Source organism: Schistocerca cancellata, chromosome 10, assembly GCF_023864275.1.
Source record: "Schistocerca cancellata isolate TAMUIC-IGC-003103 chromosome 10, iqSchCanc2.1, whole genome shotgun sequence".
NCBI classification, from domain to species: domain Eukaryota; kingdom Metazoa; phylum Arthropoda; class Insecta; order Orthoptera; family Acrididae; genus Schistocerca; species Schistocerca cancellata.
Window position 1 is genome coordinate 61,439,930 of NC_064635.1, and position 288,358 is coordinate 61,728,287.

The window sequence follows — 288,358 nt, forward strand, 5'->3', positions numbered from 1 at the left end:
GCAGAATTTCAGTCATTCTGCATTCTGACATCCGCACCGTTTTCGCCTCAGTCAAATGGTGCCGCTGAACGTTTGGTCCGGACTTTCAAGTCACAGATGTTGAAATTGAAACAGTCGCATTCTCGGGAGGACGCGTTGTTGCTCTTTTTGTCTTTGTATCGCTCTCAGCCCCGAGATGGTCGCTCGCCAGCTGAGTTGCTCCACGGTCGTCCTCATCAAACCTTGATGTCTTTGCTGCATCCACCGCATCAGGTTCCTGTGCAGCGGCAGACTTCTGCTTTTGCTCCAGGCGACGTTGTATTCTATCGCAACTATCGTGGTTCACGGCGTTGGCTTGCAGGGCGAATTTTCGCTGCCTCGGCCGCGCGATGTATTTGGTTTTGGGGGCCTCTGGTGAGGTGCGTCGGCATCTCAATCAGCTGCGCCTCTGTCGTCGCCTGGGTTCTGCCGCTCCCCGTCTGCTTTCAGCGACGGTGCCGTCCGGTCAGCGCTCTGGGGACCCATCTACTGGCTCGCCTCATCCCCAGGTGTTACCGACGATGCCATTCATTTTGCCCCATGGCGTCGCGCCGCCGCCGCAGCCGGCGCCGGCGCCGCCCGCAGTGGACGCTTCGCTGCAGCCGCCAAGCGCCTCCTTGGGTCCCGCGCCGCCGATCGCTTCCCGTGACCAGCTGTCCTCCGCCATGGACCTCTTGCCCGCTCCGGACCACATGGCGTCATCGCGCGTTGGATACCCCGACGCAATGGAGGTCGACCCTTCAGCCCCTCCTGTCTCATTACGGGCGCATACGCCGCATGTTGACGTGCACCATGGACTAGGTTTTCAGGCGTTTCCTAGCTCCCCTCGGACCGAATGGCCGGGTGCGGGTGGCACAGCCTCGCCTGTTGTTAGGCTCCCCACCTCATCGCATACGTCAACATGGGGCCCTCCCCACGGCGGGCGGAAGCCTTATAACACGACCGTTCGCCGATTTGTGGGGGAGGAATGTGGTGTCACCGCCAGACACCACACTTGCTAGGTGGTAGGTTTAAATCGGCCGCGGTCCATTAGTACATGTCGGACCCGCGTGTCACCACTGTCAGTAATTGCAGACCTAGCGCCACCACATGGCAGGTCTAGAAAGACGTACTAGCACTCGCCCCAGTTGTACGACGACTTTGCTAGCGACTACACTGACGAAGCCTTTCTCTCATTTGCTGAGAGACAGTTAGAATAGCCTTCAGCTAAGTCCATGGCTACGACCTAGCAAGGCGCCATTAACCATATCTGGAGAGAGTCTCATTTGTATAGTCAAGAGCGATGTACCACAAGGATGAATTAAAGTTAAGTAAACAGATGCTACGTACTTTTCTTTAGTGCATTCATAACGTATCCTGTTCCAGACTTCACGCCAGTCGGCGTGTGTGTACGCGTGCCTTTCGGTTACCCATCACTGTGGACTGGCTGTCTTGTCAGTCCACTACAACAATCTTCCACCAGAACAACACCAGATGCAAGTGTATGTGTTTCATATGTGCCTCAAACAGACGTCTCTGCACACGAGAGTAAATTATCACTTTTGCATTATAATCTACAGGGTTTGGGAAACATAATAGGTGCTTTTGAATCATTTATCAGAGGACTATCCCCACATGTAGTAAGAAATACAGAACACCAGAAATCAGTGAACAACATTCAGTATTGCAAATTAGAAGGCTACACCCTAGTTACGTTCTGCAGCAGAACACACAATAAAGGTAGTGGTGTTGCCATATACTCAAGGAAATGTAAGTTCATAACCACCACGGAAAAAGTGTTATGGGGGAACAATTTCTGTGTTGACAAATATTTCGAAATTTCAATTCTTAAAATCACTTTTTGCACTGTTCCTTTCTATGTCATAGGAGTATATAGACCACCCTGTGAAAACTTTGATGGTTTTCAGAAATCACTTGATGCAGTTCTAAGTAAATTATTGTCATGCTGTAGTAGTGTACATTTTGTCATACTGGGAGGTTGGGAGATCTGAACAACAACACTTTACATGATGGTCAGGAAAGCAAATGTTTTACAGATTGTATCCTGCCTTATGGAGCTAAAGATTTTCTTGAACTAGTAACCACCAGAATAGCTAACGCACACAGCAGTTCAATTGCTCATGTCATCACAAATTGTGACCACATCATCTCAACAGACATAATAAATAGTAATTTCCAAGAATGATTGCCTATTGAAGTGGCGGTGTCCAAATGATACATTACAACTTGTGATCGTAAATCGATCATGTGACTCTACTGTCGGGCATTATGTTTACGGTGGTCGCTACAGCAACTTCAAAAGAAGAGCATTACAAAAATACTTGTAATTGCAAAGGATCATTTAGGCCAAACACTAGTACGAGCACAGGTGAATATTATCTGCAAACAACATTGCTACACTATGACATAGTTTAAGCCAGGAATCATGGGAATCAGTAATGACTATCATTGGGGGTCAACAAAAATTGGGACATGTTCACAGAAATTATGACTGAGCACTTAAATAGAGCCATGACATTAAAAAAGTGAGTGTACAGGAAAATCAACCTTCAAAATCAAAACCTATGCCATTAGATTTTAAAACAAAAGGTCTGAAAGAAAAAATGGAAAACATGTATAGCTTACGCAGACTGACTAACTCAGAGTTACATAAAGAACTCTACAAGCAGTACAACTGTGAGTACCACAAAGAAGTCAGGACATTAAAATCAGAGAGAATCAGCCAACAGATATGAGGTTCAGATAACGTTTCAAAGACCTGCTGGTCAATTGCAAATAAAATCAGAAACAATGAAACAGAAACTGAAATTAATAATTTACAATTAACTGTGAATAATGAAGACATCTCTGACCTCTATTAGTCAGCAATATTTTTAATAATTACTTCATAGATACTGTTGAAAATGGTGTCTCTATGAAACAGGATTTACAGCACTCATTTGAGTCCTGTAATAAACAGAACTGCAATACACTAACCACAGTAAGCCCATATGCCAATCTGCAGCTTATTGATAACGTCAGGAACAAAAAATCAGCAGGATCAGCTGAAATTTCTACATATCTATTGAAGAAATGCAAACATGAACTAATGAAACCACTAATTCATCTAATAAACTGTGTTCTTGAAGAGAGTATGTTCCTTGACAAGTTGAAACTGTCTGTAGGGAAACAATACACAAAAATGGGGAATAAAGCATGTACAGAAATACAGACCTGTTGCCCTAATCTCAGCTTTCAGGAAACTGATAAAGAAAATAATATTTAAAAGAATCTCGAAACATTACAACAATGCTGACATATTATGTGATTTCCAGAAAGGTTTCAGAAGAGGTCGAAATACCACGTCAGCAGCAGTACAATTTGTCCATAATGTACTTGAAAAAATAAATGAAAGATCACAAGCAGCAGGAGTATTCCTGGACCTCTCAAGGGCTTTGATAGAGTACATCATGACGTGCTCTTATCAAAAATAGCAAAGAGTGGTGTCACTGGAAAACTCATGCAATTGCTATAAATTGTTTTAAAGGGTAGACAACAGTGCACAGGGATTATGTACTCTAATGGAGAAATACTGGAGAGGAGAACGTCAAGTATAAGAAAGATACATTTTGGCGTTCCTCAGGGCTCCATTTTAGGTCCAGTCGTATTCATATGCTATGTAAATTATTTCTCAAGTTCTCTTGACAATAAGCAATTGATTACTATATATGCAGACAATACATTTGGTGTATGTTATGCAGACAATGGCCCAGCCTAGTTGAAGAGATACATAATTTTATTGAAAAGGCTAGAGCTCACTTTGAAAGAGAGAACCTAAAAGTAAACATAGAAAAATTTATATTATTCATTTTAAACCACGTGGTCCAAACAGACAAAATACTGTGATTGATGAAATTCTACCAAAAACCAGTACAGATTATGCATAGGAAATCGACTTTCATGGAAGCAGCAAGCTGATTATGTATGTAAAAAAAAAAGTATTGCCCAGTCTATATGCATTAAGACAATTATCACAATATCTTAATTCTGAAAACCTAAAGACTGTACGTTACGGATTAGTGTATCCTTTTTGTCTCATGGAATAGTACTGTGGGGTGGGACATGCCAAACTAATATGAAAAGAGTTTTCATATTGCAGAAGTGAGCCTTGAGAATCATAGCAAAACTAAAACCACAGACGTCTTGCAAACCCCTATTCATTAGACACAATATTCTTACTCTTTATGCCATGTATATACTAGAAACTATAATGCTAGTGAAAGAAGACAATAAGGTCACAAAAAGAAACATGGATATTCACAACTATGAAACAAGGCATAGAAAAGATTTTCATATGGGTAACTGAAGATTAACTTTAACAGTGAAAAGCCCCTATGTCAAAGGGGCTGTTTTTAATAACTTGTTACCAAATGAAGTTAAGATATTGACAGTGGATACTTTTAAAAAGTGAGTCAAGCAGTGGCTTATCCAAAAATGCCCTTTGAATTTACAATGAATTATAATGTAATAAGAAATTATGTAAACTAAAAAAATTGTAGTTGTAAAAACTGTGTACTTAGTTGAAAACACACCTGCTTGTAAAATTACATATTATGAGCAATAAATTGAATTGAATTTTAAATGAAAGTATGTTTAAGATGTATTCTACATCTATGAGGTCCATCTCACTTTGAATCTGTGGAGTGCACATTAATATACCTGTTTTACTTTGTAAATTTTTACATAGTGTTTATTATTGTTTTCTGACATATTCTACACCCTGGACCTTCCTCCTGTGAGTCTATTAGAATAAAAAGTACATAGAATCTAATTTAAACACTATTTTTTTCTTAATTTCAATCCGACTAGTGATTATTAACTAAATGCCTTGTTTCACAAACTTTATTATTATTGAGCGGCAAGACTTCGGATTATAAGCCCATTTTCTAGTACATAACTGATCCCAAAGATGAGAACCAAGAAAAGACAAACATGTAAACATTTTAAATGTATAAATTCTTGACTTAAACTCTAAAAGTTATCTGCATTGACAATTTTGAAAAATTACACATAGATTTACCAAACACATTAATGCATCATTTACAATGTGTATGACTAAAAATACACTACAGTAGAGCTGTGCACAAGAGTGGAACTTTTTGCTATGTGAATGAAGGCGAAAAGGTTCTTTTTCTATGTAGGAGGTGCAGTACTGTCTAAAAGGGGCAAATAATTGAATTGAGTTTGTTCATTCAATAATAAATATAGGGGATATACATATCTGTTTCTTTAATTTCTAAATTTCTAACTGAGTGAGCTTTGTGCTCTTTCTTTCACATATGAAACCTCTACATCTATTGTATAGGAATTTTCAATTACGCAATGGTTGGCAAAGGAGGAATTTGGCTTCTTTAATCTTCAACTTCTACAGTGTTCTCTGCAGATTGACCTCCCAGTCTATCCAATTTAACAACACTGAAGCTTTCAGAACAAGATTATTATTATAATTTTAAACTGTTTTATGTTACCAGAACTATTTGTGGTCTTAACCTAGAGAATCATGTTGGAAGCTTTTTCCAAAATTATAGGAGTATATATATTAAAAGTAATATTTCTTGTGAAAACAATAAATCCATACTTAAACTGTGACCTACACCAGAATGATACAAGACAAAAATTACAATACCATGTAAACATATGTGACTGCAGTCTTTCTCGGCATATTCCACTGATGAAATCTTCTCAGGTTATCAGCCGATGTGGTGGCGTCATCTTGTCGCAGCGTTTCAATGAGTTTCGTACCCATCAGTTTCTGGCGACGTCATAAATTCTTTGAAACATTGTGACAAGACGACACCACCACTCGGCTGATAACCCAAGAAGAATTCATCACCATGTAAATAGCCACAGCACACCTATATAAGAAAAAAATGCACTTCATACCTGGCTGAAGTTAGCCGGTGCCCTACTAAACAGTCTCACAGCCCTTTTTACTAGCAAATTAAAAGCCCAGTTAAAAAGAATTTTAACTGAAAATCCATTTTATTCCCTGGATGAGTTCTTTGTCTTTATGAAAAGTGTTTTGTAAGTATGTCAAGCTCATAGTTTTAAGAAATACACATGCGATAAAATCATAAAAAATATTTGTAACACTGTCATTTGTATATTATGAAACGCAAAACTCATTAAAATGTAAAATTTATTGTTACACACATATCTTTAGTTTGTAATTTGTAAACTAATGTATTCAGTTGAATAATCTGTACAAGTCCAGAAACTATATTATTTCTAGAGATTATATTCGATTATTCAATGTTGAATAATAATAATAACAATAATATTAATTATTATTATTACTGGAATTGACCAGCTTTTTGTTTACCAAATTTTATAAACAGAAATTTTTGCATGGGAACAGAGAAAGGAGTTTAGTATGGATTAAAAAATAAAATCAAGGTGGAGTACACTGTTCACAAAAGAACATTTATTATATTCTTCAGTATCAGTGTAACATGTAACAAGATCATCATAACTGATTTGGAGTGCCTTCAATTGTCCTCTTTCCAGAAGTCCAGTTTCACAACAGGCAAATTTTTGCAGTCCGTCACCTGATTCCTTGAGAAACAAACAATATTTTTAATAACACTACAGAAACACACTTACATTTTAAATTTGAAAATTTACAGATATTAAGCAGTGGTTGCAATATGTCTAGGCACTATAAGAGTTTATACTTTACTCTTTAATGTGAATGCTTAATAATAGAAAGGAGCACGCTCTTTGGAATTTGAAGCTGTCAAGGATAAAATCCAAGAAGCAAAAGGTTATCTAGAACTTGTACAGAATTTGTAATAATTGAAGGACACAGAAGGGATGCAGCAGTGGAGAAAGGCATGAGCCAGCACTGTAGTCTATTCCTGTTGTTATTCATGCCACACATTGAATAAGCAGTAGAGGCTGAATAAGCAGTAGAGGAAAGGAAGGAGAAATATGGAAAAAGAATTTAAGTTTAGGTAGAAGAAATAAAACTCCCAAGGTTTTCTGATGACACTGTAAATCTGGTAGAGATGGTGAAGGATTTGGAAGATCACTTTAACTGAGTGGACAGTGTCTTGAAAAGAGATTATAAGATTAACATAAACAAAAGTAAAACAAAGGTAATAAAATCTGGCACTGTTGAAGTAGTTAGATTAGGAAATCAGAAACAAGTGCTGTGTTAAGATTTGCTTTTTGGATGACAAAATAAGTGATTTTTGTCGAAATAAGGAGGATAAAATAAGTAAATTGGTAACAATAAGGAAAACATTTCTGAAAAAGAGATACATGTTAACATCTAATATAAATATGTATGTTAGGAAATCTTTTCTGAAAGTGTTTGTTTGAAGTGTAGCCTTATGTGAAAGCAAAATGTGTTAGATAAACAGTAAAAACAAGATAACCACAGAATCCTAAAGATCAGTCTGTGAGGGTATAGTGTCCCCTCATCGCAATGGATTCACGGTATACGTGATGGAGTGAGCTGAGCTTCGACAGTGCATTCATCAGCACTGCTTGGTAGCAGTCTTAAGGCTTTTATAATGTGATCGTGCTGTGATTGACCATTGCTTAACTTTCAGCATGGAAGCAATCAGCAGCAAATTGTGGTATGTAGATTGAAATGCTGAATGTTATCAATAGTGTTGATGTTCACTGAGTGTTTGAATAAATTATAATTTGTGACCTCTTAACTATCGATGTTCTCACTTGGAACAGTCATTACAGTATCCCTGGAGAGATTATTTTATGAGATTCACTGTATGGAAAGTGTGTTGGAAAAGTAGGGAGAGACTGTGATCTAATACTGCAGGGTCATTAAAAGCTAATAAGACACATTCTGAGGCATCAAGGAGTTGTCAGTTTGTTAAAGGATGACAGTGTGAAGGGTAAAAGTTGTACAGGGAGCCCAAGGCTTGTCAACAGTAATCAGCTTCAAGAGACAGTAGGCTGCATGAGCTATGCTGAGATGAAATTATTAGAACTAGGATTCAAGCTGTAGTTTGAAATAAACAAATGTAAGGAAAATACACATAAAATGTATGGAAAAATCAACTTACTTGCTGGAAACTAATTTGAAACTATTGGGCTGTATTCTTGTTATATTATCGGCATTATCACATAATAGTCTGGACATGGTTGCCTTTTTGATTTCATTGATCTGATCTGGAAACAAGGAAAACAAAAATATATGTAATACAATGTTGTTATCTGTTTATTAACACTTGTATGTGGTCAGTTATATTTTTCTGTTTATTAACACTTGTATGTATTAAATTATATCCCTGCCCTCCCTTCACTTCAGCGTTTTCATACTTGACATCTTCCCCCTCCTCCCCTTCCCCGACAAAAAAGAGAAACTCAGTATCTTTGTGTCTTATATACTTCATATATGTTTTTGCTTTTGATTAATATTCAGCATTCGTCTGAGCACTACTCAGTTGTTTTCTTCCCGGTGGTGGTTAGCCTCCTACTTCATTGCCAATTTTGTTATTATCTAAACACAATCTTAATTGGGTTAATTTTGGACTTTTTGGTTCTTAACTGCACCACATGAGTTTGATATATGTTCAGATCCAGCCATTCTTCAGATTCTTGCCCAAGTCTTGATTATACCCATAAAATTGTTTGTGTGTTTGATTTGTCAGGCAAATTATAGCACATATATAAATGACAGAATGGTGTCACACAAAGTCAAAGAAGTTCATCAAATGTGTAGTGTAGTGAGACAGAGATCTCTGTCTGTGGCAAATTAATCATAAAAATAATCACTGTCACCAGAAGGAACAAGTTATGTATCCAAAATTTATAGAGAAACTGAAGGAAATAAAACTTTCTTTCAACGGACTGTAAGTTCCAAAATAACAGTATTGAAATCAGTTATAAGAGGACTTTTCTCATAACAATACCTTCCATCTCAATCAATGGCAGAAATAGCTAAATGGGATAGAAATATAATGTCACTGAGCATTCATAAATAATTATACTAATTTAGGAGTACCCTGAGATAAGTGCAACAAATTAACATGGGAATATGCTTGACTTTTCTTCAGACATTTCTTTATGCTACATAACCCTTTTTTTCCAACAACATTCAGAATGGTCTTGGCTTGTCAGAACTAAATCAAGTCTTTTAAGCACGCAGAGGTATCATTGGAAGATGCTGAATTATCAAGTACCATTATGTCTATATCAAGTGAGGGCACTACCTGTAAAGAAAATACAGTTTCTCTCGCTCACCAGAGACTAGCCAGCCATCAAATTTAACCCTGAGTGGCCACAGGCTCTCTCTCAATCTTTCAAGTTTACTGATGCTATGTTCTAATATCAACCATTGCTTCTCTAGACAACAGACGCTTGCTGGTAACAAATTAGGCTGCTTGTAATGCTATGCATTTTCACTATGCCTGTGTGCGAGATTGCTGGAGTGTATTTATGCTTCAGCACCTATGAACTGGTATACCTACTCAGCTATGTGAAATAAATCCACCACCACCTTATAAATTTCATCACACCTGTGTTTCCTATATCCAGTTTAACCAGTGCGGGTTAGTTGTGTGAATGCTTTTAATTTTCTTGTGACTCAGAAAAAATATTTAAGTGTGAGTAGTTGATTTTTGTTTCATGTTGCAGTGTACTTATGGAAATGTAATAAATAACTGTCGTCATATAACAGTGAGGTAAAAGCCAAGTAATGCTAGATCATCATCAGTTGAGTCTGTGATTAGCCAATATACTGACACATCACATCGACTGTGTATTGTCTGGAGGTGAAAGACTTAGTAGTGTGTTAAGTGAAGTAGATGAGAGGAATGTGGGGGAGAGTGGAGAGGTGGTACAATGGTACTCAATGAAATAGGAAAATATGAGATTTGGTTTAGGGGCAGGGGGTGGTTGCTGGTTTTAACAGAAGTGAGAAATTTTGGAGCAAGCACATTCTATCAAACAGGAGTTCCAATTTGTTGAAGAAGACTTTAAAGGACTCATGTTTTTCATTTATTTTGAAAATTTCTATGAAGAATGGTAAATCATTTTATTCAAAAATTATTTCAGGGTTTTCACCAAGTGGAGATACAATCTCAGTGCTTAGGAGTGCTGTATTTAGGCAAACCACTAGAAAGTATTCATGCTCCAGTCTCCCTTCACCCTCCAAGGTCATTTTACACTCTTCTTCTTTCAGTCTGGATTTGAACTGAGGAGGTGATCATGTATGCATGAATGCTAATCCTTTGGGGCACCATGATTACTACCAACAGGGCTTTTGGAATAATGAAATATCTGTTCAACAGAGAAGCTAGAATAATTTTTGGTGACAAAAATACAAAAGATCTAGAACTTTTCAGCCTTACACTTTGTGAAATTTTTTCATTTAAGTATGCATCTATCACTTCTTGCAATGTAAGAAAAATAATTTTCTGCTTTAAAGAACGCCTCGGCAGACAAATGCATGAGGTCATATGAGGTGAATTTGGATTACAATTTTTTTATTATATGGGTTTTAATGCCAGGAGTTTGCAAAAGATGCTCGGCTCACCTTTGATGCAGCTCTTTTCATTTAAACAGAGAGGCTGCATCTTTAAGGGAACTGGAATCTGTCAGGAAAGAAGGAATTGGCTGTGGCCTGTAGCAAGGGACCAGCCCCATCATTTGCCTAAACTGAAAATGGGAAACTACAGAAAACCATTTTCAAGACTGCCGACAGATGGATTCAAATCAACTCGCCTCCCAAATTCAGGGATTGCTAGCTTAGCGGCTTAACATGCAAAGCAACCTCAAAAAATTGGTGGAGAATTTGAGAAAACTGGTTGTTGTACATTATTTAAAATAAAATGAATCATAACAAAAGATTGAATTCTGACATTGTAAGTTTTTTGTTTAATTATGCATGTTTAGTTATTTGATAATGCATGAATGCATGTATATATTAAGATTTAATTGTGCATGTAATTGCTGGCTTCATTTATGGGTAGGCTTTTAGGGTGCAGTCGGACAAACACAAGCAGCCCGCTTTTTAAAAAAAAAAAAAAAAAAAAAAAAAAAAAAAAAAAAAAAAAAAAAAAAAAAAAAAAAAAAAAAACTAGAAATGAATGTACTTTCATCACACAGCCCTTCTGCTCTCCACAAACCCCTCCCCATTGTTTTGTATTGGAACTGAGTACCACCCAGATGACCAGATTGGGCGATACTTTGCCATTTGGGATACTAATGATAAAATTTTGAGCAAATTTTTGAAAGAAATGCATTTATCACCATTTGGGTGATATTTTTGTTGATCAAAGTGATTTTTGGGTGATACAGACAGCTTCAGGTGTATTTTTATGCACCAAGTTTAATTTAATGACATTCGTAATGATGTTTGCCATTCCACTGCCTTTTAAGGTACTGGAATATTGCAGCCACAAAACTCTGCTGGCCTCTAAATAACAGCTCCGGTGCTAACATTAAACTGCTGTAAATAGAGTTAGGCTATTATAGTAGTGCATACATATTTTTAACTTGATATAATGCTAAATCAAAATAACTTTTCCTAGACTTTCTTGTTACAAACTTATCCCTAATTGTAAACTACCACATCAACACAAAGCACATGAAACAAATGGTAGCTCTTATATTAAATTCAACTGCAAGTAAGAACTGAACTGATTAACAAAACAACTGATTTGAGGCTAGTTCAATAACTGGACTCTGCTAAAATAGGAACGGGCGATAGCCAATAGTGCTGTGGATGTATACGTAGTTTAAATCTATCATTGGCCTTGCTGGCTAATGATAGTGCACACCCCTTTTTTGTCGTATGACTGAAAATCAAAATATATTTCAGTTTCACTACACAGCAACTAGGTCGTGCATAATTTCCTTTAGGTTATAGGGCGGGTACAGATCTGCTGGACTCCCCCTTTGGCTATGTCCTTGCATGGAGGCATTAGTGTAGGTGTTGATTAATAATCAGATGTCTGAGCTAGAGTTGAGTGGTGGGGGGCTGTTGGACTTGCAGTAGTGACTCCCAGTACTGGAACATCTTTCTCAAGGTTGGCTATGGTTGTGATGATGGTGTTCTTTGAATGAGAGCATCCAACAGACGTTCATTCTGATTTAACTCTGGAGAGTGAGCTGGTCATTATTTATGCATAATGTCCTCATACTGCAAATACTCATTGAACAGGCAAGTCCTGTGTTATTGGGCATTAACCTCCAACAGATTACACCCAGATATGCATGCTTTTGGAAGAGGCACACGCACCACTGGTCGATGTCATCACTATGGAGCACAACTGTCACATTAGCCTAAAGAAACATAAATAGTAGAGTGCTTACTCCCAATATGATGGTCTTTTGGACAAAAGCACTGATGGCAGTTACACAGGTACCCACACGGCACTGTTTATGCTAATTTGTTAATGGACCACCTAAAGAAATCCTTCCTATCTATTCAACACCCAACATTCTGGTTTTCATTTATTGAACATATCTTTAATTGCAACCATGGCAATGATGACCCCTGCTCTTTCCTCCTGAACCACATCATCTATTCCCAAAGTTGCCTCACCTCCTTCCTCTCAGTTCAGCATGTTGTCTTTCTAGATGCTGCTCCCTGCATCTTAGAGTTCCCCGTACAAATGCATCTATATCAGATGCACCAACCACCAACAGTATTTTTTTTAAACAGCTGTCATCCAATTGACATAATAAAGTGCCTCCCTACAGGATTGACACACTTGGTCACTGCATCTACATCAGTAAGTACACATTATCCAAATTTGCTGATAACCTTGTTAAAGTCTCTGGTGCCATGCTTCCTGTGGTGTCAACAAACCCGATTTAACTATGAATCAGTCACTGAGCAATACTCCTCCTATCACTTACACCTGGAGAACCTCAACCACATCCTTCATCAGGGTTTCAACTACCCTCTTAATTCTCTGAGATGCCATCACCTAACTCAGGCCTGTGATTGGCATTTCCTACTCTATAAAGATGGTGCTACATATAGCAAACCAGAATTTGTAGAAACTAACATGTTCTTTGATATCAAATTTCTTTATTTAATTCAGTTACCAGTTTCAATCTTTATGATCATCATCAGATTCATAAAATATGTGTATATTTATGAGTAAGAGCATTATAGTATACTACAACAGTATAAGTAGTAGCACTGATTCATATGACCTGAGAAGCATCTGACAAATAACATACCTGTTTCCTTAACCCTTAGAATGGAACATCTATCTGACAGGTGGATACGGTTTACGTTTGTTCTGCCAGAGATGCTGAAAATCACCCTATGGTTTTACATAGCTACAGGCATCTCATTTAGTACATAGTTGTACTGCAATGGAGGTCACGTGTCTCACAGCATTGATTTACTGAACAAAACTTGCTTTCATTCCAGACCAACATCACCTCACAGGTGGGTGTTCTAAGTAAGTGCACATATTCACCTGCCTCAAAGACTGATGTTCCTGAACTCACAGTGTTGTCTCACAGGCAGATAATCTAACTTATTCTTTAAGTTCTTTTACATGACATTTTTAGGTATTTGACTACTGTACAGCTAAATTTGTTTCAGTGAGTTTGCTTAGAGGAATTTGGAGGGAATAACTGTGCATGTAACATAACATGTACCAAATTATTTACTTTTAAGTGCAATTTCAGTTCTTTTTAGTGTGTTTCTCATTCTTTATAAACTACAATTTTACTGATTCAAAATGTTTTCTGTACATAGGTATGTACTTCACACAGTAACAATTTTGATTTAATTTATTATGATTCATTCATTTCACCATTGTTTCTAGGTTGTTTGCTAGTTTGTGAAGACAACTCTTTTCATCAATTACATTCCACAAGGAAGTCCTAACAAATACTGGTTCCCAAATCAGGCTGGAAAAATACCTGAAAATGTCTCTAACAAAAGCAGATGAATTATGCAGATGATGGATGAGATGTTTTATGAAGACTGACTCTGAAGTTGACTCCAGTGATTCATATGCTCCTGATGAAATTGTTCTATCAATGATACAGCACGATACAGTCTCAGACATATCAAAAAATGAACTGGATCGAAATATTTTTTATGAAAATGGTTCAAATGGCTCTGAGCACTATGGGACTTAACATCTGAGGTCATCAGTCCCCTAGAACTTAGAACTACTTAAACCTAACTAACCTAAAGACATCACACACATCCATGCCCCAGGGCAGAATTCGAACCTGCGAGCGTAGCGGTCGCTCGATTCCAGACTGAAGCACCTAGAACCACTCGGCCACACTGGCCGGCTTTTGTTTTTTTATTTTATTTATTTATTTTTTATTATATGAAGAGAATGCAAGTACTACTACTGAAGTTGACCAACATTACCCAATGGAAAAAGTGAGCAATCTCAGTTCTGATGATAATGCGCTAGATATGATAAAAATGGAATGTGACATTACAGATTTGCCATGAGTTCCATATTACTCTCTTAGTTTATCTTTGGACTACTGAAGTTATTTTCTACAGCTAAAATATTGTACAAGATTGATAAAACTTTGTTTGAGACTGACAGATTATCATTCTCAAACTGAACAAAAAATTAAAATCTTTGAATTTTAACACTTCTTCATTAATTTTAAATTTTCAGATATATTCCAGTATTCAACTCTGGCTTAATACATGTCAGAAAAATCAATATTTGCACTACAGGTGGATGTTCCTACTCGCTATCCACCTCCCAGGTGGATGTTCTAACACCCTGTCCACCTCCCAGATGGACGTTCCCCAGAATGCAGTGTAAAACGATGTCTCTACCTAAGTGTTAAACTCGTAACTTGTGCTAAAAGATGGAGATAAAATAATACCCATGGTTGGAATCATTACAAGATATAAACACATGATAATAATGAGATCAACACTCATAGCCCATGATGCAGGCTGGCTGCTAGCACACTTTGCTTATAGCTGCAGTACAAACAGCTGTGGGTACTTAGCTGCTAAGTGCTGCTGTCTAAGCACAGTTTACAATGGCTTATTGTAGAGCGAGGAATGGGATTTATAAGATTCTACGTAAGCCATAGTAAGATGAGTTAAAGATGTAATGAAAATGGAGTTGGAACATAAAATTGGGTCCACAGTGAGATATTAGTTGGAATTATGAATGTTATTGCTTGATAAGTGTCTATAACATAAGTAGTACATTATGAACTTAGCTGAAAGCAGCATATTAGGGGGAGAAAAACCACCACAGGTGCAATGAGCTCGTGAAAATGGAGCCATGAATATGCGAACACACTAAAAACAAAAGGGCATGTATATTTGCAACCAAGAAGTGGGAAATTTGGGGTCAGGAATAGAAATAAGAATGGACAGAGTCAGGAAAGCAGGATATGCAAGAACTACAACAGTCTGTCATACAGCGGAAAATAGGTGTCTGGGTTGAATTCATTTTGTTCATTTAGAATTTTATCAGATGGTATTCTTCTTTTAAATTTTTTGCATCTTCTTGGTTGTGTTTTCTCGAGCCTGTTGTGTCTGCAGCTTCTTGCATGTCTTGATAAACTACTTTCATCCGATTTCGTAACGTACCATGTACGTCATAGGAACCTATAGGGTGTCTGGGCTAAACATACAATCATATAAAACATCATAACTTGAGATGTAATAGAGATACAATTTGTTTCTAAAAGTGTGGTAAGTCAAAATTTTTTCCGTGTTTGCTTGCAGCAGTTGGCACTGCTTTCACATGCACATAATTGCTTTGTTCATGTAAATGTGTGTTGGTAGTATGCAGACTCTACACAGAAGGTGTTCTGTGTACTTCCTCTCAAGGAACTTAAGTCTTTTAAACTGGTACAACATCATTTCTGATATGATTACGGATTGCAACTGACTGATGATGTTCCCATTTACATAGCAATCACGAAATGGGACAAGTGGCTTCAGGAAACTGAGAGATTGCTTTCAGTGTCGGGCCACCATACCAAGCCTGTCTTTCCAGTGGAGCTGCAAGTCAATCCAACTAGCAAGTAGGCAGTTTCAGTTAACTCATATAATAGTACACAATGTCATCCATGAAAATGTTGCCTCTACAGGCATACAAACAGCAGATTCATCACAAAATCAAGCCTGAGGAGAGGCCACAATGGAAAACATTCACAGAGACAGTTCTGGTAAAAATAGATAAAAATGAGGCATTCCTCAGTTTCATCTGTTCCTTGGATGAGGCTACAGTCCACACTTCTGTCATGGTAAATATGGACAACTGTTACGTGTGGGGAACTGAATCACCCCTGTAACGATAGAGTGTGGACATGACTCTCCAAAAGTGGATGTGTGGTGTGGATTGTTGAAGGACAGGGTTATAGGCCTATTCTTTTTCACAGAGCCTACAGTTAATCCAACATGTGTGCAGACCTGTTGGAGCTGTATGCTGTGCTCCAGCCTCCTCATGGTGTGATCTGTCAACAAGATGGTACACCATGCTATTTTGTGAACACTGTGAGGGATTTCTTGGAATAGGAGTTCTCAGATCGCTGGACTGGGAGAGGTGGTCTGTTGATTGCTTGGCCCCCTAGAAGCCCAGAAATTACACCACTTGATTTTTTTCTGTGGGAGTTTGTCAAGAATCAAGTGTACCAGACATCAGTTCATGATCTACCAGATGTCTGCCTTCTCATTCATGCAGCTGTTGTTCCTGCAAAGCTGCAAAACACTTGAAGAGAACTGGACTGGAGATTACATGTTGTCATGCCACAAGGCACATATGTTGAGATGTATTAGGTGTGTAAAAAACATTTTTAGTTACCATACTTGTGAAAACATGTTGTCAATAAATACCTGAATTACTTCTAGTTATTCCATTTTATGCTATTATATGTTTAAATCAGACACTCTGTATTTGACAGCTGGTATTTTTAATTTTAACTAATATCTTACTGTGAACTGAATTTCATACTCCAGCTCTATTTTAATCACATTTTTAACTCAGCCTATTTTGGCTTGTGTAGAATCTTATACATCCTGTCACTGCACTTACAGCCAGCAGCACATACTGGCCCAGCCACCTCGGCTGTTGGTATAACAGCTATAAGCAAAGTGTGCTAATAGTCACCCTACATTTTGGCCATGAATGTTTAGCTCATTATTGTCATGTTTTTATCTCTTGTAACAATTCCAATCGTGACTAAACATTTTATGTGCTTCTATTCCTAAGTTTAATGAGACAAGTATGGCATTTGTCAGGTGCTTCAAGAAAAGTCTTTCCTCCTTTCCTGGCCACTAAGCCTCCCCTGAACTGGAGTTCTGGCTGACTTTTCCGAACTGTACCCCTTTTCCTAAACCTCTCCAGTCCTTTTCCTTCTCCCCTCTTTTCCTTCCCCTTCAGCTCTTCTGGCAGAAGAGGGAGCCACTGGCTCCAAAAGCTTGCATAAGTTAAATCTTTTTGTGTGTGTGTTTACTGCTGCTGCCACTTGTAGACTTTTTTTAACTATCCAATTATGTTATATTGTCAACAATTGATAATTTTCATAGTTATATTAGTTTAGTTGTCTTGTGTGAAGAAGTGAATGGTATCTGTGCAGGATCCACACGACACAAGTCATGGAGCAGCCACACACTGCCACTGGGTTGTCCAAGTCACAGTCTGATGGTTGTCATTTGTTCAGGTGAAGATGTGGTTGGTGTTTATGTCCACATGAAAGACAGTGCAGAAAGTTCCAGTGGACTAGATATATGACACAACAGCTTTCACAGGTGGCCCTGCATGTGATGGGATAGGATATGCCTGTAACTATAGTCAAATGCAACAATCATTCTTACAGTAAAAAATGTTTCGATATGATGAGTCGCACAAATCTCCCCACCCGTGTCATACACCTTCCTAACTGTTGGTGCCAGTATAGCACTAACATCAAACACGAGTGTTTACTTACTGTTTATTAATGTGATTTTAAAATGTATGACAAGAGAAATGATCCCGCTGAATGTGAGATTTATGAATGCAAAAATAAGATTTGCAGACAGATAACTGAAGTTCACGGAAATGTGATGAATGAAGATTCAGTTCCAAAATGGTGTATAATATTTAATGGTGGGAGAATGAATATTAATAGTGAAGAATGGTCAGGCTGATCTTCAGTTGTGACAGAGAATCGAGGAAAGAGGAAAAATTTCAACAGAATAGACATCATTTTCCTATTGATGGAATGAGCTGCTTCTTTTCTGAAGTTTCAAGATAAGTTTTTTTATAAAATTATTACTGCTGATTTGCATAGTAGAAGAATGTATGCTAGGCAGGACCCTCAGCTTTAGACAGATGGACACAAAAAACAACAAACGGAATCAAAAGGGCATTCTACACATCAGCACTGTCCCTAGAGCAGAGATCATAAATACAGTGGCCCCCTGTCAGACCCTTCAACAACAGAGCCGAGCAACTCAAAACAAATGCTATGGACTTTTGTCCAGTAACATTTTGCTTCTCCTCAATAATGCTTTCCTGCATTTTGCTGCACTGATGAAGGATTTTCTTTGACAGTTTCAGTGGGGAGTTTTTGAACATTTGCTTGTGACCTGTACTTGACCCAAGTGGTTACCACTTTCAACTTAAATGGAAGGAATTTTTTGTGCAGAAAGGACTATGGAAATGACAGTGAACTGGAAGAGGGTGTTAGTGGGTGATTCAATGACTCGGTGGCAACTAACTATGCAGGAAGCATTTAAATTTGAACAGCAGCCATACAGAAAATGACCAAGGTATGAAATTACACTGCTGGAAGAGAAAATTGGTACACCTGGAGAGACAAGATCAATTTCAATCTGATGACAGCATATGGCACATACCAGATAGTAGATCTACTGATAATGGTTTCAATGTCATCTGCCAACAGATAGTGTAGTGGCAGAGCTATCAGAGTGCCACCTGTCTAATCTTTAATAAGGAATGCTCACAGCCGGAAGGCTCAGTGTGGTGGAAACATGTGAAGCAAGTAGGCACCCAAGCAACAGATACACACTCATGATTTGTGCAGCCAACTGAGCAAGTTTGAAAGGGGTCTAATTGTGGCATTCTGAGTGGTGGAATGGTCCTTTCAGAGAACTACCACAGAAGTTGGAGATGCTGAGTCAGTTGTGCCACAATAATGGTATAAGTGGTCACCTGGACATTTTCGCACTCATAGGTGCAGTTATTTGCATCCATGTGGCACAGATGCCAGTATTGTCATATTGTAAGGGCAGTAGTGACAGATTGTACAGCTACAACTACACAGATAAGAAGATTTGTGAGCCCAGACGTGTCAACACGAACTGTTGCGAACTAGTTATTACCAGTGGGACTATGGGCATGCACACTTGTAGACTGTCTTCCACTCATTCCACAGCACTGACACACATGGCTCAACTGATGCTGTCAGAGAACCACTTGGAAGATGGAATGGCATGCTGTGGTCTTCAGTGATGAAAGCAGATTCTGCATGCACACAAGTAATGGTCGTTTGCACATACAGTGTAGACCTGGTGAGTGCTGTCTCATTGAATGCATTCGTTCATGATACATCCCAGGCATTATGCTCTGGGGTGCTATAAGCTACAACTCTTGATTACCTTTGGTGTTTTTGAAGGGGATGCTAACAGGTGCCCAGTACATGCAGAATGTTACTAGACCTGTTCTTTTGCCGTTCTTGCAAAAGGAAGGTGACATTTTGTACCAACAGGATAATGCTCTCCCACACACTGCCCCTGGCCAGCACAATATCTGGACTTGCCTAAAATTGAGCTTGTATGGGATATGATGGGATGAGAAGTGATTTGTGTGACTCGTCAACCGACAACTCTTACAGAACCACATGATCAGTTCGTGCAGGTTTGACATGATGTGTCTTATGACAGTATTCACCATCTGCATGATTGATTGGATGCCATAGTCAGTGCCTCCATTGCCGCCTGTGGAGGCTATATCACATATAAATGCAGGTGATTCAGCATGAGTCAATACTGGGGGTACCTCAGAATCGCTCGTGCTATTGATCTGCAAAGTAATCATTTCATGTCCTCCATATGCACTGCTGCAACAATAAATCTCGAGTGAATTGGAAGCTTCTGAGAGGTTTTAGGTGATCACTTTGAGAGGGATAGCAAGGAGTTTGGGAAGGGAATTCATAGCACAATGAAATATAGTTATGCTGGCAGTACTGGGTGATAAAAAAAGGGTAGGGGGAGATATGATACTTTGCATATCGTTAATGAGAGCTGTTGGAATATTAAGAGAATGTTTGAATATGGCATGGAAAATCTGTTTGCGGATTCAGTTTCAAGGGCAGGGGCTGTCACCGAAGGCCTTAGTAGTAACTTCAACAGCTCATCACAGTAAATGCACCATCTATGGGTAGATAATCTCTTTTAGTAACCAACAAATTCCACATTCCACATATAAACAGGTTTTTATTTTAGTTATCATGTTGACATATGCCATGAACATGTTAAATTTAGATACTTACATAACTTTCAGTTTTATAAGTCAGGACAGTATTAACTTCATCTCATCTAGCATTTTCTTTTTAGTCTAAAATGATACTTTCACCAAGTCTTGGCAGCACGTCCAGCTTCAAAGCACAAATCACACTCCAAATTGCTCTGTTATCCTGTTGTTACTCCCCCCCCCCCCCCCCCCTGCAAATGTACCAGTACCACATGAATCAATACTGGGGCAGCTGTTGTTCTTCATATATGTGAATCGATTACTATTACATATACTAGAAACAGAAATAGCTTCTTTGCTGATAATGCAAGCACTATAATCAAGCATAGTAGAGAAACTTCAACAGCTGAAAATGAAAATAACATTTTCTTGGAAATAATAACACATTCCCTGGAAATGGACTCTCATTGCAGTTAGATAAAACAAATTTGATGCAATTCTATACTCCCCAAGGTCTGACTACACCATTAGCTACAGTCTGCGCTTAACTATATAATAATTACAGACATAGAAGAACTGAAGGTAGCTAAGAGAAATGGGAGGAGGGAATTGATGTTTTCTTGTGAAGGTCATGACAAAATCAGTATTAAATATGTTCAAACCTTGTTGGAAAAGAGAGAGAGAGAGAGAGAGAGAGAGAGAGAGAGAGAGAGAGAGAGAGAGAAGGAAAATATCATTGAGCAGGCTGTTTGGAAACTATCTACTACTGTAATAAAATGAAAATGTCAAGGTTAATTACAGCAGCAACAACTTCATAAATGACTAAGTTAACAGAGTAAAAATATAAGAAAACCCAAAATTTTCTGATACCTTGTGTGAATGGGTAAGGAGATCCACTATAATCATAGAAAAATCTGTCTCCACACTTCCAGCGGTAGAACTGTTCACTAAGTATAGCCTCCCGTACACTTAGTATATCCTGGTTCTTTTTTTCGAGCAGCACCATCATAAGTTCAACATCATCTGGATGCTCATAAAAGTGGGACAGGGCCATGGCATCCTGAAAAACGAAATTTTATTATTGTAGGCACCTTGCAAATCTGGTCTTACATTTGCACTGTTGCTTAGTGAGAATAAAATTAGTTATAAGTTGATGAAATTCTTTTCAGTAGGTGGTGCTCCATATTTTGTTGAAATTTATCAAAGCCTGTACTATTTCTACCAGTTTCATTAATCACAAATGAGGTAGCACATTTCTGTGCAGGATCAATATTATTATCAGTTTTTTCTCCTAGAATATTTCAGTGAACAGCATGTAATCAATTAGAAAAGAGTAACAAAATGCGTAACATTACTCTAAATAATCAATAAGGATTTAGGAAGGAGTGAAATATTGTGCACACTATTAAGAGCTATTCACTAAAATAAGGAAATGTCATGATAACAAGCTGTGCATATCTGATATTTTTTGTGACCACATTAACAGATTTGAAATGGAAACCCATAAGCTGCTGCTTCACAAAATGGCTGCTTATGGTTTCCATGGAAAATCTTTATGCTGGTTCTCTCAAAAATAGAAAGCAGATGGTAGTTGTACAACAAAAAGGTGAAAGAGATGGTCTAGCTAGAAGGAGATACAAGCAGATGTACCCACAGAGATTGATATTAGGCCTGTTTTGTTCCTGTATTAGATAAATGTGAGTAAGATGAACTCACTGACAATTCTGTATGCGGATGACTCGAGCAGTAGTCTGCAGTAAAAACAATGAAGAACTAGCATAGGATACAAAAAAAGAAAGAAAGAAAAAAAATCTCTGTAAAAATTTGAAACTTGGCTAAACAATAATGCTATGAATGTGAACCTTACAAAATCACAAATAGTACAATTCAGGACTAAACAAACTGCTGAATATATATCACAGTTAAACTATAAGGATGAAAAGATGGTTACTGCAGACTCTGTCAAATTTATTGGAATTACTATAAACAAAAACTTGTCAACTCATCACAAGGGTTGCTTAGTGAAGTAATTAAACAGTTTTGTTTGTGCAATGAGAGTTCTAATCAAAGTAACTGGCTTACTTAATAAGAAAATGCTTTGTAATTCATATGTTATACCTATGGTGACATCCACTACAATACACATCACTAACATACTGTAAGGGGATATCTGTGACCAAAGATGACACGGTGTCACAAGACATGGTTTGGTGTAAGGTATGCATCTGCATGTTGTGGCTAAATGAAATAGATTTAGGTATAGCAGCCTTGTGTACGCTATTGGAACACTCCCTGTTATTTACGTAAGGATTTTGTCTACAGATGTGATACTGACAATTTGCGATGACCACACACGAAGTAATTTTTATGCCGATACGGTTACTATATGAGGACAAAGTAACCCTCGCGTAATTGTTGCATGCCAGAATTCACATGCCACACTGATGGTTTCCATTCTGACCAGTGCAGTGCTTCTCAACTGACTTTTTGACCAGCTGGATTCATCAATTGTTCAAGTGACATCCATCAGTATTGTGATTCAACATATGACACTAGTTCTGAACAAGTCAAAGTAACAAACAGTTTATTGTGTGACCTCATTGCTGCTCCTGTCTTGCAGAAACACCAGGCAATGGTTGAATAGCAACATTCGATCTGCTCAAATTCGAGAGTCATTCACCAGTATTTGATGCATTTCAGGGACAACCGTGGACTAGTTCCATTGAAAAATTCCACTGACCACCAACAATGCGCCCACACTATTGACAACAGTGCTGGTGGCCATGTGCTGCAGTATCAGCTTTGGCGTGCTTACTCCCATGTATCAGCTGAGCCCCACCTACTTCACCTGACTATTCAGACTCTAACGTCACTGTGCCCAGCTGGAATGATGACCTTCATACAACACCGACAAATCCCTGCTTACCTGCTGTCCATCTCATACTTGCACTGACACAGAATACTACTAACTGCCCCATGCTCGACACTGGGCAGAAACTCGCCAACTGTGTCACACCCACACAACCACGATTTGCCACTGTCCTCAACTCATTCGTGCCTATGCAGAACACTGTCACACATCATGTCTGCACAGCCACAAGATATGGCTGACCACACCACACTACACCTGAGCAGAACCATTTTTGTTCATATCATGAAAAAAACGTGAGCAATCCAGTGACACTACACACAATTGTTGTCTGTGATGCAACTACTTAACAGTGTGGACAAGTGGCTTACCAATTCAACAAGATTTGTTACTGGCCTTCCAACAGGATTTTGCTACAGGTTCACAATGGTACCTGCATACCGCCAAATGGAACTTATCCCACATTTCAGTGTGTTTCAAGGGACAACCACATATTCCACACTCCAAACATGGTCTCACAATTGGTCACAATATGTGCACTTCTGCGAATCGTGTTTTCAATTGTGGGATTGTCCCCATCTTGCCACGTCACATGGGCATTCTCTGACAAAGACACCATAAAACCACACTTAGGAATGGACTTTTTACATTACTTCATCTCTAACCAGTCGTTCAACCCACCACGCTGCTGCATTTTGACGTGGGCTGCAGGGTCCCAAGATCTTTTGCCCTGGTGCCTCCACTCTTGCCTAGTACATTGACAAACAGCAAGAAGAGAACTGTACATCCACCAACACACTCAAGGAGTGTGCCTCCTCAGCCGACGAGCTCTTAAAGATTCCCCTAATGCTACGTCAATTGCTGTGCGTCACTGGATATGTTCTGTACAAAGATCACATTGTTCCCACACCATAATAATGATGTATCCACTGTTTTCATAGCAGGCAGTTCCTTCTTCAGGGAGAAAGTCAGGGGAATGCTAGAAAGAAAGGGTGGGAGCCCAGGATGAGAAGTGCAATGTGACAAGATATTGGAGTTTTCTTACTGCTGTACTTTCCACCTAAGCACTTACAGGTGTGAAACATATTAGTAATCTAATATGTATCAAAGTGATTTATTTGTGGATTTTATTCTCTAGGTGAGATTAAGGGCTTCAGGCCAGTCTCACATCTAACCAGATTTCCTTAGTGAGTAAGCATTACAATTTGCATGGCACATGAGCAATATACAGGGTGATTTTGCTAAATGGGAACAAACTCAAGGAAACAATCCCTGGGAGGATAAGGAACAAAAAAGGTCATCATTATGGACATATGCATAAAAAGGATTTGTACCCTTGTGTTTACGTATTGATGAATTTACAATATCTTCAGATAATGATACCTCCTGAACTAATTAACATTAAGTAAAACCAACTGCAACACAGTGTTCAGAACTGAAGGAATTATACATCTAACAATAAGAATTTATCACACGAGATTACATAAGCAATCGAGAGCTGTTTAGAAACATCACACTTATGCAGAAACATACAGAAAAGAGAACAGGAAATAAATGCAAGGGAAAACACAGTGATTGTAAGAAGAGACTCTGGGAAGAATGAAGGAACAAGACAAAATCATGACTACTCAAATTCATATGTTTTCTTAAAAGGGAATATTTGAAAATAATATTAATAATAACTTTGTAGAGAACCAGGTAAGTGATTAATAATACTTAAGAAGGTTCAGTTCCCAATATGAGCAATAGCTATACACAAAATAATGATTTATTTATTCATCTATAGAACAATATACATCATATGGATGTCATTTATACAACAGTTCTTATTAAAATAAGCATTTCTCTTATAGTGTTTATAGCTCCTATACTTACTTCTGCTTTTCTAATCGTGTAATAAATTGTTATTTAAAAAACAGTCATAGGTTGCACAATACTATTTATTAACTTAAGAACAATGTGTTTTGCTCAGATAAGACATCATCGGGTTATCTGAAAATATAAGAGGACGATGACATTACAATAGAGCCAGCATGGTCCTATCCTGGACTTATAAATTTTCTGCCAAAAAGCATCCATCGAGAAGGCACAATACCAAATAAAATGTACTAAAAGGCAATCTATACACAAAAAATATTGGGAATTAATGAAATAGAATCATTGGGATTAGACATGAGTAGAGAATGAAGGAGAAACCAAAAAATGTGTATTACATCATGGAGGCGATGTTAGGTAGAGCAGCACAGAACAGGACCTCACATACGAACTGTAAACACAGCCATACATTACAAAGGCCCCAGAGGCCCATCTATATTCACATAGTGAATAGTTGTTGTGTACAGCTGTGCTTACAGGTAGAACGTGAGTTCCTGACCTTCGCTGCTATGCCTGCGGTTTCTCCTTCGTCCTCTACTCGTGCCCGATCCTGGTGATTCTATTTCACTAATTCTTAATGTTTTTCCATATAGGTTGCCTTTCATTGTTTTATGTGGTATCATGCCTTCTTGATGGATGCTTTTTGGCAGGAAATTTCCGATTTTTTAACATGAGTTACATTATGTTTCTCTATATAATTTGGTTTGGTCAGTTTTTGAAGCTTATTTTGTTTCTATGGTAGTCCAGGATAGGACCACACTGGCTTTATTGTAATATTGTCATCCTCTTATGTTTTAAGATAACCTAATGATGCCCCATTCGGGTGACGTGTTGCTCTTAAATTAACAAAGAATATTGTACAACCTACAACTGTTTGTTATGTAGCAGCAATGGAAAGTTGGTGCACCACCATGTCACAATGGAATGGAATAATTTTTGCATAGCGTAATGATAATGAACATTAAGTTACTATCTATAGTTATTTTAAAGGTTCATTTACAGTGTAGTATATATTAATTAGTAAATATTATTTTAGGCTTTGGCGAAAGGTGTAGGGCTCATTTGCAATTTTTATTTCTTGTGCTAGTCTATTGTGCAACCTTAAATCAGAGCGTAATACACTATTTTGAGTTTTTTTACTTTTTTCTTCTGTTTGGATGTAAACACTGTCTGGCTTTGGTTCCGTGGCCATGTATTGTGCTGTTTGTGGTGTATAGACTAAGATTTTTTCTTATGTACATCATGCTGTGGTAGATGTATTCACATAGAACTGTCAGAATTTCTAACTTTTTGAATAATTCTTTAGAGTGTGTTCTGTTAGGGCTATTTGTCACTATTTATACAGCTGTTTCTGTATCTTAAAAATAATGTGTATGTTCCCAGCAATTATTCCTCAAAACATGATCCCATAACTGAGAATTGAATGCATATATCCGAAGTAGGCTACTGTTGCTGTCATCAGCAAGTCATATTTTTTCTCTGTGCCTGACACACTGTGTAAAAACAGTTATTTTATATATATATATATATATATATATATATATATATATATATATATATATATATATATATATATATATATATATATATATATATATAAAAATAGAGGGAAACATTCCACGTGGGAAAAATATATTTAAAAAGAAAGATGATGAGACTTACCGAACAAAAGCGCTGGCAGGTCGATAGACACACAAACGAACACAAACATACACACAAAATTCAAGCTTTCGCAACAAACTGTTACCTCATCAGGAAAGAGGGAAGGAGAGGGAAAGACGAAAGGATGTGGGTTTTAAGGGAGAGGGTAAGGAGTCATTCCAGTCCCAGGAGCGGAAAGACTTACCTTAGGGGGAAAAAAGGACGGGTATACACTCGCACATACACACATATCCATCCACACATATACAGACACAAGCAGACATATTTAAAGACAAAGAGTTTGGGCAGGGATGTCAGTCGAGGCAGAAGTGCAGAGGCAAAGATGTTGTTGAATGACAGGTGAGGTATGAGTGGCGGTAACTTGAAATTAGCGGAGATTGAGGCCTGGTGGATACACTGGCAAGAATTCTTGCTACATTCGAAGGTGCACCTTCCACTTTCAGCCTACCTGGTTGCTTCATTTGCCACGCAAACACTTCCTGAGGACGCTACATGAAATAACATCGCATCTTATTGGCTTAATGACATGATGCTAAAGTTACCGCCACTCATACCTCACCTGTCATTCAACAACATCTTTGCCTCTGCACTTCTGCCTCGACTGACATCTCTGCCCAAACTCTTTGTCTTTAAATATGTCTGCTTGTGTCTGTATATGTGTGGATGGATATGTGTGTATGTGCGAGTGTATACCCGTCCTTTTTTCCCCCTAAGGTAAGTCTTTCCGCTCCTGGGACTGGAATGACTCCTTACCCTCTCCCTTAAAACCCACATCCTTTTGTCTTTCCCTCTCCTTCCCTCTTTCCTGAAGAGGCAACAGTTTGTTGCGAAAGCTTGAATTTTGTGTGTATGTTTGTGTTCGTTTGTGTGTCTGTCGACCTGCCAGCACTTTCATTTGGTAAGTCACATCATCTTTGTTTTTATGAATATAATAGAGGGAAACGTTCCACGTGGGAAAAATATATTTAAAAAGAAAGATGATGAGACTTACCAAACAAAAGCGCTGGCAGGTCGATAGACACACAGACAAACACAAACATACACACAAAATCTAGCTTTCGCAACCAATGGTTGCCTCGTCAGGAAAGAGGGAAGGAGAGGGAAAGACAAAAGGATTTGGGTTTTAAGGGAGAGGGTAAGGAGTCATTCCAATCCCGGGAGCGGAAAGACTTACCTTAGGGGGAAAAAAGGAGGGAAAAAAGGACAGGTATACACTCGCACACACACACATATCCATCCTCATATACACAGACACAAGCAGACATTTGTAAAGGCAACCATTGGTTGCGAAAGCTAGATTTTGTGTGTATGTTTGTGTTTGTCTGTGTGTCTATCGACCTGCCAGCGCTTTTGTTTGGTAAGTCTCATCATCTTTCTTTTTAAATACATCTTTGTTTTTAGATATATTTTTCCTTCGTGGAATGTTTCCTTCTATTATAACCATATATATATATATATATATATATATATATATATATATATATATATATATATATATATATATATATATATATAATAACTGTTTTTTTATATATAAGGAAGACAATTTGGTCCAATACACTCCTTAGGGGATGCCTATATTAACTTATTTCAGGTCTGATAAGTGTTTCACTACTAGTCTTTCAGAAATAAGTGAAATTTCAACTCTTTGCACCTGGTTTTCCAAGCATGACTTAAACCAATTCTGTGCCATACCCCTTATTCATAATAACTCTGATACGTGCAGTAAAATTATGTGGCCAACTGTGTCGTATGCCTTTGATAGATTTTTTTTTTTAAAAAAAAAAGGAAGAAGAAGGAGAAAAGGTAAAGTTTGTTGCAGTCTCACCCTGAACTAGGGTTTCAAGTAAGAGAAGTTTGTATTTATTTAATTACTCCATTAGTACATTTTTCATTATGATTTCTGTTGTTTTGGAAATGAAACATGATAAAGAAACTGGTTTGCAGTTTTCCACATTTTCCTCATTACCACTTTATAGTACTGGTATTACTTTTGTTTGTTTCAGGAAAGCAGCCAGATGTGAAATATTCATTAATTATTATTGTTAATGGGTTTTTATGTTGTTTACACATTTCTTAAGGACACTGTCTAGGATCTCATCTAACCCTGTGGATTTATTATTGTTCAACTGGTATATTACCAGTGCCACCTCTTTCTCTATTGTTGGAAAGAGCACCACTGAGTGTGGTTACTGGTCCTTGTGATGCAGAATATATGTGTATGAAAATTTCTGTTGTAGTTTTGAAGCAATGCTACTGAAGTATGCATTCATGAAATTTGCTTGTTCCTTTGGGTTGCTGATTTGAACATCTTTGCTTTCAATCTATTTTTCCATATGTTTTTGTGCAGCATTTGCTGTCTCCTGTCTGATTACATTCCAGATTGCTTTGCTTTTTCTATCTGCCTTCAGTAATGTTTTACTGTTTGTAAGTTTTTATTCTGCAGGTAGCAATACCTTTCTATAATTTCTCCCATAAATTTTGTAGATTCTGAAACAGCTGAGTCAATCTGGCTATTTTGGATAGATACGAGATCCCTTGGAGTTTCAGACGATGTCACCATAGACATTTTTGGAGCTCCAATGAAATGAAATGTTCTGGGAAAATGCTTCCTCAAATTTTAATTTTAATATTGTCATAAATATATTAAATATTTGTTTATATTTGTTTCTGCACACACTTTCTCCTACCTTTCATGTTGCAACTGGGATGAGAAATGATGTAGGTTTGATTCTCAGAAGACCCTTTTGTATGCATTCAATTCAGCAGACTTTTCTGTGTGAATGTTTGCTTTTGATATCTGCCAGAGATGATCTGATCAGCCTAGATTTTGAACAAATAACTGGCAGTGATTTCTTTCTGTGTCTGTTGCTAGGAAGATTGTTGAGGAAGATTCTTTGGTCATCACTCTTGTTTGGAACAACAAGTTACTTTTTGTGACAGAAAAGAGGAGGCAGAGGAAACTGGAGGTTGGAGGGTGGAGGTTGGGAGAGGGGGAGGGAGTGAGAGGAGGGGAGGGTGCAGGAAGAAAGAAAGAAAGGAAAGAATAATACAATACAGTAAATTTCATTATACGCTAGCTAAGAAATATGACAGAGAATTATTGTATACTATCAGTGAGAGGTTCCTCATCATATCATCTTTAATTCAGTTAAATTCTAAACATATGTTGTTACAACTCAGTGTATAATATTTACAAGCAAATAAGAGTGCAGAAAAATGATTGTTGATGTACAAACCTCATACGACATAAGATCAGCAAAGTCTTCAAATTTTTTAGCTCGTGGTAGGTTTATTAATTCCCGGTAATCATTGTAGCTTCCCAAACCATTATCCCTTCCTCTAAGAATGTCAAACATATCTAGATCTTGACCATAAGCCTGATCTACTCTGAACAGGTTTCTGTTAAGCTGAAATTGTTAAAATTACACCAGTCACATTATTGAGAATAAACAAATTAGTAATAGTTACAATTCTGCAAACAATTAAGAATTTTAAAATATCTGTGACAAACAACATATAATTTGATGCACTATCATTTCATAGTCCACAGGTACACTCACTGTCATTGTCTTGGAGAATGCCTAATAAGGCAAGTTTAGTACAGTATATTCATGTGTAGTCTGTAACCGTTAATTTGTCAGTAGTTTGCCATCCTTTTGGTGACAAGTTGCTGAAAATCATAATTATTGTAAAACACCTTTGAGTAATCATGAGGAATGACCTAACTGGCATGTGATCTGATGTTTCTCTGGCGTATTTCTAACTTTTAGAATTCTTAGAGGTCCATCCGGATCACAGTATAAGTACTTCATCAACATATGATGTGACCTGCATTGACACCTGAGAATTCTAAAAGACTTGGACTGGAATGTCCACTTAAAACAGATAGTAGGAAGAACAGGTGCCAAGCAGAGATTGATTGGAAGAATCATAAGGAAATACAATTTGTGTATGAAATAAGTGACTTACAAAATGCTCATCTGAGCGAGACTTGAATATTGCTTATCAGTCTTTTACACCTATAAGGTTGGGTTAATAGAAGAGATAGAGCAGATTCAGTGAACAGTGGCACATAATGTTACAGAAGTCTGTGTAGAGCACATGAGAGCATTATGGAGATGATCATAGAATGTCAAGTGCAGATGCTACAAGAGAGGATTTGCGCATCGCAGAGAGGTTTACTACTGAAATTCTGAAAGAGTGTGTTAGGGGAAGAGACAGACAACATATTAATTACTTCCTTCCATGTGTTAGTTCCTCCCACATATGACTGTGTCCCACATATTACTTCCTTTCTCCCGGATATTCCTTTCCACATATTACTTCCTCCCCCGCATTACATCCTCCCATATCTTATTTTGTTACATATATTTCTTCCTTACACATACAGGGTGACAATTATTGAACTATATGAAAAAACATAAATTAGTTACAAACTAAGCTGTGCACACACTTTATTCCACATGTAAACATCACTACTGATACTTGGATTTAGGTTATGGCATGTTAGATATGTCTGCCATCATTGGCGATGATGTGGCACAGATGAAGAGCAAGTTCTGCATGACCTGCTGAAGTGTCAGAACATCAGTGCTGTTGATGACCTCTTGAATGGGTGTTTTCAGCTCAGCAATGGTTTTTGGAGTTATTGCTGTACACATGATCTTTAATATAGCCACACAAAAAAGAGTTGTATGTGTTCAGATCCAGAGAATATATAGGCCAATCGAGGCCCATGCCAGTGGCCTCTGAGTACACCAGAGGCAGAATGATGTCTCCAGAGTGCTCCTTCAGGACATCAATCACTCTACTGCTTTGATGGCGCCAAGCTCTGTCTTGCATGAACCACACCTTATCGAAATCAGGGTCACTTTGGATAATGGGGATGAAATCATCTTCTAAAACGTTCACATACCATTCAGTAGTCAATGTGTCATCAAGGAACATCACACCATTACTCCATGACTGGACATTGCACGCCACACTCACCCGTTGAGGGTGAAGATCAATGTACAATTAATTTTTTTACAAGACAAATATTATGCACTCAAACAAAAAAATGGATACCTAGACCTCTTTAATCTATGCATTTCAAAATATCAGCTGTTTTCAAAGAAAAATAAAGTCAGCACAAAAAGGAGACCTCATTACAGAATTGTAGGTTATGAATGGTGTTTCCTTTACTTCGTGGAAAGTTTTAAAGGCCACAGCAAGGATGTGGCCAAAAAGAAAGGGGGGGGTCCAGGAGGTTCAGAGCCCCCCCCCCCCCTCCCCCCATCATCTACATGAAGCTGCACAGGGCCTACCTGCTGTGTAGTAAAATAACCATCACTTTTTGGGCAATATTTTTGTTGATCAACACAATTTTTGGGCAACACAGGCAAATACGAGTGTATTTTTGTGCATTGATTTTAATGTAATGTTATTTGTAGTTATGTTTAGCACTCAGTTACCTAGTGAAATACTGAAATATTGCCACCTCAAAGTTCTAACAGTCTCCAGATGATGACTTCAGTACTAAAATTGAACCACTAGATAGATAAGTAAGTTATTACAGTAGCACGTAGATATTTTTATCTTCCCATAATGCTGGTGAACAAATTAGAATTGATTTTACTCCTTTTTCTTGTTACAAATTACTTACATGTAATAAGAAACTATCACAACAGAATGTAGAACAAAAGCAATAAACTGAAACACTTACTTTAAATACAGCTGCAAATGAAAACTGAACTGATTCAGAAAACAACTGAACTCAAGTAAGGCAACAATATGCAGTAGCTGATCTTGGCTAAGTATGGATGGGTATAGCTGATAGTGCTATTGATATATTTGTAATTTAAATGTATTGACAGCTTTGTTGACTATCAACAGTGTGTATCCTTCTTTCGTTGTATGACTGAAAAGCAACTCACACACATGACTGCAGTCTCAGGCAACTGAAACCACTCTGCAGACTGCAGTCGTGTGTGTGTGTGTGTGAAGGGCCAAAAGTTTTAATTGTGAGAGTCTTTTTGTTGTGCCTATCTGCAACTCAGCATCTCCACTATATGGTGAGTAGCAACTTTCCTTCTCATAAAATGTTACATTCCATTCTGGATTTTCTATTGTTTGACAATTGTGAACAAATGTAGCCTGGTGACATGGCGTATGATCATCCCTGAAAATTCCATCATTGTTTGGGAACATGAAGCCCATGAATGGCTGCGAATGGTTCCCAGGTAACTGAGTATAACCATTTCCAGTCAATGATTGGTTCAGTGGACCAGATGCCTTAATCCTTTCCATGTAAACTCAGTCCACATCATTATGGAGCTACCAGCAGCTTACACAAAGATTTGTTAACAACTTGGGTCCATGGCTTCATCTGGTCCACAGCAAAGTTGAACCCTACCATCAGTTCTTACCAACTGAAATCAGGACTCATCTGACCAGGCCTTACTATACACCATGGCAACATCAGCAAACAACTGCAGATTGCTGCACACACTGTCTGCCAAATTGTTTATGTATACAGAGAATAATAGTGATCTTATCACACTTCCCTGGAGCTTTCCTGACAATACCCTCATCTCTGATGAACACTTGCCATCAAAGAAAGTGTACTGGGATCTATAACATAAGGAGTCTTCGAGTCTCTCACATATCTGTGCACTAATTCCATATGCTCATACCTTTGTACAGCCATGTCAAATGCTTCCTGGAAGTCTAGAAATATGTGATCAGCATGTTGCCCTTTATCCACAGTTCTCAGTGAATCATGTGAGAAAAGGGCAAGCTGAGTTTTGCATGAGTGATGCTTTCTAAAACCTTGCTGATTCGTGGACATAAACTTCTCAGTCTCTAGAAAATTTATTATATTCAGACTGAGAATATTTTCAAGGACTCTGCAGCTAACCGATGTTAGGGATATTGGTCCGTAATTTTTTTTGTGTGTCCATTCTTTTGCCCTTCTTGTATACAGGGATCACCTGCAGTCCAGTGCTGACCAGAGTACATCACCACGTGAAGGGATTAAGCATCTGGGAAACATCAATCTTAGCACTTGGAAAGAAATTGGTGCTGTGTGAGCAGTGGCTCTGTCCTGATCCCATACCTCTTAAATATGCAGCGCATTGTATCTTAGTGCTAAAAAGGTGCTGACCATAAGAGTGCATCATTGAGAGTTTACTGTCACAGGAGCCCATCCACTTCAAATAAGTATGGACCAATTATCCTGTCTCTCTGAACCACTCACAATACAATAACATGGTTGTTATGTAATGTAATGATTTTTCATGAAGGTCATGAGGGTTCTGTCCACTCAAAAATAAAAAATTTCTGATGATTAATGCAATCCAAATTAAGTGAATATGTGTTTTATCATTGCAGGCACATTTCAAGGATGTTTGCATATGACCTCACAAGCTGTCATAATCACGTTTAAACAATTTTTGAACAAGAATGATCCTCTATGGATGAAACTTCAAGTCTGTTGAAAAACTCAATGCACACTGTGGGAAGCACCTCTGGAAAGATATCTGGGCAGTGGTGGTGGAATAATCATTTACCAGAAATGATTCCACAGTGTTACCATGTTCTTTACCCATCCACAGCATGACTGGAATTCATTACAGACTACAATTTAAAGTAGCTGAATGTAAATTCCATGTATTCAGTGTCCTATCAAATCCTTGTTATTTTAATAATGCTACATCAGTCTATCGCTATGGCAAAATGTGTGAACAAAACTTCCAACTTCATAGATATCATTCATTTTAATATAGTTTCTTTATTTTGATCCATCTCTTTTCTATTTGAACTTTAAATGAGGAAGGATGTTTTTCTGCATCCTTTAAATGTACATGAACTTTAAAAACTACTTAAGTGGTGGTTTGAAAAGTTATTTAGAGTTCCTAGACATCTACAACTCGTTTTATGGAAGAAGAAAATGTGTATTAGGAAGACCATTGACAGTTAAATAAACTTATAAACATTCAAATGAAAAATATCAAGCCTCACCCAAAATTTAAAATACTTCACAAAAACAAAGTGAACTACAAAAATGTTGACACAAAAGTATTATAACATGAGTGAATGTGGCATGAATTGGCAAATTTCTGATAGAAGAAGATAGTGACACCATCAGGATGTGAGTCTCAGTTATAAACAACAGCCAGCCAGGAAACATAACCATCCTGTTCCGAACTGCAGGTAGTATAGGTCAGCTGTACTGTCTCTTTGTAAACTCATCACAGAGACATACTGAACCAGAAAAAGCAGGATGAAATGCAAGACAATGGAACAACAGCTAAGAACAATTAGTTGTGTCAAAGTAATAAGGCATAAAGAGTCTTTGGAAAACAGTAGAGGTTGGGTACTTCTTTTCCCAATTGTATCATTTTGGTACCCTATCCACCACACACAAGACTTCACCTGTAATGAAACTGGACAGTGTGTTGCACTCAATTTTGTGTATAAGGGGTGTTCAAAAAGACACGAGCCAGAGGCATAATTACAGAAACCAGTACCTATATGTTAGAAGTATTGACCATGGTTGTTGAGACACTTGTCGCACTGTGACACAAGGCAGTGAATGGCTGTCTCATAAAATTCCCAATGCTGCGATGTTAACCAGCTCCACACATACAGCCGAATTCGTCATCCCAGGTGAACTATTTGCCCCTCAGAGCCTTTTTAAGGGGACCAAAAATTGCGTAATCACAGGGAGAGAGGTCCAGACTGTATGGAGGGTGGCCGAGAACCTCCTATTTGAATATCTGCAGGAGTGCTGCGACTGTGTTGGCCATATGAGGCTTTGCATTGTCAAGGAGCAGAATGACCCCACGGGTGAGATTGCCTGGTCATTTTGATTTGATCGCTTGGCAAAGGGTGGTCGAGGTTTGCAAGTAATGCTGGGCATTCACTGTTGTCCCATGCTGCACGAAGTGAATCGGAAGGGTGCCATCTTTGTCAAAGAAGAACGTCAGCATAACCTTTCTTGCACTCATGTGGATGGCCTTGGTTTTTTTGGTGGTGGTGACCCTGGATGCTTCCACTGGAGACTTTGTCATTTTGAATCTGGTTCGAAGTGATGACACCACGACTCATCTCCAGCCAGCACTTGTTCCAGGAATGCATTCCCTTCCCGAGCATAGTGCTGCAGATGAGCAAGACAGTGGGACATTCAACATGCTTCCTGGTGTGGTTGAAGACTGTGGGACACCCACTGAGCACACCCTTTGTGCATGTGCAGTCGTTCCTTCATGATGGTGTGAACACTTGCCAACAACTCTGACATCACAGTCCATGGTGCCACTGACCTCCAGCTCCAGCTTGTACCAGAACTACAATTCCGTTAGACCTTGCATGTTGCTGATGCGGTTTGATTTTCTTAAGCATTTTGGTCTCTCTCCCAACCTTCATTTGTCTGCCTTACCAGCACGTGCATTCCTGGCTCCTTCACTCCTTCCCCTCTGCCCCCCCCACCACTAGTTCGGTACGACCCCCTTTTTGCGCTACCTCCAAGTGCTGCCATTTGACAGTAAACTTCGTCATCTCGTTAGCTGAGCCTGCAACTCAGTGCTGTGAGATAAATGCCCTCTGCTCCAACAACAATATCCTCCATCAGCTGATAGCCAACATGTCAGCCAACCTGGCACATGCTCTTTGCACGGTCAACAACCTCACTGCTTGCTACTTTACGTCATGGGTTGTATATCCACACTCATCCCACCCTCACCCCTGACCACACTTCATAAATGTTGGGTCAGTGACATTCAAACAATCAATGTTTTGTGTGGTCAGATACTTCATCTCTTGATACATGTGTGTTCCTTCCATAGGTTATCCATTACAGAAGATCCTCCAGTTCATTATAAAGCCCAATGCCTAAACTCTAAGAAACTTCATCACGCAAAAGCAGCCATTCATGAATTATTACATGCAAGAATCGTGCACCCATAAAACAGCAATTGGTCATTGCCCCTTCATCTAATCCCTCAGAAGGATGGTTCATTCTGATTGTGCAGGGACTACTGCAAGCTCAATGCACATACCATTATGGACAACTACCCTATTCCTCACATACAACACTTTGCTTGACAATTCAGTGGGGCATGGGTTTTTGGCTTGATTGACTATCACAAAGCACATGATCAAATCCCTATGTACAAAGACCACATACCGAAAACAGCCATCATTATGCCATTCAGTCTGTTTGAGTACTGCTTTATGCCATCTGGTCTCAAGAATGCTATTCAGATGTGGCAACAGTTTGTACTTCTTTCCCTACCTTTTTGCTCTATCTATCATACCGACATTCTCATTTATCCATCACCACTGAGTGGCATGAGCAGCACTTAACACAGGTCCTTAAAGTGCTTGTTGACACAGTGTGGAGATTAACCATACCAAATCACAGTTGCGCTACACTAGTGCTACTTTCCTCGATCATACTGTCACAACTGAGGGAAACCGTCCGACATTAGACCATGCCTCTTTTATTAGTGACCTGCCATTACCAGAAAACTACCACATCTGTGATGATTCCTCAGAATGGTAAATTTTTTCCGATGCCATATACTTCAGCTGCTTCTCTCCAGACTCTGCTGGCAGATGCCATGGCAGGCAAGAACATTTCTGTGGTGTGGAAAGTACAATGGTCTGATGATATGATCCACACATTCAGTGCTCTTGAGACTTACCTTATGAGTGCCTTTACACTTGTTCACCCACTTACTGATGCTTGCATCTCTAGCATGGCTGACATGAGTGCATTGTCAATCAGCATCATTCAGTGACAGGTCAGTGACATGACCCGACCTCTCCATTTTTTCTCAAAAAATGCTCCCCTTCTCAATGCAGCTGATCAGCGTTCAACCAGGAACTCCTTGCAATGTATGAGGACACTGAATAACATGAAGTCACAATTTTACCAATCAAAAACTGCTCACAGATGCGCCCTGTAACCCTGCTAATGATCTCCCCACTAGACATTTCTGTCATATGGACCTCATTAGTCAATACACCTCAGATGTGACTAGATCAGGGGACCTCATAATGCTGTCGCTAATTACATGTCACATGTGCAGGGCATTTCATCTTCCTTCTGCAGACGATGACTGAGACATTCAAAATTTACTACAGTACACTACCAATGTGTTGACAGTAGAATCCCACGTGTTCCTGGCTCCTCCCATCCAGTGCTGTGTGATACCTCTACAGGTGCTCTCCACCCCCTGGTCCTGTCTTCCCTACAACATATGTTTTCTTTGGCCATTCATGATTTTGCACACCTGGAAATAAAGGCTACCACATACCTAATGACAGACAGTTTCATGTAGCCTGCAGTAAAAAACGACATGCATGCTTACCTTGCCGACATAGCAAGGTTGTTTGTCATGCTCGACCCCTCTGTAGGACAATGCGACAAAAGAAAGGATGATTTCTTCATGTACATCTCAACCTTGTCGGTCCTCTTCCTCCTTCAGAAGGTTTTATGTACATACTACCTGACACTGATAGTGCCAGCAGATGGGTGGGGGCTGTTCCCATCTCAGACATATTTGCTGCTCTGGTCACATGAGCCTTTGCCACTACATGGCCCTCCCAATTTGGCTGTCCATCTTCTATAATGACCAACCAAGGGAGACAATTCAAGTCACTCCTCTTTACCAGATTCTGCGGCCTGTGTGGTGTCAACAAATTCCACATGACTGCGTATCCCCCCCTGAGCAACGGACTCGTTGAGCATTGGAACTGTACACTTAAAGTGGTCCTCAAGTGACTTCAGGCTCGTAGTCAGAGGCTGTTCTATAGGTGTTACCCAGCATCAGCACTGCCTTTAAAGATGACCTAAATTCTTTCTTAGAAAAGGTATTATGTGGTGTGCCTTTGACACATCCTGTTTGTTGAAAATCGAAGACTCTGAGCTACTCCCCCCCCCCACTCCTCTCCTCACTACCTCACTACCAAGCTCCCCTCCTGTCGAACACATCCACTCACACATTACTAACATCCACACTCTGCCCCCACATGCTCCCACCATACTGCGAATGTTTGTGCACAAAGACCTAGAAGACTGCACGTTTTTTATGCTCCAGGATGACATAGTCTGGGAAGCGTTTCAACCTCCTAGCTCCAGCCTGCACAGGGGTGCTTTCACACGCAAATAATACTTTAGACATTTGCCTCAACAAGAAACAGCAGACTATGTTGGACCCTTGACGAGGATCCCTGTCAAAATCTGATTCTGAGATGTCATCCAGGCCATTGCTTACTCTGTGTGTGTCAAATAATTGTCGTCCATGTTCACCTCTCCATGTATATCAACTGATGCCAGTGCTCCATCTGATGACTCCCTGCTGGACAATGTGCCCTCTCTCTGTGTGACCTCTATACCATCATCACCTCACTCTTCTCGCAATGTTGTGATATTCATGCTTGACATACCTGCATTATGTGTTGAGGATCACTCTCTCCAACTCAGAGATTGCACTCTCTTCATTCTCTGTGGTTCTCCACATACACTTGATGATTCAACATCTGCCCACATCACTCTGCTTGGCTCCCTCCATCTTCTGCATGGTGCCAATGAAGGCAACATCACAGCTTCCTTTGACAACAATGGTCATCTCTCTATCACGGTCCTGCTCTTTGTGCACCCTCCCTCTACAATCCCTCTCTCTTGAGTGGGCTGACCTATGCGTCCTCCTCACTGGCTTCAGAACTAAATGGTCTCTGGTATCCACAACCTCACACCACCTGTGGCCTCAAGAGATGGTCCACTCATGTTTTCGTCACAAGCCTGCTGTGACATGATTGGTCGCACAGTCTTGCACAACTCCTCGCCTGATGCCAACGAGCCGCCTCTCCACCACTTACCGGTAAAGGGTCAATTGTTGTTTTCCAGAAAGCTTTTTGCACCATTCTCTATGAGCAACTTGTAATCAAATTGTGTGCCTATGAAGTATCACCTCAGTCTTGCGATTTGATTAATGATTGCCTGTTAGAAGGGTCACAGTTTGTGTAATTGATGGGAAGCCATCTATTATAACCAAAGTGATATGTGGGGTACTCAATGGAAAAGTTATAGGTCCTCTGTTGTTCTTAATCTATATAAATGATTTAGGAGACAATCTGGGAAACGCTCTTGCAGTTTTTGTAAAGAATGTTGGCATATGTAACTTCTAGTAAAGTACCAAAAGATAAAAAAGAATTGCATAATGATTTAGAAAAGATGTCTACATGATGCAAAATGTGGCAGTTGACCCCAGAAGATAAAAAAAATTTTGAGTTCCTCCACATAAGTACTAAAAAATTGTGTTAAATTTTGGTTACATGATAAATCACACAAATTTAAACATTGTACATTCAGTTAAGTGCCTAGGGATTATAATTACAAACAACTACAAGTTGAACCATCACTCATGAAATTATGACAAGATGTCAAACCAAAGACTATGTTTTATTAGCAGAATATTTTGAAGATGCGACTAATCTACTAAAGAGACTGCCTACAATACACCTGTCTATCCTCTTCTGGAGTACTGCTTCATGTTATGTCATCTTTACCAGAGGACTGAAAGAGGACATTGAAAAAGTCCAAAGAAGGGCAGCTTGTTTTGTATTATCAAAGAATTGGAAGAGAGTGTCACAGATATTATAAGCAAGATGGAGAGGCAATCATGAAAACGAAGTCATTTTTCATTGTGGTGAGATTTTTTCATGAAATTTCAATCACCAACTTTGTCCCTAAAATGCCAAAATACTTGGTGTACTCCCACCCATATGGGGAGAAATGAGCATCACAGTAACGTAAGAGATATCTGAGCTAGTGTGGGAAGATTGAGGTGTTCATTTGTCCCACATGCTACTCAAGAGTGGAACAGCTGAGAAAGAGAGTACTTTTACAAACTCTAAGCCAATACACTTAAGCATGAATTGTGGACTAATTATGTAGATGTAGAAGTCACACAAAATTTATGTAGAAAAGTAGTAGTGTAAAAATTACAAACTTGTGTAATGAATATTGGTTAGAAAGTTACACTATGTGTAATCCTCAAGGGTAGTTTGCATTTGGAAGCATGTAGAGTAGAATGTTTACAGGGTATGTGTGAAATATTGTATATGATTATGAACTGGCCAAAGATGCTAATGTTAATATTATACCACCATGCCCAGAATGTAGATAAAAAAATAAATCACCAGCAGCAAATAAACAAATTGAAGAACCTTAGAAATATTTAAGGAAATAATAACCCCTATAAAATGAAGGAAAAAGATGTGAAATATGATGGCAGGTACATTAGAACAGTATTTTGCTAATCACATACAGTTGTTCAGACCTGGTGGAAACTTGCAGTAATGGGCAGATAAATTCCAAAAATCTCAGTTAAACAGTGAGAAAGCACATTTGGAAGTTGCCAAAAACCTATGAATAAAATTTAATATTTTTCAATCTCGCAATGAAGTTTTTATTGTTTTAACAAGTGAGAGGCCATTTAAAAAGCTTTCTGGAAGTGGGACCTGTCATCATCTACTCAGCCTTAGAAGATTCTAGTTTATTTGAATACAAGGCTCTGCAACAGATTAAAATTTTGAAACCCTTTTAGTTTACCACAAAAATAATGTCACATGTCCTCTGACTGACTGAAACTTTTCAGCGTTTTGCCACTTTTGTGATTTTGTGCTTTCCAGTAAGAAACCACTAGACCAACTTAAATGCTCACTTAACACAAATATAGGATCAAACTTCTAGGTTTACTAAAGAAAACCTTTTGACATGTAAAATCTAGATGTAAGTCACCAGAATTACAATTTATAGAAGAGTTTGACAGAGCACTGAAAGACCTGAGTCAAAACAAGGCCCCGGGAGTAGACAACATTCCATTAGAACTACTGATGGCCTCGGGAGAGCCAGTCATGACAAAACTCTACCATCTGGTGAGCACGATGTATGAGACAGGCAAAATACCCTCAGACTTCAAGAAGAATATAATAATTCCAATCCCAAAGAAAGCAGGTGTTGACAGATGTGAAAATTACCGAACAATCAGTTTAATAAGTCACAGCTGCAAAATACTAACGCGAATTCTTTACAGACGAATGGAAAAACTGGTAGAAGCCGACCTCGGGGAAGATCAGTTTGGATTCCGTAGAAATGTTGGAACACGTGAGGCAATACTGACCTTACGACTTATCTTGGAAGAAAGATTAAGAAAAAGCCAACCTACGTTTCTAGCATTTGTAGACTTAGAGAAAGCTTTTGACAATGTTGACTGGAATACTCTCTTTCAAATACTGAAGGTGGCAGGGGTAAAATACAGGGAGCGAAAGGCTATTTACAATTTGTACAGAAACCAGATGGCAGTTATAAGAGTCGAGGGGCATGAAAGGGAAGCAGTGGTTGGGAAAGGAGTGAGACAGGGTTGTAGCCTCTCCCCGATGTTATTTAATCTGTATATTGAGCAAGCAGTAAAGGAAACAAAAGAAAAATTCGGAGTAGGTATTAAAATTCATGGAGAAGAAGTAAAAACTTTGAGGTTCGCCGATGACATTGTAATTCTGTCAGAGACAGCAAAGGACTTGGAAGAGCAGTTGAACGGAATGGACAGTGTCTTGAAAGGAGGATATAAGATGAACATCAACAAAAGCAAAACGAGGATAATGGAATGTAGTCAAATTAAGTCGGGTGATGCTGAGGGAATTAGATTAGGAATTGAGACACTTAAAGTAGTAAAGGAGTTTTGCTATTTAGGGAGTAAAATAACCGATGATGGTCGAAGTAGAGAGGATATAAAATGTAGACTGGCAATGGCAAGGAAAGCGTTTCTCAAGAAGAGAAATTTGTTAACATCGAATATAGATTTAGGTGTCAGGAAGTCGTTTCTGAAAGTATTTGTATGGAGTGTAGCCATGTATGGAAGTGAGACATGGACGATAACTAGTTTGGACAAGAAGAGAATAGAAGCTTTCGAAATGTGGTGCTACAGAAGAATGCTGAAGATAAGGTGGGTAGATCACGTAACTAATGAGGAGGTATTGAATAGGATTGGGGAGAAGAGAAGTTTGTGGCACAACTTGACTAGAAGAAGGGGTCGGTTGGTAGGACATGTTCTGAGGCATCGAGGGATCACAATTTTAGCATTGGAGGGCAGCGTGGAGGGTAAAAATCGTAGAGGGAGACCAAGAGGTCAATACACTAAGCAGATTCAGAAGGATGTAGGTTGCAGTAGGTACTGGGAGATGAAGAAGCTTGCACAGGATAGAGTAGCATGGAGAGCTGCATCAAACCAGTCTCAGGACTGAAGACCACAACAACAACAACAGTACACTTACCTCATACACTGTCCATTTATCATCTTTTGTGGCAGGTTGTTGAGTAAGACCAAGTGTGAGCTGATTCAAGTGCTGATCTTGAACAAGTACTTCTGGCTTATCCATCCATTTACTTATTTTGATTTTTCCAACTGGACATCCTATGTCTTTGTACATGCTGAAAATGTGAATTTGTCAGTTCTGTTCACTGATAAGAAACTGTTCATTTTTAAAAATACACAGTTTTGAAGTCTGTTGCCTTTGTTTTTCCCAACATGAGTCCTACATGGTGGGTGGTTGTCTATGTCCATAGAGTTATTTGTGCCCAGACACCAGGTAGTCACAAAACAAGACACCAGGGGATCACAAAACAAGTAGCAGTTTCAAACCATGAATTAAAAGTTTTGTATCAAACCCTTCTTCACAATCTACAACAGTTACGTTCTGTCTTCTGTCAGTATCTCATGAAAATGGGCAAGATGCTGATACCAATTTAGCAAGACTGTAAATAGGTATTTACATTATACAGCTTCAGCTAATATTTTCTTATCAAAGATGATCTTAATTCAACATATTCAGGCTAACGAGCACCAAGATTTTAATGATTCTACATAGAATTTGGAGCTCAGTTAGCTCCCATTTCAACCACAATGTACTCCTAGATTCTCAAATAAAAAATTCTGCACAATGTGAAACAGCAAAACCAAGTTATTCCACCCACCATTATTCTACTCCTTTTTAATACTATTCTTTTTGTTTATCTGTTGACTATGTCCAACTAAGTCACTACTCATCACAAGCTAATTGAATAAAAAACAAACAACTGGTCTTATAAAATAACTGAATGCTTTATTGAAGATACAGAAGATCTAGAAATATCCTGATAAAGAGATAGCCTATACGTAGACATTTTAGATTACTATATTACCACTTGTACAATTTTTCCTTTAGTTTCCCACTTTTCTCAGACAGTATCCATAAATTTTAGACAGCCTTAGTTTTAGGTGGAACAGTGTTGAAATTTTTATTACAGTCATTATTATTCAGTTATAACCACCTTTGTACAATGTTTTTAAAACAAAAAAATATTAGAAAACATCTTCACAACAGGTTAGAAACAATAGCAGAGGTGTTTGATTTAATAGCATTTCACTCTTGTGTTTGCATCTATAATTATCTAAAAAAAATATAGCAGTGCACTCTGGTATTTGTATCTACAATTATCACAAACAAACAAGATTAACTTAATGTTTCCAATGGGTTACAATGGGTAGTGACTTTCGACCATCCTGTATGTATAAATACTGTTCGTACAATATTTATGTAACCTTATTGCACAGTCTGCTGAGTTTAATGGTGTGTTTAATTTTTCTTAAAACTTTGTTAATGAAGAGAAGTTAGTACCACAATTCTAGTTGTCTCAATGTCACATGACTAGAAAAAAGTCAAGAGCTAATCAGTAAATTTTGAGGGGATAGACACAGCTAGCCTTGATTTCACTCTTTACAATAACCAGTCTCATTTTTGCATAAACTAATTATGTTAGACAATATCTGAAATTAAATTTCAGCCACATACAAAAATATTTTCATTACTTGAGATTTTGCTTAATTCCTAGATTTGACATTATTCTTTTGCTGCCTTAATTTTTTTAAAAAATCAAATAGGGCCTTTAGTTTTCCGAATCATCCATTTATAATTAAGAAATTTTCTAAAGTAGCTAAATTATGAACCTGGAGATTTTACACAAAAATAATTCACCATGGAGATGTAGAGAGTATTAACCAAATAATAATATGAATAGTAATACTTTTCTAATCACCTACTGTTCAGTTAAACCAAATTATTCTTGAGTTGAACAATCAAAAGTCTGCAATGAAATTTTGGCAATATTATAATTAGGATAGAGTGGTACTAATAGTAAAGATGATATGTTGAGTTGCAGATATGCACAATGAAAAGACTGTTACACACTGACACACTGAAGTTTTGGCCACAGACTTCTTCAGAAAAGAAAGGAAAATATGAGCGCGCACGCGTTCACACACACACACACACACACACACACACACACACACACACACACACACACACACACACTGCATCTGGCTCTCTGGCCATACTGTAACTGTGGTGTTGAACAAAAGCACCGGTCTGGGGTTGGGAAGGGGGAGGTAGCAGAGTACAGACGGGGGAGAGAAGAGTGCTGTCTGGCAGCACATACAGGACTAGATGGTGTCAGGACAAGGCTGATGCAGAATTGGGAGGCTGTATGGAGGAAGCTGGGGGAGGGGAGGAAAGGCTGTATGGGAGGGATTTTTTGGTGTGGAAGGAATTGCAGATGTCTAAATGCAGGCACTCTTGGTGATTGGTTGGTGTTATGTGGACATAAGTGTGGCTGGAACCATCAGAGAGGATGAGGTCAACATCCAGGAAGGTGCCACACTGTACTGACGAGGATCATGTGAAGAGGCTGAGAGAGAAGGTGTTGAGTTGTAAAGCAGTAACAATAGGGCATCTTAGCCTTGAGCCTAGATGAAGAAGATATCATCAATGAATCTAAACCAGACCATGGGATTAGGGTTGTGGGAGTCTAGAAGGTGTCCTCTAGGTGTCCCATAAACAGGTTGGCATAAGGGGGTGCCATGCAGGTACCCACGGCTGCATTGTAGATTTATTTGTGTACCTTCCCTTCAAAGGAGAAGTAGTTTTGAGGAGGACAAAGTTGTTAAGGAATGATGTAGTGGGTTTTGAGTCTGAAGAATGTTGGGAGAGAGAGTGTTCAATAGTGGCAAGACCATGGGTGTGAGGGATGTTGGTGTATAAGAAATGTGGCATCAACAGTCCCTGGAGGTAAGGGTGTGGAGTTGATGGAGAGTCAGTGATGGAAGGGTTTGGTATCTTTGGTTTGGTAGGCTCAATTACAGGCAGCTCGATGGAGTTGTTATCCTTCCGATAAATATTCCAATCTGGACTTATGACTTCATTGCTATTCATTTATGGTTCCAGCAAACTTTCTGTTTTTAATACTAGCTGATCATTAATGGCTTCAAGTAGCAATACTAATTCTGAGACCTTTCCTTGGATGCTCCTGAGCTACCTCAGCACAACTCATAGCCTGCCCTCGCAGCTGTACTCGCACCAGTACCTCTTCTCCTACCTTCCTAAGTTTCTCTTTTATACTCTGCTGGTCTAGCTACCCCAGAAAAAAAGGATATTGTGGAGACGGGGCTTACTCACAATCTGCATGATTGTTTCCAGGTGCTCTGTTTTGAAATTTCCTCACAGGTAAAAACTTTGCACCAGACAGGGACTAAAACCTGTGACCTTGCATATTGTGGGCAAAGGAGATGATGTTCTGGAAGTAAAGCTATGAGGGTTTGTCATGTCATGCTTGTATAGCTGATTCAGTAAGAGCATCAGCTGCTAAAGGCTAAGCAGGATTGAGTTCCAGTCTGACATACAGTTTTAATCTGCAAGGAAGTTTCAAATCAGTGCATGCTCTTCTGCAGAGCATTCCAGGTTATTGAGGAAGCTTAGAGAGGCAGCATTTCTGATAGACTGTAGAATGATTCCAACAAATAAGGAGAACTAAGCATTTTATGGAGGATGCAGCCATGCAGTTTTTTCCCTCAGTCCAATTGCGTGGAACAGGAAAGGGAATATTTAGCAGTGGTGCAAAGTACCCTCTATTGTGAGCAGCAAAGTGGCTTTCAGAGTTTGTACATAGATGCAGACTTACCAAATGTTCAAAATGTTTTCATTTGATGCCATTACAGTACATTACAAATACACAGAAGTCTTATTTCTCAGTATCACATTAGTTGTTTGACTACTCCAGTTTGAGTTGCATGAACATTTAATTTTTAAGTTTGACCTTTTGAATCGACACAGAATTTCTGTAGGACTCTGGAAGAACTGTATTAATGTGCAGAACACATAGTTTGGCTACCACTAACACAGAAACTTGATGAGTACTGATTACAAGGTGATGGATAACTGTTATTTCTAAATTTCACCATTTTCAAAATACACAATTAAGTACTACTTACAGCAAGTCACTTTGAGCAACCCCATGAAATACTCTGAATATAGCATGAGTGAACTCTGTCATTGTTGATGGGTTTATGGAGGTGTCATAGCAATTACTGTAACCTGTTTCATTTGGTTTTAAATGAAACTTCTCCAACCAATCCTCACCTGTAAACAACAGTCAAATCATACTGGAAAATCTAATCTCTAATTAGGAAAGACACAGATACACAGAAAAAAGTAAGTAATAATATGAAATCATTCAATGTAATTAAGCAGCAGCATTAAGGGGGCAAAGAGAAAAAGAAATAAAACAGCACAGCACATCTGCCAATGCTATTATTTAAAAAAATTGTTAAAAATATTCCTATAGGATGGAAAATCCATCATCTAACTGTAGTTTTGAGCCAGGATCCCAAATCCTCATTGTGTCACCTATTTTTTGTAGAGAAATTCTTGCTTTTGATATGCTGGGTTGAGACGAAACACTGGATCATAGCAAGATGGAATAGACCCACTTACTATAGTTTCACTCATTAAATAATTTTTCTTTTCTTTTCTGTTTCCTATTACAGGGTAAGGTTGGGTACAATGGCTGGGGGGGGGGGGGTGGCCATTGTATGTTTTTTGCCATGAATAGTGCTTCTTGCCTGCCAAGAAGTGGTCAGACTAATTCTAATGTACACCTTCATTGTTGGCAGTGAGTTTTTCCCTTATTTTTTAATAAAAGATTTTATGATTTTCATTCATTCAACATAACATATGTCATTTACATTATTCTCAATTACTTATACACAGAGTAATATGTCTTACACCAATGTTTAAACAATGTCTTTTCGTTTACAAATGCAGTTTCCTCTAGTTTCTTTCAATTTGGCACCTTCATCCGTGAACTACTAATGCCACCATGGTGCCCAACTGCAGCAGTTCATTTTTAATCTGTTTCCCCAATAAGAGTTAGTTACTACCATACATCACAATTACTATTGCACATTGACTTCATCATTTTACAACTTGGTGACAGGTTCTGGAAATCAGAATAACAACACTGAACCCTGTTGTGAACGAAAATGCAACTAAGGCAGTAAAAAAATGATTGTATGCCTACACTGGAATGAAGAGTTGTGGAAGAAATATAAATACCTAACATTAGTCTTACAAAGATTTTAAGGTCAACATGTACAAGGTTTTTGTACATTTGAAACAGTGTAAGAAAAACAATTTCATCCTGTTCATCACATTTATAACCATTGGCAGTCCAGTCCAAGAACAGAGAAGTGTTTGTACTTGCGGTAGCAAGCAGGTGGCATTGTTGTTGTTGTTGTTGTGGTCTTCAGTCCTGAGACTGGTTTCATGCAGCTCTCCATGCTACTCTATCCTGTGCAAGCTTTTTCATATCCCAATACCTACTGCAACCTACATCCTTCTGAATCTGCTTAGTGTATTCATCTCTTGGTCTCCCTCTATGATTTTTACCCTCCACGCTGCCCTCCAATACTAAATTAATTCAGCTAAAAAAGGATAGCTGTCCACTTTCAGAGTATATACAGGGTGTTTCAAAAATGACTGGTATATTTGAAACGGCGATAGAAATACACCGTTTGTTGCAATATGCTTGGGACAACAGTAAATTTTCAGGCAGACAAACTTTCGAAATTACAGTAGTTACAATTTTCAACAACAGATGGCGCTGCGGTCTGGGAAACTCTATAGTACGATATTTTCCACATATCCACCATGTGTAGCAATAATATGGCGTAGTCTCTGAATGAAATTACCCGAAACCTTTGACAACATGTCTGGCGGAATGGCTTCACATGCAGATGAGATGTACTGCTTCAGCTGTTCAATTGTTTCTGGATTCTGGCGGTACACCTGGTCTTTCAAGTGTCCCCACAGAAAGAAGTCACAGGGGTTCATGTCTGGTGAATAGGGAGGCCAATCCACACCGCCTCCTGTATGTTTTGGATAGCCCAAAGCAATCACACGATCATCGAAATATTCATTCAGGAAATTAAAGACGTCGGCCGTGCGATGTGGCCGGGCACCATCTTGCATAAACCACGAGGTGTTCACAGTGTCGTCTAAGGCAGTTTATACTGCCACAAATTCACGAAGAATGTCCAGATAGCGTGATGCAGTAATCGTTTCGGATCTGAAAAATGGGCCAATGATTCCTTTGGAAGAAATGGTGGCCCAGACCAGTACTTTTTGAGGATGCAGGGACGATGGGACTGCAACATGGGGCTTTTCGGTTCCCCATATGTGCCAGTTCTGTTTATTGACGAAGCCGTCCAGGTAAAAATAAGCTTCGTCAGTAAACCAAATGCTGCCCACATGCATATCGCCATCATCAATCCTGTGCACTATATCGTTAGCGAATGTCTCTCATGCAGCAATGGTAGCGGCGCTGAGAGGTTGCCGCATTTGAATTTTGTATGGATAGAGGTGTAAACTCTGGCGCATGAGACGATACGTGGACGTTGGCGTCATTTGGACCGCAGCTGCAACACGGCGAATGGAAACCCGAGGCCGCTGTTGTATCACCTGCTGCACTAGCTGCACGTTGCCCTCTGTGGTTGCCGTACGCGGTCGCCCTACCTTTCCAGCATGTTCATCCGTCACGTTCCCAGTCCGTTGAAATTTTTCAAACAGATCCTTTATTGTATCGCTTTTCGGTCCTTTGGTTACATTAAACCTCCGTTGAAAACTTGGTCTTGTTACAACAACACTGTGTTCTAGGCGGTGGAATTCCAACACCAGAAAAATCCTCTGTTCTAAGGAATAAACCATGTTGTCTACAGCACACTTGCACGTTGTGAACAGCACACGCTAACAGCAGAAAGACGACATACAGAATGGCGCACCCACAGACTGCGTTGTCTTCTATATCGTTCACATCAGAAATTGTAACTACTGTAATTTCGAAAGTTTGTCCGCCTGAAAATGTACTGTTGTCCCAAGCATATTGCAACAAACGGTGTATTTCTATCGCTGCTCGTTTAGTTTTTATTGCCGTTTCAAATATACCGGTCATTTTTGAAACACCCTGTATGTGCACAATGAAAAATGCTTGTCATATTCATTATACATTTTTAACTGTAAATATTTAGTATGATAGCCTGTAATATATAGATTTAAATATACAAGTGGCAAGCTTCTATTAATAATCATGTTTTGATGAAAATCCAACTTTCTTAGAGCAGCCACTTTACCCTTTGTCCCCCTACATGAAACAGTTAAATTACTATCCTTGGTGTATTAAACTAAACTTTATTATTGAATGCATAATTTTCAGATCACTAATGACAAGTGGAATTAGTTTTTGAGAAAACATTTTTTTGATGAAATATGCTAAATGTACAATTCACTAAAACTGTGTGTTCCTCAAAATTTGATGCCACTAATAATTATTTGTTTCAGGATTGACATATGTTAATTGTAAACTCTCATTTTCCACTTTCTAATAACATTTTAATTTTTCCAAAAACTGCTCATTTAAAAAATTATACTTATTCAAAATTATTGTTTCCAGATTGTTTAAATTTTAACATACAATCCAGTAAAATTCCACTGTTATAAATTTGTCAGCCAATTTTTATTTTATAATTTTCCTAGAATAACATGTTAGTTCATAACCATTCCAATCAGAAAATTTAATTTCCAGAAAATTCTTGGTGTGGCAATCCCAGTGCACACTAAAATTTCCACATCATAAAACAGTGTCTATCATTTTGTCATTTTTCAAGTTTTAGTGTCCTTAAAAAAGAAACAAGCTGAAAGCTGTAAAATGAAAACCAATAAAGGAATTGTAATGCTGCTGCCTATGCAAGAAACTGTGATCTGTATAAAATCTCTGAGGCTCCAGACTCACTGCTACAGACACACACACACACACACACACACACACACACACACACACACAGAGAGAGAGAGAGAGAGAGAGAGAGAGAGAGAGAGAGAGAGAGAGCAAGAACATGTGTGAATCAACCATCCACTGCACTCAATAATAATGGAAACAGAGGAATTGAGACTTCAAAAGAAGAGCAAAGAGGTCTCCCTTACATTGGAACAAGTACGGGGAATGAAATTCATCAAAGAATGTCTGCTGCAGTTCCAATGTTCAGCCTGACCTTTGGGAAAATGGCTGCCTCCATAAGCTGCCAGTCTCCAATAATGAGGGTATCTACCTGCTGGGCTGTGACACGGGTAATGTGGTGTGCCATTTCACATCATCTGTCATCGGTCGATCACATCCATCCCTCCTCAAATTGCTTGTGCCGTGCCTTGATCCTTGCAATGGACATTCAGTGCTCTCTGTCCACTTGTGGTATTCTTTGATGAACTGCCAGTACTCTTTCTGCTGTCAGGACCCTTCTTTTGAAGCTTCCATTTCTCTGTTTTCAGTCCAATAGAGTATAGTGGATGGTTAATGTGTGCACGAGCTGGCTCTGTAATCACTTAGGTGTACACCCCTGTCCCTCTCTCTTTCTTCCGTAGGCAAAGGCACTACAGTCCCTTCAGCAGTTTTCATCATACACATTTTAGAGCCTCTGGCTTGTTTCTTTTTGAATGATGCTAATATATAGTTTGTAGTTAATTGAGGCAACTTCACTGCCTTACGTGGTTTTAGTATTTTTTGCCTCTGATATCTTTTATGTCAACATCACAAATATAACAGCATTGTGCTCTACCATTTTGTAGTTCCTCTATTACATACATCTTTATATATGTGCTGTGCACAAAGCATGTCAGCGTGTAGTAAGCATCCAACACATAAGGTTGCAGAGTAAGTCAGTGACGGACATTCCACAAGTACAATCACAATGTAATAAGTCTGTCAGGAGTGAGCATTTGATCAATGCCACCTTTTTGTTAATTGGACCAGTCTGTTAATTTTTTTTGTCATCACTCAACAAATTACTACTTGTGAAACTTTTTTAGATCACTGGTAGACACTGTGAGCTGCTGACTTGGTGATATTAAGTGTCAAAGTTACTAACCAAAAGTTGATCATTGTAGGTTTAAAGCATAAAATCAAATGAAATAAACAAGTCAAGTACATTGTGTTGTGATGTTATGTCATCATTTACTTTTGAAAGACTCTATATTAATTAGCTGATGAAGAGTGATGGAGATGAAAATCTATGAGACTTGAAGAGCCACAATGACAAGCAGTAAATTTACATCACTCATGTGCAATACAGCTCACTTTTTTATGTGTAATATTTTGCAAAAAGTAAATGCCAACTTGTAGATATATTGTGCCTTAGATTTTCACAAGGCATTCAACACTGTTCCACAATATCAACCAATAATGAAGATTCCAGACTGAAGATGTTATAAGTGCCTTCAATAAAAGTACAGCCATAAGGATTATTTTCTCTGCTTTGCAGTTGTCTCAACGAATATTTGATTTATAGAATCTAGTATGTTGTACTGAATGGCAAATTTGAACAGAGATTAATGTAGTTTGTTTTGAAATTTGGCATGATGCAACGAGGAAAATGTGGTCAGAGTGGAATTTATTGTGGGATAATTGTCCATCTTGTTAACACAACAATTTTTATTGATTACTGGTTTCTAATTTCACAGAGTTGTTTCCAGATCTATGGAAACAGAAGAAAAAATAACAGAAAAGATTAAATATATACATAAAAAGAACACATAATGTTATCATACAAATTGCTCTCTGCAGCAAATATGTGTGTGTAAAGTATTGTGGAAGTAACTGCCATAATTATCAGTCAATGTGAGTAGACTAACACTTGCCATAATTTGTTGTTGTACACTTTACAAAATTTGCCTGCAGTGTTTGCTGCTGCCTGTTACCATGAAACTTGATACATTCCACATGGGAAAACATGTTCCTATAAAATTTGTGGACAGTAAAGTGAAACAAACTTCCAACCGTGTTTCAAACAGACCCAAAAAATTACCAAAGAGAAATGAAGATTTTTTATGGTTTATCCCAAGGAAGTCCAACCGCCACCTAACATAGATTCCAGGGCTGAAAAAACAAATGTTCTCCATTGCCCCATAAAACTGTACTCCTCCCCTCCTGTGACAGTAACTCTATCTTATTTCGGCACTTAAATGTCAGGTCTCTGAAAAATAAAGCTGATGAGCTTGGTATACTATTAAAAAGTAACAAAAGAATTATTTTATGTATAAACGGGCATTGGTTAAAGGAAGAGGATATAAAACTGCATGTACCATCAGGTTTCAGATTAGCTACATACTTCTGCAGACCCAGTGAATCCTATGGGGGTTCATCCATATATATTAGCAATGATCTAGACCTAAAGTTTTCTGTTCTTGAAGTTAGTGACCTATGCATTAAAGGTGGTTTTGAAGCAGCTGCTTTTATTATACCTAGCATACAGCTCATAACTGTGTCTTTATATCACACTCCTGAAAGTAATTTAGAACAATTTATAGAACGTTTAGAAAAACTTGTGATCAGTATACAAAAATATACTAAATACAAAATTTTAATCTTTGGCGATCTAAACATAGACATTAGGAAAATGACAGCCAGAAATGTTAATTTAGTAAACATGTTAAGATCCTATAATCTCTTTTATGCTAATGAAAGTCCTACAAGGCACTCCTCCTGTCTTGACAATCTAATAACAAATGTATACAAATGTGATTTTGAGCTAGGCTTACTTAATGTCGATTACCTGTCAGACCATAGAGGTATATGGGTGAAACTAATTACTAAAAAACCAAAAGAAGACGAGGAACAAACTCAGTGTGTCAGACTATCTACAGATACAAATATTAGCAAGTATAGAGAAGAACTTAAGTCTATAGATTGGAATACTGTTATATATTCCTCCAGAAATGTTGATGAAGCCTTCAGCACATTCCTCAAAATCATTTCTGAAATCTTCCACACATGCTGCCCACTGGTTAAAAAACAAAAAAAACAAAAAAGTTAGGAAACCTAGCCACTCAACTTTACAGAAGTGGTTTTCACCCCAATTACAAAAACTGAAACTATTGGTAATTACTTGTCACGATAAGGTCAAAAAGGGAGCAGTAGGTAAAGAAAACCTGAAAACCTGAAAAGAAAATATAGATCTGAAATTAAAATAGCCAAGTGTAAGGCAAATGGTGATTTCATTAAAAAAATCACACAGTAAATGTAAGGCTGCATGGAAAGTAATAAAAGCAGAGCTAGGTATGGATATAAACTACAAAGACAACAAAAATGCTGCTAACATCACTGCTGATGATTTCAATCACTTTTTTGTCAACTCTGCCAATCTTAGCCTTCCAACCCACAGCAACCAGAATTCCAATTCAACACAAACACCTATTTACAACCCCATATCTGGCAGAAATTTTCAACAAAACATTACAAACATAGTGTCATCTTGTAAATGGAGAGAAGTACAAGTAACTGATATAATTAAAGCAACCTCTAAATTAGGATACTCTAGATCTGAAGATGTGTATGGCCTGTCAAACTATGTAATTAAAAAAGTTGTAGATCTCATAACATACCCTCTTTGCATACTGATAAACTGGATGCTCTCGAGTGGATACTTTCCAGAATGTCTCAAAAAAAAAACAGTTGTCATACCATTATACAAAAAGGGTGACAAGTCCTGTATCAATAATTATAGACCAATTTCACTTGTGCCTATTCCCTCAAAAACAATAGAACATTGCATAATGCAGCAAATATGCATACACCTATCAGACAATAATATATTAAATGATTCTCAGTATGGATTCAGGTCAAACTTATCAACAGTCAAAGCAGTTGAAAACCTTATCTCTTTTGTACTAAGTGCATTTGAGTCAGAATTATCTGCTGAAGCCATTCTAATTGACTTGAGTAAGGCTTTCGACTCAGTTAACCACAAATTATTATTAGATAAACTGTGTTGCTATGGAATCAAACACTTGGAACTCTCACTAATTGAATCATACCTCAGCAATAGAAAACAAATAGTAAAGCATAATGACCGACAGTCACAGACTTTAAGGATAAAACGAGGTGTTCCTCAGGGCTCAGTGCTTGGCCCTCTACTATTTATATTGTTTGTAAATGACTTTCCGAACAACTTACCCTGTAAATCTATGCCGATGACACAACATTAGCTAATTCTGGAAAAGATATAAACATATTGAAGCAGGAAAGTGAAGAGTGTATCAAAATATCTAATATCTGGTTTAAAGCTAATGACTTATCTATGAACCATGAAAAGACTGTCAAGATAATCTTCAGTTTATCAAACAGTAACATGGAGTTATCATATGTTAAACTACTAGGAATACACATTGACTCAAAATTAACTTGGGACACGCATACAGATTATGTATGTCGAAAGCTATCACGAGTTATCTACCTACTAGCCAAACTACACACATGTGTTACACAAGATTTATTGCTTCACTCATACTATGTCTTCTTTCATTGCCACCTACAATATCGCATTCTTTTATGGGGTAACTCTCCAGGAGCCAAAAAAATTTTCACTTGGCAGAAGAAAGCAATTAGACGTTTGTACGGAGTTACTGACAACAAGACATCATGTAGACCTTATTTTAGAGACTTAAAAATTCTCACAGTCCCATCTCTTTACATATATTGTAGCCTATTAAACATAAAAGAAAACTTAAACCACTACACTATAAGGAAATCAGTTCATCAACACAATACTCGACAAACAAATATGATTGATATACCCACAACCAGGCTTAAGAAAACCCAATCTAGCTATGAATACATAGGCATAAAATTATTCAACACTTTACCCATACAGGCTCAATTGGTTTCAATGGATATTTTCAAAACTAAAACCAAAGTGTGGATGAAGAAAAATACTTTCTACAGTGTAGAAGAATTTCAGAATAGTTGTAAAGATGATCTAATTTATTGATAAACTAAGGCTTACTGTTATGTATAGTTATGGATGTAGAGGCAGCTAGCTATAAGCTAATAGGGTACAACAGTATCTTTTCTTTTTTTCATGTAATATTTTTGTTATATTAAACATAATGTACAAATAGCTATAATACTTCTGACAACGTTGATTGCACGTTAATGCTGATAAATTATGGCTTACTGTTATGTATGGATCTAGGTGTAGAGGCTGTTGTAAGCTAATAGTTTTGATCTAGGTGTAGAGGCTGTTGTAAGCTAATACACTCCTGGAAATGGAAAAAAGAACACATTGACTCCGGTGTGTCAGACCCACCATACTTGCTCCGGACACTGCGAGAGGGCTGTACAAGCAATGATCACACGCATGGCACAGCGGACACACCAGGAACCACGGTGTTGGCCGTCAAATGGCGCTAGCTGCGCAGCATTTGTGCACTGCCGCCGTCAGTGTCAGCCAGTTTGCCGTGGCATACGGAGCTCCATCGCAGTCTTTAACACTGGTAGCATGCCGCGACAGCGTGGACGTGAACCGTATGTGCAGTTGACGGACTTTGAGTGAGGGCGTATAGTGGGCATGCGGGAGGTAGGGTGGACGTACCGCCGAATTGCTCAACATGTGGGGCATGAGGTCTCCACAGTACATCGATGTTGTCGCCAGTGGTCGGCGGAAGGTGCACGTGCCTGTCAGCCTGGGACCGGACCGCAGTGACGCACGGATGCACGCCAAGACCGTAGGATCCTACGCAGTGCCGTAGGGGACCGCACCGCCACTTCCCAGCAAATTAGGGACACTGTTGCTCTTGGGGTATCGGCGAGGACCATTCGCAACCGTCTCCGTGAAGCTGGGCTACGGTCCCGCACACCGTTAGGCCGTCTTCCGCTCACGCCTAACATCGTGCAGCCCGCCTCCAGTGGTGTCGCGACAGGCGTGAATGGAGGGACGAATGGAGACGTGTCGTCTTCAGTGATGAGAGTCGCTTCTGCCTTGGTGCCAATGATGGTCGTATGCGTGTTTGGCACCGTGCAGGTGAGCGCCACAATCAGGACTGCATACGACCGAGGCACACAGGGCCAACACCCGGCATCATGGTGTGGGGAGCGATCTCCTACACTGGCCGTACACCACTGGTGATCGTCGAGGGGACACTGAATAGTCCGGTACATCCAAACCGTCATCGAACCCATCGTTCTACCATTCCTAGACCGGCAAGGGAACTTGCTGTTCCAACAGGACAGTGCACGTCCGCATGTATCCCGTGCCACCCAACGAGCTCTAGAAGGTGTAAGTCAACTACCCTGGCCAGCAAGATCTCCGGATCTGTCCCCCATTGAGCATGTTTGGGACTGGATGAAGCGTCGTCTCACGCAGTCTGCACGTCCAGCACGAACACTGGTCCAACTGAGGTGCCAGGTGGAAATGGCATGGCAAGCCATTCCACAGGACTACATCCAGCATCTCTACGATCGTCTCCATGGGAGAATAGCAGCCTGCATTGCTGCAAAAGGTGGATATACACTGTACTAGTGCCGACATTGTGCATGCTCTGTTGCCTGTGTCTATGTGCCTGTGGTTCTGTCAGTGTGATCATGTGATGTATCTGACCCCAGGAATGTGTCAATAAAGTTTCCCCTTCCTGGGACAATGAATTCACGGTGTTCTTATTTCAATTTCCAGGAGTGTAGTTTACAACATTGCTATATTTTTACTATGTAATATTTTGGTATGTAAAACATAATGTACAGATAGCTGTAACTCTTCTGATGACATCGATTGCATGTTAGTGCTGAAAGATGGATAAAATAAATAAATAAATAAATCAGTCACAAAAGCTCTTCTCCCTGATGGGCTTTGTGGAACGTGATGTATGACTGAATGAGTGCATCATGAGTGTTGTGTTTAATCTTCTGTGCACAGTATACCTCCCATTGCAGAGTTCAGGTGAAACCTGCTAACTGACCACAGTTGCATGATGTACAGCATCAAATTTTCACGTGTCAATGACACAACATGATACAAAACAGTTTTCAAATGACAAAGGTTGGAATGGTAAAAAGTATAACCAGTAACTTTCAGAAACAAAATGGCAATGACAACAACAGCAATGCTGTGATTTTAGGCATTCCTGGCATATGATTATTTTGAAATGTTCTCGGGTATTCGACTGGTGGTGTCATCCAAATGGTGCTGACTTGGTGCTGATTTGGCAGAAGCACACAATTAAGCTTACTTGTTGCCATCTGCAGCTCCCTCCCACTTCCAAACTCAGGTCCCCAGTACCTGCCAGTCAGTGTTTTGCTGGGTTATGAGTCGCTTTACTCAGCCTCGGCAGCACCACTGTGGGGTCGGATCACTGCTGATGCAGAGGAGGTATGTCTAAGTGGTGTGAGCTAAGCTCTTCAATAGGTATGGCACAAATGGAACTTCCAATAGACTGTCGTCATGTTTCGAGCACGCTCTAGGCCTTACTTAACTGGTAACTGCTGTCTTTGTCATCTCATTCTGTAGCAAGACCTTCACAAATTCCTTTAAAACACAATTCCAGGAAGTGCTGACCTGTTTTAGCAACTTGGTGCCAGTATAATTCATGCTATGTCCATTGGAGAGGTAGTGCTCCATCACAGCCAACTTTGTCAATTGACCTTCATCTGTGTGATACATTTCCCATATCGTCTGGACCATCTGACCTAAGTACCGTATTTACTCGAATCTAAGCCGCACTTTTTTTCCGGTTTTTGTAATCCAAAAAACCGCGTGCGGCTTAGAATCAAGTGCAAAGTAAGCAGAAGTTCTGAAAAATGTCGGTAGGTGCCGCCACAACTAGCTTCTGCCATCTAATATATGTAGCAGGCATGCTTTGCAGGCACAAAGATAAATACTGGCGCCAAAACCTATGCATCAGTAAATAAATTAAAAGAAAAGGTAGAAGAATGTAAACATTATGCCATGTATTCTTTTGTGTTTGCTGCTACCTCATTTAAATCCTGTCTGCCTAATAAACTACGAAACTAGAGTGAGACAACAGCAAATGCGGAAGAATATGCATATAATGTCATGTTTACATTCGTATTATTCTTATGCTGAATAGTGATACAGTTAGAAGTGAAGCACAAATCTAAGATGACTCTAATTTCTGTGCAGAATATAATGTACTAAAGAGGCGTCTGCAAAGATTTTCAAACAGAGAAAAATTTTCACTAAACTTTCGTTCGGAATAAATTCTATCATACACAGTCTATTATTTGGTTCTTGTTGATCATTATCAAAGCAGTGTAAGTAACAACAAATAGCAATCTCTAGCCATTGTTTCAGTTATGAGACAATTCCTCTCTCTTTTTTTTTATTGTAAGCCACGGTAGTGCGCACAAAAGCAAGCCAGGCCGCAAGCGGCGACAAGTCGTAAACACTCACTATCAGAATGCGACAAACAATGCATGACACAGTACAATAATGTGTTTTCAGCTTAGAGTGATGTAAACACCTATAACAAAGAGAATGGCACTTATCAGATGAAAGCAAAAGAAGCAATTGATTCAAACCAGACGAAGTACTTGAAAAAGGAAGGGTACCCGTATAAATACGGATGGAGGCCTGACACATAGCAACGGCTAATTGGTAAAGCTTAACTGTTAAGCTTATGACTCGAACCAAACTACTGAAGCCGTATCTTCATCCATTTGACCTCAATTGTGTCTCATGTTACAATGGGCCAACTTTGTTTCTATTTGGAGGGACGGTGTAAAACTTTTTCTCTCCCCTTGAATTTCGAGTCTCAAATTTCAGGTGCGACTTAGATTCGGGAAAAATTTTTTTCTTTGATTTCGAGTCTCATTTTTCAGGTGTGACTTAGATTCGAGTGTGGCTTGGATTCGAGTAAATATGGTATATTTTCCACACTGGCGTGGGATGTAGTAATCCATTTCTAGGAGTTTTAGGTCATTTTTTCTAGGGTGGTGGGTGAAAAACACACTTGATGTTACTTTTCTGGAATTTCCAAAGCAGGCCAATAGATAGTTTTAAAAGAATGTGTATATCTGGCTACACAATGAGCTGATAAATAAAAATAGCACCTTCCAACACCCAGCATTGAGCATTTACAAAGATTTCTCAATGGTACTGGGCTCGTTACTCCAGTGTATAAGGAAGGTTAGAGGATGTACCAACAAAATTACAGACCAATATCTCTAACATCTGTTTGCTGCAGAATTCTTGATCATATTCTAAGTTTGAATATAGTAATTTTTCTTGAGATTGAGAAGCTTATGTTCACAAATCAGCACAGTTTTAGGAAGCATCACTCACATGAAACTCAGCTTGCCCTTTTCTCAAAAGATATACTGCGAACTATGGATGAAGGGCTGCAGGCAGATTCCATATTCTAGATTTCTGAAAAGCGTTTGACATTGTGCCCCACTGCAGACTGTCAAGAAAGGTATGAGCATGTGGGATAGGTTTACAGATATATGAGTGGCTCGAACACTTCTTAAGTAATAGAACCTAGTACATTGTCCTTGACGCTGAGTGTTCACCAGAGACAAGGGTATCATGAGTAGTGACCTAGGGAAACATGACAGGACCATTATTATTTTCTATATACATAAATGATTTGGTGGACAGGGTGGGCAAAAATCTATGGTTGTTTGCTGATGATGCTGTGGTGTACAGTAAGGCGTTGAAGTTGAGTGACTGTAGGAGGATACAAGATGACTTACACAAAATTTTTAGTTGGTGTGATGAATGCCAGCTAGCTCTAAATGTGAAAAAATGTAAGTTATGTGGGTGAGTAGGAAGAACAAACCTGTAATGTTCAGGTACAGCATTAGTAGTGTCCTGCTTGACACAGTCACAACATTTAAATATCTGGCAATAACACTGCGAAGTGATATGAAATGGAATGAGCATATGAGGATTGTGGTAGGGAAGATGAATGGTTGACTTTGGGGTATTGGGAAAGTTCTAGGAAAGCGTGTTCATCTGTAAAGGAGATTTTATAAGATGCTAGTGCAGCCTAGTCTCGAGTACTGTTTGTGTGTTCAGAATCCACACCAGTACGGATGAAAGGAAAATATCAAAACAGTTCGGAGGCAGGTTGCTAGATTTTTTACTGGTAGGTTAGAATAATATGCAAGTATTGTGGAGATGCTTAAGGAACTCAAAAGAGAATCCCTTGAGGGAAGGCAACATTCTTTTCAAGGAACACTACTGAGAAAATGTGGAGAACTGGAATTTGGAGCCGATTGCAGGATGATTCAACTACTGGCAACATACATTGCACATAAAGACCACAGAGATAAGATCTGACAAACTAAGGCTCATTTGGAGGCACATAGACACTTATTTTTGCATTGCTCTGTTTACTAGGGGAACAGGAAAGAAAATAACCAGTAGTGGTACAAGGTACCCTCCATCATGCACTGTATAGTGGATAGCAGAATGTGTATGAAGGTGTATTTGTAGATGTAATACTGAAGTCAGTATGACTGTGTTAGTTGAACAAGCCTGCATCCTCTCTTACAGAGAAAAACTTGTTTACTTTTGAATGTATCTTATGGACTTTAAACTGCAAAACCAAGCAAGCATAAAATATTCAAACGTGAAAAAATCTTTCCTGTAGGACAATTAAGTTCACCTAAGGTCAATGAAAGAAGGTATGAAAAGTAAAAAATGTTTAAATATCTAAGCAATTCCATCAGTGGAAATGTCCTATTCATAAAGCCCATTGCTGGAGCGTTTGATGTCCGGGTAAACAGTGTTTTATGCAAGAAAACATATGTGCTCTGTTTTACTACAATGAAAAGCTGGGCTATTATTTTGTTCCAAGACTTCCTTACCTCCAAACATGATTAATTATATTATTGTTGAGTTCCTGATGTAAATCTACAATAATAATGTTTGTATCGCCTACAAGCAAAACTTAAGAACTATTTGCAGGTACATATACTGAAGAAAATGTAATTTTTGACCTCAAGCAGTTTATTGTGAATGACTTGACACTCATTCTTCCACCAATTTGTATCTTAAAGATTAAGCATTAAATGTCCTGGTAAATGAGGATAAAAACCCAAAATTTCTTAATGAGAGTGTAGCAAGATTTGCAGGTATGTACTTTACACAATGTTCTAACTACTTTCATCTGCTCAATAACTACTTTGTATTCTTTAAGTGAATTGTCTGGAAAGATACTTCTGTAAGATTACAGGCAACAAAACAAACAAAATAATCTAAAACTGTTGTCTTTATGACGGCAAAATGAGAGACACTTCTAAGAGTAACATATGCGTAACTGGTCTTGATTAATTTATGATGTGTTGAGTCCATGTTAACTTTTTATCCAACTGGATCACAAGAAATTGTACATAAATGTTTCATTTAGAGTACGACCATTAATATCTCCCTCTGGTGCTAGCAGTTCAGTTTTGCTGTTGAATTATTCTGTTGATTATTTGTTTCATCAATAGTGTTTCTGTTAAATACAAATCTCAGTACAATGAACTACAGTCCAGGGAACTTTTAAATTTGTTTGCCAGCATTTATATTTCACTGGTTTCCATTTATTAGATGGTATGTTGAATATGACAAAACAACTGAAAGAAAGTAGAACATATGATACAGCAGAAATAAAACATAGTTCATTGTTCATTGATGGCATCTTGCTATCACAGATTTCTGAGAGGCATTTTGGCACTATGCTACATTGTTGACTAGTAACCAAGATGTGGTTATAATGGGGACTCTTCACAATATGAGACTGCACTGATGAACATGTAAATATCATCTATCATAAAGAACATAAAAATCCAGAGTAAGACAAAAAAGAGTTAAAGAATCAGAATATTTTCTTCACAAAATTTGGAAAGGAAACAATAGAATCTCTTTTGATAAAACATATTTGTGTATACATATAAGTAACACTTACGCAAAATCTGTGGCAAATATTCATTGTAGACGATATGTTGGTATTCAGCAATAAAAATTCTGCGGGCCTCTTGGTATATCTTCTCATCGTTCCAGTGCGGGTTCATTGAATACAATTCGTGAGCTATTCTGTTGTGTTCTCGTAAAAATACAATTTGAAGTGCTGACAGCTGGGTATTTTGATTCACTCGACCATCACCTGGTTAAACAGTTTCATCATACACTCATCAATGTACATAGAGCCTTGACAGAATCGTAGCCAGTGCAATTAAGTTAGTGTAGAGTGTGATAGCTAAGTCAAATGTACTTAGCTCTACATTACCAATGGTAAACACTGGGAAAGAAATTTTAAACCGCCACTAATTCAAAGGAAATTTTAAATACATGAAATGCATTCATAAAGTAAGTTTCAATGGCTGATAAAGAAAACAAAAACATCTAAATAAGCCTTATTTATTGGAATATTTACATAAATTCATAGGTTACTTCTCAGCATAGTCACCACCGTCAAGGCATGTATAGTAATGGAGCACCATCAATTGAATGCCCACGTCATAGAAATCTGCCGCCAACATCCAGGGCCATAAAGTCTGTACTTCAGAATCATTGTGGAAATGTTTCTCTACCAAAAATGTTTCATGAGATGGAAGAGATGAAAGTCACTTCGGACACGTTTGGGGTTGTAGGGTTAATGATCGAAGATCTCTCATCTAAACTGATTCCATACATTTTGTGTGCTATTGACTGTGTGGAGTGTTGCACAGTCAGGCACAAGCATAATACCTCTTGTCAACATATGACATCTCTTGTTCTGGATCACCCTCCTCAGATTTTTCAATGTCTTATAATACCAGTCAGCATTTACGGCATCCCATCACGATAAAATCTCACACAGGAGGACACCACATTGATCCGAGAAGACACTGCGCATTATTTGTTTGACAGACAGTGTCTGCTTGAATTTGGCCTTGACTGGTGAACCACTATGCTACAAATGCACAGACTGTTGTTTTATTTCTGGTGTGGCATTTGACACCCATGTTTTATCCCAAGTCAGAACATGGTTAAAAACTCCTCACATTTTCTGTGTACCACTGTAAGAATGCCAATGCTGTGACCAGTCATTTGGTTTTGTGCTCCTCTGTCAGTTGTCTTAGCACCTATCTTGCACACACTTTGTGAAAACCAAGCCACTGGGAAACAATTTTGCACAACAGTGAACGGGACATCTGTGGAACTGATGAGAGAGGTCTGAAATTGTGAAGTGCCGGTTCTGCATAACTGCTTGCCACACACTTTCCACGAGTTCTGGTGTTACCAGGGATGGTTGGCCACTACGGTCTTCATCATGAGTATCAGTTTGTTCCTCAGTGAACTGCCTGCACTATCATCTAACCATACTGAAACTCATAATGTCATGTCTATACAAGTGGCACAATTAGCAATGATTCTCTTCTGGAGACTGCTTCTGAGTGTGCAAAAGTTGGAAATTGTACAAACCTCACAGCTGGTGGGAGACAATATCAGCGGAACCATTTTATCCCATCTGATCCATGAATGAGGGTGGGTCGCAAAAGTCAAGGCATAGATGGGGATTGCATTGTTGTTGGCCCCAAGTGACAGCTGCAGTATGCATGTACAGGTGCTTTGCATTTGTTGAAAGTGTGTATCTTGCAAATTATGCTTCTCACTTGCTTATGCAGAATTTGTCACTTACCACCACCATCAGCTATGACAACTTGCAGCAAATGGAACAGAAGTTCACTGAGCCACTCGCTATGATCAACTTTAATGCTCACATTAGCTACGGCATTCACAGCACAGCACTCAGAACAGCAATGAACCGCCATTGGCTGTTGAAGAATATATGACATTGGTGTGCAGAAGAAGCCTGAACTCAATCACCATCATTCATGGTTCCAACTATAGCACTATGCGATAACCACAGCCATCACAAGACTGAAACTGCAGTCCATTATTCCCACATATCTCCTCTCTCTCTCTACTCTTGTATTTGACATTCCTATCTAACTACTTGTACCATCTTTGAACAGGATCAGATCTTACTTTCAGGATGCACCTCATATGTTATTAACAGCACCTTCTACATTATGTCATCATTAATTCATTCACGCATTCTGCACCACAGGTACCATCAAAAAGAAAGACCTTCAAGGATGTGGAATCTACATCTACATGTACATACATTAACAAAGTGTAAGAAAAACATAGAAACTTAACTAGTATACAGTTTTAACAATAAACTTTAACTGTACAGCTTGTCACTATTTGTACCCATGACTGTTAAATGTAACCTAGTAACCCACAAGGAAAGTGAAACGTAGCAAGTTTGAATTTAATATATTTGTTGTTTTCTGCTACTAAGAATAATTTTACACTTTTTTCTTTTATATCTAATGCAATTGTACACATAACAAGTAATTTCTACAGGAATTTGTAAAATTATATCTAAAAACAAAGATGATGTAACTTACCAAACAAAAGCGCTGGCATGTTGATAGACACATAAAGAAACACAAACATACACACAAAATTCAAGCTTTTGCAACCAACGGTTGCTTCATCAGGAAAGAGGGAAGCAGAGGGAAAGATGAAAGGATGTGGGTTTTAAGGGAGAGGGTAAGGAGTCATTCCAGTCCCGGGAGCGGAAAGACTTACCTTAGGGGGAAAGGGGACAGGTATACACTCACACACACACACATATCCATCCGCACATATACAGACACAAGTAGAGTTCGGGCAACTCTGCCAGTCTTAGCGTACATTTGGCAAGAAGTTTACAATACAGACAACTCAAGCACACTCAAGCAGTAATCTGTGATGGGAGCCACAGGCGTTTTGTAAGGAGTCTCCCCTAAAGACTGACTGCATTTTCCCAGTATCTTACCAGTAAAGCAGTTGCTTTACCTGCAGCTGAGTCATGTGTGATCTCTTGCTTAACAATTACTTTATTTATACATTTGTGTTGGCTACTGCTGTCATCAGATCAGAACTTAGAACTTATAAAACTACATTCAGTGTCATCAATAACACCTACATTTGAGTGAAGTATAACCAATCCCCTCATCCCATTTCATATCCCCACAAATTATTACACCCAGGTATATGTTGAGTTGACTGATAGAAGTTCTCATTCTTATTGTCATGAAATACTACTTTCCTGCATTTTATGAAATGCTCCATTTTACATTTTTGCAAATTTAAAACATGTTGCCAATCATTACTCTATGTTGAAAACTTATCAAATTTTGCATGAATATTTGTACAGCTTTTTGAAGACAGTATTTACTCGTAACCTCTCCACCTCTCGAATCTTTAAAGAATCCTATGTAAAAGACATGTTTAATATTTGTTGGAAGTTGCAAAATGCTTTCATAATCAGACATTGCATGAGTGTAGTCTAGTTAATTGGTGCTCCATTTAAAAAAAAGCTAGTTTCTTATGTATTCTACCTGTATGATGTGAAATCTTCTGAACTATGTGCACACAGTGACATAATTCTGGAGGTATATTCAGGAGTATAAAGGTGCGATCAAAAAGTTCCTGTTCAAATGCTGTACAATCCAAAATCGATATGGCAATTATGCAAAATCTTTGTGAGAACTGAGGCAATCATCGCATCAATGCACCAGGTTGAAGATACCCATTTGGTAAAACACCATGTCTGGCTGTGTGAAGAATTCCGTAACAGCCTGTTGCACATCCTCGTCTGAGAGGAATCGCCAATTCTTCAAAGGCCTTTTCTAAGGGCTGAGGGTATGACAATCAAATGGAGAAGGATCAGGACTGTCAGGCAGGTGCTCAAGTGTCTCAAACTTGAGTTTGCATAACTCTGTGTTATGACATATATGGGGACGTGCATCATCGTGAAGCAGCAGCATCCCTTGGAGCACCATTCCACAACGGTGGTTTCTGACAGATGTGCTACCCCATACACATTCTTCATTCCCTGATGAATGTTTATTAGTGTTTCTCCTTTGGCAGTCGAAAGAAGAATAACCCATTTGGACACATTTGGTAATAACATTGCCACAGTCCACGTTCCCACATTTATGTCAAAGAGACACGAATGCCACACGAATCCTTCACCAACGTGTTGGTGCTTATATACCCACAATGGAGTTTTACTAGGCTGCATATTTGCTGCAGCAACTTCCTCAAATGGAAACTTTTTAATTGTCCTTTATATACATGGATACTGTCTGCAAAATATGTTGCAAACAGAATTTGTAGTAAAAAAGTAATGAATTAAAACATAATGCCTGCTGCTGAAGTTTTACTGTATGAATGACAAAAATGTAGTAAGTGACAAAATATTTCCCTTTCAATATTTTGTGATGGTGTCAGCAAGATAAAGTTTGGAAAAGTTTCAAATTATGCATAAAGTTTGTTGGAAGTTTCTAGGTACTCTACCTCTCAAATATTGGATGAATGCAGCTGACACAGTCTGTAGGCCATGAGTTATGTTGCCTCAAGACATATGTACACCCGGCTCCTAACTTTAATACTGGACTTTCTGTGTTAAACCTTTAACATGCAATTATTATAATCTTCTTAATGAAAATATTATGACATCATTTTAAATTTTTAAATTTGGGCAATTATCATAGGAAATACTGAAAATCAAATTCTCTTTGCCTTTGGAAGTCATCAGATGGACAATCTACAGCTGGGAGCATATGACGATTCTAGCTGTTTAGTAATACAGAAGACTGATCGACCACTGGCCTGACTACACCATTAGCAGGAGGGCTGAGATTACTGTCAGTATCATCTGCTGGGTCATTAGTACACAACATGAACTTGCCTGGTGCACACTTTAAATTAATTCTACTTTTGTCAATGACTCTCCATCCAAGATAATGGTCTGTGTCCGCCCTTACTAAATTACCCACTCCAGCTACAAATTGTGTTTGATTGCACATTGACTGTGTTTCTGATAATAAACATTGGGTTGATACAGAGTCACAGGGGATGATTTTTGGAAGTCAAGAAATACTCCATCCACATGATTGCCATGTTCCATAGCATCATCTGCCCTCACAACATTCAGTCCTCCACACCGGTGATATGTGCAAGGTCTACCACAATTGATTGTCATTGCTACAAATGATGATGTTTCTTGAAATTCACTGGAATAACATGATGAAAAGTTTTGCAGGTGGAATGTAGTGTTGTGGATACCATTTGGAGTACAAAACATGGGCCTGTTTGTTAATGTCATTATCTAAATCATCCCAAACCATGGAGTGTGTCAGTTCCTGCATCAATCAAATTGAATGTAAGGAAATCAAAATCTATTCATTCTTTGACTGTGTTCCTGTTTCCTCTATTGTGTTTATATTTTCCTTGTTTCCTTCCTTTCTTCTACTTCAGATTTCATATTCATAATATTGTTAAAAAATTTTGCCTCTTTCATTTATCATTTCCCTGTTGATTTCTCCTTATTTCAGGTCTTCCTTCTATTTATTGAAGCCAATCATTTTTAATCTGTTTACCACATTAAAAATCCTCTTAGTGGATCTGTTGCTTTTTTGTTCTGTGCAAGTATCCATACAATGTTAGTCAATGTTTTCTGATATTGTATGTGAATCTGTCTGTGTGTGTTCACATAATTCTTTGGTTGGTCTCTTCATCCATACATACTTTTAAGACCAAAGAGTGATGCACAGTGAAAGAATTATCTGAATGGGCCAGAAATTGGTAGCTGTGATCTGCTTGTACAGGCAAACAAATGGGCACAATTTCAGAACAACTGGATGATTTATTTGGGAGAAAGATCTTCACAAATTTAGCAAGTCAGTTACATGTTGGTCTACCTCGCCCATTATGAAAGCAGTTATTTTGCTTGGCATTCATTGTTGCTGTTGTAGGATGTTCTCCTGATGGATACTGTGCCAGATTCTGTCCAGTTGTTGTGTTAGATCCTCCAAAACCTGAGCGCGTTGGAGGGCCCTTCCATAATTCTCCAAATGTTCTCAATTGGTGGGAGTCCCACTGACCTTGCTGGGCAAGGTAAGCTTTGGCAAGTATGAAGGCAAGCAGTAGGAACTCTTGCTATGTGTAGGCATTCATTATCTTGCTGAAATGTAAGCCCAGGATGGCTTGCTGTAAGAGGCAACAAAACAGGGCATAGAATATTGTTGAAATACCACTATGCTGTAGGGGTTCCACGGATGAGAATGAAAGGAGTCCTGCAATGTAATGAAACGACACGTCAGACCATCACTCCTGGTTGTCAGGCCACATAGTGGCTGACTGTCAGATTGATATCCCATTGCTGCACAGGGCATCTCCTCACACATCTTTGCTAGTCATTGGTGCTCAATTTGAAGTAGGTTTCATCATTGAAGACAATTCTACTCCAGTCAGTGACATGTATGGGGATATCCCAGACAGTGGTGGGATACCAACCTGAGTATCGCTCACCATACAGCCTGACAGTCAGGAGTGATGGTTTGGGGTGCCATTTTTTTCATGGCTGGATGCCTTTCGTTCTCAAGCACAGCACCACGATAGCACAGTGGTACACTTATTATATTCTAAATCCCGTTTTGCTGCACTTCATGGCAAGCACTCTTGGGCTTGTATCTCAGCAAGATATTGCCTGCCCTTATATGGTGAGACATGCTACTGTTTGTCTGAATGCTTGCAAGTCCCCACATTGGCCAGCAAGGTTGCTGGAGCTCTCCTCAACTGAGAACGTATGGAGCATTAAGGGTAGGATTCTCTAACCATCTTGAGATTTTGATGATGCATCCATTGCACAGAACATAGCATGATATACCTCAGAAGGACATCCAACAACTCTGTCAATCATTATCAAGCCCAATAAATGCTTGCATAAGGACCAGGGGTGTGCCAATGTGTTACTGACTTGACCAGACTGTGATGCTCTTTCTACTGAATAAACCATTCAATTTTTCTGAAATTGTAATAATTTGTTTGTTCATACATGTACATCACCTCTACTGAGTTCTGTCCCATTTGAATAATTCCTTTGTGTTGTGTCCTTTTCTTGTCTTAAGTGTGTTCTTTCTCTCTGTATTGCTCCAAAAATTTTTCTGAGGGTTTAACATTCTATTTTTTCTGTCTCTGTGATACCTGATGCTCTAATTGTGGTTCTTTATGATGCATAGTGGACTTTAGGTAGTACAGTTGTTTTGTATTGCGTGAGTTTGGCCTGTCTTGATGTTTCTTTTATCGTAGTGCACCTATGTGAGTCTGTAAACTTTCTGATGTTTTTTGGTTCTTAGTATGATTAATGCCTTGCTTGATCCTCCTATTTGCATATATTCCCCTAGATACTTCAATTCACCTGCTCTTTTAAACTTTAAAATATATATTCTTTTGCACACATTAAAACCAATTCTAGAAACATTTATTTCTGATGTTATATTGGTACCTCAAAAACATGGTTTTTGAAAGATTCAGCAGCTTCTTTAAGTGATGAAAATCACTGTCCACATGTTCTTTTTTACTGTGTTGATGAAAAGAAGGCATTAAGGCAATAAATGAGGCAAAATCGGGAAATGAGGCATTAATTCAGTGTTTTTCTCTTTCTAATACTCTACTGTTTGACATGATATCATTTTCTTTGAAGTGTCTCACAAACAAACCATTTTTGTAGCCCTCAGTTAATCTTGGAACAGCCAAACATTTGTCTGGTATTTACTTTCTGGGATGTAAGAATATAGCCAAGTTTAAACTACTTTTGTGATGCTGTATGTGGGTTTTTCATTTCCTTGGTTGGCTTATTTTAATATTTGCCCAGCTCATATGGCCCTTTTTTCTTTAGCTCCAGTCAAATTATGCAGGATCCACCAGGAAAGATGTCTTTTCCATTTAAAAATATATGCAGAATCTAATACTCTATAATCTTCAGTTTGTTTAAGGATGCTTATATCTCTCTGTGTACAGGAGAGGGTCATCGATGTGTGACTCTAGGAGGATACAAGGTGACTTAAACAGAATTTATATTTTGTTTGATGTATGGAAGCGTGCTCTGAATGCTGAAAAATATAACTTATGCAGACGAGTTGGAAAAACAATACTGTAATTTTCACAGTAATTGATCTGTGCTGGTTGATGCAGTCAAGTCAATTAAATATCTAGGCATAATATTATAAAGCAATACAAAATGGAATGAGCATATAAAGTCGGTAGCAGGGGAGACAAATGGTCAGCTTCAGTTTATTGAGAGAATTTTAGGACAATGTAGATCATCTATAAAGGAGATAGTCTTGAGTATTTCATGTTCCCTTCAGCTGAGATTAAAGGAAAACATTGAACCATATCATAGGCATGCTGCTACAGCTGTTATTCATAGGTTTGATCAACGTGTCACTATTACGGACATGTTTTGAGAACTCAAATGGGGATCATTGGTGTTAAGGCGATGTTCATTTCGATGAGCACTATTGATAAAATTGTCATTTGTGGTGACTGAAGAATGATTCTACTGCCACTAACATACATTTCATATAAGGACTGTAAGGAGAAGATAAGAGAAATTAGGGCTGATACAGACAATCGTTTTTTTCCTTGCTCCATTTGTGAGTTGGACAGGAAAGGGTACCCTCTGCAGTACACTGTATGGTTAATTTCTGAGTATGAATGCAGATGTAGATGTAAATGTAGATGCTGAGCCTCTTCAATTACAATGTATACAGAATCAATGTTTTTTGGTGCATCAACCAGTTATGGTCGACCAATATGAAATTTGTCACTGCAGATGGACAACTATGGCAAAATTCTATCAATAAATTGTAGAGTCTCTTCTAAAAGTGGCCAATTGTCAGGAATTGAACAAAGCCAATTCAGACAATGTTGTTGAGCTAGGCCTTTATGAAAATTGTAAGAAACATCAAATAAAAATCTTCATAACACAATTTCCTTAAAATCTCACTGTAAACAAACTACTCAGATAATTTCTGAGCTACCATTGTATTAGCAATAACAGATCATAAATTTTAAAACAGTAGTAAATTTACGTCTCAGTAGTGCCATCTACCAGTCATTTATAAAAACTTAAATCGTGACACGGTGTCAGAAAGTTTGTGGGACACTTTTGTTTAATTATTGTTTATAGAACTTAATGTCAAGAAGGACTCTATGATCCTCACCAGCAAAAAAACAGGTTCCATTATTCGTAGGCAGGCTGCAGGACTGCATTGGAGTGTCATCCTGGGGCAACACCTTTCTGCCATCAGGAAGTTCCTGTGTCCTGAGCTGTCCTTTGTCGAATTCTCTTAACTGATCTGCTCGATCCTTGTCAGATCCGTATGTGAAAGAACAATCTAGTATATGATTATCAGTGTTAGTCTGGAACAAAAGGTGATGGTTATTAATATATACAAACAAGTAATGTTGAGTACAGAGTTGTTGTTAATAATAATGTCACTAAAAAGCAAATACTTGTGTGGGCTGGGTAATGTACCAGATTATGTTCACAAAAAAGGCTCTGATTGCATCAAAACCATTAATGCACATAGTTAGCACATCCTTCACAACTGGAACTTTCCCCAGTGCTGTTCTTCTTCTTCTTCTTCTTCCTGCAGTATGGCTCCAATAGGGCTGTGGGCAGCCCCTTCAGGGATTGCATTTTCCTTTCTTCCTGTCAGAACCTCTTAATGCTTTCTCTCCTTCTCTGCTACTCTTTCCGAGACCTTCAATAGCCTCTTCTCTCATCTGCCCACTGGTGACTATAGTTTTCCTGTATCCTTCTCTGTTGTCAAACTACGGTATATCATTTGGCATGTATTTGATACTCCAATTTTCCTTTCCCTCCACCTTGAGCCCCAATTCTAGCCAATTCTTCGAGGGTTCAATAACCCATCTGGATCCTTTCTTTCCTCTTGTTCTCCCTTTTGATCATTCTATCTGTATTCATCTATATAACATATCCAGCAAGCCTTGTCTTTCCATTTGATTTCTTCTGATATGGTCCTCTTGTACCACATGGTTATAATTAAAATGCAGCTACTCATGGAGGTCCAGTATGGGCTGTATTTATCATATAGCAGTGAGACTTGACAGGTATGCTAATGCATTAATGTGGAAATGGTTTATACTGGAAAAAAATTAGTTCCATTTTTGGCCACCCATTGTAAATCTGGCACTTTATTTATTTATTTATTTATTTCTTGTTCCATAGATCAATATGGGAACATATCCCTGGATATAGAACGAGTCAAGGTTTTTACAGATTATTGTTTTGTGCACAGATACATTGATCTTATCATTAGATTAAAGAAACTGTGAAGTTAGCATATACCCTTACATATTAGTTAAGATACAGAACATCTGATAGAATATACAGTCATACATAAATTTGGGTATTGTTCTTAAGTTATGCAGGCGTCATATACAGACATACATAAATTTGGGTATTTTATTAAGTTACACTGTACTTACAGAGTATGATGGAGGAGGAGGAGGAGATTAATGTTTAACGTCCCGTCGACAACGAGGTCATTAGAGACGGAGTGCAAGCTTGGGTCAGAGAAGGATGGGGAAGGAAATCGGCCGTGCCCTTTCAAAGGAACCATCCTGACATTTGCCTCAAGCGATTTAGGGAAATTACGGAAAACCTAAATCAGGATGGCCAGAGACGGGATTGAACCATCGTCCTCCTGAATGCGAGTCCAGTGTTTACAGAGTATGATTAATCAATTGTAGAGGTCACACAGTAAGGTTTAAGCACAAACAAGAGATTCTATGCATTTTTGCTAAGAAATTCATCAATACTGTAACAAGATTCAGCTATCTGTGTGTTGGTATGACATCCACACTGTCATTTGACAGTCCATAATGCAAGTGAACAGTACGACATTGAGAAGAGAGACCGTGCACTATTAGTTGAACTGTTTTATGTGAAATGTAGCAACTACAGTGGCACATGGAGAGAGTACTGGCAACTGAAAGATTTGAGGAGAGACACAATGTTGTTGAATGGTTTAAAAGAAGATGATAATGAAATTAAGAAACACAGATGAGCTTGGTGTAGCACGTGGAAGAGGATGGCATCCTATTGCGTTTGAAGTTATGTTACTGTTGCTGTGAGCCATTGCACTCACTGTATGTGACCGTGTGTTGTGGATTCACGAGCACTCTTATTTTCACTCCTTTCCTCTTTGAAGAGAGTAAACCCAGAAGGCCTTTCAGGTGTACTAAGATATCCGCACATTATTCAGACCTCCTTGTACAGCACACGATTCCTGCTTTGTAAGAATGGAGCTCCGTGCAAAGTACTGTTTTCATGCAAGATGGGGCAACACATCATATTGCTCACCTGGTGAAAGATCTGCTTAATGCAACCTTCCACAAATGTATTATATTCAGAGGTTTTCTATATGCATGGCCTGCAAGACCACTTTATTTGAATCCATGTTAGTTTTGGCTTTGGGGATATCTGAAAGAATGCATTTACCAGGGACACATTCGGTCTCTACCTGATCTGAAGGCCAGTATACAGGAACACATGGCTCAGATTATACTAGAACTGCTGTGAGGAACAGCTGATCACACCATTTTATAGAAGCAGCATCTTGTCGATGTCTGCAGTGCTCATACTGAACAAATTATGTAAGTGGTAGTTAATAATAAAACCAACATTATGCCTTTCTCTCATTTGATATTTTCTGCCTACATCTCGATACTAATTCATTCCAAATGGAATTTTTATGCATTTTTCTCGCATTCACAGCGCCAGATTTGTAGCTGGTAATCAAAACTGGAACTATTTTTTCCAGTGTACATCAGTTCTGCATTACACTTTAGAATATCTATCAAGTTTCACTACTGTACATTAATTACAGCCCAAAATGGACCCCTGTGCATCGTTGCACTTTAATTACAACCACTAAATACCAGTATATTCTGCTTGTGTCTTCACATCCAACTCTTGCCATTTCTTTTATGGCCTAGTATTTTCCTCAATATTTTTTTCTCTTCTCTCTCTAGCCAATCTGCGCTATTTCTTCTTAGTGTTATCATCTCAGCCACGTACATAACCGCATTCCCCACCACTGCTTTGTAGTGTCTGATCTTTCTGCCTGCAGATACATTATTTTATAGTATATATTTCAGCCATGTATAGAATCTCATTGCTTACCAGTGTCTTGTGGTGTCTGATCTTCTTGTCTTTAGGTGGTATTCCTTTTATTGTATATATCGCTAATCATACAGGCTGACCTCATCTTCTTCATCCTGTCTATTAGTCTCTCATTGTTCCTATTTCTTGCTGTTATATACCTTCCCATGTATTTAATCTTGTCCATGTTTTGCACAGTGCCTTCTGGCGTTTTCTGATCCACAGTAGTATTCAATGCCCCTGTCTTGTTGTAGCTGATCTTCAGTCCCACACTTCTGGCTATCTTGGTTAGGTTTTACAGATGTGCATTTGTGTCTTCTTCCATCTCACTTACTATTACTATGACATCTGCAAATGCTAGGCAGAACTGTCATTTTCTCATTTACCTCTCTATGCTGCCTGATCACTTTGTTCTGCGCTATACTGAACAAAATTGGTGATAATCCATCTCTCTGTTTGATACCAGTCTTCATCTCAGACTGTCTCTCTAGTGCTCCTCTCACCTTCGTCAGAATGTCTGTTATCAGTTCTTGTGTAGTGCTGTCTTGTCCTCTGTTCTTCAGGGTCCTCCTAAGAGCATGTCCGTTGATGGAGTCACGTGCTTTCATGAAGTTCGTAAAGGTTTCAGTTGCCCGAGACTGCAGTCGTGTATGTGTGATCTACATCTATCTACATCTACATCCATACTCCGCAAGCCACCTGACGGTGTGTGGCGGAGGGTACCTTCAGTACCTCTATTGGTTCTCCCTTCTATTCCAGTCTCGTATTGTTCGTGGAAAGAAGGATTGTCGGTATGCCTCCGTGTGGGCTCTAATCTCTCTGATTTTATCCTCATGGTCTCTTCGCGAGATATACGTAGGAGGGAGCAATATACTGCTTGACTCTTCGGTGAAGGTATGTTCTCGAAACTTCAATAAAAGCCCGTACCGAGCTACTGAGCGTCTCTCCTGCAGAGTCTTCCACTGGAGTTTATCTATCATCTCCGTAACGCTTTCGCGATTACTAAATGATCCTGTAAAGAAGCGCGCTGCTCTCCGTTGGATCTTCTCTATCTCTTCTATCAACCCTATCTGGTACGGATCCCACACTGCTGAGCAGTATTCAAGCAGTGGGCGAACAAGCGTACTGTAACCTACTTCCTTTGTTTTCGGATTGCATTTCCTTAGAATTCTTCCAATGAATCTCAGTGTGGCATCTGCTTTACCGACGATCAACATTATATGATCATTCCATTTTAAATCACTCCTAATGCGTACTCCCAGATAATTTATGGTATTAACTGCTTCCAGTTGCTGACCTGCTATTTTGTAGCTAAATGATAAAGGATCTATCTTTCTGTATATTCACAGCACATTACACTTGTCTACATTGAGATTCAATTGCCATTCCCTGCACCATGCGTCAATTCGCTGCAGATCCTCCTGCATTTCAGTACAATTTTCCATTGTTACAACCTCTCGGTACACCACAGCATCATCTGCAAAAAGCCTCAGTGAACTTCCGATGTCATCCACCAGGTCATTTATGTATATTGTGAATAGCAACGGTCCTATGACACTCCCCTGCGGCACACCTGAAATCATTCTTACTTCGGAAGACTTCTCTCCATTGAGAATAACATGCTGCGTCCTGTTATCTAGGAACTCCTCAATCCAATCACACAATTGGTCTGATAGTCCATATGCTCTTACTTTGTTCATTAAACGACTGTGGGGAACTGTATCGAACGACTTGCGGAAGTCAAGAAACATGGCATCTACCTGTGAACCCGTGTCTATGGCCCTCTGAGTCTCGTGGACGAATAGCGCGAGCTGGGTTTCACATGACCGTCTTTTTCGAAACCCATGCTGATTCCTACAGAGTAGATTTCTAGTCTCCAGAAAAGTCATTATACTCGAACACAATACGTGTTCCAAAATTCTGCAACTGATCGACGTTAGAGATATAGGTCTATAGTTCTGCACATCTGTTCGACGTCCCTTCTTGAAAACGGGGATGACCTGTGCCCTTTTCCAATCCTTTGGAATGCTACGCTCTTCTAGAGGCCTACGGTACACCGCTGCAAGAAGGGGGGCAAGTTCCTTCGCGTACTCTGTGTAAAATTGAACTGGTATCCCATCAGCTCCAGAGGCCTTTCCTCTTTTGAGCGATTTTAATTGTTTCTCTATCCCTCTGTCGTCTATTTCGATATCTACCATTTTGTCATCTGTGCGACAATCTAGAGAAGGAACTTCAATGCAATCTTCCTCTGTGAAACAACTTTGGAAAAAGACATTTAGTATTTCGGCCTTTAGTCTGTCATCCTCTGTTTCAGTACCATTTTGGTCACAGAGTGTCTGGACATTTTGTTTTGATCCACCTACCGCTTTGACATAAGACCAAAATTTCTTAGGATTTTCTGCCAAGTCAGTACATAGAACTTTACTTTCGAAATCATTGAACGCCTCTCGCATAGCCCTCCTCACATTACATTTCGCTTCGCATAATTTTTGTTTGTCTGCAAGGCTTTGGCTATGTTTATGTTTGCTGTGAAGTTCCCTTTGCTTCCGCAGCAGTTTTCTAACTCGGTTGTTGTACCACGGTGGCTCTTTTCCATCTCTTACGATCTTGCTTGGCACATACTCATCTAACGCAAAATGTACGACGGTTTTGATCTTTGTCCACTGATCCTCAACACTATCTGTACTTGAGACAAAACTTTTGTGTTGAGCCAACAGGTACTCTGAAATCTGCTTTTTGTCACTTTTTCTAAACAGAAAAATCTTCCTACCCTTTTTAATATTCCTATTTACGGCTGAGATCATCGATGCCGTAACCGCTTTATGATCGCTGATTCCCTGTTCTGCGTTAACTTTTTCAAATAGTTCGGGTCTGTTTGTCACCAGAAGGTCTAATATGTTATCCCCACGAGTCGGTTCTCTGTTTAACTGCTCAAGGTAGTTTTCAGATAAAGCACTTAAAAAAATTTCACAGGATTCTTTGTCCCTGCCACCCGTTATGAACGTTTGAGTCTCCCAGTCTATATCTGGCAAATTAAAATCTCCACCCAGAACTATAACATGGTGGGGAAATCTACTTGAAATATTTTCCAAATTATCCTTCAGGTGCTCAGCCACAACAGCTGTTGAGCCAGGGGGCCTATAGAGACATCCAATTACCATGTCTGAGCCTGCTCTAACCGTGACCTTCACCCAAATCATTTCACATTTCGGATCTCCGTCAATTTCCTTCGATACTATTGCACTTCTTATCGCTATAAACACGCCTCCCCCTTCACTGTTCAGCCTGTCTCTATGGTATACATTGTGTCAGTCGTGTGTGTGTGTGTGTGTGTGTGTGTGTGTGTGTGCACGTGCTCGTATGTGTGTCTATTGTTGATGAAGGCCAATGGCTGAAAGCTTTAATTGTGAGAGTCTTTTTGTTGTGTCTATCTGCGACTCAGCATATCTGCTGTACGGTGAGTAGCAATTTTCTTTCTCATAATACTGTTACTAACATCTTTGTTCTTTAAACATGTATGTTCCATCAGTTTTTTCAGGATAAATATCTGTTCTATGCATCCTCTTCCCTTGCTACACCCCCCTTTATAGTCTCCAATTGTACTTTCTACCTGTTCTTCTAATCTCTCGAGGAGGAGTTTTGACAGCATCTTGTAGCCGACCTCTAGAAGTGATATTCTTCTGTAGTTGGCTGCAGTACCTCTCATCCCTCTTCTTATGTTTTAGCACTATGATCACATTCTTCCACCCTTCTATTACTCTAAAAGTAACTGAAGCAAGTTCTCTCTCCAATAACTCAACTCAGTAGCTCTCTCTCTCAATTTCTATTAAGTAATGGAAAGAGTTTCTTTTATACTGTTCTTCAATAGTACATTATACAGAATTCTTTATTACCACAAGATTTCCATGGCTTTAGCAAATATACAAGTCTCCATTAATCACTGCATTTGAGCACTTAGAGTCTCTCTTCAAAGTACTGAGTGACAGTGACATATCACTGATATTTTTCTAGGCCTCTCAAATGCATCTTATATGAGAAAAAGGAGAAAGAGAAAAGTATGTATGCTAATACCGGTTGAGAGACCCCAGTGGGTGAGTTCACTCATTTGGTGGGAAAGGGTTTTCTCCTCCTGCACGCAATGAACCCTCTCCTGGCATGTGTGACGGATGCGTTAAGTGTATTTGTCGAGTGTAGGTGTCTGTAATGGGTGTGTGCAGTGTGATGTTATTTTAGTGTCGAATGATGGTGAGAGAAGGCAGATTATGAAACACAGAGCCAGCGCGTATCCTACTCCTCTCGAGTGCCACTGAGGGGGCCGCCGGGCTTAACGGCCCCCTCTGACGGGCGGATCACCACTGTCAGTGTCACGTGCCCCAACCCCTGACACACTGTGGAGAGGTTTAGAATTTAACCGAGAACATTGGCAAAAAGTCTGGCGATTGGGAACTTCACACCACTACATTTCCTGCTAGAATTTTCTGGCCAAATACTAGCAGTAGTAATTTTGCCCACCACCAGGATTTCAGCCAGCAACAATCTAGCACCTTTGCTCAGCTATGGAGGCAGATAAGATGAGACATAAGTGGCCACAACATTCTTATTCACTAGCCAAAATAGGTGTCAGAAGGGCATACCAAAGCAGTGGATAAGGTCTTACCTGGAAGACAGGCCACAATCATATTAACGCGTGTCGATCCAAAAGAAAACGTCATTTTAAAAACAATACATTTATCTAATAAATCACTGATTAAGTATGGTGTACCACAAGGGTTTTATACTAGGAGCTCTTTACATTGATGATATCAACAATTTTACTGAAGCAGAAAAATAAATTTTATTTGCAGATGACATCAATATTTTATTTATGGCTGCAGGGATCAGCAGATGACATTTCAATCAGTGTGACTACTAAATGGTTTCAACAAGCTATTAGAGATTCATGCAGGCTTTTGTTGTGAAAATTAGACACATACCATTGCTCTATATGTACATGTTGGGGACATCACTATTTGTTGAAAGACATGAAATTCATCAGGAAAATACGAAAAAAGGGTACATCACATAACTAATGAGGAGGTATTGAATAGAATTGGGGAGAAGAGGAGTTTGTGGCACAACTTGACTAGAAGAAGGGATCGGTTGGTAGGACATGTTCTGAGGCATCAGGCGATCACCAATTTAGTACTGGAGGGCAGTGTGGAGGGTAAAAATCGTAGAGGGAGACCAAGAGATGAATACACCAAGCAGATTCAGAAGGATATAGGTCGCAGTAGGTACTGAGAGATGAAGAAGCTTGCACAGGATATAATGGCATGGAGAGCTGCATCAAACCAGTCTCAGGACTGAAGACCACAACAACAACAATGAAAGAAGTCCAGATATTTACAACCGTGCAAGACAGTGAGATAATCTTCATATTTTGTTTAGATGCCAGAAGGAAACCTGTCAGATGGGGATGAAACTATGCAGTAAACTTCCGAACAGAATAAAATCTATGACAGATGTAAAAAGTTTTGAGACACGTAAGGACATATCTACAGTACCGCTTTAAATGAGAAACTCGACAATGTTTTATAACTGTATATATGAATTTCTTTAAACCTGTGAAACAGAATGTGCGAATGTAAATAAATGCTGTATAACCTTAGGTTTAAGTTGTCCAGTATCAAAGTATGCTATACTGTACATGATCCAGTGGAAGGATAATAAATAATAAATCAAAAACATAATACAAAGGTTTCAATTTGGAACTGCAGGGGTTGGACTCAGTGGTATGGGTCCTAAAAGATGGCACCACACCAGTGAAGATCTTGTGGGAAGTTGGTTAAGCAGCAGAAAGTGGATGCCAAAGTAGCCAAGACTGACCAGAATGTTCCTTCTACAATTTTGCAGAATATTCTACATGAATGTAGAATCTTCCAGAAGGTTCAAGAATGTACTAGAATTTTCCAGAATGTTCAGCAATTTTTCAGGATGCTCGACCTTTTATGGTGGGGTATGTTCCATCTCAGAATGGTATATAGAGTAACTGGAGAGATGTACATGTGAGTGTATTTTTGGAAACCAGTTAGAGCAGAGCAAGGAAAAATGAAATAAATTTAAGTGGAAGTGAATTAATTAAGGTAGAGAACAATGTATAAAATGGAGTTTCAATGTGTTAAATAATATTAGCATTTAACAGGATGATGGAATATAAAACAGGACGAGGTCTTACCAGCTATGAATAGAAAAGAAGGAAACAGAAAGAATGCTGAAGAAATGAAACAGATGAGGAAAGAGAAGCACATTTAGCTTTGCAAGGGAGGAGAATGAATAGAGTAAGAGAAAACTTAACAGATCAATGATGAGATGAAATTAGAGAAGAGGATCAAGTGAGAAACTCAGCAAGCAGATATAGAGAAACTGCTGAAGAAACAGGATTACAAAATTAACTACGTACAGTTATAGTGAGCAAAATTTCTGAAATGTAATGATCAATTTCTGTATTTAAAGGTTCATATTTAATTGGAGCTGGCTGGCTTTGTTTGAGCAAAGTGAGGGTAGCTCCATCTACATATATTAAAATCCACCCACCACTAATCACTGGCTTTTGTGTATGGTGCTATCATTGGTTCCTGTGTTGAGCATTGTAGTGGTTCTGCCGTGTTTGTGGAGAAATGAGTGATTGAAGTAGTCAGTATCACATTGTGGTGGTCCCCAGGGCACTTTCTTTCTCCTTTGCATCAATGCATACTTCAAGGGAAAAGATTCAAGATTCATCTTGCCATATCCTAGCTATTGTCTGTAGCTACAGCAACCCGGTGACACCACAGAGCAGCAGGTTGCCACACTCCAAAAGCGCAGGAATCTACCAACAGAGCCTCCCGTTGATTCTGGGCATCAGTACTTGATTTTTCCCAGCTGTTTTTGACTTCCAAGGCCTGATGTCCAAGACTGAGTCTGTCTGGACTTAGACTTGAACTGATAAACAGTGTGTAGTGATTGAAGTCTAAACCCAGAAACATTTATTTCAATTGTTAGTGCATTTGACACACATTGCAGAAAGCATTTAGTCACTATCAATTATTAATCAGGAAGGTAATTTATTTGTGATCAGCTGAACTTGCTAATTAGCTGCATCTGCAGATATTTGCAGTGAATCAGTAATTTCATGCTAATTAAAATAAAGAGTTTATGGTTTTATCTCTACTTGGGAATCTTGTCTGGTGTTGTGAATCCCTGTAAGGTCACCACACATCTGCAATGTTCTCAAGCATTTACAAATATTCTTGGATGTTAAGGAATGTTTTTGAATGTTCTAAAATAGTCTTGAATGTTCCAGAACCTCCAAAGTGTTTTAGATTATTTAAGAGTGTTCTTGAATACTTTAGGATGTTCTCCATGTTCTATAAAGGAGTGAACAAGTGAGTGACACAGTACTTTATTCCAAATTAGGTTACTGTTGAATAATTAAGTTGATTTAAGAGTGTTTAGGAGTAATTTTGAGCATTCAAGAGTATTTATGAGCATGAGATACAAACATTTCTACATTTTCTTTTTTCAGTGTTCATTTCTACAATATTCTCAAATGTTCTTGAGTGATCTGAAATGTTCTCAGAAAACAAATGAGGATAAAGTCAATGCAAAATGATCATTTTTCCATCTAATAAACAAAATAAGATAATAATAATAAAAAATAGTAACAACACTGTGGTATCCTGTGACTACAACAGCAAAGAGTTACATTTGAAGTCAATCAACTCATACACTGAGACCACAAAAGTCACTGGATAGAGATATGCACATATACAGACAACGGCAGTTTCACTTACACAAAGGGCAATGCAATGGCTGAGTTGTTATTTGTACTCAGGTGACCCATGTGAAAAGGTCTCCGAGGTGATTATGGCCACAGCACACGAAATAATAGACTTCGAATGCAGAATGGTAGTTTGAGCTAGACACATCCTACATTACATTTTGGAAACCATTAGGGAATTCAATATTCTGAGCTCCACAGTGTGAAGAATGTGGTGAGAATAATAAATTTCAGGCATTTCCTCTCATCACAGACAACACAGCGGCTGAAGGCCTTCACTTAATGGTTGAGAGCAGCAATGTTTGCACAAGTTTGTCAGTACTAACAAACAAGCAACACTGGATGAAATAACCACAGAAATCAATCAACCAATGGAAAATCCAGGATGGAATGTAACAATATTATGAAAAGGAAAGTTGCTACTCACCATATACAGGAGATGCTGAGTCGCAGATAGGCACAACAAAAAGACTGCCCTTGCCTGAAACTGTGTGTGTCTATGTGTGTATGTTTTGTGTGTGTCTATGTCTGTTGGTGGTGAAGGCCTTAATGACTGAAAGCTTCATTTACTTGTGACAGTTTTTTTGCTGTGCCTATCTGTGTCTCAGCATCTCCACAGAAATCAATGTGTGATATACGACAAACGTATCCAGAACAGTGTGGTGAAATTTGACATTAATGGGCTATGGTGGTAGATGGTTGATGCGAGCATCTTTACTAATAGCGTGACATCACCTGCAGTGCATCTCCTGGGCTCATAACCATATCAGTCCGACCCTAGATGACTGGGAAACTGTGACCTTGTAAGATGAGTCCTGATTTCAGTTGGTAAGAGTTGATGGTAGGGTTTGCGTGTGATGCAGATCCCATGAAGCAGTGGACGCACACTGTCAACAAGGAACTGTGCAAACTGGTGGTAGCTCGGTAAAGGTGTGGGCTGTGTTTACGTGGAACAGACTGGGTCCTCTGGTCCATCCGAATCTATTAGTGACTGGAAATTGTTATGTTCAGTTACTTGGAGATCATTTGGAACCATTCACAGACTTCAGTCCCAAAACAACGATGGAATTTTTATGGATGACAATGGGCCATTCACCAGGCCTTAACTGCTCATGATTAGTTTGAAGAGCATTCTGGACAGTTCAAGCAAATGATTTTGCCAACGAAACTGCCCAACATGAATCCCATCGAACATTTATGAGTCATAATCGAGAGGTCAGTTCGTGAACAAATCCTGCACTGGCAATGCTTCCGCAGTTATGGATGGCTGTAGAGGCAGCATGGCTAAATATGTCTGCAGGGAACTTCCAGCAACTTGTTGAGTACAGCCACACTGAGTTGCTGCACTACACCAGACAAAAGAATGCCCAGAATGATATTCGGAGGTATCCCATGACTTTGTTGCCTCAGTGTACAAAAACCTGGGTATAACAATTTGTGGTGATATCAAATGGAATGATACACAGGCTGATTCATAGGTAAGACTAGTGGCAGATTTCAGTTCATTGGTAGAAGAGTGGGAATATGCAGTCAGTTTGTAAAATGAGATTGTTTAGAGATCACTTGTAGTCTCAAGTGTGTGGAACACATACCATATAGGATATTGATTGTATACAAAGAAAGGTGGCACAAATGGCCATAGGTTTGTTTGACTCAAGGGAGAGCATCACAAAAATGTTGGAAAATCTGAATTGGCAGATCCTTGAAGATACATACCAATCACCCCACAAAAGTTTACTTTCAAAGATTCAAGAACTGGTCTTAAGTGAAGAATCCAAACATTCTTCAACTCACTGTATATTACTTCCTCAGGGATCATGAAGATAAGCTTAGACTAATTATTAATGATAATAGTAGACTAATTACTATGTAAACAGTCATTCTTCCTGTGCTCCATATGTGACTGGAATGGGAAGAAGCAGTAACATGTGGTACCTAGCTGAGTACCCTCTGCCATGCAATTCACACTGGTTTGAAGAGAGTGTGTTTACATGTAGGTGCGAAGAAACTTCAATTGTGTAGAAAATGCCTCATTCAACTGAAAATAATAAACCTACCCAGCCTTTACAAGTGTAACTCTATCCTGTCTGCAGATGAGTATCTTTTAAACAGAAGTTGGGAACTGTGACATTCAACAGTCTACCAAACCACTTAAACCAGTAACAAAATAACAGTTCCATTGAAAATAAACTTATATGATTTCTGATGGAACATAGCTTTTATTCAGTAAAAAAATTATTGAATTACTACTACTATTACTACTACTACTACTACTACTACTACTATTAGCTTGGCCACACAAATCAGTCAGTCTTTGGCTTCACCATTCAGCCTGCTCCACCTTCTTAGTTGCATATATTTTTCTCCAGCTAGTCCCATCATGCTCATATCCTTTCTGATCCCTTCCATCCATCTCAGCTGCGATCTCCCCCCTCATCTGTTACATATGATGGCTTCTTCCACCACCTGCCTGGTGATCTAGCTTTCTATGCACATTACGTTCCTGTACCACTTCAGTCTTCTCTCTTTCACTGGTGCTACAATGTCCAATGTTTTGTACAAGTCCCACAGTTCACACTTTTTTCCATTTACTCCAATCATATTTATCCTCCTCAGGTCCAAAAATCTAGCCAGGAGTTTTCTTTCTGTCTTTTGGGCCAGAGTCCCCATCTCTATTCTGTATAGGGCGACAGACTGTGCTGTATTACATTTTTGTAGATCATAATCTTCGTGGATCTCAATAGAAGCAGGAACTTTAGCAGATTCCAGAGTGCAAATCTCGACCTGTTTCCTGCTTGAATTCTCACCCATACTTCGTGGTCAGTCTCATTCCCTTTACTAAGTACTTCCCCAAGATACATTAACTTTTTTATCCTTTCAAAGATTTTACCATTCACATCTAAAGGTCTGTCATCATTCTCTTTGCTCACTGTGAGGTATTTGGTCTTGTATTCATCTTGCAGATTTACTGTGATGGTTGTTTAGGTGTGGTGTGGTACACTTCATGTACGATCTGTCACCCTGATGCACATGTGTCAGCTTTACCTCTTAAATGATTTCTGGTTGCTGTTATTGAAGTGCTCTTGCTGTGAAGTGCCAGAGACTGTGATGTATGACTTCTTCTCCTTAAGCAGTGGGGGGCAGGTGCAAGAACAACTGCCTAAACTACGTTCTCAGTTTCTACAAATACCTTTTGTCAGCCTAAGAGAACAACGGTATAATATATTATTCTGTATAATCCCATCTTATGGTACAGTCCTCAATCTTGCTCTCACTGCTTCTTCCATTAATCATGCTATCATCTGAATCAAATCTTGCTCATTCTGTGCTTTAAAACTACATCATCTGTACAGGCCAAGGTGTTGATCCTCATATCCAGCTGAATTCCTGTCCCCAGGCTTGTTACTTTTTTCAGTGCTCCTTCTAGTACTTATTAAATTGTAAAACACAATATTCACAAGCTGAAATTCTGATTATTGGAATTTTGTAATGGTTGATTATTATCCGTAATTTATAATTTGAAAATTGCACTGTGTTTCTCTCTGCATTTGTCAGATTGTACTTGTCCTGTATTGAGTGAACTTTTAAACTATGTAATATATCAAAATGGGCCAGTGATGATGATCAAACTTACACCCTCTCCAGGGCCTATATATCCTCCCACTGTGTACTTCTTCATTGACCTCGCTACACTCATGCATGTCACTCCTTTATCTGCATAGTATTTATCATGTTTTGAAATTTTCACTGGGTAACATCCAATGCTGAGGCTCTTACATGGGAGAGGAGTTGCATTATGTGAACAGCATTCAATGCCAAGTCCATCTGTAAGAGAGAATAAAACAGATTTTACACACTTTATCAGTAAAATTAGTTTTCTGAAGAATCATTGCATAATTACATGAACATATGCCCACAGCATTATTCTAATTACATTTTGCAAATAAAGCCTAATTTTCACTGTGTGTTCCTTGTCTGACACAGGGAGCCTAAGTAAATGTAATTATTAGCACAAATATCAGCATGTGTACATAAAATACGAATGAGCCTCTGATGTAGCTCTCAGCTGCCAATAATGGTATTACCTCTATTAATCTAACCCAGCATCAACAAAGAAATGATGTATATGATTTCAATGGGAAACCATGGTGTTCCAAACTAATTCAAGAACATAGTTCAACAGAGCATAGCAGTACAGCAGAGGATCTTGTTATTTCCTCAGAATCAAGGGTATTATCTTGTGGTGTGAGAATTGTTTAACTGACTGATAATCTTGAAGCTAATTGCCAGTGATCTGTACAGTGTGAGCATACAACATGCGCACTAACAGTGTCTTCAGTACAAAGAAATATGATACTAGACGGCATAATCTGTATCACTTCAGGCAGGAGGGTTGCATTCATAGTCTCGGATGTTACTGAATTTAGCATAAGTTAAAATTCAGAAGTAAGTAAGAAACACATATTTTTTTGTTTTCTGCAAAAAATCTTTGTGCACAGAGATACAGGCCTCCAAAGATGACACTGTGAACACCGTTTTGAAGCTGTGAATTTCGGAAACAGTTCTAGATATTTTGTTAGAGTTTTTTCATTTGAAAGATATTTGCTTTATGATTACAGTGGTATCCTCCATTTGGACATATCTGTCAAAGTTATTTTACTGTCTCCTTTTGAATTTTTTTTATAATTTACAGAATTATTTTTTTCAAAAATGCCAACCCAGAAAAGTTAGATTTTTTTCTGTTGATTAATGCCATGTAGTACTATATTCTCTGTAAAGGAGAGCTTCCACTTTTAAGTTGGAAATGTCTTCTGACTGGGGCCACAGGAGAGTGAAGTGTGCTGACTATTTGCATATCCATAAAAGAGTGATATATAAGACAAACAAAAAACAGACTTTTTTCAGCTTGGGAATAAGTGTTCTCATTTGAAGACTCTGTTTCAAAGTGAAGATGTCCCCAGTGACGACTTTTTGTGTTCTAAATGTTTTGGCAGAATAACAACAATGATGGTATCTGAACAAGGTGAAGCCTCCCATGGTGCAGTTGATGTAGATTTTGCATCAATAGAGGAAGAATTAAATACCCTGAAGCAGCCAACTACAGAGGTAGGTGTTAGTCCTGTTAATAAACCGTGGTCAGTCAAGTCTAGTCATAAGCTCTGTGCACCAAGAAAGTGCAGAGAAATTATTAAAGCTATGGATGAATACACTACAGCAAAACTGACCACACTGTTCAAAGTATAAATTCCATCTTCAGAAGAAAATGAACCCAAGCACTCCTGCACCTCTTGCCAGGAATTTTTCACAAATATCAATTCAGCTGTTGAGTATTGAGCATCCTACAGTGAAAAGATGCAAGTTTTAACTATTTATCCAGACATTGTCAAAGAAAACAATTTTGAACCACGTTCCATCAGTATCAAAGTACATGGTAGACAAATCAAGAAATCTGAGGTCTGTAAAAGGAGTCTTTGAAGACCAGATCCCTATTATGGTGCAGTCATTTTATCTGGAAGATAAATGGGACTGTTCTTGTCAGAGTGCCAACAAAAAAGACGCTATAACTGTCACAGTTGAAGGTAAAAAGGTTGTGAAAGTGAAGAGGTGCATGACTTGCAGTATAAAAGAAACTTTTGCAATATATAAGAGCAAATAAACAACTTCACACTTTGGAAGATCAAAATTTTATGCACTACGACCTAAGTGGGTAGTTCCACACCCACCTAGAGACGTCTGTTTATGTGTGTACTCGGTGGATTTTGAACTTTGTGTGGTAACTTTGAAGAACTTACTGGAGCATGTGACATATGACACCTTGGTTGGGCATGTGAAGTCATTTGTAGTCTGTGGCGCAAAGTGAGAGACTTGTTTGTTTCAAGAATGTGGTGACTTCCCTGGAAAGGTGGGACTGTTTTTACAGACACTTTGCCTGGAAGACGTAGCAGATAACCTAGCAGAAATTACTTATGGGACATGGTAGAAAAATAAACTAATTAAGAAAACTATTGCCTTTGCCAGTTTCATTGATGAACTTGGTAAACGGTCAGTGAAAGCAGTAACACACCAGCATCTGAAGAAATTGCAACAACAACACATTGCAGAAGTGAAAGGGTGTGTACAGGCTGAAGAACTATGTTCAGTGCTTCACTGTGATTTTGCTGAGAACTGGTCTGCAATTCTCCCAAAAGAAGTATAGTCTGTCTGTAAACTCAAGAGCAAGCAGCGCTTTTGGTGGAGGAAGTGGCCCTTCCCGGAAGAATGCTGACACCAGGGGCACTCAAAATCAGTTGCCCATTACCTGTCCAGTGGTGTAGATCGGCATGCAGTGATATACGTTGTTTCTGTTTGGGGATCGTAGTTTCCAGTGTCAGTCAGTTAACTTTGTATACTCACTGATATACTTAGGTATCCGGAAGTGATGGATAATCGTCCTGCATTGCAAGAAAATGTGCAAAATACAAAGAGGAGGTATCTGCAGAGTAACGGGCGTTCAGTCAGCTCTAATGTTATAACAGCGTGTGTTAAGGAGGCAACACAAAAAGAACTGTTTGCTAATTTTACCAGTCCCAATCAAAGGGCTGCAATTTATGCAAATGTCAGTCTCGCCACAATAGGACACATATGGAATGTGAAAATAAGCCACATGGTTTACTGGAATGGCCACAAAAGAAAACTAATAATTTGGGGAGGAAACCCATCATTATAGACAGTTTCACAAAGTCAGTCATATGACAAACGATCGAGGATTTTTACATAAACCAAAAACTAGCGACATTATGGAAATTGCTTACTGTCGTGAAACAGAAAATAGATTTTCCTTGGCAGAAAGATGTTTTACACAAGACACTGCATGAAATGGTATTTCCCTGGAAAAGATCTGCAAGTAAACGAAAGATTCTGGTAAAGAGATGTAAGTACCTGATCCAAGTGAGGAAATTAAGAGAGCTAGGCAGAAAATTCTTTTATATTGATGAAACTTGGGTGGAAAACAACATTACTTACAGAAAATATTGGCAGGGCCCTGGCAAAGATGGCATTATGGTCACTGTTAGCGGAAGCAATAGGATCATACTGGTCAATATTGGATCAAAAGACGGGTTATTACCCAACGCACAGTTGATTTATAAACCAGGATGTGCAACAGGATACTAAAATGGGCAAATGAAAGCTGAAAATTTTTCAGATTAGATATCGACTAAAGTAATTCCGAATCTCCCACCAAACTGTGCTGTTGTTATGGACAACACTTCACATTACAACAAGGAGCATTATAAAGCTCCAATTAGGTCTTCGAATAAGAGAGAGATGATTGCTTGGTTATTAAATAAAGTGGAAGCTGGCTCTTCAGTGGGAAAAACAAAATTATTTATTTAATTAAACAACATAAGTGGGAGGAAAAAGTAATTGAAATTAATAAAATACTTGAAGTTCATGGACACATTGTGCTGCAGCTTGCACCATACAACTGAGACTTAAATCCAATTGAAATGGCGAGGGCAAAACTCAAAAATTTCATCAGAGGAATAAATATTTTTAGAGATATTTGCATGACAAAGTTGCTACAGTTGGTGAAAGAAGGTATGTAGCCATTTTATGAGCTCCTATTTTTTATTTGAAACTAAATTTTACAGTAACCGAAAAATAGCATGTACAAAGACTTGTCCCGATTGTTACAGGTTTTGAAATGATAACTCAAGATGACTGGAGTGCATACTGCCTCCACCTGGAGAAACTTGAAAGACAGCACTGGGTTAAGGATGGGATTATAGGAGATATACTAGATGCCATAGTTATTAATTTAGAAAGTGACGACGATGACAGTGATACTGTTGATGATGACCTCTAGAATACGATGTAGTAAACAGGCAATGAATAATTTCTTAAAAAATACACTGTGTGTCCTTTCAAGGGTGACTATGCTCATACGCTATAAAGTTTCTTTTGGTAGAAACGTACTACATGGTAGTAAAAGTGTTAAACAGTTTTCCAAGATAAATACACCCAAATGTGATCCAATGCAATAAATACCTTTATCGTTAGTTGTAAAAAATCAGTAATAATATAAGGACTTCATAGTAAATTTAATTAACTCTTCGCTAATAGAATGTGATTCAATACTTAAAACCTTTGATGCTTATGGAACAGCAGCATTTCAATGTATTCTGTCACAAAGTCTCGGAGATGCATTCACATATTGCTTTTTATTTTTGGTAAGAACTTTATTTGTTAATCTACAGTAATGTTATCCTCTTCAAAACATTCCCCACTACAAACTATACACATATGACAGTGCTTTTTCCAATTCCCAAAACACTTTAGGAACTGTTTCCTTGGTATAATTTATAGGTCTCTTAACTATGCATTTTGAATCTCATCCATGCTTGTAAAACTGCTGTCCTTTAAGACATGCTTTGAAATGTTTATACCACTTGTATGCCCTTGGTATACTCAGACTCACCAAAAGCAATATTGAACATTTCTAAAAATTTGATACACTTTATTCCATTCTTACGACAAAATTTAATACAGAATCTCTAATCTATTTTTATGCAAAACAAATAATTGTTGCTGCCACTAAAACACAGAAACCTTTTTGACAACTGACAACAGAGTAAGTGCCCAATATGCATAACATTGTACAGGGTTATTACAAATGATTGAAGCGATTTCACAATAACTTTATTATTTGAGATATTTTCACAATGCTTTGCACACACATACAAAAACTCAAAAAGTTTTTTTAGGCATTCACAAATGTTCGATATGTGCCCCTTTAGTGATTCGGCAGACATCAAGCCAATAATCAAGCTCCTCTCACACTCGGCGCAGCATGTCCCCATCAATGAGTTCGAAAGCATTGTTGATGCGAGCTCGCAGTTCTGGCATGTTTCTTGTTAGAGGAGGTTTAAACACTGAATCTTTCACATCACTATGCGTGAAACTTGCCCACATGCGTTCAACCGTTTCTTCGCTCACTGCAGGCCGACCCGTTGATTTCCCCTTACAGAGGCATCCAGAAGCTTTAAACTGCGCATACCATCGCCAAATGGAGTTAGCAGTTGGTGGATCTTTGTTGAACTTTGTCCTGAAGTGTCGTTGCACTGTTATGACTGACTGATGTGAGTGCATTTCAGGCACAACATACGCTTTCTCGGCTACTGTCACCATTTTGTCTCACTGCGCTCTCGAGCACTCTGGCGGCAGAAACCTGAAGTGCGGCTTCAGTCAAACAAAACTTTATGAGTTTTTCTACATATCTGTAGTGTGTCGTGACCATATGTCAATGAATGGAGCTACAGTGAATTTATGAAATCACTTCAATCATTTGTAATAGCCCTGTACAGATACTTTTCAGACTTGTTTATGAAGACAGGCAAAAAAGAGTTATACAACACAAGAAATTATAAATTTCTGGTTACTTTTTAAATAGTCTTCATATTGAAAGAATTGTTAAGTTTCAATGCAGCCCTTTAAAGGAAACTCCTAACGTTTAGTAGAAACACAAAGTAGGAACAAACCTTAAATTCTACAGATTGACTGCACTATATGGGATTCGCTTTACGAATAGCAATAGAGGAACATACATTGACATGAACAGGCATTCGGTTCTATGTTTGTAATAGAATTCTGACTTCTGTTCTTTGTTAATATTATTTACTCTATAATGTTGTGTTTCGGAAGAAGCTATCATCTTTTGTAATCCCTATAGTCTTAGCGCATTTGTCTAAAAATAAACGCTGCCGGAACATATCTGTACAAGGCATTGCCACAGATTTAAAGTGCGCACCGCGGCAAGGCCGGCACTACGTTGTGAAGCAGCCTGTAGAAGTGCCTTGTGATGTAGCTGGGTAGGCATAGTGGGGACTCGCTCGCTCACTCTTCAGTTTACCGACAGACTATACAAGGGTATCATTTGAGTAATGACCAGGTTTCAATTTTTACAGGAGTGATATATTTTCAAAATAAGACCACAAGTGCTGCAATTATAAGTGATGACACAGGACATGACTCAGCACATGCTTTGCTAGCAGTGTGCAAAATTCTTCAACTGAAAAACAGGGGCAGAGAAGATCATCATTATTTCTGATGGCACTGCTAGCCATTTTAAAAAAACATTACCATCTGTTTGAATATAATAGAGGGAAACATTCCACGTGGGAAAAATATATCTAAAAACAAAGATTTTGAGACTTACCAAACAAAAGTGCTGGCAGGTCGATAGACACACAAACAAACACAAACATACACACAAAATTCAAGCTTTCGCAACAAACAGTTGCTTCATCAGGAAAGAGGGAAGGGGAGGGAAAGACGAAAGGATGTGGGTTTTAAGGGAGAGGGTAAGGAGTCATTCCAATCCCGGGAGTGGAAAGACTTACCTCAGGGGGAAAAAAGGACAGGTATACACTCGCGCACACACACACATATCCATCTGCACATACACAGACACAAGCAGGCATTTGTAAAGGCAAAGAGTTTGGGCAGAGATGTCAGTCGAGGCGGAAGTAAAGAGGCAAAGATGTTGTTGAAAGACAGGTGAGGTATGAGTGGCGGCAACTTGAAATTAGCGGAGGTTGAGGTCTGGCGGATAACGAGAAGAGAGGATATACTGAAGGGCAAGTTCCCATCTCCAGAGTTCTGACAGGTTGGTGTTAGTGGGAAGTATCCAGATAACCCGGATGGTGTAACACTGTGCCAAGATGTGCTGGCCGTGCACCAAGGCATGTTTAGCCACAGGGTGATCCTCATTACCAACAAACACTGTCTGCCTGTGTCCATTCATGCGAATGGACAGTTTGTTGCTGGTCATTCCCACATAGAAAGCTTCACAGTGTAGGCAGGTCAGTTGGTAAATCATGTGGGTGCTTTCACACGTGGCTCTGCCTTTGATCGTGTACACCTTCCGGATTACAGGACTGGAGTAGGTGGTGGTGGGAGGGTGCATGGGACAGGTTTTACACCGGGGGCGGTTGCAAGGGTAGGAGCCAGAGGGTAGGGAAGGTGGTTTGGGGATTTCATAGGGATGAACTAAGAGGTTACAAAGGTTAGGTGGACGGCGGAAAGACACTCTTGGTGGAGTGGGGAGGATTTCATGAAGGATGGATCTCATTTCAGGGCAGGATTTGGGGAAGTCGTATCCCTGCTGGAGAGCCACATTCAGAGTCTGATCCAGTCCCGGAAAGTATCCTGTCACAAGTGGGGCACTTTTGGGGTTCTTCTGTGGGAGGTTCTGGGTTTGAAGGGATGAGGAAGTGGCTCTGGTTATTTGCTTCTGTACCAGGTCGGGAGGGTAGTTGTGGGATGCGAAAGCTGTTTTCAGGTTGTTGGTGTAATGGTGCAGGGATTCCGGACTTGAGCAGATTCATTTGCCACGAAGACCTAGGCTGTAGGGAAGGGACCGTTTGATGTGGAATGTGTGGCAGCTGTCATAATGGAGGTACTGTTGCTTGTTGGTGGATTTGATGTGGACGGACATGTGAAGCTGGCCATTGGACAGATGGAGGTCAATGTCAAGGAAAGTGGCATGGGATTTAGAGTAGGACCAGGTGAATCTGATGGAACCAAAGCAGTTGAGGTTGGATAGGAAATTCTGGAGTTCTTCTTCACTGTGCGTCCAGATCATGAAGATGTCACCTAACCTTCGTAACCTCTTAGTTCATCCCTATGAAATCCCCAAACCACCTTCCCTACCCTCTGGCTCCTACCCTTGCAACCGCCCCCGGTGTAAAACCTGTCCCATGCACCCTCCCACCACCACCTACTCCAGTCCTGTAATCCGGAAGGTGTACACGATCAAAGGCAGAGCCACGTGTGAAAGCACCCACATGATTTACCAACTGACCTGCCTACACTGTGAAGCTTTCTATGTGGGAATGACCAGCAACAAACTGTCCATTCGCATGAATGGACACAGGCAGACAGTGTTTGTTGGTAATGAGGATCACCCTGTGGCTAAACATGCCTTGGTGCACGGCCAGCACATCTTGGCACAGTGTTACACCATCTGGGTTATCTGGATACTTCCTACTAACACCAACCTGTCAGAACTCCGGAGATGGGAACTTGCCCTTCAGTATATCCTCTCTTCTCGTTATCCGCCAGGCCTCAACCTCCGCTAATTTCAAGTTGCCGCACTCATACCTCACCTGTCTTTCAACAACATCTTTGCCTCTTTACTTCCGCCTTGACTGACATCTCTACCCAAACTCTTTGCCTTTACAAATGTCTGCTTGTGTCTGTGTATGTGCGGATGGATATGTGTGTGCGAGTGTATACCTGTCCTTTTTTCCCCCCTGAGGTAAGTCTTTCCGCTCCCGGGATTGGAATGACTCCTTACCCTCTCCCTTAAAACCCACATCCTTTCGTCTTTCCCTCTCCTTCCCTCTTTCCTGATGAAGCAACTGTTTGTTGTGAAAGCTTGAATTTTGTGTGTGTGTTTGTGTTTGTTTGTGTGTCTATTGACCTGCCAGCACTTTTGTTTGGTAAGTCTCAAAATATTTGTTTTTAGATATATTTTTACCATCTGTTTGAATTGATTACATCGCTTGTGCCAACTGGCAGGGTATACAGTGCTACTGGTCACAGGAAGGGGCCTTGTGATGGTGTAGGAGGCCTGCTGAAGCACCATGCTACTAAACCTAATCTTTCCAGACCAAATATAGCTGCAGTTCAGAATGCTGAGGATTTTATGAGAGTCATGAAATCTTACACATCCACAGCCCTCTTTCTTTTGTCCAAAGAGGAAATCAAAGAATTCCATGGAAAAAAAGAAGAAGAAGAAGAATGGTTAAAACAAAGTACTCATGTGAAAGGAATTCGGAAGACACATTTTTGGACTCAAAGTGATGGGAAAACTCATATTGCATGCTTTTTAAATAGTTAGAAAGGAGAAATTTCGTTTGTTCGTCCAACACCTCAGAAACAGCAGGATAATGTTCAGATTCACAACGTGAGAAGGGGGATGTTTGTGGCATGTGTGTATGACTGCAGCTGGTGGATTGCAGAGATTATAGACACCAGTTATGAGTTAAATGAAACTGTAGTGAACTTTGTGCTGCCACATGGACCAGCTGCTGGATGTAGGTTTCCAGCTGAAGGACAGCAACAACATAATCAGTGCTCACTTTCTGTTCACAATGTTTTGAAGATTGTAAGTGCTCCAGTTCCTATTGGTTCAACAGGAAGACACCACTCTATATCAAAGGAAGATACTGAAGCAGTGGAACACATTTTTAGTTCATTGACTGACTAATTTGAGTGCAAAACAGAGTGCACAGAAGTTGTACAAATTGAAGCCTTTAAGTCTTTGTACTTTTCACATACATTTTGGAACCTTTAATGCTTGAAAAATGAGTCTCTTACTCATCTTTCAAAACTAAAATTATGTTAAATAAGGCTAGGTTTTGTTTTTTATGTGCTTGTTAATGTGGTAATAAAACAGGTTTTATGTATGGTAAAAATTTCAATTGTTTATAAAATCTATATGGTACTAATCAACACAAAAAATCGAAATTTTGTGGATTGTTAATTTTGAAATTTTTCTTCCATAAATTATATAAAAAGTTCAGAATGGTATAGTAAAAGAACTTTGACAGATAAGTCCAAATGGAGGATTTCTTTGGAATTATAAAGCAATTATCTTTCAAATAAAAAAAAACAACAAAACATCTAGAACTGTTCCAGAGATACATTTTAGAATTTTTTCCAAAATTCACATCTTCAAAATGGTATGCGCAGCGTCATCTTTGGAGAGCTGTATGTCAGAGGAGAAATTTTTTTGAAGAAAACAAAAAAATATGTGTTCCTTACTCAGTCCTTCATTTTAATATATGCTAAATTCAATAACATCTGAGACTATGAAGGTAAGAGTTTTCCCTAGCCTGCCTGAATTGATATGGACTATGCCAGATGCACAATGAAAAGTGAAACTAACATGTACTAGTAAACAGATAACTAGAACTGGCTCTCACTCAGCCTGACAGCTAAACGCAGTCCAGGCATGACAGAGTATCCAATGCAACAGACACTATAATGATTTTCCAGGTATGAGATATTGGTCCATTGAGCATTTATCTCCTTATTTTCACTGCAACATGGTATCAGTTAATTTATTTTATAATTTTCATTATGGGGAGATTACTTTTACAATTTTCTTTCCATGTTTTAAATACATTTCTTGAAATATGATTGTGCTTGTGGTTCTGTCACAACCAGATCTCCTGTGAATCATTTTTTTATTTACTTGATCATGCTGTGGACTGTAAGTTTTAAAAAAAGTTATTTCATTTTATAAAATCAGTTATGTACACCAGAGCACTTGCAGTAATCATATTCAAATTCAAAATGTAAAAAATTGCATACAAGATAAACATTTAACAATATTCCTTTCATCTTTTTGAACTGTGTATCTTGTATGATTATATGTGATTTTTGCAATGTCACAATGTTTTTGAGTCATTTCATATTCAAGTGTTGCTGGGAGAGGAATGGAAGATGAACTTTGCATTTAGATTAAATGCATTGTGACCAAAAGAAAATAAATAATGTGTTTGCTTGAAATTCTTTATGATTCTTATCTTTCCCTGGCAATCCTTACAGGGGATGTACGCTGGTGGCAATATAATCATTATACAGTCTCTTGAAATTAACTGTTCCCTAAACTTTCTCCATAGTGTTTCATTAAAAGAGTTCCTCCTTCCCTCTATGGATTCCCATTTCAGTTCACAGAGCATTTCCATGATACTCCTATGTTGATCAAAACAACCAACAACAATGCTAGCGAGATGCCTCTAAGTTACTCCTGTGTCTTCCTTTAATCCGATCTGGCGGGGATCCCAAACACTCGATCAGCACTTGAGAATAGATTTCATGAGTATTTACTTGCCATAAAGTGGAGATGCTGAGTCACAGATAGGCACAACAAAAAGACTGTCATGCAATAAGCTTTCAGCCAATAAGGTGTTACTACAAACAGCAGTGCATGATGAAAGAGGCAACCGGATGGAGGTAAGGAAGAGGCTGGGGCTGGGATGGGAGGGTTAGGAGGGTAAAGGTGGGGAATAGTACAGTGCTGCTGTGGGAGCATGCAGGAATGAGGTGGAGAGAGGCTAGAGCAGCTAGGTGCAGTTGGGAGGCTAGATGGAGGGCCGCGGAGAATGGGGTAGCTGGAAATGAGAGAAGTAGAAACACTGGGTGCATTAGTGGAATAGAGAGCTGTATAGTGCTGGAATGGGTACAGGGAAGGAGCTAGATGGATGAGGGCAAGGACTAACAAAGGTTGAGGCCAGGGGGTTATGGGACTGTAGGATATACTGCACGGAAAGTACCCACCTGCGCATTTCAGAATAGCTGGTGCTGGTGAGAAGGATCCAGAGACACAAGTTGTGAAGCAGCCATTGAAATGAAGAACACTGTGGGGGGCTGCATGCTCAGCAACAAGGTGGTCCGGTTGTTTCTCGGTCACAGTTTGTCGGTGGCCATTCATGTGAACAGACAGCTTGTTGATTGTCATACCCACGTAGAATGCAGCACAGTGGCTGCAGCTTAGCTTGAGTGTGCTCCCTGCCGCCGTTGGATAAGCAGCTGAGCAGCAAGTCGTATACTCCTAGCTCACTCATTTGTTACATAGTTTAATTCTTAATTTCTTTGCGTGTTTTTGGTACTTGCATTGTTTAATTCATAAATTTCGAGCGTATTATAGTATTTGAGAGTTGTAGCATCGCGTTTTAGTACCTGAATAGTGTAAATTCGCGTAGTCGTTTGTCTACTGTTTTGTTTTGAACGGCCAGTGTCGGTTGGTCGCAGTCAGTGTGCTCCCTGCCGCCGTTGGATAAGCAGCTGAGCAGCAAGTCGTATACTCCTAGCTCACTCATTTGTTACATAGTTTAATTCTTAATTTCTTTGCGTGTTTTTGGTACTTGCATTGTTTAATTCATAAATTTCGAGCGTATTATAGTATTTGAGAGTTGTAGCATCGCGTTTTAGTACCTGAATAGTGTAAATTCGCGTAGTCGTTTGTCTACTGTTTTGTTTTGAACGGCCAGTGTCGGTTGGTCGCAGTCAGTGTGCTCCCTGCCGCCGTTGGATAAGCAGCTGAGCAGCAAGTCGTATACTCCTAGCTCACTCATTTGTTACATAGTTTAATTCTTAATTTCTTTGCGTGTTTTTGGTACTTGCATTGTTTAATTCATAAATTTCGGGCGTATTATAGTATTTGAGAGTTGTAGCATCGTGTTTTAATACCTGAATAGTGTAATTTCGCTTAGTCTCCTTCCGCCGCCGAGCAGTGTCAGCAGTGCGCATTACTGCATTTACTAGGCAATCTTGTATTTTAATAACCGTTTAAATTTTGTCGATTTTGTTTACGCTCTCTGTAGATTAGTTCAGACGTTCTTAGCAAAACAGTTTTTAGCATGGATAGGGACTGCAACTGCTGTGTTCGGATGCAGGCTGAGTTGGCATCCCTTCGCTCCCAGCTTCAGGCAGTGTTGGCTTCGGTCACACAGCTTGAGGCTGTTGCCAATGGGCATCACAGTGGGGGTCGGGATGGGGGTTTGTCGGGGACGGCCAGCTCGTCCCACGCATCCCCTGATCGGACTACGACTGTGGTTGCCCGGGATACTGCCCGCATTGAGGCTGATCCCTCACCTGTGGTAGAGTGGGAGGTCGTTTCAAGGTGTGGCAGGGGGCGAAAGACATTCCGGAGGGCTGAACGGAAGGCCTCTCCAGTTTGTCTGACGAACCGGTTTCAGGCTCTGTCTCAGGCTGATACTGATCTTCGGCCTGACATGGCTGCTTGTCCTGTTCCAGAGGTTGCCCCTCAGTCTGCAAGATCCGGGCAGTCGCAGAGGGTGGGCTTACTGGTAGTTGGGAGCTCCAACGTCAGGCGCGTAATGGGGCCCCTTAGGGAAATGGCAGCAAGAGAGGGGAAGAAAACCAATGTGCACTCCGTGTGCATACCGGGGGGAGTCATTCCAGATGTGGAAAGGGTCCTTCCGGATGCCATGAAGGGTACGGGGTGCACCCATCTGCAGGTGGTCGCTCATGTCGGCACCAATGATGTGTGTCGCTATGGATCGGAGGAAATCCTCTCTGGCTTCCGGCGGCTATCTGATTTGGTGAAGACTGCCAGTCTCGCTAGCGGGATGAAAGCAGAGCTCACCATCTGCAGCATCGTCGACAGGACTGACTGCGGACCTTTGGTACAGAGCAGAGTGGAGGGTCTGAATCAGAGGCTGAGACGGTTCTGCGACCGTGTGGGCTGCAGATTCCTCGACTTGCGCCATAGGGTGGTGGGGTTTCGGGTTCCGCTGGATAGGTCAGGAGTCCACTACACGCAACAAGCGGCTACACGGGTAGCAGGGGTTGTGTGGCGTGGGCTGGGCGGTTTTTTAGGTTAGATGGCCTTGGGCAAGTACAGAAAGGGCAACAGCCTCAACGGGTGCGGGGCAAAGTCAGGACATGCGGGGACCAAGCAGCAATCGATATTGTAATTGTCAACTGTCGAAGCTGCGTTGGTAAAGTACCGGAACTTCAAGCGCTGATAGAAAGCACCGAAGCTGAAATCGTTATAGGTACAGAAAGCTGGCTTAAGCCAGAGATAAATTCTGCCGAAATTTTTACAAAGGTACAGACGGTGTTTAGAAAGGATAGATTGCATGCAACCGGTGGTGGAGTGTTCATCGCTGTTAGTAGTAGTTTATCCTGTAGTGAAGTAGAAGTGGATAGTTCCTGTGAATTATTATGGGTGGAGGTTACACTAAACAACCGAACTAGGTTAATAATTGGCTCCTTTTACCGACCTCCCGACTCAGCAGCATTAGTGGCAGAACAACTGAGAGGAAATTTGGAATATATTTCACATAAATTTTCTCAGCATGTTATAGTCTTAGGTGGAGATTTCAATTTACCAGATATAGACTGGGACACTCAGATGTTTAGGACGGGTGGTAGGGACAGAGCATCGAGTGACATTATACTGAGTGCACTATCCGAAAATTACCTCGAGCAATTAAACAGAGAACCGACTCGTGGAGATAACATATTGGACCTACTGATAACAAACAGACCCGAACTTTTCGAATCTGTATGTACAGAACAGGGAATCAGTGATCATAAGGCCGTTGCAGCATCCCTGAATATGGAAGTTAATAGGAATATAAAAAAAGGGAGGAAGGTTTATCTGTTTAGCAAGAGTAATAGAAGGCAGATTTCAGACTACCTAACAGATCAAAACGAAAATTTCTGTTCCGACACTGACAATGTTGAGTGTTTATGGAAAAAGTTCAAGGCAATCGTAAAATGCGTTTTAGACAGGTACGTGCCGAGTAAAACTGTGAGGGACGGGAAAAACCCACCGTGGTACAACAACAATGTTAGGAAACTACTGCGAAAGCAAAGAGAGCTCCACTCCAAGTTTAAACGCAGCCAAAACCTCTCAGACAAACAGAAGTTAAACGATGTCAAAGTTAGCGTAAGGAGGGCTATGCGTGAAGCGTTCAGTGAATTCGAAAGTAAAATTCTATGTACCGACTTGACAGAAAATCCTAGGAAGTTCTGGTCGTACGTTAAATCAGTAAGTGGCTCGAAACAGCATATCCAGACACTACGGGATGATGATGGCATTGAAACAGAGGATGACACGCGTAAAGCTGAAATACTAAACACCTTTTTCCAAAGCTGTTTCACAGAGGAAGACCGCACTGCAGTTCCTTCTCTAAATCCTCGCACAAACGAAAAAATGGCTGACATCGAAATAAGTGTCCAAGGAATAGAAAAGCAACTGGAATCACTCAATAGAGGAAAGTCCACTGGACCTGACGGGATACCAATTCGATTCTACACAGAGTACGCGAAAGAACTTGCCCCCCTTCTAACAGCCGTGTACCGCAAGTCTCTAGAGGAACGGAGGGTTCCAAATGATTGGAAAAGAGCACAGATAGTCCCAGTCTTCAAGATGGGTCGTCGAGCAGATGCGCAAAACTATAGACCTATATCTCTTACGTCGATCTCTTGTAGAATTTTAGAACATGTTTTTTGCTCGCGTATCATGTCATTTCTGGAAACCCAGAATCTACTATGTAGGAATCAACATGGATTCCGGAAACAGCGATCGTGTGAGACCCAACTCGCCTTATTTGTTCATGAGACCCAGAAAATATTAGATACAGGCTCCCAGGTAGATGCTATTTTTCTTGACTTCCGGAAGGCGTTCGATACAGTTCCGCACTGTCGCCTGATAAACAAAGTAAGAGCCTACGGAATATCAGACCAGCTGTGTGGCTGGATTGAAGAGTTTTTAGCAAACAGAACACAGCATGTTGTTATCAATGGAGAGACGTCTACAGACGTTAAAGTAACCTCTGGCGTGCCACAGGGGAGTGTTATGGGACCATTGCTTTTCACAATATATATAAATGACTTAGTAGATAGTGTCGGAAGTTCCATGCGGCTTTTCGCGGATGATGCTGTAGTATACAGAGAAGTTGCTGCTTTAGAAAATTGTAGCGAAATACAGGAAGATCTGCAGCGGATAGGCACTTGGTGCAGGGAGTGGCAACTGACCCTTAACATAGACAAATGTAATGTATTGCGAATACATAGAAAGAAGGATCCTTTATTGTATGATTATATGATAGCGGAACAAACACTGGTAGCAGTTACTTCTGTAAAATATCTGGGAGTATGCGTACGGAACGATTTGAAGTGGAATGATCATATAAAACTAATTGTTGGTAAGGCGGGTACCAGGTTGAGATTCATTGGGAGAGTGCTTAGAAAATGTAGTCCATCAACAAAGGAGGTGGCTTACAAAACACTCGTTCGACCTATACTTGAGTATTGCTCATCAGTGTGGGATCCGTACCAGGTCGGGTTGACGGAGGAGATAGAGAAGATCCAAAGAAGAGCGGCGCGTCTCGTCACTGGGTTATTTGGTAACCGTGATAGCGTTACGGAGATGTTTAATAAGCTCAAGTGGCAGACTCTGCAAGAGAGGCGCTCTGCATCGCGGTGTAGCTTGCTCGCCAGGTTTCGAGAGGGTGCGTTTCTGGATGAGGTATCGAATATATTGCTTCCCCCTACTTATACTTCCCGAGGAGATCACGAATGTAAAATTAGAGAGATTAGAGCGCGCACGGAGGCTTTCAGACAGTCGTTCTTCCCGCGAACCATACGCGACTGGAACAGGAAAGGGAGGTAATGACAGTGGCACGTAAAGTGCCCTCCGCCACACACCGTTGGGTGGCTTGCGGAGTATCAATGTAGATGTAGATGTAGATGTAGATCACATGACTGGTTTCACATGTAGCCCTGCCTTTGTTAGGATAGGTGATGTTTGTGCCTGGACTATAGTAAGTGGTGGTGGGAGGATGTATGGGACCAGTCTTGCATCTAGGTCTAATACAAGGATATGAGCCACGAGGCAAGGGGTTGGAAGCTGGTGTTACATAGGGATGGATGATGATACTGTGTGGGATTGGTGGGCAGTGGAATACCAGTGAGGGAAGGGAGGGGGGGGGGGATGGAGGAAAGGGAAGGACATTTCTCATTTCAGGGCACAAAACATGGCAGTAACAATCATCATGGAGAATGTAATTCAGTTGCTCCAGTCCTGGGTGGTATTGAGTCACGAGGGGAATGCTCCTCCATACCAGAACAGTGGGACTTTGGGAGGTGGTGGGTGAGTGGAAAGATGAGGCACAGGAGATCTGTTTTTGTACAAGGATGGTGGGATACTTATGGTCTGTAAAGGCCTCAGTGAGACCCTCAGTCCATTTTGAGAGAGACTACTTGTCACTGCAGGAGGTTGTATGGAAGGGACTTCTTGGTATGGAATGGGTGGCAGCTGCCAAAGTGGAGATATTGTTGGTGTTTAGTAAGTTTCATATGGTCAGAGGTACTGATGTAGCAATCTTTGAGGTGGAAGTCAACATCAAGGAAGGTGGCTTGATGGGTTGAGTGGGACCAGTTAAAACAAAAGGGGGAGAAGGTGTTGAGGTTATGAAGGAATGTGAATAGGGTGTTCTCACCATCAATCCAAATCACAAAGATGTCATCAATGAATCTTCACCAGGTGAGGGGTATAGGATTCTGGATGTTTAGGAAGGTTTCCTCTAGATATCCCATGAACAGGTTGGCATAGGATGGTGCCCTGTGGGTGCCCATGCCCAGGAGAAGTAATTGTGGGTGAGGATATAGTTGATCATGGTGACTAGGAAGGAGGCTGTTGGTTTGGAATAAGTTGGGTGTTGGGAAAGACAGTTTTCAATAGTGGTAAGGCCATGTGCATTAGGAAAAATAGTGTAAAGGGAGGTGGTGTCAATAGTGACAAGCAGGGCACCACGTGGTAAAGGGATAGGAACTGTGGAGAGTTGGACGAGGAAACAGTTGGTATCTTTTATATAGGAGGGTAGGTTCTGAGTAATAGGTTGAAGGGGTTGGTCTATGAGAGCAAAAATTCTCTGAGTGGGAGCACAGTAGCCCCATAGAAATATTGATCCTTTCCCCCATAGAAATATTGATCCTTTCTACAGGCCTCATCTTTTGCCCCACACTCAAATTCAGTCATGCAGTACTTGTTAAAGACCTTCTCTCCTCCTCCCAGTTGCTACAGTGGAAACACTTTTTCACCACCAACTCTACCAATCAAACTCAACCAAAGATCAATGTTGAACTCTGCCTGACTCAGTTCACTCCTCTAGCCAACTGTGATCCACTCACCATGCACCCAAATCACCCCCTGTTAACTTTCCAGAATTTCTTAACTTTGAAGCTTGCCTCACAATCATTCCCCAAATCCCTTAACATGCAAATAAATCTTATATCTGCAGAAAGAACTGCAATCTATCAACTATGAACTGATCCTGAACCTATAATCGTACCTTCTGACAATGGCTCCACCACTGTTGTTTGAACTGCAAGGATTACCTGGCAGAAGGACTCAGCCAGCTGTCAGATTCAGACACCTACAAACCCTGCCACAGTGACCCCATACCTGAGATATAGAAGGATCTCTAGTCTCTCCTCAAATCCTTTGGCCCATCGCAGGACCTCTAACCGGAGGCCATTTCTGCTCACCTCTACTACTATCCGCACTCCTACCTTCTACATGCTTCCTAAAGTCCATAAACCCAACCAGCCAGGATGCCTCACTGTGGCTGGTTACTGTGCCCCCACTGACAGAATCTTTGCTCTTGTAGACCAAGACTTCAGCCTACTACCCGCGACTACTCTCCTATATGGAAATAGCAATCATTTACTCTACTGACTCTCCACAGTTCCGTACCTTTACCACACGGTGCCCTGCTCACCACTATTGTTAACACCACCCTTTACACTAACATCCCTAATGTCTGTGGGATTACCGCTATTGAACATTACCTTTCCCGATGCCCAACAGATTCCAAGCCAACAACCTCCTTCCTAGTTGCCATGACCAACTATATCCACATCCACAATTATTTCTTCTATGAAGGTATTATCTACAAACAAATCTGGGGTATAGCTATGGGCGCTGCATGCCACCATTCTATGCCAACCTATTCATGGGCAATTTAGAGGAATCATTCCTAAACATCATCACCTGGTTCAGATTCACTTATGACAACTTTGTGATCTGGATTGAGGACGAGGACACTCTATTCACCTCCTCCAGAACCTCAATACCTTCTGCCCCATTTGCTCCACCTGGTCCTACTCAACCCACCAAGCCACCTTCTTCGATGTTGACCTCCACCTTAAAGATGGCTACATCAGTACCTCTGTCCATAACAAACCTACCAACCACCAACAATACCTCGACTTCAACAGTTGCCACCCATTCCATTCCAAGAAGTCCCTTCCAGACAGTCTAGCCTTTCATGGCTGTCGCCTCTGCATTGACAAGTGGTCCCTCTCAAAATACACCAGGGGTCTCTCTGAGGCCTTCACTGACCGTAATTATACCTCCAGTCTTGTACAAACGCAGATCTCCCGTGGCTTATCTTTCCAGGCACCCACCACCGCCCAAAGTCACACCGTCCAGCCAGAGAGGAATATTCCCCTTGTGACTCGGTACCACCCAGGACTGGAGCAACTGAATTACATTGCTCACCAGGGTTTCGACTAACTCTCTTTGTGCTCTGAAATGAAGACTGTCCTGCCCACTATCCTCTCCCCCCCCCCCCCCCCCTCTGTTCCCCCCCCCCCCCGCCAGTTGTGCCATTATGCCACCTACCAAACATACACAATATCCTTATCTATCCTTACACAACCCCTTGTCTCATGGATCATATCCATGTAATAGACCTAGATGCAAGACCTGTCCCATACATCCTCCTACCACCACCTACTCCAGTCCGGTCGCAAACATCACCTATCCCATCAAAGGAAGGGCTACCTGTGAAAGCAGTCATGTGATCTACAAGCTAAGCTGTACTGCATTTTACGTGGGCATGACAGCTGACAAGCTGTCTGTCCACATGAATGGCCACCAACAAACTGTGACCACTTTGTTGCTGAGCACACTGCCCAACACAATGTTCTTCATTCCAATGACTACCTCACAGCCTGTGCCATCTAAATCCTTGCCATCAGCACCAGCTTTTCTGAGCTGCCCAGGTAGGAACACTCCCTGCAATATATCCTACAGTCCAATAACCCTTCAGGCCTTAACCTTTTTGTTAGTCACTGCCCTCACTCACCTAGCTCCTTCCCTGTACCCATTCCAGCACTATACAGCTCTCTATTCCACTAATGCACCCAGTCTTTCTACTTCTCTTGTTTCCTGCTACCCCACCAATCCTCTCTCCTCCGCCCTCCGTCTAACCTCCTAACTGCCACTAGCTGCCATACCCTCTCTCCATCTCATCCCTGCATGCTCCTGCAGCAGCACTTTATCATTCCCCATCCTTACCCCCCTCCTCTCCTCCCCAGTCTCTTCCTTATCCCCACTCGGTTGCCTCTCCCATCGTGCGCTGCTGTTTGTAGTCTGGCTTTAGCTGTCAGAGACTGTGGTCGTGTGTGGTGTGTGTGAGTTATGTTTGCACGCGCGCGCGCGTGTGTGTGTGTGTTTTGGCTATTTTTGACAAAGGCCTTGTTCACCAATAGTTTATTGTGTGACAGTCTTTTTGTTGTGTATCTGTAACTCAGCATCTCTGCTTTATGGTGAGCGGCAACTATTCTTTTCATTATATTGTTACATTTTAGCCTGGATTTTTCCCTTGTTTGATTTTGCATGAACACTTGGTACAGGGTCTCCATTATTGATAAGCCACACTTTCCTAGAATTCTTCCAATAAACTGCTTCCAATAACCCTATAACAGACCTATTGTGCTTGTTCCATTTATGTCACTTTACAACATTATGCCTAAATATCTAATTGACATGACTGTGTCAAGCAGCACACTGCTAATACTGCATTCAAACATAACAGGATTGTTTTTCTTACTCATCTGTATTAGCTTACATCTTTCTACTTTTAGAGCAAGCTGCCATTATAACACCAAATAGAAATTCTAAGTCATCCTGCATCCTTTTGCAATTATTCAGTGACACTTTTCCATATACTACAGCTTCATCAGCCAACAGCTGCAGACTCCTGCTCACCATTATCTGTCAGATCATGTATGTATATGGAGAACAATAGTGGTCCTATCACACATCCCTGGAACACCCCTGATGATGCCTTTGCCTCCAATGAATACTTGCCATCAAGGACAACACACTGTGTTCTATTATTTAAAAAGTCATGAAGCCACTATGTATCTGAGGACCTATTCTTTATGCTCAGAGGTTTGCTACCAGTTTGCAGTGTGGTACTGTGTCAAATGTTTTCCAGAAATCAAGAAACTCGGAATCTACCTGTTTACTTCATATATGGTTCACAGGATATCATGTGAGAAAAGGAAAATCTGAGTTTTGCATTGCTTTCTAATTATATGTCAATTTAAGGATATAAGCTTTTCTCTCACAACAAAATTTATTACATTGGAACTCAGGATATACTAAAGAACTCAGCAGGAAACTGATGTTAAGGATATTAGTCTGTAATTTTGCAAATCTGCTTGTTTACCCTTCTCCAACACAGGAGTCATCTGGGTTTTTTCCTGTCACTCAGGATTTCTTCTGTAAAACTGACTTGAAATTCCATCTGGACCAGGTGAGCTGTTTTGTTTTCAACTCTTTTAGCTGCATTTCAGTGCCAGGGATGCCTATTTTTATGACCTCCAAGAGAAGGTTGTGTGGCAGTCAAATTATCGTATGTCTGAACAAAATCATGTGTGAATGATTTTTAAATGTGAAATTTAAAACTTCACCTTTCCTTTTGTTGTCTTCTCCAGCAACACCAGACTGCTCTTAGACTACTCAACTCGCTTAGTGACTTTATGCAGGACAGAATTTTCTTGGATTCTCAGAAAGATATTTTACTAATGTATGATGGTGGAAGTTGTTGCATGCTTTTGTGCATCGATCTTTTTATAGCTGCATGAGTTTCAGCCAACATTTGCATGTTGATACTCCTGCATTCCTTTTTGAAACACGTGTGCACCAATCTCTGCTTCCTCAGCATTTTCTGAGTTTTGTTATTAAACCACAGTGGGTCTTTACTGTCTGTAATCCAATTATCAGCACATACTTCTTCATATTGCAACTAAAAGACATCCATTCTTTATGTACATAGGAAGTTAACAACTGCTAATTTATTCTTTCCAGCATAAAAAGTCTCCTTGCATTCTTGATGGAGTTGTTAGCATTAGTACTATTCTGGCTACAGTAACATTGTGATTGCTAATCTCTGTCTCTGTACTGACACTGTCAATAAAGTCAGGACTACTCGTAATTACAAGGTCTAAAATATTTCTGTTGTGAATGAATTGTTGCACTATTTGCTCAAGACAGATCGTGGAGAAACCTTCCAAAATTTCTTTGCAGGGCTGTCTATCCATACCACCTGCAACAAATCTGTAGACATCCCAGTCTATATTGGTATGTTAGTGTCACCTCTAACCAGTATTTTCTGGTCATCTTACTTCTGTACTACTGAGTGTGGACTGCCTTTGAATGATTCTACAACTGTTATAGCAGAATCATGTGGACAGTAAAAACATCTGATCATTAATTTTAGTTTACTTAGGCTGGTTGCTGGTATCAGGCTGGTTGCTGATATCCAGACAACTTCACAGTCAGGTTTAATACTTTTTTCAATTGGAATGAATGGTCTCCCTTATGTGATGACTAATCTGATTTATTTCAAGAAACTAAATCTTGTTTTGCAAATCTACTCCTCACATTGATACCCTACTTGTCCACTTCCCTCTCTTTTTTCTGGTATGAAAATTCATACAAAAATGTCTTTCAAATCAGTAATTAATTTTTTTTAATTACCTTGATTACTTTCAAATAATTAAAACTTTTTTTGTTTTTTTTTGTTTTTTGCAAAACTAGAGCTCATGCTGGTCAGTTTAATGTTCCATTTGTTTATTTCCCACTCTTTGTTTGGCTATTCAAATCCATACAAGAATCCTTAGTGAAGATTTCTCTCAAATAACTATGTTTTTCTTAATCACCTTGATTACTTTCAAACAAATTAAATGTATTTTTTTTGTAGAAATAGACCTCACAATGTTCAATTCAATACATTATTTGTCTATTTCCCTATCTTCATATGACTATGAAAATTCAGACACAAACCCATTGTATACTTTGTGGGGAGCCATATTTACATTATACAAAATGTTTTACAAAAACACCACTTCAAAAAGAATTTTGATATTTCATATGCATACATTATATTGATTAAATAAGCAAAAGGAAGACAAAAGTCTTTGTGTAAAGAGTGATATGAGTGCAAATGGAGTTTTAAGCTATTGAACTAACACAATGCCAAAGGAATGTTGGAATGGCTAGAAAACATCACTGCTGTAGTATGGAAATAAAGGATTTTCTTCTTGTTCCCCACTCTACTTTTTAAAAAAAAAATTATATTTAATGAATTATGAGTATGACTTTGTGATAGTGAATGAGTAAATACACACATTGCATTTGGGAGAAGTCAATTCCAAACACTTGCCAGGAAAGCCTTTAGAATTCTTGTTATTTTTCCCATACTTGATATGTGCAAATGGGATGTTAACTATAGTTTTTCTTCCTTACTTGGAAACATCATAAGTAAGTTACTACTCACCAAATCCAAGCGAGTCTGCACTGAGAGCCGTGTCATGTGCTATTATTTGCCCAAACTGCATGTACATGAGAGAGTTGTTCTTGTCATTAAAGTCTCCAGTAGGAAACAGATGTGTCCTCAGAACTCTGGGATTTGGCAGCTCTTTCCCTGTTACAGACTTTTTTGGTTCATTGATACCTGAAGAGATAAAAAGTCTATGATTACTATTCCAAAGAATTTATTGAGCATCTTCATTCATTCCAGTGAATAAATGTAGAAAGTCATCATTGAGGTCTTCCATCTGAAGACTGGTTTAATACAGATCTCTGTGTTAGTCCAGCGTGTGAAAATCTCTTCATCTCTTAATAACTACCTCTTACTAAATTTAAGCCGTGGTCTCACTTTACACTTTTATCCCCCAGGTTTCCCTACATCACCAAAAATTAACAACTGTTTCATGCCTGGGGATATGTCTTATCAACAAATTTCTTCTTTTAAGCAAGTAATATCACAAATTTCTTTTCATCCTGATTTGATTCAACATCCTTTCATTAGATCCCCCCCTCTCCCTTCCTCTCTTTTTTAACCACATTTCAGAAACTTCTACTCTTTTAATGTTTATCAATCACATTTGATTACTAGGTAAGTCTACACTGCAGACAAATATTTTCTGAAAAGTCTTACTAACACTGTTGTACAGTATTGACAAATTTATTTTCTTCAGGGCAGATTTTCTTGCTATTGTCAATCTGCATTTCATATTCGCTTTCTTATGGCTATTGTCAGTTGTTTAGATTTCCAACTTGCAAAACTCATCTAATCCTTTTAGTCTCTTATTTTCTTATCTACAGTGCCTGACAAGAAAAGTGAACCACTCATCAGAAGGGAAGGGGAAACAAAATGAAACTCGTCTTTTGAGAGTACAAGTGACATTATTTCAGTGATTACAAAATTGAGTCAAATTTACAAAGAACATGACAATCTCAGCCCACTTATCGGTATGACATTGTATCTCCTCTGGTGTGGATGCATGCACTCATCAATTGGAATGCTGTCATACAGCTTTGTATCCTCTCTCTAAGCACGCTGGCCTACAAGCACTGCAAACAGTGTTCGATATCCTGGATACTGGATACTGACTCTCCGCTGGAGCTGACGTCCAAACTGGTCCTACAGGTGTTCTACTGGGATTACCTCAACATCGTGCAGACACATCATTGAGATATGTGTTGTGTGTAGATGAGCACTTTCCATTGAAAAACAGCATCACGAAATGTCGCACAAGAGGTAACTTGTGACAACACAGGATGTCCGTGATGTATAACTGTGCAGTCAGAGGACTCTCAATCGACACCAGCCATGACCTGAGGTCATAATCAGTGGCTCCACAAATCATGATGCCAGGAGTAACACAACTTTGTCTCTCCAAAACAAAGCAAGGATGAGACGTCTTCCCAGGTAACCGCCACACTCACCAATGGTGGTCATCCAGGGTAGTACAGAATGGAAATTCATCACTGAACACAGTGCGATGCCATTCATCGACAGTCCACACTTGCCAGCCATGGCATCACTCCAAACACAACTGTTTGTGCTGTGTTGTTGCCCACAAATGGGATGATATTTCCCTAATACCTCTGCTGCTAGTCTCTAACTGATGGTGTAGACCAACACAAAATGTCCATCATTTCTTGTCAGGTGGCAGGCACAAATGTGAACAAATCACAATGTGCATAGTGTACATTACAGCGATTCCCCCCTTGTGTGGGTCAGATATACAACCTCTGACAAAGTTCAGTGAATAGTCCTGTAACATAAATGAACTATGAACTACAGTTACCTTACTGTCGTTTGAAACAGTCATCTCCCATAACTGTGTACCACTGAGCTCAGAGATACATGTCCTGGAAACTTTGCAGGAAGTCTTCCTTTGGTATGGTGTTCAAAAGCCACGTCACATTTTGTTGGATGTCAGGTATATCGCAAAATCTATTTTCTTTCATAGCAAAGTTTGAGTTGAGGGAAAGGGAAGAAGTCTGGAGCATTGAGATCCGGTGAGTATGGTGGATGTTCAAGTTGCACCACACTCTTTTTTGCCAGGAACTGTTTGACGATATTGGCTGTTTATGGTGAGTGTTGTCATGAACAAACAACCAGGAACCTTGTTGTGTGTGCTGGGATCGTACCCTACATAGATGTTGCATGAAATGGGTCTCAATTTCAATGTAACGTGCAACTTTCAACGTCATTCCCTCAGGTAGGAATTCCTTGTGGATAATACCTCAACTATCAAAAAAGGTGATGAGCATCGTTTTGGTGTGTGATTTTTTTGGCTCTGACCTTTTTCCGAAGAGGTGATGTCGGAGAACACCATTCCGTGCTTTGTTGTTTCATTTCAGGGTCGTACCGTAGACACCAGGTTTCATCCTCAATGACAATACAATTCAAGAAATTGGGTGTTGCAGCCACCGTTTTCACAAAATCCTGTGAAGCCTCTAAATGTGTCTGCTTCTGATCATCAGTCATGTGATGTGGCACAAGATGACAACAGATTTTCCTCTTCCCTAACTCGTAGGTAAGGATTTGTCACACGGATTCACAGTTCATCTGCAGTTCATCCACTATCTTTCTCAATATTTTCATCACTGACGGTGGCGACCGGTCGTCTGCTACGAGGATTGTAAGAAACAGTTTCCTGTCCTCATTGAAAATCGGTGAACCACTCATACACACACTTCATGGACAGTACTGGATCCCTACAAACATGCATCAGCATTGTACACATTTCTTTTGGTGTCTCGCCAAGCTCAAAACAAAACTTTAAATTGATCCTTTGTTTGTTCATTGTCCTGTTCTCAGTTTAGAGCCAATGCACTAAACAAACACTTTGTCCAACAGGTTTAACATGGAACACACACGATGCTCAACTGAACTACAGTGTGGGAGGTTGTCAACACTGGCCACTACACAGGTATAGTGTTGTGAGTCACCAGTGTTGCCTGATTGATCGTTCTGACTTCATTCACTGAGCTTTATTGTCGGAGGTTGCAGTTGACAGGAACCTTGACCTATCCTCAGGTTCATTTGCCATCCAACATGGGGCTACTATCACATACAAATGTCTCACAAATCTGGATATCACACGATTCCACCAGCTGGTCAAATGCAGACCCAAACGAGGCCTCTATCAATCTCTGTCAGGTGGTGACAATGCTACCTCAAATGACTAGATGGCATCTCCATGTCTTTCACAGTGTTTAGTCATTAGTTAGGCACTACCTCCATGGTAACACCACTTAACACAAACTACGATGAAGGTCATTTGAATTGCCACTATAATCATTTACATACTTGCTGCTGGTGCATACAGAGTGTGGCTAGAAAATGATGGGATTGAGGCTGTCACAGAGTAAGTATGTATGTAATAAAGATGGTAGATCGATAGCCTTCTAAACTGAATGCAGCATCTCTGGTATCTGTAGATAAATCAGTGTGACTGTTGCCTTCATTAGTGCAAGAGCAGTATTTTCTTTTGCCAGAAAAATGATAAGTGTAATAACTGTGGAATGAATTGTCATTAAGTTTCACATGAAACTTGGAAAACTACTACCAAAATCTATCTTTTACTAAAAGAAATGTATGGCGAAGACTGTTTATCATGTACACAAGTTTTTGAGTGGTTAAAGCATTTAAAAGATGGCCATGAAGATGCTGAAGATGATTCATTCCCAGTACGCCATTTAACATCAAAAACAAAAAAAATATGAAAAATGTAGGTAATCTGATTTGATCTGTCAGTTGAATGTTTGATTGATTGCTGAAACTGTAGAAACTGACAAAGAATGCACAAGGCAAATTTTACACAACCAGTTGAACATGACAAAACTGTGAGCAAAACTGGTGCTCAAAATTCTCATGATCAAACAAAAAGAAGCTAATTAAAATGTTTGTACTGACACTTTAATACCATTCAAAATGATTCTAATTTCTTGGAAATAATGATAACATGTGACAAATCTTGATTTTTCACTTATGTTGCAGAAACAAAGTGCCAATCCGCACACTGGAAGGGCCCTGCTTCACTGAGAGCAAAAAGAACTCAAAAGAGCAAATCGAGATTCAAAGTGACGGTGACTGTTTTTCCAGTATTCATGGACTGTGTATCTTTAGTGGGTTCCTGGAGGTCGGACTATTAATCAACATTACTACATTGAGGTTCTTGTTCAACACTGTAAGGAAATAAATAATAAAGAAAATATATGATACAAACTGTGGAAGAACAAGTCATGGGTTCTGCACCAAGGTAACGAATTGGCTCATAATCCATCATCTGTTAAGAGGTTTCTAGCAAGGTCAGCATTTCAGTGCTAGACCACCCACCTTATTCACTTGACCTAACACCATGTGTTTTGTCTACACCTCAAGGTCAAATCTGCAGTAAAAGGAACAAGAATTCACTCTGTTTAAGCAGTGGAAGGAAAAGCAGCAAGCGTCATCAAGAAACTCACAGAAGGAGACCTCCAGCACTGTTTACATCAATGGAAAATTCATATGGAGTGTTTTAGGGATAAAGGAGGAGAATATATTGAGAGTGACAGTAGCTAAATACGCACGTTTTTGAAATAAAATGTTTTACAGCAGTAGTCCTGTTATTTCACAGCCACACATCATAAATGTACAAAGTTATATTGACACCTGACTATGTCATCTGTGTGCTTCACTTTTTTCATCAGACGGTGTAATTCATTCAGCATCAACTGATTTAATTCGATTACATTTGATTGCCCTTGATTTAATTTTTCTACATCAAGAAAAAATGTGATTTAATTTGATAACATTTTATAGCCATTGCTTTAATCTTTCTACAGCAAGACAACAGCCCACCTCATATTGAATTATATCTTTTCAAGAAACTACATATTTTCTTCAACTGATCTTCCAAGTTTACTCATCTCTGATAGCATTTCAATGGCATCAGCAAACCTCAAAGTTTTTATCTCTTCTCCCTGAACTTTAATCCCCTTTGCAGATTTTCTCTTGGTTTCTTCACTGCTTGCGCAGTTTAAAAACTGAATAACACTGGGGACAGACTACAACCCTGTCTTACTTGCTTCTCACATACTGCTATGGTCGTCAACTTCCACAAACCCCAATACGGACACCAATGATAACTCCAAATTTTTATGCCAATCAGTTGAGATTTTATTAAGCAAAGAATGTGCAGAATGTGCTAATCAGAAAACTTATCTTAATCAGTTCAATACAAAAAACTGCTCTTATAAGTTCGTATTTAAATGCTGCAGAGCTTTTATAAATACTCAGAAAACATTTGAAATATTGAACATTAACATACACCATTCCATCATGAGGCAATTTTCTGACAAAATTTGCTTTATCTATGTTTTCTAGTTTAGTCAACTTTGTCATTTATAACAATTAAAAAAATTCCTGACAACTGTAATTATAAGTTATAACTTAAAAATTTTGTCTTGGACAAATTGTTATTGATGTGTGCTATCCATGGATGCTTCTTTTATCATATTTCCGTAACTTATTTAAGAGGTGAATTATACATTATTACTTTGATGTTAATCATATTCATACAGCAAACTACTAATACCAAGTGTTGGCTGTTGATGTTTGATGTCTATTGTCTGCACATAATTGCAATCTGTTTGGTGCTACAGATAGTATGGCTTCTTTTAAATGGAGCATCATTCATTGTTGTCCTAACTTTTCAAAATTCAGTTCTGACAAATGGCTTAGGCTATTCTTTAAATTAGGCAAAGTCAAATGTAAATGCATGTCTAATTATAAGTAAGTAATTGATATACCATAATGTGATTCTGACAAACATGTTGTAAGACAAATTCATTCTTCAGTATACTGATCAGTGACATATAGGCCTAACATTGATGGAATTTTGACAAATCAGTTACACAAGAAAGACAAATTAGTGAAAAACATTACATTATCATCTGTACAAGGTGCATAAAGGACAATTTTCTTTAACCTTGATATACAAGAAATCCCTTACTACACTCCTGGAAATGGAAAAAAGAACACATTGACACCGGTGTGTCAGACCCACCATACTTGCTCCGGACACTGCGAGAGGGCTGTACAAGCAATGATCACACGCACGGCACAGTGGACACACCAGGAACCGTGGTGTTGGCCGTCGAATGGCGCTAGCTGCGCAGCATTTGTGCACCGCCACCGTCAGTGTCAGCCAGTTTGCCGTGGCATACGGAGCTCCATCGCAGTCTTTAACACTGGTAGCATGCCGCGACAGTGTGGACGTGAACCGTATGTGCAGTTGACGGAGTTTGAGCGAGGGCGTATAGTAGGCATGCGGGAGGCCGGGTGGATGTACCGCCGAATTGCTCAACACGTGGGGCGTGAGGTCTCCACAGTACATCGATGTTGTCGCCAGTGGTCGGCGGAAGGTGCACGTGCCCGTCGACCTGGGACCGGACCGCAGCGACGCACGGATGCACGCCAAGACCGTAGGATCCTACGCAGTGCCGTAGGGGACCGCACCGCCACTTCCCAGCAAATTAGGGACACTGTTGCTCCTGGGGTATCGGTGAGGACCATTTGCAACCGTCTCCATGAAGCTGGGCTACGGTACCGCACACAGTTAGGCCGTCTTCCGCTCACGCCCCAACATCAAGCAGCCCGCCTCCAGTGGTGTCGCGACAGGCGTGAATGGAGGGACGAATGGAGACGTGTTGTCTTCAGCGATGAGAGTCGCTTCTGCCTTGGTGCCAATGATGGTCGTATGCGTGTTTGGCGCTGTGCAGGTGAGCGCCACAATCAGGACTGCATACGACCGAGGCACACAGGGCCAACACCCGGCATCATGGTGTGGGGAGCGATCTCCTACACTGGCCGTACACCACTGGTGATTGTCGAGGGGACACTGAATAGTGCACGGTACATCCAAACCGTCATCGAACCCATCGTTCTACCATTCCTAGACCGGCAAGGGAACTTGCTGTTCCAACAGGACAATGCACATCCGCATGTATCCCGTGCCACCCAACGTGCTCTAGAAGGTGTAAGTCAACTACCCTGGCCAGCAAGATCTCCAGATCTGTCCCCCATTGAGCATGTTTGGGACTGGATGAAGCGTCGTCTCACGCGGTCTGCACGTCCAGCACGAACGTTGGTCCAACTGAGGCGCCAGGTGGAAATGGCATGGCAAGCCGTTCCACAGGACTACATCCAGCATCTCTACGATCGTCTCCATGGGAGAATAGCAGCCTGCATTGCTGCGAAAGGTGGATATACACTGTACTAGTGCCGACATTGTGCATGCTCTGTTGCCTGTCTCTGTGTGCCTGTGGTTCTGTCAGTGTGATCATGTGATGTATCTGACCCCAGGAATGTGTCAATAAAGTTTCCCCTTCCTGGGACAATGAATTCACGGTGTTCTTATTTCAATTTCCAGGAGTCTATATGGGACTGCTGGCAACCCTAACTACTGCTTCCCTTTCATATTCTTTGACTCACACGACACCAGCCTACTTCTGCACAAGCTATAAATAGCCTTCTGATCTCAATATTTTATCGCTGATAACATTAGAATTTCAATTAAGAAAAGAATTAAAAAAAGACAGTGTAATCATTATTTATACATTCCAAAATAAATACAGCAATCAAAGGCACATTCATAACAGTATGGCTTTTGTAAACCAAGGAAAAATCATGAAAAAATATGAGAGATAAAGTTTTAGACAAACACCATTGTGTCAGCCTGGTATAGGGCATGTAATGTCTTTTTACTTCCCTTCCCTGTTTCCATTCTGCATTATCATTATCTCTTGGTTTCTTCACTAGTATCTATGTCCTTTTTGTAGCTCCTTTTTTTAATGATATTCTTATTTGCCCACTTTGCGAGGTATGATACTGTGAATAGAATGTCACAGAGCACTGAAAGATCTAAGTGGAAATGAGGTTTCTGGAGTAGATGACATACCCTCAGAATTATTGATCCTTGGGAGAACCAGCCATGATAAAATTATTCCACATGATGTGCAATATACATGAGACTATCAGACTATCAGAGTTCACGAATAATGTAACAATTAAAATTCCAAAGAAAGCAGGTGCAGACAGGTGTGGATACTGCCAAAACACAAGTTGGTTGCAAAATATTGACATAAGTTGTTCACAGAAAAATGAAAACATTGGCAGAAGCTTATAGCAATCCAAGGCTTTTTCATTCTTCTAAACTAAATCATTTGATACCATGTTTGATTGAATTCTGGCAATCTTCAATTTTTGTTAAAAACTCAGTTTTCCATTACTTTTATCTTGATTTGCTATTTCACTATTAATTTTATAAATTATTTAAACATTTTAGTATGATTTACACAGACCGCCTGGTTAGCCTGCAGTCTAATGTATGGCTTTCCGGAGTGGGAAGGAGTGCCTGGTCCCTGGCATGAATCCGCCCGGCGGACTTTTGTCAAGGTCCGGTGAGCCAGCCAGTTGGTGGATGGTTTTTAGGTAATTTTCAATCTTCCTCACCGAATGCGGGCTAGTTCCCTTTATTCCGCCTGAGCCACACTATGTCGGCGATTGCTGTGCAAACAAGTGCTCCACGTATGCATGTGAAATCAAGAGCCAATTTGTATGGAATTGTATTTGAAAGTGGTAACTATTACTGGTGTTGAAAAAAAGAGCTGGAAATAAATCAGTGATGTTAAAATGGCATTAGTGTTCTCAGAAATTCCGAGACCTGAACCAACTAATTTCAGATCATGAAGAAATTTACTCTGCTTCTAAACAACTGCAGCCATTCCAAAATTACTGACGCAAGCACGTAACAGCCACACAATATTATTATTATTATTATTCATGTTGCAAGACATTATTGTTCAATTATTGGTTGGTCATGTATAATGTGTGTGCTGAACGCAGGGAGAATCAGTTTGGGTTCTGGAGAAATGTAGCAAAATGTGAGGCAATACTGACCCTAGAAGTTATCTTATGAGGGACACACACACACACACACACACACACACACACACACACACACACACACACACACACACACACACACACCTATGTATAAACCAGTTCTAGATTTAGAGCAAGCTTTCAACACTGTTGTCTGGAGTACACTCTTTGAAATTTTGAGGGTAGCAGGGATAAAATACAGTTAGTGAAAGGGTATTCACAACTTGTACAGTAACCAGACAGCAGGTATAACAGCTGAATGGCATGAAGGAAAGCAATAGTTGAGAAATGATTGCCTAACATCTTGTTTTTCAATGAGCAAGCAGTAGAGGAAACCAAGGAGAAATTTTGGAAGGGGATTAAAGTTCAGGGAGAAGAAATAAACACTTCAAGGTCTGCTGATAACATTGTAATTCTGACAGAGATGACAGACTTGGAAGAGCAGTTGTATGGATTTGACAGTGTCCGCAGAAGAATATATAAGATGAACATTAACAAAAGCAAAACAAGGGTAATGGAATGTAGTCAAATTACACCATGCAATGTTGAGGGAGGTAGATTAGCAAAAGAGACACTAAAAGTGGTAGAGGAGTTTTGCTATTTGGGCAGCAAAATAACTGATGATGGCCAAAGTAGAGAGGATATAAAATGTAATCTGGCAATAGCAAGAAAAGCATTTCTGTTAAAGAGGAATGTGTTAACATCAAATAGAAATGTAACCATGGGAGTGAACGGTAAGCATTTCAGACAAAAAGTGAATAGAAGCTTTTGAAATGTCATGCTATATAGGACATATGCCGAGACATCCCGTTTTTGTCAGTTTGGTAATGGAAGGATAAAAATTGTAGAGGAATACCACACTGTAAACATATTCAAATGGCTGTAAGTTGCAGTAATAATACAGAGATGAAGAAATGAAACTTCCTGACAGAATCATTCTGGAAACATTCCCAAGGCTGAGGCTAAGCCATGTCTCCACCGTATCCTTTCTTCCAGGAGTGCTAGTTCTACAAGGCTCACAGGAGAGCTTCTGTGAAGTTTGGAAAAAAGGAGATGAGGTACTGGTGGAATTAAAGCTGTGAGGACGGTTCGTGAGTCATGCTTGGGTAGCTTAGTTGGTAGAGCACTTACCCGTGAAAGGCAAAGGTCCCGAGTTCGAGTCTTGCCCCAGCACACAATTTTAATCTGCCAGGAAGTTTCATATCAGCACACACTCCGCTGCAGAGTGAAAATCTCATTCTGGAAATATCCCCCAGGCTGTGGCTAATCCATGTCTCCACAGTATCCTTTCTTCCGGCAGTGATAGTTCTGCAAGGTCTGCAGGAGAGTTTCTGTAAAGTTTGGAAGGTAGGAAATGAGGTACTGGCGGAATTAAAGCTGTGAGGATGGGTTGTAAGTCATGCTTGGGTAGCTCAGTTGGTAGAGCACTTGCCCACGAAAGGCAAAGATCCTCAGTTCGAGGCTTGGCCCGGCACACAGTTTTAATCTGCCAGGAAGTTTCATATCAGCGCACACTCTGCTGCAGAGTGAAATTCTCATTCCAGAGATGAAGAAGCTTGCTTCACTAGGATGCAGAGTTGCAGCAACCCAGTCTTTGGACTGAAGACCACAACAAAAATAGAATTTTTTTCATTTTCAGTTGTGAAATAGTGCCACAAATTTTCAACACAGCTTATCTGTGATTGCTGCTACACTTTGGATCTTGTAAACATGTAGTGAGTTAGCTTGCTTAGCTTTTCACATCACAACTAATTGAAGATGTATTTTTGGGCCTCCCACTAGGTTGAATATTCCATTTTACACATAAAATCTGAATTGTTAACCTGTCTGGATACACAAAAGGATACCTCCTTTGTTTTTAGTTGTTGCTCATGATAGGACACATTCTAGCACCTTCATTAGCCCTGGAGCAAAAATGTTGTAAACAAGGAGTAGGCCAGACATTTAACAGTAAAGGTGAACTTATTTCAATGTTACTGGATCAGATTCAACTTTTAAAATGTCAATATGATGCATTACTGAAAAAAAGCCAGTAAAGTGTACAGGAAAACATGATTCTCCATTCCAATTAAAAACAAAGTTTAATAATCAGTATGCCTACAACATACAATTTGAAACCAGTGACCATTAGCATCAATATTCCACCAACACTAAACCACCTGAGCTTTCCTTATGGAGAACTAGAGTGATATAGAAGTTTTTGAAAGAAATTTCTGCCACCTGACTGTTAATTGTTTATTTGTTGTACACAGTCGTGATTTTATAGCTATTCTCAAGTGCATGTTGAAATTTTAAAATATGTCTGATCTGTCTGTGACATTTCATGTCATGTGTCATAATTAAAAAAAAAAAAGTTTCTGGTCTTGTAGACCAGTTGTCATATTACAGGATATGAATACATATCCAAGATACATAATATGGCTGACATTGCATACAATGAGAAAGCATTAACACATAGTATAGCATATTTAACACCAATAAATGTGTACATGCTGGTCACAGGAATATACTAACTGTTAAATATGCCATATTGTATGTTATCAGTTTTTCATCTTGGGTATGTACTTGTATCCTGTATTGTATTCACAGGAGAGGAAGGAGAAATTATCAGCAGGGCTCAAGAGATATTGGGAATGGAAGAGAGCATCGAAGAACTAATCATAAGAGCTCCTTAGTGGGCTTAAATCAATAATAATAATAAAGTATCCTGTAATACAACAACTGGTCTGTAAGACCAGAAATATGTTTTTTTGACAATGACATGTCACAGACAAGTCAGACACATTTTAACATTTCAATATGCACTTGCAAATGGCTACAAACCTAAATCATTAAGGTGTACTATAAATGAACAATTATTGCTCAAATGGCAGACCTTTCTTTTGGTTTCTTTTAAAGAAATAAAAAGAAGATACTCTATCTATCTAACTAACCCAATTTAAATGGCTGGAAGTACAACAAGCTTTTATTAATGTGTACTATCATGAGGCAATGCATTTGTAATATACATTTATGCATAAAATATCTTACCATCAAGGAAGACCGATTTGACAAGACGTGTATATGCAGTACTTGTCATTCCCCATGCTGGATGCTCCAAATTGTTACATGATGCATTGTGTGTTCTGTAGATATCAGAAGCATCACATGTTGGTATTTGCAGAACATGAGCTGGATCTGCAGGAACTTTTAAAGAAATCAGGAAGTCTCCCATGGCCTCCGGGGATATGTTAAATCTGTACAGAAGTGATAATTCAAGAAAGTTATGTAATCAAAATTTACAGCAAGAGATTCAGGTATAATTTTTTATGAATTTATTTACACAATTTTTCTATGGAATTGCATTCATGATGTAACAGTTAAAATCTGTACAAACCAAAATTTCTATGTGATTTAAACATTGGAAGGGACATACGAGGTGTGGTTGGAAAGTTGTAAGATTGGATCCGCTACTGCTTACTGGTTTGGCGGACAGGTACATGGAGGGTGGGGAGTGAGTCATTGCCTTGTCCTTGAATGCCCTCTGACAGGAAACTGCATTTCCTTCATTCAGTTTGTTGTGGCAGCTGGTTGAGTGCAAGTCTGTTAGGGCTCCGGATTCTGTCTGCATGAATAAAGATGGAGCAATGAGTTTGTGTGAAATTTTGTTTTAAAACCAGGAAATCAGCTTCTGAGACTTATGAACTATTAAAAACAGTTTTTGGAGACACAGTAGTTGTATGAGTCAGTCAAATGTTTTTGTCTGGTTCAACAGATTTAAAAATGGCCACAAATCATTTGAAGATGCACCACAGTCTGGCTGTCCTTCCACCTCAAATAACGAATGAAAATGTTGTGAAAGTTCATGACTTACTGCACTCTGATCTTAAACTTACAATTAGGGAGATGGCTGATGAACTTAATTTACCGTATTTACTCGAATCTAAGCCGCACTTTTTTTCCGGTTTTTGTAATCCAAAAAACCGCCTGCGGCTTAGAATCGAGTGCAAAGTAAGCGGAAGTTCTGAAAAATGTTGGTAGGTGCCGCCACAACTAACTTCTGCCATAGAATATATGTAGCGATACACAGATATGTTTTGCAGGCACAATGATAAATACTGGCGCCAAAACCTCCGCGTCAGTACATAAATTTTTAAAAAAAAGTGGAAGACGAGCTTTTTTTCTCCGCCCCGAGTTTCGACCACTGCATTTTCATACATTATCCAACGAAGTAAATACAAATTCTGTATTGTTCATCTTCGAATGTAGCAGCATTTCAATGTACTACGAAAATCCGACTGGCAAGACTGTTTGGGATGTTTGTCAATATGGCCAACTCTACGTTCTGAATTTTTTCCTACCTGTGAGAAGAGGTGGTTGCTAATAGGAACTTTTTGGATTGTGAATCACATGCAGTATTCTCTTCACCATAAGAATAATTACGAATATAAACATTTTGCCATGTATTCTTTCGTGTTTGCTGCTGTCTCATTTAAATCCTGCCTGCCTAATAAACTACGAAACTAGAGTGAGACAACAGCAAACGCCGAAGAATATACATATCATTTCATGTTTATATTCGTATTATTCTTATGCCTAATAGTGATACAGTCAGAAATGAAGCACGTCAATTGACTAGATTTTTAAATCTAAGATGACTAATTTCTGTACAGAATGTTATGTACTAAAGACGTCTGCAAAGATTTTCAAACAGAGAAAAATTTTCGCTAAACTCTCGTTCAGAACATCTTCTATCATACGCAGTCTATTATTTGGTTCTTGTTGATCATCAAAGAAAGCAGCAGTGTTAGTAACAACAAATAGCAGTCTCTTGCCATTGTTTCGCTAATGAGACGATTCCTCTCTTTTTCTTTTTTTAATTGTAAGCGGCGGTAGTGCGCACAAAAGCAAGCCACGACGCGAGCGGCGACAGGCCGTAAACACTGATTATCAGAATGCGACAAACAGTGCATGACACAGTACAGTAATGCATTTTCAGCTTAGAGTGACGTAAACACCTATAACAAAGAGAACGGCACTTATCAGATCAAAGAAAAATAAGCAATCGATCCAAACCAGACGAAGCACGTGAAAAAGGAAGGGTACCCGTATAAATATGGACGGAGCGCCTGACGCATAACAATGGCTACCTGGTAAAGCCTAACTGCTAAGCTTACTACGCGAACCAAACTACTGTAGCTGTATCGTCATTCATTCGACCTAAATTGTGTCTCATATTACAATGGACCAACTTTGTTTCGATTTGGAGGTGCGGCCTAAAACTTTACTCTCCCCATGAATTTCGAGTCTCATATTTCAGGTGCGGCTTAGATTCGGGAAAATCTTTTTTCCTTGATTTCGAGTCTCATTTTTCAGGTGCGGCTTAGATTCGAGTGCGGCTTAGATTCGAGTAAATATGGTAAGTTTCTATGCAGTTCAGTCAATTATAACAAGATCTGAGTTGGGAGCTACACTATGACAATGCTCCGGCTCATCGTGCCTTCTCCATCATTGAATTTTTGATCAGATTCAAAATTCCTGTGCTTCTACAACCACCATATTCCCCTGTATTGGGCCTTCTACCTGTTTCCTAAAATGAAATTTTCATTGAAATGGAAGCGATTTGACTCGATTTAAGACATCCAGGCAGATACGGAGAGCGTCCTTAACACACTTCAGGAAAAAAATTTCCAGGAATGTTTCCAAAAGTGGAAACACTGTTGGAGTTGGTGTGTTCAGTCAGAAGGAGTCTATTTTGAAGGAGATGCATCACAGTAGCATTCAAGTACCACCATTGTACAATTACAGCCCATTCTTAAAACTTTCCAATCACACCTCGTATATATGAATTACATTTCAGACAAACATTTAATGCATGGGTACTTCAAAAAGTAAGTTACACATTTTGTCCTATACTAGGACCATGTCACAACAGTAACTGCACATTTTCAGACAAGGGTACATGTTCGAGGTTTCCTGCAGACACACTCCTACTGCAGGGCAGGTAACAGGTGCATCAAATTTGGGAATGAAATGACATGGGAACTGGGAACATACTCCAAAACTAAAGTACATGGGGCAGCACAAGTCTTGTGGGCAAAACATATAAGTTGCACACTGACTCAACACAGAATTCTGGTGGTATAAGGACCAAATGCAATGTTGTATCCAGACAAAGTGAAATAGTGCCAGTAATTCAACAACGGCTGCACAATTTTGGGTGATACCAATTGGGAAGGGAGGCCATTAATATCTATGGCCAATGATAGTGTCCAGTCAATCCAGGATCTGATTTAAAGCAATTACAGATTTTCTGATGATTTGGAAGTTCATACTGTAGCTCTCGAAAGGATCGGTGAACAAGATGAAGACTTCAGTTTATGAGGAACTGAATGATTAGCGGAATGTTCCAACAACTGTATACAGAAATTGGTGACTATATTGAAAAACAGTAGTGTATCTGTGTCACTTTGAACTGTAATGCAGGATTTAGTAAAAGTTAAGGTGGTTTGCCATAATAATCTGTAAGTTACCATACTTTTTTAAATCCTCTTGTACACTTAAATAACACATCCAGGAACATTAAGGTCAATGCTTTACAGGTCACTGGATTCTCTTACTGTACTTCTGCAAATATGGCAAACCATTTTGTAAATAGCTTAATATCACTGATATAACAATGAAAACAATCAATTTTGTTCATATCACTGGTGTGTTACATACAATCAGGAATTTACATTTGAAAAAAGAACTCAAACCCATGTGAAATATCAGTCTTGTGCAGCACAGTGTTTGTGAGTATTACAAGGAGGGTTTTCAGAATCTGTTGTTAGAAATGGGAATATCAGATTTTTCAGTCATCTATTATCATTAAAAATCATACCGGTTGATCTGATATGTAATTTATGTTGGTGGTGTATGATGTAAACTATAAAGAGAGATTTATATGAATTTTAGAGTTCCTAACATGTTTTTTACAGTGGCCAACAAAGGGCACCAGCCTTTATGCAAGATACCCAATAGCACATATAATGGACCTCTGTGGTATGACTTCTTTATGTATTTTAGGCAGATCATACAATGGGGTCACCCAACAGAAAATTCCTCACTGTGTATCTGGAAGGGACACTAATACAGGCAATATTATTTCATGCATGTAGGTAGGAGAGTTGTATAAGGACTTGTGAGCATGCTCATGGGGCACATACTGTACCATTTAGTGGACACCAGAGTGTGCTGGATTGCCACCCTGGCTAATAATAGTGTTGGTGGTGATTAAGAAGTGATGCCCCAAGTCCTACCCGCTAATAATAGTGTTGGTGGTGATTAAGAAGTGATGCCCCAAGTCCTACCCAGAATAACTGACTGGATAAGGGGGCTGTATGCACCCAGGTATTTAAAAGTGAGAGGCCCACTGTTTCTCCACAATAATATGAGTAGCCCACAATGCTCATGCCACGTAGTCACACAAATCGAACTTAATGGTACGTGGTTTTCTGAATGCTTGAATTCCTGACTGGGAGCACTATGTGGCATGCCATTAAGTTTTGTTATGGCACAATTACATAATGCACAAATCACTGAGCGACAGCATCTGAGGTGTTGCTTGCTCAGCATCCTTGCGGGAAGTGTCAGTTGTGAGGTAAAGGCTTCAAAGCCACACTTTCTTCAGAGAAAAACCCGCCTATGGCAAAGAGGTTGTGGGGGAGAGAATCTTTGCCACATTTGGATGATTACTTCATACAAACAGTTTGGCGCAAGTGCAGAAATCACCTGCTATAGTGTTTGAATGGTGGAGAGCATGTCACCACAAATGTCATTTTTCAGTGCTTCTACAAGAAAGGTGACAGGGGCTTGTAACATTTAAGAGGGCACAGCCCCAGGGGACAGAGAGGGGAACACCTCCATGACATGGGTGGTATCACGGAAATCAAATACCTCTTGTGGACCAAAGGGCACAGCAGCATCTGATTCCAGGTGAGCAGCAGGCAACAGTTAACAGTGACTGTCTCCATGTTTATGTTGAGTGGCTGACATCATCTTGTGATTTGGGAGATTGGGGGGGGGGGGGGTGGAATGTACTAACATATGAAGTGAATAAAGCTTTACTGCAGGTAGCTGAGCACATGGCCCTTGATGCCTTCCTAAGGCATTTGTGTGGGGCGATTTGTGTGTCGACGAGTGTGAGGGATAATTTGTGTATCCTTTTCAAACACGAAGTGTTACAATTGTGGACATAAGTAGAAGTAGTGCCACCAGGCTCACTGGAATAAGAATTGTACGGATCATCAACAGCATCACGGTAACGGTAGCAGGGGATGACGAGGTCAAAGCAAGTAGCTGTTAAACATAAGAGGAACCAGATGTTCACCAAAACATGTCACTGTTAAAATTAGAGATGGAATGTGCATTAGTGGGTGCATTGATGGAAAAGAAGTATAGGTTTTTATTAGAAACAGGGGCACATGTGTCTGTAGCCAGTAGGGACCTAGTGGGTCAGAGGCACTGAAACCCACTATGTTATATATTGGGTAGGGTGGAGGATAATTATATAAGTCAGTGGAAATGGATTTTTGGTCAGAGGCAGTTGGGTTTCAGCCATTTGTTGATATTGTGCCTCATGTAAGCAGTTGGGTTTAAGCAGTGTGTGGAGGTAACGGCTCATGTAAGGGGGCGGAGGGGACTACAGCATGATCCTGGAGCTAGACTTTTTGGATCAACATGTCATAATTGACCTTTGGCAGTGTGTTGTGGAACTAAGTGGGATGACATTCCAGCTAGGGGAAGCCAGTGGAAGCCATCGCCAATGACAGTCTTTTGTGAAGTGCATCCATCACAGTGGGAAACCTGATTAAACGAGGTACAAATACTCTAAGGCTTGACTGGCCTGATTGTGTGGCAAGTAGCACTAGGAAGTCGCTCTGGGTGAGTGTGGAGCCATACTTACTAGTCAATATTTTATGCATAGTAGAACCACTGGATAGGAACAATGTATTAAATTCTGTGAGTTGTTTGGTTAAATGGAGTGTTGTATGTGTATGGGAAAAGGGTGATGGGAAGGTACTACCTGTCAATATTGACAATTTTGGAGTGGATGCTGATAGTGAGATTAGACATTCTGGAGGAGGAGGATTGCTGCACAGATGCAAACCATAAACAGCCACAGCACGCCGCTGGTTGCACTGCATAAGAAGGGGAGCATCTAAAGGGAATGGAGAGAACCTGGATGGAGAAGCTATTGGTGGAGTTTGAAGATTTGGTTTTTCTTCTGGGTCTGTTTCCTGCAACACCTGTTATGCAACACAGAGTTCTGACAGGAAATGAAGCATCAGTGTACCACTAACCATATACAATACCTCAATATTTGCAACTGATTCTGGAGGAGTTTATAAACCAGACGTTAGCTGATGGGATAACAGAAGACAGTAATAGTCCATTGGGAACAGGAATTGTGCTTGTGCTGAAAAAGTCTATGAGTGATTCCAAGAGATACTTATTTTTCTGTGATTAGCAGTAAGACTGTGACAAACGCATACACCATATCCAGTATCACAGAGGCCATTGATAATTTGGGGCCATTGTAAGGCACCACTCTGTAATTTGTTGATTTTTATTAATTATTACTTGCAATAGTCTGTCTGGTTGGAATACTAGGTGTCAGACATCCATAAGTAGCCAGTCTTGGAAGGTGAACTTACTCCAAAGGTACACGTGCCAATAACTAAAGTTCTAATCATGTACCTGTGATGCATGCCCTATCTATTCTTCCACACTGTTCTATATTCCTATAATAATGAAGAGGTTGCAATGAAAAAACTAATTTACTTCACTTGAATTTCAAGTATCATGTCCCCACTTGATCTGATTGCACTCACACTTTAAATACAGTCACTCATTTATCATGAAATTAAATGAGTTTATCATTGCTGATTCCTTATAGGATACTTGTCATTTAATTATACCGGGTCATCAAAAAGTCAGTATAAATTTGAAAACTGAATAAATCACAGAATAATGTAGATAGAGAGGTAAAAATTGACACACATGCTTAGAATGACATGGGGTTTTATTAGAGCCAAAAAAATACAAACGTTCAAAAAATGTCCGACAGATGGCGCTTCGTCTGATCAGAATAGCAATAATTAGCATAACAAAGTAAGACAAAGTAAAGATGATGTTTTTTACAGGAAATGCTCAATATGTCCACCATCATTCCTCAACAATAGCGGTAGTCGAAGAATAATGTTGTGAACAGCACTGTAAATCATGTCCGGAGTTATGGTGAGGCATTGGTGTCAGATTTTGTCTTTCAGTATCCCTAGAGGTGTCGGTCGATCACAATACACTTGTGACTTCAGGTAACCCCAAAGCCAATAATTGCACGGACTGAGGTCTGGGGACCTGGGCGGCCAAGCATGATGAAAGTGGCGGCTGAGCACACGATCATCACCAAACGACGCACACAATAGATCTTCATGCGTCTAGCAATATGGGGTGGAGTGCCATCCTGCATAACCATCATACATTCCAGCAGGTGTTTATCAGCCAGGCTGGGGATGATGTGATTCTGTAACACATCAGTGTACCTCTCACCCGCAGCAGTTACAAAACCAGAATCATGCATTTCCTCGAAGAAAAAAGGCCCAATAATGGTAGATGTGATAAATCCAACCCATACTGTGACTTTCTCATCTTGCAATGGAGTTTCCACAACAGTTCTAGGATTTTCAGTAGCCCAAATTCTGCAGTTGTGGGTGTTGACAGACCCTTGGAGTGTGAAATGAGCTTCATCGGCCCACAACACATTACTCAACCAATCGTCATCTTTTGAAATGACCACACCGCAAATTGTCTCTGCTTCAGTAAATCACCAGGTAACAGTTCATGATGCCGATGGATTTTGTACAGATAGCATCGGAGGTGCAATGTGCGACTGCACGAGCGCAGACTTCCCCGAGCATAGACGAACCCACTACAGTCTCAATTTCTTCCTGAACTGTCTCAGCACCATTATGCCTTGTGCTCGGTCAGCCACTACGGGGTCTATCGTCTAAGCAACCCGTGGCTTCGAACTTCAAAATCATTCTCGCCACAGCTGTATTTGTCAATGGACCTTTACCTGTTCGAATTTCCTTCCTATGGCGATAGGATCATAATGCTGGACTAGCACATTCTCCATTCTGATAATACAGCTTCACTAAAAGCACCTTTTCAGGTAACGTCAACATGCTGTGACTGCTGGCACATCTGATTCTCTCTCATTATAGCTCCTTTTATACATGAGTGTCATGCGCAGTCACTGACGTTTTGCTGTCCAGCACCATCTGTTGAACATTTTGTGAACTTTTTTTCCCCCCCTAATAAAACCCCATGTCATTCCAAGCATGTGTGTCAATTTTTACCTCTCTATCTACATTATTCCGTGGTTTATTAAGTTTTCAAATTTATAGTGACTTTTTGATCACCCAGTATAACAGCTCCCTCAATACAAAATTAATCCTAGGCTTCAAAATTATTTTTAACCATGATCACTTTTCTCACATACATACACATCCTACTCGTATGAAGGCTTTGACATGGCTGACTCACTAATCCATGCCAAACGATCTCTAGACACCAATCAGTCCCTTCTAGAACTATGGGGGACCTGCATCAGTGATGCCACTGTGCTGTAGCAAAGAAGCATAAGGGTAGATCCAATCCATCAAGTATTGGATGGAGATCTGTACCCTTACACATTGCTGGTATTTCTCTACCGTGGATTTAAAAGCGAATACTATCAGTTGCAAGTGGTTCAAGAGGACCAACTGAAGACAGTTTTTTTATTACCGTGGGGCCATTACCAGTATTGGAGAACGCTGTTCAGGTTGAAGAGTGTTCATGCCGTCTGGGCTGAAGAATGCTTATCATGTTTTAGCCTTTGATGGATGGAGTATTGTAGGGGCTGAAGCCTCACCCATTTTGAATTTAAATGATGACATAACTGTGTTCTCCAGGAACAGGGAAGAACATAGAGAATGTGTGAGAGAAATATTTAAGAGGTTGTGGGCTGCATATCTGACCTTGAGTATGGAGACGTGTAATTTTGCATTGGAGAAGTTACTTAGGATACGTGATTAGTGAATATTGGGTAAGAACAAATCTGAGCCGGGTATAGGGAGAGCAAGATTTTCCAGACAAAGAACTATAATCATTCTTGGGTCTTTCGAACTTTGGGAGGAAGTTCTCAAAGGGGTTCTCTGACACGTGCGACCATTCACATAACTAGTGAAAAGGGGCATGAAATATGTGTGGTCAGAGGAGTATCAGGGTACATCTGAAGAGCTTAAAAGATGTTTTGACACTGAATACAGTGTTGGTGTTCCTGGATTTCCAGAGGGAGTGTACAGACATCGGAGAAGATTGACATGTATGTGTAAGGACTGTTTTAACAAGACTCCAGTGGAGAATCATTTCATAGTAACGATGATCAGGCATTTCTCCCAGTGTGTCAAATGATACCAATGCCAAACCAGAAAGTCACACAGGCAATGGTCAGTAGGTGGATACTGAATTTTTGAATACTGGAAACAATGATTACGGATTAGGGGAAGAACTTCGTGTCAGACTTAATGAATGATGTCATTTGTTACATGTGAAGAAATTAAGAAATAGTCCATTTCACCTTCAGTTGAATGGAAGGAAGAATTAGGTTCACTGGACAATTGGGAGAATGCCGAGTTGCTATGTGAACTCTGATAACAATGATTGGGACAAGTATCTTTCATTTGTAGTGTGTGCATACAATTCAGAGATCCACACCAGTACAGGGTTGTCACTGTATGAGGTAATGCATGGAAAAAATGCCATCACCATTTGATACATTGTTACAGGGACAGCAGTTTAATAGTTTAATGTGCGATGCACAATGCAGCCATAATTACAGTAAGTGTTGAAAATGGTTTACGTGTGCCTCAATGTAAGCGTGTATGCACCATAGCGTGTTCTGTCTCACACATTCACATCGGCCAGGCTGCATCCGAACAGTGTCAAAGGTAGCACGAATATGCTGCTCCAGTGTCTCCACATCTGGAACACATACACGATACTCCTGACATGGCCCCATAACCAGAAATCTAACGGATTACGATAACACTTAAAATCATCAATGGCACTTCTTCCAGCAGGGGAGGCCAAGTTACCTGCACGAAACAAGTTCCGGTCTGTTAGGTGACACGGAAGGAAGAATGGTCCCAAAATACGGTTGCCAATTATCCCAGCCAATTGCGGCTGCACCAATGCTTATGACTCCCTGTCACCATATCGTGGGGGCTCTGCATACTGTGCCACAAATGACATAATGAAAGCTGAAGATACCACTCTGGGTAAAGGTGGCCTCATCTGTGAGTAGGATGGAGAACACATATTCCAGAATTGTGATTGCCTGGTGAAGAAACCAGTGACAAAACTGCTACCAATGTTGAAAGTCTGTCACTAGTAAGCCCTGCACATGCTTTAAATGATAATGGTAGTAACAGTTGTCATGGAAAATGTTCCATACGGTCATCTGGCTTCCCCTGTGCTCGCAGTTCAACTGCCTGATACTGACACAGCAGTCACTTTCCACAGTGTTAATCACATTTCCCTCCAAGTCTGGTGTCCAAACATTTCTGGTATGTTCTTCACGGTTTCCTGCTTCCTGATATAATCCTGTCTCAGACAAATGATGAAACACTGTTGCAAACATTAAATGCCATGGTTATTGTTGGCAGAAATAGGTCTGCTGATACAACCTTGCTGCCTGCCACCCATTGCCATTTGCCTTTCCACAAGTAAAAACCCTGTCAGCAAGCTCTCATTTCGAATATAGAACCATTGTGCACAATGCTGTATCACATCCACTACAAGGTGAGTCAGCAAGAGAAGTGTATCGGACACAACATTACCAACTGCAATGGCAGGAGAGGGTGCTAGGGCATGAGAAAGAGTACCACTCTCTGGGAGGAAACCCTGCATACTGTAATTGTGGTTACATGGTGCAGCACATATTAGCTTGTATGATTGAATAAATTGTCTCTAGCATGGAAACCATGCACTTTCAGACATACGTTTATTACATCTCTTTGGTCCGTATCCTCTCATCGATCACTCTGTAGGGTTTGCACATGGTGGAAACAATTATTATGTATAGCAATATTTTAATGAACTAATATAAAATATATGTTACAGTTGCTCAAAGGAAGAGTAATGATTTTACTTTCATAAATATCACATTCATGAAACAAAAAGAAATTTAGTGCAGTATTAGTGCAAAAAAGCATGAATAAATTTTAATACTTTGTAAATATAAAACTGATAAAATTTGCTCATAGAGAGAATGTAATGTATTTTGAAAATACAGCTTTGAAAACAAGGGAGATATGATTTTCCAACCTGCTTATGGGGCCATGTTGATGCCAGTGGTACTAGGCAGGGTACAGCAACAGCTGATGCAAGAAAGCGTGACAATGCATACAAAAGTAAGCGGGAAATAATATTTTAACTGTAGCAGGTGTTTCACATAACAGCTGTCCAACATAAAACTCATCATTCTGTTTTCATAAATCACAGTCAGAAACAAACAGTTTAAGCTGGGGCCATATTGACCCCTGTGGTACTCATTGTCAGTGCAAAAACCATGAATAAATTTTTAAATTTGTAAATATAAAAATGAATGGAATATCTTTGGATGCAACTGACTCATGTGAGGATTTCTTATATTTCGAAAATAAAAGTTTTGAAGACAAGGGATATATATATTTCCAATGTGTTTATGGGGTCACATTGACCCCAGTGGTACTAGGAGTGCTGGACACATCAAACATGGTCTACATTTGACAAAAAAATCGAACATGGTCTACGTTTGACACACACACACACACACACACACACACACACACACACACACACACACACACACACACACACACACACACATCAAACAAAACTGCACTTTGCCTAGTATTTGACAAAACTAGTGATGTTTGGCAGATCGTTTGATAGTTTACAGAGGCTTTGTGCTTTCCCAAGAAGCAGCTAACACATCTGAGGCAGACTGTCATACTGGGCCAGACTACTCGAGTGCTGTACTCACTGCTTCGAGAGGTGCCTTGCGAGTGCGGTGGCATTGGCGAGGTCCTGGAGCACGCCTTTGACCTGCTGCTTGTCACTGGCGCTCGCCTCATTGGTGAGGTAGTGGTGGTACTCCGGCGTAAACAGCGGCACTTTCAGCCGCTCCGACACCTGCTTCTCATGCTCCAACACCTTCTGCGCCAACCTGGCACCCTTCTGCAGCCCTTTGTGCACCTCCTCCTCCAGCTCGGCATCACTCACGTCCAAGTCGTCTGCAACACGACACGTCAGAGCCTACCACATATGGCCCTGCTGTTTCCTTTTGCAAAGTTCACAGACAAATATGTAGGCTTTTGTAATCAGTGTCAAACTCACTAAAAACCTTCTCAGATTACCTTAAAAATTAATTAAAAAGCTAAAATACTAAAATCACCGATGTTCGACCTTGCTGCAGCAACTTTCCTTGAGGCACAGACTTGTTAGCTGGGGTGTGAGGGCCACAGTGTACTGGGTTTCTAAAGGGATCATAAGACTACGTGGAACCTGTGACCTGGTGCAAATACACTGCCTGACAAAAGAGTGAATCATCCAGAAGACACTGTCGGTTGTCAATGTAACTTTGTACACGTAGTTTCTGTTGCCTGTGACAATTAAAAAGGCCACAAGAGAGCATTAGTGTAGTTCATGTTTAGTACTGCCAGGCCTAGTAGAGTATGTAAGGAGCATGAACAGCAGTGGATGTTGAGTGATCACTGTGAAGGAAAAGGAGACGCCATATACCCAAATGAGACAGCACTGTCAGCACCTGACAGAGTTCAATGGGGGCCTCATTGTGGGTCTCCATTTGGTCAGCTGGGTGAATTGTGCAACATGCAGATTTGGAGGATGTCCTGATGAGTCGCTGGCCTGGTAATGGATGGCAGGAATATTTGTGTTCAATGCTCCGGTCGACCGTATCCGACCACTACGAGGAAGGATCGCTGTATTGTGCACCGAGCACATCTCAACTCCTGTGCCTGCCATCCAAGACAAAGTAATGACATCCCTGCAACATTCTGTGTCATCCAACACCACAGGTCAGAGTTAGCTGCAGATGAACTAAGGAATGACTACCAATGTGTAAACTCCACTACACAGATGACTATGTTTAGAGTATTGCTGTGACCAAGAAACATGAACTTCTAATGAATAGTGTTCCAAGGTATTCAGTGAAGAATTGTGTTTCTTCTTTACCTCAGACAATCAGTTTTGTCGAGTATCGTGGCAAACTGAGGAGAGGTCCCATTTTTCCAATGTTTTGGAGAGGAACAGCAATATTACTCTCTGAGTCATAATGTGGGAAGGCACGGGATGTGCCTTCAGGTCACAGATGGTAGTGACTGAGAGTATGTGACAGTACAATGGTACATGATGGACATCCTTCATCCTAATGGGTACCTCTCATGTGACAGTATCCTGTTGCCATTTTCAACAGGATAATGACTGTCCACTTGTGGCATGTGTCTCTGTGTGCTGCTAAGGTACTCTCATGGCCAGTAAGCACCCCAGATTTGACCTCGATAGAATATACATGGGAACACATCCTTCCCAGTGCCAATATTCAGAATATCAAGGTTTGATTATGTCAGTTGCAAGTCTGCTTGCTTCAAGAGAGGATATAACAACTTTATGTCACCATTCTCAACAGAATGAGTGCATGCATCCAGGGGGTGCAACATCATGTTAATAAGTAGAAGAGTGCCTAGATAACAGAACGCAGCATGTCATTCTCAATGGAGAGAAGTCTTCCGAAGTAAGAGTGATTTCAGGTGTGCCGCAGGGGAGTGTCGTAGGACCGTTGCTATTCACAATATACATAAATGACCTTGTGGATGACATCTGAAGTTCACTGAGGCTTTTTGTGGATGAAGCTGTGGTATATCGAGAGGTTGTAACAATGGAAAATTGTACTGAAATTCAGGAGGATCTGTAGCGAATTGACGCATGGTCAGGGAATGGCAATTGAATCTCAATGTAGACAAGTGTAATGTGCTGCAAATACACAGAAAGAAATATCCCTTATCATTTAGCTACAATATAGCAGGTCAGCAACTGGAAGCAGTTAATTCCATAAATCATCTGGGAGTACGCATTAGGAGTGATTTAAAATGGAATGATCATATCAAGTTGATCGTCGGTAAAGCAGATGCCAGACTGAGATTCATTGGAAGAACCCTAAGGAAATGCAATCAGAAAACAAAGGAAGCAGGTTACAGTACGCTTGTTCGCCCACTGCCTGAATAATGCTCAGCAGTGTGGGATCCGTACCAGATAGTGTTGATAGAAGAGATAGAGAAGAGCCAACGGAGAACAACGCGCTTCATTACAGGATTATTTAGTAATCGCGAAAGCGTTACGGAGATAATAGATAAACTCCAGTGGAAGACTCTGCAGGAGAGACGCTGCATGGTTCACTTCGCTTTTGTCATGTAGTGTATTTCAGTTGGCACAGTAAGTATAGTGAAGAAACAGATGCAGTGACAATGGGATCCCTGGTCACAATTCCAGTAGTGGTGGACATCTTGATGTAAGCACTTGAATGAAATGCCTCAAGCTCCACGTTGTCCTCTCCACTATGCTGGCTGTGAAATGTGGATGATAATTTCATCATTTGGCCACATGGGAAAGCAGAGCTGCATTAAACTCCATCAGAATATTAACAGCTTACAATAGAACAGGATTATAATGGTTCAATTCCGCTCCTAGATGTAGACGGCTATAGAAACCCCAATGGAAAACTCAGACATAAAGTCTACCGAAAACTTATCCACACCAATCAACACCTGTAAGCCAAATCCCACCATCAGCTGATTCAGAAGCCTTCTGACCACATCAGTGACAAAAACAGTATCGAAAAAGAATTGAAAAAGTTGTACAATACAACTGAGCCAAAGGATAAAACTGCAAAATATTAACAAGATCTACAAAATTCAGCAGGAAAACAGAGACAGAAAATTAAACGAAGGAGCAGCACCTGGTGATGCACATACCTTCCAACAATGGCATCATTGCTCTATCTTGTTTGAACCTACAAATACCATTGGGTGTCAATAGCTACAATATAATATATAAAAGTGTGAATTTGTGTGCAAGTAATGAAAATTTGACTTTCAGCATTCGTTTGTTGCAGACTGGGTAATTTTGATAATTTGTGAGTGGTAAGTGTAATTATACGGAACTTATGCTATGACTCCTAATTACATATGTTTTTTAGTTTTGTATTTTTTACATAAAATTGATAAAAAATCAAATCAGGCACATTGTTGACTAATAATTTGAATGTTATTACTCTCTGATTTGCTTATAATAAATATCTGAGCAATAAATTCTGAATAAATCATCCAGTTTTTCCAAAGTCATAATCATTTACTTGTCTATACATGTACATCACATACACAGATTTCTGTCCCATTTAGATATTTTCTTCATGATGCGTCTTCTTTTTTTGTCTTAGGGCATGGACAGAAATGAAAGAAGTGAAGGCTCCAAATGGCCACATGTTTAGAAGCAATAGCATTTTTGGCACAGGTCAGGCGAGGCCCAGGGCAGTGGCTGATTTAGTGGAAGGAATGCAGAACGATAGTGTGAAGGTTGTGGGTTGCGTTCCTAAGTGGAAGCTATTTTCATTTTCAACTAGCTGTTACCTGTGGCTGTGCCCATGTATGAGTTGTTCTGTTATGGTGAGTGACCGTGAGTTAATTAAGCTAGTGTACGTGCAGTAACATCAGCTGCCCCTGTGTATCTGCCTAATAATGTCCTCCCCACTATTCCCCCTACATACAGAGGGGCATGGGCAGGAGCATGCATCTATGAATTGTGCTATGAAAGTGATGTCCAAGTATGGATTAAACATACTCAATATTGTATAAGCATTGTATTCATTGCTTTGAATCATATCACATGGCACGTATCAGCCAATAAAAGCATTTACACATACATGACGAAGTTCAAAAGTCAGAGAGTCTATATTTTCCTCAATTAGCGCAATTTACTTCAAATTAATAAGTAGCTCGTACTACACATTACTTGACCAATTTTCATGGGGTTTTGCAGGTAACTTCAGTATAGCTTTGGGCACTGTACAAGCTTCACTTCATCAGTCGGATCACAGAATAAAAGATATGCAAACACATCATAAAAATGTATGTATGCAGATATGTACTACACCCTAAAGTATTTTTTGTTTTTGCTGAGGTTTACAAGCTACCTCTTTAAGAAATTCTACCAAAATTGATTCAGTGGGTTACTAACAATAACTTTCAATTTCATGCACGATGTGGAAGTTTTTCACGCATCTCAGTGCTTATGACGTGATGTATCCTGAACTGTGTGTCATACAATGATATAACTTTGCAGGAACATTCAATGATGTAAGTGATTACTGTCTGCAAAATGTGCCATGAATACAAGTAGTAATAAAGAAGTAATAAATTAAAATGACATGCTTCATGCGTAAGTTACATTGCATGAAGAGCGAAAATGCAGTAAACTATAAACTTTTGTCCTTTCATCATTTTGTGGCGAGTGTCAGTGAAAAAAAGTCTTGTAAAGGTTTCAAATTATGTGTAAAGTTCGTTGCTGATCACCAAGTGTTCTTCTGAAATACTGGTACTGGATGGATAAAATCTGGATATTCGCATAGTCTTAGCTAGACGTTCACAGATCTGTTGTTTTGCCAGTGCGTAACGATTTGCGGGGGCTGCCGACAGCACTAAGTCCTGTACCCACTCAGCATGGTCCTCTAGGGCATTAATAAGCGCAATAAATTTAGCACTGTCTGAATCAATGTTTAGGGCGGTGAATATAGTCTCTGTCAAAATAAACCACGTATGCAGATTGTCCATCGTGAACCTTGGTAATTTGGGAATTTTCTCACTCTTGTGTTGTGGATGTAACAGATTTAATAGCACAGCAGATGGGAGTGGCGGAGTGTTTACGAAGCTGTCACTCGCGGCGTTCGCGGCGGCTGGTTGAAACACGGGAAGCACGGGAGGCGCAGCCGGGGCTGCGGAAACAATCGGGGCGGGACGACTGTCCAACCAGTAATTGTTGCCACTGAAATTTGTACCCATCTGTTTTTGTAGTGAGAATGTGTCCACAACCGATTTATCAGCAATATATGGGGAGCTCCAAGTGATCTGTGGGCTTGAAAAGTCTGTGAGTTTCATAGTGTTGGGGCACTGTTGCACACTACATGTCACAGGAGGTTGTAAATACGACGCACTGAGAGTCACAAATTTAGGCACAGCACTCATGATTGGTTTGTTATAGACGAACGTAGAAGAAGATTTCATAGCAGGTGACATCACTGACGACGTTGAACGAGTCCACAATGGCATTGTTGATGACGGAGAAAACTCCACGGCATTATACTTATCTTCCAATTTTATCCCAGTTGTTGGTGGCGTTGTGCTAGGAAACTCCTTTTTCATCTGCCACACCACCCTTCTGATATGTAGGTAAATTATATGTGTACCAAGTTTGGTTGAAATCGATCCAGAGTAGGGTTGTCAGATTTCAGTGAGGGAAAATAGGAACACATTTATCGAGACTGACATTTTTCAAATAATGATATTTACTGCACCTTTTCTTCATAATACACTCAACACCATCAAGAGGAGTACTTTTCAGTTGAGCGTGCAATTCTCAACATTTTTTCATTAGACAATTCTGTCTTATAAAAATCACTGCCATTTTCATCATAATTGAAATAAGTGTACAATTCATTTTTTATTAGATAAACTGAACATCTGTTTTGCTCATCCCTCCCATTTAATGTTCATAATGGAGAAAACTCTCTCTGTGAATGCGTTTTAAGTAAATATATTCAAAACAAATGTAACTAAAACACGGCACAATTTTAATGCACCAACCATTTCTATGATGTAGTCCCATCTCTGTGATATTGCTTTCAAATGCTTATTCCCTTCTCTCCAAAACAACTAAGAAACCATAGCAATATTCTTCCAGTCGTGTTTGTTTTTCACTGGGGTCAGGTCCTCCAATTTTTCTAGCAACTGTTGCACCTTATAACCAAAAACCAGATCATTTATCCTATGTTCCAACTCCATTTTTATTTTCTCCATCACACAGTATACTCTACAAATTGACAGTTCATTTTTTTCTAAGTTGAGTACACCCTTCAACAATCTTTCTATTGTAGGCTTTAAGCTTAACCACCTTGTAGGCACATTCCCCAACAAAGTGTTGTATTCTATATCAACAAATTGAAAGAGATTTTTCAACTAAGATTCCCCTTTTAGCTGAATTTGAGAAATAGTTGACAGTCTTAATTATTAACATTTTATTATCTATTGACACATAGCATTCATAACAGACTTACAGCAATTATGAACTATATGTGCACAGCAATTTGAGTTTGCTATAACACGATTTTCCTCTTGTAAGTGAACATAAACAGAGTTTTTTTCCCTGTAGTTTGTGTTGTCTGCAGTAAAACTTGAAATATGAGACAAACTCAACTCATGTTTTGGAATCCTTTTCAAGATCTTCTCAAATGCAGATTCACTAGAGTCCTCATAGAGATCTAGATTTTTATTTATTTATTGTATACTCCATGAATCTGTAGTGTGATAAATCACAAGGATGTGGAACGAGTCATGATTACATAACACAGAAATAATACATGTATATAAAATGACAAAAATGCGCCATAAAATGATGAGTAAGCTTGGCGGTTAAAATCAAATCAAAGGTATAGCTTGAGTAACATGAAACAATTACTGAAAAAGAAAATATAGCACATTCTCCAACTTAAACAGTTAAGATGAGTTATAGAAAAACACATTAAAAAAGTTTTAACAATATAAATACCAATGGAATACAATTTACAAAAAAATCTCATTGCTTTATCTGCAGGTACTCATCAAGAGAGTAGAAGGAATTTAACATTAAGTATCCTCTTAATTTATGTTTAAAAGTAGGTAAGACATTAATATGAACTTTAATATCTGAAAGAAGAAAGTTTGTGGCAGAATAATGAACACCTTTTGGCACAAGACTTAAATGTTTCAGATCCCTATGTAAATCGTTTTTAGACCTAGTACTATGATCATAACATTCAGTATTAGTTTTAAAAAGAGACTGGTTACTAGAAACAAAAATGATCAAGGAAAATATGTATCAAGAGGTGACTGTTAATATTAATAACTTACAGGATTTCTGCAAGAATATCTGGGATGAACACTGCTCATGATTCTCACAGCTCTCTTCTGTGCAGTAAATATATTTTTGGCTAAAGGAATAGAATGATAATAACCAAAGCAGGCAGCTTTGATAGTGTCCACGTCACCAACGAGGTTGATTATACACAGAGCTTTCTATGTAGGTCTAGGATATGCACAGACCAGTTCAACTTGCCAAAAATTAGAATGCCCAAGAACTTAGATGATTCACAGTGTAGTATATTTAGTTTAGCACAGTTTAAGTGGCATAATTAATTTTCTTGCTAAGGTGTAAGATATTGCATAAACTGAGTTTTTTTCAATATTTAGAGTTAGACCACTGCACTTACACCAGTGTAGGATGTCAACAAGTAGAGCATTATATTTATTTTCTAGGTCATTGTTAGTTCAACTTTTAAGCAGAACAGTGGTATCATCAGCAAAAAGAGCAAATTTACACTCAGTGTCTGTACAAAGTGGGAGATCATTGATGGAGATAAGAGAAAACAAAGGCCTCAAAATAGATATCCTTGAGGCACTCCACACTTTAATGTGTTCCAATCAGATGAGATGGGACTATAATTGGCACCATTAATTATCACCTTCTGTTTTCCGTTTGCAGGTATGATTCAATCCACCTACCAATGCTACTTCTCAAGCCATAAGAATTAGCCTTCTGCAAGAGAATGTTGTGGTCTACACAGTCAAAGGCTGCAATATATGTTCATAAAGAGTTATATGAGGTATTCTGTGTATTAACTGTGATTACTGGTACCACGAAAAATGCGTCAAAGTTAACCTGAAATACTTTAACAGGAAGATGAGTGGACATGCATCGTACTTGCAACGGAATCCAAAGTAACAACACTCTAAAAATGCAGGATCACATAATTATGTCATTGAAACAAGAAATAATGGTCCTCAGCCTCAAGCATGAAAGCCTACTGGTGAAGTATCAAGAACTATTAGTGAAGTGTAATGAACTTCAACTGGCAGTAACCAATAAACACACGAACAATAAACTCGCTATCTGCACCCCGAACATAAATATCGGTAACAAAAACTGGAGTTTGACGGGACGGCTTACTACGAGAAATAGTCAAGCTGTAAATCATGCTCAGAATGTGATGCTGAATCCAAACAGAATTTGTGTGTTGTCTAGCGCCACGTGTGATCATAGCCCTGTACAATTTGCATGTAAACAAATTGCACGGTAAGCAAAGCTAATATGATGGTAGGCCTACGTGAAATGGATCCAGAAAGTGATTATAGAATTGTAACTTCTGATAACCACCTGGTGCAAGATGCTAGCAAGGTCAATTTACAGTCTAACGTTGCACAAGATCTTACCCAAAAATTCACCCAAAGTGAACAATCTGCCACACAGTGTATGAGTAATTCGCTAGTGAACATAATTCCTCAAGCACCAATATATGTGCAGGACAAAACTGAAAGAAATTCCAGAACGTTACATAGCAAGGAAATCTTGGATAAAATGAAAGTACTAATATTAAGTGACAGTCATGGAAGAGGCAGTACTCAAATACTGCAAGACAAACTAGGGTCCTCATACCAGGTAAAAAGCATAGTAAAACCTGGCACTTAACTAAAAGAGGTGGTAAAAAACGCAGAAAATTTGACAAGAAGCTCCAGTACACGTAATACTTTGATTGTAAGGGGGGGGAGGATGGGGGAGGCGGTTCTAATGACACAGACAAACCTCGTGATCTAATGATGAAATATGTGGTAGAACCATTGGAACCAATACTCGCTCTAAGTCACAAAATGAATATCATTATACATCCTATACCCAGGAGATATGAAGTTCATAATTTAAATAGTAAAATTAATACTGAAAACCTCCACCTGATACAAGCACTGAATTTAGCAAAACATGGATACAAAAAAAGAATTGCTGTGAACTTTGAAATAGAAAGACTAGCCATAAACCACTTCACAACACATGGTTTCCATCTAAACAAATGTGGCAAGGAGATTATCTGATTATCTGCAATAGGCTGGTCTTCCTGACAACTACAGGAGACAATAAGAAACCAAAAGTCAGAAACCATAAACAGTTGCTTATAACCAATTGGATCAAGACAAACAAGATGGAAAATAAAAAGAGTAATAGTGGCCATACTGTGCAAACTACACTAGACAAATGCATACATATGCAATGTGATCATTCATGGAGAGTTTGCTGTCAATCTTGAAGCCCAGTAGTCTGACAGTCTTCATGTTTTCTCGTTCTTCAATGTTGATTAGACTGCATTTCAAATGTCGGGTTTTTTCTTCATTGATCTTCAGTTTGTTTATGATGAACCATTTTTTTTATTTCTTCAAACATCAAATTTGATGCACCAAGAGCTTCTACAGCTGTATGTCCTTAGGCAATAAGGGTAGCGTCATCTGCAAACTGCAACATTTAACTATTACAGCTCATATCATTGACATATATGAGGAATAGGAGAGGTCCTAAGACTGATCCTTGGGGCACTCCATGTTCCAGTTTTTATTCAAGAGAAGTTGCTCCGTGCACTGATACTACCTGCTTTCGGTTTTCCAAATAAGATTGGAGTGTTGATAGAATGACACCTCCAACACCATAGCATCCTAACTTGGCTATTAGTGTTGTGTGTGAGATGCAGTTAAAGGCTTTGCTGAGGTCACAGAGTGTCAGTGCCACACTCTCTCTCTCTTCAAAATTCTGGGGAATCGTTTTTAATAAGTCCAGTGTGGCTGTCACTGTTGATCTCCCTTTGTGGAAGCCATGTTGTGTGTTTTGGAATAAGTTGTTTTTCTCAAAGTAACTCAGTACCTGGCAGTGCATCACAGACTCAGTAACTTTGGCTAGTACTGGTACCACTGAGATTGGTCTGAAGCTGGACACCTCGCATGGATCCCTCTTCTTATATATTGGTACTGTGTGTGCCAGTTTAAGGGAGTCTGGGAAGACACCAGAAGATAGACATTTGTTTATTGCTATGGATAGTGGCTGAGCTAATTCTGCAATAATTTTCATTAGCAGTGTGCAGAACATGTCATAGACGTCTACACTTTCTGAGTGTTTGTAGGAGTTCACAATTTTTATCATGTCTTCAGGGTGTACTTCCTTCTAGTTTTGAATACTGCAACTGTCTGCATTTCTTATGTTTGCAGTTGGATATAGGTCAGAGTGTGGAATTTCACTCACTGTCTTTTCCACTATTCTGACAAAATATTCATTGAAGTCATCAGGGCTACATGAATTTAAGCAGGAGGTAGTCTTTTTTCTGTTCTCATTTACAAGATTCCAGGCAGCTTTACAAGGATTTTGGGCCTCTAATGTATGTATCATATTTCTTTTTTGCTTCCTCTACTGCCTTCCTATAAGCTCTTTTGGCTTTTAGGTAGTTATGATGACGTAATTCTTTAGCTGGAATGTCTAAGGCTGATTTCATTCGGTCCTTGCACATTGTTACAATACACTTCAATTTATTGAGCTCGGGTGTGTACCATTGTTTAACATTGATAACTTCCTGCCTGCCTTGTGATTTATCCACAGGATTCTTCACTGGTCTTACCAGAAACATGTCATCAAATCTTGCTTTTAAGATTTGGAACAGACATAAGAAAGAATCACTGCCTACTAACTCTGCAATTTTCTGCTGCCAGTTTACACAAGACAGAACTGTTTTGAGATCATTTAGTCTCTCTTCTTTAACAAATCGTCTTTTGAATATGTAGTTTGAATGCCATGTGCTTATCTGCAGTTTGCTCTTCATACTGGTTTCCATTACCAGTGATCTGCTATCATAGGTTTGTGGCAGAACTGCCAGAAAATATTAATATCTTTGCTTTTTTGTACTTCGTTTATACTTACTTTGGTTGTAGACTAGTTGGTGTGAGACATTCGTCATGACTGTTACCGTGATTGTTGAAATCTATTTCTTTGTGTTTTGATTTATCGTGTGCCAATAAAATATTACGTAGTGAAAGTAAATGGTGTTTTCTGTGTTATAACATTCGCCATACTGGTGACCTCCGACGCGCAACATACGTCCGATTCGACAATGTGGCCGTTTACTTCATCTCCACATCGCTCTCCTTCCGCTCTTTCGGACTACAGCATGATACTAATGGTGCCTCCACACTGCCTTAGCGAGCGAGGTGGCGCAGTGGTTAGCACACTGGACTCGCATTCGGGAGGACGACGGTTCAATCCCGTCTCCGGCCATCCTGATTTAGGTCTTCCGTGATTTCCCTAAATCGCTTCAGACAAATGCCGGGATGGTTCCTGTGGTGTCACCGCCAGACACCACACTTGCTAGGTGGTAGCTTTTAAATCGGCCGCGGTCCGCTAGTATACGACGGACCCGCGTGTCGCTACTGTCAGTGATGGCAGACCGAGCGCCGCCACACGGCAGGTCTAGTGAGACGTACTAGCACTCGCTCCAGTTGTACAGCCGACTTTGCTAGCGATGCTACATCGACAAATACGCTCTCATTTGCCGAGACGATAGTTAGCAAAGCCTTCAGCTACGTCATTTGCTACGACCTAGCAAGGTGCCATAGCATTTGATAATTAATATTGTGAAGCCTGTACAGTAACGAGAGATGTTCACCCATTGTGGATTAAAGTTAAGTATTCTACCAGTTACTCTTGTTTTGCTAGTCTTATTTCTCTGACCTGTTCCAGACCTCACGCCAGCCTGCGTGAGCTTAATCGCGTGCCTTTCGGCTTCCTCCAAACTCCGTGAATTGGCTCCTGCCAATTCACAACAGTTCCTGTGAAAGGGCACGGCCGATTTCCTTCCCCATCTTTCCCTAATCCGAGCTTGTACTCCGTCTCTAATGACCTCGTTGTCGACGGGACGTTAAACACTAATCTCCTCCTCTACACTGCCTTTCCACGGTTTCCTACGCACAACGCCACCAGCAACTGGGATAAAATTGGAAGATAAGTACAACGCCGTGGAGTTTTCTCCGTGATCAACAATGCCGTTGTGGACTCGTTCAACGTCGTCAGTGACGTCACCTGCTATGAAATCTTTTTCTACGTTCGTCTATAACAAACCAATCATGAGTGCTGTGCCTAAATTTGTGACTCACAGTGCGTCGTATTTACAACCTCCTGTGACATGTAGTGTGCAACAGTGCCCCAACACTATGAACCTCACAGACTTTTCGAGCCCACAGATCACTTGGAGCTCCCCATATATTGCTGATAAATCGGTTTTGGACACATTCTCACTACAAAAACAGATGGGTACAAATTTCAGTGACAACAATTACTGGTTGGACAGTCGTCCCGCCCCGATTGTTTCCGCAGCCCCGGCTGCGCCTCCCGCGCCTCCCGTGTTTAAACCAACCGCCGCGAACGCCGCGAGTGACAGCTTCGTAAACACTCCGCCACTCCCGTCTGCTGTGCTATCAAATCTGTTACATCCACAACACAAGAGTGAGAAAATTCCTAAATTACCAAGGTTCACGATGGACAATCCGCATACGTGGTTTATTTTGGCAGAGACTATATTCACCGCCCTAAACATTGATTCAGACAGTGCTAAATTTATTGCGCTTATTAATGCCCTAGAGGACCACGCTGAGTGGGTACAGGACTTAGTTCTTTCGGCGGCCCCCGCAAATCGTTACGCACTGGCAAAACAACAGATCTGCGAACGTCTAGCTAAGACTACCCAAGAGTCTGTTTTATACACTCCTGGAAATTGAAATAAGAACACCGTGAATTCATTGTCCCAGGAAGGGGAAACTTTATTGACACATTCCTGGGGTCAGATACATCACATGATCACACTGACAGAACCACAGGCACATAGACACAGGCAACAGAGCATGCACAATATCGGCACTAGTACAGTGTATATCCACCTTTCGCAGCAATGCAGGGTGCTATTCTCCCATGGAGACGATCGTACAGATGCTGGATGTAGTCCTGTGGAACGGCTTGCCATGCCATTTCCACCTGGCGCCTCAGTTGGACCAGCGTTCGTGCTGGACGTGCAGACCGCGTGAGACGACGCTTCATCCAGCCCCAAACATGCTCAATGGGGGACAGATCCGGAGATCTTGCTGGCCAGGGTAGTTGACTTACACCTTCTAGAGCACGTTGGGTGGCACGGGATACATGCGGACGTGCATTGTCCTGTTGGAACAGCAAGTTCCCTTGCCGGTCTAGGAATGGTAGAACGATGGGTTCGATGACGGTTTGGATGTACCGTGCACTATTCAGTGTCCCCTCGACGATCACCAGTGGTGTACGGCCAGTGTAGGAGATCGCTCCCCACACCATGATGCCGGGTGTTGGCCCTGTGTGCCTCGGTCGTATGCAGTCCTGATTGTGGCGCTCACCTGCACGGCGCCAAACACGCATACGACCATCATTGGCACCAAGGCAGAAGCGACTCTCATCGCTGAAGACGACACGTCTCCATTCGTCCCTCCATTCACGCCTGTCGCGACACCACTGGAGGCGGGCTGCACGATGTTGGGGCGTGAGCGGAAGACGGCCTAACGGTGTGCGGGACCGTAGCCCAGCTTCATGGAGACGGTTGCGAATGGTCCTCGCCGATACCCCAGGAGCAACAGTGTCCCTAATTTGCTGGGAAGTGGCGGTGCGGTCCCCTATGGCACTGCGTAGGATCCTACGGTCTCGGCGTGCATCCGTGCATCGGTGCGGTCCGGTCCCAGGTCGACGGGCACGTGCACCTTCCGCCGACCACTGGCGACAACATCGATGTACTGTGGATACCTCATGCCCCACGTGTTGAGCAATTCGGCGGTACGTCCACCCGGCCTCCCACATGCCCACTGTACGCCCTCGCTCAAAGTCCGTCAACTGCACATACGGTTCACGTCCACGCTGTCGCAGCATGCTACCAGTGTTAAAGACTGCGATGGAGCTCCGTATGCCACGGCAAACTGGCTGACACTGACGGCGGCGGTGCACAAATGCTGCACAGCTAGCGCCATTCGACGGCCAACACCACGGTTCCTGGTGTGTCCGCTGTGCCGTGCGTGTGATCATTGCTTGTACAGCCCTCTCGCAGTGTCCGGAGCAAGTATGGTGGGTCTGACACACCGGTGTCAATGTGTTCTTTTTTCCATTTCCAGGAGTGTACATACTGCGAGATGTACATCTCAAAAACTCGACTCCTTCACAACTGTGGCGACGTATCAGAGCAGTCTTCGATAGCAAAACTATGCCAGATGAAGCTTTACTTTCTTTCTGGGTTGCAAAGCTGCCGCAAGCTATCCAACTGCAGCTCCTATCACACGACCAGGAACCTCTACGAGCGAAATTATTGCTGGCTGACGCCGCATATAAGATGATCAACAGAAGAAAGTTATCCACGTGTGTCCCCCTCGATATTACGCCTCCCCTGCGTGGCAGAGGCCGATCTTTCCAAAACAACAGACAGAGTACACTGGCTGAGCACCAGATTCCACACCGTCCTTCACCATCCCATACCACAGCTTCAAGTGACGTCCTTCACCCGGTAACAACACAGGATCAGCAAGTTTATCCTCTCTGCTGGTATCACTCCGTTTACGGTAATACAGCCAGGAATTGCCGCTCACCTTGTGCAATGCGCCCAACATGCATGGCCGGCCACTATAGGCGCACCGGTCCGAGCTGTGACGTCAAGTCGCCTAACAGATCACAGGCTAGTACTTCCGAATTATTCTCTCGGACGTTTGTATATCCAGGACATAGCTTCTCAGAAATTGTTTTTAGTGGACACTGGTGCCGATGTGAGCGTCATTCCACGCTCAATGGTCACTTCTACAATCAAGCATTCGCCTCACCAAATCAGAGCAGCCAACAATTCCTCATTAAAGGTTTATGGTGTAACGCAACTTCGCATTTACTTCGATGATACACATAATGATGAATGGAGATTTTCGGTAGTAGAAATCGACGAGCCAGTATTAGGATTGGACTTCTTGACTGCTCATAACTTTTCTTTGGACTTAATTACACTTGCCCTCTGCTCAGTGGATTTTAAACAAAAATTTTCGGCGAGATTTTCCCCATCCACGCCGACAGAATGCAGCTCGAATACGTTCTGTCAACAAGACAAAGAGACAGTTTCTATTCTATCTGAGGAGGTCAAACCTGCCGTAGTGAACTTAGTTACGCAACGCCTCGCAATCGACCAACTGTCTGAAGACAATGCAATGCTACTTCAACGTTGTGATGCCCTGACTGATGAATTGCGCGGGTTTAGAGAGGAGATCAAGATTAAAAGTAATAACACGCACGAAACTACACAGGACCTGCATACCGCACCGCTGTTTATACGCAGCCACAGCAGCGCCTGCCACGAGCCGGACAGCGAAGACGGCAACCCGCCCAGCAACCCCCCACCCTGCGCTTCATCAAAACACAGAGGCGACAGCTGTTAAAAGGCCCGTCCACACGCAACGATCTGTCTGCGCAAATGTCTGCGCACATCACATCTGCGCAGACAGATCGTTGCGTGTGGACAGAAGATTTGCACCAACCTGAGGAGTGTGCAAACCTGGAAGTTGGGGTTGGAGGTTTGAGCGAAACCTCTCAAATCTGTGGGTTCAAAGCACATCTGCGCAGACAAGTTGGAGCGTGTGGACAGGAGATCGCCGCAAATCTGGCGCGAAACAGCTGTTTGCTCAGTCTAGTGTTTGTATTTGTGCGCACAGGGCCTTAAAATGGCTGATACTCGTCAGTGTTCTCGAGAGTTTGTAAGTGAATTCATTGAAATATCTAGAAACCACGCATGTTTGTGAAAGATTAAAAGTAAAGAATATAGTGACCGAGACAAAAAGACAGCAGCATACAAAACTCTAATTGAAAAATTGCGGGCAGTTGACGCCTCGGCAAACAGAGAAACAGTAATAAATAATATAAATTCGTTGCGAACTGGCGAAATTATTTGCGGATGGATGTCGAAACTTATAATTATCTCTTAAAGCTTGAAACCCCTCATATTATGAGAAAAAATACTTGTCTGAGAAGGGAAATTTCTCCTCTTGAACAGCTGGCGGTAACATTAAGATACCTAGCAACAGGAAGGAGCTACAAGGATTTGGAATTTTCAACTGCAATATCGAAACAAGCGTTGAGTGAAATAATACCCAACACATGTGAAGCTATTTACGCTGTCCTGAAGGATGAGTTCTTGAAGGCAAGTAAATTAAGTCTGTCAGCGAACTGTTTACCGAAAAGAGTTATCCAAAGTTCAGAAATCTAGAAGATCTGGTGTAGAAGTAGATCAAGTATACCAGCCAACGTTATGGTATTTTGATCTGATTGGCTTTCTTAGGGATCAAGAAACACCAAGACCAAGCAGGAGCACAATTAAAGATGAAATTGGAGTGTCAATGTGCGAGGAAATGGAACACGAGGTAATGTAAAACAAAACAGGTTCGCCCTGCAACTCTCGCAGTAATTTACGTGAGAAAACTGCTTTCGCTTTAGCAGCCACTGTCTACACCATTTTGACCGCTTTCTCTGTTTCCTACGGTTGGTCTGAATGTTTTTTGCAACACAAGTTGCCAACACAGACCACAACAGAACTTCCTCTATTTCTATATTTCAAAATAACTGAATTAAATTTTTGACGTTTACGGGGAGCGTAGACGCTAGCCACTGATAGTTCTTTTCTACACCGATAGATGGCGAGCGAGTAGTAGATTAGGGTTTGTGTCGTGTGAACACACCACATTTGCAGCGATCATTTGCATGTACAGACATCCGCGCCGATGTCTGCGCAGACAGATCGTTGCGTGTGGACCGGGCTTTACAGGCGACGCCGCGCATGCGCGCGCCACGATTCCTTCGTGCAGTGACACCATAGTCAATGGAACCCCGCCGGCTGTTGCACAGCGCAGCTCCGTGGACAACACTGCAGCTTTCACTGAACTATCGTTCAATGATAACGTGTTTTGGGTTAGTTCCCTTTCATACTTACCGCGCACCGACGATAACGTCGCGCCTTCCTGCGTCCCTGCACGTATTTCGGCCACACCTATTCACAAAATCGAGGCCATTACTACGGGCGTCTGTCACCGGCTTAACACAACCGAGAGACCGCCTGTCCGTTCTCGCCCCCGCCGCCTCAATGCAAAGAAACTTACCGCTGCCAAAGAACGTATTAATGAACTTTTACGCTTGGGTATAGTCCGCCCCTCGGACAGTGCGTGGTCTTCCCCAATACATGTCGTTCCCAAAAAGGACAATTCCTTTCGACTCTGTGGAGACTATAGGCGTTTGAACGCCAGAACAATACTTGATAACTACCCTGTCCCACACCTCCACGATTTTTCACAATCCATGTTCGGTGGCAACTTTTTCTCTGTGTTAGACTGCAAAAAGGCATACCATCAGGTTCCGATGCACCCAGAAGATATCCCCAAAACCGCACTCATCACCCCATTTGGACTATACGAATATTTGTTTATGCCTTACGGATTGAAGAATGCCGTCCAGACCTGGCTAAGATTCATTGACGCCATTCTACGTGGCCTTAATTTTTGCTATGCCTACCTAGACGACATTATTATTTTCCATTGCAAAAACAGACATAATGTCTTATGGGATAACAGCAATCAGTGATTTTATAATGTTGCTTAAAATCCGTCTTGATTGCAAAAAAATTTTTTTTATTATTCATATGACCGGTTTCGGTTCATTCAGAACCATCTTCAGATCTGATATTTCAGTTACAGGAGTAACCCGTCCAAATCCAGCAACTTTCACATGCTACGTCACATAAAAAAAATATAAAAAAAATGAAAAATAAAATAATAAAAAAAATTTTTTTGCAGTCAAGACGGATTTTAAGCAACATTATTATTTTCTCCACAACTGCAGAGGAACACAAGCAACACCTCCAACAGGTTTTTGATAGATTGGCAAGACACGGAGTTGAGATTAATCGTGACAAATCCCAACTGGAGAAGCCAGAGGTTATTTTCCTGGGACATTTGGTCAATAATGAGGGCATTCGTCCCACCTCAGATAGAGTACAACAAATACTTGACCTTGTCCTCCCTCAAACCTATAAAGAGTTATGTAGATACCTCGGAATGGTAAATTTTTTTAGACTCCACATTCCACAGGCATCTCTTCAAGCCCCTCTCACTGAGGCCTTAAAGGGAAAGAATACCACAGGCGACAGACACATAGAATGGGATCAGACCATGCAGCTAGCATTCGATTCGCTTAAGTACGCCTTGGTGAACGCACTTACCCTGTCTCACCCTCACCCTGACGCCCCCCTGACAATAACCACAGACGCTAGCGATAATGCCATTGGCACAGTTTTGCAACAGACCCTACCAACAGGTACTACACCCTGCGTTTCTTTTCAAAAAAGCTCGCCGAAACGCAAAGAAAGTGGTCCGCATTTGATCGTGAACTTTACGCCATTTATGAGGCCGTAAAGTACAGGGCTATTACAAATGATTGAAGCGATTTCATAAATTCACTGTAGCTCCATTCATTGACATATGGTCACGACACACTACAGATACGTAGAAAAACTCAAAGTTTTGTTCGGCTGAAGCCGCACTTCAGTTTTCTGCCGCCAGAGCGCTCGAGAGCGCAGTGAGACAAAATGGCGACAGGAGCCGAGAAAGCGTATGTCGTGCTTGAAATGCACTCACATCAGTCAGTCATAACAGTGCAACGACACTTCAGGACGAAGTTCAACAAAGATCCACCGACTGCTAACTCCATTCGGCGATGGTATGCGCAGTTTAAAGCTTCTGGGTGTCTCTGTAAGGGGAAATCAGCGGGTCGGCCTGCAGTAAGCGAAGAAACGGTTGAACGCGTGTGGGCAAGTTTCACGCGTAGCCTGCGGAAGTCGACGAATAAAGCAAGCAGGGAGCTAAACGTACCACAGCCGACGGTTTGGAAAATCTTACGGAAAAGGCTGAAGCAGAAACCTTACCGTTTACAATTGCTACAAGCCCTGACACCCGATGACAAAGTCAAACGCTTTGAATTTTCGACGCGGTTGCAACAGCTCATGGAAGATGATGCGTTCAGTGCGAAACTAGTTTTCAGTGATGAAGCAACATTTTTTCTTAATGGTGAAGTGAACAGACACAGTGTGCGAATCTGGGCGGTAGAGAATTCTCACGCATTCGTGCAGCAAATTCGCAATTCACTGAAAGTTAACGTGTTTTGTGCAATCTCACGGTTTAAAGTTTACGGCCCCTTTTTCTTCTGCGAAAAAAACGTTACAGGAAACGAGTATCTGGACATGCTGGAAAATTGGCTCATGCCACAACTGGAGACCGACAGCGCCGACTTCATCTTTCAACAGGATGGTGCTCCACCGCACTTCCATCACGATGTTCGGCATTTCTTAAACAGGAGATTGGAAAACCGATGGATTGGTCGTGGTGGAGATCATGATCAGCAATTCATGTCATGGCCTCCACGCTCTCCCAACTTAACCCCATGAGATTTCTTTCTGTAGGGTTATGTGAAAGATTCAGTGTTTAAACCTCCTCTACCAAGAAACGTGCCAGAACTGCGAGCTCGCATCAACGATGCTTTCGAACTCATTGGTGGGGACATGCTGCGCCGAGTGTGGGAGAAACTTTATCATCGGCTTGATGTCTGCCGAATCACTAAAGGGGCACATATCGAACATTTGTGAATGCCTAAAAAAACTTTTTGAGTTTTTGTATGTGTGTGCAAAGCATTGTGAAAATATTTCAAATAATAAAGTTATTGTAGAGCTGTGAAATCGCTTCAATCATTTGTAATAACCCTGTACTTTCGTACAGATATTGAAGCCCGACTTGTGACAGTTTACACAGATCACAAGCCCCTTGTCGAGGCTCTCCGCAAGCCAGCGTTAGATGTACTACCCAGAAGGTTCCGCCATATGGATTTAGTGTTACAATATGTTTCAGACTTTCAATATATCAGAGGTAATGACAATGTTGCAGCAGACTACCTGTCACGCCTGTCCTCCCTGAAGACAGCTATTGATCCTCACCGCTTACACGAGCTTCAGCTATCCGACCCAGATATACAGCACCTTCTCTGTGACTCTGATACTTCCTTACAAATTGCTCTACTTCCCTTCCCTAATGATGATTGCTCTTTGTATTGTGACATTAAAACACGTCATCCTCGTCCTATAGTCCCTAAAGCTCTTAGGAAAGACGTTTTCGACACAATCCACAATCTCGCTCACCCGAGCATTCGCGCGACTACGCGCCTCATTACAGAGAGATACGTTTGGCCTAATGTAAAAAAGAGATTGTACTCGGTGGGGGAGAGCATGCATACCTTGCCAGAGAGCCAAAATACACAAACATACTAAACCCCCATTAGGCAAATTTACTGTGCCCTCGGGTAGATTCCGTCATGTCCACTTGGACATTGTCGGTCCGTTACCAATATCTAACAATTTCCGTTACTTACTGACCATGATAGATCGTACCACACGTTGGGCCGAGGCTATCCCCATCGCGGACATTACGGCCGACACTGTAGCTAACGCTTTTGTCCACCATTGGCTTTCTCGTTTTGGTTGCCCTACTTCACTTACCACAGACCAGGGGAGACAATTTGAATCTAATCTGTTTAAGGGGCTCCGGAAAGGCTCAAAATCATGAAAAGTTCAATTTTTACTTTTTTGCGTTTTCTGAATCTGCAGACTATTACCTTTTAATAGATATATAATTTATTCAATTCCGAAGACTACAACTATTTTTAAATTTTTTTTGAAATGTGTTCTACATGGGCGTGACCCACTGTGGCGCTGTTAAACTGCTGTCAAATGGTGTTATTATTAACGTCCGTGTTCATCAGGTACATTTCAGTGATGTGAGATAAAATATGTGTTGTGGCTAACCTGTGATGGTTCAATATATATCGCTGGTGTGATTGTCGATTGTTTCATGTTTATTTACTCTGTCGTTATCTCGAAAATATTCGTAATTAATTCTGTTTCTTGAGTCTCTGTTTTGTTGAAGTATAATAATGAGTAAAAGTAAAGTTGCTGTTGCGACTTTCAATGATGGCAACATTGTAAGGTGCAAGGTATTTAGAAATATGGGAATGAAGATAGGTTCTAACATGGTACGAGCGATGCTTGCTTTAGACAAGGAACGCCTTCGGGCTGCAGACAGGGCTGTAAAGACTCTAGAAATACAAGCAAGAATAAACAGGAGGAGGAACAAGAGGAAGCTGGAGGAGGAGTTTGCAGAGGATGAAGATAATCCATCCTATGGACCTGGAATGCACTAAAAAGTTAATCCAATCTTTGTCGCTCGATTCCCAAAACTTTTATTTTCTCATACTAATTACATGTTTTCTAAGGATCTTCCAAACATATTTGTTTCAAACTTTCAGTAAATGTTACACAGTACCTTCTGCATAATTTAACAGAGCCTTTTTCCAAAAAACTGTATATTTTTGAATATATAAATAAAAAATTGCAAAAAAATGTTGTGAATTTTCATTACAATTGAAAAAAAATCATCTTTAATAACTGAACTAAAATTTTGTCAAATCCCTGTGTTAAGTTGTAGCCCATACTCCAATAAATAATCTGTAAAAAGTTCAACTTCCTACCTCAAATACTTTGTGAGGAAAGATGTAATTTATAAGCGTTATTTTAACATTGCAAGTATAGGGCGTTCCGGAGCCCCTTAATCGCCTCTGTCAACTGTGTGGCATCAAAAAATTCAGAACTACAGCCTATCACCCACAATGTAACGGCCTAATAGAACGATGGCACCGTACCCTGAAGGTCGCTCTCGTGTGTCATTCTTCCTCTCGGACTGAGGCACTCCCCTGGGTCCTTTTAGGATTGAGGACGGTTTTCAAAGAAGACCTTAAAGCGTCAGTTGCTGAGATGGTATACGGAGAAAAGCTCGCACTTCCGGCGGATTTTCTTGATGATCCTCCTCTACTTCCCGAGTTGGTACGACAGGTTCGACAGCATATCACCAAGTTACGTTTCCCGCAACCTCGATCGCATGCTACCCCTCCGGTTTTCATTCACCCACACCTCAGTTGTTGTAACTATGCGATGCTTAGAGAAGACGCCGTGCGTCCACCCCTTGCTCCACCCTACACTGGCCCATACCGGGCCCTGTCACGCTCTGAAAATACTTATACGATCCTCTTTAAGAACAAACCATCTGTCGTGTCCATTGAGCGATTGAAACCAGCACGGATCCTTAACGACACCGACATACACGATAATGAATCTGTTTTGCAAGAAACTTCAGAGGCCTGTCCTAATCCTTCTCCACAAGCTAATCAAACACTCTCTGCAAGTCAAGGCCCCCCTCTTCTGTACTTCACGCCTCCGAGTGCCAGCAGTAATGAACTAGTGTTTCAAGTGAACTTGAGTGACTAGGATGTGGACTCTATAAAAATACAACTTGTGGACACTTTTTTTTTTATTTGAAATTCAAAACAATTCTGTGCCATCTGACCAGAAAGACATTAAGCTATTACAGTGCTTCAATGTGGCTCCTGGTACTTCACAAAATGACTTTTCAGCCTATGTAGACTCCAATAATGTTTTATTTATAAGAGTAACCCCCCCCCCCCCCCTTCTCCTTCATCTTCCCCGAATCCTCCTACTCCTATTGCCATCACTCGTGCTGACCGCACCGTATGGCCACCTCTCAGACTTCAAGATTACGTCATGCCTTAAATGTTTACCTTCCCTTTATCACTTACTCCTCATCACTCCTCCTATGCGCTCCGCGCTCCTCGGGGGGGCGGGGGGGGGGGGGCTCTGTGGCAGAACTGCCAGAAAATATTAATATCGTTGCTTTTTTGTACTTCGTTTTACTTAGTTTGATTGTTGAGTAGTTGGTGTGAGACATTCGTCATGACTGTTACCGTGATTGTCGAAATCTATTTCTTTGTGTTTTGATTTATCGTCTACAAATAAAATATTACGTAGTGAAAGTAAATGGTGTTTTCTGTGTTATAAGTATAACACTCGCCATAGGCTCAACTACAGTGAGTTTATAATCCCAGATGTTGAGGTTGGTGATTATGGTGTCCAGGCATGCACCACCCCTTTGTTAGGAGCTTATTTGCAATAAACAACCCATAACTGGTCATTAATCTCATAAAGAGCTCTCTCTCTGGCATCTCCATCACCTATGTGTATGTTAAAATCTCCACACAGTCCGATTTTTGACTTTAGGCGCGTTAGGTAACACAAACAGTTCTCCATATGTCAAATAAAGTTCTCAAAGTTACCATCTGGTGAATGGTACACAGAAACAACAACTAAATCAATATTTGTTAATAACAGTGCAGCTAATTCAAGACCAAAATCCACACAAAAACTGCTTAAATCAATTTCCTTGATGCTATGATCTCTGTTGGCATACACAGAGACCCCACCGTGGGTTGCAGTTCTTCGAAACCAAGCACTGGCCATTTCTAGGTATTCAACAGATTTATAGAAATCACCTTCTGCTTCCAGTGTTCACAAATACATAAAACATCTGGTTTAATTTCTTCTATAAAAATGATAGGAGATCCATTTTGGTTCTTATGCACTGCACATTTACACTTGCAATGATTATAGGCGTATTGTTTTCAGTACTAGCAACATTCTTATACAGTGATCGTTGATCCTTGTTTTTAACTTCATAATCTATTTTATTGGCATAATCGTTGGTCTCTGGAACAAAAAACGCATCCAAGTACCTTACAAAATAGCATAACACTTTTGATTACCTTTCTTGGAAGCATCAAATCCCACACCAAAAAACTTGTTATCCTTCAACTTAAGAGTTAAATTATTGACGCTGTTTGGTCCCAAAACACCAGTAATTAATGCCTCACATTTTGTTTTACCAAACGTGATTTTTTTTGTGCATTTTTTGATTCTGGGAACAACCGAGATGATATTTTTACATTGCAGTCACCGCCGGCATAGCTAAAATGATGATTAACTGTGTGAAACGCGAATGTAAGCTCAGACGCTGTTATATGAAAACGAGGAAAGAAGCACTGATAATAGCAACTTTTTATAATTGCCTAAACAGGTCTGTTATTACCTTGAAAGTTAAAAATGTTGAAATTAGCACGCACCTACCACATACCTTATCTGCTTCAACAGAGTCCACCTTGTACAGAATTTTTAACAGTGTGACGTTAAGCGCCTGCGTTTGTGGTTGACACTATTAAAACGATGCCTAACATTGTTAAGACCGCCATGTGAAATCGAAAATCCCTCTCCAGCTTTTACAACACATAACGTACACCTTGCTTTATATACATTTCCTGGAACTAGCCGCAATTCTGGAAATTCTTTTTCTCAAACTGAACGATACACTTGGTCTTCTATTCCGATGTGTGCTGGTTTGAATATCTAATTTTCTTTTCGTGAGATTTGTCACAGTTCCACTCATTTTGAACACACTGCTTCCACAAAGAAATAAGTTCTAAGACGTAAAATATACGATGGCTTGCAATAACCAATTGAACACGCTCCCGAAATGAACGAAACAATGTGCCTTGTTGCGTGGAGTGGAAGTACAGCTTGGTTACACAAAGAAGAAAAATTCTGAATTTTTTTTTTTTGGGGGGGGGGGGGGAGGTTGGGAGAATAAGCCGCACTTCCATCTTGCAGTGCTAGTACTACACTCGCACTTACATACCGGTATCACTTTATGCCCAAGAAAGGCTCCTATCGCAATTGATAGTGTCACGTCGAATGATAATGCTCTTTTTCTCCTAATACTGTACCAAGAGCCAGTAATAAAATTTAAGTTTTGGCGATGAAAAGAACATACTACAACAATCAATTGGCAATGAACTACGACACAATAAGGTTCTGTATTGGATCGCTGAAGTTGGCAGCAACCGACACAAAACATGAGCAGACTGAAGTCGACCGACTTCTGCCGAGCCAAACTGGGTAGGCCTCGTTGATGACTGCACGCAACGCAGTTCTGCTTCTGACGTCACATCCGTCTCCCTCTCAGTCTCAACTGCCATCACACGCGCGCCCTAGCATAAAAAACGTAATCCACATAGTCAAATTTGATACTGGAAGATTAAAAAATATAAATCACTATGTAAAATATGGAGTTTCAGTCTTCGATCGCTATTCTTTATTTTCAATTACCGGTTTCGGGCTAGCTGCCCATCTTCAGATCATATGTTGTAGTTACAGAGTAACTTGTCCGTACAGAACACACAGTTCACTGTCATAAGTAAAGTAAATTTACTCTGTAACTACGACATATGATCTGAAGATGGGCAGCTAGCCCGAAACCGGTAATTGAAAATAAAGAATAGCGATCGAAGACTAAACTCCATATTTTACTTAATGAACGATCGCGGAATTCCCAGTGAGACAACTATGTCAAGTTTTGATATAAATCACTATGCCTCGTGTACAAAATCGGAACATTTGGCGTACAGTTAAAGGTTTCTACCGTACCCCGAACGAAACGGGAAAATTCCGTATTGTTCGGGCTAAAACCGTCCGTCTGGAAACCCTAATCCACAGGTTTCAGGGGAGGTGTGGGAACACACATACATATCCACACACATACATTTTTATGATATGCATGGATATCTTTTTTTCCGTGATCCGATTTTGATGAAATGAAGTCTATACAATTCCCAAAGCTATACTGAAAGTACCTGCGAAATCCCCATCAAAATTCGTCAGGCAGTTTTGGAGAGTAGTGTGTTCAAACAGACAGACAAACAAGAAAGTTTCGGTAAAACTTTGAGTGACGATATCGTTTTTTCGATTATCCGGGTTTGATGAACTGAAGCCTATACAGTGCTCCAAACGATACTCTAGTTATCTACGGAAATCCCAGGAAAATCGTCAAGTACTTTAGGAGATTAGTGTGTTCAAAGACACACGACAGCTTTACAGATTTATTATTAGTATACAGATTTTTGCTTTATTTACACAGTAAATAAACCGAGTTAAAATTAACTATACTGTGGGTTATTCGGCGTCTGTCTTGAAGCGGTTGCCAGTTCAAGTTCTTCAACATGTGTGTATCGCTGTCTCATGTCTCCAACAAATCTTTGACTGTACGTTTCGCCCTTCTTTGCACATGTCAACTATCCCCTGTTACTCCTTTGGTGCAAGTCTCATCCACTTGAGCAACACTCTTGGATGCTTTCTGTGTAAACTTCTAGACTGATAACATTTCCCTGGTATCCTATGAGTAAATGGAAGCCTGTCACAATTCTGAACATTTGACATAAGTTATCAATCTTTCCAACGCTTTTAAATTCCATCAGGATCCAATGAATCCTTGTGCAGCGTTTTGACACGGTACTTCGTTGTAGATAACTGCAGCAACTGCAGAAACTGTTGTTCAGAAAGCGTTAGTAGCAGAGGTGGCGGCTTTTTGTGTTTTACAGTTTGCAAGGACAGAATCTGTTGTTGCAGCGCAACGTGCATTCCGTATTAAGTTTCACTGTAATCATCTTAGTGATAACAACATCTGTGGATGGCATCACCAATTTGGAGACACCAGCTGTCTTTGCAAAGCAAAAAGTACAGGACGACCAAGGGGGACTGAAGAATGCCATTGAACGAGAGAGATCTGTCATGCATACACAGACCCAAGAAACAAGTTTGGAACGCTAGTCGTAAATTAGCAATCTCAGTGATCTCTGTGTGGAGACTTAATGCGATGCTTACAATCGCATCCTTATCGTTTGCAGCCTAAAGACTATGGTTTATGTGTCACGTTTGGAAATGGAATTTTGCTGCATTACGATGAAGATTTTCTGATGTTGTCTTCAGTCGTGAATCGGTATTTCACCTACATGATTATGTGAACACTCAATGTGTGTACATCTGTGGGTCAGCAGAACCCCATGAGATGGTATACTTGCACCGAGACTCCCCTAATACTGATTGCTTCTTTATGAGTTTATGGGCCTTTCTTTTTTTGGTGAAGCAATTTATCGTGAAGTAGTAGAACTATGGTTCTTTCCTCAATTGGAATTAGATGCAGCACAGAACTTCATTTGGCAGCAAGATGGAGAGCCATGTGAAGGGCATAGTTCAGTACACGATTTGTTAAACGATGTTGTACACAACCATTCGATTGGCCACAAGAGGCCGGATAACAGAACTTGTTTCACATGGACTCCACATTCACACTATCTGACTCTATGCGATTTTTACCTTTAACGCTTCGTAAAGGAACATGTGTAGGTGTCTCTGCTCAGAGGTGATAAAACCCAGTTTAAGAAACAGGGATGAAGCAGTTATTGTAACGATTATCCCAGACAAACTGGTCAAGGTTTGGGAAGAACTACCTCATAGAGTCGATCTGTGCTGTGTGACGAATGTTGGTGACATTGAACACTTCTCACAAAAACTGTTTTGAGCTGTTCTTTCATTTGATGTATTATTCACAGTTGTAAGATGGATGTAATAAATGCTACAAAACCTTACACACTGGTATAAGTTCTGAAGCACACTGCATCTCTCCAGTAAAATCCCCTTCCCACTAATTATTCAAAGAATCAAACTCTCATGTATTATACACCAGCTGCTTCATATGTCTCCAGAGGAGAGGTGTGGTTAGATGACCTGGTTGGCAAGGCCATAGGACTGCCTCGGAAAACCCATCAACTCCTGAAGGTGGCTGTTAGATGATTCTACACAGCAGTGCTGAAATAGTCCAGTGCAGATCGTGCTGTAAATACATCCTTTCTCTAACATTCAGAGGTACATCCTGCAACAGTTCTGGATACACTGACATGTAATGAAAGAATTCATGGTGCAGTCAAGAGTGCTGGCCCACACAGCAACACTGAATCGCTGTTGTTTGAGCACTAGGTCGAGTACCTTGGGGAATTCACATGTGACAAAACATGCGAGTTGTGGGTATTAAAAAAGCCGACATGAATATTCAAATCCTCATCAGTGTATAGGACCTCGGCCAAACATAAGGGGTTTGTCTGCTGCACAAACCGTTGTGTGAACAGTATACAGTGGGGAAAATCTTCAGGTTCTAGTGCTTCTGTGTGCTGAAGATGCAAAGGATGAACCTGCTGGTCATGCAACATATCCCACACAACACTATGTTTGACGCCAAAGATGTGCATAACAGGTTGTGTGCTTGTAGAGGGAGTGTCTTCAACATGTTGCAAAATCTCATCTTGCATTTCAGGGGTTCGCACTGCTCGATTCAGACCTGTATGATGCATACCTGCACGGAAACGCCTGTTTAAAGTAGCATATGGAATATTGGTGTTGTGGAACTTTCAGGTGGGTAAGCATACACATAAACACACATTTTTTATACACTACTGGCCATTAAAATTGCTACACCAAGAAGGAATGCAGATGATAAACAGACATTCATTGGACAAATATATTATACTAGAACTGACATGTGATTATATTTTCACGCAGTTTGTGTGCATAGATCCTGAGAAATCATTACCCAGAACAGCCACCTCTGGCCGTAATAACGGTCTTGATATGCCTGGGCATTGAGTCAAACAGAGCTTGGATAGCGTGTACAGGTACTGCTGCCCATGCAGCTTCAACACGATACCACAGTTCATCAAGAGTAGTGACTGGCGTATTTTGACGAGCCAGTTGCTCGGCCACCATTGACCAGACGTTTTCAGTTGATGAGAGATCTGGAGAATGTGCTGGCCAGGGCAGCAGTCGAACATTTTCTGTATCCAGGAAGGCCCGTACAGGATCTGCAACATGCGGTCATGCGTTATCCTGCTGAAATGTAGGGTTTCACAGGGATCGAATGAAGGGTAGAGCCACGGGTCGTAACACATCTGAAATGTAATGTCCACTGTTCAAAGTGCCGTCAATGCGAACAAGAGGTGACCGAGACGTGTAACCAATGGCACCCTATGCTATTACACCGGGTGATACGCCAGGATGGCGATGACGAATACACACTTCCAATGTGCGTTCACCACGATGTCGCCAAACACGGATGCGACCATCATGATGTTGTAAAGAGAACCTGGATTCATCCGAAAACATGACGTTTTGCCATTCGTGCACCCAGGGTTCGTCGTTGAGTACACCATCGCAGGCGCTCCTGTCTGTGATGCAGCGTCAAGGGTAACTGCAGCAGTATGGACTATCAGTTCAGAGACCATGACTGCAAACGTCGTCGAACTGTTCGTGCAGATGGTTGTTGTCTTGCAAACGTCCCCATCTGTTAACTCAGGATTCCAGACGTGGCTGCACGATCCGTTACAGCCATGCGGATAAGATGCCTGTCATCTCGACTGCTAGTGATACGAGGACTTTGGGATCCAGCACAGCGTTCCTATTACCCTGCTGAACCCACCGATTCCATATTCTGCTAACAGTCATTGGATCTCGACCAACGCGAGCAGCAATGTCGCGATACGAGAAACCGCAATAGCGATAGGTTACAATCAGACCTTTATCAAAGTCGGAAACGTGATGGTACGCATTTCTCCTCCTTACATAAGGCATCACAACAACGTTTCACCAGGCAATGCCGTTCAATTGCTGTTTGTGTATGAGAAATCGGTTGGAAACTTTCCTCTTGTCAGCACATTTTAGGTGTCACCACCGACGTCAATCTTGTGTGAATGCTCTGCATTTGCATATCACAGCATCTTCTTCCTGGCGGTTAAATTTCGCATCTGTAGCTCGTCATCTTCGTGGTGTAGCAATTTTAATGACCAGTAGTGTAGTACGTGTGGATTTGTCAACATTAATCATTAAACAGATACACAGTCACAAACTTCCTTTCATCATTTTGCATTTATATAATGTTTAGTATTGAGCAATAATGAATATATGGTTACTTGAATGTACATTTGTAGGAACTGCATGATTAAACTTCCATTTAAGGCCACGGTTTGAAAATGGATGTGATGATCCAAAACTGGGCGCCACAAAGAAATGGCTGTTATCACATCTATGATTGATATTGAGAGGGAATAAAGATTTAATAATGCAAGTTGCTGGTCCTATTCTCCATAAATATGTCAAAACTTCGTATAAATGTGTGTGTACTTTTGGGCGCTAGTCGTCTCAGTCCATTGACCTCCTGCATGGTGTTGAGTGTGGCCTTCCTGAAACCATAAATTCCATATTCATTTGACAGATGTAGGATGTTGCCCAACACGAGCAGCAACACCGCTAAATGATAAACCATATTCTCGTTAGTCCAGTATTTTAGCGTTTGCTGAGAGATGTTTCTCCTTCACATCTGGGACGTTACATGATGTTCTAATAAAGATCGATTTCTGAGCGAGAAAACCATTGTGTCATCTTTCTTTATACCCTATCTGATCAAAAGTTTCTGGCGACCTTTTAGTGGACACTAATGTCTGGTGTGTCCACATTTCACCTTCATGGTGGCTTGATCTCTGGTGAGGGCACTTTTAGTGAGGTGTGCGAATGTCTGGAGGGGAATGGCAGCAAGTTTTTCGTCAGGAGCCGGAAGTGGAGTATGTAGCGATGTTGGATGTTGGGGTATGGAGGAAAGTCGACATTCTAACTCATCAAAAGGTGTTCCACTGGGTTCTGGTCGGGAGTTGGGGCAGGCCAATCTGTTTCAGAAAGGGTGTATGAGGGGCATTTGAAAAGTCCGTGCAAAAATAAAAACTACTTACGTGTTTGGGGTAAACCTCTTTTATTGCCCGCATCTCGTGGTCGTGCGGTAGCGTTCTCGCTTCCAACGCCCGGGTTCCCGGGTTCGATTCCCGGCGGGGTCAGGGATTTTCTCTGCCTCGTGATGGCTGGGTGTTGTGTGCTGTCCTTAGGTTAGTTAGGTTTAAGTAGTTCTAAGTTCTAGGGGACTGATGACCATAGATGTTAAGTCCCATAGTGCTCAGCGCCATTTGAACCAACCTCTTTTATTTTTCGACATAGTCTCCTTTCAGACTTAAACCCTTCGTCTAACGCTGTCCTAATTTGTTGATCCCTTCTGAATAATAGGAATTGTCCAAGTCTGCAAAATAGCTATTAGTTGCTGCAATCATCTCCTCATTTGAATTAAATATTTGTCCCGCCAGCCATTTCTTCAAATTGGGGAAGAAATAGTAGTCCAAGGGAGCCAGTTCTGGAGAATAGGGGAGATGTGAAACGAGTTGGAATCCTATTTCCATTAGTTTTGCCACCAAAACTGCTGAAGTGTGTGCTAGTGCATTGTTATGATGTAAAAGGACATTTTTGTGGTCCAATCACCGGCGTTTTTCTTGCAGTTCGGTTTTCAAACGGTCCAGTAACGATGAATAATATGCACCTGTAATAGTTTTACCCTTTTACAGATAGTCGATGAGGATTATCCCTTGCAAATCCCAAAAGACAGTTGCCGTAACTTTTCTGGCCGAAGGAATGGTCTTCGCCTTTTATGGTGCAAAGTCTCCCTTGGTAACCCATAGCTTAGATCGTTCTTTGGTCTCAGGAGTGTAGTAAGGCATCCATGTTTCATCCACAGTGACGAAACGACGCCTAAAGTCCTGCAGATTCCTCCTGAACAGCTCCAACCATCCTTACAACACTTCACACGATTCCGTTTTTGGTCAAGCGTGAGCAGTCGTGGAACCCATCTTGCGGATAGCTTTCTCATGTCCAAATATTTATGCAAAATATAATGTACCCGTTCATTCGAGATGCCCACAGCACTAGCAATCTCACACACCTTAACTTTACTGTCATCCATCACCATATCATGGATTTTATAAACGATTTCTGGAGCCATAACCTCCACAGGGTGTCCAGAACGTTCACCATCACTTGTGCCGATATGGCTACTCCAAAAATTTTGAAACCTCTTGTAAACCGTCGTAATTGAAGGTGCAAAGTTACCGTAACGTTTATGAAGCTCCTCTTTAGTCTCCTGAGGCATTTTGCCTTTCATAAAGTAATGTTTAATCACCACATGAAATTCTTTTTCGTCCATTTATTGATAATCACTCGACTTTCTTGATTCACACGAATTCCAAACACAAAGAAATAGACCAATGTGGCTGAAACTTGGTGTGTGTTCTTTCCAAAGATGCTACTAACTAAACGTGACCTCGATACACGCCGGCGGTGCCATCTCTCGGACTTTGCACGGACTTATCAAATGCCCCTCGTATTGTCATCCAAGTACAAGCAATCATGGTCTCAAAACTATTTCTCTGCACGCAATGCTGCAAAATGTGCTCACATACTACCGCATTTATCATTTTTTAAGCGCCGTAAGAGGACTATATCAGGAGCACAAGAAACGCCCTCTATACAATAACACCACCTTCTCCATACTGTACTTCGCTGTTAGCGCTAGTACGACGGCAGGTAACGTTCTCTGGGCATTCAGGAAACCCAAACCCTTCCATCGGATTGCCACAGGGTATACTTTGACTCCCCACTCTAAATCACTCTTTGTCAGTGATCCAGTACCCAGTGGCGTTGCTCTTTGCACCACCTCGTCAACGTCTATGTCTACGTGATTACTCTGCTATTCACAATAAAGTGCCTGGCAAGAGGGTTCAATGCCGGCTAGAGACGCCGAGCGGTTCTAAGCGCTATAGTCTGGAACCGTGCGACCGCTACGGTCGCAGGTTCGAATCCTGCCTCGGGCATGGATGTGTGTGATGTCCTTAGGTTAGTTAGGTTTAAGTAGTTCTAAGTTCTAGGGGGCTGATGACCTCAGCAGTTAAGTCCCATAGTGCTCAGAGCCATTTGAACCATTTTTAGATGGTTCAATGAACCACCTTCAAGCTGTCTCTCTACCATTTCACTCTCGAATGGCGCGCGGGCAAAACGAACACTTAAATTTTTCTGTGCGAGCCCTGATTTCTCTTATTTTATTGTGATGATCATTCCTCCCTACGTAGGTGGGTGCCAACAGTACGTTTTCACAATCGTAGGAGAAAATTGGTGGTTGAAATTTCATTAGATGATCCCGACGCAACGAAAAACGCCTTTACTTTAATGATTGACACTCCAATTCACGTATCATGTCTGTGGCGCTATCTCCCCTATTTCGCGATAGTACAAAACGAGTTGCCCTTCTTTGAACTTTTTCGATGTCATCAGTCAGTCCCAACTGATGCGGATCCCACACCACACAGTAATACTCCAGAACAGGACGGACAAGCGTGGCGTAAGCAGTCGGTTTAGTAGACCTGTTGCTCCTTCTAAGAGTTCTGCCAATGAATTGCGGTCTTTGGTTTGCTCTACCCACAACATTATCTACATGATCGTTCCAATTTAGGTTATTTGTAATTATAATCCCCAATATTTAATTGAATTTACAGCCTTCAGATACGTGTGACTTATCGCGTAATCGAAATTTAGCGGATTTCTTTTAGTACTCAAATGAATAACTTCGAACTTTTCTTTATTCAGGGTCAATAGTCACTTTTCGCACAGTACAGATATACAGGGCTATTACAAATGATTGAAGCGATTTCATAAAATCACTGTAGCTCCATTCATTGACATATGGTCACGACACACTACAGATACGTAGAAAAACTCATAAAGTTTTGTTCGGCTGAAGCCGCAGTTCAGGTTTCTGCCGTCAGAGCGCTCGAGAGCGCAGTGAGACAAAATGGCGACAGGAGCCGAGAAAGCGTGCGTCGTGCTTGAAATGCACTCACTTCAGTCAGTCATAACAGTGCAACGACACTTCAGGACGAAGTTCAACAAAGATCCACCAACTGCTAACTCCATTCGGCGATGGTATGCGCAGTTTAAAGTTTCTGGATGCCTCTGTAAGGGGAAATCAACGGGTCGGCCTGCAGTAAGCGAAGAAACGGTTGAAAGCGTGTGGGCAAGTTTCACGCGTAGCCCGCGGAAAATTGGCTCATGCCAGAACTGGAGACCGACAGCGCCGACTTCATCTTTCAACAGGATGGTGCTCCACCGCACTTCCATCATGATGTTCGGCATTTCTTAAACAGGAGATTGGAAAACCGATGGATCGGTCGTGGTGGAGATCATGATCAGCCATTCATGTCATAGCCTCCACGCTCTCCCGACTTAACCCCATGCGATTTCTTTCTGTGGGGTTATGTGAAAGATTCAGTGTTTAAACCTCCTCTACCAAGAAACGTGCCAGAACTGCGAGCTCGCATCAACGATGCTTTCGATCTCATTGATGGGGACATGCTGCGCCGAGTGTGGGAGGAACTTGATTGTCGGCTTGATGTCTGCCGAATCACTAAAGGGGCACATATCGAACATTTGTGAATACCTAAAAAATAACTTTTTGAGTTTTTGTATGTGTGTGCAAAGCATTGTGAAAATGTCTCAAATAACAAAGTTATTGTAGAGCTGTGAAATCGCTTCAATCATTTGTAATAACCCTGTATTATCTAAATAATTTTGCAATTCCTTTTTGGTCATCTGATGACGGTAAATGACAGCACCATTTGCAAACAATCTAAGACAGCTACTCTGTCTCCTATGTCGTTAATATAGATCAGGAATAACAGAGGGCCTACAACACTTCCTTGGAGAACGCCGGATAGTACTTCTGTTTTACTCGATGACTTTCCATCTATTACTACGAACTGTGACATTTCTGACAGGAAATCACGAATCCAGTCGCAGAACTGAGGCGATATTCCACAGGCACGCAGTTTGGTTAGAAGACGCTTGTGAGGAACGGTGTCGGAAGCCTTCTGGAAATCTAAAAATATGGAATCAATTTGACATCCCCTGTCGACAACACTCATTACTTCACGAGTATAAAGAACTAGTTGTGTTCCACAAGAACGATATTTTCTGAATCTGTGCTGACTATGTCAATGAATCGTTTTGTTTGGGGTAATTCATAATGTTCGAACACAGTATATGTTCAAAAAACCCTACTGCAAATCGACGTTAGTGATATGGGCCTGTAATTCAGCGGATTACTCCTACTTGCCTTTTTGGGTATTGGTGTGAGTTGAGCAAATTTTCTAGTCTTTAGGTACGGATCCGTCTGTGAGCGAGCGGTTGTATCATCATCATCATCTTGGACAGTTTCCAGCCACTGGCTGGGTCTGTCGGGAACACAAGCCTCTCCATCGTGTTCTGTCTTTCCACCATTCCCCCTCTTCCACCTTCGTCCAGTTCTCTCCTCTTCTCATCACACATTCCTTCACTCCCTTCACCCATCTATCCTTTGGTCTTCCTCTGGGCCTCTTCCCCTCCAGTTGCAGATCAAACATCCTCTTTGGAATTCTTCCCTCATCCATTCTCTTCATGTGTCCATACCACTGCAGTCTTGATTTTTCTATCCTGTCCTGTACTGTTTCCTCCTTTAGTCTTTCCCTCACATACACATTTCGCAATCTGTCTCGTCTTGTTACACCCAACCTGCTCCTCTGGAACTTCATTTCACTAGCCTGTATTCTACTTTTGTCGCTTTTGTGCATTACCCATGTCTCACTTCCGTATGCCAATATGGGGACAAAGTAGGTTCGGTATATAATTCCCTTGGATTTCTGTGGCACCTCCTTGCTCCAAATAAGCCCCCTAATACATTTGTAGAACTGCCCTGCTTTTCTGCACCTTTCATTTATTTCCATTGCGTTTCCCCCCTTACTTTCAATCACGCTTCCCAGGTACTTGAAGTTCTCTATCACTTGTAGTTTTTCCCCTCCACAAGTTATATCCACATTTGGCCTATTCTTCTTCCTTGTTGTGACGATTATTTCACTTTTCTTTGCAGAGAAATGCATTCCATATTGTGCTGCCGTTGCCTCCCATGCATCTAACTGCTCTTGCACCTCCTTCTCGCAATTTCCCCATAACATCAGGTCATCGGCAAAAAGCACTGCTTTCATTTTATGATCTAACGGGGCTCTGGTGAAGCTGAGATAGGCCTAGCAGGCCAGTAGTGGATAAATCAACTGCTTTTAAAAAGGGAACATGCCTCGGATCACGGAAGGATCTAAAGGAAACCGACCAAGCGGTTGTATATAATTGCTAAATATGGAGTTATTGTATCAGCATACTCTGAGAGGAACCTGACTGGTATACAATTTGGACCGGAGGCCTTGCCTTTATTAAGTGATTTAAGCTGCTTTGCTGCACCGAGGTGTCTACCTCTGTGTTTCTCATCTTGGGAGTTGTTCACGATTGGGATTCAGGAATGTTTACTTCGTCTTCTTTGGTGAAGGTGTTACGGAAAACCGTATTTAACAACTCTGCCTTAGTGGCACTGTCACCATGACTTCACCATTGCTATTTCGCAGTGAAGGTATTGATTACGCCTTGCCACTGGTGTGCTTTATGAACGACCAGAATCTTTTTGAGTTTCCTGCAAGATTCTGAGATAGAGTTTCGCCATGGAAACTACACTCCTGGAAATTGAAATAAGAACACCGTGAATTCATTGTCCCAGGAAGGGGAAACTTTATTGACACATTCCTGGGGTCAGATACATCACATGACCACACTGACAGAACCACAGGCACATAGACACAGGCAACAGAGCATGCACAATGTCGGCACTAGTACAGTGTATATCCACCTTTCGCAGCAATGCAGGCTGCTATTCTCCCATGGAGACGATCGTAGAGATGCTGGATGTAGTCCTGTGGAACGGCTTGCCATGTCATTTCCACCTGGCGCCTCAGTTGGACCAGCGTTCGTGCTGGACGTGCAGACCGCGTGAGGCGACGCTTCATCCAGTCCCAAACATGCTCAATGGGGGACAGATCCGGAGATCTTGCTGGCCAGGGTAGTTGACTTACACCTTCTAGAGCACGTTGGGTGGCACGGGATACATGCGGACGTGCATTGTCCTGTTGGAACAGCAAGTTCCCTTGCCGGTCTAGGAATGGTAGAACGATGGGTTCGATGACGGTTTGGATGTACCGTGCACTATTCAGTGTCCCCTCGACGATCACCAGTGGTGTACGGCCAGTGTAGGAGATCGCTCCCCACACCATGATGCCGGGTGTTGGCCCTGTGTGCCTCGGTCGTACGCAGTCCTGATTGTGGCGCTCACCTGCACGGCGCCAAACACGCATACGACCATCATTGGCACCAAGGCAGAAGCGACTCTCATCGCTGAAGACGACACGTCTCCATTCGTCCCTCCATTCACGCCTGTCGCGACACCACTGGAGGCGGGCTGCACGATGTTGGGGCGTGAGCGGAAGACGGCCTAACGGTGTGCGGGACCGTAGCCCAGCTTCATGGAGACGGTTGCGAATGGTCCTCGCCGATACCCCAGGAGCAACAGTGTCCCTAATTTGCTGGGAAGTGGCGGTGCGGTCCCCTACGGCACTGCGTAGGATCCTACGGTCTTGGCGTGCATCCGTGCGTCGCTGCGGTCCGGTCCCAGGTCGACGGGCACGTGCACCTTCCGCCGACCGCTGGCGACAACATCGATGTACTGTGGAGACCTCACGCCCCACGTGTTGAGCAATTCGGCGGTACGTCCACCCGGCCTCCCGCATGCCCACTATACGCCCTCGCTCAAAGTCCGTCGACTGCACATACGGTTCACGTCCACGCTGTCGCGGCATGCTACCAGTGTTAAAGACTGCGATGGAGCTCCGTATGCCACGGCAAACTGGCTGACACTGACGGCGGCGGTGCACAAATGCTGCGCAGCTAGCGCCATTCGACGGCCAACACCGCGGTTCCTGGTGTGTCCGCTGTGCCGTGCGTGTGATCATTGCTTGTACAGCCCTCTCGCAGTGTCCGCAGCAAGTATGGTGGGTCTGACACACCGGTGTCAATGTGTTCTTTTTTCCATTTCAAGGAGTGTATTATAAGCATTTCGCATCTCAAGCGTCGGTTAGAATTGACTCCAGAAATGTGTGGCCTTTGGGGAGCTACTCGCCCATGTTTTTAACTCCCTACACAGAGTCATTGTGCTAGCCAGACTGCTGGTAGCACTTTGGATATCGCGACTGATTCGTTCCATTGATTTCGTGCGATTTTGTTTTTTACAACCACCCTCCACAATGCTCGATGCTCCCTGTCCATCAGTAAGTGGGTCTGCCTAGTCTCTATTCAGCTGCCGTTATTCCTTCGCGTATCCACTTCAAAATCTCCTTGTCGCCAACAGTCGACTTGGGCAGCTGTAGAACGGTTGAAAAGTCCACGATGGATCTGTTACTCAGGTGACAATGAACAACTCGTCCTCATTCGAAGCCACTCAGCTCTCCTCACCAACCCTATCTGCAGTTACTGCTTCCCTACTAACAACACGACAGTCTCTGCCTCCTTTCATACTGACAGGTCTGTCTCTTGTGACAACTGGTGGTCAATCCTGAATTCTGCAGTTACTGCTTCCCTACTAACAACACAACAGTCTCTGCCTCCTTTCGTACTGACAGGTCTGTCTCTTGTGACAACTGGTGGTCAATCCTGAATTCTGCAGTTACTGCTTCCCTACTAGCAACACGACAGTCCCTGCCTCCTTTCATACTGACAGGTCTGTCTCTTGTGACAACTGGTGGTCAATCCTGAATTCTGCAGTTACTGCTTCCCTACTAACAACACGACAGTCCCTGCCTCCTTTCATACTGACAGGTCTGTCTCTTGTGATAACTGGTGGTCAATCCTGAATTCTGCAGTTACTGCTTCCCTATTAACAACACGACAGTCTCTGCCTCCTTTCATACTGACAGGTCTGTCTCTTGTGACAACTGGTGGTCAATCCTGAATTCTGCAGTTACTGCTTCCCTACTAACAACACGACAGTCTCTGCCTCCTTTCATACTGACAGGTCTGTCTCTTGTGACAACTGGTGGTCAATCCTGAATTCTGCAGTTACTGCTTCCCTATTAACAACACGACAGTCTCTGCCTCCTTTCATACTGACAGGTCTGTCTCTTGTGACAACTGGTGGTCAATCCTGCATTCTGCAGTTACTGCTTCCCTACTAACAACATGATAGTCTCTGCCTCCTTTCATACTGACAGGTCTGTCTCTTGTGACAACTGGTGGTCAATCCTGAATTCTGCAGTTACTGCTTCCCTACTAACAACACGACAGTCTCTGCCTCCTTTCATACTGACAGGTCTGTCTCTTGTGACAACTGGTGGTCAATCCTGCATTCTGCAGTTACTGCTTCCCTACTAACAACACGATAGTCTCTGCCTCCTTTTATACTGACAACTGGTGGTCAGTCGCACATTAGGTAGATGTGTCTGGATACTTTTGATCAGACAGTGGATCGAGGATGTAGGTGGCATCACTCCTATCTGCTTTGCATAAATGTGATGAAATGCGGATAATTTACATATCTAAGCATGCAGTAATCTCCATGCCAATTTGATGTATGTAGTGTGCCGTCTACACGGTTTTGCATTTTTTAATGGCCAGTAGTGTATTGTAGATGCTTTTAGGAGAAGAGGGAAAGCATAGAAATGTTGGAATACTTGAGGCAATACCGACACTACCACTTACCTTTGAAGATACATTACGTTTATAGCATTTGTACACCTAGAAAAAGCTTTTGAAAATGTTGACTGGAAGACTCTCTTTCAGATTCTGAAGGGGACTGGGGTGAAATACAGGGAGGGAAAGACTCTTTACAATTTGTACAGAAACGGAATGGTAGTTATAAGAGTCGAGGGACATGAAAGGGAAGCAGTGGTTGAAAACGGAGTAAGACGGGATTGTAGCCTATCCCTGATGTTATTAAGTGTGTATATTGAACAAGCAATAAAGGAATTAAAATCCATGGACAAAAAATAAAAATTTTTAGGTTCGCCCATGACATTGGAATTTTGGGAGAGACTGCAAAAGATCTGGAAGAGTAGTTGGACGTAATGGACAGTGTTTTGGTAAGAGGATATATGATGAACAACAACAAAAGCAAAACGAGGATAATGGAATGTAGTTGAATTAAATCAGATGATTCTGAGGGAATTAGATTAGGCAATGACACTTAAAGTAATAGATGAGTTTTTGCTATTTGGGGAGCAAAATAACTGATGATGATTGAAGTGGAGATGATATAAAATGTAGACTGGCAATGGCAAGGAAACCGTTTCTGAAGAAGATAAATTTGTTAACATCCAGTATAGATTTAAATGTCAGGAAGTCTTTTCTCAAAGTATTTATATGGATTGTAGCCATGTGACACGATCACAGACGTTTACTGAGTGTTTTGTCATGTTTCTTATACTCACTGTGTTGTGTTACAACAGCCGTAATTTGATTTCATACTACTTGCTACAAACATATGTACATCTGAAGATTACAGTCTCTATAATGTGCATTCACGAAACCGTTTGACATTTGTACCACAGAAGCTGATCGGAGCGAGTTGCTCCCGCTCGTGAATTGTCAACATTGGAAGACAGGCAATAGAATACTCCCCGTCTTTCTTCGGCGGTGTTCGCACTACACCCCACTCCGCTCTTGATGTAAGTGGCAAACTTTGCCTTGTATGTTGTATGTTAACCGCGGACCTAGAAACGACGGAGAGGCTCCATCCCCGCCGCAGCCGCAGTGGTCCACAACCCCACGACGACTACCGCAGTCCACTTCAACCCTCCGCCACCCCACACCGGACCCAGGGTTATTGTGCGGTTCGGCCCCTGGTGGCCCCCAGGGGGAACGTCTCACACCAGACGAGTGTAGCCTCTATGTTTGCGCGGTAGAGTAATGGTGGTGTACGCATACATGGAGAACTTGTTTCCACAGCAATCGCCGACATAGTGTAGATGAGGCGGAATAAGGAGAACCAGCCCGCATTCGCCGAGGCAGATGGAAAACCGCCTAAAAACCATCCACAGACTGGCCGGCTCACCTGACCTCGTTACAAATCCGCTGGGCTGATTCGTGCTGGGAACCAGGCGCTCCTTCCCACTCTGGAAAGCCACGCGTTAGACTGCTCGGCTAACCGGACGGGCAACTTTGCCTTACTTCACTGCCGAATTCACCAACGTGAATAAAAATTAACATATCTTAAAATATTACCGTCCCTATAAGTACTTTTGTTTGTTACTGAGCAAGGAAAAACACTCTATAAAAGCTCTTAATGTTAGCTGACGTTTTTGTATTTGGCTGTTGCGAGACGCATATTATTATAAAATACGACTAAGAACCACTGGCGGCACCTACACTCGTTCCTGGCGTGTATCCCAGCTTAACATATCAGTCGCGACACTCCATCTTGTTTTTGTTAATCCCAGCGATAGCACCGCCCCAAGTGGCAAGAAGCGACACTAATGCGTAACGAATCAGGTAAGTGCGAATACTAATGTGTATATTTATTTGTATGACTGAAAGTGTATGCAGTGCATAAAAATCGACAATAACTAAAAAATTACACCATATTTATGACACTGGGAGATACAGTCCATTACAGGACAATTTATTACGATTCTCTTGTAACGAACAGACATTTACTGAATAATATCGTTTTCCTTTAATAACAGGAACTTGCTAGGTAACACCAGCAGACCTGATCTTTTACAGAAAGGCGTCTTATATATATCCAACAAAGCAGAGTTTTGTTCGCTACACTTTCAGCCAAATCAGTGAATTTGGAACGTAGGAAATCTATGCGGAACGTATTATTTAACGTATCCCATAATTCCCCCACAACTGTAGCTTAAGGGAAAACCACAGAGATTTAACAATATCAACTCCACAATTGTTGCTAAATCTGAGGGAAGACTCATCATATTCGCTTTCCAAGCAGAAATAATTACATTTACAAAAATATTCGTATATTGGAAAGTCGAATGGCGTACAAGAAAGGGCGAATCATTGGATTTCATATTTTTTTTTTTTTAATGTCAAGGAAAGTGCTTGTGATAATAGCAACATATGACAACAGAAATAGATGAAATGTATTTATATTCTCTTGCTTTCAGCGGAATAAGATGCAAATATGGATATATTCGAATGTATTTCTTCATGAATGAATTATAGTTTATGTCACTGATTCACTGTGATTCGGTTGTTTTTACATGCATTTCACCATAATTCGTCTCTCTTTGCAGGGAACGCAATAATAGGACAACTATTTCGTTAATTAAGTAAAGATAATTAAAACTAAACATTAACGTTACGACGCACGTGACTTTTTCTTACCACTTGGATCGCTAGTGTCGCTCCAGGTGTCAAACGGTAACAACTTTCGCACCAGAGAGTATCGTGACTGTATTAAATAGACTGTGCCTGCACCAACACGCCTGGAACCAGGCCTCTATGGCGATGCAACCTGGCTACGTTCGTCGTCGTCGGAACCTTCGCACACGACTATGTCCATGGTGATGCTCTTTGCACTGTGTCCAGTGCCGTTGGTGCATCTTTCTGCTGCCGGTAGTCCCCGTGGAGTTTCCATGTCGAAATCCATTACTTCTGTGACGTCATCGATCCATCTCATGCTTCGCCGCCCTCTTCTCCTTACGCTTTCGAGCTTCCCCAGCATTAAGAGCTCTTCCAGCGAATCGTTTCTTCTCATGATGTTCCCGAAAGCAGGCAATTTTTTGTTTCAGTATCAGACATTCCAAGGAGCAATCTGGTTTTGTTTGCTGTAATACCGGCCTGTTCGTTCTCTTTGCAGTCCAACAACACCACAGTTCAAAGCAGTTGAGCCTTTCTTGTGGTCCAGCTGCCAAGTGCAGGAGTCACAAATGGCAAGACTGTAGCCCTTACTGTACGGTCTTTTATGTCAAAACTGTGTCTCTACTCCTTAAAACATTGCCATGATTGGACAATGCCTTTCTACCAAGCCACAAGCATCTCTGTATTTCGTGACTCTAGTCACCATCAGCAGAAATCTAATAGCTGAGATAACTGAACATAGAAACTACCTTCTTCGTTTGTCCTCCTACATACCATGAAGTGCTATTTGTAGCGGCCATGATTTTCGTTTTCTTGGCATTCAACATTACTCCAGCCTTTACACTTTCTACTTTTAACTTCCGGAAGAGCATCTTTAACTTGTTCACTTTCTGCCATAAGGTTGGTATTATCTGCACATCTAAGTTTATTTATGTTTACCCTGCCCATGTTAATTCCGATTCGTCCTTCGTCTAACCTAACGTTTGTCATAATGTGTACTATGTGGTGACGGTGCTCACGACGCCATAGAGTACCCCACCACAGTCGATTAGCCGCGCTCGAAACGCTCGTACCGCAGAAGTCGTGTGGGTTGGCAGTACCAACTATACCGAGGTCCGCCAGGGGCCGCATCTGCCAACCCGTGGGCATCACGTGTGTGGACAGCGATTGGTCCATGTCTCGTTGAATACCGGAGCACTGAACCACGGCGGACAGTTCGGTTCAATGCGCCGAGTCGTGTACAATCCCCGGTTACCGCCGACTCTACAAGCTGCTGTGTTCGTCCGTCGTCTCCGAGGCTTGATCTCCGTAGGCATAGTATAGGCCAGCTCTGGGCAATATGTAGGCATCAATCAGCTGTAGTGACAGGACTTTAGTATTTTATAGAACTTGCAATAATCTCAACCGTCTAATAGTGCTGGACCTCTCACAAGACGAAGCATCATTTAAGTCGAGTATTTATTCATATTTATTAAATATTATTTTATTACTAATTGTTGTCAATCTTTCTGATTGAAGATAACCTACACTGTCCTCCTGCAGTCTCAACATTCCGCATACAGACTGTATAAATAAGGTGACAATAAAGGCTCTAGCAAAAGGGAATGGCCACACTTTCAGAGGATATTCCTCACTAGTTTAGGAATAAAATATCTTATATGATCATGTACCCAGAAACACTTTATTTCCATGTTACAGCTCATTTTGTTCAAATGGCTCTGAGCACTATGGGTCATCGGTCCCCTAGAACTTAGAACTACTTAGACCTAACTAAACCTAAGGACATCACACACATCCATACCTGAGGCAGGATTCGAACCTGCGACCGTAGTGGTCGCGCGGTTCCAGACTGTAACGCCTAGAACCACTCGGCCACTCCGGCCGGCAGAGCTCATTTTCCACTTCTGATCATAACCAAATTAATAACGAGAAACATTACTACTTTGAATCATACTTAAGAAAAATTGCGCTGAATAATTTAGACAATGTTTAAAGGAGAAAAATTTTCGTGACAAGAAAGAAATCACGAAGAGAGACCCACAAGGTTCAATTTTGGGTCCACTCCTATTCCTTATTATGGGCTATCGAAGATTCTCACGAAATGGTTCAATCAAACCTTCAACAACGAAGATTTTCTATGACTGCTCTGGCTGGCGTTGTTGGTGACAGTTTGTTAGGGCTTCATATGCTTCACCCAGGCTCAACTGAGAAAAATTACTGTGCTTTTTTTTTTTTTTTTTAAGAAGACTACTTGTTTTGCTCAGTCAGAGGTGAACCAAGCCTCTCAGTCTCCATGCTCTCTGGAACTAAACCAACCTCACTTTTAATTGTGGGGGAATTTGAAAGCTCTTGTGCACAGAACTCCAGCACAAGATGTACAGTGAAAATGTACTTAATTCATTAGACAAAAAATTGCAGGTAACTGGTATATTTTGTGATCTGTCAAAGGCATTTGACTGTGTAAATCACAATATCCTTTTAAGTAAACTAGAATATTATAGTGTAACAGGAAATGCTGCAAAATGGTTCAAATCTTATATCTCTGGCAGGAAGCAAAGGGTGTTATTAGGAAAGAGACATGTATTAAGCTATCAGGCATCATCCAACTGGGAACTAATTACATGTGGGGTCCCTCAAGGTTCCATTTTGGGACCCTTACTTTTTCTTGTGTATATAAATGACCTTTCATCAGTAACATTACCAGATGCCAAGTTTGTTTTGTTTGCTGATGATACAAACATTGCAATAAATAGCAAATCAAGTGTAGTCTTAGAAAGATCAGCCAATAAAATATTTGTGGACATTAATCACTGGTTCCTAGCCAATTCTTTGTCACTAAACTTTGAAAAAACACACTACATGCAGTTCAGAACTTGTAAGGGGTGTCCTAAGAGTATATGTCTAACATACAATGACAAGAAGATAGAAGAAGTGGACAGTGTTAAATTCTTGGGATTACAGCTTGATAATAAATTCAACTGGGAGGAGCACACCACAGAACTGCTGAAGCGTCTTAACAAATCTCTGTTTGCAATGCGAATTTTGTCAGACATAGGGGATATAAAAATGAAAAAGCTGGCATACTATGCTTACTTTCATTCCATAATGTCATATGGGATTATTTTTTGGGGTAATTCATCAAGCTAAGCTAAAGTTTTCCGGGCACAAAAATGTGCAGTAAGAATTATATGTGGTGTGAACTCAAGTACATCCTGCAGAAGCCTGTTTAGGGAACTAGGGATACTAACTACTGCTTCCCAATATATTTATTCCTTAATGAAATTTGTCATTAAAAATATATCACTTTTTCAAACCAACAGCTCAATTCATGAAATCAATACTAGAAATAAGAATAATCTTCACAAGGATTTAAAGTCACTTAGTCTTGTACAAAAAGGTGTGCATTATTCAGGAACACACATCTTCAATAATTTGCCAGCAGCCATAAAAAGCTTAACAACCAATGAAATTCAGTTTAAGAGAAGCCTAAAGGATTTATTGGTGGCCAACTCCTTCTACTCCATTGATGAATTTCTTAGTAAAACCAACTGATTTGTATATAAGTACAACATAACTTCTGCACAATTTCAGAGCAGTAATGTGTCCATTGAAAATTTGTGTGTGTGTGTGTGTGTGTGTAAGTAAGTGTGTAAGTAAGTGTGTAAGTATAATCTAACTTCTACATCATTTCAGTGCAGTAATGTGTTCATTGTAAATAAGTATTACAGCAGTTGTATTACATGTTTATTACTTTATAAATAAATAAAAAACTTTTTTATTTTAAATTCGGTGCATTAGTATTTGTAAAATGACTCTTAGTGTTCATTAAAAAATGACGATCATTCCACTTGGGACCTGTGGAATGGTACATTAGCTTATTTGTTTTAGTTGTAAATATTTGTCATGTATTGTTGTTTTTCTGACATGTTCCACATCCTGGAGGACCTCCTCACTACGGATCAATTGGAATGAAATCTAATCTAATCTAATCTAATCTAATGCTCGTGTGTTGGAAGGCTTTGAAACACTATGTTATTCTCCAGGTATACACCACTGCAACAGGGTTCAATGCAATGGTGGTTGATACGTGTATCCTTGCTAACGGACGGTATTTTGAACATTTCATTTAGGAAAGCATTTCATACTGTGCTGAGGCTTTCTTTTCCTGTGTGTTTCCAATGATTAATGTGTCGAAGAGTGGTACGAACTGAGTTCCAACATGAAAATGAAGCGTTTTCACATCCATGTCCATGTACCATATTTCCTCTCTCTACATCTGAGGAATGTTTCCGTTTTGTGACACTCTGTACACAGCTTTGTGATAGATAATCCTTCCTGAATCATGACTTTTTTTTAAAAAATTTAAATATCAATTTATTACTTCAACGGTGGCTTACCTGCATAAAAAATATTCATGTTACAGGTTTTGGTAAACAGTTGCGTTCTTCAGAAGCGTTTAATCCTCAAAAAGCTTTATGCAGATAAACAAATATAGTTAGGGATTTTGAACATCAGAACGTCATTTAACATTACCATGAATGTGCATCATGTCGTTACATGATTAAAATTTTTATCAATGAAGCACGTCGTAAGATGGCAATAATTTGCCGAAACCGATAATGTTAATATTTTTTATACAGGATGCAACAATTGTAAGTGCAGGTATTTTTATATGTGATACTGTACAACGTGGTTGTTTTTCTCTGCATTGAAAAGTCTTTCCACAAATATGTCACAAAAGTTTAGTCCTCATGTTTTCTGCACAGTCGTACTGCACCAATAAGTGGACCTCGCCTGCCATTTTGAGTCCACGCATCTACACTTTAACACGTGACCTACTTGTCCAGAAGAAAATAAGCAGTAATGGCTCGCTCTTTCCGTAAGTACTTGGAGGTACTAATCAAACTAAAAACATGCGACTTCTAATGGCTACAATTATTACTCTGCAAATGGCGTAAATACTGATGTAATGTTGATCAGTACAACGTCCTCAAAAACGGTTCAAATGGCTCTGAGTACTATGGGACAACATCTGAGGACATCAGTCCCCTAGACGTAGAACTCCTTAAACCTAACTAACCTAAGGACATCACACACGTCCATGCCCGAGGCAGGATTCGAACCTGCGACCATAGCAGCAACAGCGCAGTTCCTGCATTTATAACCGTTACACCCCGTATATCTAAGTGATTGTTGATGTGACAAATTATTATTGACCCATTTAGTGCTCAATTTACTGTTCTCACCGTGGATTCTTGATCAGAGTATAAAATCAGTATGAGGTAAATGAAGTGATCTGTACTGCCACGTTTTTGAGGACTTTCCACAGTTTAGTGTAATGGACATAGTCAAACGCTTAAGCATAATGAATAAAGCAGAGGTACACATGTTTCTGGCATCCTTCGTATTTCTCAATAAATCGTCAGATGTTGGCAATTTGATTTCTGCTTCCTCTTCCCCTCTTTACGAAGCCCAGCTTCTACTTTAGGCATCCAGGCGAGTTCCGTTTTACGAGACTGGAACATTTCCAACAAATACACTCTAAGACAAAAAAAAAAAAACAAATACTAACACGGAATTATCCGAATGGGATGGTAGGTTTGATGTACATATACGGACAAACAAACGAATACAATTTCAGAAAAATTGGATGATTCATTCAAGAGAAAGAGCACCATAAATTGAGCAAATCAGTAGCGTGTTGATCCACCTCTGCCCCTTACGCAAGCAGTTATTCAGCTTGACAGTGGCTGGCAGAGTTGTTGAATGTCCTCCTAAGGGATATCGTGCTAAATTCTGTCCAACTGCCTTGTTAGATCCTCAAAACCCGAAACTGGTGGGAGGCCCCTGCCCGACATGCTCCAAGCCTTCTGATCGGTCAGTCATCTCTGATCAATGATTCTCTCGGGCTTCGATACCATCAGATATAGGCCTCCCTAAGTAATACTGATGAATGGTGGTTGACAAAACAAGCTCATGTATTTGTTAGTAACATGTCTACTACTTTTAGTGAGCATACTGCAAGGTAATACCACGCACAATAGCGGTACGTTATTAAAGCCGCATTCCTACCATCTAAATGATGTCGGCATATCCATCTTTGTTAAACAGGAAGATAGAACTACAGCCGATAGGAATATCACAATTTTCAACACTACTACCAGTTGTAATTTCATTATCAATTTTTTGGCAACCGGTTTCGACGTTACACTTCGTCATCATCAGGCCCTCTATAAATACATTGTGGCTGAATTTTCGCGAAAGACATCAGCCGGAAAGTTCCACGTGGAAATAATGGTATCCACATCAGCTCTTGCAGTAAGCAAGAACACAGAGTGAGAGAGCAAACAGGTGTCAACACATCTCTTATACTGACCAAGTGCTCATTCCTCTTGAGGTATGGATCTTAGAGCCCATGTTTACTGGATATTTCCTCTTGTTTTTGGTCCATACTATCTCCTCCAGAAACATGGAAAGCAGAGAGCTAGTAATAGGAGAGGAGTGTTTCACAGTATCGCAGAGGAACAAGTGCTGATAGCTCTTCAGGTAAGCATTTTAGAACCCATGTTTGCTAGGCATTTTTTTCCTCGTTTCGGTCCATACTACCCAATCTGAAAGTTTGTCGGTGTAGTTATGTTTCACCTGTATACTGTGCAAACCACTGTGAAGTGCATGGCAGAGTGTACTCTCGTTTTTACCACTTACTAGGGTTTCTTGCTGTTCCCCGTGCGTATGCAACTTGTGTTTGCGGGCGCACCGTGTGCAGTCGCCTGTTGCGAGAGCTGATATGGATACTGGTTACTTTCACGTGGGGCTCTCTGATTAATCTCTTTCGGGAAAATTCAGCCACCATGTATTCAGAGGGCCTGATGATGACAAAGTGTGTCGTCGAAACCGGTTTCCAGCAAATTGATAATGAAATTACAGATTGCGGTAATGATGAAAATTGTGATATATCTAAACGATATGTTGCTCTGTCTTTCCCCCTGGCGTTAGTTACATTTATGTTGAAGAATTTCGTTAACGTCCATTACCACTAAATTACAGTGATTGCCACACTTGAGAATCTTTTTTTGTGTGTGTGTCCATCCTTGTGCCAGGAGGTCTGAGGGACTACGGCCGTTCACTATTGTAAGGAACACCTACAGCCGTCCTTACGTTGTCATTTATTGTGTAGCCACCAGTTTCGGTGCTTTAATGCACCGTCTTCAGGCCCCGGTTGATGCTTAAGGGGTTATCACGATCTATATATACGATGCGTGAGTGGCAAACAGTTGGTTTACGCAGACTACCTGTAACTGTGACGTTGTCTGTCCAATCGTCAGGGGCTGATGGCTGGGAGAGACATCACAGATACAGGTAGTCAGCGTAAAGTAGCTGTTGGCCACTCACGCATCGTACACTGAAGGGCCAAAGAAAGTGGTAGAGGCATGCGTATTCAAATACAGAGGTATGTAAACAGGCAGAATACGGCGCAGCTGTTAGATCGGTTACTGCTGCTACAATGGCAGGTTGTCAAAATTTAAGTGAGTTTGAACGTGGTGTTGTAGCAGGAGCAGGATCGATGAGGAACAGCATCTCCAAAGTAGCCATGAAGTCGGGATTTTCCCGTACGAAAATTTCACGCGTGTACCGTGAAAATCAGAAATCCGGTAAAGCATAAAATCTTCGACGTCGCTGCGGCTGGAAAAGATCCTGCAAGAACGGGACCAGCGACTGCTGAAGAGAATCGTTCAACGTGACAGAAGAGCAACCCTTCCGCAAATTGCTGCAGATTTCAACGCTGGCTCAACAACAAGTATCAGCGTGAGAACCATTCAATGAAGACCCGCTCGTGTACCCTTGATGGGTGCATGACACAAAGGTTTAATCCTCTCCTGGGCCTGTCAACATAGAAACTGGACTGTTGATGACTGGAAACATGTTGCCTGGTCAAAAGAGTCTTGTTTCAAATTGTATCGAGCCGATGGACGTGTAGAAGCTCACGCCGCGGTGAGTTACGCATAGCTGATTGTCGCTGTTGCTACTCGAGATGTCGGGACGAGGAAGGGGACGTAAAGCTGCTGCCTGGGCGGAGTTGCTGCTCACGTTAGCAGGAACGTCCGGCAAGAAGAAGAGGAAGACTGCAGCGCAGTGCTTTCGCTGCCAAAAGCTTGGCCACGTCGCCAAGCACTGCAGCGGAGCAGTTGCATGCTTGAAGTGTGCGCAAGCACACGACACACGTGACTGCAAGAAGCAGAAGGACGCCCCCTGCACCTGCGCCAACTGCGGTGGCGCACACGCGGCCAAATCCCGTTCCTGCGCCTACAGAAGAAATTGGCGCGGACCGGAGAAGAAGACGCAGAAGCAAGTGACCACCACACACGAAGAGGTGGTCACTTGCACAGAAGACGTCGTCACCAGGCGCCTTAACGACGCCGTACAAGACGCCATGTCCGCCTTCAAATCCGCCATGGCGGAAGAGAGGGCGGCCATGCTGGCGGAACTGGGCGAGGCTCGGCGTCAGATTGCTGTGCTGACGCAGGAGCTTCGCTCAGCCAAAGCAGCTTCCGCCGCAACAGTCGACACCGCCACCCAGGCGACTCCTCCACGCGTGGAGTTCGCGACGGTGGCCACGCAGACCGACGTGCCTGCCGAAGGGGAGGCAACACAGCACACGACGGACACCGAAGCAGCAGCGCGAGAAGAAGAGTGGGAACAAGTCCCATTCCTCCCGCTTCCAGATATGTACAGCGCAAGCGCTGTAACGCAGAAGATCGCTGCATCGCTTCGCGATGGTACGTACCCCCACCACGACAACCCTTATCCTTTCGTTCCACCTAACCATCCTAAACCTCAACTCCCACATCGCCCAGTCGGGTATCCAGAAGGCCTTCTCGGTCTTTCTAGGGAGGAGTTGAATCTGATTGACACCTACCCTATCTTCACAGAGTGGCAAATGCGCTGTACCGTCATCGCTCTGGTCAACGGAGAATATGATAAAGCGGGATGCATTTTGCACAATATCCCAACCGAGAAGAAGTAAGAAAAAGAAGAAGAAGAAAAATCGTCATATCGACAAGCCCAAGAAATAGGTCACCGGCACTCCTTGCCAGTCCAGAAATACCTACCAGTACAGAAAGAAGATTCGTCAAGATTCCCAGGGGAGTAAACGCCAACAGGCCACAAACTTCCTACCGAACCTCCTCACAGTGAGGAAGTCATAAAAGGAGCAGCAGCCAGAGGTATGGAGACAACCACATGAATCCACGGACCCTGCATATCAGCAGGGGACTGCTCAAGCAGGTGGAGACTCTTTAATGGTATAGAACGTGTGCAGTTGCAGTGATGTGGGACCCCTGATACATCAAGATACGGGTCTGACAGGCGGCACGTACGTAGGCATCCTGTCTGCTCAACTGCATCTATTCATTTTGAAACCTCCCCTTATAAAAATTTATGAATAATTGTGCTGATAAACTCCTTACGTTATTTGATTTTCAAACAGCTGAGTAAAACTGATCGCGCACAGACATTTCTCTCTTTACTTATTCAGATCAATATTTTTAGCACAACGCAATCTGACTTTCAATAATCCCTAGGAAAGACTGGCCCTGACTAACAATAACCTATACCTTTCATGAATCACTTATGTTGTGTCTAGACAAGACAGCCTAGACACAATGAGAGGAAGCCGAAAGGCACGCGCTTAAACTCACGCAGGCTGGCGTGAGGTCTGAAACAGGATACGTAATGAATGCTACAAAGAAAAGTACGTAGCTTCTGGAATACTTAACTTTAATCCACATTTGTAGAACATCGCTCTTGATGATACATTAATAGAATCTCAATATCACTTGAATACGACGCCTTGCTAGGTCGTAGCAAATGTAGCTGAAGGCTATGCTAACTATCGTCTCGGCAAATGAGAGCGTAATTCTCAGTGAACCATGGCTAGCAACGTCGGCTGTACAACTGGGACGAGTGCTAGGATCTGTCTCTCTAGACCTGCCGTGTGGTGGCGCTCGGTCTGCAATTACTGACAGTGGCGACACGCGGGTCCGTCGTATACTAGCGGACCGCGGCCGATTTAAAAGCTACCACCTAGCAAGTGTGGTGTCTGGCGGTGACACCACAACTACAATAGCAAATTCCAACAATGCCAACGAGCCACAGTCTGCACACAGCACAGCCAGTGATTTTCATACAGAGTGCTGCGTGGCGTTACCAATATAAACACCTAAACAGCGTACTTGCAATGTCCATTGTGGATTTTGATGGGCAATTCCAGCAGGACAATGTGACACCTGACTCGTTCAGAATTGCTACAGAGCGGCTCCAGGAACACTGTTCTGAGTTTAAACACTTCCGCTGGTCACCGAACTTCCCAGACAAACATTATTGAGCATATCTGGGATGCCTTGTAACGTGCTGTTCAGAAGAGATGTCCACTCCCTCGTACTCTTACCGATTTATGGACAGCCCTGCAGGATTCACGGTGTCAGTTCTTTCCAGCACTACTTGAGACATTAGTCAAGTCTATGTCTCGTCGTGTTGCGGCACTTCTCCGTGGTCGGAGGGCCCTACACGATATTAGCCGGGTGTACCAGCTTTCTTGGCTCTACAGTGTATGTATGGACGCTGTGGGAAGGTTTGAAAGATACAGATAAGCATGACTATCAGGAAGAGTAATCACAGATCGCACGGAAGGATTTAACTGTTCATTTCTACTGCACGGTGTTAGAGAGGGGAACAGTAGATGAACAGTACGAAAGTGGTTCGATGAACCCTCTGTCAGGCAATTAAGCGTCAATTGCTGAGTAGTCACGTAGGTGTGCAGGGTGATTACAACTGAAGTTAAGCTTTCGGTATAAATAACACCACTGGTCAGAATGGCGTCAAATTGCAACGGAATATTGTCGGAGAAGGGGGAAGACGTATGGCAGAAGAAAAATGTAGCAATAGATGGCGCTGTATGAATGATAGTTTAATATTGGTCGACTATAAATGACAAATGAATCGTACAACAATGCCTCAGGTGTACGTTTGACAATAAACAAACTGTACTACTCAGTGTTCAAACGGCTCTGAGCACTATGGGACTTAACATCTGTGGTCATCAGTCCCCTAGAACTTAGAACTACTTAAACCCAACTAACTTAAGGACATCACACACATCCATGCCCGAGGCAGGATTCGAACCTGCGACCGTAGTGGTCACGCGGTTCCAGACTGAAGCGCCTAGAACCGCACGGCCACACCGGCCGGCACTACTCACAAGGGAACCTCCCCACCGCACCCCCCTCAGATTTAGTTATAAGTTGGCACAGTGGATAGTCCTTGAAAAACTGAACATAGATCAACCGAGAAAACAGGAAGAAGTTGTGTGTAACTATGAAAAAAATAAGCAAAATATACAAACTGAGTAGTCCATGTGCAAGAAAGGCAACATCAAGGACAGTGTGAGATCAGGAGCGCTGTGGTCCCGCGGTTTGCGTGAGCAGCTGCGGAACGAAAGGTCCTTGGTTCAAGTCTTCCCATGAGTAAAATGTTTCCTTTTTTTATTTTCGCAAAGTTATGATCTGTCCGTACGTTCATTGACGTCTCTGTTCACTGTAATAAGTTTAGTGTCTGTGTTTTGCGACCGCACCGCAAAACCGTGCGATTAGTAGACGAAATGACGAGCCTCTCCAATGGGAAGCAAAATCATTTGATCGCAAGGTCATAGGTCAACCGATGTATTCGATACGACACTGGTGATGGCATGTGCGTCACATGACAGGAATATGTTGTCGACCCACCTAACTTGTACACTTGGCGAATGGGTAAAAAGAGTCTTCTACCTTGCCTGATTTAGGTTTTCTTGTCGATGTGATAACCAGTCCCAAAAAAGTGATGAAAACATAAGAGTTTGTGACATAAACTGCAACAAATGAATGCAACAGTTTCACAGTCGCACAGTTTTCCCTGTGCTCTGTCAAAACATGTTTTTAACGTTTTCAAATTTTTCCGTGTGTAGACCGTCAAATCCTGCGTATGTCCAAGCAAATCTGAACATGTCCTGGAATTTTGGAGAGCGAAGTTTTTGTGTCAGTGTCTGAACTTTGATAATTGTCTGAAAATAAAAAGATTAAACTTTTCACTCGAGGGAAGACTTGAACCAAGCACCTCTCGTTCCGCAGCTCCTCACGCTAACCACGGGACCACGGCGTTCTTGAGCTCACTTTATCCTTCATGTTGCTTATCTTCCATATGGACTTATTATTTTGATTTTTCGCTTATTTTTTCATAGTTCCACACAACTTCTTCCTGTTTTCTCGATTGATCTGTGATCAGTTTTTCAAGGCCTATCCACAGTGCCAGCTTATAACTAAATCTGAGGGGGGTGCGATGGGGAGGTTCCCTTGTCAGTGTGCATCGGTGTCCAGGTGTGATACTGTTAGTTACGTAAGCCCACTGACGACGGAAAGGGTCATATCAAATCGGATGGAAAAATCGGTTTTAAATTGTGCCGAGGCCAAAAACCGCATAAAAATATCAATCACATTGGTTTTTAGTTCTCCTGAGGCCATAAACCGCATAAAAAGCATCAATAAAAATCAAATCGGATTATTAATTTCCGTGTGACCGGCGCAAAACATGTTCAGTATGGTGTCCACCGTTTTCTGCAACAAGTTGAAATCGAGAAACAGAATGTTCCACAACTGATCGAAGTGTCAGCTAACGCGTGAAGACGGTGCACTGAAGCGCCGAAAGTGGTAGCTACACTGTAAATGACGACACAAGGATGGCCGTAGGTGTTTCGTTGTCTTACAATATCCACCGAATAATCGAGGAAGTCGGGCGTACACGAGACTCGGAGATGAAGAAGCTGGCACAGGACAGCAGGTGGTGGCAGACCGCAACAAATGTTCAAATGTGTGTGAGATCTTATGGGACTTAACTGCTGATGTCATCAGTCCCTAAGCTTACACACTACTTAACATAAATTATCTTAAGGACAAACACACACACCCATTCCCGAGGGAGGACTCGAACCTCCGCCGGACCAGCCGCACAGTCCATGACTGCAGGGCCTCAGACCGCTCGGCTAATCCAGCGCAGCAAATTGTTTGTTACACAGTTCTACAATAAAAGTGATAATACCCGCTGTTGCTAAGACAAATGTAGCCTTTTGGCAGTTACATTTCACTAAGCATCCAATAAATCTAGCAGCGTTCGCAGCGCGTCCCAAAAAGCAACGAGAAACTTTAGGGACAGGTCCTCTACACAGAAATAAGAAAAAATGTCCAGTAAACGTGCGCTCTAAGACACATACTTTAAGAGGTGTCAGCACTAGTTCATCTTCGATACTATAAAGCAGAGCTCTTCTGCTGCAAGGTCTTTGCTTTCCATACTTTTGGAGGGAGAATTATTGACTAAAACAAGAGAAAAAAGCCTGGCTACAATGGACTCTAAAATGCATTCTTTAAGAGCTCCGAACACTTGCTCATTTTCGCTAGTGTATACACTTTAGAGTCCATGGTTACTAGACATTATTTTTCTTTTTATGGCCCATATATCTGCTCCAAAATATGAAAAGCAAAGAGCTTGCAAGAGAAGAGACGTTTCATAGTATCGAAGAAGAACAAGATATCTCTTAACCTACGCGCTTTACAGCCCATGTTTACTAAACACTTTTTTCTTGTTTTGGTGTAATGAAACTGTTTATAAGTTTGTCGGCTTTTTGTCCTTTGGGGACATACGTGTCAGATATGTTTGTGTGGCGTGCGTACTGTAAGACCTTCGGTACACACATCATCAGATTATTCGATTTGTCGCTCTAACGAAGTAGGCGAGTGTCAGCAATATGTCTCGTGGTCTTATCGTGGCGTGTTTATCTTCTGCCGTTAGGTCAGACAATAGAAATGCCACTTGCACGCTTAGAGTAGCAGATTGACGGTGACCAACTTTAAACAGAACTTGATTAATTTTCACACACATTTATTAAAATAATAACAACCATAAAAATAACTTAACTTGGTTGTGGATGCTATTTACAATTGACAATCTGAAGTTCCTTTGGTTTTGGTACGTTAATCTTATTCTCACATATCTCTGATACTTGACAAAATGTCTATACATTTCTCTCCATGGCTATGTACAGGAATATGGTAATTTTATTACACGCAGACTGAAACTTGACTATAGACTAATGAAGACTGGTACAGACTGGTGCAGACTGATGCTGACTGACTAATTGGAGGTCTGTGCACTCGTTATAATACCTCGAGCGTTCAGGTATCACTGCGCGAGTGTGATCTGCGAGGAGAAAAGGTTCTACGTTAGCAGCAACCTCATTGGCCGCGTTACGTATTAAAATGCGGATCGGTGGAAGCAGAATTTGGTCCGTCTCTATGGCAGTGCCATCTCGTAGTGCGGAGATGGACGAGCGCTGCGCCTGCGCTGTTGTGCTTAGCGGGGCGCGCTCTAGTGGGAAAGTTGTGTACTCCCTGACTACGCGGAACTATGTACACAACAGTTTGCCAACACCATGAAAACTCCTGCGAATCGGACATATACACAGTGTGATCAAAAGTATCCGGACACCTGCCAGAAAATGACGTACAAGTTCGTGGCGCCCTCGATCGGTAATGCTGGAATTTAATACGGTGTTGGCCCACCCTTAGCCTTGATGGCAACTTCGACTCTCGCAGGCATACTTTCAATGAGGTACTGGAAGGTTTCTTGGGGAATGGCAGTCCGTTCTTCGAGGAGAGATGCACTGACGAGGGTTATCGATGTCGGTCTGTGAGGCCTGGCACGAAATCGGCGTTCCAAAACACCCAAAGGTGTTCACGAAGTCGGCGTTCCAAAACATCCCAAAGGTGTTCTATGGGATTAGGGTCTGGAGTCTGCAGACATTACAGGGATGTTATTGTCGTGTAACCACTCCGCACAGTCCACGACTGCAGCGCCTGAGACCGCTCGGCTAATCCAGCGCGGCGCAGACCGCTACAAAACCTGGCGGGAGACCTGGGAGTCAGCACAAAGAAGAGGCGGAGTACTCACCCCTGGAGGCCCTGGGCTGGCAGGGCTCGGTGTGGAGGATGTAGGGCGGCACCACGTTGTCGCCGCAGCCGCCGTGCTCGCCCGCAGCCACCAGACACGCCCCCAAGAGCGCCAGAGCCAGCCACGCCGTCGCCATGCCGACACCTGCGGGCACGTCACACGGTCCACACTCGCACCGCGGTCCAGGCGCGCGGCAGCGGCAGCGGCAGCGGCGCCACGGCTCAGCTCAGAGTGCCCGGCGCGGGCAGAGGAGAGCGCGGACACGACGAACGCTGCCCGCACCACATCCGCAATTCCCTCAGCCACATCCGTAAGTCGTCTATCTTGTTTTTGGGGCGGAGTTCTCTCATACCAGGGGGGACCCAAAAGAAACCGGATTGTTGTCGTAAAAAATTTATTGATGAACGTTTTTACAAAATTACTTCAGTCACCTTCAAAATACTCTCCAATACATGCGATGCACTCGTCAAGTCTCTTTTCCCACTGTTGGAAGCATGTTTGGAACTCTTCAAGTTTGATAATGTCCAGTGCCCTTTGCGAAGCTGTTTTTACCTGCCTCCACATCGTCATAACGCTCCGCCTTTAGAGTTTTTCTTTTTCATTCGTGGAAATAGGAAAATGTCGCACGGGGCTAGGTCCGGCGAATACGGAGCGTGGGGAACGACAGACCACCTCTGAGGTGCCAAATAGTGGGTCACTCGTAAGGCCGTGTGCGCTGGAGCGTTGTCGTGATGCAGAAAGCAGTCACCTGATCGCCAAAGTTCCCGGCATTTCCTCCTCACATCCTCTCGCAGACGCCTTAAAACATCCAAGTAAAAGTGCTGGTTAATAGTCTGGCCAGGGGGTACGAATTCCTGATGCACAATACCACGAACACCAAAAAAGACAATGATCATCGTCTTCACATTTGACCTCACTTACCTTGCTTTTTTTGGTCTGGGAGAGTTGGGAGTCCTCCACTGGCTTGACGCTTGCTCGGTTTCTGGGTCATACCCGTAACACCAACTCTCATCCCCTGTAATGAATTTGTTCAAGAAGTTTGGATCCCGTGTAATCTCTATTCTCAAGTCATGACACACATTCATGCGGATGGTTGTTTGCTCCTGTGTGAGAAGGCGCGGAACAATTTTAGCAGCAACACATCTCATGTGCAAATCCTCACTCAAAATCCGCTGGCACCAGCTCCAATTGATTCCTGCCTCTGCTGAAATTTGTTCGATCGTTTGGCGACGATCCTCGTTGATCTTTTGTCGGACCTTTTCAATGTTATCCTCATTTCGCGATGTTGAAGGGCGTCCAGAAGGAGCTTGGCCTTCAACACACATCTCACCACGTTTAAAGCGCTGAAACCACTCGAAAACTTGTGTGCGGCTCATACGTCCTCCTGGAAAGCTTCCTGAAGCATTTGGTGTGTCTCCGTTGCAGTTTTTTTTAAGCAGGAAACAAAATTTCACACACACTCTCTGTTCTTTTAAAGTTGCCCTAACGACTTCGCATAGGTAACCCGCCAACAGTCAGAGAAACACAATACCACACTTCCACGTTCAGCTCTGCACTGACGCGGTCTGGACTGCTGTTTCATGAAGGTCTCAACTAACGCCATCTAGCGTTAGAACCTTGCACTACGTCTACGAGTGGCAGCGCCCTCGGAGTCCGGTTTCTTTCGGGTCCCCCCTCGTATATACACTACTGGCCATTAAAATTGCTACACCACGAAGATGACGAGCTACAGACGCAAAATTTAACCGACAGGAAGAAGACGCTGTGATATGCAAATGATTTGCTTTTTAGAGCATTCACACAAGGTTGGGCGCCGGTGGCGACACCTATGCTACGGTCGCAGGTTCGAATCCTGCCTCGGGCATGGATGTGTGTGATGTCCTTAGGTTAGTTAGGTTTAAGTAGTTCTAAGTTCTAGGGGACTTATGACCTAAGATGTTGAGTCCCATAGTGCTCAGAGCCAGCGACACCTACAACGTGCTGACATTAGGAAAGTTTCCAACCGATTTTTCATACACAAACAGCAGTTGACCGGCGTTGCCTGGTGAAACGTTGTTGTGATGCCTCGTGTAAGGAGGAGAAATGCGTACCATCACGTTTCCCACTGTGATAAAGGTTGTATTGTAGCCTATCGCGATTGCGGTTTATCGTATGGCGACATTGCAGCTCGCGTTGGTCGAGATACAATGTTAGCAGAGTATGGAATCGGTGGGTTCAGTAGGGTAATACGGAACGCCGTGCTGGATCCCAACGGCCTCGTATCACTATCAGTCGAGATGACAGGCATCTTATCCGCATGGCTCTAACGGATCGTGCAGCTACGTCTCGATCCCTGAGTCAACAGATGGGGACGTTTGCAAGAAGACAACCATCTGCACGAACAGTTCGACGACGTTTGCAGCAGCATGGACTATCAACTCGGAGACCGTGGCTGCGGTTACCCTTGACGCTGCATCACAGACAGGAGCGCCTGCGATGGTGTACTCGACGACGGACCTGGGTGCACGAACGGCAAAACGTCAGGTTCTCTTTACAGCATCATGATGGTCGCATCCCTGTTTGGCGACATCGCGGTGAACGCCCATTGGAAGCGTGTATTCGTTATCGCCATACTGGCGTGTCACCCGGCGTGATGGTATCGGGAGCCATTGATCACACGTCTCGGCCACCTCTTGTTCGCATTGACTGCACTTTGAACAGTGGACGTTACGACCCGTGGGTCTACCCTTCACTCGATCCTTGCGAAACCCTCCATTTCAGCGGGATAATTCACAACCGCATGTTGCATGTCCTGTACGGGCCTTTCTGGGTACAGAAAATGTTCGACTGCTGCCCTGAACAGCGCATTCTCCAGATCTCTCACCAATTGAAAACGTCTGGTCAATGGTGGCCGAGCAACTGGCTCGTTACAATACGCCAGTCAGTACTCTTGATGAACTGTGGTATCGTGTTGAAGCTGCATTGGCAGCTGTACCTGTACGCGCCATCCAAGCTCTGTTTGACTCAATGCTCAGGCGTATCAAGGCCGTTATTACGGCCAGAGGTGGTTGTTTTGGGTACTGATTTCTCAGGATCTACGCACCCAAATTGCGTGAAAATATAATGACATGTCAGTTCTAATATAATACATTTGTCCAATGAATACCCGTTTATCATCTGAATTTCTTCTTGGTGTAGCAATTTTAATGGCTAGTAGTGTAATTAAAAGGTAAACTTTCGAAACGCTGTAGAAATAACAGCACTGGTCAGAACGACATCAGATTGCAAAGGAATATTATCGGAGAAGGGGTAAAACGTATGTTAGAAGAAAAAAAGTGTGAAAACTGATCAATAGATGGCGCTGTATGTGTCATAATACGTAAATGAAAACACCTGTTATGCGCACGACCCATTGAAGTTGGTATAAACACGCCGGGTACACGGCTTTTCCTCCTTTCGCGTCTGCGACGTTCGCCATGACTGTCTCAATGCAGGATCGCGCTCTGGTTGTAAAGCTGTATTTCAAGAATGATCTCTGTGCACTGTTGCTGTGCAGAAGTCCCAGACACTGGAGCGTTGGAAAAAAGGCTTTGGTCCGATGACTGCCGTGAGTCTGGAGAAAATGATTCGGAAATTCGAAAAGACGGTTTCTTTTGATATGCAATCTGGTAGAGGGAGGAAACGAATTGATTCGACGTCAGTGGAAGCAGTGGCCACAGCAATGCAGGAGGAGACGACTGTTGGTGTGCAAACGTTTAGTACACGGAGAATTCCCCGGACGTTGGACATACCTGTGATCACGGTGCGTAAAATCCTACCGAGCATCCTTCTTTGCTATCCACTCAAAATTACGCATGTGCACGAGTTGCTCCCTGTTGACCTGCCAGCAAGAGAGACCTTTGCTTTAGAATTTCTTGCTCGCATGGGAGTGGACAATAGTTGGCTGTGGAAGATGTTGTGGAGAGACGAAGCCCACTTCCATCTGACAGGATATCTCAATACACAGAATTGTCGAGTATGCGCAACGGAAAATCCTCACGCAAATCAACCAGTATTACTTCATCCTGACAAGGTCACTGTGTGTCGTGGGTTTACGGCATCATTTATCAGAGGGTCATATTTTTTCGGAGAGACAGGCGCTTCCTGTCCTGTTACGTGCACCGTCACCGGTAAGCGCTATGAGTGTCTTTTGCGCTACCACGTCATTCCAGCTCTCCAACAGCGTGGATGTGCGGATGGGATCATTTTTATGCAAGATGGCGCACCTCCACACATTGTAAATCCAGTGAAGCAGCTGCTGAAGCACCATTTCGGAAATGTTAGAATTATCAGCCTTCATTTCCGTACAGCCTGGTCGTCCCTATCACCCGATCTTAATCCGTGTGACTTCTGGCTGTGGGGTGTCTGAAAGATGTTGTGTTCAGTGTTCCGATTGCAAAATTAGCTGCATTGAAGGCACGCGTTGCACAACACATTGTGAACGTAACCCCAGAAACACTTCGATCAGTTATGGAACATGCTGTTTCTCGATTTCAACTTTTTGCAGAAAACGGTGGACAGCATATTGAACATGTTTTGCGGCAGTCACACGGAAATTAATAATCCGATTTGATTTTTATTGATGCTTTTCATGCGGTTTATGGCCTCAGGACAGTTAAAAACCAATGTGATTGATCCTTTTTATGCGGTTTTTGCCCGCAGCACAATTTTAAAAACCGATTTTCCTATCCGATGTGATATGACCTTGCCGTCGTCAATGGGCTTGCGTAACTAACACTATCACACCTGTACACCCATGCACACTGAGTAGTACTGTTTGTTTAACGTCAAACGCACACCTTAGGCATTGTTGTATGATTCATTTGTCATTTATAGTCGACCACTATTAAACGCCGGCCGGTGTGGCCGTGCGGTTCTACGCACCTCAGTCTGGAACACGTGACCGCTACGGTCGCAGGTTCGAATCCTGCCTCGGGCATGGATGTGTGTGATGTCCTTAGGTTAGTTAGGTTTAAGTAGCTCTAAGTTCTAGGGGAATGATGACCACAGATGTTAAGTCCCATAGTGCTCAGAGCCATTTGAACCATTTGAACCACTATTAAATAATCATGCTTACAGCGCCATCTATTGGTACATTTTTCTTCTGGTATACATTTCCCCCCTTCTCCGTTAATTTTCCGTTGCAATTTGACGCCATTCTGACCAGTGGTGCTATTTCTACCGCGGTTTGAAAGTTTAATTGTAATCACCCTGCACACCTACGTGACTACTGTGCAGTTCACGCTTAATTGCCTGACAGAGGGCTCATCGAACCACTTTCGTACTGTTTATCTACTGTTCCTCTCTCTAACACCGTGCAGTAGAAATGAACAATTCAATCCTTCCGTGCGATCTGTGATTACTCTTCCTGATAGTTCTGATCCTCTAGTTATCTATACCTTATTGTCTCTGTACATTTAAATAACCCGTAAAAGATGGTCGTGCATATCTGTATCTTTCAACTCTACCGACAGTTTTGCTCTACGAACAGAGTCACGCGCTTTTGTCAAAGCTACAGCAACACGCCACCAACTTTAGCGCCGATGTCTACGGCGCCGTGGATCTCGTGGAGGACAGAGTGAGCCGAGTTTCGCGAGATCTCCGCTTGCGCAATGGGAGTTGTTTTTTTATAGGGGAGATTTTCCTTCTCCAAAAAAATCGTAATACCGGAGCATAAAACATGTTGCGTATCGGTGTTTGACGCTGTTTTATACGTGAATGTTTGATTCTTTAAACGCTCGAGGGGTCTACTGATTTCTACCGAAATTTATATGTGTGGATTATGATACGCAGGCAGGTGTTAGAGCACGAACCGAAAATTCCAAGGGATTGAGTGCCCTAGAAGAGCCTTCATTCCGCTTCGTGGGAGCATTCGGTAACTGCTAAGCGCCTTTTGTTACTACGAAACGGAACTGGAATGAGTGACGCAATGCAGCAGCTGGTAGGACGGAGCACACAGGATACACGTGTGAAAGTCGCGGAAAACCGCGAAGAAGGGAATGTCGCCACTTTTACTCTTTCCAGATGTCGGCAACATCTCTGTCCTCTGCTGGAAATAGCGCTTTGAAACCGATATAGTGGTACTCGGTCCTGAATGAACAGTAAACAATAATACACTGCTGACCATTAAAATTGCTATACCAAGAAGAAATGCAAATGATAAACGGGTATTCATTGGACAAATATATTATACTAGAACTGCCATGTGATTACATTTTCACTCAATTTTTCTGCTGTGTACCAACGTTTGCGTGATGCCGGGTCATTTTGCAGATTACCTGGGCAGGGACGCTGTCGCACGGTAAGAACGCTGCAATTTGAGGAAGCTGTCTTGCAGCATGTGGAGCGGGATCCTTCAATCAGCACTCGTGCAATTGCACGTAACATGGGGACGAATCAGACGAATATAAGAACAGTCCTTCGAGAGAAATTTTTACGTCCATTTCACATATAGCGTGTCCACAACCTTGAACCAGTTGATTATCCACCCAGAGCACAGTTTTCGCAGTGGTACCTAGAACAGTATGAAATGCATCCTACATTTCCATCCTGTATGTTGTTTACCGATGAAGCAACGTTCGGGCGTGATGGTGTCTTCAACATGCACAATTCGCATGGTTCAAATGGTTCAAATGGCTCTGAGCACTATGGGACTCAACTGCTGTGGTCATAAGTCCCCTAGAACTTAGAACTACTTAAACCGAACTAACCTAAGGACAGCACACAACACCCAGCCATCACGAGGCAGAGAAAATCCCTGACCCCGCCGGGAATCGAACCCGGGAACTCGGGCGTGGGAAGCGAGAACGCTACCGCACGACCACGAGATGCGGGCAATTCGCATGTTACTAGCGCTCATCAAGTGCGGTTCTTCGTTAATGTGTGGGTCGGTGTTGTTGAGAGCTGTTTAATTGGGCCGTATCTGCTACCTAGGCCATTAAATGGCAGGCACTATTACCATTTTCTCGCCAGAGCATTGCCATAATTGCTGGAAGACGTCCCGCTCCCTACAAGACAACGCATGTGGTTTCAACATGACGGGGCGCCGGCACATTTCAGTCGTCGTGTGCGTCGATTCCTGGACCGACGGTTCCCAGAAACGTGGATTGGCAGAGGTGGTCCTGTACCATGGCCTGCTCGATCCCCAGATATGTGCCCTCTGGACTTTTTTCTGTGGGGAGAGATGCGCAACCTTATTTACGCAACTCTTGTTGCCTCGCCGGCCGAAGTGGCCGTGCGGTTAAAGGCGCTGCAGTCTGGAACCGCAAGACCGCTACGGTCGCAGGTTCGAATCCTGCCTCGGGCATGGATGTTTGTGATGTCCTTAGGTTAGTTAGGTTTAACTAGTTCTAAGTTCTAGGGGACTAATGACCTCAGCAGTTGAGTCCCATAGTGCTCAGAGCCATTTGAACCATTTCTTGTTGCCTCAGAAGAGGATCTGGTTGCCCGGATAGTAGCAGCAGCAGGAGCAAATCAGGATACTCCTGGGGTTTTTGCCCGTGTCAGACAGAACATGATCCGACGGTGTAACCTTTGTTTACGTGTCAATGGAGGCATTTTTGAAAATTTGGCCGGTCGTGGTGGCGAAGCGGTTCTAAGCGCTTCAGTCCGGAACCGCGCGACTGCTACGGTCGCAGGTTCGAATGCTGCCTCGGGCATGGATTTGTGTGCTGTTCTTAGGTTAGTTAGGTTTAAGTAGTTCTAAGTTCTAGGGGGCTGATGACCTCAGATGTTAAGTGCCATAGTGCTCAGAGCCATTTGAAACATTTTTGAAAATTTACTGTAATTGAAATTGGGTTGTGTTAATGTGTTACCTCTTGGTCATAAAAAAATAGGAAAGTGTTTGTTGGTTTAATTAATTTTCCGCCAGAGAAATCTTCCTCTACCGGCTTAAATACTCCTCATAGGAAAAAATGGCATTACGGAAAAATATTTGTTTTCATGTCCCCTACAACCTCCCAGAGGTTGTCGGTTTAAATACTTTTCACCCTGTATAAAAGCTTTCTAGAGCTTCACGCAATCTTTAATGCAGACGCGTTGCTCCTCTGTCTCTGCCATCTCGAAATTCTTTGAGACACAACGTTCTTCACAATACAGCACTGGACAATAACTGACAGACATACAACAATGAAACTTCCGCTAGTTACACTTTAAACACGAGCATGTGCAGCCGGCGTGGGAGGCCGAGTGGTTCTAGGAGCTACAGTCTGGAACCGAGTTACCTCTACGGTCGCAGGTTCGAATCCTGCCTCGGGCATGGATGTGTGTGATGTCCTTAAGTTAGTTAGGTATAAGTAGTTCTCAGTTCTATGGGACTGATGACCTTCGAAGTTAAGTGCTCAGAGCCATTTGAACCATTTGAGCATGTGCAGGGATGCAAACCGCATTTCGCTCCAATAAACCATTATGAATGTTCCGGAACTTTTTTGAATAGACTTCGTACATCAAATGCTCTTATTTTTTACCCTGTTCGGATAATTCATTTGTAGATTTTTGGTCTTAGACTATATTTTTATTTTTCTCGTGCTTTCTGAACAAAACTTGAAATTAAAAAACTAAAAAAAGGCGGTCAGAAGTTTTATGAAATGTTTCGTCTAGAAGTAATAAACAAAATACACTGAAGCGCCAAAGAAACTGGTACAGGCACGCGTACTCAAACACAGAGATATGTAAACGGACAGAATACGGCGCTGCGATCGGCAACGCATATTTGAGACAAAAAGTGTTTGGAGCAGTTGTTAGATCAGTTACTGCTGCTGCAATGGCAGGTTATTGAGATTTAAGTGAGTTTGAACGTGGTGTTACACGCAGCGCACGAGCGATGGTCCGCAGCATCTCTGAGGTAGAAAGATTTTCCCGTCCGACCATTTCACGAGTGTACTGTGAATATCAGGAATTCGGTAAAACATCAAATCTCCGACATCGCTGGAGACGGAAAAAGATCGTGCTAGAGCGGACTTAACGACGACGGAAGAGAATGGTTCAACGTGACAGAAGTGCAGCCCTTCCGCAAATTACTGCAATCTTCAATGGTGGACTCTCAACACGTGTCATCGTGCGAATCATTCAAGCAGACATCATCGATATGGTCTTTCGGAGACCAAGACGCACTCGTGTACTCTTGATGACTGCATGACACAAAGCTTCAGGCCTCGCGTGGGCCCATCAACACCAACATTGGAGTGTTGATGACTGGAAACATGTACGGTTTCAAATTGTATCGAGCGGATGGACGTGTACGGGTATGGAGACAACCTCATGAATCCCTGAACACTGCATGTCAGCAGGGGACTGTTGAAGCTGGCGGAGGCTCTGTAATGGTGTGGGGCGTGTGCAGTTGCAGTGATACTACTCTGACAGGTGAGAAGTACGTAAGCATCCTGTTTGAATTGCAGCATTCATTCGTGTCCATTGTGTATTCCAACGGACTTGGGCAATTCCAGTACGACAATGTGACACCCCAAACGTCCAGAATTGCTACAGAGTGGCACAAGGAACACCGTTCTGTGTTTAAACACTTCCGCTGGCCACCAAACACCCCAGAAATGAACACTGAGCATATCTGGAATACCTTCCAACGCGCTGTTCAGAAGAGATCTACACCCCATTGTACTCTTACGGATTTATGGACAGCCCTGTAAGTTTTAAGGTCTCAATTCCCTCGAGCTCTGCTTCAGACATTAGTCGAGTCGATGCGGCGTCATGTTGCGGAACTTCTGCGTGCTCGCGGGGGCCGTACACGATATTACGTAGGTGTACCAGTTTGTTTGGTTCTTCAGTGTAGATAAGAGAAACATTTGATGCGTCTCGTTTACTGTATACGACTTGGAGCATCATTCCAACATTCCTCAAATGGTTTTTCAAATCTAGTTTATTTATTGCTTTTAGACAAACCATGGTGGTTCATGGTGTGGGTTCCTGTAGTCATGTCCTAGTTCATGAACCACGGGCAACGTATGAGTGGCCAAGTAAGTGGTCCCGACAGTCGGGATACCGGTTACTTCGGAATAAGGCTGGGCATCTCGGACATATTCTGAGTCGTGGTCACCTTTGTGCTCATACGGCAAAGACTACCAAATCCACCGGTTAGTCCCTCAGCCGTTAGGGATAAAACCCAATGGGACTCGGGGCAAGTAAGGCTAGCAACCTGCTTCCCTGGTACTTTAAATATGATGCTGGCAACAACCAGAGCAAAATGCCTCGGACCTTTGGAGGTGACGGAGTCCCACCTCTAACTGACAAATCAGGGACTCCTAAGATACGACTTGGCAAACAAATGGTAATGAGATGGGGAGCTATTAATATCAGTGGGGGCTACTCTGGGAAGAAGGTAGAGCTGGCAGAGGCTGCAAGTAAGATGGGGCTGGACGTTTTAGCTGTTAGTGACATTCGGGTAAGGGGTGAGAAAGAAGAGGAAGTGGGAGAATACAAGGTCTACCTGTCAGGAGTCAAAGCAGGAATAGCACAATGGGGTGTAGGGCTTTACATCAGGAAAGAAATGGAACCCAGCGTAGTTGCAATAAGGTATGTGAACGAACGACTGATGTGGATAGATTTGACAGTGTCTAGCAAGAAAATTAGGATTGTGTCAGTATATTCGCATTGTGAAGGGACAGATCAAGATAAGATGGATAGTTTTTATGAGGCACTCAGTGATGTAGTTGTTAGAGTAAAGGACAAGGACAGTGTTCTGCTCATGGGTGATTTTAACGCCAGGATTGGAAATCGAACAGAAGGGTATGAAAAGGTTATGGGTAAATTTGGAGAGGATATGGAGGCCAACAGGAACGGGAAACAACTCTTGGATTGCTGTGCCAGTATGGGCTTAGTAATCACAAACTCCTTTTTTAAACATAAGAACATTCACCGGTATACTTGGGAAGGCAGGGGAACCAGATCTGTCATTGACTATATAATAACAGATCAGGAATTCAGGAAGGCTGTGAGGGACACACGTGTATTCAAGGGATTCTTTGATGACACTGATCATTATTTAATCTGCAGTGAAATTGGGATTGTGAGGCCGAAAGTGCAGGAGGTCAGGTCCATATGTAGGAGGATAAGAGTGGAGAAACTTCAGGATAAGGAAATCAGGCACAAGTACATAACAGCGATCTCAGAAAGGTACCAGTTAGTTGAATGTAGTCAATTACAGTCATTGGAAAAGGAATGGACAAGGTACAGGGACACAGTACTAGAAGTGGCTAAAGAATGTCTTGGAACAGTAGTGTGTAAAAGTAGGATGAAGCAAACAGCTTGGTGGAATGATACAGTCAAGGCAGCCTGTAAAAGGAAAAAGAAGGCGTATCAAAAATGGCTACATACCAGAACCCAGGTAGACAGAGAAAGTTATGTTGAAGAAAGAAACAAAGCCAAACAGATAATTGCAGCATCCAAGAAGAAATCGTGGGAAGACTTTGGAAACAGGTTGGAGACTATGGGTCAAGCTGCTGGAAAACCATTCTGGAGTGTAATTAGCAGTCTTCGAAAGGGAGGTAAGAAGGAAATGGCAAGTATTTTGGACAGGTCAGGAAAACTGCTGGTGAATCCTGTGGATGCCTTGGGCAGATGGAGGGAATATTTTGAAGAGTTGCTCAATGTAGGTGAAAATGCGATCAGTAATGTTTCAGATTTCGAGGTAGAATGGGATAGGAATGATGATGGAAATAGGATCACATTTGAGGAAGTGGAAAAAATGGTCAATAGATTGCAGTGCAATAAAGCGGCTGGGGTGGATGAAATTAAGTCGGAACTCATCAAATACAGTGGAATGTCAGGTCTTCAATGGCTACACAGGATAATTGAAATGGCCTGGGAGTCGGGACAGGTTACATCAGACTGGACAAAAGCAGTAATCACACCAATCTTTAAACATGGAAACAGAAAAGATTGTAACAACTACAGAGGTATCTCTTTAATCAGCGTTGTGGGTAAAATATTCTCAGGTATTGTTGAAAGGAAAGTGCGAGTATTAGTTGCGGACCAATTAGATGAAAATCAGTGTGGGTTTAGGCCTCTTAGAGGTTGTCAGGACCAGATCTTTAGCTTACGGCAAATAATGGAGAAGTGTTATGAGTGGAACAGGGAATTGTATCTATGCTTTATAGATCTAGAAAAGGCATATGACCGGGTTCCTAGGAGGAAGTTATTGTCTGTTCTACAAGATTATAGGAGGCAAACTTTTGCAAGCAATTAAAGGTCTTTACATGGATAGTCAGGCAGCAGTTAGAGTTGACGGTAAATTGAGTTCATGGTTCAGAGTAGTTTCAGGGGTAAGACAAGGCTGGAACCTGTCTCCACTGTTGTTCATATTATTTATGGATCATATGTTGAAAACAATAGACTGGCGGAGTGAGATTAAGATATGTGAACACAAAATAAGCAGTCTTGCATATGCGGATGACTTAGTTGTGATGGCAGATTCGATTGAAAGCTTGCAAAGTAATATTTCAGAGCTAGATCAGAAATGTAAGGACTATGGTATGAAGATTAGCATCTCCAAAACGAAAGTAATGTCAGTGGGAAAGAAATATAAACGGATGGAATGCCAAATAGGAGGAACAAAGTTAGAACAGGTGGACGGTTTCAAGTACTTAGGATGCATATTCTCACAGGATGGCAGCATAGTGAAAGAACTGGAAGCGAGGTGTAGCAAAGCTAATGCAGTGAGCGCTCAGCTACGATCTACTCTCTTCTGCAAGAAGGAAGTCAGTACCGAGACTAAGTTATCTGTGCACCGTTCAATCTTTCGACCAACTTTGTTGTATGGGAACGAAAGCTGGGTGGATTCAGGTTACCTTATCAACAAGGTTGAGGTTACGGATATGAAAGTAGCTAGGATGATTGCAGGTACTAGTAGATGGGAACAATGGCAGGAGGGTGTCCACAATGAAGAAATCAAAGAAAAACTGGGAATGAACTCTATAGATGTAGCAGTCAGGGCGAACAGGCTTAGATGGTGGGGTCATGTTACACGCATGGGAGAAACAAGGTTACCCAAGAGACTCATGGATTCAGCAGTAGAGGGTAGGAGGAGTCGGGGCAGACCGAGGAGAAGGTACCTGGATTCGGTTAAGAATGATTTTGAAGTAATAGGTTTAACTTCAGAAGAGGCACCAATGTTAGCACTGAATAGGGGATCATGGAGGAACTGTATAAGGGGGGGCTATGCTCCAGACTGAACACTGAAAGGCATAATCAGTCTTAGATGATGATGATGATGATGATGATGAGACAAACCATTTCACAAAACATTTTACCATATTTCTTCCAAATAAATTTTACATGTAATAATTATTCTAACGAAAGTGAGGTAACAGCGCCTGGCTTACCTGTGATGCTCAGCCGGCCAACGCTCAGTCACTACGACAGTGGGAATGTCCTGCGCCTCAGTTTTTAAAACATCAGCGCTATGTCGAGGCCTATCTAATCAGGGGGGACAGACTCCTGGACTCGGGAAACTGGCCGCGATTGGCGAGGTGGTCACACCTGTCGGGTGCCCCCACCCACCACCACGGGGCACCGGCAGACCCCGAAACGCGGGAAACTGCCGGCGGGAACGCCCCTTGGTAATCAGCAAGGACTGCGCAGGAAGGCAAACGAATTAGCGGCAGAAAAAAAGTGAGACAAAACGCCCGCGGCGGGACAAAAAGTTACTGCCGTCCGGCGGGTATGTACAGTGTTGGCAGCGGTACCTATTGTGCGCTTGATTTAAGACGTCCCGGAAAAGCGGGCGACCGGTCCGAATACCGGCTGCGGCGATAACGTCACTTCCTCCACATTTGTCTCAGAGACAGGTTCTAGCGGAGGGCAGGCACTTGTCCATTTCACGTCCAGTCGGCAATTCATTCCGCGTGACGGAGTGCGCATATCGTTCCAGTAAATAAAAAGAGCAGGGTGTTACCCACGTGGCGTATGTGTCCAGTACTGATGAGAGACACTGACCGGCAAAGGCCGCACGACAAGGTGAAGGCCGAAAATATTGTTCAAATCCAGGATTTTTTTTATCTCCGTACCGGAATTTAGTAAAAAATGGTTGAAATGGCTCTGAGCACTATGGGACTTAACAGCTGTGGTCAGCAGTCTCCTAGAACTTAGAACTACTTAAACCTAACTAACCTAAGGACATCACACACATCCATGCCCGAGGCAGGATTCGAACCTGCGACCGTAGCAGTCGTACGGTTCCGGACTGCGCGCCTAGAACCGCGAGACCACTGCGGCCGGCCCGGAATTTAGTAGAGAAATGCAATTTCCTGAAATGAACAAAGCATACTTTGAAGTTATCATTGGTATTTTTTACTGAAAAATATTAATATCTTGACTGTGACTTTTTCCAGCCGGATGGAGTGGCCGTGCGGTTCTAGGCGCTACAGTCTGGAACCGCGTGACCGCTACGGTCGCAGGTTCGAATCCTGCCTCGGGCATGGATGTGTGTGATGTCCTTAGGTTAGTTAGGTTTAAGTAGTGCTAAGTTCTAGGAGACTGATGACCGTAGATCTTAAGTCCCATAGTGCTCAGAGCCATTTGAACCATTTTGAGATTTTCCCGAGGTAGCTCTCAAACGAGATAGATCAACGGTAGCTGCTGTAACTACGGTTGTGGTTTTACGAAACATGAAATTAACATGTTACCCTGATCCTTACAGATACACACTGAAGAGCCAAAGAAATTGGTACACCTGCTTAACATCATGTACGGCCCACGCAGAAGCGCCGCAACACGACGTGGCACGAACTCGACTAGTGTCTCAAGTAGTGCTGCAGGACATTGACACCATGGATCCTGCAGAGCTGTCCATAAATCCGGAAGAGTACCAGGGGCCGGAGATCTCTTCTGAACAGCACGTTGCAAGGCATCCCAGATATACTCAATAATGTTCCCGTCTGGGGAGTTTGGTGGCCAGCGGAAGTGTTTAAACTAAGAAGAGTGTTCCTGGAGCCGTTCTAGCAGTTCTGGAAGTGTGGGTTGTCGCATTGTCCTCCTGGAATTTCCCAAGTCTGTCAGAATACACAGTGGACACCATTGGATGCAGGTGATCAGACAAGATGCTTACGTAAGTGGCACCTGTCATAGTCTTATCTACACGTATCAAGGGTCCTGTATCACGCAAACTACACACGCGCCACACCATTACAGAGCCCCCATCAGCTTGAACAGTCCCCTGCTGACATACAGGGTCTATGGATTCATGAGGCTTTCTCCATATCCGTACATGTCCATCCGCTCGGTACGATTTGAAACGAGACTCGTCCGACGAGGCAACATGTTTCCAGCCATCAACAGTCCAATGTCGGTGTGGATTGGCCCAGGCGAGGCGTAAAGCTTTGTGCTGTGCAGTCGTCAAGCGGTACGCGAGTGGGTCTTCGGCTCCGAAAGCCCATATCGATGATGTTTCGTTGAATGGTTCGCGCGCTGACACTTGATGGTCCAACACTGAAATCTGTAGCAGTTTGCGGAAGGGTTGCACTTCTGTCACGTTAAACAATTCTCTTCAGTCGTCGTTGGTCTCGTTCTTGCAGGATCTTTTTCCGGCCGCAGGGATGTCGGAGATTTGATGTTTTACCGGATTCCTGACATACGCAGTACACTCGTGAAATGGTGGTTAAGGGAAAATCCCCACTCCATCGCTATCTCGGAGATGCTGTGTTCCATCGGTCATGCGCCGACTGTAACACCATGTTAAAACTCACTTAAATCTTGATAACGTGCTATTGTAGCCGCAGTAACCGATCTAACAACTGCGCCAGACCCTTGTCTTATATATGCGTTGCCGACCGCAGCGCCGTATTCTGTCCGTTTATCTATCTCTGTATTTGAATACGCATACCTACACCAGTTTCTTTAGGTCTTCAGTGTAATTTTAGTTCATCGTAGCGATTTGCAAAAAAATAATTTTTTGACGAAATTTGACAAAAATTGAAATTTTTAGACCTTTCTTTTTGGGCCGAAAAAATATTTTATTTTTATTTTTATTTTAATATAAAAAAATCGGCTACGATGTACTGAAGGTAATTCATCTTTCTTTCTGGGGGACATGAGAGAAGCCTCCACGAAGGGGGTGTCCTGACAACTAAGCCTTACACATCCGGGCGTCCGCTGGGCGTCTAGGTATACCTAGACGGCTGATTCTCTCACACCAGAAGCAAACAAACATGCGAGTAAATAAACGGTCCTTATCAGAGCCAACTTTAACTATCATATCTATAAATATTGAAGGCATATCATCAGCCAAAGAACATCTGTTATCCAACCTATGCCGTGACAAAAAATGCGACGTCCTGTGTATACAAGAGACGCATAGAGATGAGCGACAGAGACGACCAAAAATACGGGGCATGAAACTAGCTGCAGAAACACCGCACTCTCAGTGTGGAAGTGCTATATTTGTAAGACCAGGGCTTCAGATAATCAGTGCTCACTGCACCGTAGAAAATAACATCGAAGTCATCTCAGTGGAGCTGAGTAACTGCGTGGTTACCTCTGTGTATAAGCCCCCTTCGGCTGCATATTCCTTCACACCACCCAGGACCTCCCATAACAGCAAGACGTCTGTAGTAATCGGTGACTTTACAGCCATAGTAATTTGTGGGGATACTCTGAAGATGACGAAAATGGGGAGGCAGTCCTCTCCTGGGCTGAATCCTGCCAGTTATCTCTTATACATGACAGCAAGCTACCCCCTTCCTTCAACAGTGGCAGGTGGCAACGTGGATTTAACCCTGCCCTCCTCTTTGTGAGTGAAGACATCACACAGCTTTGCTCCAAATCAGTGTGTTCGCCCATGCTAAAGACGCAACACACGCCACTACTGTGTCAAGTTCTTCCAGCAATAAGGCCACAGGAGGTGAATTTCAAACGGAGATACAATTTCAAGAAAGCTGATTGGAAAAAAATTGCTAAGATGCTGGACAAGGAGATTAAGTCTGTGCGACCTATTCCTGAAGAGTATGACAGCTTTGTTCAAACTGTCAAACATTGCTCCCGGGCATCAATTCCAAGAGGGTGTAGGACAATGTATCTGCAGGGTGTGACACCTGAAACAGCTGCTCTGCTGGACGGATACTATCGACTATATGAAGAAAACCCTTATAGCGAGGAGACTTATCTGGCTGCGCAAAATACTCTCTCCTCAATCTCTGAGGCGAAGAGAGGTAGATTAAACTGATGACAGAATGTGAGATGAGTAGAAGTAGTCAAAAGTCCTGGAGATTGTTACGACACCTTAACAATGATCCCTCCCAACCCAATACGCATACAAATATGAAGGCAGACCTGATCGCACACCAGCTTTTGAAAAATGGTAAACCTGACCATACCAGTAAAATCGGGAGACGAACCCTGGAAAGGGAGCCCGAACAAGAGGGAAACACTCTGTCTCGACCATTCAGTTTGAATGAGCTCGACTCAGCTCTAAATAAGTGCAAAGTCGGAAAAGCAGCAGGGGTAGAGACATAAGAAGTGAACAGATCAAGAACTTTGGTCCAGGCGCAAAGTGCTGGCTACTCGAGCTAATGAATAATTGTGTCAAGAGCGGAAAGATACCAAAATCTTGGCGGAAAGCAAAAATTATAGCTATACATAAACCAGGGAAAGACCGGGATGACCCCAAAAGCTATAGCCAATCTCCCTCCTATGCCACCTGTATAAGGTATTGGAAACGTTGATCCTCCAAAGAATTACAGATATGATAGAACCATTACTGATCCCTCAACAGGCTGGATTCAGACAAGGGAAGAGCTGCACAGCACAGGTGTTGAATTTGACACAGCATATAGAGGACGGCTTCCAAAGGCGGCAGATAACAAGAGCGGTGTTTATAGATCTTTCAGCCGCCTACGACACTGTCAACCACAGACTCTTGTTGCTGAAGCTATACAACCTCACCAAGGACTACAAACTAACTTGTCTAATTAGAAATCTTCTGCAGAACCGAAGATATTTTGTGGAATATCAAGGACAAAGAAGCAGATGGAGGCAGCAGAAAAATGGGTTGCCACAGGGCAGTGTACTGGCACCCACCCTCTTCAATATACGCACTAATGACCAGCCGTTACCAGAAGGAACACAAAGCTTCATATATGCAGATGACCGAGCAATCACAGCACAAGATCACAGCTTTGAGAGGGTGGAGCGGAAGCTAACTGATGCTCTGAAAGAATTAACTGCCTATTACAGGGACAATCAATTGAAACCAAATCCTTCTAAGACCCAGACCTGTGCTTTCCACCTCCGAAACAGACAGGCTAGTAGAACCTTGCAGATAGATTGGGAAGGAACCTCTTTAGAACACTGCAAAACTCCAAAATACCTCGGAGTCACTCTGGACAGTGCTCTTACATATAAGGAACACTGCTTAAAAACAAAGCAAAAAGTGGCTGCCAGGAACAATGTGGTTAGGAAGCTGACTGGAACAACATGGGGAGCACAGCCAGACACAGTGCGCACATCCGCATTAGCCCTCTGCTACTCTGCAGCTGAGTACGCTTGCCCAGTATGGTGCAGATCTACACATACAAAGAAAGTTGATGTTGCTCTGAATGAGACATGTCGTATCACTACGGGTTGTCTAAGAGCCACACCTGTGGAAAAACTGTACTGCTTATCCGGCATAGCCCCCCCGGACATCCGAAGAGATACAGCAGCACGGAGTGAAATGAAGAAGGCATTAACATCCGAAGCCCACCCACTACATGGCCACCAACCGGCACAGCAAAGACTTGTGTCTAGAAAGAGCTTCCTTCACAGTACAGAACCACTCGCTGACACTCCACATCAACACCGGGAGAAGAGATGGCAGGTCAGATGCCAGCATCTGGAGGAGTGGCTGATCCCGCAAGAAGTTCTTCCCCCAGGCCACACAGAGAAATGGTCCACATGGAAATCACTCAACCGCCTGCGTTCTTCTGTCACAAGATCCAAGAGTAGTCTGGAGAGGTGGGGCTTCCAGGTGGACTCTCTCCAGTGTGACTGCGGAGCTGCCGTGCAGACATCAACACATCTACTACAATGCACATTACCTCCAACTGTGTGCACCATGGAGGACCTCGTAAATGCTACACAAAGTGCACTGCACGTTGCAAATTTTTGGGCATCCACTGTATAGATTAAAATTACCTTATGTTTGACGACACATTCTGTGTCTAATCATTTATTTAATTCTTGACTAGTTTAATTTATAAACCATAATGTATGTATGTAGTAATGTATCTAATATTGGTTTTTCTTTTTTTTTTTTAGTTTGCTTCTGATACGATAAATAAATAAAATAATCTTTCTTTCTTAAAGGGAAACTAAAAAACATTAAAATCTGATGAAAATTGTAGCATGGGCGACGAGAAGCATGCCGAAAAACATGGTTTTGAGAGAAACGCGTTTAAAGTTTGGCAATTATTTGCCATGTAAAAACAAGGGACAAGGCTTGAATCTTTAGGGATATCGTTGATGCCTGGTCCATAATAACTATCGCTCCGGCTACTGGATCGCCGCTTTCTGCTACTTTGACCAGATAAGCCCTCATTTTCTTCCTAAAAGCCCTTTTCGTAGCTGAACGCATCGCCGCTGGCGTCTCTGTTTTCACAGAATCGGCGCATTTCATCGAATATTTCGATTTTTAGGGCGTTTGCCCCGTGCATTAGTGCAATATGCCCTACATTGGATACGTACACGGACAAATTTGAAGCAATGTGTAATTTCCACAATGAGATTTTCATCCTGCAGCGGAGTGTGCGCTGATATGAAACTTCCTGGAAGATTAAAACTGTGTGCCGGACCGAGACTCGAACTCGGGACCTTTGCCTCTCGCGGGCAAGTGCTCTATCATCTGAGCTACCCAAGCACGACTCACGCCCAGTCCTCAAAGCTTTACTTCTGCCAGTTGCTCGTCTCCTTTGGAGGTCTCCAAGGAGACGAGGTACCGGCAGAAGTAAAGCTTTGAGGACGGGGCGTGAGTCGTGCTTTGGGTAGCTCAGACGATAGAGCACTTGCCCGCGAGAGGCAAAGGTCCCGAGTTCGAGTCTCGGTCCGGCACACAGTTTTAATCTGCCAGAAAGTTTCAAAGTGTAATTTCTTTAACCAGTGGCACAGGGCCATGGATGGGGTCGGCATTAGATACTTAACTGCTCAATAAATCAAAAAACCTCCGAACGTATACGGTTCAAATTGCTCTGAGGTCATCAGTCCCCTAGAACTTAGAACTACTTAAACCTAACTAAGCTAAGGACATCACACACACCCATGCCCGAGGCAGGAATCGAATCTGCGACCGTAGCGGTCGCCCGGTTCCAGACTTTAGCGCCTAGAACCGCTCGGCCACCCCGGCCGGCTCCGAACGTATACTGTTCGATAAAAAAGTCTGAAGAAGGCAGTAGTAGATGCTATATTTGAAATTCAAAAATATCCCAAGCACGACTCACGCCCAGTCCTCAAAGCTTTACTTCTGCCAGTTGCTCGTCTCCTTTGGAGGTCTCCAAGGAGACGAGGTACCGGCAGAAGTAAAGCTTTGAGGACGGGGCGTGAGTCGTGCTTTGGGTAGCTCAGACGATAGAGCACTTGCCCGCGAGAGGCAAAGGTCCCGAGTTCGAGTCTCGGTCCGGCACACAGTTTTAATCTGCCAGAAAGTTTCAAAGTGTAATTTCTTTAACCAGTGGCACAGGGCCATGGATGGGGTCGGCATTAGATACTTAACTGCTCAATAAATCAAAAAACCTCCGAACGTATACGGTTCAAATTGCTCTGAGGTCATCAGTCCCCTAGAACTTAGAACTACTTAAACCTAACTAAGCTAAGGACATCACACACACCCATGCCCGAGGCAGGAATCGAATCTGCGACCGTAGCGGTCGCCCGGTTCCAGACTTTAGCGCCTAGAACCGCTCGGCCACCCCGGCCGGCTCCGAACGTATACTGTTCGATAAAAAAAGTCTGAAGAAGGCAGCAGTAGATGCTATATTTGAAATTCAAAAAGATTCCACTGGCCTGCTTCTTCAAAAAAAGGAGAAAAAGATGCACAGATCTTGACAACAGGTTAAAAGACATAGCCCCCAAATCCTCCAAAAATAAACGAAAAATATACCTATTCAGAAAAGGAGATAAAAATTCACTTGCCGCTTTCCTGCGGGACAATCTCCACTCCTTCCAAATTAGCAGTGTAAATGTAGACCAGACGTAGTTTGAATTCAAAGAAATACACTCCTGGAAATTGAAATAAGAACACCGTGAATTCATTGTCCCAGGAAGGGGAAACTTTATTGACACATTCCTGGGGTCAGATACATCACATGATCACACTGACAGAACCACAGGCACATAGACACAGGCAACAGAGCATGCACAATGTCGGCACTAGTACAGTGTATATCCACCTTTCGCAGCAATGCAGGCTGCTATTCTCCCATGGAGACGATCGTAGAGATGCTGGAACGGCTTGCCATGCCATTTCCACCTGGCGCCTCAGTTGGACCAGCGTTCGTGCTAGACATGCAGACCGCGTGAGACGACGCTTCATCCAGTCCCAAACATGCTCAATGGGGGACAGATCCGGAGATCTTGCTGGCCAGGGTAGTTGACTTACACCTTCTAGAGCACGTTGGGTGGCACGGGATACATGTGGACGTGCATTGTCCTGTTGGAACAGCAAGTTCCCTTGCCGGTCTAGGAATGGTAGAACGATGGGTTCGATGACGGTTTGGATGTACCGTGCACTATTCAGTGTCCCCTCGACGATCACCAGTGGTGTACGGCCAGTGTAGGAGATCGCTCCCCACACCATGATGCCGGGTGTTGGCCCTGTGTGCCTCGGTCGTATGCAGTCCTGATTGTGGCGCTCACCTGCACGGCGCCAAACACGCATACGACCATCATTGGCACCAAGGCAGAAGCGACTCTCATCGCTGAAGACGACACGTCTCCATTCGTCCCTCCATTCACGCCTGTCGCGACACCACTGGAGGCGGGCTGCACGATGTTGGGGCGTGAGCGGAAGACGGCCTAACGGTGTGCGGGACCGTAGCCCAGCTTCATGGAGACGGTTGCGAAAGGTCCTCGCCGATACCCCAGGAGCAACAGTGTCCCTAATTTGCTGGGAAGTGGCGGTGCGGTCCCCTACGGCACTGCGTAGGATCCTACGGTCTTGGCGTGCATCCGTGCGTCGCTGCGGTCCGGTCCCAGGTCGACGGGCACGTGCACCTTCCGCCGACCACTGGCGACAACATCGATGTACTGTGGAGACCTCACGCCCCACGTGTTGAGCAATACGGCGGTACGTCCACCCGGCCTCCCGCATGCCCACTATACGCCCTCGCTCAAAGTCCGTCAACTGCACATACGGTTCACGTCCACGCTGTCGCGGCATGCTACCAGTGTTAAAGACTGCGATGGAGCTCCGTATGCCACGGCAAACTGGCTGACACTGACGGCGGCGGTGCACAAATGCTGCGCAGCTAGCGCCATTCGACGGCCAACACCGCGGTTCCTGGTGTGTCCGCTGTGCCGTGCGTGTGATCATTGCTTGTACAGCCCTCTCGCAGTGTCCGGAGCAAGTATGGTGGGTCTGACACACCGGTGTCAATGTGTTCTTTTTTCCATTTCCAGGAGTGTAGTATAGACAGCAGTTGAGAGATTTATACCAAATAAACTAACAAACGACGGAGCAGATCCTTCTTGGACACAAAACGGGTCACAACACTGTTGCAGAAACAACGAAAAAAACATGCGAAATTCAAATGGATGCAAAATCACCAAGATTCACTATCTTTTACAGAAGCTCGAAATTTAGCGCGGACTTCAATGCGAGATGTTTATAATAGTTTCCACAACGAAACTTTCTCTCGAAATATTGCACAAATCCAAAGAGATTCTGGTCGTATGTGAAGTATACTAGCGCCAAGACACAATCAGTGTCTTCTCTCCACCATACCAATGGTAATACTATCGACGACAGTGCTGCAAAAGCACAATTACTAAACACAGCCTTTCGAAATTCCTTCACCAAAAACGACGACGTAGATATCTCAGATTTCGAAACGAGAACAGCTGCCAACATGTGTAACGTAAAAGTGGATATCCTCGGAGTAGTGAATCAACTCACTTAACAAAAGCAAGACTTCCGGTCCAGACTGTATACCACCGTACTTAACGATCATATACAACCGTTGGCTCGGCGAAAGATCCATCTCCAAACACTGGAAAGTTGCACAGGTCACACCAATATTCAAGAAAGGCAGTATGGGTAATCCACTAAATTACAGGCCCATATCATTAACGTCGATATGCAGCAGGATTTTGGAACATGTACTGTGTTAGGACATTAGGAATTACCTCGAAGAAAACGGTCTATTGACACAGAGTCAACAAGGATTTAGAAAACATCGTTCTTGTGAAACACAACTAGTTCTTTACCCTCACGGAGTGTTGCGTGCTATTCATAAGGGATTTCAAATTGATTCCGTATTTCTAGATTTCCGGAAGGCTTTAGAGACTGTACCACAAAAGCGGTTTGTAGTGAAATTGCGCGCTTATGGAATATCGTCTCAGTTATGTGACAGGATTCGTGGTTTCCTGTCAGAGAGGTCACAGTTCATAGTAATTGACGGAGGGTCATCGAGTGAAACAGAAGTGATTTCTGTCGTTCCCAAGGTAGTGTTATAGGCCCTTTGCTGTTCCTTATCTATATAAACGATTTGGGAGACAATCTGAGCAGCCTTCTTCAGTTGTTGGTAGATGACGCTGTCGTTTATCGACTAATAAAGTCATCAGAAGATCAAAACGAACTGCAAAACGATTTAGAAAAAATATCTGAATGGTGCGAAAAGTGGCAGTTGAACCTAAATAACGAAAAGTGTGAGGTCATCCACGTGAGTGCTAAAAGGAACTCGTTAAACTTCGGTTACACGATAAATCAGTCTAATCTAAAAGCCGTAAATTGAACTAAATACCTAGGTATTACAATTACCAACAACTTAAATTGGAAAGAACACGTAGAAAATGTTATGGGGAAGGCTAACCAAAGGCTGCGTTTCATTGGCAGGACTCTTAGAAAATGTAACAGACCTACTAAGGAGACTGCCTACACTACGCTTGTCCGTCCTCTTTTAGAACACTGCTGCGCGGTGTGGGATCCTTACCAGATAGGACTGACGGAGTACATGGAGAAAGTTCGAAGAAGGGCAGCACGTATTGTATTATCGCGAAAATGGGAGAGTGTGTCACAGAAATGATACAGGATTTTGGATGCATTAAAAAAAAAGGCGTTTTTCGTTGCGACGGAATCTGCAAGAAATTCCAATTACCAACTTTCTCCTCCGAATGCGAAAATATTTTGTTGACACCGACTTACATAGGGAGAAATGATCATCACAATAAAATAAGGGAAATCACAGCTCACATGGCAAAATATGTGTCGTCGTTTTTCCATGCGCTGTGCGAGAGTTCAATAATAGATAATTGTTGTGAAGGTAGTTCGATGAACCGTCTGCCAGGTACTTAAATGTGATTTGTATTGATGTAGATGTAGATAAGAATGTATAACGACTCGTGGGTTTTAAGAACGTTTAAAATCTCTGGATTTCGTACAAAAAAGTGAGTGAATAATTAACATTTCATAAAACAATAGAAGAAAATTAATCATTTTCTGCGGTAATGTTGTAGAAACAAAAGGTAAAATAAAAAATAGAAAAGGTAAAAATAACAAATTAAAAACCAAAAATTTAAAAATCCCTTATGTATCGTGTGTATGGCCATTCCTAAGCATGGAGAAAACGTGAAGGGAAATTCGTATTACACGACGGTCGGCAGAACCTCCCTAATGCGGCTTCCTTTGACGGTCGGAAACACCACGATGACGTCACAGGTCAGGTCGCGAAGCCCGCGGCCGGAAAGCCCACACGTCTTGAACGCGGCCGCTAGTTCTACTGGCTGAGGGCCGGGATTCTAAATATTTCCGTGGAGCTCGGGAAATCGAGGAGTCGCCCGGTGGCTCGCGTGGCGTGCAGAAACGGGCTGCCCTCTGGAGCGAAGATGGCGGTTTCGTCGTGAGTTTCTCAAACTGCGAACGGGTGATCCTTTGTGACGAACCAAGTTGCTGACAGCAGTACAGAAGACTGTAAAAAAAAAAAAAAAGGGAAAAAAAGAAAATGTAAGTGTCGTGTGGCATTATTTGATGGGATATCACACAGCGTGGGTTCAGGCGACTGTCCTCTACCCACATTCGCAACTTCCCTTGTGGATACATGAGACTTGTGTCTTACGTGTACTTTGCAGAGAGTGGTTGAGTGTAATGGATGCGCGTATACTGCAGTCTCATGTGTGTGTTGTAGGATCATACTGAGAGAAGAGAGAGGGTCAAACACAGTGTTTGCGCAGAGATTGGCTCTCTTGAATAGCTCTACATCTACATGGATACTCTGCAAATCACATTTAAGTGCGGGCAGAGGGTTCATCGAACCACCTTCACAATTCTCTACGAGGTGCATTCAAGTTCTAAGGCCTCCGATTTTTTTTCTAATTAACTACTCACCCGAAATCGATGAAACTGGCGTTACTTCTCGACGTAATTGCTCGCCCTGCAGACGTACACATTTTTCACAACGCTGACGCCATGATTCCATGGCAGCGGCGAAGGCTTCTTTAGGAGTCTGTTTTGACCACTGGAAACTCGCTGAGGCAATAGCAGCACGGCTGGTGAATGTGCGGCCACGGAGGGTGTCTTTCATTGTTGGAAAAAGCCAAAAGTCACTAGGAGCCAGGTCAGGTGAGTAGGGAGCATGAGGAATCACTTCAAAGTTGTTGTCACGAAGAAACTGTTGCGTAACGTTAGCTCGATGCGCGGGTGCATTGTCTTGGTGAAGCAGCACACGTGCAGCCCTTCCCAGACGTTTTTGTTGCAGTGCAGGAAGGAATTTGTTCTTCAAAACATTTTCGTAGGATGCACCTGTTACCGTAGTTCCCTTTGGAACGCAATGGGTAAGGATTACGCCCTCGCTGTCCCAGAACATGGACACCATCATTTTTTCAGCACTGGCGGTTACCCGAAATATTTTTGGTGGCGGTGAATCTGTGTGCATCCATTGAGCTGACTGGCACTTTGTTTCTTGATGGAAAAATGGCATCCACGTCTCATCCATTGTCACAACCGACGAAAAGAAAGTCCCATTCATGCTGTCGTTGCGCGTCAACATTGCTTGGCAACATGCCACACGGGCAGCCATGTAGTCGTCCGTCAGCATTTGTGGCACCCACCCGGATGACACTTTTCGCATTTTCAGGTCGTCATGCAGGATTGTGTGCACAGAACCCACAGAAATGCCAACTCTGGAGGCGATCTGTTCAACAGTCATTTGGCGATCCCCCAAAACAATTCTCTCCACTTTCTTGATCATGTCGTCAGACCGGCTTGTGCGAGCCCGAGGTTGTTTCGGTTTGTTGTCACACGATGTTCTGCCTTCATTAAACTGTCGCACCCACGAAGGCACTTTCGACACATCCATAACTCCATCACCACATGTCTCCTTCAACTGACGATGAATTTCAATTGGTGTCACACCACGCAAATTCAGAAAACGAATGATTGCACGCTGTTCAAGTAAGGAAAACGTCGCCATTTTAAGTATTTAAAACAGTTCTCATTCTCGCCGCTGGCGGTAAAATTCCATCTGCCGTACGGTGCTGCCATCTCTGTGACATATTTACAATGAACGCGGGCTTATTTTAAAACAATGTGCATGTTTCTATCTCTTTCCAGTCTGGAGAAAAAAAATCGGAGGCCTTAGAACTTGAATGCACCTCGTATCATTCCAATCTCATATAGCTTGCGGAAAGAATGAACAACTATATCTTACCGTACGAGCACTGATTTCCCTTATTTTTTCGTGGTGATCGTTCCTGCCTATTTATGTCGGTGTCAACAAAAAATTTTCGCATCCGGATGAGAAAGTTGGTGATTGGAATTTCGTGAGAAGATTCCGTCGCAACGAAAAACGCCTTTCTTTTAATGCTGTCCAGCCCAAATCCTGTATCATTTCTGTGACACTCTCTCCCATATTGCGCGATAATACAAAACGTGCTGCCGTTCTCTCAACTTTTTCGATGTACTCTGTCAGTCTTATCTGGTAACGATCCCACACCGCGCAGCAGTATTCTAAAAGAGGACGGACAAGCGTAGTGTAGGCAGTCTCCTTAGTAGGTCTGTTACATTTTCTAAGAGTCGTGACAATAAAACGCAGCCTTTGGTTACCCTTCCCCACAACATTTTCTACGTGTTATTTCCAATTTAAGATGTTCGTAATTGTAATACCTAGGTATTTAGTTGAATTTGCGGCTTTTAGATTAGACTGATTTATCGTTTAACCGAAGTTTAACGAGTTCCTTTTAGCACTCACGTGGATGACCTCACACTTTTCGTTATTTAGGTTCAACTGCCACTTTTCGCACCATTCAGATATCTTTTCTAAATCGTTTTGCAGTTTGTTTTGATCTTCTGATGACTTTATTAGTCGATAAACGACAGCATCATCTGCAAACAACCTAAGACGGCTGCTCAGATTGCCTCCCAAATCGGTTATATAGATAAGGAACAGCAAAAGGCCTATAACACTACTTCGGGGAACGCCTGAAATCACTTCTGTTTTACTCGATGAATTTCCGTCAATTACTACGAACTGTGACCTCTCTGACAGGAAATCGCAAATCCAGTCACATAACTGAGACAATATTCCAAAAGCTCGCAATTTCACTACGAGCTGCTTGTGTGGTACAGTGTCAAAAGCCTTCCGGAAATCCAGGAATACGGAATCGATTTGAAATCCCTTATCAATACTTCAGTACTTCATGTGAATAAAGAGCTAGTTGTGTTTCACAGGAACGATGTTTTCTCAACCCATGTTGACTATGTGTCAATAGACCGTTTCCTTCGAAGTAATTCATAATGTTCGAACACAGTATATGTTCTAAAATTCTGCTGCTTATCGACGTTAACGATGTGGGCCTGTAATTTAGTTGATTACTCCTACTACCTTCCTTGAATATTGGTGTGACCTGTGCAGCTTTCCAGTCTTTGGGTACGGATATTTCATAGAGCGAACGGTTGTATATGATTGTTAAGTATGGAGCTAATGCATCAGCATACTCTGAAAGAAACATAACTGGTATACAGTCTGGGCCAGAAGACTTGCTTTTATTAAGTCACTACTCCGAGGACATTTACTTCTACGTTACTCATTTTGGCAGCTGTTCTCGATTCGAATTCTGGAATATTTACTTCGTCTTCTTTTGTGTAGAAATTTCGGTAGGCTGTGTTTAGTAACTCTGCTTTGGCAGCACTGTCTTCGATAGTATCTCCATTGTTATCGCGCAGACAAGCCATTGATTGTTTCTTGCCGCTAACATACTTCCCCTACGACCAGAATCTCTTTGGATTTTCTGCCAGGTTTCGAGAGAAAGTTTCGTTGTGGAAACTGTTATAGGCATCTCGCATTGAACTCCGCGCTAAATTTCGAGCTTCTGTAAAAGATCGCCAATCTTGGGGATTTTGCGTCTGTTTAAATTTGGCATGTCTGTTTCGTTGTTTCTGCAACAGTGTTCTAACCCGTTTTGTGTATCAAGAACGATCAGCTCCGTCGTTTGTTAGTTTATTTGGTATTAGTCTCTCAATTGCTGCCGATAGTATTTCTTTGAATTTAAGCCACATCTGGTCTACACTTATATTATTAATTGGGAATGAGTGGAGATTGTCTCTTAGAAGGCGGCAAGTGAATTTTTATCTGCTTTTTTGAATAGGTATATTTTTCGGTTATTTTTCGTGGATTTGGGGATTGCAATATTCAATCTAGCTACGACAACCCTCTGTTCACTAATCCTTATATCGGTTTTGATGCTCGTTATTTACTCAGGATTATTTGTTGCTAAAGCAGTCAAGTGTGTTTTCACTACCGTTTACTATTCGCGTGGGCTCATGAACTAACTGCTCGAAATAATTTTCAGAGAATGCGTTTAGCACAATTTGGGATGATATTTTATGCGTACCTCCGGAATTAAACATGTATTTTCGCCAACATACCGAGGGTAAATTAAAGTCACCATCAACTATTATCGTATGAGTCGGGAAGGTGTTTGAAATCAAACTCGAGTTTTCTTTGAACCTTTCAGCAACTGTATCATCTGAACTAGGAGGTCGGTAAGAGGATCCAATTATTATTTTACTCTGGTTGCCAACAAGGACCTCTGCTCTCACGGGAAGTGTAAACTTCAATTTCGCGACAAGTTCATCTACTTGTAACAGCAACAAACACGCCACCTCCAAGCGTGTTTAGCCTAATTTTTCGGAACACCGTTAGCTTCTTCGCAAAAATTTCGGCTGAGCTGTATCCGGCTTTAGCCAGCTTTCAGAGCCTATAATCAAATGGCTCTGAGCACTATGCGACTTAACTTCTGAGGTCATCAGTCGCTTAGAACTTAGAACTACTTAAACCTAACTAACCTAAGGACATCACACACATCCATGCCCGAGGCAGGATTCGAACCTGCGACCGTAGCGGTCGCTCGGCTCCAGACTGTAGCGCCTAGAACCGCACCGTCACGAGGCTATAATCCAAGGCAGTGATTTCTATTAGCGCTTGGAGCTCTGGTACTTTCCCAACACAGCTACGACAACTGTTATACTAATGGTTCCTGTATCTACCTTCTTCCTGTGTTCAGCCTACACCGTTTGTGACTGAAGCCCTTCCTGTGTCCCGAGACCCTCTAAACTAAAACACCACCCAGTCCACGCCACACAGCCCCTGCTACCAGTAAAGCCGCCTCCTCCAAGGAGGAACCCGAACTTAACGTCCCCATCTGGTGGGCGGATCACCATTACAGCAGGCTGTTCCAGCTCGTCAGCTCTGTTGTGAGCCGCGGAGCGCTCCCTGCTCCAGGGAGCTGTGTCACTCGCTGTGACCGTTCAAGTGGGCCGGCACGACGGCACGTGGTACGCCTGGCTCAGGCAGGCGGCAAGGCAAGCGTTTTGATGTTCCAGCTGCGTCTTACAAGATCGACAACCTCATACTCTTAGCTGCTAAGGCGTGGTGACATGCTACACCAGGAAATACGATGTTCAGGAAATAAATAAGAAACAACTGTTTTACAAGAAATTGCATATTATATTTATTGGGCCTCTGTAGCTTGACATTTTCTTTTCATTACAAGATCGGAGATATCAGGCGTCAAAGTGTTCGCAGCGTTAATGCGGAGGATGACCTTCATAGTTGCATCCTGAAGAAACGATCGTTCCTAACTTTTTCCTCTTCTCATTGCTGAGAAAAGATGCTCACAACAATATGTAGATACAAACATGCACATGATCTGAGCGGCATTTTTGTGAAGCTTGGGAAATGTTTTTTGCTGTAATGAACGATACCATAGTGACAAATCCAACGTGTTGTACCTCTCTTTCAACAAAGTTAAATTTTGCAAATCAATAATCTCCAATTGAATTGACGATGACGAGTCATCGGGGGAAACTGAAAAAGAAGTGCTGAACACCTTAAGTTCCATTTCCAAACTAGTGAGATCACGGAATCGTGTTTCAGACGACGTGATGAGCTGCTTTAACTTTGCTTGGTAATCGCCGAAAGTCGTACCTTCAGGTAGTTTTAAAGAAGCAAGACGACTGAAGAACGTTAAATGTCCATTACTCATCTGCCTCTCAAATAAACGTAACTTTCCATGAACGCTTTGATCTGGTCGTGCATGTCAACGATTAGCCGCCCTTTGCCCTGCAATGACAGATTTAAATTATTCAGATGCATAGTTGTGTCAGCTAGGAACGCCACGTCTGATATCCATTTTAAATCTTTCAGACAACGCATTTCTTCCCCTTTCATTTCGAGAAAAAGGGATATTTCCTCACGAATGGCAAAGAAAACATCAAGAACTTTTCCCCGACTCAGCCAACGAACTGTACTGTGGTAAGGTATATCCCCATACTCCGCTTCCATATCTTTCAGGAATCCTTTGAATTGGCGATGATTTATACCGTGACGCCGCACAAAATTCACACACTTCACGACATCTTTCATTACGCAACCTAGCTCTACTGTTTCAGCACACAGTGCCTCTTGGAGAATAAAACAATGAAGAGTCAAAATGACTTTCCCGAATTCGTCCCTGAGTTTATTTTTCAAACGGGAAGCAAAACCTTGGTGACACCCGATAATTTGTGCTGCACCGTCTGTCGCTACAGAATGGAGATTATCCCACGGCAAATTCATATTGTCCACTGATTCACAAACAGCTTCAAAAATGTCACGTCCTGTTGCGGTGTAATCGAGTGGTAACACATCCAAGAGCTCTTCAGTTACTTGTAGCTCCATGTCGACACCACGCACAAAGACTGCAAGCTTGGCACAGTCCGATATGTCGGTGCTTTCGTCAAGCGCAACAAAGCTCTCCGCCTTTTTCCTGAGCTGTGTCTCTAAATCCGCTGCCATGTCCAGGATTCGACGAGACATTGTTTGCTTCGACAGGCAAACCCCTTCAATTACCTGCACCTCCCTCGGAAACAAACATTCTGCAACTGCTACCATGCACGATTTTACGAGTGGTCCCACCGAAAACGGCTTGCCACTCGTCGCAATGATGTGAGCGACCCTGTAGTTTGCTCGAATTGCAGATTCAGTAGTGTTTTCTCCGCTCTCATTCACCTGAAAATTATAAACGCATTACAGAACACGAACTTATTTGCATGTTTTGATACCCTCCGCATTACGAAACCGTTTGTAAACTTAGGTCCCCTGGTATGTCGTTCTGAAGCCTGGCTACCAGTTCTCTGCGTGCAACGCCTTCTACCTGATCGTAGTGCACTGCGTGAAGACGTGTATAATGTTGTTATATATTGTACCTCTTCGCAGAATTAAATACTGCATGACATACAAGACACTGCGGACGACCATCTCTCTCAAAGAAAGGTATCCTCCAATAGAGGTACAGGGCTCCCGCGGCTAGTCATAGATGTCATTGAACACGGGTTATTGCGTCAGTTGCGGCTGCATGCGGCCAGGGGGCAGTGAGTTCGCTTTCCACCTCCACGCGGGCTCTGAGCTGCCGCAGTGAGCGCTCCGGAGCGCTCCGGTTCCCTGGAGCTCGGTTGGAACAGCCTGATCTACAGTGTCACATACTCTCACTCCATGAGACACTGCGGTGAGGTTCGGAATTTAATCCAAGGCAGTGAGCGATCAGGGACCTTACATCACCGCCTCTGCTCGCCTTGCCGGCGACTCAAGGGCAGTGAAAATGTCATCCACCATAAGGATTTAAACCGGCTGACCTCCAGGTGAAGCACCACTGCACCGGCCTGCGTTAGCGAGTTATATCCGCTGAAGCGCCAAAGAAACTGGTATAGGCATGCATGTTCAAATGCAGACATATGTAAATAGGCAGAATACGGCGCTGTGGTCGGCAGAGCCCATATAAAAGTGTCTGTTGCAGTTGTTAGATCGGTTACTGCTGCTACAATGGCAGGTTATCGAGATTTAAGTGAGTTTGAACGTGGTGTTATAATCGGCGTACGAGAGATGGGACACACAGCATCTGCGAGGTTCAATGTGACAGAAGTGCAACCCTTCCGAAAATTGTTGCAGATTTCAACCCTGGGCCATCAACAAGTGTCAGCGAGCGAACGATTCAATGAAACATCATCCATATGGGCTTTCAGAGCCGAAGTCTCATTCGTGTACCCTCGATGACTGCACGACAGAAAGCTTTACACCTCGCTTTGGCCAGTCAACACTGACCTTAGACAGTTGATGACTGGATACATGTTGCCTGGTCGGACGAGTCTCGTTTCAAATTGAGTCGAGCGGGTGAACGTGAGCGGGTATGGAGACAACTTCACGAACCCAGGGACACTGCATGTCAGCAGGAGACTGTTCAAGCTGGTGGAGGCTCTGTAATGACGTGGGGCGTGTGCAGTTGGAGTGATATGGGATCGTGATACGTCTAGATACTATTGTGACTGGTGACACATACGTAAGCATCCTGTCTGATCACGTGGATCCATTCATGTCCATTGTGCATTCCGACGGACTTGGGCAATTCCAGCAGATCAATGCGACACCCCACACGTCCAGAATTGCTACAGAAACACTTTTCTGAGTTTAAACACTTTCGCTGGCCACCAAACTCCCGAGCTATGAACATTATTGAGCATACCTGGAACATCTTGGAACTTTACCATTCAGAAGAGATCACCAGCCCGTTGTATTGTTACGGATTTATGGACAGCCCTGCAGGATTCACGTCGTGTTGTGGCACTTCTGCGTCCTCACGGGACGGGGACCCTACATGATATTAAGCAGGTGTACCAGTTTCTTGGGCTCTTCAATATATATATATATATATCGTGCACTCTGTCTTCCCTGCGCGAATTTCATCCCGTGCATATTTCGGGCAGTAAATGGACTTTAAAGACTGGGTCAGCGGTCGCATTGGATTAGGGAAGGAAGCCGGCCGTGCAGTTTCAAGGGAACCACCCTGGCATTTGACTGAAGCGATTTAGGGAAATCACGGAAAACCTAGTGTAGACAGATCACGTGACTTATTGTGGTATCGTATGCGAAATTTAATTAACGAGACGGAGGGAGATCTGGTGGCACGAGCTGTGGTCGCTGCACTAGAAACTGAAAAGACACCAGGTGAGATGGAGACGGTGAACCAGAACATGCGTCGCAGGTACAACACGTGCAACAACGTTGGTGGTCGCCACATCGAATCGCTGTTGCAATGCATCAGTACTGTTGAGTACTTACAGTATGCTGCTTTCTTTATTGTTCTGGAATAATGAGAACATGCAAGGTTTAAGTGTTAGTGCAAACATATGTCCTTAAGTGATAATTGGATGTTTAGTCATGTTTCCTTTCGAACTGACGTGTAATAAGTGTACTGCATCAAACCCAATTCAGTTCGTCAGGAAGAAGTGGATAAGTTGAACATCTCAACTGAAACTGTCGTGGAACGGAAACGATATGTTTCTGGACATGGGTTCCTATTCAAATTATTATGTACTCACTCCCCTCTACATGTCCTAGAAGTTCGTAACGGGAATTTCCGAACACTCTGGAAAGACATTGTTTCTTTCAGAAGTGGCAATTCTGCGAACTAATCACGCATCCTGAATACTCCGAAATGACAAACTTAACACGTATTCTTCCAGATGTACTGCAAACGCTCAACAAATAAAATATTGTTGTTCGATATCATTCTTGACGTTGCAATTGTATACTTACAGGCAATTGGCACAGTGACTTATCAAATACCACCAAGACGGTTACGTGAGGTCTCCTGCGCGGCCGTGAAACAAAAGGCAATCGAGGGATTTGTAAGAAATGGAGGACGGACGCTTATCAAACTTCGCCTTGCATATAATTATGAGTTTCTGTTCGCGACATGTGACTTAACAACCAGAACTTCGTTGAGATACTATGTAGGGAGAAGAAATTCTTGTTCCTTTTATCGCTAAAACTACGTTGTTGGAAATTGACGCTGTTGTCAGTATTAAAGTAGTAGTTTGCATGAATTAGCTACATGACAAATTGCCACCAGTTCTTCGTACTCCGGCTCTTGAATGACAAGCAGCTTAGTACTCAAGGCGAAGCACCTGGGCTATGTGACATCTCCATCCTTAAGCATGCAGTACTAGTGTCTGTGGGGGTGAAGGTAGTGAACTGCAAACGCCGCCGACTTCATACTAAATCTGCGTCCGTATACAACACCAGAAAAGCCTTTCGAGGTTTCCAATTCAGTCAAGATTTATTGTTGCAACAGTGTGTATGGAGTACATGAAACGATTACGAGGGTCACTCCAAAAGAAATGCACACTACTTTTGTAAAAATACAGTTTTCATTCTGCATATGTGAAAGTTTTAAAGTGTGTAGGTATATCCTTCCCGCTTGTTTTCAAACTTAGTTCAACCTGTTCCCGTGAGTGGCGCCATCACAGCATGTCTTCAAGATGGCTGCTACACTTGACGTTCGTCAGAAGCAACGTGCTGTCATAGAATTCCTGTGCTGTGAAAACTAGACAGTGGGAAACATCCACAGGAGGTTGAAAAAGGTGTACGGAGATGTTGCTGTCGATCGCAGTACAGTTAGTAGGTGGGCAAGCAGGTTACGTGATGAAAGCGGGCACGGCAATATTGAGGATTGTCCTCGCAGCGGCAGGCCTCGTACTTCACACACTCCAGACAACGTGCAGAGAGTTAACGAATTGGTGACTGCTGACAGACGTATCACAGTGAAGGAATTGTCACGCTACGTTGGGATAGGGGAAGGAAGTGTTTGCAGAATACTGAAAGTGTTGGCGTTAAAAAAGGTTTGTGCCAGGTGGGTTCCCAGGATGTTGACAGTGGCTCACAAAGGAACAACAAAAACTGTATGCAGCGATCTTTTGGAACAGTATGAGAATGGTGGAGATGAATTTCTTGGAAGAATTGTGACAGGCGATGAAACATGGCTCCATCATTTTTCACCAGAGACGAAGAGGCAATCAATGGAGTGGTATCATGCAAATTCACCCAAGAAAAAAAAATCAAAACCACACCTTCTGCTGGAAAAGTTATGGCTACGGTGTTTTTCGATTCCGAAGGGCTCTTGCTTGTGGACATCATGCCAAGTGGAACTACCATAAATTCTGATGCATATGTGACGACACTGAAGAAACTTCAAGCTCGACTGAGTCGTGTTCGACCGCATCGGCAAAAGCAGGATGTTTTGCTGTTGCACGACAATGCACGGCCACATGTCAGTCATAAAACCACGGAAGCGATCACAAAACTCGGATGGACAACACTGAAACACCCGCCTTACAGTCGTGACCTGGCTCCGTGCTACTATCATCTCTTTGGGGAACTGGAACACACTCTTCGTGGAACAAGGTTTGAAGATGATGACTCCCTTGTGCACGCTGCCAAACGGTGGCTCCAACAGATTGGTCCAGAATTTTACCGTGCGGCTATACAGGCGCTGGTTCCAAGGCGGTGTGTGGCAGTTGAGAGGGATGGAAATTATGTGGATAAATGAAAATATTGTTCCTAAAGGATGTATCTACACACTGTAAAACTTTCAAACATGTAGAATAAAAGATGTATTTTTAAAAAAATAGTGTGCATTTCTTTTGGAGTGGCCCTCGTACATTTTCAGATGATTAGCACAAGCGGTTCTGAGGTACCAGGTATCGTCCCATGCTGAAACACCCATATTAGTACATGGTGTAGCTTCCACAGGCGGCAATACAGGCACTGTGGCATCCAGTTGATCGTACAGATGGCGAATACTGTTCTGGGATACGTTGTGCCACTTCTGCTCGATCTGTTCACTTAGCTCTGTAAGAGTTGTTGGTTGATGAGTCGCACAAGTCACTTCTCGACCCATCATGTCCGGTACATGTGTATTTGGAAACAAGTCCGGAGACTCGTGCTGACTGGGGAAGTTTGCTGCACGCCTTGCAGAGCAAGTAGAGCATCAGGGATAGTGAGTTGACACACACAGTGGTTACGGTTACTACAAGCCACACCACAAGTTGGGAAACGGGGCCAAATTTCTAGTAGTTTACTGTCGAGTTGAGATTTTCACAAATGTTTTATTCCTATCTTACACAAACAAGCAGTACGGCAATAAACAGCCTTTTAAAACACGCCGCTAACGCCAGTCAAAGTAATTTATAGCAATACAACAATTTTTAAAAAATTTAAAGAACGTTAGTAAACAGGCTACTAAAGTAAATACAGAACTTTGTTAATAAAGTAGGGTGAGGTAGTGAAGCTACCAACACCGCCATTTAAAAAAAATTAAACAGGTCTCAGCAAACACACGATTAATGGCAATAAAAGGAATTTACAAACTTGGAGGAATTTAAAAAAAAAATTTAAACAGAAGTGTCCTGGACTATCATTAGGACATAACAGATATGGCGGACCCGTGTAAGGCGGCCACAAATCACCCACTCAGGGATGCTCAGGCTAGGCAGAATACTGACCAATTTAAATACGCCCGTAAACGCAATTGCCCCACTCAGGCTGGTCACCGCACTGACTTTTAGCCAGCGAAAACTTGTTATAAGATGGCTTAACTTGCTGACAGAATTAGGGTTAAACTCGTGCAAGGAAACATTACACCACACAGTCCTGAATGAGCGACCACATGATCACCCAACAAGAAGTATGAATTTACTCATAACCCACGACAGAATAGCGAACCAATTAAACTGCCAAAACTACACCTCCCATCGGACAGTAATGAGAGGAGGAGGAAAGATCACTGTCTTCAACTACACCGGTGCCGGGGACAGGAAACCCGGTCGCCGGAGGCCACAAAGCAGAAAAGACGCTGGTTACACAAAATGATTACTTAATGATTAAACCTTCCACGAACTTAACTTGCAGTTGTGCTCGAACAGGCAGTACACGACCTCCGATGGCAAGGATCCACACATCCGACCGCGCACGCGTTGCCAGCGTACCCAACACGCCACGGTCACGCGGCAACACGCTCTGTCACCGGAGTTCACGTCTTCTCTGCAACGTTGACGGGTAGTCACCGCTCCTTCATGTTAGGTGTCTCCTTTTAACTCCAGTGTTGAAACTGAGGATTTAAAGAAGCTTGTTAACGTCCCACCAAGGCGAAATGAATAGCAACTACTCGTGGGGCGATTCTGTATTCAACCAATATGCGGGTAGCTCTTCCGTCAACTCGACCCGCTCGTTACACACAATCGACATGCATCACGTGGCGACTCGGTACAACCGACCACGCCTGCTTCGCGCTGGAGAGCCACACTGCCCTCCCGTGTCCACCACACTCTCTGCGCGCCACGTCCCTACTTCAACGCCACCACATGAAGTTACAACCAGTCAAAGATCTCACTTCCTCCAAGGCAGCTTCCCGGAAGCAAACGCAGATATCGATAGCAGAGGGAAAAGACAACCAAGCAGCCATTAATGACAGACAACATATCAAACAAACATGTCAGGGGAAGAAAAGGAAAACCAACACAATCTAAACACAAGGTGTACCACGAGTCGATACACAGCTCATGAGTGTACGAGCATTATCCCGTTGGAACAAAACATCACCGCCCTATTGCAAGAATTGCAAAAGAACAGGTCTAGCAACATTCTACATGCAGCAAGCGCTGGTTAGCGTCGTCTCCAGAGACACCAAAGGTGAACCAGAATGCAGGTACTGACACCCCAGACCATAAAGCCTGCGGTCGGCCTGTGTGTCATGAACGAAGCACTCTATGAGACAGCGCCCACCAGGTCTACGTCATATGCACAAATGACCATGCTTTTTGTGCATGCTGTACCTGCTGTCATCGCTGAATACAACCTCGCACCATTCCATCTTCCAACCGATCCTCTGACGGCACCAGTCAAGCCGTGCTCGTCGATGCTGTGGCGTGAGCGGAAGGTGGACTGGAGGCGTGCGTGCCAGTAGTCTCTTTGCTAATAACTGGTTCCCAACAATTCGTGTTGACACGTCTGGGTCCACGTGCCCTCTTACCTGCGCTGTGGTATCTACAGGGTGGTCCCTTGATAGTGACCGGGCCAAATATCTCACGAAATAAGCGTCAAACGAAAAAACTGCAAAGAAAGAAACTCGTCTAGCTTGAAGGGGGAAACCAGATGGCGCTATGGTTGGTCCGCTAGATGGCGCTGCCATATGTCAAACGGATATCAACTGCGTTTTTAAGTAGGAACCCCCTTTTTTTGTGCTAGCAATGAATTGCGTTGAGATCGATAATTAATTGCTGGGGCATGAAAGTATTAGCTTTTGACTTATTGCTGGAAATGAGGATTAATAAAGTCATTCGTCATGAGTCAGCTGTAGCAAGGTTATGAAACAAGTAGAGTATATGTGATCGCATTCATGAATGATACACACAAATGGGTAAAATAAAATGCAAGTACTAGAACAAGTTTAATGGCTAACTGCTTATAGCACATTAATTTCATGAATAAATACAAAATGGATTATTCAGCTGAACGAAGAAATGCATATTATGCTGAAAAGTAGTGAACTTCGAATTAACAGGTAATGAAAAGCTGTCGTTTCCAAAACATTCAGTCATTATACCATGCGACATAAGACATACTGTCAAAACGAACTACAACAAATACTTAAATAACTACATAGCATCTCTTAACTAATAGTAAATATATAAACTTCATCATTATTTTCATCTGCAAGGAAAAACTTCATTATTCATATTACCATAACTTCATTACTATCATCACCTGCAAAAAAAACCTTCATTATTCATATTAGCATATTCTTCATATAACTATTCATCACCATTCATTATCATCTGCAAAAAGGACACTTCATTATTCATATTACCATTTACTTCATACAACTATTCATAGTATAGAGTTTCTTATTTCTAGCATATTTCATCACTAAAACTAAGATGTGTAGTTCTGTCTGACAGCCTGCATCAATCGCCTCGTATTATGAAAGAAAAATAATTAGTTAAGACTGCTATCATACGATGTGTATAGTATATTCTTGTTAATTTTTGTTAATTCTGATCCATTTACTCTTCGTGACAAGATATTGCATTTTCTTTCGTTCATTCCGAAGGTGAAATTCCCATTTCATAGTAATCCACTGTGGTTTGTTTAAGTTATTTCTTTTACACGTTATTGCTTTCTGGAAATGATGAATAAGGATTAATATCTTGCATTTAAATTATATACTCATTATATACTCGTCAAATAAAAACTTGTTTCCAGTGATATAATTAAGCATACAGCATAGCATGACAGAAAACGTATTATGTCAAAAAAAATAGACAGTTTTCAAGTGCAAAAAAACAAGTACACAGAGTATCATAATGTAGTAGCAAAAAAAGGTAAAATAGTCACGATGTTGAGATATCATAAAGAAAAATGTCAAAGTCAACTGGTGTTCGTTATATCTTAAAGATTTCGTAGTGCATACAAACGAAACAGGGAAATAATCATAGATACACGAAAAATGGAAAATGTGCACGGTCTGATATATAACGACAAGAAAAGCGACCTGCTAACCTTACCTTGCCGGGCACTTGCCAAGAAAAAAATACGATAATCATCAGTAAGTGTTCATATAAATATAATTGCATAAGTGGTCATATAAAAATCAGGAAATGGCATTACAGTGTGATAAATCATAAAGTATGTTCATTCAATAAAGCGTTTAATATTGGAGACATGGTGATTGCCCTTGCTTTTTCTGGTTCTCAAAGTTTCGACGTGTACTACATTGGGGTGAGGAATGCTGCGAATTCGATATGGACCTGCGTATAGAAGCTCAGATTTACTGCATCTACTCTTTCCTCTGTTGGATAAATAGTGTGTACGTACTAATATCTTCTGTCCAATGTGAAAGTCATGGCGTGTACAAACCTGTTTTTGCTGTCTTCTCCGGCGCTCTGCGGCACGTTTGATGTTGTTGAGTGCAATGTCAATTATTTCATGGTGGCGTAGTCGACGCGATGTAGGAAAGGATACTAATTCTTTAATTTTGTTAGGTGGTTCAACATTTTTCAATATAACAGTCGGAGATAGCGTAGTAGATTCATTTGGTATGGAATTAATTACATCCTGGAATGAGAGTATGTTTGTGTCCCAATCAATATGTCTTTTATGGCAGTATATTCTACACAGTTTACCAATTTCTTTCATTAGACTTTCACAAGGGTTCGAAGAAGCGTGATACTTGGATATATAGATCGAAGAAGTGTTTCTTGCTCGTAACATACGTGTCCATATAGCAGATCGAAACTGTGGCTACTTTCAATACATGTCCTACATGAAATAGAAAATGTTTTACAAATGCTTTCGAAACAGATTTAGTAGTAGCTTTGCGTAACGGAGTGAAGGTAACAAATTTCGAAGTGAGTTCAACAGCAACAAAGATGTAGCAAAAACCTCTATTAGATCTGGGAATCGGACCAAAAATATCTACAGCGGCCATGTGTCTCAATTTAACGGGTACAATGGGATGTAACGGAGGAATATGTGAAGTCGTGTCTGACTTAGCTTTCTGGCAGATTTTACGTGACGCTAAAACTCGTCGAATACGTTTCTCCATGTTGGCAAAATAACAGTTCTGTCTCAGTATAAGAAAACATTTTCTGGCTCCGTAATGTGCGTAACTTAAATGAGTATACCAAATTAATTTGTTAACAAGTTCGTCAGGAATGCATAGTAACCAGTTGTTGCTGTCAGGGTAAGAGCGGCGAAACAGAATGTTATTGCGTACAGTGTAATGGTTTCTAATGGTAACATTATTCCTATCTTGCCAAAGGTGTTTAATTTCTTTCCATACGTTGTCTTTACTCTGCTCTTGTGCTATGTCTCGTAATGATACCGAAATGAAATTTTCAAATGCAACTTGTTGAATATACATGACGCTAAAATTTCCTTGGCAGAAGTTGGTTGCGATGTCATGCTGATTGTTGCTGAGAGAACGGGACAGTGCGTCTGCTACAATATTTTGCGTACCGGGAATATGAACAATTGTAAAATTAAATTCCTGTAAATAAAGTTTCCATCTGCTTAATCTGTCGTGTGTAAATTTAGCGGAAAGTAAAAACTGGATAGCTCTATGATCTGTGTAAACGGTCGTATGTCTTCCATAAAGAAAATGCCTAAATCTCGTAAATGCCCATACAACACATAATGTTTCAAGTTCTGTAACAGAATAATTGCGCTCAGCAGGTGACAGAATGCGACTCGCAAAGACGATGTTTTTAATTACTGTAGTATCGTCTTCTTCAATTTCCTGAAAAATGTGTACGCCTAAAGCGGTGTTAGAACTGTCGGTGGAAATGGAAAAATTTCTAGTAAGATATGGGTGTGATAAAAGAGCTGCCTTCAACAAGACATGTTTTAAATTAACAAACTCAGACTGTGCTTGGCTATCCCAGGACCTAATAGTGTTTTTACCTGTCAATTGACATAATCTAGGGGTGTCTAAAGCAGAGTAACGAATAAATTTACGAAAAAAGTTAATTAATCCCAGAAAGCTGCGTAATTGTTTCTTCGTCGTAGGTACAGTAATGTTACGTAAAGCTTGAAGTTTTTCCGGGTCAGGCGCAATGCCTTCTGCTGAAATTACATGTCCAAGAAATTTTATAGAAGTTTTGCCAAAGTGTGATTTGCTAAGATTAACTGTGAGTCCTTGTGCACGAAAAGTTTGCAACAGTTGTTCAAGAATCAGATTGTGTTCAGACCAGTTAGCTTCTGCAATAAGAATGTCGTTTACATACGTTGATTCTGTGTTTCATGCAAAAGTGTGTATCGGATGTCGTCAAAACTAATAACATTTTCGTGAACAAGATCCTGTGTGTCAAAAGTATGGCTTACGTTGCTGGAAGATGCAATCTGTACTGTGTTGTTGTTGTTGTGGTCTTCAGTCCTGAGACTGGTTTGATGCAGCTCTCCATGCTACTCTATCCTGTGCAAGCTTCTTCATCTCCCAGTACCTACTGCAACCTACATCCTTCTGAATCTGCTTAGTGTATTCATCTCTTGGTCTCCCCCTATGATTTTTACCCTCCACGCTGCCCTCCAATACTAAATTGGTGATCCCTTGATGCCTCAGAACATGTCCTACCAACCGACCCCTTCTTCTTGTCAAGTTGTGCCACAAACTTCTCTTCTCCCCAATCCTATTCAATACTTCCTCATTAGTTATGTGATCTATCCATCTAATCTTCAGCATTCTTCTGTAGCACCACATTTCGAAAGCTTCTATTCTCTTCTTGTGCAAACTATTTACCGTCCATGTTTCACTTCCATACATGGCTACAATCCATACAAATACTTTCAGACATGACTTCCTGACAGTTAAATCTATACTCGATGTTAACAAATTTCTCTTCTTCAGAAACGCTTCCCTTGCCATTGCCAGTCTACATTTTATATCCTCTCTACGTCGACCATCATCAGTTATATTGCTCCCCAAATAGCAAAGCTCCTTTACTACTTTAAGTGTCTCATTTCCTAATCTAATTCCCTCAACATCACCCGACTCAATTCGACTACATTCCATTATCCTCGTTTTGCTGTACTGTATCTAGTCAAATTCTTTCTGACGTGCTATTATTTGCGGGAGGATGCTGTGGCATTTCAACTATTTGTACTGTTCTGTTATTTCTTCCTGACGTATTACGTTCGGGATGATACCTACTGTCTGGTCCATTCATGATAATCTGTTGTTGCGGATGATTCTGCTATTGGTATGAGCGACTGTTACGCTGAAAATTGTGCTCATTACTTTTACGTCTGTCATGATAATCATTGCTATGCGGCGCATTGCGATAGGAATTGAAATGATGTGTTTTCTGTACGTAGTGATTTCCTTGTTGTTGTGCGTTACTATTTGGCGGAGCCGACGCTATACGTGTCGGCGGCGAAACATTAAAGCTTGGTTGACCTTGCAGACTACATTGTTGGTTAGATATGCTAACCGGCTGGTTTTGATGCTGTTGTAGGGAAAAGCCTCTATTGTTACCAAAATGTGGTTGCTGATAATTTTGACAATTGCTCAAAATGTTGTACATACTGATGATTACAATTTTGTCTGTTATTAAAATTACGCCGGTAGTTGTCATTTCGGGAGTGTCTGAAGAAAACTGTCATTTTCGGTAAAACTTGTCATATCAGGTTTTCTTTATTCATCCTTAATCCTAGATAGATCGATAGTTGAAGAGTTGTTCTGATAGATATAAAGGATAGTAGAAGAGAAGGCAGCAGTGCAGAAAACTAAAGATGAAATAGCACTACTACTGCTCGGGGCCCTGTGCACGCTTCGGCACATATTCATCTAAGTGTAATGAATCCCCTGAGGTCTCTTACGCGCTGCAAATAAATTTTAGTTTCTGCGTTACAGGCAGTTCCGGTGAAAATTCAAAAACAAATTGTTGTATCCAGGCCAATTCTAGTTTCTGCATTACAGGCCAAGCTGATGAAAATACAAAAACAAATTGTCGTATCCAGTCCAAAGGATGTATTTGTGTTCTGTCATTTTTAAATACCTTACATTTTCTCACGGATAGAAAGTGCTTGTAATCAAAATAATCGTCTCTGTATGTCTGAACAGGTTCAGGATTGTATGCTAGTCTGTTTCTCTGTGATTGTTTGGAATCTAAGTCACGTACTCTCTGTAAATTACCTAAATTATACTGGCTGTGTGAGTCTGACAAATGTTCGGGAAGTGGCGTATGCTGTGATGTGTTAAAGGCTGAAATATTTTTCATCTCCGCCAATTCTTGCTGTAAAGATGACAATTTTCTACGTAATGTATTACTGGACGAACCTATCTCACTGATCGTCTGCTGTAAATTTTGGAATTCGGGTGTTCGATTAAGCGAAACTGGTGACGTATCGTCTGATTTGGTGTCATTATTATTTTCGATAACGTCAATACGACTGGCCAATTCATCATATTTTTCAGTCAGTGCTTTTACCTGATCATCGTTTTTAGTATCACAAGCATTAATTTGTTTTTGTATTTTACGTGTGGTTTTGTTCAATTTCTTAACATCTGCTGTGATGGCATCGGGATCCTGTATTAGTTCCAACTTTTCAAGTCTGTTGGTCATTGTCTGAAAGTCTAATGTGTGTGTGTCTGTTTTTGTTTTAAGATCGGAGATTTCATCATGCAATTCAGTGTTCAACTGTTTGATTTCGTCTGATACTGTAGCAATATTGTTGTGTACGTATGTTTTTGCTTTCGTAAATAACTTACGCTTGTCTTCCTGTCTCTGTGCCGTAATTGGTTCCATCACTTGTTGCTTTACTGTATTCTGTTCCAGTATAAATTTACTGTAACGCGTTTCACTGTTTTGTAGCTGGTGATTAAAACGTTCATCAATTTGGCTGTTCTGTTGGTCAAATTTCGCGTCTACTTTCGCATCCAGCGTGCGTGAAAGTTCTGTTGACATTAATTTAAACTCGTCGCGTAACTGTGTTGCGTTTTCAGAACATTGTTTAGCGACTGCACTAATTTCATCTCTAAGTAATTTAGTTGTGGCTGCATGTGTATTACTTAATTCTTGTGCCACAGATCTAATTTCTTCACTACTATTCCTAGCACAAGCCTTAATTTCCTCACGTAATTGTTCTTTAGTATCGTGACATTGCACGGCAACGGCTGTAATCTGTTCACTAAGCTGTTTGAAATTGTTGTCTTGTTTTTCATTCAACTGTTTAGAATTGTTGTCTAGCTGTTCATTAAGTTGTCTGGAATTGCTGTCTAGTTTTTCATTAAGTTGTTTGTTCGAATCGTTAAGGTTGTCGTATTTTTCATTAATTTGCTGTTCGAGATTTTCATTAAGTTGTAGCAATAATGCCATAAATCGATCCATGCCAAAATTAGCTGCTGCATTCTCTGTGCTGTGTGATGGTGTATCTGCATATGTCACGTTTTGTGTACCGGCAACCATTTGGTCATTGTCTGATTCACAAAAAGGTTCGCCAATCGGATGTGCACTGTTGGTCACTACATCGGAATCAAATAGATTTAACGTGGTTTGCGTATATTGTTCACCTTCGTTGGCAATATTTATCTGTTCACTGTGTAAATTTTGCAAATCAGGTGTGTTAAACTGGGCAGCGTTCATTGTAACGGAAAGTGCCGCGTCATCAATTGTCGTTAAATTATCAGAGGACACAATTGAATTTGTTTGCTCATCATTAGCATTAAAATCATTACTAGTGATCGGCACGCACTGATTATCTGTAATTAGAGGATTATCGCTATTACACTGAGTGTCGCAAGTATTATCGGTCAAATTATTTGAGTCGGCTATTTCACTCTTTGCACATCGCGATGTACTGTTAACAGTTTTTCGCGGCATTTTTCACAAATCAAAATTAAGCACAAAAATGAAACAAAGACGAAGCAAAAATAGAACAAACAATTACAACAAAGAGCAATAAATTGCCGATGATCAGTGAAAGAAAGAGTGACAAATTAGTAAATGCGTTGCGCCAGATGAAAAACTACATTTAAGTAAATAAGAGCAGATATATGAATACTTTTCAGAAATTCACAAAGGAAATACGATCCTGGTCGGTTGTCGCCAAGTGTAACCTCCCCACAAAATTCTTTCTTTCACATTTGTAACCTCCCTACAAAATTCTTTCTCATTTTTACCTCCCCACAAAATTTCGTTACCATTTTAGTATAACCTCAAAAGAGAAAAATTCCTAAACCTCTCAATTAAATTGTCGCTCACTTATAACTTTTCAATAATAGACTGTGAATTTAACCTGGTAAATTTTGGACGTCAGGAGTCCTGCGTCATGGCCCTGAAAGATCATTCTGAATAAAAAGAGAAAAATTCTTACCTCATTGAAGTCGCCGGATAACGCATATATATCTGCTCTTACAATAAAATTTTTTTAGCACAGCCCTGTGCAATGCTGGCCGATAGATTTGTCATTTATGAAAGGAAGCAACTGATTTTTCTTTTGCAGCAATCGGAATGATCATGGATTGGAGAAATTAGTAAATTCTTTAAATTGAAATGAATGCTTGTTAAAAATTACTTTATATGAGAAAGATTATTATTAGGACATTTTTAAAACATTTACATGGGAGTTCAGATAACATTACTAGATATGCGCGAGGCTGCTTTTTACCTTATACAATAATACTCAGGTTCCGGCATCGCTGCACCGCGACCGGCCCAGCCAACACGATACACCATACCAGACCAGAGCAGACTGCAGACTAGCCACTAGCAACAACTTACTGCTACAGCTACACAGTTCCTACTCAGTCAACACTGCTCTCTGGTCAGCGATTCTCTTATACCTTGCATATCGCAGGCAGCGCATGAGCAATACATCGAAATTACATCTGCTCGGACCTCTTACAAGGTTTCCGTACATAAGACAAAAACAATGGCCTTCAATGGTAAATATACGTCAGAAGCAAAAATATGTTCAAATGGCTCTGGGCACTATGGGACTTAACATCTGAGGTCATCAGTCCCCTACAACTTAGAACTACGTAAACCTAACTAACCTAACGACATCACGCACAACCATGCCCGAGGCAGGATTCGAACCTGCGACCGTAGCAGTCGCGCGGTTCCGGACTGAAGCGCCTAGAACCGCTTGGCCACTGCGGCCGGCGTCAGAACAAAAATTGTAATCAATGGCACTACATTAGAACACGTTACGGATTTTAGTTATTAAATCTAAACATATTTCAGTTACAAATATGAAAAAGATAAAAAAAACACAACTCATGTTCCAGCAAACATGCGGTGAAGTAAACAGAAGCCTTCTTTTCTCTATGAGTCTGAAACACGGACGTAGACACAAGCTGATAAAAATAAGATACAGACTGCCGAAATGAGATTCTTAGGTACAGTAAATGGATGTGTCCTTTTAAACGAAATTTCAAGCGAAAAAATAATGGAAGGACTAAGAATAAATCCCTTGAAAGAAAAGAAGTAAAGAATGGAAATGATTCGGGAAAGCATGTTGACTGAATGCCTAAAGAGAAGATCTTGAGAAGAGTGCTGTACTATGTGTGCCTGGAGAGAAGATATCCAGATATGATCAGATATGTTTTGAAAACGAAACAGGCAACATTGTCAATGCCATGGAGTGCAGAGGAAGAACAAGATTATAGGCACAAGTCTGAAAGGTGTTCGAAGGTACGACGCACTCGCCTACTAGTGATGTGATTTCATACTTTTTGTTTACGATACAGAAGATGAGCTTCCAGATAATAATGAATGTTTTTGTTCCATTACGTAAATTGTACTTGTTATATTTTATAATGTTCACTCCATACATCAATTTTGATGAAACCTCTAACAGACTTTATGTCTTCAGCTCACAAAATTTTTTTTCGTGTCTCTCTTTCCCCATTCTGTATCTGTGTATTATCCACACTACTTGACACAAAGAAAGTGTGAACCGAAAATATTGCTCCCATCTCTCCCCTTCACCCGTTCATGGCCATGTTTGACAGGTTGTAGAAGTGTTGCACTTTTGTCACCATGAGATGTGTTAAAAGGATTCGTCTAAACAACGAAAAAAATCCAGAATGCAATTTTCACTCTGCAGCGGAGCGTGCGCTGATATGAAACTTCCTTTCAGATTAAAACGGTGAGCCGGACTGAGACTCGAACTCAGGACCTTTGCCTTTCGCGGGCAAGTCTTCTACCGAGAGCTCCACCGAGAGCACTTGCCCTCGAAAGGCAGAGGTCCCGAGTTCGAGTCTCGGTTCGGCACTCCGTTTTAATCTGACAGGAAGTTTCAACGAAAAAAATGGTTATAATGATAACAAGCCGTATGATTTTATTTAATCAGCATCGAAATTCGAAATTTGGTCATTAGCATCGATGATATGATGAATCGATTACTGAAATACCGATGCTTGAATTCCCAACGTCGATATTTTGTTAAAATGTAAATCAGCAAAACGCGCCCTGACAGCCGAGCGTCCTAACACACCGCTTCCTGGATTCCAGGAGGCGAGCCTACCCAGATCGATTCACTTCACGGACTAACAACAAGTGATGGAGAGCCGACCAGCCTGGATGTGGTTTTTAGGCGGTTTCCCGCATCCCACTAGGTGAATACCGGGCTGGTACCCAGGACCCGTGTCAGACATATGCTGCACAAACATCAACGTTAGGCACAGACAGATCGGGAACGCAGATTCCATCCTGCGGGATGAATGAGAAGTTGATGGCTATAGATGCCGTTTGCCAACATCTACAGGGTGACCCAAAAGTACATCAACATTTGAAAATGCAGTACCTCACGGAATAACGTAGGCAGAAGGTAAAAGTTGAAACACTTGCTTGAAATGACATGAGGTGTTATTGAAACCAAAAATGCATACAAAATGACTGACAGATGGCGCTTCACATGATACAAAAGCAATAATTAGTATAAAAATTCATTTTTAGCGAAGACCATGTTCTGCATAGCAAAAGCTGATCATTTCGGCCGTCGTTCGCCAACAATATCTGTAGTCAACGGACAACGTTGCAAACAGCAATGTGCAACATACACTAAGTGATCAAAAGTATCAGAACACGCCCAAAAGCCGGCCAGTGTGGCCGAGCGGTTCTAGGCGCTTCAGTCTGGAACCGTGCGACCGCTACGGTCGCAGGTTCGAATCCTACCTCGGGCGTGGGTGTGTGTGATATTCTTAGGTTAGTTAGGTTTAAGTAGTTCTAAGTTCTAGGGGACTGATGACCTCAGATGTTAAGTCCCATAGTGCTCACAGCCACACACCCCCAAAAACATACGTTTTTCATATTAGGCGCATTGTGCTACCACCTACTGCCAGGTACTCCATATCAGCGACCTCAGTAGTCATTAGACACCGCGAGAGAGCAGAATGGGGCGCCGCTCTTCGCAGCTAACGGACTTCGAACGTGGTCAGGTGATTGGGTGTCACTTGTGTCATACCTCTGAACGCGTGATTTCCACACTCCTAAACATGCCTACGTCCACCGTGTCCAATGTGATAGTGAGGCGGAAACGTGAAGGGACACAAAAGCGTACAGGCCGACCTCCTCTGTTGACTGACAGAGACTGCCGACAGTTGAAGAGGGTCGTAATGTGTAATAGGCAGACATCTATCCAGACCATCACACAGGAATTCCAGACAGCTTCAGGATCCACTGCAAGTACTATGACAGTGAGGCGGGAGGTGAGAAATCTTGGATTCTATGGTCGAGCGGCTGCTCATAAGCCACATATCACGCCGGTAAATGCCAAACGACGGCTTCTTGGTATAAGGAGCGTAAACAATGGACGGCTGAACAGTGGAAAAACATTGAGTGGAGTGCCGAATCACGGAACACAATGTGACGATCTGATAGCAGGGTGTGGGTGTGACAAATGCCTGGTGAACGTCATCTGCCAGCGTGTGCAGTGCCCACAGTAAAATTGGGAGGCGGTGGTGTTATGGTGTGGTCGTGTTCTTTATGGAGGGGGTTTGCACCCTTTGTTGTTTCTCGTGCCACTGTCACAGCACAGGCCCACATTGATGTTTTAAGCACCTTCTCGCTTCCCACTGTTGAACAATTCGGCGATGGCGATTGCAACTTTCAACACAATCTAGCAACTGTTCATGATGCACGGTTGTGGCAGAGCGGTTACAAGACAATAACATCCCTGTAATGGACTGGCCTGCTCAGAATCCTGACCCGAATGCTACAGAACACCTTTAGGGTGTTTTGGAAGGTCGACTTCGTGTCAGGTCTCACCGACCACAACATAGATACCTCTCCTCAGTGTTGGTTGGTTTGAGGAAGGAGACCAGACAGCGTGGTCATCGGTCTCATCGGATTAGGGAAGGATTGGGAAGGAAGTCGGCCGTGCCCTTTCAGAGGAACCATCCCAGCATTTGCCTGGAGTGATTTAGGGAAAGCACGGAAAACCTAAATCAGAATGGCCGGACGCGGGATTGAACCGTTGTCCTCCCGAATGCGAGTCCAGTGTCTAACTGTCCTCAGTGCAGCACTCCGTGAAGAATGGGCTGACATACTCAAGAAACCTTCCAGCAACTGACTGAACTTATTACTGCAAAAGTGGAAGTTGTCATCAAGGCTAAGGGTGGGTCGGCACCATACTGAATTCCAGCAATACCGGTGGAGGGCGCAACGAACTTTTAAGCCATTTTCAGCCAGGTGTCCGAATACTTTTGATCACATAGTGTATCAGTAGGTTGGTGAGAAACTGCTGTAGCATGTTGTCTTTTAGCATTCCTAATGAGGTCGGATAACCGGGGTGGACTTAGGACTTCTGGTAACCCCGCAACTAGTAGCGACTCGGAATGAGGTCTGGAGACCTGGTAAAGGCGGCTCAGCACGCGATCCTCACCAAAAGACGTTCGCGAGTGATCTTTCACACGTGTAGTAATACGGGGTGGAGCGCCGTCGTACCTGCCAGCAGGTGTTTGTCAGCCAGGCTTGCGATGATCTGACTCCCCTCTCACTACAGCTCATTTTCTACCCGATTCTCATACGGCGTCACTGACCTGTTGCTGTCCATTGCCATCTGTTGGCCAGTTTTTGCACTTGCTCTTGGTTTCAATGAAACCCACGTCATGTGTGTCAGTCAAATGTTACCTCTCTACCTACATTATTTGGTGAATTGCTGCATTTTCAAATGTTAACGGGCTTTTGGGTCAACCAGTTGCTGGCTGTCATCTGACGGCTTCCAGAGGGGAAAAAAAGGAAAACAAAATTGATTTTCCAATGACATTGTTATCCTCAGTGAAAGTGAAGAAGGATTACGGGACGTGTTGAATGCAATGAAAGGTTAAATGAATACGGAGTACAGATTGAGAGTAACCTGAACAAAGATCACGGTAATGAAGAGTAGCAGAAATGACATTAACAATAAAATTAATATCAAATAAGGGACCACGATGTAGACCTTGTGTAATGGTACTTGAATTACGTAACCATTACGGCACCTCACCTCAACCTCTCGATACTAGTAATATTCTACTGTGGTTCTGTAAAATAGTTAACATATTTCTGTGACAACATTCAGATTTGATTTCAATGTAGAGGTACTTCGATACATCGATCTGTATATATTGCAATGATATTATTATGTGTAATCGTTCTTTTGTCACTATGATCATTGACGTACTTGCAATTCTGATTTTTGGGCGCGTAAGCGGTTATTAGAGAGAGTCAAGTCTTGGTCGTCATGTTGAAAAGACGCAAATTGTAGTCAATTTATAAAATGTGAACTTTAACAGTGAGGAAGATATTTTCAAGTACGTTTTATATTGTGAAGTGATGTTTTGGAACGAGTTACGTGATATTGCAACAAAAGTAATAAAAAAGAAGTGTAACTTAAATTCGGAGTGCTGATTACTTTTTTACATCACCATTGTTCTAACTTGCAAAAGTTTCATATTCAAGAATGGTTTATGAAACACATCTATAAAACTTTTGAATATCGCAGAATAACACCTAGGCCTCTTTGCATCCGAGCTTGGAATCATCACTACCTAGATTTTCGACGATTGAGCCATAAGTTCACAACGAGGCCAGCGGGGGAAAACACGAAAAGATGAGTGCCTATTTTATCCATTATTTCAATAAATGACTTTATTAACTGTGCTCTAATGACACCTGCCACATAATATAACTTTGTTGTTACCCAAAAATGCAATATTTAGCAGCGTGAGCAACACTACAATCCTAATTAATTTTTGACCTTTGTTGTGGTAGGGTTGTTAAACTTGGAAGCTAAATAACGCAAGATGGACGAACCAAAGACGACATAAAAAGCAGACTAGCACAGTTGCAAAGGGCATTCCACACCAAGGGAGGTCTGGTGGTATCGAACATGAGCCTTAATTTCAGGAAGAAATTTTTGAGGATGTATGTGTCGAGCAAAGCTGCATGGTAGCGAAAAATGCACCTCGGGAAAATTGTGCACGAAGAGAATCGAACCATTTAAGATGTGGTGCCACAGGAGGGCGATGAAAATTTGGTGGACTGATAAAGTTTTGGATAAGGAGGTTCTCTGCAGATTTGGCGAATGAAGAAACATGTGGAAAACTGGCAAGAAGAAGGGGCAGGGTAATAGGACATGTGTTACGACGTCAGAGAATAACTCCGTTCGTACTAGAGGAAGCTGTGGAGGTTAAAAACTGTTCGGGAAGACAGAGATTGGAATACATCCAACAAATAATTGGAGACGGAGTGTGCAAGTTGTGATAATTCTCAGCCTCACGATACGGAGACAGTGAATAGTTATAAGTTTCGTAATTTTAATAAAGGGAAAGATTTCCTGTATGAATAAACGTATGGTGATGTAGAAATGCGTGTTTTCTTAGAATCGTGGTTTGAGCGTGGAGCGTGGCAGTGGCGGTGGCAACAGGTTTTCTGTCAAGAGGCACCCACGGTCGCACGGCTACAATGGCGTCGAATCGCTGGCCGCTTCCCAGAAGAGACATCCGGAACCAACTTGCCCGGCCCTGTGTTAATAAGGATGACAAAAGAAAAACATGTACTTTGTATTGTAAAATTCAGCAATGTATTCAGTTCGTGTTCAGCTTTGGCCACAGTTAGTCCGAATCAACTGACGCATTCATTAATGTTTGAGACGTGGTGATATTATCAGTGTGTGTTAAGTTAATTAATAAAGGTTGAAAAAGTGAGCAAAAAATATTGAAGATTTTAATCCTACCTGAAGAACATTTTCATGAGTCATTGCCTTAGGTGAAAGTTTTTTCAGATCAAGCGAGGTAGTCTAAGCTGAAGTGCCATTTAAAGAACGTGGGGCATTCAATAAGTAAAGCAACACATTTTTTTTCTTCGGCCCATTTCGGTTGAAAAAATGCGGAATTTCTTGTGGGACGTCGTGGAATATTCCCACTTCAGCCTCTATAGTTTCAGGAAGTTTGGATAGGGGGAGGAACTATACGTAGCCGTAGAAAAGGAGGTGCGTTCCAAGCAGAGAGCTGTCACTAAGGTTATTTTCCTTTTTGGCGTAAAACCAGAGCATCACAGACCTTCATAGGCGCTTGGAGATTGTCTGTGGAGACATGGCAGTGAACAAAAGCACGTTGAGTCGTTGGGCGAGGCGTCTGTCACCATTGCAATAAGGTCGTCTAAACCTGTCAGATCTCCTGCGTGTCGGCCGACCAGCACACAGCTGTGACTCCCGCAGTGTTGGAGCGTGCGGACACTCTCATTCGAGGTGATCGACGGATCACAATCAAACACCTCGCTGCTCAACTGGACGTCTCTGTTGGTAGTGCTGACTCACTCGGCCACCAGTTGGAGTATTCAAAGGCGTGTATCCACTGGGTTGCTCGCCACCTAGCTGAAGAACATAACGAGCAACGAAAGACCATCTGTCCAACATTGCTTGTGCATTACGAGGCTGATGGTGACAACTTTTTGTTGAACGTCGTGACGGGTGTTGAAAGATTTCCAACCGGAAACAAAACTGCACTCCATGCAGTGGCGCCGCACCACCTCTTCTCCGATGAAAAAGTTCAAAGCCGTACCCTCAGCCAGGACGATCATAGTGACGGCCTTCTCGGCCACTGAAGGTGTTATTATGTTCGGTGTTCTCCGTCATGGTCCAACGACCAACTCAGAAGTGTATTGTCCTACTCTCAGGCAATTGAAGAAACGACTTCAGCGTGTTTGTCGTCACAAAAATGCAAACGAGCTTTTCCTTCTCCATGACAACGAAAGGCCTCACACAAGTCAATATATCCGAGAGGAGGTCACAAAACTTCATTGGACTGTTCCTCCTCTTCCACCCTACACCTCGGATCTCGCACCTTCCGACTCCATCTGTTTGGTCCAATGAAAGATGCTCTCCCTGTGAAGCAGGACATGGATGGCGGGGAGGTTATTGATGCAGCAAGATGTTGGCTCAGATGTCGACCAGTAGAGTGGTATCATGGCGATGTACAAGCCCTCCCAGTAAGTTGGCGTAAGGCATCGCATTGAACGGAGATTATGTTGGGAAAGAGGGTTTTTGTAGGGAAAAGAACGGGAAATAATATGGTGTACTTGAACCCTGGATAAAACCACCTTACCACATTAGTTATGAGCGCCACTAGTATATCTCGTAAGACATGATACGAATAGTAACATTGTTTAGTCATTGACTTTACGGTACTGAGTCTGAGTTGATCTTATTTCACGATATTTTGTTGAGAAAGGTATGAAGGGCACCTTTCCAAGACTAGACAGGATTTATTTCAATTTTGGACTGAAGGAAAATGAATTAAACTGTGGAAAAGGATTTAAGTGACAGTTCCGGAATAAAAATATAGAGATTATTCTGGCGAGTAAAGCGGAGCTTACACAAGCAACGATACTGGTGTGTTCTGACGCTATAAATTGCGACACATGTGATATTAATGCTGAGTATTATTGTGCCTAGGAAAGAACTGTGGTGAAATAATATCTTCATGTTAAAAGCATTTCCTATGATTGGCTGCACAGGTTTATATTTCGTGAGTTGGTTCTACACAATTTGAAACTGGATGTTGGCGTACCAGAGATAGTACACTGCTTCCAGCTCACACGAATAAACAATACGATGATCACGCTATCCAAATCTTTAACATTACAACCACTATTAATGATGAGAAGCTTAAGCCCCCGGCTTTCGACCACCAAAGTAGAATCTGCGACCTACTTAGTTTTATCTTCGGAACTGTACAGTGGTTGGCGCCTATTGTACGACTTATGCATTACAGCAGCAACAGCTCCACAAGCGAGAGGCTGGCACGATCTGGGGTATGTCCACCTACGAACCACTCTAAAGTGCGTGTCCGAAACAAAGAGGCTTGCGTTGCGGGCCTTAACAACCCAGTCACAAGACTTACGACTCCAAGCGAAAAAAGAAGTCATACAGGGTTATTACAAATGATTGAAGCGATTTCACAGCTCTACAATAACTTTATTATTTGAGATATTTTCACAATGCTTTGCACACACATACAAAACTCAAAAAGTTTTTTTAGGCATTCACAAATGTTCGATATGTGCCCCTTTAGTGATTCGGCAGACATCAAACCGATAATCAAGTTCGTCCCACACTCGTCGCAGCATGTCCCCGTCAATGAGTTCGAAAGCATCGTTGATGCGAGCTCGCAGTTCTGGCACGTTTCTTGGTAGAGGAGGTTTAAACACTGAATCTTTCACATAACCCCACAGAAAGAAATCGCATGGGGTTAAGTCGGGGGAGCGTGTAGGCCATGACATGAATTGCTGATCATGATCTCCACCACGACCGATCCATCGGTTTTCCAATCTCCTGTTTAAGAAATGCCGAACATCATGATGGAAGTGCGGTGGAGCACCATCCTGTTGAAAGATGAAGTCGGCGCTGTCGGTCTCCAGTTGTGGCATGAGCCAATTTTCCAGCATGTCCAGATACACGTGAAACTTGCCTGCACGCGTTCAACCGTTTCTTCGCTCACTGCAGGCCGACCCGTTGATACATCGTTGATATTTCGTTCTGAAGTGTCGTTGCACTGTTACGACTGACTGATGTGAGTGCATTTCAAGCACGACATACGCTTTCTCAGCTCCTGTCGCCATTTTGTCTCACTGCGCTCTCGAGCGCTCTGGCGGCAGAAACCTGAAGTGCGGCTTCAGCCGAACAAAACTTTACGAGTTTTTCTACGTATCTGTAGTGTGTCGTGACCATATGTCAATGAATGTAGCTACAGTAAATTTATGAAATCGCTTCAATCATGTGTAATAGCCCTGTATAATAATTGACCAAATTTGTTCCAACTTCCAACTAAATAAATACTTAAGTTCCGTCTCATATACACGTTACGCAAACGTGTAGATGAAATTCTGACACTTGAACATGAGATATACTTTACACGCAGAGAGGTGGGGTACACATATGCCATCCCGGAGGACGGGGGTGAGGGGGGGGGGGGAGGTTAACGATGGCCTCAGGAAGGGAATCTAGGCATCCAGGTACTAACATTGCATCCGCTCGTATCACAACGCCGACCCCGCAGAAGACGGGAACAAGCAAGGATGATGAAGATGATCATCTAAAGTCAGTAGGACTCAGGAAACACGAGAGGAGGATATGGATCATACAATGCAGCCAGTCTGCGACGGCGGAATTCCGCAATGAGGACGGAGGTCCCGACAGCAGCCTCAAGGTCACGTGGCAGTCAAACGAAGGTCACCGAAAGGTTTCGAACAAACTATGGACTGTCAGTTATCTCAGTTATTACAAACTGCCTTGCCTGCAATTATCTACCTTTGTTTCCGGCTTACAACTTCACAAACAGGACTTCGTTAAGCTTTTTTTTTAGCGCTAAGAAAATGTTACAGGAATTCAACTGAGTTGACAATCCACGCAAAGTACTAGTTTGCCCTAGCTCCTTGATAAAAACTGCAGTTCCTGGAATTACCTACCACTTTAGACACAAAACTTTGTTAAGTTTTCCGTGAGTGCTAAAAATATGTTCTAGGAAACCAGCTGAGTTGACATTCCAGAGAAAGCACTAGTTTGCACTCGCTCCTTGATAAACTACAGGCAGTTCCTTTTACTTCAGCTTATGGACAGTAGTGACGTCATGGGTCAGTGCAAAGTGTTGCCATATCCAATGTGCAGAACATGGAGTCTTAGGGATTGGTAGTTTAAAAAATCAACTGTGCAAGGACCTAAGGGTCGAGACGCAAAAAGAACAAATCATAAGATAAATATTTCCTTATAATACGGAATGTCTGGTACACAGGAAATGTTTCCCCAATATGACATGTTGTGACAGTACACGGAGAGAGCCGCCAAGCATCCAAACAGCAGATATGCACTTGAAAATAGACGCATTACAGGAAGTGTTCCGCATGCATAACGTTCATGCCAAGGAAGGCTTCAGTACTTTCCTCATCAATGGCTGTAGACATTAATAAATCCCAGGTATGCTATGAATATACTGAAAACCATCCACAATACGTTCCCAGTGTCCATCGACACTACCAACATGGCTGGAATACACAGAAGTCTTCAAAAATCTCCACAAAAAGGTTGGTTGAAGCCACAGGAGCTGAGAGCCTGTGGTATGGGTGAGCCACGGCCAGTGCATTTAAATAGTTGTTAAGTACCCAGAACGATGATAAAATCAAATGAGGGCAGTTCATCACTTTGTAATTTACGCCTCACTTGCAATGTTTCGAAATAAACGTAGCCTTAGACATGACTAATGTTATAATATTGGCACAAGCGCATTTGTGCGTACATCGCAGTGGAAAAGCCATTGCTTTACTGGTCTATGTTTATTAGGGTTATTTGCTTGTTTCACTGTCCTCTACTCGTCCTTTCCTTTGTACCTTGGAAGTCAAACTGCTTCTGTATTACGAACAACTCCGGCACAACTATACTGGAAAGTTTTGGTACCACATCGGCTATTGTATCCGCCTGGCAGTTTTTTTTCCGCACATCACGCATGCTGTGCTGGCAGCCGCCCCGCCAGGAGCACGTGTGTAAGCGGCTCCCATCGAACCAGAGATACACTGAGTAGCCAAAGAAACTCGTACGCTTGCCTGATACCGCGTAGGGCTCCCGCGAGAACGCTGAACCGCCGCAGGAATTTGCGGAAGGGTTGCGCTTCTGCCGATTCTCTTTAGTCGTCGTTGGTCCCGTTCTTGCAGGATCTTTCCCGGCCGCAGCGATGTCAGACATTTGATGTTTTGCCGGATTCCTGATATTCACAGTACACTCTTGAAATGGTCGTACGGAAAAATCCCCACATCATTGCTACCTCGGAGATAATGTGTCCCATCGCTTGCTTAAATCTTGATAACTCGCCATTGTAGCAGCAGTACCCGATCTAACAACTGCGTCAGACACTTGTTGTCTTATATAGGCGCTGCCGACCGCAGCGCCGTATTCGGCCTGTTTACACATCTCTGTATTTGAATACGCATGCCTATACCAGTTTCTTTGGTGCTTCAGTGCACTAAAGAGTACTAATGATGTAATCTGTTTAATGTTACGTTATCGATTTAACTGGGAGTCTCACACGTAGTTGTTTTCTTTCTCCGAGTGCGAGATGGCCAGCGTGTTATCAAGAAATTCATTTTAGTGAACTGTTAATCCAGTCCACGGTGTACAGTCCCAGTCGCAGGTATCCTAACCAGGGGCAAAAGCAGTTTTTTTCAGTCTTTTGTATAATTATTTACTATAGAGCGGGAGTTCTGACGTTGTTATTGATAATGGAATCAAGACAACAGGAATCAAGATACGTTCATAGGATTTCTCGACCTGCAAAAATGCGTTCGGCAAAGGTGAGATGGAGCAGGATTTTCGAACTTTTGAGAAAAATACGAGTAACCTACAGTGGAAACGGGTAATATACAGAACCAAGGGGGAACAATAAGGATCGAGGACCAAGAACGATGGGCTAGTATTAAAAAGGATGTAAGTAAGGGATGTAGTCTTTCCCCCTACTGTTCAATCTGTACATCGAGGAAGTAATGATGGAGATAAAAGAAAGGTGTGACTAAAATTCAGGGTGGAAGGTTGTCAGTTATAAGATTCACAGATGACTTTGCTATTCTCAGTGAAAATGAAGAGGATTGAGACAGCCTGTTGAATAGTATGAACAGTCAAATGAATACGGAACATGGAGTGAGATTAAACCGTAGAAAGAAGGAAGTGATGAGAAATAGCAGAAATGAAAACAGCGTGAAATTTAAGATCAAAATTTGAAACTAGAAGTTGAGGAAGTTAAGGAATTCTGCTACATAGTAAGTATAATATGACGATTGAAGCAAGGAGGGCATAAAAGCCAAACTAGCACAGGCAAATAGTGCACTCCTGGGTAGGAGAAATCTACGTATCAAACATTTGTCTCAGTCTGAGCAAGAAATTTCTGAGAATGTAAGTTTGCACATGGTATTGTACGGTAGTGAATCAGAGTGTCGGAAAACTGGAAACGAAGAGAGTCGACGCATTTGAGAGGTGGCGCTACAGAAAAATGTTGAAAATTAGGTGGACTGAAAAGATGAGAAATGAAGAGGTTCTCTGGAGAATCGGCGAGGGAAGGGACATATGTGAAAACAATGACAAGAAGCACGGACAAGATGACAGGACACATGTCAACTCATCAGGAAATAACTTCCATGGTACTAGAGGGAGCTGTAAAGGTTAGGTCAGAAATTGAGATACATGCATCAAATAACTGAGGGCGTATATTGCAAGCGCTACTCTGAGATGAAGAGGTTGACACTGGAGAGGAATTAGTGGTAGGCCGCATCAAACCAGTCAGATTACTGATGACTCAGTAAATATTTACAGTGATTTCAGTGACTAGAATTTCATTCCATGACATTCTTTCATGGGATAGCTGTCGCCTATGTTCTGATTTCTGGGCCGCTTATTTTATGTCCTGACGGCACGAGACTTCCATATGTATGCTCTGGCCCCATGGTTGGGAGTCAGTTGCAGCAATTTCTACAATAAATAAAACCATCCCATAAAAAAACACCAAAACACCTTAACCGCCATTTTCCCTCTCGTCTGTAATAAAATTTAAGAGCCTTCCACACAAAGCACTTGCTCTCTCTTCGTGTTTTCTGTGTTGATGAATCAATTGTTAAAAAAAAAAAAAAAAAAAAAAAAAAACTCCGACGATTCGACGAACTGTACAGTGTGGCAAGCTCTATTGGTCAGCTGCCTACAAAAGTGATTTATTTCTCTCCAGCCCCATCATGGCTACTATATTACAGTGCTCTTTTAGGTACGTCGCTACTCGCTTTTATCACCACATAAAAGTCAATGAAGAAAGAAACCGAAAGTAGTCATCATCATCATCATTTAAGACTGATTATGCCTTTCAGCGTTCAGTCTGGAGCATAGCCCCCCTTATACAGTTCCTCCATGATCCCCTATTCAGTGCTAACATTGGTGCCTCTTCTGATGTTAAACCTATTACTTCAAAGTCATTCTTAACCGAATCCAGGTACCTTCTCCTCGGTCTGCCCCGACTCCTCCTACCCTCTACTGCTGAATCCATGAGTCTCTTGGGTAACCTTGCTTCTCCCATGCGTGTAACATGACCCCACCATCTAAGCCTGCTACATCTATAGAGTTCATTCCCAGTTTTTCTTTGATTTCCTCATTGTGGACATCCTCCTGCCATTGTTCCCATCTACTAGTACCTGCAATCATCCTAGCTACTTTCATATCCGTAACCTCAACCTTGTTGATAAGGTAACCTGAATCCACCCAGCTTTCGCTCCCATACAACAAAGTTGGTCGAAAGATTGAACGGTGCACAGATAACTTAGTCTCGGTACTGACTTCCTTCTTGCAGAAGAGAGTAGATTGGAGCTGAGCGCTCACTGCATTAGCTTTGCTACATCTCGCTTCCAGTTCTTTCACTATGTTGCCATCCTGTGAGAATATGCATCCTAAGTACTTGAAACCGTCCACCTGTTCTAACTTCGTTCCTCCTATTTGGCACTCTATCCGTTTATATTTCTTTCCCACTGACAAGTAAGGCTAGCAACCTGCTTCCCTGGTACTTTAAATATGATGCTGGCAATAATCAGAGCAAAATACCGAAAGTAGTCATTAGTCAAAAAATGAGAAGTGAAAGTGGTATTCGTCAAGAAGCCGAAGAAAATGAACTACTTGTTAATCGCTAGGGTAGCATACAAGTCTTTTGTACGGTTTCTTTGGCTGAACTATCTCACTCACTTTAACGAACTGTATTGAAACGCTCGCTAAACCTGCTGGGAAGAACAAAATGGTTCAAATGGCTCTGAGCACTATGGGACTCAACATCTTAGGTCATAAGTCCCCTAGAACTTAGAACTACTTAAACCTAACTAACCTAAGGACATCACACACACCCATGCCCGAGGCAGGATTCGAACCTGCGACCGTAGCAGTCCCGCGGTTCCGGACTGCAGCGCCAGAACCGCTAGACCACCGCGGCCGGCTTGGGAAGAACAGGTGGTTAGGATTGTGGAAAGGGCCAAATAAGGTTGGGGTCAGTTTCACCTTAAAATTGTAATTTAATAACACATTTACAACTAAAGCGGCACATAGCCGAACTTTCACAAGTACGAGTTTCAGACTCCGTATCTTTCACGGCTGAAGGCCTCCAAACAAGAAATCTTAAAAATCAACAAATTAAATTTCAAGTGACTAAAAACACGCAGTTGCAATTACAGCGACGACAGGTGAGGAAAGGACACTGCCTGAAATTACGTTAGTGGCCACGGCAGGTAACCGGGACACTAACAGCCACAAGGCAGAAAATTCCGCTGGTGCACTTGAATTGTAGTGGTGCACTTGAATTGTAGCCAACCAATATAGTTAATTCCACCGCATGGCGGTTAAATTTCAGCAGTACAAACACTCGGTGTTGATCACAGGAAAACCTCCCCAACAGCGAACGACCGAAACGAACCACACAACATGAATGGACGTGGCTTGGGTACTTGACACCACTACTCAACTTTGACGTCTTGGGTCGGTGAACCACGAAACTCGTAGCGACCGGACAGTTCCACACACGCTACTTTTGGTACACGGTGCAAATATCGATACACATCGCTGCTACCACACGTAGAAGGAAGAAGAACCACGGCGTAACCGCAACAAGGGCGGGAGATCAAACACAGATTGACAGCCAAGTTCACGAAAACGCATAGTTGGGAGTGAGCACGGCCCGCGTATGAAAACTTCAAGCGAAACAAAAACCACTTCCTCATTTTTCTCAGTGTTGTCTCATTGGTGAAAGGCTGCAGTAACGATAAGGGGACATCTGTGCACACCGGCTACGCTGCTCCCCTGCATCCACAATATAGACTGTCTAGTTCACTGTTTTCTAGTAGTTCTTAGCAAGGCCTTCAGCACTGTTTCACGTAATATCCTAATAAACAAAACAGAATATTATGGAATAAAAGGCAGTGAACTAGCACTTCCGAGGTCATATTTAGCTGACAGCTAGCGAATGGTGATAAAAAAAGTGTGATTTTCTGAATGTACGTTATTGAGTTCCATAAGGTCCTGTGCTGAGTCCTTTCCAATTCGTTATATATGCAAATGATTTGCCATGTCTTGTAGCATGTAGAGCCGTGGTGTATGCAGATGACACGACTTTCGTCAAATCTCAAACAGATGGAAAGGTCACGGTACAGATGAATGATGCAAGTCAGTGGCTCAAGAATAATACACTAAAGCTAAATGATGATAAAACAGAACCTGACTTTCTTTCTCAGGAATCTTGATACTGACCTGCACAATCCCAATGAAAATTCAGTGAAACTGTTAGCCACCCATTTCGGCAATAAGCTATGTTGGAATACTCAGACAGAAAAGTTTGCCATAACTCAGCTAGAGTAGCGTACCTGATAAGAAAGTTAGAAAGCTGTGTCAATGAAGACCTCCTCCGATTGCTTGTTCTGCATTTTTCCATACACACTTCAACTGTGGGATAATAGTCTGGGAAAACTCTGGATTAAAGAATGCATTCCTTTGGCAGAAGGAAGTATAAGATGCATGTTCCGTCTAGGAAACACAACTTTTTGGAAAAAATGCTTCATTCAATACAAAATACGTAGATACTTACTGTTGCCAGTTTGCACAAACTTCAAATTCTTGTTTATACCAAAGAGAGAGGAAAAGTACACACACACACACACACACACACACACACACACACACTTTATGTATAAAGTTTTGCATCACTTCGGTTTCGAGAGTTCCGGAACCTGTATAGAAAATTGGAATGGAGATCAACATAAACATAATTTCCGCCCTTTTTATTGCTCATGAAATCCACGCATTACATGTTGTACCACCATACAGAGAGTCCTTCAGAGGTGGTGGCCCAGATTGCTGCACACACCGGTACCTCTAATACGCAGTAGCACGTCCTGTTGCATTGATGCATGCCTGTATTCATCGTGGCATACTATCCACAAGTTAATCAAGGCACTATTGGCCCAGATTGTCCCACTACTCAACGGCGATTCGGCGCAGATCCGTCAGAGTGGTTGGTGGGTCACGTCGTCCATAAACAGCCCTTTTCAAACTATCCCAGGCATGTTAGATAGGGTTCATGTCTAGAGAACATGCTGGCCATAGTTGAGCGATGTCGTTATCATGAAGGATGTCATTCACAAGATGTGCACGATGGGGGCGCGAATTGTCGTCCATGAAGACGAATGCCTCGCCAGTATGCTGCCGATATGGTTGCACTATCGATCGGAGGATGGCATTCACGTATCGTACAGCCGTTATGGCGCCTTCCATGACCACCAGCGGCGTACGTCGGCCCCACATAATGCCACCCCAAAACAGCAGGGAACCTCCACCTTGCTGCACTCGCTGGACAGTGTGTCTAAGGCGTTCAGCCTGACGGGGTTGCCTCCAAACACGTCTCCGACGATTGTCTGGTTGAAGGCATATGCGACACTCATCCATGAAGAGAACGTGATGCCAATCCTAAGCTGTCCATTCGCCATGTTGTTGTGCCCATCTGTATCGCACTGCATGGTGTCGTGGTTGCAAAGATGGACCTCGCCATGGACGTCGGGAGTGAAGTTGCGCATCATGCAGCATATTGCGCACAGTTTGAGTCGTAATACGACGTCCTGTGACTGCAAGAAAAGCATTATTCAACATGGATGCGTTGCTGTCAGGATTCCTCCGAGCCATAATCCGTAGGTATCGGTCATCAACTGCAGTAGTAGCCCTTGGGCGGCCTGAGCGAGGCATGTCATCGACAGTTCCTGTCTCTCTGTATCTCCTCCATGTCCGAACAACATCGCTTTGGTTTACTCCGAGACACCTCCACACTTCCTTTGTTGAGAACCCTTTCTGGCACAAAGTAACAATGTGGACGCGATCGAACAGCGGAATTGTCCGTCTAGGCATGGTTGAACTACAGACAACACGAGCCGTGTACCTCCTTCCTGGTGGAATGACTGGAACTGATCGGGTGTCCGACCCCCTCCGTCTAATAGGCGCTGCTCATGCATGGTTGTTAACATCTCAGAACAGTCAAAGGGACTGTGTCTGTGATACAATATCCACAGTCAACGTCTATCTTTAGGAGTTCTTGGAACCAGGGTGATGCAATACCCCTAAAGACAAACGTTGACTGTGGAGATATATATATATATATATATATATATATATATATATATATATATACCACTAGCCATTAAAATTGCTACACCAAGAAGAAATGCAGATGATAAACGCGTATTCATTAGACAAATATACACTCCTGGAAATTGAAATAAGAACACCGTGAATTCATTGTCCTAGGAAGGGGAAACTTTATTGACACATTCCTGGGGTCAGATACATCACATGATCACACTGACAGAACCACAGGCACATAGACACAGGCAACAGAGCATGCACAATGTCGGCACTAGTACAGTGTATATCCACCTTTCGCAGCAATGCAGGCTGCTATTCTCCCATGGAGACGATCGTAGAGATGCTGGATGTAGTCCTGTGGAACGGCTTGCCATGCCATTTCCACCTGGCGCCTCAGTTGGACCAGCGTTCGTGCTGGACGTGCAGACCGCGTGAGACGACGCTTCATCCACTCCCAAACATGCTCAATGGGGGACAGATCCGGAGATCTTGCTGGCCAGGGTAGTTGACTTACACCTTCTAGAGAACGTTGGGTGGCACGGGATACATGCGGACGTGCATTGTCCTGTTGGAACAGCAAGTTCCCTTGCCGGTCTAGGAATGGTAGAACGATGGGTTCGATGACGGTTTGGATGTACCGTGCACTATTCAGTGTCCCCTCGACGATCACCAGTGGTGTACGGCCAGTGTAGGAGATCGCTCCCCACACCATGATGCCGGGTGTTGGCCCTGTGTGCCTCGGTCGTATGCAGTCCTGATTGTGGCGCTCACCTGCACGGCGCCAAACACGCATACGACCATCATTGGCACCAAGGCAGAAGCGACTCTCATCGCTGAAGACGACACGTCTCCATTCGTCCCTCCATTCACGCCTGTCGCGACACCACTGGAGGCGGGCTGCACGATGTTGGGGCGTGAGCGGAAGACGGCCTAACGGTGTGCGGGACCGTAGCCCAGCTTCATGGAGACGGTTGCGAATGGTCCTCGCCGATACCCCAGGAGCAACAGTGTCCCTAATTTGCTGGGAAGTGGCGGTGCGGTCCCCTACGGCACTGCGTAGGATCCTATGGTCTTGGCGTGCATCCGTGCGTCGCTGCGGTCCGGTCCCAGGTCGACGGGCACGTGCACCTTCCGCCGACCACTGGCGACAACATCGATGTACTGTGGAGACCTCACGCCCCACGTGTTGAGCAATTCGGCGGTACGTTCACCCGGCCTCCCGCATGCCCACTATACGCCCTCGCTCAAAGTCCGTCAACTGCACATACGGTTCACGTCCACGCTGTCGCGGCATGCTACCAGTGTTAAAGACTGCGATGGAGCTCCGTATGCCACGGCAAACTGGCTGACACTGACGGCGGCGGTGCACAAATGCTGCGCAGCTAGCGCCATTCGACGGCCAACACCGCGGTTCCTGGTGTGTCCGCTGTGCCGTGCGTGTGATCATTGCTTGTACAGCCCTCTCGCAGTGTCCGGAGCAAGTATGGTGGGTCTGACACACCGGTGTCAATGTGTTCTTTTTTCCATTTCCAGGAGTGTATTATACTAGAACTGACATGTGATTACATTTGCACGGACTTTAGGTTCATAGACCCTGAGCAATCAGTACCCTGAACAACCACCTCTGGCCGTAATAACGGCCTTGATACGCCTGGGCATTGATTCAAACAGAGCTTGGATGGCGTGTACAGGTACAGCTGCCCATGCAGCTTCGACACGATACCACACTTCATCGAAAGTAGTGACTGGCGTATTGTGACGAGCCAGTTGCACGGTCACCATTCACCAGACGTTTTCAATTGGTGAGAGATCTGGAGAATGTGCTGGCCAGCAGCAGTCGAACATTTTCTGTATCCAGCAAGGCCCGTACAGGACCTGCAACATGCGGTCGCGCATTATCCTGCTGAAATGTAGGGTTTCGCAGGGGTCGAATGAAGGGTAGAGCCACGGGTCGTAACACATCTGAAATGTAACGTCCACTGTTCAAAGTGCCGTCAATGCGAACAAGAGGTGACCGAGACGTGTAACCAATGGCACCCCATACCATCACGCCAGGTGATACGCCAGTATGGCGAAGACGAATATAAGCTTCCAATGTGCGTTCACCTCGGTGTCACCAAACACGGATGCGACTATCATGATGCTGTAAAGAGAACCTGGATTCATCCGAAAAAATGACGTTTTGCCATTCGTGCACCCGGATTCGTCGCTGAGTACACCAATTCAGGCCCTCCTGTCTGTGGTGCAGCGTCAAGGGCAACTGTAGCCACGGTCTCCGAGCTGAGACTCCATGCAGCTGCAAACGTCGTCGAACTGTTCGTGCAGACGGTTGGTGTCTTGGAAACGTCCCCATCTGTTGTCTCAGTGATCGAGACGAGGCTACACGATCCGTTACAGCCATGCGGATATGATGCCTGTCATCTCGACTGCTAGTGATACGAGGTCGTTGGGATCCAGCACGGCGTTCCGTATTATCCTCCTGAACCCACCGATTCCATATTCTGCTCTGTCATTGTATCTTGACCAACGCGAGCAGCAATGTCGCGATACGATAAACCGCAATCGCGATAGGCTACAATCCGACTTTTATCAAAGTCGGAAACGTGATGGTATGCATTTCTCCTCCTTTCACGAGGCATCACAACAACGTTTCACCAGGCAACGCCGGTCAACTGCTGTTCGTGTATGAGAAATCGGTTGGAAACTTTCCTCATGTCAGCACGTTGTAGGTGTCGCCACCGACGCCAACCTCGTGTGAATGCTCTGAAAAGCTAATCATTTGCGTATCACAGCATCTTCTTCCTGCCGGTTAAATTTCGCGTCTGTAGCACGTCATCTTCGTGGTGTAGCAATTTTAAATAGTTATGGAATTACGGCTAAAACGAAAAGCCTTCTGTAATGTTGAAGAATTCGTAGGTAATAGTGTAAAGGATTTAATAATTTAACCATAATTTGAAGTAAATGCTGTACATTGTAAGAGGTGTAGTATGCAAATGTAAATTGCAATTTACTTAAATTAAATGTAATTCTGTGTAACATTATATTCTGTAATGAAGTAACTTCTACCAGACGATATCTCATGCAACAGCAATGTTGTCTTCAGGCAATTAAACGGATTTGATATGACAGCAGCATTGATGCGTTCTCTGTCTTGTTACAGTGTTCTTGGGAGTGGACTTACGTGAACACGGTTCTTTATGAGTCACAAGGCACTGCGTCAAGCGACCTGGGGAATGAAAAGGGGGGGGGGAGGGGCAAGGGAACAAAGGCACATCACTTTCACCACTGCGTCCAGTCCAGCGACGCAGAAGTTCCTCGTTCAGGTCGCAACAAATATCGCTGCTCTACTGAGGGGCGGCCCGTCTTATTGGAAGATGAAGTTTTCGGAATCAGCAGTCAGTTGTGGAAGCAACGACAGCTGTCACTGTCAAGGCGAGGTGCACATTACAGTTTTCTCACAGAAGAAAAGCGTCCCACACAGCTTCGTCTGCGACATTGCACAGAAAACACCATCCTTCGGAAACAGTATGGGGATTGAGTCCGCATTGATGCAAAACAATTTTTGTTATTTATTTATGGGGAATAAATAAATAAGTAGATGACAAATAGTGTTTTGTATCAAGGCGAACTCACAGTTTCCATATCGTTGTTTTTGTGCGCAAACACGGACCAAATGGAAGAATTTCAAGATAAAATTATTACTACACTTCGGCGAATGTCGTTCATGCACCACAATTGCCGATACGAAGGCACAATGCTCTGTTTATATGGCGGTTGTTTACCTTAATTCCTTCTGAGCGCAAGTTGCACTGTTGTAACAGCTGGAAATGTCACATTACCAACACAAAACAATCTCTTATCTTCCTTTGTCGCCATTTTGGCTCAAATGGTTCAAATGGCTCTGAGCACTGTGGGACTTAACATCTATGGTCATCAGTCCCCTAGAACTTAGAACTACTTAAACCTAACTAACCTAAGGACATCACACAACACCCAGCCATCACGAGGCAGAGAAAATCCCCGAGCCCGCCGGGAATCGAACCCGGGAACCCGTGCGTGGGAAGCGAGAACGCTACCGCACGACCACGAGCTGCGGGCGTCGCCATTTTGTCAAGGCACTCCAGTCGCAATGCCTGCTGGTGGGTACAACGCAAACTGAGTGAGTTTACGTTTCTACTCGTGCTTCGATCGTATTTGTACATGTAATACTTCGGAAAACATAGAACTCTGAAAACGAGTGAATCATTTATAGTAGCTCCGTTTGAGGCACCACATCGTACACACGTCAAAGATGCTAAGTAGCTGGCTATCATAACTACAACTCCAGGATTGTGGGATGTACAGAGTGCGAAATTTGTTACAGAGATCAGCTGCCTGTCGCTTCAGTACTGCCTGTAACCTGCGTGCGAATCTTGGCAGACCTCTACCCTGCGCCAATGTACATCAGTCTTAGTGGCTGGTAAATGGTGGCGGCAACTCACGACCACATGTTTCCATTAAGTGGGAATGTTTGGACGTGACGGCCAGGGCAAAAGTTGCTATATTTGACTGAAAGCCACATTGGTATTCTCCGAGGATACTTTCAGCGCACTTTTCATCCTTTCATTCAACACCCCGGAAAATATCTCGTAGGCTGTGTTTAATAAATTTATGCCTCTATAATTTTGACAAGATAGCTTTTCTCTTTTCTTATACGAGGAGCGATCAATAAGTAATGTAACAAATTTTTTCTCCGTTGAAAAAAAAAATGCTGAATTCGTTGTGGGACATGGTGGAGTTTTCACGAGTCAGCGTCTATAGTTTCACGAAGTTCCGATAGATGGCGGCGCCGTACGTAGCCTTCAAAATGGCGTCTGTAACGGAGGTGTGTTCCAAGCAGAGAGCTGTCGTTGAATTTCTTTTGCGGGAAATCAGAGCACCGCAGATATTCATAGGCTCTTGCAGAAAGTATACGGAGACCTGACAGTGAACGAAAGCACGGCGAGTCATTGGGCAATGCATCTGTCATCTTCGCAAGGTCACGCAAACGTGTCCGACTTCCCGCGTGTCGGCCGGCTGCACACACAGCTGTGGCTCTTGCAATGTCGGAACGTGCGGACACACTCACTCGAGGTGATCGACGGATTACAATCGAACACCTCTCTGCTCAACTGTTGGTGGGTACCTGTTGACACATTCGGCCACCAGTTGCGTTACTCAAAGGTGTGTGCCCGCTGGTTTCTCTGCCTCTTAACGGAAGACCGTAAAGAGCATTGAAGGACCATCTCAGCGGAATCGCTTGCGCCTTACAAAGCTGATCGTGACAATTTTTTGTCGAACACCGTCACAGGTTATGAAACGTGGGTTCATCACTTCGAACCGGAAACAAAATGGCAATCCTTGGATGGCGTCACACCACTTCTCCTCCGAAGAAATAGTTCAAAGCCGCACCTTCACCCAGTAAAGTCATGGCGACCCTCTTATGGTACTCTGAAGGGGTTATTCTGTTTGATGTCCTCTCTCATGGTGCAACGACCAATCGGAACTGTACTGTGCTACCTTCCAGAAATTAAAGAAACGACTTCAGCGTGTTTGTCGCCACAAAAATGCAAACGAACTACTCCTCCGCCATGACGACGCAAGGCTTCCCACAAAACTGCTCGCCTGAGAGGAACTCACAAGCTTCATTGCGCTGCTCTTCCTCATAAACAGTACAGCCCCGATCTCTCATCTTGCGACATGTATCTGTTCGGCCCAATGAAGGATGCGCTCTGCAGGAAGTAGTGAGTGGATGAGAGGGAACTTATTAACGCAGCAATATGTTCGCTCCTACGTCAACCAGTAGAGTGATACCATGAGCATATACAGCCCCTCACAGTAAGATGGTGTGAGGTCGTCGCATTTAACGAAGGTAATGTTCAAAAATAGGGTTTTGTAGCGAAAAGTGTGGGGAATAACGTGAAGTGTTGGAATCCTGAATAAAACCAATCTGTTTTCAGGAAAAAAGGTGTTGCAATACTTATTAAACGCCTCTGGTTTATGGGGGATATTATTACAGTTTTCCATTGCTCAGGCGTACTTTCATTTTCTCGTAAGTCATTTGTTAGTGTGCTTCAAATTCGTGCCCGACCTTACAGATTTATGATTTCTGACATTTCCCTCCAGGCAAATTCTGGGATGTTTCCCTTCAAAGGAAACAGTCAATTACCTTCCCCTTTCTTGATACAGTTAGAGCTTGCGATCCGTCTCCAATGACCTCCTCGTCAAAAAAATGGTTCAAATGACTCTGAGTACTATGGGACTTAACATCTGAGGTCATCAGTCCCCTAGAATTAGAACTACAGAAACCTAACTAAGAACATCAGACACATCCATGCCCTAGGAGGGTTCTAAACTGCGACCGTAACAGTCGCGCGGTTCCCGACTGAAGCGCCTAGAACCACTCGGCCACCGCGGCCGGCTGACCTTCTTGTCGACGGGTCATAAAATCATAATTGCCTTCCTTCCTTTCTTCATTTCGTTGCAATTTGACTGGCGATCTGTTTAGTTCTCGTACTGAACTCCACAACGTCTGAATGCTTTGTTGGCTGATCATTTACACAAATAATCCCCACTTGAACTGTAGGTTTATTTCTTCCGTATGTCCGTGCAAGTGCCACAAATAGCATAGCATTTACAACTGATAACGACTGTAACCAAGCAACTGAACGTTTGTTTCTGTTCCACTGCATTACTCATTTTTGTGACAGGGTAAAAAATGTAGTAGCAGACAAGGGCTGGAACCCTTAAGCACTTCTACGGCGGGGAGTTGTTACGACGATTGCCGTTCCGTGGCCCGCCATTATACTCACGCAAGATTTTCGGATTAATGATAACTGCAGGAACGTAATTAGAATCTTATATTTCGCGAACACGGGTTCAAAGTTTCCGAACTAACATTGGTAGTTTTTTTTTCCGTTGTTTGTCACAGAGGGAAAGGGCGACGCTTCTATGGGTACGAATTACCAGCAACGTAGGCAGACAGAACCTAGTTTGTTACTCTCTAATTTCAGTAACACCGACGGGGGCAGATCCAACAAGGGAGGGGACGAGGGTGGTCGTGGGGAACAAGAAAAGTTAACGTGGCCGCATTTATATTTTTAAATACGAACAGCGCTAAAAAATCTACGGTAATTATTTTTAATAATTTTATTTACTCCTCCACATCAGTATTATCTCCGTCAAGATAGCGCCAATAGGACATTGTACGTTTATGCCGGCGCTTTCTCCAATTCCCGAAACACTTCTGGGACGCGAATACCGGGACAGCTTTCAAGTCTCACAGTGATGCGTCTTTAATCTCATCTACGTTTGTAAAACGAAGTCACCTAAAGCTTTTCTTTCTTATGGGAACATTCACATTGGGCTATAACTGGCGAATTTGAAGGCTAGGGCATCGTTGTTTTTCGCCAAACCTCATTAACAAGCAACGAAAATTCAGCACGTGCTTTATCGCAGAGGGAAAGAAATGAATAGCTTGTTTCGCCACGAATCCGGTTTTTTCTTTCCAGGCTGCTTCACGCAGATAGCGTTGAACTTGTAAGCAGTACTCGTCATTGGTCGTTCGACGCACCTGCCATAAACTCACGGCGCACTATGTTGTCAAAACCGAACAATATAGTCAGCACAACCTTCATATTTGACCACACTTGTCCGCCTTGGCGAACCACAATGTTTCCACTTGGACGATTGGGACTCGTTTTAGACTTGGTATCCGCAAATCCATGTTTCATCACCTTTTACGACACACTTCTGTAGTTCTGCATCGTTAATAACTTCATCTGGTGCTTCCCGAGCAACTTGCATTCGCTGCTGTTTTTGGCAGTAATTCAACAATTTTGGAACAAATTCTGCTTCCACTCGTTTCATATACGAAACATCCGAAAGAAATGTTACATCACGAGCGAACTGATATGCCAGCATCATCAGCGACATCGCTAAATGTGATTCGGATACCGTTCATAATCATTTCTCTCACTTTTCCACGATTTCATCGGCTGACAGTGTGCTGGGGCGTCCAAGACTCCCGACATCTTCAGCGTATTCATGGCCTTCTTCAAATCGTTTTACCACTCGTAAACCCTTGTTTTACCCACAGTAGACTCACAAAAAGCAATACTAAATATTTCTAAATCTTTGTTCCACTTCACTCTGTTCTTATAGCAAGCTTAATGCAAATTGTTTGTTAAAAAAAAAAGTGTGTGAAATCTTATGGGACTTAACTGCTAATGTCAACAGTCCCTAAGCTTACACACTACTTAACCTAAATTATCCTAAGGACAAACACACACACACCCATGCCCGAGGGAGGACTCGAACCTCCGCCGGGACCAGCCGCACAGTCCATGACTGCAGCGCCTCAGACCGCTCGGCTAATCCCGCGCGGCAAATTGTTTGTTACACAGTTCTACAATATAAGCGATAATACCCGCTGTTGCTAAGACAGATGTAGCCTTTTGGCAGTTACATTTCACTAAGCATCCAATATATCTAGCAGCGTTCGCAGGACGTCCTAAAAAGCAACGACAAACTTTAGGGACAGGTTCCCTACACAGAAATGAGAAAAAATGTTCAGTAAACGTGCGTTCTACGACACATACTTCAAGAGGTGTCAGCACTAGTTCATTTTCGATACTATAAAGCAGAGCTCTTCTACTGCAAGGTCTTTGCTTTCCATATTTTTGGAGGGAGAATTATTGACACAAACAAGAGAAAAAAGTCTGGCAACAATGGACTCTAAAATGCCTACTTTAAGAGCTACGAGCACTTGCTCATTTTCGCTAGTGTATACACTTTAGAGTCCATGGTTACTAGACATTAGTTTTCTTTTTATGGCCCATATATCTGCTCCAAAATATGAAAAGCGAAGAGCTTGCAAGAGAAGAGACGTTTCATAGTATCGAAGAAGAACAAGATATCTCTTAACCAATGTGCTTTACAGCCCATGTTTACTAAACACTTTTTTCTTGTTTTGGTGTAAGGAAACTGTTTATAAAGTTTGTCGGCTTTTTTTTCCTTTTGGGACATACGTTTCAGATATGTTTGCCAACACAATGAAAACTCTTGCGAATCGGACATATACACAATGTGATCAAAAGCATCCGGACATCTGCCAGAAAATGACTTACAACTTCGTGGCGCCCTCCATCGGTAAAGCTGGAATTTAATATGGTGTTGGCCCACCCTTAGCCTTGATGGCAACTTTCACTCTCCCAAGCATACGTTCAATGAGGTACTGGAAGGTTTCTTGGGGAATGGCAGTCCGTTCTTCGATGAGAGATGCACTGACGAGAGGTATCGATGTCGGTCTGTGAGGCCTGGCACGAAGTCGGCGTTCCAAAACATCCCAAAGGTGTTCTATGGGATTCGGGTCAGGAGTCTGCAGGCCAGTCCATTACAGGATTGTTGTTGTCGGATAACCACTCCGCCACAGGCCGGTCATTATGAACAGGTGTCGATCGTGTTGAAAGATGCAGTCGCCATCCCCGAATTGCTCTTCAACAGTGGGAAGCAAGAAGGTGCTTAAAACATCAGTGTGGGCCTGTGCTGTGACAGTGCCACGAAAAACAACAAAGGGTGCAAGCCCCCTCCATAAAAAAAACACGACCCCACAATACCACCACCGCTTCCCAATTTTACTGTTGGCGCTACATACGCTGGCAGATTACGTTCACCGGGCATTCAGTATACCCACACCCTGCCATCGGATCGCCACATTGTGTACCGTGATTCGTCACTCCACACAACGTTTTTCCACTGTTCAATCGTCAAATGCTTACGCTCTGTACACAAGCCATCGTTTGGCATTTACCGGCGTGACGTGTGGCTTATGAGTAGCCGCTCGACCATGAAATCCAATTTCTCACCTCCCGCCTAACTGTCTTAGTACTTGCAGCGGATCCTGCTGTAGTTTGGAATTCCTGTGTAATGGTCTGGATAGACATCTGCCTATTACACATTACGACCCTCTTCAACTGTCGGCGGTCTCTGTCGGTCAACATACGAGGTCGGCCTGTACGCTTTTGCGCTGTACGTGTCCCTTCACGTTTCCACTTCACTGTTAGATCGGAAACAGTGGACCTAGGGATGTTTAGGAGTGTGGAAATCTCGGGTACAGACATATGACACAAGTGACACCCAATCACCTGACCACGTTCGAAGTCCGTGAGTTCCGCGGAGCGCCCCATTCTGCTCTCTCACGATGTCTAATGACTACTGAGGTCGCTGATATGGAGTACCTGGCAGTAGGTGGCAGCAATATGTACCTAATACGAATGACGTATGATTTTGGGGGTGTCCGGATACTTTTGATCACATAGTGTGCATCATGTATTACAAAATTCCTATTATTTTTTGAATAAGCCTTGTACACTCGCTTCGAAATCTCACAATTCAGTTTCAGATGATAAAGTACCATGGAAGATAAGTGCCGAAACTGATTCTGCCGTTATAACCGACAAACCACGAGAAACAAAGTAAGGCAACTCAGAAACGGAAAGGAATGGTAGGCGGAAGCACTTGCACAAAACAGTTTGCAGACCAGCGTTCACAGTCGTGTTTTCTGAAATACTGGCAATTCTGACCACAGAATTTGCTTTTATACTGCGTTAATTCTGGCTTTATCGAAGTTGTGGTTATTTATTCCTATTTTAGTGCTTAAATTAATTGAATGAAGTTCAAGTTTTTGGATGTATGCTTTCAAAGGCTTTACGCCAAGGCAATGTAGTTTTCACTGATGTAAGCAATTTATTATAGTATTAAAATATGTTATGTATAATATGGTAATCAAATAATTTATTATTTTTGTATTAAAACAATTTAAACAGTTTACTACTATTATTGTTGAAATAGCTGAAATTTCTGGCACATCGTTCCTCTACACTATTCTTCCGTCCCTTTAGTTTTTGTCTCGTCTTGGAAGTCTCTGATTATGATACAGTCATCCATCCGTAATATAATTTATTGCTTAATTTGGGGTTGGATTCGGTCGACACAACTGTCATTACGTTTGTTTGAATGTATGTATATTGCATTTCTCATGTACTGGTGGTGACCCAGGCTGGAATTTGCTTCAACGATGGAGGGAATTGGCCTTAAAAACATGCGATGTCGCGGAGGAGTGGGAAGGGGGGGGGGAGGGGAAAGGGGTTTCCCAGACAAACAGTCACTCAGTACAGTAAGCAGGAGTTGATCCCTGCCTGGTTCATCCTCGTGTATCTGTAGCAAGCACTCTCAGTGTTAACTGTACATGATTCGTGAAGAAACAAGCAATAGCATACCACTTCTATATGTTCAAGGTGATCTGCATCTGTTCATTCAGATTAATACAGGAGGAAGAGAACATCAAAACAATATAGTGCCTGACAGCAATTTCTGATGTTAGAAACGATTTGCACAGAAGCTAGTTTAGTACGCTTATTACAGCGGTGGCATTCACAGGAACTGTTCGGTGGGAGACCGTTGGCGTGTATGCACGCAGTTTTTGTATTTCCATCCTTCTGATTGTAGATTGAGGAACTTCAACCGTTCACTTAAGTAATAAAATGGAACAATCATGGTTGGAGACACAACATCGTTGTTACAGGTAGTCTGTGAAAACCAGTTCCTAGACGTTGGCCACTGATGAATCGTGTATACGGACGGTGATAGCCCCCCGAGCGTCAGTTAAGGCCTGAAGAGTCGAAACTGGTAGCCATAAAACTAATGACATGGTAAGGCCGCTGTAGGCTTTCCATTTTATTACAAGTACGCACGCAGTACATCATCGGCCCCATTGAATGTCTTGTCCATTCGAACATCCTTGGCATGTCCGCTGAGGTACCAGCAGCGACGGCAAATCTAGCGACGAGGTGTCCTGTTTCTACAACGGTTTCGTACACCAGGTACTTCTTACGCTCCCAGAAGAAGAAATCCACACACGTGAGCTCGGGTGACCCTGGTGTCTTTTGATGAGCAGGAGACCGAGTACCACGTGGATTCACGTGCCCGAATATGCAAATTGAGGATACTGATATAGCATTGACGACTAAACGAAACCTCGTCGGTCCACGGGGCAATGGTGGATACGTTCGACGTCTGTGTCACACATTCGGGAACGACCCGGCGATTAGCCTTTCTCAGACAAACAGAAACTAAACGATGTCAAAGTTAGCGTAAGGAGGGCTATGCGTGAAGCGTTCAGTGAATTCCAAAGTAAAATTCTATGTACCGACTTGACAGAAAATCCTAAGAAGTTCTGGTCTTACGTTAAATCAGCATATCCATACACTCCGGGATGATGAAGGCATTGAAACAGAGGATGACACGCGTAAAGCTGAAATATTAAACACCTTTTTCCAAAGCTGTTTCACAGAGGAAGACCGCACTGCAGTTCCTTCTCTAAATCCTCGCACAAACGAAAAAATGTCTTACATCGAAATAAGGGTCCAAGGAATAGAAAAGCGACTGGAATCACTCAACAGAGGAAAGTCCACTGGACCTGACGGGATACCAGTTCGATTCTACACAGAGTACGCGAAAGAACTTGCCCCCCTTCTAACAGCCGTGTACAGCAAGTCTCTAGAGGAACGGAAGGTTCCAAATGATTGGAAAAGAGCACAGGTAGTCCCAGTCTTGAAGAAGGGTCGTCGAGCAGATGCGCAAAACTATAGACCTATATCTCTGACGTCGATCTGTTGTAGAATTTTAGAACATGTTTTTTGCTCGAGTATCATGTCGTCTTTGGAAACCCAGAATCTACTATGTAGGAATCAACATGGATTCCGGAAACAGCGATCGTGTGAGACCCAACTCGCTTTATTTGTTCATGAGACCCAGAAAATATTAGATACAGGCTCCCAGGTAGATGCTATTTTTCTTGACTTCCGGAAGGCGTTCGATACAGTTCCGCACTGTCGCCTGATAAACAAAGTAAGAGCCTAAGGAATATCAGACCAGCTGTGTGGCTGGATTGAAGAGTTTTTAGCAAACAGAACACACCATATTGTTATCAATGGAGAGACGTCTACAGACGTTAAAGTAACCTCTGGCGTGCGACAGGGGAGTGTTATGGGACCATTGCTTTTCACAATATATATAAATGACCTAGTAGATAGTGTCGGAAGTTCCATGCGGCTTTTCGCGGATGATGCTGTAGTATACAGAGAAGTTGCAGCATTAGAAAATTGTAGCGAAATGCAGGAAGATCTGCAGCGGATAGGCGCTTGGTGCAGGGAGTGGCAACTGACCCTTAACATAGACAAATGTAATGTATTGCGAATACATAGAAAGAAGGATCCTTTATTGTATGATTATATGATAGCGGAACAAACACTGGTAGCAGTTACTTCTGTAAAATATCTGGGAGTATGCGTGCGGAACGATTTGAAGTGGAATGATCATATAAAATTAATTGTTGGTAAGGCGGATACCAGTTTGAGATTCATTGGGAGAGTCCTTAGAAAATCTAGTCCATCAACAAAGGAGGTGGCTTACAAAACACTCGTTCGACCTATACTTGAGTACTCCTCATCAGTGTGGGATCCGTACCAGATCGGGTTGACGGAGGAGGTAGAGAAGATCCAAAGAAGAGCGGCGCGTTTCGTCACAGGGTTATTTGGTAACCGTGATAGCGTTACGGAGATGTTTAACAAACTCAAGTGGCAGACTCTGCAAGAGAGGCGCTCTGCATCGCGGTGCAGCTTGCTCGTCAGGTTTCGAGAGGGTGCGTTTCTGGATGAGGTATCGAATATATTGCTTCCCCCTACTTACACCTCCCGAGGAGATCACAAATGTAAAATTAGAGAGATTAGAGCGCGCACGGAGGCTTTCAGACAGTCGTTCTTCCCGCGAACCATACGCGACTGGAACAGGAAAGGGAGGTAATGACAGTGGCACGTAAAGTGCCCTCCGCCACACACGGTTGGGTGGCTTGCGGAGTATAAATGTAGATGTAGATGTAGATGTAGAAACAACCTGTTTCTCGAAATTGTTCATGCCATCGTCCAGTGCTCTGTGCTGTAGGAGGATCCACACAATATCTAGTATGAAAGCCACGCTGAACAACTATTACTGACTCGCACTTCGCTAAACGTAGAATACAAAACGCTTTCTGTTGTCCCGGCATAATTTTTACTAGAGCTGAAGTGGGCGCACAGTGCTGCTACCTATCGGGAACCACGATAAACTCGAGAGTTTGTTCTTTCCAACAGTTCATTGTTCAGCACAGATCTGAAATAACATAACAGTTACGATTTTTTTAAATGATTCTTTTTAATACACCCTGTAGTGTGAAGAGTGCTTATCATGCTGGAAACATCCCCCAGGCTGTGGCTAAGCCACGTCTCCGCTATATACTTTCTTTCAGGAGTGCTAGTTCTGCAAGGTTCGCAGGAGAGCTTCTGTAAAGTTTGGAAGGTAGGAAACGAGGTACTGGCAGAAGTAAAGCTGTGAGGACGAGGCGTGAGTCATGCTTGGGTAGCTCAGATGGTAGAGCACTTGCCCGCGAAAGGCAAAGGTTCCGAGTTCGAGTCTCGGTCAGGCACACAGTTTTAATCTGCCAGGAAGTTTCAGTGATTATCATGGTTAGACAAAATTTCTTCACGATAAATTTAAGTCGTTAGTTTTGAAAATAGCTGCGCGGTCATAACACTCAGAATCTAGTAAATAAAATGAAGAGCTCAGAATGCAATCAAGATACAAAATTATTTTTATTAGATATTACCAACTTCTGAACCATCATGTAGAATCGGGCGTACTGCCGGTGGTCTGCATCTTACAAACACAATATTTCGAATTTCTTGATGCAATAATTTACCAACAGCCGTATGTACCGTAGAAATTTATTTTATGAATTTCTTAAGTGCTACCAGTTTCGGCATTACACTGATGCCATCTTCAGGCCCCACACGTCATAGTCGTAAAATCGCTATACACGGAAGGAGACATATAACTGGATCAGTGAATCAAATCTAAAATCGCTACGCAACAGCTCTTGGTGGGCCGGCCGCGGTGGTCTAGCGGTTCTAGGCGCTCAGTCCGGAACCGCGGGACTGCTACGGTCGCAGGTTCGAATACTGCCTCGGGCTTGGATGTGTGTGATGTCCTTAGGTTACTTAGGTTTAAGTAGTTCTAAGTTCTAGGGGACTGATGACCACAGATGTTAAGTCCCACAGTGCTCAGAGCCATTTGAACCAGCTCTTGGTGGCCAGGTGACACCGACTGGGGCGGTTTGCAAATCATCCATATTATGACTATGACGTGTGGAGCCTGAAGATGGCATCAATGTAATGCCAAAACTGGTAGCACAATAGAAGTTCATAAAATAAATTTCTACAATGCATACGGCTGTTGGTAAATTATTGCATCAAGAAATCCATGCCAGCCGTTGTCCCACAGTCCATAATGGATCAGCAAAGATTAATATTTCGAAGGCGTTAGCCGGCGCCTTCATCAGGTGCTTCTTGCGACTCGTCGACAAGCTGGCCGTGTCCCATATTTGTTGCGCCTGGGCATTTTGTAGCGTTCTGTGCGCCGTCCGCGCCCGCTGCCGCCATTTCTGGCGGTGCTATTCATCTCTAGGCGTTACGTCTTCCGTCCGCGCCAGTTTCAGTTGTTTTCCCCGGTGTGGACGTGCCGAGGCGTTACGTACTAGGTCCGCGCTCGCCAGTAGTGTTCCTGGCACTATCGACACGCTGCAGACGTTTCTCGGCTCTCTACCGCGCCCCTGTCTCTCTCCTGCCATTTTCGGTTCTGTACTCCCCTAGAAAGTGCGCTACCTGCCGAATTAGGCTGCTGTGCGAGTTGCATAATCTGCCCCTGCAGACAGCAGCAATCTTTCGTCTATGGTTCCGTACAGTGTCTGCTCCTAGGACGAGTGGTGCCTGAGGTATCGGGTGGGTAAAGTTGTCCACTCTGTTGTACGTGAACGCTGCAGTTGTCCCCCGAAGACGCGGCTGCTGCCAGGTGCTCCGTAAGAGATTCGATCCCTTGTTGTCCGAGGTTCGTTACCGGAGAAGAGAACTTTTTTCCGTTGTTTCTTTAGTAATTCTAAAGCCGGATTCCACTCCGTATTGATCCGACTTCAACTGGCTGACACCTGCTCATCACAAGGCGAAGTCCTAAATATCAGTGACTTCCTCAAAGCCATCACCTTCGCCGTGACTAACCTCTTCCAAGGGCGCAAAAACGAAGTAGTTCACATGCTCAGACAAGCGGCCTAAGGATTCTTCGACAATGGCTAAATGCAGAATACGATTGCCCAACAAGTGACTCCTACCGTAACCCGCCGCTCCCGCGCACAAACATTTCAGACTTAAGGCCCCCGACCAAGCCACCCCTCCCCCTGCCTCCCCAAACAAGGCCCACCGTGGAAGCGCACCCAAACTGGCACACCTCAAACTTGATGGCTGTAAATGCAGGAGACATCAGGAATAGAAAACCTTTGCTAAATGACATCGTAACTAGACGTGACATAGACATCGTGGGCATAGACGAGCTTAACCGTCACACAACATCAGCCTGAACAGGGATTACGATAGCTACGACCACACAGTAGGGGCGGAACTGCAATATACGCGAAAAAAAAATCTCTCGTGACACAAGAAACCCCTCTCCTCATCCAATTCAATAACACACGGAGCATTTGTGGTCTAGGGCTTTGCCGGCACGGTGGCTCACCGTGTTCGGTCAGAGAGCTGGCTGGTCTCTGTAATAAAAAAACTGAGCGAAAGGATCGATAACGAACTTCCACAGATGTCATGTGACGTCCGCTGCGATTTAAAAAAAAAAGGGGAGGGTGAGGGGGCTAGCGTATTTGATTAGTAATCGAAACGTCCTGGGTCCTAGGTTCGAAACCCGCCACCGCTTAAATTTTGATTGATAATTAGCATTGGCGGCCGAAGACTTCCGGCATAAGGAGTTACCCTCATTCTGCCAACGGCCTTGTCAAAGGGGGCGGAGGAGCGGATAGAGGTTCAGGGCACTCTCTTGTCCTTGAGGTGGGAAAACTGCCCGTAAAGGCGGAAGAATCAGCAACGTTCAACGACATGAGGATGCAGAAGGTAATGGAAACCATTGCATTGAAGACACGTAAGGTGTATCCACAGAGCATATGGCCTGTAACTGAAAAAGTGTCATGATGATCTCTCTATTGGGAAAAGATTCCGGAATAGTCCCCTATTCAGATCTCTGGGAGGGGACTGCCAAGGGGGAGGTGACAATGAGAAAAAAATTGAATAACCAACGAAAGGATAACGTTCTACTAGTAGGAGCGTGGAATGTCAGAAGCTTGAACGTGGTAGGGAAGCTATAAAACCTGAAAAGGGAAGTGCAGAGGCTCAATCTGGATATAGTAGGTGTCAGTGAAGTGAAATGGAAAGAACGCAAGGATTTCTGGTCAGAGGAGTATAGGGCAATATCAAAGCAGCAGAAAATGGTATAATGGTAGTAGGATTCGTGATGAATAGGAAGGTATGGCAGAAAGTGTATTACTGTGAACAGTTCACTGATAGGGTTGTTCTTATCAGAATCGACAGCAAACCAACACCGACAATGGTATTTCAGGTATACATGCTGACGTCGCAAGCTGATGATAAAGAGATGAAGTACATGAGGATACTGAAAGGGTAATACACTACGTAAGGGGAGATGAACATCTAATAGTCATGGGGGACTGGAATGCAATTGTCGGGGAAGAAGCAGAAGAAACAGTTACAGGAGATTATGGGTCAGGCTAGTAATAGCGAATACTCTGTTCAAGAATCACAAAAGGAGGAGGTATACTTGGAAAAGGCCGGGTGATACGGGAAGATTTCAGTTAGATTACATAATGGTCAGACACAGATTCCGAAATCAGATACTGGACTGTAAGGCGTACCCAAGAGCATATATAGACTCAGATCACAATTTAGTAGTGATGAAGAGTAGGCTGAAGTTCAAGAGGTTGGTCAGGAAGAATGAATATTCTTAGAAGTGGGAAAAGGAAGTATTAAAGAATAACGAAGTACGTCAGAAGTTTTCTAAGACTATAGAACAGCAATAAGGAATACTTCAGTAGGCAGTGCGGTTGAATGGGAATGGACATATCTAAAATGGGCAGTCACAGAAGTTGGAAAGAAAAACATAGGTACAAAGAAGGTAAGCCTGAAGAAACCCTGGGAAACAGAAGAAATACTTCAGCTGATCGTTGAAAGAAGGGAGTAGAAAAATGTTCAGGGGAATTCAGGAATACAGAAATACAAGTCGCTGAGGAATGAAATAAATAGGAAGTGCAGGGAACCTGAGATTAAATGGCTGCGTGAAAAATATGGAGAAATCTAAAAAGAAATGATTGTTGGAAGAACAAACTCAGCTTACTGGAAAGTCATAACAACCTTCGGTGAAATTAAAAGCAAGGGTGGTAACATTAAGAGTGCAACGGGAATTCACTGTTAAATGCAGAGGAGAGAGTACTTTGAAGACCTCTATGAGGGGGAGATTTGTCTGATGTGATAGAAGAAGAAACAGAAGTCGATTTAGAAGAGATAGGGGATCCAATATTAGAATCAGAATTTAAGAGAGCTATGGTTAATATAAGAGCAAATAAGGCAGAAGGGAAGGATAACATTCCATCACAATTTCTGAAATCATTGGGGAGAAGTAGCAACAAAACGACTATTCACGTTGGTGTGTAGACTGTATGAGTTTGGTGACATACCATCTGACTTTCAGAAAAATATCATCCACACAATTCCGAAGTTAAGAAATGCAGATATCTAAGTGCGAGAACTATTGCACAAGCAGCTTAAGAGATCAGGTATCCAAGTTACTGACAAGAATAACATATAGAAGAATGGAAAAGGAAATTGAGGACGTGTTAGGTGACGCTCAGTTTGGCTTTAGGAAAGGTGTTGGCGCCAGAGAGGCAATTCTGATGTTTCGGTTGATAGTGGAAGGAAAACTAAAGAAAAATCAAGACACGTTCATAGGATCTGTCGACTTGGAAAAAGCGTTCGACAGTTCAAATGATGCGAGATGTTCGAAATTCGGAGAAAAATAGGGGTAGGCTATAGGGAGAGACGGGTAATATACAATATGTACAAGCACCAAGAGGGAATAATAAGAGTGGATGAAAAGGAACGAAGTGCTCTGATTAAAAAGAGTGTGAGACAGGGACGTAGTCTTTCGCCCCTATTGTTCAATCTGTACATCGAAGATGCAAGGATGGAAATAAAAGAAAGGTGCAGGAGAGCCTCTGTGAAGTTTGGAAAGTAGGAGACGAGGTACTGGCGGAAGTAAAGCTGTGAGGTCTGGTCGTGAGTCGTGCTTGGGTAGCTCAGATGGTAGAGCACTTGTCCGCGAAAGGCAAAGGTCCCGAGTTCGAGTCTCGTTCCGGCACACAGTTGTAATCTGCCAGGAAGTTTCACATCAGCGCACACTCCGCTGCAGAGTGAAAATTTTATTCTGGAATACGACTGTACTTCAAAGCGCACTGGAATGAATACGAAGAGACCGTAAACGACTAACTACTGGCATCACTGACTGTCAATAACGATTCGGAGCTAGACCTAATAAACGACAGGATTGTGGACACTACAAAAACTGCCATAGAGATAGCCATCCCCACCGAGACCATCGAATACTGGAAACCATATCCTCCTCCTGATATATTACTGCTCATCAGACGCATAAGGCAACTGTACACAGTAATAGTTAGGACAAATAACCCGTACCTCAAGCCACTATGGAACAGAGTGAACGCTAAAACAGGGAAGCTAGGCGCAAATTAAAGATAGTATAGTCAGTTTTCGAACTGGAACACTGTGAGACCCTAAAATATCTAGGAGCCATCTTTGATAGATCTCTTCTTTCAAGAAACACTGCATGAATCTCAAGTCAAAAGTTTCCACCAGGAGCAATCCTCTGAGCAATCCTCTGTGGAAAGTGGCTGGATTGGAACCTCTGCAACGGCATTATGTTATTCTGGGGCAGAATACGCATGTCTTTCTTGATATAATTCGACACATGTCAAACAGGTGGACATTGCTCTCAATGACACCTGCAGAACCATGACAGGTTGCTTGAAATCCGCTCTCATCGAATTGCTTTACCAATCTCAGGGATAACAGCACCTCCTGTTGAAGGAGACCCCCTCCCTCGTTGCTGGAAAAGACTTTCAGAAACGCTACCTCCTGGCTATGATGAGAAATAGATGACTTGAAAGTCCCTGGACAGACTGAGATCTGGAATTGGCAAATCAAAGGTTAATTTGGCAAGATGAGTCTGCACTGATCAAGATGATATGCAGTGTGACTATGGAGAAGACCAGGCTGTTCACTACACGCTTCACTGCCGACTGTGTCCAGTCTCCTGCACAGAAGATGAACTTCATCAATGAACAGAAAATGCCTTGGAACTGCTCAAGTTTTGGGCAAAAATATGTTTCTGACATGAGAATAAATAATTATGGAGTGATTAGTAATTTTCTTGCTTAATTTCAATTTATTTTGTGTTGCTGTATATGTGATTTTAGGTGTTATGATACTGTGTTTACTAGAGAGTGTAAATTGTTGTTTTCCTTTTACAAGTCGCAACGGCGCTACATTAGTAGTACTGAATTCATGATGAAATAAATGAGAAACGCCTGTAGGAGTGTGTACTGTTAAAGTGGCCAATGGAGTGCAAGATAGTAATGAAACATTACGAGACGTCCTATCAGTTCTGAAGTTGAACGAACGTTATCATAAAGTAATGGTTGAGAGATGATCCAGTTAAGGTAACATTAGCCTGGATAAGTCAAATTTTAGAAACAATACTTCATGATTAGATGGGTTTTGGAAACTTCACTTGTCATACCTGTATAGTGGGAAAACAGATTTATGAGGTCTTTTTTTATTATTGCAAAACACGCTATACCACAGCTATTCTTATAGGTTAATTAAATTTTTATAAAAGTAAGGTTTGAGGGATTATGGAACCCTGTTCACATGCACCAACTGTAATCTCAGGACAGTAGTTACTAAAATTAATGGCAGCATAATTGAATCACATATTTTTAAAGAGGGGTTAGGTCAGTCGACACATATTTGTGGGAAATTGAGAAATAACTTCGTGCGCATCTTTATCAGCATTGTTATTTTATGTGATGCAAATGTCATTGTAAGGCAAGCGTTTGAATTTCTAACGTTCCACTGTCCAGTCACATTAATGTTGCCACTTTTCAAGTGATGAGTAACCTCCATTTGCGGCGCGGACTGCTGCAAGACGTCCAGGGAGAGTCCACGAGGGTGTGGAAGGTACAGACGGGGTTGCGGAGCCGGGCTGACTCCAGTGGCACGGACACCTGTGCTAGGTTTCTCGGTTGAGGATCCATGGTGCGAACAGCTTGATTGAGGTGGCCCCACAAACTCTAGACTGGGTTTAAATCTGGGTAGCGCGATGGTCAGGGGAGTATGGTATAGAGTGCTGCAACGCTCCATGTTTGACCGGTCACGGTTCGCCTGTTGACGTGGGGACCGAGCCGCTCGTGTCCGGCCCCACACGACTCGGCTCGGTCACGTACTCGCGCCATGTCTGTTGTCCGGATTCCGGACACGCGGACAACCGAGCATGGCCGGTCACCGCTGACGTCTTACCTCGCCTCGCCCCGGCTCGCTGCTCTGTACTATACAAATCCAACGCCTCTCTCTCTCTCTCTCTCTCTCTCTCTCTCTATTTCTGTCTCTCTCTCTCTCTCTCTTTTAATACAAAAGTAACGTTTCCGAGAACGGGTACGTTACTCGGCTAAATTCATATAGCACTTTCTTTTATAATATTTACTCCTGTCTTCTTAACGTCCAGGAATTTTGTTGTAAATAAAACATTGATCAGAAGAGACCAATTTGTGTTAATGTAATGAGATGTAAGCGTCAAATAGTGCACCTGATTATGCGAATCAGTCCACATATCAACTATCGCAGCACATGTTTTATTAATAACTTCCGCAATAACAGAAGGCATTATACTGTATTGCATCAGCTAGTTCTTTGAGATGTCTGCTTATAGTAGAGGGATGTGGCATGACATCTGCCACGTTAACTTTTCCATAATGCGCACCTAGATGTATTAATTCTTGGCCTAGTTCTCTGAAACCTTCACCGCAAACAGCATTAAAAGGTCTCATATCTTTAGCACACATTGCAACACACTTTGCTGTAATACTATTTTTTATTACTGCCGGTATTCCTGAAGGAGCTGTATCTTTGTCAGGTTTCTTGCAACTGTGTTTCTTTAAAAGAGTGGTTCCCGATTGGAAACACAATAATGTGGAGCAGTTTATGCACGATACGTATCCAGTAGACGCACTGTTTTCTTCTACAACCACCAAAAATATGCTCCATACTTGGCTTTTTAGACCTTCCCGTCTCTTCAATGTGTAAACATTGATTTCAATCTTACGTCTTACTGCACTGGTTTCCTCGCACTGCATGATTGCAGAGAGAGAGAGAGAGAGACAGAGAGAGAGTGAGAGAGTGAGAGAGTGAGACACCACAAATGAGAAGCCCGTACTGGCTGCAGTCTCACACGGATAATAACACGTGTAATGTGTTTGAAGTTACGTGCTACGTATTCGGTCCACGGCTTCTATGCTCGGTCACTAGAACTAGTGCGGGCAGCCTATCCAGTTAGGGTGTGCTCGCCCCATCTCGTATTTTGTGCTCGCTTACTCGGTCATGCAGGACTCTAGTATGGTAAACTCATTATGGAGCTATTCAAATGTTGTGCATACACTGAGAGCTGTGCAACACGTAGCATTTAGCTGCTGGTAAACGCCACCATTCTTAGGAAACGCAAACAGCTTGTTGGGGTGGACATGGTCCCTGAGGATAGATGCATACTTTTGTAGATCCACTGAGCGTTCCAGAATCACGAGATCGTACAGAGAATACCACGAAAATATTCTCCGGTTCACAGCACTCCTTGCTCCGCCTGGGACCCTTTTGACGATTGTTGCAGACTGTTTACTTTCAAGACATGTCACGCCATATACGCCAACGGGCTTGTGCCGTCTGAATAGGCCGCCAGTCGCCACTCTGTGGACATCCCTTTCGGTATTGGAGTGCAAATTCAAACCTTCATCACTGACGAACAGCAGGCAGCGTGAGTGCATGAACCAGGCGCCACCTGTGGAGGCCCGTACGCAGCAACGTTCAGTGAACCGCCGCTGAGGCGACGCAGTTGGAAACCCTTCGGTTCATCTCGGTGGTCAGTTGCTCAACAGTTGGTCGTCTGTTCTCCCGCGCACATGTCCACAGCCGCCTTTCAACCCTGTCATCTATGGCCCATGATGCACCACAGCTGCCTCAGAGCCAGTTTGGATAGCGCCCTTTTGCCATGCATGGTATACTCTGAGCATGGCAGCATGCAAACTGTTTACGGACGTAGCAATATTATATGATTGGATATAACAGCATAGTATAACAGCGTAGTATACTCTGAGCATGGCAGCATGCAAACTGTTTACAGATGTAGCCATTTCAATATTATATGATTGGATATAACAGCATAGTATAACAGCATAGTGTACTCTGAGTATGGCAGCATGCAAACTGTTTACAGACGTAGCCATTTCAATATTATATGATTGGATATAACAGCATAGTATAACAGCATAGTATACTCTGAGCATGGCAGCATGCACACTGTTTACGGATGTAGCCATTTCAATATTATATGATTGGATATAACAGCATAGTATAACAGCATAGTATACTCTGTGCATGGCAGCATGCAAACTGTTTACAGATGTAGCCATTTCAATATTATATGATTGGATATAATAGCATAGTATAACAGCATAGTATACTCTGAGCATGGCAGCATGCAAACTGTTTACAGACGTAGCCATTTCAATATTATATGATTGGATACAACAGCTCTTCATTTCGCAATAACGTCTACTAATGAATTAATAGAAATCACTAATCAGTGTTTGACTGTCCATTCCCTCATTGTCCTGTCTCTCGTTCTTTATAGTCCAAAATGTCTTCATAGAAAGGGTAGGTCCTAGTCAGTAGACAGCGCTGCAAAATCTGGTCGTACTGTACTTAATTGGAACCTTATCTGATGTATAAGTTAACCTTTTCTAAAAAAAAAAAAATGGCTCTGAGCACTATGGGAACATCTGAGGTCATCAGTCCCCTAGAACTGAGAACTACTTAAACTAACTAATCTAAGGACATCACACACATCCATGCCCGAGGTAGTATTCAAACCTGCGACCGTAGCGGTCGCGCGGTTCCAAACTGAAGCACCTAGAACCGCTCGGCCACAGCGGCCGGCTAACCTTTTTTGCTGCAATACTTTTCCCTCTATGAATCACATAGCCTTTACCACGTATCCTTGCAACTTTGATTTTACTCCCTTTTCAACATTCCATTTGTTTAATCTTTTTTTTCGTTTTTTTTTTCGAATTACAACACTGCTCTTCATCATTAACATAACTTGCGGAAGTACTCGTTGTATTACAATGATCAGTAAACACTAATGCCAACATACGATCCACTGCAGGTTTCACATCTTACGTAATAAAGACAACAATGTAAAACAGTCAGAACAATTGCAGTATATTGTTTGCTTATGAACACTACTGGTAATGCCAGTTAGGGGTGCGAGTAGAAAGCGTCAAGTGATATGTAGCATCGTCAGTGCAGCTATATAAGCTTTGTTTTCAAAACAGGCAGAATCAAGAGTGATGCATCTTTACTCTTAAAAGGGTGTGGGTCCTTCACCGATGCCGTTCACAGGTATCACAACGTTAGACATTTGTCCTGCTGTATGTCTATTTGTGTTGTTGTTGTTGTGGTCTTCAGTCCTGAGACTGGTTTGATGCAGCTCTCCATGCTACTCTATCCTGTGCAAGCTTCTTCATCTCCCAGTACCTACTGCAACCTACATCCTTCTGAATCTGCTTAGTGTATTCATCTCTTGGTCTCCCCCTACGATTTTTACCCTCCGCGCTGCCCTCCAATTCTAAATTGGTGATCCCTTGATGCCTCAGAACATGTCCTACTAACCGATCCCTTCTTCTGGTCAAGTTGTGCCACAAACTTCTCCCCAATCCTATTCAATACTTCCTCATTAGTTATGTGATCTACCCATCTAATCTTCAGCATTCTTCTATAGCACCACATTTCGAAAGCTTCTATTCTCTTCTTGTCCAAACTATTTACCGTCCATGTTTCACTTCCATACAAATACTTTCAGAAATGACTTCCTGACACTTAAATCAATACTCGATGTTAACAAATTTCACTTCTTCAGAAACGCTTTCCTTGCCATTGCCAGTCTACATTTTATATCCTCTCTACTTCGACCACCATCAGTTATTTTGCTCCCCAAATAGCAAAACTCCTTTACTACTTTAAGTGTCTCATTTTCTAATCTAATACCCTCAACATCACCCGACTTAATTCGACTATATTTCATTATTCTCGTTTGGTTTTGTTGATGTTCATCTTATATCCTCCCTTCAAGACACCATCCATTCCGTTCAACTGCTCTTACAAGTCCTTTGCTGTCTCTGACAGAATTACAATGTCATCGGCGAACCTCAAAGTTTTTATTTCTTCTCCATGGATTTTAATGCCTACCCCGAATTTTTCGTTTGTTTCTTTTACTGCTTGCTCAATATACAGATTGAATAACATCGGGGAGAGGCTACAATCCTGTCTTACTCCCTTCCCAACCACTGCTTCCCTTTCATGTTCCTCGACTCTTATAACTGCCATCTGGTTTCAGTACAAATTGTAAATAGCCTTTCGCTCCCTGTGTTTTACCCCTGCCACCTTCAGAATTTGAAAGAGAGTATTCCAGTCAACATTGTCAAAAGCTTTCTCTAAGTCTACAAATGCTAGAAACGTAGGTTTGCCTTTCCTTAATCTTTCTTCTAAGATAAGTCGTAAGGTCAGTATTGCCTCACGTGTTCCAGTATTTCTACGGAATCCAAACTGATCTTCCCCGAGGTCGGCTTGTACTGGTTTTTCCATTCGTCTGTAAAGAATTCGTGTTAGTATTTTGCAGCTGTGGCTTATTAAACTGATTGTTCGGTAATTTTCACATCTGTCAACACCTGCTTTCTTTGGGATTGGAATTATTATATTCTTCTTGAAGTCTGAGGGTATTTCGCCTGTTTCATACATCTTGCTCACCAGATGGTAGAGTTTTGTCATGACTGGCTCTCCCAAGGCCGTCAGTAGTTCCAATGGAATGTTGTCTACTCCGGGGGCCTTGTTTCGACTCAGGTCTTTCAGTGCTCTGTCAAACTCCTCACGCAGTATCGTATCTCCCATTCCATCTTCATCTACATCCTCCGCCATTTCCATAATATTGTCCTCAAGTGCATCGCCCTTGTATAGACCCTCTATATACTCCTTCCACCTTTCTGCTTTCCCTTCTTTGCTTAGAACTGGGTTTCCATCTGAGCTCTTGATGTTCATACAAGTGGTTCTCTTATCTCCAAAAGTCTCTTTAATTTTCCTGTAGGCAGTATCTATCTTACCCCTTGTGAGATAAGCCTCTACATCCTTACCTTTGTCCTCCAGCCATCCCTGCTTAGCCATTTTGCACTTCCTGTCGATCTCATTTTTGAGACGTTTGTATTCCTTTTTGCCTGCTTCATTTTCTGCATTTTTATATTTTCTCCTTTCATCAATTAAATTCAATATTTCTTCTGTTACCCAAGGATTTCTACTAGCCCTCATCTTTTTACCTACTTGATCCTCTGCTGCCTTCACTACTTCATCCCTCAAAGCTACCCATTCTTCTTCTACTGTATTTCTTTCCCCCATTCCTGTCATTTGTTCCCTTATGCTCTCCCTGAAACTCTGTAGAACCTCTGGTTCTTTCAGTTTATCCAGGTCCCATCTCCTTAAGTTCCCACCTTTTTGCAGTTTCTTCAGTTTTAATCTACAGGTCATAACCAATAGATTGTGGTCAGAGTCCACATCTACCCCTGGAAATGTCTTACAATTTAAAACCTGGTTCCTAAATCTCTGTCTTACCATTATATAATCTATCTGATACCTTTTAGTGTCTCCAGGGTTCTTCCATGTATACAACCTTCTATCATGATTCTTAAACCAAGTGTTAGCTATCATTAAGTTGTGCTCTGTGCAAAATTCTACCAGACGGCTTCCTCTTTCATTTCTTAGCCCCAATCCATATTCACCTACTACGTTTCCTTCTCTCCCTTTTCCTACACTCGAATTCCAGTCACCAATGACTATTAAATTTTCGTCTCCCTTCACTGTCTGAATAATTTCTTTTATTTCATCATACATTTCTTCAATTTCTTCGTCATCTGCAGAGCTAGTTGGCATATAAACTTGTACTACTGTAGTAGGTGTGGGCTTCGTATCTATCTTGGCCACAATAATGCGTTCACTATGCTGTTTGTAGTAGCTTACCCGCATTCCTATTTTCCTATTCATTATTAAACCTACTCCTGCATTACCCCTATTTGACTTTGTGTTTATAACCCTGTAGTCACCTGACCAGAAGTCTTGTTCCTCCTGCCACCGAACTTCACTAATTCCCACTATATCTAACTTTAACCTATCCATTTCCCTTTTCAAATTTTCTAACCTACCTGCCCGATTAAGGGATTTGACATTCCACGCTCCGATCCATAGAACGCCAGTTTTCTTTCTGCTGATAACGACATCCTCTTGAGTAGTCCCCGCCCGGAGATCCGAATGGGGGACTATTTTACCTCCGGAATATTTTACCCAAGAGGACGCCATCATCATTTAATCATACAGTAAAGCTGCATGCCCTCGGGAAAAATTACGGCCGTAGTTTCCCCTTGCTTTCAGCCGTTCGCAGTACCAGCACAGCAAGGCCGTTTTGGTTATTGTTACAAGGCCAGATCAGTCAATCATCCAGACTGTTGCCCCTGCAACTACTGAAAAGGCTGCTGCCCATCTTCAGGAACCACACGTTTGCCTGGCCTCTCAACGGATACCCCTCCGTTGTGGTTGTACCTACGGTACGGCTATATGTATCGCTGAGGCACGCAAGCCTCCCCACCAACGGCAAGGTCCATGGTTCATGGGGGAGGGGGGGGGCTACTTGTGTTGACTTTTAAAAATAGTTACCACCTGTGGACCGCCACCCACACGAAATCCATCTTGTTATTTCCAGACATTGCTGTGTGTTGTTTCTCAAACTTTCATAGTAAACTAATTACGTGTATCATGTGATTGTAATAATATGCTATGATTTTTAAGATGAAACATCAATAAATAAAAGTAGTTTTAATTTAGCCTGTGCCTACATAAAGTTTGGATCCGAAGGAAGTATGGAGAAGGTGTATTTTAATTCGTGGAGTCTAGTGCCAAGTGATACTAACGATTTTGTACCACGTGAATCGAGATATCCACGGCCGTTAAGAATTAGCGAAGTTCTAAAGTCTATTTTTTTGGTCGTAGTACCAATTTCCACAAATAGGCCTACTATCGCCAAGATGGAGCACTGGTGCTATGAGGCACTGTGGAGTTTCTCGAAATGTTGACTGAATGATACAGTTCCAAGCTAAATTTTTAATTTGGAAGGCAAGAAAGTTAAAAATAAAGTCAAAGTGTAGAAGCCTTGACTGAAATAAATTAATCAGTGTTTAAATTAAAAAGAAACCTAGAACATGTACAGCCAACTACACGCGCCATGAAATTAAAACCTAGAATGATGGATTTTTGATTACACCAGAGCAAGAGACCTTGTTAACGCGCTCAGCTGCATCTCTGAGACAGTCGCCAATGATTGTCCGGAGACGATCGTGTGTCCTGTGTAGAACTCCCCATCTGGATCCATTTAAATGTGGTGCATCCGGAGTCTCCCTCTGTCAGCGCCGAGTTGAGAGAGTGAGTAAGTACAAAAATGTTCAAATGTGTGTGAAATCTTGTGGGACCTAACTGCTAAGGTCATCAGTCCCTAAGCTTACACACTGCTTTATCCTAAGGACATACACACACCGATGCTCGAGGGAGGACTGGATCCTCCGCCGGGACCGAGTAAGTACAAGCCGCTCACTTTAACACAGCGTTTATTTACATAACTACAACAATAAAACAGTCAACTATGTTATAAAAATATACAGGGTGGCAATTATTGAACTATATGAAATAAAATCGTCATAACTTCTGAACGGTTTGCGTTAGGACCTACAGACTGCACAGTTGGCGCGGGGCATGATGGGAATTAGTATGCACGTGCATGGTTTGGTTTAGCGATGATGTCAACTTTCATTTGGATGGGTTCGTCAATAAGCAAAACTGGCGCATTTGGGGGACTCAGAATCCACATTTCGCTATCGAGAAGTCTCTTCACCGTCAACAGGTAACTGTGTGGTACGAGATGTCCAGTCACGGAATAATCGGTTCGATATCCTTTGATGGCACAGTGATTACTGAACGGTACGTGAAGGTTTTGGAAGATGATTTCATCCCCATTATCCAAAATGACCCTGATGTCGACGAGATGTGGTTCATGGAAGACGGAGCTCGACCTCATCGAAGCAGGAGGCTCAGGACAACGATGTAAAATGTCACTGATCTGCCACATCCTCCACACTCTGGTTGATTTCCAGAGGGACGACCAGCTGGACTGGCCTGATAACGTCTCTTCCATCTGGGGTAACAACAGTTTGAGGTAATCTGTCTCGACCTGTAGTTCTTTCACTCTTGTGCTCTTCTGCATGAGGTGGGGAAGTACATCGTCTTGAAGCACAGTGTCTCCAATCCGGACCTTCCATTGTTCTTGATGGAAGGCGTGAAGGAGCAGTAAATACTTTTTGCTCCACCACTTCCAATATTCGTCAGACATCTTCTGCAACTGCTTAAATTACATTACAAAATCTGTTATTTTCGGTGGCCCAGGCTCCATGGTTAGAATGGTGAGTCTTCCTTCCACTACAAAATGAGCTGGGGTAATCACTTCATCCTCTGTCTGTGTGATGGGTCTTTAGTTGGGGGCGGCTTCTACGTTCCCAAGTATAGTTTGTAGGCTTCCTCGACCATACTGCAGTGGACCGCTACTTTGCAGAGGCATCGTCGGAGCTAACTGTGTGCTCCCACCATCCTCCTCACCAAGCCGCATGTGACGATATGAACTTCCATGTGCAGTCAACTGGCGTGTCTTGTCAGCAGGTAGAGTGGTCCACATTTCTGTGATCTCTCGGTTAGCGGCATGGAAAGTTTGGGCGTTGCCACTATACATAGTATGTGGAATACCATGCCGACCTATAAATGTTTGGGAGGCTAATGAGAAGCAGTCCGTTGTCAAATTGGTTGTTAGTTCCCAATATTCCAAGTGTTTAATAGCATATAACACTTATTTACAGTGATGCCTTGTTTCGAGTATAGGGGCCCAGCGAAATCAATAATGGGAACTTCAAACAGCTTGAGAGGTTTCACTCTATCAGCTGCTAGTAGCGCTTTCATCAGTTGGCCGGGGTAGACACCTATGTAGGACTGTTCTAATCAATGACGGGCATGTAGCATCCACAATGATCCTCTCAGTTGTAAAAGAACCATTTGTACTTGAAGATGGTGTAGACTGATATGAGTGTACTAGATCAAAAATTTCGTGAGGTGATAGTTTCCTTCTACTCGTAGAATAATGAGATTACATTCTTCGATTGACGCCTCAGCGTGGTGCAGGCGACCTTGTAAACATAACAAATCATCATCTAAATATGGATTGAAGCATTTTATCTTGGATGTGCCTGAAAGTGGAAGGTGTTTGCTTAGAGTGATGATTTCCAAGGAGAAACTTTCTTGCTGCACAGTTTTAATCCAATAAAGATGAGCTTCTGCTGTCTCTTCTGAAATGAATTCTTCTCACGAGTTTAAAAGACAGCAGCTTAAATGACATTGGGATCTGAACAATAGACGAGACTGGATCATCCGCACACAATGTCACGGTAGAACTAGACAACTTTCCTTCCATGCCCTCTAGGGCCTAGAAAATTGCGTGTTTCACCTTGTCGAGATACTCGTCGCAAAGAACCAAGTCCATGTAACACTTCTCGTCTGAGAGATGACTATGTAAAGTGTCCTAAAATTGTGAGAGAAGCGTCAACTGTTCTTCCGAGAATTCTTCGCAATAGTTAACAGTATCCTCTGGCGGTGTGTCATCTGAAAAGTCTTCCATCACGGATACTAGAAGCGTGATGACTTCTCTGAAGAGATCGTTTCCTTTTCAAACCTCGTAACTCTTCAGAGTCACTGTTATTCTTAGTTTTCAAATAATACGCTAGGCACACTGTCAAAATATTCCATAGCTTCAAGTAAGCAAAGATTGACTACGTGAAGCACCTGGCTGCTGTTCAGAGATGCTGTTGCCTGCCGCCTGTGAAAATTAATGAGCAGTTTTAAATTAAATAGGCACATCAATATGATCTTGTCTGGTTAGATCAGGCACTTCCTAGTGTTTCACAAACGGAAACAGAGAGCTCTGCAGTCTGTCATTATTTTCTTCTCAGCCGCAAGAGCTGTGGCCAGTGTCCATCATGTTCCATGCAGCGGGACTACTCTTCAGCGTGAAACTGGGTCATTCATTTTCAATGTTGTATCATTCCACGATGCTACTCCAGGCGGGTATAAAATGAATGTGCGCAATGGAGTATAATAAATGCTGAAATGAAGGTTTGGCCCTGTCTGACTACCTCCTGAAGCAGATCTTAGGATCTCTTAATTCTATAAATTACAATATAAACATAAATGAATGATGAAGGCAACTGATCCTACTAAATGATTAACATTGTTCCTGCTTATATATTTGGTTCAAATGGTTCAAATGGCTCTGAGCACTATGGGACTTAACTTCTAAGGTCATCAGTCCCCTAGAACTTAGAACTACTTAAACCTAACTAACCTAAGGACATCACATACAACCATGCCCGAGGCAGGATTCGAACCTGCGACCGTAGCGGCCGCGCGGTTCCGGACTGTAGCGCCTTTAACCGCTTGGCCACCACGGCCGGCGCTTATATATTTATTGTAGATTAAAAAAACCTTATATTACAAAGTTTACATTTCCTAAGTAAAATTACTAATCAATTGCCCAACTCTGCCCCTTATTATGACTGCGTGTCTAATACCAATAACGCGAAATGACTGACTTCACCTCCGTACCAAACACTAGAAGACACTACTTTCAAAGATGATCTACGGTGGTGTGGAACCTCAGTAGAAATAAACAAACGTGATCACAACTGTTTAGCTTTATACCCCTAATAAGCCGAAGCAATTTGCGATATCACCGTATGTACTGTGCCTGGTGTGTCGGCGTGCTGGTTCTCGCATGCGTCTGTGTCGATGGAAGAACTCCAGCCACAAAAATAAAATCTCTTTCAAAC

At 42.0% G+C, this 288,358-nt stretch overlaps 1 protein-coding gene across 2 annotated transcripts; it reads right to left on the reverse strand.

Moving 5' to 3' along the window:
- Positions 1-6,454: 6,454 nt before the first annotated feature.
- On the reverse strand, positions 6,455-225,603 carry LOC126106677 (peroxidase-like). Of its 2 annotated transcripts, none has more exons than XM_049913045.1 (14): positions 225,583-225,603; positions 191,312-191,455; positions 134,096-134,345; positions 122,035-122,240; positions 110,056-110,232; positions 86,526-86,716; positions 72,125-72,323; positions 62,980-63,177; positions 47,181-47,328; positions 43,150-43,306; positions 30,066-30,236; positions 21,291-21,480; positions 8,091-8,196; positions 6,455-6,612 (listed from the first exon to the last, which is right to left on the reverse strand). In XM_049913045.1, the coding sequence occupies exons 2-14, from the start codon at positions 191,445-191,447 to the stop codon at positions 6,546-6,548; spliced, it is 2,196 nt and encodes a 731-aa protein (XP_049769002.1). In that variant the 5' UTR covers positions 191,448-191,455; positions 225,583-225,603; the 3' UTR covers positions 6,455-6,545. The 2 variants fall into 2 exon arrangements, with proteins under 2 accessions (XP_049769002.1, XP_049769001.1); XM_049913044.1 differs by lacking the exon at positions 225,583-225,603 and adding an exon at positions 204,661-204,771.
- Between the last annotated feature and the right edge of the window lie 62,755 nt (positions 225,604-288,358).

Coding starts and splice junctions, on each gene's coding strand:
- LOC126106677 (XM_049913045.1), bottom strand. CDS start 191,447: ATGGCGACGGCGTGGCTGGCTCTGGCGCTCTTGGGGGCGTGTCTGGTG. Junction 43,307..47,180: donor GTTGCTCAAAGTGACTTGCT/GTAAGTAGTACT, acceptor TCACATTTTCAG/CATGTACAAAGACATAGGAT. Junction 30,237..43,149: donor ATAAATGGACAGTGTATGAG/GTAAGTGTACTG, acceptor TAACAATTTCAG/CTTAACAGAAACCTGTTCAG.